This window comes from Heterocephalus glaber, unplaced genomic scaffold (assembly GCF_053883595.1).
Source record: "Heterocephalus glaber isolate CG9 unplaced genomic scaffold, H.glaber_assembly_v1.0 deba00001687, whole genome shotgun sequence".
NCBI lineage: Eukaryota > Metazoa > Chordata > Mammalia > Rodentia > Bathyergidae > Heterocephalus > Heterocephalus glaber.
The window spans coordinates 24,769,112-25,057,469 of NW_028258412.1; the positions used below are offsets into that span (position 1 = coordinate 24,769,112).

The 288,358-nt window shown below is 42.9% G+C and overlaps 3 long non-coding RNA genes and 1 pseudogene across 8 annotated transcripts; 3 read left to right on the forward strand and 1 right to left on the reverse strand.

Annotated features, from left to right (window-relative positions):
• Positions 1–2,541: 2,541 nt before the first annotated feature.
• LOC110348933 (uncharacterized) lies at positions 2,542–17,475 on the forward strand. The gene is made up of 3 exons (XR_002394586.2): positions 2,542–2,855; positions 11,376–11,664; positions 15,801–17,475. It is a non-coding gene; the product is annotated as an uncharacterized LOC110348933 (long non-coding RNA).
• Positions 17,476–67,033: 49,558 nt separating this feature from the next.
• Positions 67,034–189,836, forward strand: LOC110348936 (uncharacterized). Of its 3 annotated transcripts, XR_015446324.1 has the most exons (6): positions 67,034–67,324; positions 74,514–74,567; positions 75,816–75,902; positions 106,222–108,340; positions 108,971–109,071; positions 113,869–119,009. It is a non-coding gene; the product is annotated as an uncharacterized LOC110348936 (long non-coding RNA). The 3 variants fall into 3 exon arrangements; XR_002394591.2 differs by lacking the exons at positions 106,222–108,340; positions 108,971–109,071; positions 113,869–119,009 and adding an exon at positions 189,414–189,836 and having other exon boundaries at positions 75,816–75,913; XR_015446323.1 differs by lacking the exons at positions 106,222–108,340; positions 108,971–109,071; positions 113,869–119,009 and adding an exon at positions 189,414–189,834.
• On the reverse strand, positions 98,083–106,116 carry LOC101701459 (calcium-independent phospholipase A2-gamma-like; annotated as a pseudogene).
• LOC110348935 (uncharacterized) lies at positions 148,722–171,260 on the forward strand. Of its 4 annotated transcripts, XR_002394590.2 has the most exons (4): positions 148,727–149,861; positions 151,119–151,675; positions 151,891–151,958; positions 160,486–160,657. It is a non-coding gene; the product is annotated as an uncharacterized LOC110348935 (long non-coding RNA). The 4 variants fall into 4 exon arrangements; XR_015446184.1 differs by lacking the exon at positions 160,486–160,657 and adding an exon at positions 170,052–171,260 and having other exon boundaries at positions 148,722–149,861; positions 151,119–151,958; XR_002394588.2 differs by having other exon boundaries at positions 148,722–149,861; positions 151,119–151,958.
• Positions 189,837–288,358: the final 98,522 nt, after the last annotated feature.

Below are 288,358 nucleotides of genomic sequence, written 5' to 3' on the forward strand. Positions count from 1 at the left end.
AATTGAAAGCCACATGCAATATCACCTTAATTAGTAGAATCCATTCCTTGGCTAGGCAATTACAGAAATTGCACAATTGCTGAAATTGAGGAGATCATCCCTATAGTCCTGGCCAGAAGTTAATGACAGATGCTCTTCTTTAAATGAGTTATTCTTAAAATAGAAGTAGGCAGAATCTCCTGCATAGTGGAGGTGATGGGAATGTGTGTATGGGCTGAAGGTGCGAGGTGGTGAGGGAGAAATGGGTTCTCAACAATGCTGTCTTCCTAGACAGCCACTGGGCAGGAGTCAGAGGAACACACAGAGCTTTGTAGAGTCCTGCAGGGTTGAGATACGCATCTCAGCAGGACTGGCTTTTATCTGCCTCCCCTGGCTTCATACTCATCCATCCAAGAAGCATTTACTTTGTAGCAACCACATCCCATGGAGGGGATCCATAGCCCCAGGATAAGCCACACATGGCCAGAAGCATGCTGCAGAGTTGCTAGGAAAAGTCCTCTGGGAGCAGCGGTGGGGAGAACTGGTCCTGCTCAGGAAACACCCTCAGTGGCTCCATGGAAGAGATGACTTGAAGCTGAGTTTCTCCACAGAGGTCAGACCAGTTTCATCCTCCTGGCCAGGGCTGGGTTTCCCCAGAGCCCTCTTGGGGAGACTTGTGAGGCCAGGCTGGCAGCCAAGGGCAGAGTGTACCTGTTAATGTCAGCCACTGCCTGTGTGGAGACAGAGGATCAGGGCCCTACCATAGTCAGCACCCTGGTCTCCATCCACCAGGGCGTGCAGATAGGGGCACTGCTACTGCATGTGGCCCAAATATATATTTTGGTGACAAAGGCTTTATTTTGTGTATGTGCGTGTGAGGGAGAGGAGGGGGATTTAACCTTCTAAAAATCAGATTTCTGCATTCTCTTAACAAATCAGAGTCTGGCGGCACAGAGCCCTCCTGTGACATTCATGGGAGTTGGGGTGTTGGGGGAGGCACTATCTCAAAGGTCACATGATTGAGGTCTTGTGGTTGAAAAGAAAATCAGTCATGTGATGATTTGGAACAGAAGTCAGCAAACTGTTTTACAAAGGGCCAAACAATAAATGTGCTTGGCTTTGCTGGCCACACAGTATGTCATAATGGTGTTATGGTGCGGATGCTGCCATAGATGACACCTCAGTGTGAGTGTGGATTGGTGCTGATAAAACTTTATTTACAAAAAAGGGCAACTGTCAAATGTGGCCCCCAAGTCTGAATTTGGGAACCCTGGATCTGGGGAAAGAATCATTCAGCTAGAGGACCAGAAAGTACAAAAGGCCCTTAGGTAAGATGGATTTTGTAGGCTGACATTGCACAAAGGAGGTTCTAGTGTCAGAATCAGTGAAGAAATGTACAGTCTGAGATTATCTGTGCTTTGGATTCTGAAACTAAGTAGGAGGTACAGGTAGGGTAGAGATTTTTACACCCAAATCAATTCTAATATAGACAGAATCTTATACTTCTTTACAGTGTACTTGACCCAGAACTGACACTCACAAATGTATGGAATTAAAGAGGCATGGACTCAAACTATTTTGTTGTGCATTCATCATGTTTCAGCCCACCCATCTCACAAGACCTACCCTGTGATCATCTTCAATGTCTCAAGCCAGTGTCAAATGCCTGAAGTCCTTTCTGGATCACAGTAGAAAAAAGAGAAATAATAAAGTTTAGACAGAAAGTGTCTCACATGATAAAGGGAGCAATACATGTTAGTGAATAATAGCCCATTGTTATATAGTATAATTCTCTGAAAACTATGAAAATGTATTTGGTTTCCTTTACAATGTTCTCCAAATGTTTTGGTAACTGGAACATTCCATTTTGTGATTAAGAGTTAGTGTAAAAAATATTACATTACAATATTTTTACTGGTCATAGAGGAGGGGAGGGAGTATTAGGCAAGAGTGGAGCACTTCTCAAATTGAGGGAAATCTGAGAAGCAGTAGGGCTATGTCAGTGTAAATATGATGCTACATGCCCCAAATGAAACAGTGAGAAATTCACTGCCTTTTCTAATCTTTGTTTAATTATTTTAATTATATTCTCAGAAAAGCCTGTTTTATGCAGTCATATTTTTACCATGACTTCCCTGCCCTTTTGCAAAGAGGTGGTGGATCCCAAGCCCAGATCCTAGAATTCAGCAGTGTCCATGTGCCTGTAGCAGCATTGTCTTACTGGTAGCAGCACTGAATTACCTCTGTGCAGGACACCTCCTCTTTGCCCCTGCCCTCAACTCTCCATCCTGTACTCCCGCCTTCTGACCTGGGCAGCTGCTCTGCAACTGGCTTCCAGCTCTCTGGCTTCAAGGTGTACACTGGAGGGAGGGAGGAAGGAAGGGAGGGAGGGAGTGTGAGGTCAAACTGACTGGCTCCAATGAAGATCACTGCAGGATGGCTGTGTCCACAGAGTGGTGACGTACATGACCTCTTCCTCCAAGTTGTAGTAAAGTCCTTTGCTCCAACACTGTGGGCCTAGGGTGGGGCTCCCTGCATCCTACTCAAACCCTGTGCCCATAAATCAACCCTGAGCCATGTTCCCTTTCTTCCCTGTTGGTCAGTAAGAGACTCCTGGAGGGATGATAGGATTGTGAGAGCAATGACCTCATAATGGCTTAACCCACTGATGAGTCATAACTGAACAGGCTATTGGGAGGTGGGGCTCAGTAGGAGGAAGTTGGTCACTGAGATGTGACTTTGGGATTATATCTGGTCCCTGGCCCCTTCCTCTCTGGCTCAGTTTCACCCACCATGAGTTGAGCTACTTTACTTCATCACCCTTCTGCAGTGTCTCTGCTTGGAGCCAGCCAACCATGGACCAAGCCTCAGAAACTGTGAGCTCAAATGAACCTTTTGTCCTTTAAGCTGTTTATTTCAGGTATTTGGTCACAGTGATGAGAAAGCTGTCTAATACACTCTTGGAACCTGAATAACACTTACTAATGTCAATGTCTGTCACTTAACTATTTATATCCATAACATCAGTATTCTTTTAAAAGTAAATGTTGAAATTCTCAGAGTAGTCTTTAATGTAGATATTGAACTAGTGATGTGAACAGGTCAGGAAATATGCTAAAAAATTAACAGTTGATTTGTAGCTGACTGAATTTGGAACTCAATGAGTTTGTCTAGCCATGTTTTAAATCTGTTGATGTTTTAGTTTATCTTTCATTTTTGATTTTACACATAATAGCACTGGAGAAAGGAAGGTGCCCATGTTCGCTGGGAAAACGGCTGGTTGTGTATGAAATCCATATTAGAACCCAAATCTTCATAATTGTCTAACCACTGTTGATTTTATTGTACTGTATGGCTTAAACCCAGCATTAATGATGTGGGCAGAACAAAAAGACAATATTGCCAAATACGCCAAGTTCTGCCAGGCAGCCACTGCAGATATTATAGAAGCTCATCACCTGTAGGTTTTCTCAGTTGAGTGGAGTCCAGTTGTGTTGGGTGGCTTAATCCAATGGCTGCCATATTTCTCAAAAATCACCCATCACAAATATCTGGCTGAGACATATTTTGGTCTTATTTCCTATGTACACTCAGGGAGACAGAAGAAACTTGGCAGCTAGGTCACCACCACAAGTCACTGCAACTCAAGGAAGAAAATCAGAAGTCTGGGCAGGCCCAGAGGACAAGAAAAGCAATGTTGGGCCATGTCCTCCCACGGAAAAGAATTCCAGGGTGATATGGGACACAGAATGCTACGTATTAGTCCTCATGTATTGGATTATATCATATCTTATATTATGTCATGTCACATTAATATATAGCCATCTAGAGTGATGAGAATTGTAGGGCCTAGTATCCTAATCCCCTCAATGAAACCACTTGTAGAATCTTCTCCCCCATTTAAGACAAAAGGTCCTCTCCCATAGATGGTGTAGAGGTTGCCCATTGTCAGGACCCAACACGCAGGCTGAAATCTTTTTAAATTTGTTACCAAAATTTAAAAATGGGAAATGTAACACAAATACCCAGATTTCTAGATTCTCTTGACAACTTTGTTTCTGGACCTTTTGAACTCAGATTCTGCCCTGAGCAGTGGCCCAGCCTGGATGTTCGTCCTCTTCATCCCCTGTGGATGGCACGTGTGCTGTGCTGTTCTCCCTATCACCCTGGAGGCTTCATTTTTTATCTCTTCCTCCCTCCTTCCCTTCCCATTTTTTGCTATTTTGGTGCTGGAACCTCAACACATTTAAGTTTCAGTGAACAAAGAAAAAGAGACGCATGAAATTGCTCATTTCTACCAGGCCCTGGGTCTCTTGGAGCTCTTTAATCCTGGGCCCATGTGGTTTGTTCAGACCCCAAATCTGGTGGGAGCTAAGCAGGTAAAGGTCAGATTGGGGAGGGGCAGTTTCCAGCGTGCCCTACGTGCTTCCTTGTTGCTGATATTTCGTCAAATCAATGCCGTTTTGGAACTGTGCTGTCCAGAGTTTAATCTTTTCTTAACAACTCTCTGTGTTTAGGTTGCCTGAGTGAACTGAATGTAATTTCCTTGTACATATGTCAAGCTAATCCATTTGCTGTCACCTTGCATTTTGAGTCAAATCAAATATATACACTAATCATTAATTTATAGCAGGAATTCCATTATATCTCGTGGGATTAAAAGAAAGGCTTTGTTTTCATTCTAACATGTTTTCTGTGAGCACCACTTAATATCATGTTTGCTCAATGAGTTGAATAAATCTGGCTGCTCTCTCTGCTGCCAGGGTTATTAAGTATAGTGAGAATTGGAATGTCTTTAGTTTTTCCCACATTTTTTCTGGAAAAATTTTCAAAATGAAATATTTAGGTCATTAACTGAAGTAATCTTTGCCCTGAAAACTTCATTACAGAGTGGTTCAAATTATCTTTTGTGTTATTAAGCTGTCACTTAACCTTTTAAAAGAAAAGTACTGTTTTCATAATTAAGTGAAGGCCAGATCCTAGAAATTATTATTATAATTATTGCCATTAAGCTGTAGTTATCACATCACAAGAAATCTAGTCCTCCATATGTAATCCATGTCATGAGAATGTTACTCTTTTCATAAAGAATTGAGCTTGGTGGGCCGGGGATTTAGCTCAGTGGCTTCACTGCCTGCTGTACAAGCGCAAAGACCTGAGTTCGATCCCCGGGACCAAAAAAAACAAAGAATTGAGCTTGGTGGGCAAACTGCAGGGGCCTCCAACCAGCACGCTTTTGCATAGATCAAGCTCTCTGCTGGGGCAGATGAATCTCTCCAGGTCTCTGTACACACACATTTCCTGGGGCCACTGGTTCCTGGGGTTTTTCCTCCAAATGACAGCAGCAGGTGGCTGCACAAGGGGACATGGAGGAGGGCAGGTGTTTCCGAAGTCCTCCGATGCTGTCCTTATTGTCCTCTGATTCCAGCACAGGTGCAAGCAGTAGGACAGAAGCTCTGCACACCTGAAATGTATTGAATACTTGTGTCAAAAACATGAGCAGCCCAGTTCACTATACAGCATCAACTATTTCCCCTCCTGGTACTGTGATCACGCAGCTGACTGAGAGCTGTGGCTCCTGCCTCTGGCCAGTGTCTTGAGAGGGGGCCACACCACATAGCTTCAGAACTTAGCGTACAGTTTCTATGGAGCTGAACGTGTGTTATTTTTGCACCATCTCTAAGTGGAAAGCTTGCAAATCAGACCACTGTAAATTGAGAGCATCTGTACATTATTCGATCTTCATGGCTACCCAGGGTAAAGGCCTTGATCTTGTCGATTCTACTTCCTTGGGCAGCAGTCAGTGCACTTTCTGTGCCCCAGCTGTACATCTTCATACAGGGCAGCTTCTTTGTGAACACAGGGTCCCCTTAGCCCAGCCATTGAATTTTTCTACTTCCAGGGTCAGGGAGATGTGACCCCCACTTGCTAGGTAGCAGCTCACACTGGGAAAAACTTGCAAATATCAGAATTCTGAAATAAAAGAGCCTCCCACAGTAATTCAGCCTTATCAACCCTAACACTTATTAGCGCTTTCACCAATGGGGAGAAAGCCCTAAAGAATTAGTTGCTCAAGTTAATGTGCAGAGAGAGCTGATCTTCCTTCCAAAGTTATTTCTCCAAACAGGAAAAGCAGCAGCATTTTTTAAACAGAATCTAATCTTCACTCACACATCTGGAAGTGCAAACTCCCATCAGGTTTCTGGTTATTATAAGATACTAATAATGGCACAGCATAAGAAAGGAGTTATATTTAGATGCACCATTGTTCAGAAATGCAAGCTCCCCTGAGTTGGATGATTCTGAATGACTTTGATGCCCAACATTTTGCCCCCTGCAACAGAAAAACTTACTTGAAAGTGCTGCTGTCGATGGAAGCCAAGGTGAATTGTGTGCTAATTGAGATTTTATGTTCTTGAGTTTTCTGGTTTGGGCAGTACAGAATTCTACCTGCTCTCCAAGAAGTGGCAGTACATATCAGGGTGTCATGCTTGGCCCTCTCTCCTCATAGACTTCACAGCCTGATCCCAATGACTGCATCCATGAAGCTCCCAGGGACTGGATTTCCCCCTAGTGTGACTGATCCACTTCCTCAAGCGCTGTCTTAGAACATACCTGGTGCTTGACTGTGTTCGTGTTTACCTTAAACCCACATCCTGGTTACCGGAAACGCCTGAAACATTACCGGAGACCTCTGCAGTAGACTCCAGTCTCCTAGTCAGTGTATGATGCAAGTCTGAGTAAAAACCAAAACAAACTAAAAGGCAGAACTAAGAGAGACAGAAAGTGGGGAATCAGGACAACTAATGCTGGTGCAACCAACAAAGATGCTGGCCAGTCCAAGCCACTGGTTTTTACTGGTAATCAACTGGGGTAAAGGCAAGCTATGTGCAAGGGTAGCACTACGTGTAAAGATATGTGGTCTGTGCAGTTTCTATGGAAATTAATGGAACTAAGGCTTGTAAAGGGCAAGACAAAGCATTCTAGATTTAGGAACAGAATAGAGAAAATATATGTAAGAAAGTTTTAGTTATAGAAATGGAATTTGAGTGCAAGTTACTCTGACCTCAGCATACAGGCTTCAGCCAGACTCACTTCTATAAACAAGCCAATTGTGGGGTTAGCTCTTCACAGCCTGCACTCCTTACAGCCTGCTTTGGGCATAATCAGTATTGCAGTCTCCCACACCTGGTGGTTTGCTAGAGAGCTTGCATTTCTTGGTTTCCTTGATTCAGGCTATGCTTTGGAGATATCTCCAGGGTGCTCCTGGGATGTCTAGTTCATCCCCACTGGGGATCCACCTGACGGAGCTCTCTTGCTGCTCTAATTTCTATTTTTAAAATTACTTATACTTTTGTTAGTGCATGTTTGCAGTGCATAATGATTACATTCATTGTGAGGAGTTGGTACATGTACATAACACATCTTAATTCTTTTTTATTCCCTTCTCCCTTCCCTTCCTCCATCATTAGATTCTTTTCCCACTTGCAAAATTGTATCTTCTTGTTTCCTATTGTCTATTTTTGGTTTTGGTATTTAAATTATTTGTACTTGGGTTTTCTTATATAAGAAAAGCCATGTGATATTTAACCTTGTGTGTTTGATTTATTTCACTTAACATTATGGTCTCTAGGTGCATCTGTATTCCTACAAATGACTGAAATTTATCTTTATTTATGGCAGAGTAGTACTCCACTATATGTAACTACCACATTCTTTTTACCCAGTCATTGGCAATGGACATATGGGCCACTTCCAAGATTTAGCTGCTATAAACATTATATGTGTGTATCACTGTAATGTGATGTCTTTAACTCTTTTGAGAAGATACTTGGAAAGGGAATAACTGGGTCAATAGGAATTTCTAGTTTTAGTTTTTGGAGACATCTCCATACTAATTTCCCTAGTGGCTGTATAATTTACATTCCCACCAAATATGTAGAAATGTTCCTTTTTCCGAATAGCCTCATCACCATTAGTTATTGTTTGGTTTCTTGATGATAGCCATTTTTTTTTTGGAGTAAAGTAAGATCCTGGTGTTGTTTTAATTGCATTTCTCTAATGGCCTGAGATGTTGAACTTTTTTGCATGCATTTATTGGTCACTTGTACTTTTTGTTCTGTGAAATATCTATTCATTTTAGTTGCCCATTGTTTGATTGTTTTTTATTTTGGAGTTCTTTATAAGATTTTGTTCTTTATATATTCTTAATAGTAGTCTCGTGTTTATGGTGTAGCTGGCACACATCATAAGAATGGTTTCTGTCCACTGACTCAGGAAATTTCCCTGTCCACTGGCTATGGTGACATTTCAGTGGCTCAAACAGGTCTTGTGTGCAGACTGACACTACATTTGCATAATTACTTTTGAATTGGTATTTCAATCAGTGAAACATTCAAAACTCAAACTTTTAAATTTACATTACACATATTAATATTATATTTGTAAAGATAATAAATTTCACAATTGAAACCAAGTTCATTAAATATCACGAATCACATAACAACATTGTGGTGAATGGCAGACCACACACGTGGCAGCTGTCCCCTGGGTTAACATCACCTTCCCAGCTTGTGAAAGTGACTCTGGTGTTTGTGTGACAAAACTGCACAAAGACCCTGCTCCTAGAATCATCCCTGTCTGCAGACAGCATGTGACTGAACTTTAAACTGCAGCACAATCTTAATGTTTTCATTTCTTTTAAAGTTATTCCAGTGAGAATAAAACTATACAGATATTTAAGTGGTCCTTGCAAATGTAATGTATTAAACTCTGAAACAGAGTGATCTCAAGTTCTACTAAACACACCAATGTCCATGGATTTGGAGGGCAATTATGTTGGGTAAAGAAGCCAGACACAAAAAGACTGGTGCTGCATGACCTCATTCATATGTGGGATATAAAAGAAAATGATCTCATACCAGTTAAGGATAGAAAAGTTCCAATCAGAGACAGTAGGGGCGGGAAGATGGGAAAGTTCGGTGAGTGGGTGCTGTGTCACAGCTGGGCACCAGTAGTCCTACTGCCTCTCAGTTAGGTGACCACAGGTAACGGTCTGACTGCATTTTTCTAACAAAGCTTCAAGATAGGCTTTTGCTAAATGTTTGAGGAGATAGATATGTTTACACAGATGTAAACATAATATAATGCATGCACATATTTAAACATCGCAGGTACCCCATAACCATGTATAATTCTTATGCATTAATTTTAAAGAGTTTAAAAATAAATGCAATCATCTAACACATAAATAAATGAAAACATGCTAATAACGCTTAAAACTTGAATGTCTTTTGAGCCTATCAACTTTAAAACCACAGCCTAATATTATTTTCTGAGTTATGTATTTTGGGACCACAATGCTAATCTGTCACAAATATTCAAAGACAGAATGTACTACAATTGCACCATGACAGCATAAAAGCATTAACAAAACCTTGATTCACTTCAGTATCTTGGTTCTAAAGTCTACATCTCCTTCGTAGGAAATGACCGCTGTAGGAATAATTTTACTATTTCTGGTAACCAGGGATACTTCCCCGAGCAAACTGGGGCTTACTACTCTAGAATGATCAGATTTCTCTCCTCAACTGGAGATGATTGTGTGTCGGCTGGAAGTCTGAGTGAGACAGGAACTGGCACTGTAAATGTCCCAGGGGATTATTTTGGCCACCAAGAAATCTGTAATCCTTACTTCAGCCTGGGTTCTGCTTCTACGCCATCCTTGCCTAGCTCAGCGGGGCTCTGAGTCTGTGTCCCAGCAAGCCCCCTCTAGACTGAAGTCACGCAGTGGCCCAGTGTGATCTGATCATGATCTCTGCTGCCCAGACTGCTCATCCCTGCTTGGAACCAGGGAATCGACTTCCTGCTCTTCCTGTGCTGAATTCGTCTCCATCCTTCCAGCCTATCAGGTCCCATGTAATTACGTCACTCACATTTATTCTGTTTTCTTCTACCTAAAAGATTTTTACTGTCTAAGGTGCTTTAAAAAGATGATGACAACCCACCATTGTTATTTCTAAATCTTAAAGAAAACAGTTTTCTGCTTTTGACTATTTTTCACTACCTTTATTAAATCCATCAAACTAAATGACAGATTTTTAAAATGTATTATGAATGACTCTTTTTAATATCACTATACCTGCTATTACTGCATACAAACGCTGTTGAAAGTACTTTACTAGTATGTTTTCTTTTTAATATATTCTGAAATAGCTATGTAATAGATTCCCTTTTTTTCGAATATCTGCACTATAAATATATGTACCTGATTTTAAATTGTCACTGGTGATTTTGATTCATGCTATTCTTTGTATCTTGAGTGTCCCCCAAAGGCTGATGTCTTGCAAGCTTACCCCCAACCTATCCTGATCTTGGATGGTAGTGGCACCTTTAGGGGTTGGGGTCTCATGGAAGGAAGTTAGGTCATTGGGGTGTGCCTGGAAGGGACACGGGATTCTGGCCACTTCCTATCTCTCTCTGACTGCTTCCTGGCCACAATGAGGTGAGCAGCTTTTCCCCACCACACACTCCCACCAGGATGCAGTGCCTGGCCACTAAGCTAAAAGCCAGGAGCCAAGTGACCATGGACTGAAACCTGTGAAACTGAAGCCAAAGAAACCCTTTCCTTCTCATCAGTTGATATTCTCAAGTATTTTGTCACAGAGACAGAAAGCTTACACAGCACAGAGTTAATACATTTTAATAGAAATAAAAATATTTATATATAATAAATACCTCTTAGATATCAAAATCTACTGCTGAAGTTGATATTCCCACAAGCTCTACCTGGATTAGTGTAATTGATTCCTCAGTGGAGTTCTTGCTTCCAATTATATCCCTCTCCCATTCTCTTTGCTTCAAGAAGATGGCTATGAATTTCATATTTTTGAAAAGTTTATCCTAATATACAACTGAGTTTGTTATCCACTCTTTAACCTCTGGAAAGCACTAATCTGTTTTGTACAATTTTTCCATTTGCAAAATGTCACATGAGTGAAATTATATAGCATGGAACTCTTTGGGATTGACAGTATATTCTTTGTTATAGTTGAGCAGTATTCCATTGTATGGAATAATCATAATGGACTCAGCTATTTTCTTCAAAGAAATCTGGGTTGCATTTTAGTGTCTAGATACCATGAATAAAGCTTTTATTAGCATTTGTATGTGTATTTTTGTTGGAACAGATGTTTGTCTTCATTTCTCTGAGATAAATACAATGGCTAGGTTATTTGGTATTTGTGTGCTTAGCTTTTTAAAACAACTAGCAGAAACTTTTGGAGATTAAGTAAGATATTGTTCATAAAGAATCTCTAACAAAAGTATAATATGCTTATCATTACTGATTACTATCAGTATCAGAAATAACACAGAGGACTTTTTCCCCATTCAAGGTTTGTGACTGAGTCCTTGATCGCCACCTGGTGGCTACATGCTGCAGCCATTCCCTTTCTAGCAGGGAAACCACACTGGTGAATTACTTTTTCTCCGGATACAAACAGGAAAAAACAAAGGCACCAACCGATGAAACAAAAACCAGAATCAAGTGACTGTCCTGTAGCCCCGTAAGTGAAGATACCAAGAACTGCTGTGGATGCCTTGGCTCTGCGCCTGAGCTCAGCAGAAGAATTGGTGGAGAGGACTTCCCTTATTCTGTCCTGAAGCATCTCCAGGCTTCCGCGGGTAATGAAACGAACTAGTTAGTCCTTAACCTGAATTAGTAGTGTTGTATGCTCCTAACCTGCGGGACTTTGTAGGTGGATAATGTCCAGTAACTAGTTCTTAAGTGAAGACACACATGAGGTAAACGATATTAACAACATCTAATGAGTATTGGGCAGTTGGTATTTATCAGAAGATGCTCTAAACACTTTGCATCTATTATCAGGATAATTTATCTTGAGAACTGTAAGCCAAGGGGATTTGCTGACTATGTGGGTGCCCCATGAAGAATTAAGCAGCAAATGGGCCAGGGATTTAGCTCAGTGGTGCCGTCCCTGCCTCCCAAGCTCAAGGTCCTGAGTTCGATTCCCGGTACCAAAAAAAAAAGAAAAAATTAAGTAGCAAAAATAATCAGGGAGGTTAGAATGTGCTTGTCCCATACACTGCAATGACCACAGTGACCACTGCCCAGGTCCTCCTGCCCATTCCCCTGCTGCCCCGCAAGCTGTGACGACTCTTGGCAGCTGAGCCGGGTTAAGGCAGCTCTCTGGTCTGAACCAAGGAGAGCTGAGAGGGAAGAGCCGCCTCTGCTCCGCTGCCCTCCTGGGACTGGCTGGCTGTGCTGCCTGTCATTCTCTCTCTGTCCAATCCTCTCCCCTCATTGCCTCACATCCTTGTTTCCATACACTCCCTAGTGCATCTCCATCCTACATACAATGTGCTCTCCTGCTTTTCCTAGGAACTTGCTTATTACTTTCAAATGAGAATCTTCATTACAGAGAAACAGCTGGTGAGTGTGACCAGGAATCTGTAGACACGCTCGAGGAGCAGTCTGCTCAGCCCAGCAGTGTGTTTACACATGCAGCTAATTCTGTACAGGCTAAACATGTGTCCTGGGAGCTCGCAGGTCTCAGAGCTCAGAGAGCCTTCAGTTTTAAATCTGTGCCTGAGGCTGATAAAGCACAGGAGATCAATTTGTGTGCACTGCTGACTGGAGGGGGGGTGGTGGTTCAAAGAAGGATTTCAGTCGTGTCATCTGCTGAGCTATCTAGATAAATTTTAAAGTGAGCCAATTTTTGTAACTTGGTGCTACAAACAAATGACAATAAATGGACACAAGGATCCTTTCCTTTTTTATTTTTGTTTTTTGGTACCGGGGATCGAACTTGGGTCCTTGTGCTTGCACAACAGGGGGTGAAACCACTGAGCTAAATCCCTGGCCCAAGGATCCTTTCAATTCTCAAAGCACTGAGAGATTTCAACCCAAGTTTGGGAGATGCATTCATACCATAGCAACAGGCCTGACAGCTCAGGAGAAATTGGCAAGACTGGGCCAGGGTGGCATTTGCATATTTGAGAGGAAAACTGATCACTAGTCACCGGCACGTGGACATGGCACTGTAAGGAAGGAGACCTCTTCAGAGTTCAGTGGTGAGAACTTCACAAAGTAGACAGGCCTGTAGGCAGAAGAGCAGAGCAGTCTGGGCCTCCTGGTTTACCCGACTGCCCAGCATGAGGTAGAGGCTGTGTTTTGTGTGACTCCAGCTGCAGGGTACAGGACTTCCAGAATGAAATGCTGAGAGGCAGGTCTCTTACTGTGGGAGGTGAAGGCATTTGGGTGCTCACTTAGCTCTTAGCTGCCTTTCCTCCCTTTCCTTCTCAGCCCCCTCCCCTCCCTGGGCCATTACCCGGCTTTGGAGCCCTGGAGGTAGCATCCATCACTGTCGCCCTGGCTCTCATGCTCTGCTTGGCATCAGAGGCACCCAATCCATTTTGGCACAAGAGTGCTCTCTGTCCACCCAGCTGGGTCTGGCAGCTCTTCGGTGCCCAGAGATAACCCAGTCTTGCCCCATTTGCTCCCAGGGATGAGGGACATCTCAGGGGAGGAGCAGGTTAGATACAGGCATGGACCCACTGATGTCTCTCTTCTGAAATGAGACCTGACAGGGGGAAGGGGGAGAAAAGTAGAGGGAGCATTTGCTATTTTTAAACAGGACATTCTTCCCACTGTATGATCTATTACTTGATGGAAGAGAGAAACATTCTGGGTAAAATGGATCGGAATGCACAATGCAGTGTTTCTCCATGGAACTCTATTTTTAACTGGAGCCAAAATTAGAGTCCTGATTTGATCAATGAATCATGATCACAGCAATGTGTTTTTGACTGCCTTTTGGATTTATCATGCCTATTAGAACACTATAAATATATATATATATATATATATTTGCAGAAAGAAAAAAAATGCATATAAATACACACACATGAATGCAAATATATATATAAATACAATTGCAGAAGGAAAAATACATATGCAATTATCTTGCTACCTCCACTGCTCTCCTTCCATGCACCTTTGAAATTAAGCAGACATGGCATCCCTGTATGAGTCAGTGGGATGTGGCGAAGTCCAGGCTCTCAGCATCCATCCTCCAGAGCACGTGTCACATTTCTTCGGGGATCCTCGTCCAATCAACATGATTACCAACAGTGAAGCATGACCATGCTCTCACCCTGTGAACAAAATTTTGAGGGGGGCAGAGGGGAACGGGATGCAGGCTCTTTATTCATAGCGTAGAGTCCTTTGTCTTAGTTGGGTTTCTGAGATGATTCCAGTAAGGAGCACCTCCGCCTCCCTCCAAGGTGTGGGATAGGTTCATATGTGAAATATAAAAGCAATCACGTCTGGTCCAGGTGGAGGCCAAGCTCAGGGTACATTCCAGGAGAGGGTTTTCTAACCCTGAACCCCAGAGCTTGCTAGCCTTATGTGCCTGGCCCCAGAGAGTGAGGGTCCAGGGCCGCAGGACAGCAGCAGCTCTCTCCTGATGGGCAGTCCTCTGAGAAGGGCCAGTCAGTGGGCTCACCCTGACGCTCTTCCCCACTTCCCCAATCACAAACAGCTCCATGCCGCCCAGGGACATCACCCCCACCTTGTCTGCCTCTGCCCAGTCTGCAGGATCCTCCTGCCACTGCAGTCCGTCTGCCTCCGCCACTGCCCTCCTGCCAGAGCCCTGCGGTTGGTTAGCATAAGGAAGGAAGCTTTTACAATAAGACAAAATAAATACAGTTTGCAAGATTATTCTTTGTTGCTCAAGAAAAGCTAAGGAAATTCAGAGGGTTTAGTTACATTTTGAATAGACTGGAAAGCCAGAGCTGTAGAGGAAATAGGTGAATTAATATTTCTGCCAATTATCCTTTCATATCAGAGCTCACTGTGCAGCATCTTCACAAGCCTCCTATTGGTGGCTTCATTTCCAGAAAATTCAGATAGAAGGGGCTGAGATGCTAGGAATTCCCAGGTCCCATACAAAGGAAACAGAGCAAGTAGCTGGTCCAACTGGTTTTACAGGCAGCAGGGCAGATGTGGCTTATCTCTAAGGGAGGTCTGTGAATTTCCATCCCTCCCAGACAGCAAATTTCTGTTAGATGATTCTTACTCACCAAATAATTGTGTTTGGATCTGGTCCTAACTCCCACACAACTCTAGAAGTGATGCTATTGATGGCCCCATTTATAAGCAAGAACGACACTGGGGTGTGGAAAAGGTAGAAAAATTGCTCCAGGACTCCAAGCTTATAGAAAAATGCTACAGGATGCAAATCAAAGGAGTGAAACCCCAATCCAGCTTTTCTAATCCTATACTCAAACCTTCGGGTTGTACTGATCTGCCCTGGCTTTTAGCCCTGAGGACAATATTCCAAGGGAAAATTGGATTCCTAAATAGAGACAGAATTTCTGAGTGGTCCAGGGCACCCAAGTGTGAATTCTGTTCCCTCGCTGATGGGGGACCTTGTGAAATGCATTAAATCCTAGAAAGCTCAGTCTCTACCTCTGTACTCTGATTAATGATATCAGCCACCATGGTGAGAGTGTCCTCATTTGGATGAGTTAAGTACGTAGAAAACCCTGTGTTGCAGACATAACACAAGCTCGGGTTCAGTTTTAATGAGCGTCCTCTGTGTCTGCATCACAAACCCAGGCAGTGTGTCCAAGGTGAGGATGCATGTTTGCCGGGGAAGACTCGGGACCATGCTCACCCTGAGCCCTGCTGTACGGGGAGAAGCGTCTGTGGGGTTAGACAGCTGACCCAGGACATGCCACCCAGCACTTCTCACCTGCCTGCCGGGAACAGCAACCAGAATGCCCTGTCTTTACAGAGTCCCAGGCAGCCACACTCCTTCCAGGACCAAGGAACCCCTTCGTATGCAAATACAGCTCCAGGGTGATGCTTCCAGAAGCAAAGCTCTGCTGTGGGAGGGCTGTTTTCTTCATCCACTCTAATCTCTGGGTCCACATTATTCCAGGTAGGCATAAACCTCCTTGTCTGTGGCTCTATGCAATTATTCTTTGAACTGACACTGGCTGAGAACCAAGTTCTCCAGCCAGGAGACAGCAAATGCAGCGCTGTCAGCTCTGTTAGGTCGGCAGAGGTCAGTGTCCATGAGAGAGCAGGACCTTGGCCTCAAGGGCCGTGCAGCAGAAACGGAACCCTGCTTCATGGCTCCTTCATGCTACTCCTCTGAAGGGTGCCACTTCCTGCAGGCACACCACGCCCGCTGCAAAGAGGAAATCCTGGTGCATTCCTGACCTGCTGGATGACAGGGCATCTGAAGATGGCAAAGGGCATGAACAATGAGAAACAAGACAAACCACTGACTCCACTTATGTTGGAAATGCTTGCTTCAAAAGTTGTGATACATGAAGTAGGCAAAGATTTCTTAAGTTTAGTTCATGAAACAATAGTAAATTGGACATCATTAAATTTTTAAAATGCACTTCCAAATTCATCATTAAAAATAAAATTCACGAACTGAGCATATTAAATACAGCATTTACATCTAGAATACAGAAAGATCTGTGATAACTCAATAAAACATAGGCACACTCACAAGTGCATAACCAAAGTACTTCACTCAGGTTTCACAAAACAAGATGCATGAATGGCCAATAAGTACTTGAACAATGCTTATCTCTATGAGTGCAGAAATGCAAATTGAAACTACAAGGTAATACCACTGCACACCTCCTAGAATGACTCACAGTTAAAATACAGTATTACCAAGCCTACTGGATGTGAACAACTAGAATCCTCAAACATTGAAGTTGGACCATTATAAATGGCACAGTCACTTGGGAAATTATTTTGCTATATATTAGGAAGCTTCACAGAGTTACCTTCTGATCTGGACTTTTTTCCTTCTAGGTATTTACTGAAAAAAGAAGGAAAATTTATTTTCACACAAGTGTATGTACACAGATGTTCACAGCAGCTTATTTGTAATATCCAACCATTGCCAACAGTTCAAATATATATAAATATGCAGATGCAGGCATATATTGCAGAACTACCATACCTCAAAAATCACCCAGCACTGAAGAGAAATAAATTATTGATACACATGACAACACAAGTGAATCTCAAAGACATATAACTGAATGAAGCAAAAACCAGGTGGTAAAAAAGTGTATAGAAAAGATGATTTCAGCATATTTGAACCCAGTATTTATGATAGAGATTAATAACTAGTAGCCTATAGTTAAGGTACCTGATCAAAAGGACCCATGGACTTCTATAACAAGGGAAATGGCATCTTCACTTGGTGGTGGTTTCATTGTATGCATTTGCTAAAACACAGTAAACTATATAGCTAAAATCCGAGTGTTTTATTACATGTAAAATAGATTCCAATAAAGTTGATTACTATAAATGCCATATTGATGAGAATATAGAACCAGCAGACTTTAGTGTTATATATATTGGTTAATTGCATGCAAGTCTGGTGTTAGGGAACCTGGGTTTAACTATCACCTTTATCACTCACTGGTCCTTTTTTTTTTGATACCTGGGATCAAACTCGGGTCCTTGTGCTTTCATGGCAGGTGGTGGAACCACTGAGCTAAATCCCCGGGTACTCACTGGTTAAATAACCATGTGTAAGGTCCCTCACGTGTCCAAGGCCCAATTTCTTCATGTTTAAGATGGGGATAGTAAGAATGTCTATCTGATAGGAGAATTCTAGGAATTAAATGCAAAAACTCATAAAACACTTAGTACAATTTATTTCACTTAAGAGTATCACCTCAATGTGCATCCATTTCGCTTTAAATGTCTCTACTTTCTCATTCTTTATGGCTCAGTAGTATTCCACACATATGCAGATACCAAATAGTTTCTCTGGTATGAGAAACTAAAAGTGTAAATAAGGATCAAAATATAGAATAGATAATGTGAAATAGGAAGAATGGGTCTAAAGGAGTAGGGAAGTGGGAGGGGTAGGGGAAAGAAAAGAAGGGAAAGGAAAAAATATGAGAAAAGGACAAAATGGAAACAAAGTCTCTGTAAATAGGAAAGGGTGGAGGGGGTGAAGGGAGGGCAGGGAAAGGGGAAAAAATAAGAACCAAGATACGTCATGTAAAGGTACAAATTCCCAATGATGAATGTAACTGTACTGTATACCTAAAATGTACCAATAAATTTAATGGAAATAAAATACTTAGTACAATATCTTATCAAACAATAACTCAATCCAACTAGTTATTGAGAATGTTTGTGTCATGTCATGCTTAAAAACATTTGGAGATTTAGGAGCTGTAGATCTAAGAGTTTGTCAGAACCATACTGAACTGAGCAGAATCTCATCCACGTAGGTACGGGACAGTGGTGAGCCACTATTTAAGGATCTGCTGCTGAAATTTGATGGATCTATAATCTGTGCTGAGATTGAACATTACATCCTTGCAGAAGTGGCGAGTCAGCCAGATCTGAGATTTTCTTCAGCAGCCCCACCTCTGCTGTACATAAGTCCAGAGGTGCCTTGCATATATGGGAGGAGAGCCTATAGGCGTGATGAAATGTCACACCTATAGCTGCATCTCATATGTGGCAAAGGGACTTTGCAGAGGTAGATAAGGATAGTGATTAGCCAACTACGGTTGGTGGCTCCGACGGGAATTCAGATGGAAGGGGATCTAGATGAAGGCCTCGATGGGAATCGTGCATCACACATTCCACTATGTAGGGACAGACCACCTGGGACAAATCCCCCCGTGACATCTCATTTGAGAGGCAAGGACCTTCTTTACCAGATTCTGTCTGACCTGGTGACTGAGCAAGAGGAAAGATATTTTGGACCCATGATTGTAGATAGATGAGTTAATTAGATATCTTGCAGGCAGTTAGATAGGGTCCCCCTGAAGGCACCAGCCTTCCAGGAGCCAACATAGCAAGAAACCAACATGGAGGACAATCGAGGCACTTTCACTGGTTAGCATTATAAAGAGAAGAGGTGCTACTTCCCCTAGAGATAGCAGTGATTGATGGGAAGTTCCTTGTATGTGTCTTGTCTTCCCATTTGACCCCCATTTAATCAATATTACCTGGGTGACTGTACTTGTAATCTTATTGGTTGGTCATGGTTTTGTCCCACCTCATGCCCACCCTGTAATTTTCCACTGGGTCTTATAGTTTCGTCCCACTTTGCACCCGCCTCAGCACATGGCTTTGCTGTAGAAAACACCTTCGAAAAGCAGGGTGGGCGGGCAACCCACTTTCCAGTCCCCCTTCTGTCTCTCTTAGGCAGAAGCTTTCTTCCCAATAAATTTTTCCTACTCTTAACTTCCCTTGTTCCTAGAATTCGTTCTTTGATTTTAGAGAACACGAACTCGAGTTTCGGATCCCCAGCAGGTGTGGGAGTCACAGCTCTTCTCCGTGTATCACCAAGGCAGAATCTCTTTAGGGTCCCGGTTATTATCCTTTCTGCCCTCATTTCCACAGACATGCTTTCCACACCCCTTCCTCCCACTCCCACCCCTATGGGAGGAAATCCTTTGTTAGTGTTTGGGACAGAAAAGTCGGTGTGGTAACCAATTCTCCTCTGCCCTCTGTCTTGCACATGGATTAAAAACCAGTGGAACCAAACAAGCGATTGGATGACAGAGGGAAATAAATAAGAAGCAAAATAAATTGATGCAAATTTTCAAAGACTCCAAGATGAGAGGATTTGGCTTATTTCTGGGCATGGGAACATAGGTTGATGCATTTTGTGCTTTGCCTCTTAGGTCCACAGAAGGACCACTGCTGGTTCCTCAGGCCCCGGCTGTCTCTCTATGAGCTGAATGGCTGCGGAAGGGAGGAAGCAACTTTCCTTCCCTAGCAGGTCAAAGTAGCTCCAGCAGCAAGTGTGTGCTTGTGTGTGGTTCTCCATCCTGCACAACGCAAATCCTCTATTGTGTTGTGAGACATCATGCTGTCTGCTCGGAGCCTGTGCTTTCCCCTCCATGAGGGTAAGGACAGACCACTTATGCGGGGAGCAATGAAACCCATCCCAACCCCATTCGCACATTCTTTTCTTCCCTCGCTCCTGCCTTCTCAGCTCTTGGTAAAGTCAACTCTGTCTCAAAACAATCACCAGAAAGCAAATAAAGCACCAAGATTATCACCACGGCAGCTTCAGAGGTTGCATGGGGAACACAATCAAACATCCCTTTCCATTACCGCAGTGATTTTCCATAATTTTCTCAGTCCTTGAGCTCAGGCATTTTGCAAGCCTTCAGAAAATGGAAGGAAAGAGGCAGCAGGGCAGCTCAGAGGGAGAGGCGGGCAAGAGGAAAGCAGGCTTCTCCAGCCCGGGTGCCTCACAGCCTCCCGAAATGCTTCTTAAGTCAGTCCAGGGAGGGATGTGTGTCACTCACTCATGGGGCTTAACTCCTGTTCAAGGGTATTCCTGGGACAGAGAGAGAGAGAGAGAGAGAGAGAGAGAGAGAGAGAGAGAGAGAGAGAGAGAGAGAGAGAGAGAGAGGAGAGGAGAGGAGAGAGCAGGGAGGGAGGAGAGAGAAGAGGGAGAGGAGAGAAGGAGGAGGAGGAGGAGGAGGAGGAGAAGGAAGAAGAAGAAAAGAGAGACAGGTAGGAGAGAGGACCATTCACATTTGCCCCAGGGGAGAGGGGGGAGATGTGAATGAGCAATTTCTTCTCACCAAAAACTAGGGATTACGTTTTCTTAATTCCTGTCGCCTCTCCTCCTTAGCATCCCTTCGCTGCACTGTGTATTTTTGTTGTATAAATCTATATTTTTACAAAATAACCTGATCTCTGAGCAACTGCATCATGTGCTACAAATTCAGCAACCAAGCTGGGTTCCTACCCTAGCGGGGAGCTCGGATCTGGGGCTTATCGTAGATTAGAGGTGCTTTCCCCTCCCTGCTCCCTTTGCAGCCCAGGCCTAGCTGGAGGTGCAGCTCGCTGGTCTCCCGAGGTGGAGGTGTTCTTCCTCCCTGCTCTCACATGAGGAAGAACCCCAAGCCCATCGCACTGACACGGGCAAGGGTGTCCGCTGTTCTCTAGACCTGCTTCTCCTTTCAGAAGAAAAGACCGGAAAGGCCAGTGCTGTATTGTGGAGGCTGCGTCTCTCTCCTGCAGTGCTCAGAGCAGTGCATTTCTTACTGAAAATCCCAGGCTTGGAGATGCAACTTCTCATTTCCCTTGGGACTGGGTCTCACCTCCTATCTGGGAGAAGAGCTCTTCTTCCCTGAGAATGAAAAAGCCATGCCAAGATCGGAAGCCCGCAGCAGGATGCGAGACAGAGATTTTTGAGGAAGAGGTTAGGTGCCCACACCAGCACCTTGCCGTGTCCCTGGGTGATGGCACTCGGCCCCTCCTGGAAGGCCCCTTGTCTCCTGGCCATTTCTCTTCTCCTGCAGCCAGTTGCTGGTGGGGAGGTCTGTCGGGGGCTCTGGCAGGATGTCAGCAGGTGCGTGGTGTTTCTGTGTATTTTACATATGTGTGTGTGCACATAGACACAAACACCCATAAACACACTTACACACACAGTGGTGCCTCCACTCATGAACTTAATTTGTTCCACAATTCTGGAAAAGATTCATATTGGTGAGGGAAAGATAGCTGAGGTAGTGTTCATCACCTGATGTAGAGTTCACAAACAAAAACAAAATTTTGCCAAACGCTTGTTTGTAAACCAAATTATTCACAAAAAACCAAGGTACCACTGTACACAAGTTACATAAACATACGCTTGCCTATACATATACTCATCTGCATAAACATGTCCACACATGCATGTGGCCTTGCATTGCAGGGCAGTGGGGTGTGTTCTGAAAAATGCGAGGCTGGATGGTTTCCTCACTGTACAAACCTCACAGTGTGTACCTATGCAAACGAAAGTGGCTATGTGCGCCCGCCGGGTGATACGACCTTATCTTACAGGGCTGCCATTCTCTGCTGGACACATGGGTTTGCGGGGTATGTCTGCTTGCCGCGCACAAGCGTGGACAGTGTGTTCTCTCTGTCCCCTTCCGCATGGCCAGCAGCCCCTGCTGTGCTTGGGCAGTGCTGTTGAGGGGTCCTGAGTGTGCAGAGCCCCGGGGGCCTTGCTGGCCTGCCTGGTGGGCAGAGGCAGATTTCCCAGTGGGGTCCAGGTGTGGGGCTGTCGTGTGAGTCTGATCTAGGGAGGTCTACTCTGCAGGCAGTGGCGTGACAGCCAGGGCTGGCCCAGGCGTCCCATGCCTGTACCAGGCAGAGGGTGACAGACTGCAGAGTGGGTGGTTCGTGGGCAGGAGGAGTTTGGGAGTAGCTCTGATCCTGCTCCAGAGAATGCAGCTGGAGGACAGCTCTGAGCCCACCTGTCTGCCTGCACCCTGAGGGCAGACTCTGCTACCTTTGCAGTGCTTGGTGGATGACGCAGTTCCACTCTGGACAGCACCAGGATCAGGTGCAGCATGTGGACGCAAACGGACACAGCTGCCCTGGCCCTCTGGGTAGCTGTTGTGGGACATTCATTTTCCTGGCTTTGCTCACAGCTGGCGTGATGAAATAACTGGGGGAGAAACAGTGGAGTCTGCTGAGCACATTCCCTACCTGCAAAACCAAAGCCAGATCCTGCCCGCCACACTTCCTTTTGATTTGAGACCCAGGATATGTGTGGACCTTCTGCAGCCACATTGTCACCATGAGGATGGCACATGCAGTGTGAGCGCAAGGAAAGCAGGAAACACAAAGACAACAGCACAAGGCCACCACAGCTGCAGATTTTCTGTGGTTATCACTGAAACACCCTAAATGCCACCGGTGGGGTTTTCTGTGTGCTTTTCTCTTAACCATAGACGTAAAACATGTTCATCCCAAAAATTTAAGGAAAAGATAAAAGTAGAAAAAAGAACACAATCACAGGTACTCTCTTGATTGTGAGACTTTCTGTGTTTTTAATCCTGTCTTCACATCTCCTAATCCCATTCCTCAAGAACAAATGGGGCACATGCTGGGTGTCTCCCCAGCCTTCCTTCTGATGCCTTGAGTTTCAAATAAGACAGCAGCACTGTACCTGAGTGCAGAGATCTGGGGTTCCAATCTGCGCTTCAGTGAATGCCTTGTGCACAGCCATTCCCAGTTGCTCCCGGCTTGTGAGGGGCCAAGCTCTCTGTGTGGTGGGATTCAGACCCTGCTCCTTCTTCAGATGCACACCAGCCCTGGTCCGTGTGCCAAGCTTGAGCCGCTTTGCAGGGCCGGCAGGTCAGGAAGACACATTTAACAGTGAGGCAATCTAGTCACCGTGACAGGCACATACTCAGAAAAGAATTGTGTTACAGGAGGGTTTGGTTGTGAATAGCAGTTGATGAAGCGGGGCGGCTCTTTCATGCTGTGCCCAGACACACAAAGGAGGGAGGCTCGGTGCTGCTGAGGCGCCAGCAGGTCCAGCAGGTGTAATGAAGCAGCACCTTAAGAAAGCTTATGTAGTCGCTGCTGCAGTTGGAATATTGGAATTTAAAGGAGGTAAACAATCTCTAATGAAAGACTCCATGCACCGACTTTTGGACTCCTTTTCATGTCAACCACTTGGAAGCTCATGGCTGAAATAATCCGTGCAGCACTTCATTTGCAGAAACTGTTACACACGGGGGCTGAGCATGAGCAAAGCTGGGAAAGTGACTTTGTGTGTGTGTTAGCAATGATGTGTGGGTCTTCTCGGATTGTAAGTATGTAAATCTGTTCCCTGTCAGAGTGGAGGATTCTTACTTTATCAAGTGGCCCAGTGAGACATGGGCGCAGTGGGAACAGAGAAGCTCATGGCCAGGGTGCTCCCGGGAGTGGGGACTTCATCATCTCTAGGTTGCCTGGGGCAACAGGAGCCATAGAAACAGGCAGCTCACTGTCTTTAACAATGACCTGCGACCTGTGTGATTAGCTCACTACTGTGTGTGTGCGCGCGCGTGTGTGTGTGTGTGTTTGTGTGTGTGTGTGTGTTGCTCTGGCCCAGATCTATCTTTCTTCAGAGAGGAGGGCTCACCACATTGCCCAGGCTGGTCTCAAACCCTGGGCTCACGCGATCTGCCTGCCTCTGTTTCTCTAGTGGACTTGTGGGGTGAACAACTGTGCCTACATCATTGCATTATTATAAGTAACGCAATCTGTTAATTTTTTTCTCTGTACATTCCATTTACTAAGGAGAAAACTTAGAGCTAAGGAATTGCTTAAATCTATTTAGCTACCATAGTCACTTATTGCTGTCTCAATGTGGGTAAGTGAATCTTGGGGTGTAGCAGGCAGCAGAAAGATTTATGCAGATAATCCTTACATCGTAATGTTCTGGCACACATCAGCAAGGGTCTACTTCAGTGATGGGGATCCTTTAAGAGACTGAGAGCCCCAAACTGCAACTGAAAACCCATTTATTTATCACAAAGTGCCAACACTGCAATTAAACCTGAATGCTCAGGTTTTAGTTTGGAAAAAACATGGCAAGTGGCTCAAGTACCAACCCAGAGGGCTCTGTGTGGCTACAGGCTCGCACCACTGGGCTACTCTGCACATGGCAACCCAACTAGGCCAGTGATACCTGGAAGTGAAAAGCGAACACATCAATGACAACAGCCAGACACTGGACAGGGTGTGGTCTCCAGACTTTTCACATGAAGCTGTACCTCTCCTCAGGTTACTGGGAGGGCCTCACTTTGGGGACAAATGTGGATATGCAGATCAAGTTGTATAGGAGCTGGAATCTACTTCACTTTCTATAATTCAGTTGACTTTCTCTATTAAGTCTTCATGACAGGAGGGTGGAGGAAAAGCTCACACAGACGAGGACCATGAAGCTGAAGGGCCCTGGGCCTAGCTCTTTGCAGAGTTGGGGGTTCTTCTCTGATCTCTTCTTTTCCTCCATTTCTGAGATCCATCCACTTCCATCTCCTGCCACAGCGGCCAGGAGTTGGAGGAGATCAGCCTTCAGTTTAAATAATCGCTGTCCCTTCATGTTGTGGTCAAAGATCTTAGGCATTCCCAGGTGCAGTATCCTATGGCTTGCAGTCCACCTAAGGTATTGGGAAATGCAGTTTAGTGCAGAGTGGCATTAAAGCTTGGCAAGCCTGACAGTCTGAGACTTAAATGCATGGAATTTGAGTGAAGACTGCTTGTGTTCAAATCCCGGCTCTAACACAATACGTCTGTGGACCCAGACAGCTTATTTACCATCCTTGTGCCTCAGTTTCCTCTCCTGGGAAATGAGAGTGTCAGTAACAGAACTCTAACAGGGTAGCTGCAGGGCTGAGTTAACAGATGCAGAAAATCTAGACTAACAACTGGCAAAATGACAACCCTCATTTAACGTTAGCTAATGAGATTGTTCCTGCTCACTGACCCTTTTAGAAAACAGCAGCCACACATCCAGGGTAGTTCTGTGCTTCATTTCCCCTCATCCCTCTCCTAAGGCAAGGAGCAGAGAGCCAGAATGTGAGGAGGTGGATAAAGGTTAATATCTCACAATATTATTCCAACCATAAATAAGTGAGGATCGCCTGGAGATGTTCTCCCTCAGACACACACACTGTCATCTTTTAATACCCATCCTAATATTAAAAAGTTACATAAGTGCTCTGAACATATATGAAAAACAGGCAGAATACTTCTTCTCAGCTATTTGGGGGTTTAATGAGAAGAGCATCCCTTTAAGGATGCTCGTGCTGTCATAATTTGATTTTTCTCAAGAATTGGCAATGCTGAGGGCACTATGAAATGTAAAAATATAGATTTCCCTAAATGACTTTTTCCTTCAAAAAGATGATAGATTGCCTTTATCCCCTCAGTACAAATCAGACACTGAAATAGATGAAGTAAGTCTTGAGTTTATAATGAGATAAGGGCCTGGATTTCTGGAGCTGCACATTATTAAGAAATGGAGCTGCGGCCAAGCTCAGCTGTCGATAGGAGGTGCATCCTCCTACTATTACCTTCACCACTCTTTCTTGATTTCTTTACTGGTTGCATATGGCTTGCATGAAATTCTTTAGCTGCCTAGCAATAAAACCAAGTCACTTGGTGAGGTTCATGAGGAACTTTGAAGAAGAAATGCGACTGTGGTGACTGTGGAAACACTGACTTGCTGGCATGCGGGAAGTGTGTGGAGATGCATTTTCACCATTTAGACAGTCTCTGGGGGAGGAATTCTGGGTAGTATGATAGGTGTGTGTTTAACATTATGAGAGATGCTAATGGGTTTTCAGAAAGGATTCGAATTTTGCATTCCCACCAGGAATAGATGAAAGTTCCATGCTGCAATCTTCTTTGAGTCTTGCTGTTATGGATTCTAGCAGCTACATAAGGAATTACATCAGTTGCATTTCTGTGATGAATAATGATGCTGCGCGCCTTTTCATGTGTTTCCATCCACATCTCCTTTAGGTCTGAGTGTTTTCCCATTATTTATCGTGCTAGTATAATTATTATTGGGTCATATGAGTTCTTTGCACATGGATACTGGTTAATTATGAGGTGCCTACTTCACAAATTCCAAGTGTCAGGTACAACTTTATTTTGGGACATTTATGAACATTTGGAGTCCTCAAGCTCCTTTCTCTGAACTTCCTCTAGCTGCACCTGGGAAATATTGGTGCAAGGTACGAGATTACAGACAACTTTCAGGAGACTTAGTTATTGTTTAAATTTACATCAGGAAGCTTTGTCTAATCCAAGGTCATGAATATTTTCTCCAATGTATTCTCCAGAAGTTGTATAGTTACAGGTTATACATTTAGGATTATAATCCGTTTTAAGTTGGTTTTTAACATAGTACAGGTGAAGGTTAGGGATATTCTTTCCTTTTCCTCTGTGTGTGAAAACACTTCAGCATGGCATTAATTGTTAAAAAAGCTATAGTTTCCCAACTGAATTACATTGGCAACTTTATTAAAAATCAGTGATCACAAATGTATGTATTGCTTATGAACTCTGTTCTATTACATTGAGCTATATTTCTGTTTTTTTGCAAAATCATACTGTCTTAATATTATAGTACAGTAAGCCTTGAAATAGGGCTGTGAGCATACAACATTGTTCTACAATAAAATCATGTGGGTGACTCTAGGGCTTTTGCATTTTTAGGTAAATACTAATACCAACTTGTTAATTTTTTTAAAAAATCTTCATATTATTTTTATTTGATATACTTTTGCATCTATTTGACCAACATAGAGAGAAATGATATCCTAAAAACATGGAATCTTTGAGTTCATCATGGTATCAGGAGTAAAGTAGATTACCCTTAAGTAGATCTTTGATTTTTCTGATCAATATTTTCCGGTTTTTAATTGTGCATATTGTGGTTGCATAAATATTGTTACATTTATAACCACATACTTCATAAATTTTTTGCCATTTTACATATTACTAAAGTAATACCAAATAACCAATTGCAAATTATATTTGTATATTGCACTTCTATCCTGTGAACTTGCTACATGCAATTATTAATTGTAAGAGCATTTTTGAAAATTCTTCAGGAATCTGTGTAGGCACTCAGGTTATCTGTGAAAAAGACAATTTTAACTATTCGTTAATGATCCATACAACTTCAATATTTTTTCTTGCCTTAATGCACAGATTACATTATAACATTTCATAAAACGGATGACATTGGGCACTTTTGACTTTTCCCTAAACATTTTTGGGAAAAAATTGTGTTTAGCATTGAGCTTGTTAGTTGTACATTTTAGAAGGACTTTTTCATACTTTGGTATTTTTAATAGTGTCTGTTTGCAATATATCACACTTACTTTGCTTTGTGGGACTGCTTATGTGGGAGTTTTGATCCTTCTCAGACCCTTTTCTTCTCCTGGTCTTTCTTCTCTCCTCCCCTCCTTCTGATCACCCTGTATTTTACCTATACCCACAAAGCTCCTCTCCACTCTTTGAGTGTTCTATCATGTTGCATCTAGACTCTTGTCAAATTCTCTTTCCACATCTCTCCTGGGCCCCAGCAAAGCCTGAAATCTACAGACTTTCAAGTACATTATACAAGTGTTGAAAGTATTTGTGTATGACCTACACTATCTTATTGTATTCTTAAAATAATCTCTTTATCACTTATAATACCTAATGCAGTATAAATAATAACTACATAGGTGTTATACTCTATGATTTAGAAAGAAGGATAAGGAAAAATTCTGTGTATTTTCCATACAATGGCAATTTGTAAAAACAAATTTTTTCCATCTGCAGTTGGTTGAATCCAGAGGTTGGAACCTAGAGATACAACTTTATAAATACAGTATTTAATTTTCTATTGTGAAATCATTCTTACATTCATAAAATAAATCACCCTTGGTAAAAATAGATTATTATTTTTATATACTGCCATTCCCAATTTGTTTGTATTTTCTTAATTATTTTTGGACTTATGCTTATGAGGTTCATTGCCCTGTAGAAGTTTTTTGTGTGTCGCTGTTTGGTTTTATCATTTCATAATAAAATAAGCTGTGGTCTGCTTATTGTTTAACTTTCCAGATGAAGTTGTATCTAGTTGGAATCATCCAATAAGTGTTGGGTAGAATTCTCCAGTGAAGTTTCCCACACTGGAGGTCTTGCAAAATTCCTTTCTAGTACTAATTCAAGTTCTTAATTGATGTAGGACATTCAGTTTTTCTCTTTCTTCTGGGGTAAGTGTTGATCATTTGGGTGCCTCAAGCTCTTTGTTCATTCATCTAGGTCATCATGCATATTGGCATAAAGTTGTGTTGTGATCCTGTTGTCTTACTCTTGGGCTCTGGTGCTGCAGTGAGGATCCAGACTGATACATCTGAGGCAGGATGAGGCAAGTCTGCATAATAAAACCATAGAAGCTGGGGGGATCATTTGCTATTTTCCCAGGGGCAGGTGAGTTTGCTTCTGCAAGACCTAGAAGAAATGGAGCTCCCATGAGCCTCACCAGTGACGAGAGCCAATGTTCCTCACCCCCAGCTGAGGCCTCTGAGTGCCATGGGAGAAGGTTCCAGGCAGGGACCAGGAGCCCAACACACCTCATGTGGAATGCAGTCACCCCTGCAGACTGAACCATCAGCAAGCCGGCAATGGTCCTGTGCCCACCCCAGCCTCCAGGTGAGCACCCACTGAGGCCCACACACAGAAGCATCTGTGGAACAACAAGACTCCTTTCATTTGGCATTTCCAGGTCTTGCAGGAGGACCCGGTAGCCCTCACTGGGATTTGTAAAAATGACAGCTGATATTTTATCCACTTCCTCCTATTGGGGAGTGCACTACAGTCATGTCCCATCTGTTTCCAAGAACAGATTTTGCAAATGTCTTCCCAACTCTGTGGACACTGACCACTAGCTGGTGGATTAAGATTGGCCATGGAGGGTCTACGGGCTCCGCGGACCTGTGTGGATACTAAACATCAGGGTAGTTCCACACCAACTTGCCAGGGGGCCTCTTATTTTGGATGCAGTCTACTGGGTTGTCTTAGGACTTAGCTTTCTGAGCTCTCTGCTGGTCTTAGGGGAAATTATGAATTTTTGTAAGTTTGACTCTTTTTCTCCTTGATGGGTCAAGGCAGCAGTCTTTTGTGGCCTTCTAAGCACCAATTAGACGCAGCTTCTATGTTTACATGCAGATTGAGAAACGGTTTGTTTTCTTGCTTGTTTATTAAACACCCATATAAATGAATATTCAGTAAAAGAAAAACAACTGAGAACATTTCACTTTTAAAATTTTTCTTGTTTATCCTGAATTTTACGATATACTTTTACTCTTTCCATATATTTTCACTTTTGTTTTGGACGTTTTCCCAAATAAAATGAAATTATGTTTCAAAGGAACCCAAATCATTCTTGTTTGCAAATAAGGACCCTAAAAGAAGCAAGTGTACTGTAATTTTAAGCATTTAATTAAATACAGACATTGCTAACAAAGTCACATCTTCCCTCATTATTTGTATTTCAGCTTGGAAAAATACTGGATTCGTTATTTCTAAAGTTCTTCCAGACTGATAGTTTTATAAGAGAAAGTATTATGAAATATTTTCATGCATAATATTATCTTTTTCACACCTTTGGTCCAATTCATCCCTGACAAGACCCTTGCTGTGATTTGGGGGATGAATGATCAAATTTCCACATTGCTTTTCTTGACTGCTAGTCTTGCTGGTCTTTGTTTTTCTACTTCTGTATGACAGCGAGATTAAAATCATGTAACTACTTTCTTTAACTGATTATCTACATCTTTGGTCAATCCTGAAATCCCCCAAATTGCTATCTCTTTCCCCTGTGTGCCATAGCACCCTAAATTGGACCTTCTTTGGTGCATACCCATTGAGATGACTACCATCAGAAAGGCAGAAAGTTGTGGGAGCAGAACAAGGCGGGGTGAGGGGGAGGAGAAAGGCAAAAGAGAGAATGGCAGGAAATAGATGGAAACAAAGCTTTTGCAGATGGGCAGGGTAGGAGGGGTTGCAGGGTGAGGAGTGGAATAGCAAAAAAAAAAAAAAGAATTAAGGTATATTATGTACAGATAAAAATTCCCTACCATGCATGTGAGCAAAATGTGTGACAAATATGTATTAATAAAAAATAAAGCCAAAAAATTTTAAAAGCAAGTGTTGGTGAGCATGTGGAGAAACCGGAAGCCACACTTACCGCGGAAAGGTGGAGTGAAGAATCTGCTGTGGTGACTCCCCCACTGCCCCCTGAGCTGGGTCGGCTCCCTCCCGTCCCCGAGTGGGACCCCTGTGCTCCCCACGCATGGGCCCAGCCCCTCCCCAAGTCCACGCGTGTGCCGAGAGCTCTGCAGCCCCAGGGAGGACGGTGCGGCCCTCCCTTCGGCCTGTGCGGGACGCACCCCTGCCCATGGCCACGCCACGCCTCCACGCCCAGAGGCCCAGGGAGGCAGGGGACTCTGACTCCACTCCAGCAGTTTCTCTCTTCAGATTCCCAGACTCTTCCGGGAAGCTGCCACCCAGCCTCCCTCCGTTGGTCCAAGATGCCACGTGTCTTTGATTTCGCCTCAGACTCTTTCTCACCTCCACCTAACCACAGGAGAAATTCTGATGAATCCGTTTCTTCTTGGCCGTGGGTTAGAGCAGAATTGAAAAGCTCAAATTCAAGAGAACCAGAATCTCATACTCTGAAAAACAATGCTTTTCTCCTGAAAATACTGGTTCTGTGTGGGGCTTGACAATTCCGTGATGAGCCTCAGAAGCGGAGATGGAGTTATTTGCTATGAATTCAGACTCTTCTTTCCCTGTTGCCTTCTGGACAATGAGCCAGAAGTCCCTTAGCTCCTTGTTTGGATGCAAAAGTACAAGGAAATGTAAGGGTGCGCACCTTGGGTAGGAGTTCATGTCATCCCAGCTCAGGTGAGGCGGTGCACCCCAGTCCGGGAGCTCGAGGTCTGCCTGCAGGCCTGGCTGAGTTCCCTGCGGCTCCCCCGGCCTGAGGTGTTGTGGCTGGTGGAAGAATCGTCCTACATAAAGAAAACCAAGATCGCTCCCAGCACAAGTCTCCTCCTCCCCTACCGTGTGTAATATTCATTTAAATATTTACTTAGAGCAAATACGTTTTAATGAATTTCAGTTAAAGTTAAATCAGCTCATTAAAGCGCATTTAAGAGATCAGAAATGCTCATTACATGAGCACTGGGAGGGACTTGCTAACTTCTGAGTCGGGCTTTGGAGCCCGGAGGAGCACTGGGGTGGAGGGTGACGCCTCCTTCCCTCCCGAGACCACTCGGCTGGTGACGCCCTGCTTCCAGGCCAGGAAGGCGAGGCTCCGGAACAGAGCCCTGGGGACCCCAGTCTGGGTGCCAGCAGCAGAGGCCGCTCCGTCCAGCCCTCCAGAAACTCTGGGGATTGCTCCTCGAGACTCCTTGTCTTCTGACCCTGCCTGGAGCTTGGCAGGGGAAGCTCGGCCCAGTCCCAGGAGGCCAGGGCAGGGGGCCCAGCTGTCCTCCGAGGCCAGCGTGGTCTTCAGTGACTGTGGCCGTTCCCCGTGCCCATTAGGCCTCGGGCCTGCAGAGCACGTCCTGCCTTCCACCCCTGGGGCTTTCATCCCTAGTGTTCTCCCCAGGCCCTGCCCACAGCTCTGTAAACGGCCCACATGCTCAGGGCACCCAGGAGGAGCCTCTGGCTGCAGCCCTGTCTTCCCCCCACCTGGAAAGGTCTGGCTGCCGGCTTCCCGCCCCCTTGGCAGCTGCAGGCGGTGCCGCCCTCCTGTTGTGCAGTCCTCTATCTGGGCTGACGCCCAAAGCTCCAGGGCCTGGGGCCCAGACTGGCTCAGTCCCTCTTCCCGAGAACATGCAGCCACCACGCTCTGCTTCCATTTGGGCATGTGGTTTACTTGCTTGAATTTTCTTTCCTGGAGATTAACAGGAAGTTAGCCTTTACACTGTGGCACCAGGGACTGAACCCAGGGCCTTTCCAATGAGCTAATTCCCAGCCTCCCCTCTTTTTGAGGCAGTGTTTGCTGTTTTGTTAAGTTGCCCAGGCTGGGCTCGAACTTGTGATCCTCCTGCCCCAGCGTTCCAGACTAATAATTTTTTGAATGTCTAGTTTCTTAAAAAGTTCTATAATTTCTGCTAATTACAGGTTATGAGTCCCTTAGTAAAAAAATGAGAAAAGGAATAAAAAAGAAGGAGCCCAATAATTTCACCCTTAAATATTACAACATTAGCAGCTGGTGTATGTACTTCTAAAGTTCACCGAGGGTGCAGTGTTAGGCTGTGGTGGGAATGGAAAATATATTCATATTTTAATAAAACATCAAATAAAGCTTCATGTGTTATTCTGTGATTTGCTTTTAACAGTTTATAGTATTCTGGGCAACATTTTGTACTATGACATGCAAAGGTACCTCTCTATTCAGAAGGCTGCTTTGCATTCTGCTCCAGGGATCCCCGTGGTGCATTGTACCCACCTTCTGGTGACAGATATTTGTGTGGTTTGTCTTCTATTTCCTCTGCATGAACAAAATGCATGCAGGAGTGTGTTCCATTTACGCACATATACGTGTGTGTACACATCTGTACTTCTATAGATCCCTTTAGACTTCACGAAAATGCTTCTGTAGATCTGTTTCCGGAAGTGTCATTGTGAGGTCAAAGAACAGGACATTTTTACTTTAGAAAATCATACCATTTGGGCCAATAAATACCTGATTACTCTAGGAAAACCTCTTTCCTCTGTGCATTAACAGCATGGAATGTTTTCATCTCACCCTCTCTGAGCCCCCAGTGGGCTTTGCAGAGATGAAATTGTATTTTGATGAAATGTGCATTTCTATAGTTGTTGATGGGGTTGAGTATTCATATGTTTACTCTCCTTCGTACTTTTATGTCATTATTTATCTATCTAAGGCTTTTTGGTTGGCTTTTCAGTTTTATTTTTAAGTGGTTACTGTGGACATTGATGACAGGAACGTCTTACTTCACACATTACAACTATATTTTCAGCCTCACCTGGCTGCTGCATCCTGCTTATGAACTCAGAGTCAACTTCAAGTTCCTTTTTGTCACTTCTACATTTCATGGCATAGTATTAAAGAACTGTGATCTGAGTTTCTCTTTGTGGAAGGAACAAAGCCACAAGACGCTGGCTCCTTTAATTCTCCCCCATACACAGTTCATCTCATCCTTGAAGAGCGATTTGCGATTTGCTCACTCTCTGCTGGCCGCAGCCGCTCAGGAGAAGCCCAGGCCCTGCCCTGGACTCTGGCCTGCACTCCCATCCAGGCCTGCACACCCCTCTCCCCATCCTGGCCTGGGCTCCCTGAAGTCCCTGCTCCCCTCCCTCTGCTGGGATGTTCCTCCCCCAAGGCTGGGCAGGCCACAACCCCAGGTGTTTATTCGAAGCCCTCCACAGTGAGGCTGTGGGGTCTGCCTATTCGAAAGTCAATTCCACGCCCCTGCCCTGAGCCACCATTCCCCTCCCTGCATTTCTGTCCTCCGGGGCAGGTGCTGGTGGCTGACTCTGTAGTTTGCACTTTACTGTTGTTCATCTCCCCCCAGGATGGCCCCTCACCTTCCTTCTCCGAGATCAGAGTCGGGATTCTGTGTCAGCCAGCTGGTCCCTGCTCAGGAAGGTAATGAAGGGTTGTTGTGTGACCATGGAGCACCTGGGGACCAGCCCCAACTCCCCTAAATGGAAACGCATGCACAAACACACACACACAGAGCCGGGTTCCTTGAATAGAAATGAACAACCTTGACCAGAAGAAAGGGTGCTGATGAGGCAAAATCCAACAGATGTTCAAAGTTGGGTCTATTTTTTCCCCATAGCAAACTTCTCTTTTCTGATTCCTGTGTGTGTTGAATGTGAAGCTGCTAATTAGCTCTAAATTGGACTCTGGGCTCTTACGGGCACTTGATTATGGTGAGTCAGTTCCACTGCCTTCTTCTGCCATCACCATTACAACATCAGTAAACAGATTCCAGAGAGAAGGTTACGGACACAACCTTCTGGACCAGGGTCTGTTAGGGTGTAAATTCTGTTCCTGACCTCACTCTGGGGAGAATGCAAGGAAAGTCCCATTTCAGCTTCTGTGCAGCCACCATCTGCCTGCATGGTGGCCCCACCTGCAGGCATGATTGCCTGAAAGAGAAGGGCACTGTGTGGTTAACCACAGACTCTGTAGGCTTTGACTGTGAATCCCTCTCCAAGGCATGGGGCTCTGGCTGCCCTCCATTGGACGTTCCTTGCTTCACAGCTTCCTCTGCAGCACCCGCCTTGTGCATGATGGACTACAGTAGTGAGGAACAGGCAGTTTGGGGCCAGATCCAGAGCTGTGGGTGAATGCAGGTTTTGCTACATTCTAGCTGAGGCATTAAAGCAGAATTATGGTTTCCATACCTTAGTTTCCTAATCTGCAACATACTGACTGTATAATAAAGATAAATGAAATCAAACGTGTAAATCCTTCAGCACAGTTCTCACCATCAAGTCCACGCGATGATGCTTTATTGAGCATCAGTGTTTCCATATTGTCATGATTACCGTGCCCATAGCTGTAGCTAACACTGGAGATGTAGACTGGGTTCTCAGGTAGGCCGTGCTGCCCTTCTAAAGGGTCAGAACAGAGGGGCATCCTCACCTTCCCCACAGTGAGAGATCCCAGTGGAGCAGATCCCACTTGATTTTTGCATCTAGAAGATAAGAGAGCTGGAAAGAGCTGCTGGCCATGTGAGGTGATCCTGGGTGGCAACTAAAGATAGCAGTACACTAAACAAGATCTAAGGCCAGAAGCAGTGGCCAGAAGTTGGTACAAGTGTGTACAGCTCAGCCACAGATACAGAATTCCTACAAATCTTCAAGGATTAACTTTCTCTCTAGCATTTCTCCTTAGCATTTTCCTTGAAGGGTCAGACACCATCTGTGAAAGGAAGAGCCAGAGACCTCAGGGAGCGGAGTCCAACAAGCCCTGGTTAGGACCCTGCTCTCCCTCTAAGATGTTACTTAACCTCAACCTGTATGAATTCTCCATTTCCTGAGGTGTAAAATAGGCAAGATAGTGTCACTTAGCTGCTGGGATTGCTGTCAGAATTAAGGCAGTGAGGCTTGCAAAGTGGGTAACACCCTGAAGAGGACGTCAGGGCTGCTCTGTGACTAAATACACCCCAGCCACTGCTCCCAAATCCTGGAGTCGCAGTTGAAAGTGACAGCATGCCAATTTAGCTATAACAACCCACACAATGTTATTTCACATAAATATTGTATTCTACTGCAGTTTCTTGGCAGGGTCAACGTATTGGAAATCTTTCATAGAGATATGTCAATTTATGTCCTTCACTTAAATTTGGGCTGTTTTTAAAGCACAAGACACGAGCCATCTCCTACAAATGTATTTTTGTGGGATTTTTTTTTTTTTTTTACCAGAAAAAGATTTGGAATGAGTGAAAGAAGAAGATGCTATTGTGAAGTTCGAAATGTAGTAACAGTAGTCATTGTTGGTCTTTAAGATTACCTCCTCTGTGTTCAGAGATTTCCAGGAGACATTTTCAGGACTCAGCCAGAAGTATGCCAGCAGCTAAGACGCACAACGGTAGTGGAGACGAGCTGCATCGCTAGGGACAGGGCGCGGGTGGAGCCTGGAGGGAGCCGCGTGTATCAGTCACATTCCTGTCCCTGGACCAAATTTATTATATTTATCCCACACCTACAATTTAAAAGAGGAGAGGTTTATTTTGGCTCACGTGTCAGAGGATGTAGTCCATGGTCGGCTGGCTCCAAGGCAAAAACGATGGCAGGAGGGTGTGGTGGAGGAAAACTGTTTACCTCTTGGTGGCTGGAAGCAGAGAGAGAAGGGAGGAGCTGGGGGCAAGAATGGACCCTTCCAGGTCTCACCGAAGTGACCACCTCCATCCAGGCCCCACCTCCTAACCACACAGTCACCGATGACTGATCCACTGATGAGTATGCTGCTTCTGTGATCCAATCGCCTTCCAAAAGCCCCACCTCCAAACACGGGAGACTGGGGCGGGGGGGCATTTTAAATCTAACATAACAACATAGCAAGATTCTCTAGCTTTTTCCTGCCAAATGGGCCATGCAGTCTACACTCTTTCCTTTTTATCGAAAAATGCAGAAGCCATATATAGTTTCTGCCCAGGGAAACCCATTTGAGACTCAGTACTCAGGAGTGTACACTGGGGGCTGGTCTCCTATGCTCTCTTGGTCTAACAAGTAAACAAATTCCAGCCTCCCAGAAGGAAGGCAGGCGTTGAGGTAGACTGTGTCATATGTACACACAGTTAGGCCCAGTGGACCCCCCTTATCAATTCACTATTGACTGGAGACTATTGACAGTGAGAGTCATGTTCCCAGGTGAAAAGGGCTTTCTCAGGATGGCAGACAGCTCTACTGAGCTGGCGCTTTTATGCACACCATCCATGAACCAAACCCATTAGAGTGTCACCTCACTAATTCAGCCACACACATCACTAAGAGGGCATTTAGGGTTTCCATTTTGCCAACAGAACCCAAGGCAGGAAGGAATCCAGCAGCTTGGTCACCATCACGTGGCTGGTAAGAGGCAGAGACGGGTTCCAACAAAGAGTCTTACATGCTGCCCCTGTTAATGCCACATCTGGAAACCTTCTTTCTCATGGAAAGTTCAGATTAAGCTCATCTCAGTGTTTCTCAGTGCATAGCAAACCCCTCCTTCCCTTTAATTTCTCCCCAGAGGAAAATGCATGATCTCTTCTCAGTTCTGTAATCATAGGTCATGTTCTTCACCTCTGTACCTATAAATTGGGGGACTATGGGAATACCTCTTCCCTGATGCGACATCCACTTGAACGTTCGAAGTCAGAGCACAGCAGGATGCTTCTCTACTGTTGGTCTCAAAGAAGAGAGCTCCTGCATCAGCTGCTTTATCCTAGGGCTGAAGGGGGCAACCAGAGGCCAGGTAGGCTGAGGTTCCCGAGCTGGGCACACTCATTCTCTCCCAGTATCCACAGCCACCCTGAACTGTAGAAGCTAAAAACAAAATCCTGTGTTTCTTCCCTGGGAGGCATTTCAGTAGGGCTCCCTTCCTCAGACACCTGGGCGCATTACCAGTCAAATTTAAATAGAGCCAGCTCAGCATAACCTTGTTAATATTCTTATTCATCTCCTTTGCTTTAAATAACATATATTCTTGTATCCTTCTCATGTAACATTTCTTTTTATTGTATATTTCAGTTGACGTTTTCATTTTATTTATTTAGAATAAAAAGGCAGACAGCAGGTCATTACTTTTCCGATTTTCTCAGTCAGAAAGACCTTAAATTGTTCTGGTGTTTTGCATCCGCGACAGCAATAAACAAACTATGGCAAATCAAATTTTATTTACATCAAGCATTTATGGCTCATCAAAAGTCTAACCCTACTGTAAATCTCTTTCAGGTAATTATTATATATGTGCGAATAATGTAACCATGAGGCATTGAAACGCAGTCCATAGTAATCACTTTTAGACAGTTGTAAATGCATTAATTGATGATAAATATACACAGTGCCCTTGGTGCCTGGAGCTCATGAAGCCAAATCCAATTCTGAAAAGCACTTAGAAAAGAAAAGCACAGCTAGGGAAAGGAGAGTTTGGGAGAAATCAGTGAATTTAAAAATAAATACATTTGGTAATGTTACTTAAGTAGACAAGGGGAGTGATGGGGTGGGCGCCCCCTCCAGCTCAGTAAGGCTGCAATCAGAGCTGCTGTCAGTGCAGTTTAGACACACATTTTTCACACCAGAATCTCCTGCTCAATGCTTGAGACCGCAGTTTAGTCAAAGCCTTCTGGCACAACTAGTGAGCAGCCACTGAAGAATATTTTAGCCATTAAAACATAGAATAAATGCCTTGCAAAATTGATATATCCTTGATTTACATTTCTCTGGCATATACGCTGTTGCAGCTGCTGTGCAAAAGAAGAGTTTAATATCCTTATTTTTGCAGTTTACTGATGACCTATTTTGGAGGCAGTGGAATTACTTTTTAATAGGCAGAAAATAAATATGGGGGTTGTAGTAATTTGGTTCATATGTCATGATGTCAAAACTGTTGTCCAAGTGAGAAATAATAAGACCGAGTATGCTGCATTTTCTACTAAAAATAATTCCTGCTTTGTTACTGAATGAGAGAGGAGACAGGGAGAGATTTTATGTCCTTTTTGCATTAAAAAAGAATCGTGTTGCCTATGTCCACGTGCGCTTGGGATTAAAGCATTCCTAGAGGAAGAGTAAAAGGGGCACTGGTTGACTGTGCTTGTGGACCTAGTACAGGAGTTCGGTACTGTGGTGTAGAGCAGAGTATAGGGCAGAAGTCCCAGCTTGAGGGAAAGGCCTGCCACATACTCACTCTTGGTGCTGCTTCCAGCAGGCACAAGACATCCCATGAGCATGTGGCCCTGACAAGTGGGTTTCTGCCCAAGTCATATGCAACTAAATGTTTCATTCTGGTTTCCAGATACATAATTCTTTCATCATGCTGAAGTGCCTGCTTCAACTTTGAACCTTGTGTGTTGGTGGAGTTCAGTATCCCATGTTAACACAATGAGAAAGGATCAGAAAGGATGAACAAGAGCCTATTACAGGATGACTGTGAAGTCTCTACCAGTCATAGCATCAGACATTTGCAGGGAGCTGCCATCTCTCCGGGTGTCTCTTGTGCCCGGTTACTGCATGCTGGAGGCATTGAACGTCAGACTGAGTGGGGGCTGGAGGGCCCTGCTCTTTGCAAACCACAACGCTCTGCCCAGGGTCAGCGTGCAAACTCACAACGGGATTCCTGACTGAAACGTCCCCTCCAGCACCCAGGCGGATGCTCGGCAAATGCCAGTGCCTCCTGCAGACCAGTCAAGATGGGGAAACCCATGGCCTCGGGGCCCAACTTACAGCATAAGGGTAAACGGCCTTGTGCTGCATTTCGTGCCTCGTCTCTTGATGAAGAAAGAAAACTAGAAAAAACAGGGCTTTTTTTCCATGATGTAATAGAATTTCAGGAGAATGTCAGGAACTGAGAGGGACCCAGTAATTGAGGGTAAGAGAGAAGCCTGTATGTAACGCTCAGTAGATTCAACCATCACCTGGCAGAGTTCAGGAACTCCGGGTGGTATCAGTGATAACATTTCTTCTTTTTAAATTAAATTAATTTAAATTAATACATAGTTTCTCCTGAAAATATGTATTTGTATTGAAGCATTGATTTTTTAAAATAAATTTAAAGTTACAATTGTTGTTATAAATAAAAAGGAAAACATTAGTTCTCACAGTCGTGCCTGCTGGAGTGAAGCAGGGTAAACTCCCAATATTTTTCTATGTGTATATTTATGAAGATGTGAGTAAGACATTTTGCATCATTCTCCCCTTAGCATTATATTCTAAGCATTTATATGGCCCTTAAAATGTCTTTGGAAATAGTATTTTTGCTTTTCAGGTTTCTGTATGGCTGATACATGGTCACTGCAGAAGAAATGTGAAAATGTGCTGTTAAGCAGGGGGAGACTTTTCCTAACCTTCAGATCCTGTGCTGACCCAACTGCTGCCCTCGTGCAGATGTGGACACAGCCCTGAGTCAGGGGCCCTGGCCCAGTGATGGCCTGAGCACTTGTGTCGGCGCAGAGGTGTGGGGAGGTGGCGCCTTTTTGGTGGTGACCGGGTCATGAGTGTGGAGCCCTCATGAGGGGATCAGCAGCCTCATAAGAGGCTGAAGAGACTGGAGTGCTCCCCCACCAGGTGGGGACACAGAGAGAAGCCTCCCTGGGAGCCTCGGGGTGGCCTCCTTGGACAGTCTGCTGCACCGGACCTTGGAATTCCCAGGCCTCAGAACTGCAAGATGCGACTCAGTGTTACTGATGCACAATCGGTGTATGGTGCTTGTCACACGCCCTGGGCTGAGACCCAGCGAGGAGGATGTTACAGGCTTTAGGTTAATATGTAGGCATGGACGGAGTTGAACAAATGCATGAATTTGAGTCAACAGGAGTGAAACAAAATGAAAGAAAAAAGGTTATTTTATAGATTTGTGCCCTAGTTCTTCTAAAACTCATTAAATCACTGAAGTTCTCATGGGTTTCAAACACATTGTATAGCTAATTTTCTTGATAAAACATGTGTAACTTTTATTTGAAAAGTTAGAAAGAATCAATCTACATTGCTAAAAACATAGCAGCTACTTCTAAGTGCTAATTTACTGAAAATTTTACAAAAATATTGAAAATCATTACTTTCCACCAGTAATTTGGGTCTGAGTCCTTTTCTATCTATATGCAAATGGTGGAATCTTTTGCCTACTTTTTCAGAATCTTGTAATTTTGCCTACTTGATATAGTTAATGAAGTTCTGTAAAGATGGTGACGTTTTGATAGCAAGCTGGGAAGATTTATTTCTTAATGTAAATTTTGCTACCATATACTCTTCCCACAGGCATGGAGCTAACACTTGAACGTTGGTATTTAAGGGTAATGCACTATTTTAATATTTCCCATTAATAAAATTTATTGTTTTAAAGATCAGACTTATATTTTAAATATAAATATGATTCCTAGAAGCGTAGCCAAGTAGCTAAATCTCTAGCTCTGACTATATCCACAATCTACCCTCTGCACAAAGACATTCTGTATGAACTTTCTCTTAATTCCCTGGTATTTATCTGGGTTTTGATTATCTATACTTTAACTGTAATTTAAGATCTCTCTGGGAGGGCAGTTTATAATTAGAATTACTCTTAATTGTGTGTTTTTATTTCACTTCTGCTTAATGAGAGATTATAAAACAATTTGGTCCACACAGGGAGAACTCAGACCAAGAGCAGTTGCTATCTGGGGAGAGATTTCTCTATTTTTAGCCTCGATGCTGCAGAACTGAGACTAATTTAGCAAAATGTTTCCAGGGCTTAGGAATATGGATTTGAACCAGAGAAATATGGCTTTTAGCCTGTGCCTGTGTTTCCTCGCTGGCATTCAGACTCATAAATGAACTTGGAATTTAATGACAGCATCATGTTCTCCGGCCAAACGCAACCAGAAGTTCTGCCAACCCCCAGCTGTTTGAATCAGTTGGCCATTAGGAGTATTGTGTACATTTTGCAAAACTCGTGATTCATTCCACTTCTTCTTCTTCCTTCTTTCTCACTCACCTCACTCCTTCCCATGTGATTACCAAGAAGTGGAGCATTTGGTCCAAGAACAGCACAGAAGTTCAGATGCTAGTGAGTTGCTTACAGCATACTTGTTTGTATCTGGATGGATTTATTAGGACCCTCATTTTCATTTAGTCTTATTCAAAACACCAGAAGACTGGTTCACAAGAGAGAGGGCAAGTGGGGATACCACTGTGTAGAGTGCAAGGGTCCCAGCGAATCCATGGGTGCTTCTGGAAAGCTCTGCGGAGGATGACACAGGAGATGAGGGCTGCCGTCTCTTCCAACACCTCTCAGTGCTGTTCATTTTCACGTCTCACTTTTATACTGTGGCTGTTCATTGGCAGAAGATATAACTGGACCCACCTGGAAACTAGGAAAGCTAGCTTTTCTTGGTGGTTATTATTATGGCCACAACACTGGGACTTCTCGGCAACACAAGCATATCCACCTGACTGAGGGTTCTGACCACGACTCATGCAAGGGAGGGAAAATAAGAAAGAGTGTTTTCACCTTTTAAGCCTTTGCTGCATGTCTTCCTGTGTGCAGCCCTGACATTGTACCAGGTATCAGAGGCAAAGCCAGGGAACTACAGACACTGGAGATGGAGGGTAAAAGACTTAAAGGATGTGAGGATTGCCTGACAAGGAGCATCCGCAGCTGTGTGGTGAAGGTTGAGGAGGAACAGGACAAGACACAGGGATTTCCCAGCAGAGGGAAGAGTGAGGTGGCAATACAGCCTCCTCACATTCTGGGAAAGGCAGGAGAGCTGGCTCAGCAGCAGCAGCAGCTGGATGCGAGAAGACCCCACAAGAAATTGAGAAGCAGAATCGTTCCATGATGTGGGACGCTACATTTTTTGGTAAAGGGGTAAATAGTAAATATTTTAATCATATCGAGCTATGTCATCTGTGTCATAATCCTTCACCTCTGAGTGGTATTGTAAAAGCAAGCATAGAAAGTATATCTCTATCTATCTATCTATAAAATCCATGGATGTGTTCTAATAAAAACTAACAAAAACTTTACAAACACGTGATGTTCTGAGTTGGACCTACAGGCTATAGTTTTTCTTATTCTATCTAAAGATAAAGGGAGGGAAGTTCAATGAAGTTATCCTAGGACTCCTATATGCTAAAGTGAAAGCCAGCCTGAACTTTTCTATTATTCTATCCACTCCACTCCATTGGATTCCAGTGCTCTTCCTGTTTTCTCTGTGAAATCATCAATTGCACCATATTTGTTTGCTGACAGGGAGAATGCTGGTGGTGGTGGTCAAGTGTAGAAGATCCTATTGTATTAGACTCTGTAATACTTCAGGAAAATAGATGCATTGCTGGATTTCTTGTATTATTTGATTCAGCTGGATTTCTGGGTTACAAGCAATACAGAGTACTTCCGGCTATTTTGCAGAGAGTGGGAACTCATTACAGAGATATCAGGTAGCTCATAGTCTCCCAAAAGTGCAGTGGGGAAAGAGAGGTTAGGAGAGCACTGGAAGAGGAAACATGCTACAAGAGATTCTGAGTATTGATCCCTGAAGGTACTGGGGAGAGGCACTGAAATCACTGGTAGAGGATGCTAGGGCTGCTGCTAAACCAACTCCTATTACTGCCAGGGAAGAGACACAAATGCTGCCCTAGGCACCAGCCTGCCAGGAATTATCTCCCTCTGTATCAGTCAAAGGTCTCCAGAGAAAGGGAACTTGTAGGTAGATGACAGATGGATGGACAGACAGACAGACAGACATACTGGTGTCTACGTAGCAAGATCCTGTTCAGGACCCCCCTCCACAGTGCCACCATGTCGTGGAGTGGAGCTACAACATCAGCTGGGCAACTGGCTCCCAGCTCTTCGACTTGACATCCAAAGAAGACCGATTTCTTCTGCTCCAGACGTGAACTCCCATGGATTGTGAGCCATTTGCTATGAAGGAAGCCCAGGGAAACCCTGCATTCTTATTGACAGAGATTGTGTTCCTGGGACAATTACTTGGTGGTGGCGGTGGTGAGGCTCCGATCCTTAAGAACCAATGCGTATGCGCTCCCGGCTTCCTCCATGGCCACAGTGTCATTCACAAATCCACCTGCAGGCAGGTGCCCCGGAGTGCAGGTCATGCAGGCTGAAAAGTGGACTCTAAGCCAGTCGGGCCAGTTGGTCCCCGTGTCTGTGCTTGGTCTTGGAGTGAGCCAGTTTGCACTATGCTGCAGATAGGATTTGCTCGTCTTCTGGGAGGAGAATGTTCTTTCCTGGTTGCTCTTTCTCGTCTGGTTTAGGATGGCTTCGTGGAAGCACCCGATCCCTGGAGCGACAGTCATTTCTAATCGCAGATGACGGTCAACAGTGACCCCGCACCTGACCCTGCAGCAAGGCCACCGCCGGTGGTGTTCATTCAAATTGTTGTTATTTGGGATTTCTGTTATTTCCGCACATGTTCTCTAGTAGTATAGTGGAAATACACCTTTTAACACAATTATTCTGTTTAAAAATTAAAATGCACGTTATACATGAAACAGGTTCCTCAGTTCCATGCTTAGAGTGATGCACTTCTACTTGACCAGTTTTGTCTCGAGTGTAATTAAAGGATTAAGTTTGAAAAGAGTTGTTTAATTCCCACCTTGCTTTCTTCATAGCAGGTTCACAAAGGGGCAATAACCAAGTGGCTCCTGTCCTTCTCTTCCTAACACATAATGGGGTCCTAACAGAATAGTTGATACTTAGAGGTACCTATTGTGTAAAGCCTGGATAAGCCCAACAGATGCTGTTTCACACTTCTGTTAAATACTGAAAGTTGCTACCAAACACTGAACATTGCAATGCCGGCTGCATTTAAGATAAAGGACAAGAGAACCATCTATGTGAATAAGCAATGAGAAGACAAACTAGGAATTGAAATGCTTCCTCCACATTTTTGATGTACAAAAACAAATACCCAGCTCAGGCTACAGCGATTGTTTGCATTTGATTGATTGTGTGTCCTCAGAGGGGGAAAAAGTACAGCTGAGTACTAAAAGGGAAACTCTCCAAGGAGGTATTGATTTGACCCTAAGTGTCCAGGGAGGGCCAGGCAGAAGTAGGCAGGCCGCCACTTCCTCTGACAACAGGAACCTGGTGTCCCAAGCTCCAGTGAGAATGTTTCTGGTTGAATATTATGGGTATTCTGTACTGCATCAACCAGCATCTTCATAGTCAAGGCTTGAATAAGACTTTTTACTCTCCTGGCCCATACTGAATCCTCCAAGTCTATACCTTATCTAAAGATGATTGCCACAGGATGATTTGGTTGAGCTGAAACCTTCAATCTTGGTTTGCACAGTGTATGTTTTACCAAGTTGATCACCAAGAGAGGGCTTTCCACCTCCAATTTCTAAAAGAGAGGACACCAGAGGTCCTGCTCCAGGAAGACAGAGCTTCTTTTGAGGATGAATGGAAAATAGCATGTAGTTAGCACTGCACAGATTTTGAACTTGGCTATTTAAATTCACTTAATCTCCAGAGAAATGTGGTCGTGTTTGTAGTTTTTCTCAAAATGGTTCCAAAAGAAATAAAAATACAGCAAAGTGAAACTTACCTGAATCTGGGCAATGTGTGTTGGTTTGTTTGTTTTTTATAACTTCCCTCAACCTTCTCTCTGTTTCTGAAAGTCTTTAAAAAAGGACTAAAAATTTTTCTTAAAAAAGCAACTGCAACTCATGCATTGGATATTGTGAAAACAAAGGGGAAAGGAACCCTTGGGTGGGGGTGGTGCATGCACAGAAACCCCATTTCCCTTGCTACATGGCTTCCATGCAGCATCTGTCCTCCTGAAGGCTAATGCTCTTCCTAGCTAACAGGGCTTCGCTTTTATGCAGACTGGGTGACTCAGCCTGGGGGAGTGAATCGTGGTTGACCTGGTGTGGTTGGGGTCCCATTCCTCTGGGCCAGAGGCTTCTCAGACGTGTGTATAACTAGGGGTGGAGGCAGGGACAGCCACGCCTGTGAGGCCAAAGGCGTCTTGGAGCCTTGACATTCAGGGCCGAAAGCTTCCAGGCCACCTCTCAACTTGCTGCATAGATGCACTGTTGACCCCCCCCCCCGCCTCCTTGTAGCTATTGAGTAAGAGTCTGCATTCCATTAAGAGTTAGAGCAACCCTGCTTTATGTCTCTGATTCTCAAATTTTGTGCATATTGGCATCTCCCGAGAAACATCAAGACTGCAGAAATGTCCTGGGATCATTCTCTGAGGCACACAATTTGAGGGCCACTCACTCATTTCTGTGGCTGGCAATGCTATGATCAGAAGTTACATGTGGTCACACTCTCTCTTCCTAGACAAAAAGCAAGTGATTTATTCACTAGTTCTGCAGTTTCGCATGATAACCTGGGAATGACGACAGAAAATAAAACAGAAGTCATGATTCAAAAATTTGAAATATTTAACATAGGTGAACAGAGTAGGAATAATTCTTTTGCTATTCAATTTGCCAATAAAGTCGATATGACTTGATCCTATAATTGACTTGGGTAGCGGATAAAGAGCCAAAAGAGACACCTCAAGTGTGCTATTGAGGTTCTAGTACTGGAGAGAAAATGTTGCTGTCATTATAGCAAATTGGATTGTGCAAAATATGGTTGCTGAACATTTGGACTGGCCACAATCTATAATTTTATGACTTATTTTCCACTCATCCAGAACATTTGAAGTGACTCAAAAAGGACTTACCAATTTTGACAATGTTCCTTTAATCAGGTATACCTCGAAATGTTTCAAAGGAGCATTTTACAGTCTCTGACTCAAGGTGCATCTCTCACACAGCATATGTCGCTTCTTGGTTAAACTTGAAGATTATCAGATGGTGTGGTTCCTACATTCACCAACAGAGGGGAGATGCCACATCCTTGACTTTTAGCCCCTTCTCTGCTCACTATTTCCTTTCCCTTGGGACTGAGTTTACTTCCCTTCAGATCTGTTTAAGACCCAGGCTACTGAAGTTGCCCACAGGCCAACCCCCAACTCTACTAGAACCCAAGAAACTGACTATATGCTCATCTAACAAACCAGAACTAGGAAACAATCACCTGTGTTGGAATGTGTACATCTTCATCCACAAATCCACCCAAGTCAAGACGCAAAATTTTATGTTGTTTTTCTGTGTATTTCTACTTAGGTATAGTTTTTTGTTTTTTTGTATTGGAGATTGTACTAGGGACCTTGCGCTTTTGAGGCAGGCGGCGGCAGCACTGAGCTAAATCCCTGGCCCTACGTTTAGTTTTTAATATCCTGTCATCTCTACAAAATATGAATCTTACTGAACTTGAACTAGCATGGGCAAGTTTTGTTACCTCTTGGTCAGTGGGGATGGTAGCAGTGCTCACGCCCTTGAGTTGATGTGGCAGAGGCAATGAAACAATGCCAGAGCCCCAGATATTCCTAATAACTTTTCCATTATGATTTGGGGTTCCCACTGCTTTTTTCACAGTTGTATCTAACACCAAGGCTCCTTGGCACCTTCTCAGATGCAGACCTCTGCCGAGACGTCCCCTCCCCTGCCTGGCACAAGGCTCCTGCTTCCCATGGGCTGTTGTTGCCTCCTCCTCTGTGGTGCCTCTTGCCCAGCAATTCTTGCTGCAGGAAAGCATTCTCTGCCACCCTGACCTGCTGAAGTCTCCACTATTGCCTTCTTGCGTGCATGGATCACTCTGTACTAGCACCTTCTGTTCGGTCCTCATGGGCCAACGGAAAAGAGCACGCAGCTCACTATTCTTTCTCGCTGGAATAAGGTGCTCTTCATCCTCCATCGTGGATATTCTTCTCTGGGAACCTCCGAATGTGCTTGTCACTGTCTTCCCTCCCACTCTGCCCATGGAGGATGGCAACATGGATGAGCAGTGTGGATTGAGTACTTTTGCAGTTGGGCTTGGACGATGAGAGTTGTTCATGAGAACTCAGAGAATGAGAGATGAGAAAAGGCAGATATTTTTCCCCCTGCTCCTTCCTCTGGGGTTGAGCATGGGCAATACCTGACCTCCCTTTATCATCTCAGTATCTATTCAGCGGTTGTCTCTTTAGGTCCTGTGAATAACTAGGTGGTTGGGTTATTTATTTCTCTAATAGTTCAAAGTCATCCTCAATCCAAGAAGAAGGAAGACAGAAAAATTTGCTCTGTTCTTGAAAGAGCTAATACAGTCCATTTTATCTCAACCCCAGAACAGAACTGGCTATGACAAAAAAGCCTCCTGAGTGTGCTTGCCTCCCATGAGTGAGGGAAGATACCACGAGAGCTGATTAGGTTTAATGATGCAGTATTTTATAAATGTGGCCCTTGAGATGTGAGCAGAGCAAAGCACTTGCATCTGCCACAAGCAGGAATGGCTTCTGCTGGCCAGAGATTTATTTTCTTCTTTATTTGCTGCTTTGAAACTGCTTGAGGGCCTGGGATAAGAGGAAAATAGTCCTATTGTTCAGCAACTCATTTTTGTTTATTTATAATTTTTATGAGAAAATTAGGTAGAAGCAGAAAGAACGAGAAGATTATCTTTCACTGAAAGGTTAATACTCTGAGAGGAGATGGCTGATTAGTTTTTATATTCAACAAAGCCGGGGGAAATAATGCCAGGCTTCTTACCTTGACACATGTTATATTATCTAAATAAAGTTTCTCAAGCCTGTCTGATCAACAAAGTGATCTGAAGGTGTTATTAAATATAAAGACTCCGAGTGCCTCACTAGGAGAGCCAGGTTTATTGAGTCTGGCCTAGGAAGCATCTGTTTGGCTATGTGCTTTTGAGTTCCCAGGGCAGATTGTGTGTCAAAACATAATGGTGCCTTTGATTCTGAATTTACACCGAGCCAGCCTTCCTCTTCCTTTGTTCAGTCTGGCATCAAATATTTGAGTCTCTACCTTGTGCCAGATTGGGAATGTTTTGCACCATGTAGCCCCAGCAATTATACTTCAACATCATCCCGAAAACGTCTGGTGTGGCGGGCGCTGTTCTAGGTGCTGAAACGCCGTAAGCCAAAATTGGGGCATACAGTGGTGGGGCTTACTGTCTACGAGAGATGGCCGACGTCACCAAGTACACAAATAAATGGTGAACCAACTACCCCTTGGAATAAGAGTCATAAAGGAAATCGGAAATTATGGAACCCTTGCAGGGGCAGCCAGAGTCCTGACCGGAACTGGGATTGCTGTGGGGACAGCATTTGAACAGTGAGCTCAAAAAGAGTCAAGATGAATTCTACTCCCACCCAGCCTCTGAGAGGAAGGGCTGCGACTCTTCCTCCACACCCAGACCCTCCCTGCCCCCAGCCTGTACCTCCACAACCTCTGGAAGCACCAGCTGTCCCTCCCGGGGCTGCTCTTCTGCCTGGGGTTTGAAAGTCACAATGGCATTGGGATATGTGCGGCAGACAGTAGGGGCTGGTGGCTTTGGTGAAGGGCGAGGCGAGATGTTCCAGTCTCACTCGGAAACCCCAGCAGGACTGTTGTGGCCATTTGGATTTGTGCAGTCCTGGGGCCACTCACATTCTTTCTGGTCAATGGTTTTTTTCAATTTCTAGTCCAACTTTGTCTCCCAAGGTAACAATAGATTTGAATGCCTGCACGTGTTCAATGTTGAATATTTGTGGTGTGTCTTTCCTTTGTTTTTCTCTCCTTCTCAGAGGGCAGAGGCTTAAGGAATGCTAACTCCATCTGACACTGTGCTTGTGATTTGAATGAGGCTGTTTATTTGTACCAAGAGAACTATGGTTCTGATGCCATCCATCCATGAATGCACTTCACAGATCAACTTCTCCAAACTGCTCCAGGGCAGAAGCTACATCAGGACTGCAGCTCTGCTCTTTAAGCAAATGAGAATAACCAGACTCTCATTATTGGTGCTCAGCTCCAGGTCCTGTCTCGACAGAAAGAGAAGACCTGGCCCTGGGTCCTCAGCTCTGAGGAAATGCTGTGGACTGGGTTCTGGGCACAGGGGCTATGGGGTCCAGCCAGAGAGGCTGCCCCGTGGAGCCATCTGGAGGAGCTGCCCTCCCCGGCTCCTTCCCTTGACTCCTGCCAGTCAGCCTGGCTGTCGGTGACTCTGCTGGCAACCCGAGGAGTCCCCGAGGTGCTTGGACTTCCTGACGGGGGTGAAGTCATGGCCTTGCCCACTGGGCTCATCTTGCTTCTGCATGACAGGTGGCAGATCTCTGCCTAGGCCCTCATGTACCCTGACCAGCATCCTTGTGGGAAGAGGAACACTGGACCCAGGGAGATGTCCACACAGTGTCCACCCAGTGGAAAGGTCGGTCTCAGGGAGAGAACAGACAGCTGCAAACTAATAGAAGGGCTTCAGACAAAATGTCCCTGCCCACAACCTGGCCCTGGACTTCCAGCCTCCAGAGCACTGTGCGCCCAGCACCAGTGTGGGCGTGGGTCAGTCAGCAGTCACCGTGGGGTCTTCTAAGGCTTCCGTCTGGAGGAGGAAGCACAAGTGCACTCTTGAGGTGTGTGCTTCAGCCACACAAGTGCTCATTCCTTCCCTTACCCTTTTCCTCCTCGTAAGGACCCACTGTTCTAAACTATTTCCACCTGCCCTTCCCTCACCACTGGCTTAGGGGACAAATGCATGTTCCCTGCTCTCTGCTGGTGCCGAGTCCTAACTGAACTCCCATTCGGTGATGGCAGCTGTATAATGCATTTCATATGAGCTCTTGTTATTTTCCATATGATTTTCAGCTACACTGGAAATAAAAGTATACAAACATGTATAGAGTGGCTACTGCATGATTTGTGCTGGATACTCAAGACTCAGTGGTGAGCAAAAATATCTGCATCCCTTCCATTCACACAAAATAATCTCCCTGTCTCTCTGTTTCTCTCTCTCTCTCTCTCTCTCTCTCTCTCTCTCTGTATCATGTACCACTGTACTTATAAAATACACTCTTGAAACACATACATCACAGGATCCATTGCTGATGCCACAAATGTTATTTAATTAATTTTAATGGGAAAACTTCATGAGTTCCTTAAACCCACATTATTATTTCTGAGCATACTCATACAATTTAAATCTTACAAAATGTAAATAATTATCCTGCAACGTAACAGTTGACAGAATGCTTTCGTTCCATAAGGACTGTATCATAGAGCTGTTCACATTTTTCTCTAAGCAATTTGAAGTCATAATTTTGTAATCTCTATTCATCATCAAACATAGACATAATACACAGCATTCATTAATTCGAATTCCAAGACCACCTGTAAGTAAAGAAAAACTAGTGAAATACAGGAGGTTGGCAGCCCAAGCGGGGCAAGGGCACAGCACTCCACACAGGGCAGGTGTGCATGAGCCCCAGAGCCAGACCCGGGAGCTGTGCCAGGGGAACTGAACCTGTGCAGCTCACACCTACGAGCAAGGGCGTGACCATCCAGCTGGGGCGGGGAACACAGGGAGGGTCCACAGAGGGGGATTTGTGAGCAGACAGCAGGGGGAGGAGAGGAGCCACCTCATATTCCCCTGCTGGGTATTCCCCAAAAGAACAAAAAGCACCATACCACAGCGATACATGCCTACCCATGTTTATAGCAGCAGTTTGTAATGGCTAATTCCTGGAAATAACCCAAATGCCCATCAACAGAGGAATGCATAAAAAAGATGTGTTTTATTTTATACAATGTAGTGCTACTCAGCCATAAGGAAAGATAAATTCGGGACATTTCTAGGTAAATGGTTGCACCTTGAGACCATACTCTTAAGTGAGATAAATTGAACACACATATGTAAAGACTGTATTGTCTCTCTAGTGTGAGAAACTGAAAGTGTAGTAAGGACCAAAATGTATAATAGATACTGTGAAGTAGGAAGAAATTGTTCAAAATAATGCTGAGTGTCAGATACTTTGTTACTAATTAAAATGTTTTATGCAAAAAAGAGGATATAGTTTTCTTATGAAATGAGCTGGGCAGTAGATTAGCAGTTGAAAATAGATTCTTTTATGATCATGATACACAGTGTATTTACCATTGTTACTCTCTAATTATTTTGTTATGAAATTTTATTTTTTCACAGAAGTGGTTTTATATTTTCTTTATTACTATCTGCTTTTTACAGTAAAATAAAAAACAAAAACAAACAAACAAAAGAAAACAAAACAAAATAAAACCAAAAAAGAAACTTGAGCATGCAGATCACAGATCAGGACGCCAGCCACACGTGTGTGTGTGTGTGTGTGTGTGTGTGTGTGTGTGCGTAGAGAATGGAGTGTGGTCCACCACAGCGCATCTCAGCGACTGTATCTTTGACTAGCATATTTCTGGTGACTATTTTTCACAACTAATATATATCATTTTATAATAAAATAATTGTTTGAACTAATTTTAAAAACCTCACAGACTGTGAGGAGTGACAAGGAGCTCATGGGCTGCTGATCTTCAGGGTACAGGCAGTGGCCCTGATGCTACAGTCACTTCTCAAGCCTGTGCCTGGATGGGTGCCCCCCTCCCCAGGCCCTGTGGGGTACGGGAAACGGAACAGCGCATTGCTGCTTCATTGGTGATGCATGGCGGCTGCAGCCTCTGGCACTGGGCCTCCCGGAGCTGACTCCCACGTCCCTTCACTTGGGCCATATGTCACAGTGATGGCCTCAGCTGGCCTCCCCTGCCTGCAGTCCCACCAGCGGCTGCCTGGAGTGAGTTCAGCGGTGCAGATGTTTTTTCTTGGAGGAGGCGTTGGGGAGTTGGAGGACATTCAGCAAAGCTGTGGTTTCCTCGCAGTAATTCAGTCTGGAAGTAGAGCCTCGCTCTGGCCAGTGTTTCACGCCAGGGTTTGCTGTGTCACCACAGGGCCACCTGGAACCAGGAAAGGGGGCAGCACTGGGGAGGGATGATGCCCAAACCCTGGTCACCAGAGGATGGAGCAAGAAGCTCAGACAGCTTGTTCGCCCAGGACAGTCTGGGAGCACAGACTTGGGGGCCCCTGGGTGAAGGAAGACCTTGTGGAGCGGGCCAGCTAGGCGCCGAGGATTCTGTGATAAATACAGATGCCCAGAATTCTGCATGCAGGATGTTGGACTGTTCCACACCTGCGCTAGAGACAGTCCAGGGTTAAGGAGAAATTTCTTCCTGCCTTGTGGCTGCGTGTGAACTCATGGCTTCTACTGCATACATGGAAAAGACCCCAGGACACTGTAACTGTCATTCACTGGGTCAGCACCCACACACAGCAGCCACAGGAACTGTAGCAACCCATGAGAAGATTCAGTCAAATGTGTTTTCTTCTTGCTTCAAGTTTTGTGCTTGCTAGTAGAGCCATTTGTTCATATTTCATTTTGCTTTCACTGAGACTTGGTTTTTAGTCACCGATATTTCAGGGCTGCAGTGCTGTCATTTTCTTTTATAAAACCACAAATAAGGAAGAAGAATCCATTCACTAGCATTTGTGGTGGCCTTTCTGTCCCTGTTTTGTACCAATATTCACTTAAGCCAATAAATTTCTTTTAGTTATGGGGTTTTATGTACTTTTCAGAGCTAATGGACTATTATTTTATATTCGTGCTACATTCCTATATAGATCATGATGCATTTACATGGGTAGAAAAATATATTTTATCTACAAAACCCTTTTAATATCACTTTCAATGAATATACTATGAAAATCAACCAGATCCTCCTACAAATATTCAGTGTTATAAAAAATACTTAATAGTCTGATATGCTTTAAAGGCTGGAAAATAAAAGTTGCAGCTTGTTTTTAAAGGGACCCTGAATGACTGAGGGGGGACCAACACAGATATTTCTTTGCATAAAATATTTCATTTAACTTTTAAAAAACTTGATTTTATACTGGAACCCAGAAATTTAGAGAGAGGGAAATGTGGTGGGAGTGGATGGAACACTTGTTCTCAGATGATTTGCACCGCCTGAATGTGCTCCTCAATCCATGTTGCTTAGCAACTGCTTAATTATGCTGGAATTGATTAGGCTTCTACAGAGTCTGTCTTATTTTTCAAGAACATTCCAGGAATTCTGCAGAATGGCAACTGCATGCAAAACTATCATTTTCTCATTACAAAAAAAGTCATGAGCCTACCTCATTTTATGAAAAGATCAATATAATCTTCCATGTATCCTTTAAATAAGCACAGTGATTAGCAGGGTGGGCATTGTCTTTGCAATGGACAATGAAGTTTGAGCTCTAACACCTTGGTTGGTCTGGAACTGTGTTCCCCAGAACCCCCTGTCTTGTTTCCTTCCTGGGAGGAGTGGCCAGCAAAACTAGTTTCCCCATGATTTAGAAAGTGGACATGAAACCAGTCACTCCTCCCCGAAAATGCTAGTGGGTACAGGTGGTGCCAGCTGATTCGAAGATGCCTTTTCTTTCCTTTAGTCCACATCCTGGTCTTGTTTTCAGCCAGAACCCCTGGCCTCCAAAGTGTCCAGGTCCACAGCAGCATGTCTGACTGCAGACCCACAGAAGACAACTTTCCAAAAGCTTTCTCACCATACCATTCAGGGTCCACTCTACAGCTTGGCCCTCCTGGGTCAAGTGTCTCCAGAGGACACTGTTTGCTCTATACCCAACAATAGGCTGAGAAGGGTTTAGCTTGGCTAAATATCTGTAGAGAAAAAGAAGCCAGAAAATGAAGGAATTACATTGCATCTTCCCAGGTGCTGAAATAACACAATTATGGCAAATGCACCTGTGAATCTCAATGTTTTCTGACAGAGAGAGTACTGATAGATGTAGCTCAGTGGTTCTCACTTAGGGGGACTTTTGATGATGCCCAGTGACATGCTTCGGAGGAAATGTGTTTAACTCCTCTATGTACTGATTTCCTTTCCTTTAAGGAAAATGCTTGGGAGAACATCCGGCAGCCTCAAAAAAATGGCAATTATTGCATGCTGGAGGGTTGCATATCTGACATTCCTGGACCTTGCTCTCCTCGTTGGTAAAATGGGGATAAAATTGCTCAGTTTCATACTTTTTTAACAAAACAAATGGCCAGGAAGCAACAACTGCTGAGGAAAGAGAGAAGATGGGGCAGGGCAGAGAAGAGAAAAGAAATCTCCACACTTCCTAGGAGGGGGCAGTCCACCTTCCGGTTACAATTGCAGCTGTTCCCAAGGTCATGTCTACACCACCAAGTCAAAGATGACTCGGGAAATTATAAACAGTAATTTGTTCAAAATACTTCTGCTACTCAGACCTATTGGAGCCCATGTTTGGCAATGACCCCTTTTCTCTGGCTGAGGTGTTTTCGCAGCTGCCATTGTCACACTGCAGAAATGGAATCAATATAGAGAAGCAATGAGCTGCCTCCAAGACCAGTCTGGATCCAGGATTCCCAAGTGTGTTGCATCGAGGGCCAAGGTCCTTTGAGTGGTGAGCTCAGTGACTTTCTCAGGCTTATTCAAGGTGGCTTCCGCATGCATGAACATGGGGACAAAGCTGCATTCTCTATTACTATTGCCTCTCTCCTTTACTCTCAATCATGAGGATCCCCCCAATGTTTCCTGGGTCAGAAGCCCTGGGTGCACCGATGTGGGAAACTGAGGGTGACAGGGAACCCAGCCAGGCCCCTCTCTGAGGCTGGCCAACCCTGTTGGAAAGCAGAGCTGCCTGTGTTTGGGCGGGGCCACCAGCTGGGATCTGGGGTCTGAGTGCTGCTTGCTCATGGGAAGTGGGGTCAGGAGAGGGTCTGATGGATTCCTGCTCCCCAAGATGGGTACAGGGTATAAAGTGCTTTGGGGATAGGAAAGGCAATGGGTAGAAATGGGATGCAGTGGAGGGTTTGGATTTCCCTTGCTCAACTTTGCAGAATCAAAACCAAAGCCAAGCAACAGCAGCAGCAGGAACAATTCTGCAGAGGAAAGAGGCTCCTCTGCCCTGAAGAGTTAACACAAGTGATTTCTAAACTTGTGTGTCCGATTCATTTCACCTAAAATTACGGTCTCGAGGTGTACTCACGTACCTAAAAGTGTCCCAGGTTTATCCTTCTTTATGCAGAGTAGTTCTCGACCGTATATAAAAACGTTTTCTTTCTCCATTCATCCATTGATGGGCATCTGGGCTGTTTCCAAGCCTCAGCTATTATGAATTGTGCTGCTATAAGCATGGGTGTGATATGGCACTGTAGTACGACGCTTTTAACTCTTTGGGGAAGATGTCTAGAAGGGGAATAGTCTTAGGTTTTTGAGGAATATCCACACTGCTTTCCATAGTGGTTTTATGGGTTGAAGGAAGGGGACGAGACTGGGGAAAAACGAAGCATTAAGATATATTATACATAGGTATGATGGATCCAATCACTGTGTACGGCAAACGCGTTCCAGTAAGAAAGAGTTAACGCAAGCAATTGAGTTTAAAACTCAAGAAGTAAAGAAGCGTGAACAGTGAGCAATTGCCCTTGCTTCTCTTAAGTTTCTGGTGTGTTTTTGCACGATTGAGTCTTCACGCACGCACACTCAGACATGCGCGCACGCACAGGTGCGTCTACTCCTGCAGCCTGTCTAAACATATACTCCTGTCCACTCTGCTGTGCCTTTCGCCCTCGTGTCCCTTTTCCCTTTCCTTTCGCAGTGTGGGATGATTAAGTCCTGCAATCATGACCAGCAGGACGTGACCTGAGATTTGGAGGAGTGGGAGGAGCGAAGGCCACCTGCCCTCAGTGGCCCTGGGCCCCGGACGCAGGGAGAGGGGCGCGGCCTCCGGGGGGAACTCAGGAGCGCGGCGCTGAGCCTGGTGCCGGCGAGGCCGGGCGCAGGGGTCCGGGCTGCCGGGGGGTGGGGCGCGGGTCTCCTCTGCGGGGTCCGCTTCCCGAGGCGGGAGGACTCCGGGGAGCTCGGAGGACCCACAGCCCGCCTGAAGGCACCGGTCCGCGGGCTGACCAAGGAGGGCAGGGGCTGCGGGTGGAGACCTTCCTCGTCCCTGCCTGGGGACTGCGGGGAGGGAGTGCGGACTCTGTTGTCCCTTGTCTCCTAGCTCCAGCCCCCAATGGGGCGACCCTGGGTCTCCAAGGCGCAGCTTGGGGCCGGGCAGCGGGCAGAAAGCAGGAATCCTTCAGCGGGGGCGGAGATTCGATCCCAGGCCCTTCTGGAGGGAGCTGGGAGGGGCCAGGACACGGCTTTTTCCCACCTCTGCTCCCAGGGCCCAGGCTCCACTCCTCCCCAAACAGACAGCTCTTAAAGCCTTTCTCCCACAGCTTTTGGCCTGGAGCTCTTGGCTGGAAAACTATTAGGAGGGAAGTACTGCCAATTTAGATGAAAAGGCAGCATTTGCTTTTCAGAGGGCGTGTGAAGCTTGGCCCTGGGCAGATTCACTCTCCTTGAGGCTGCAGGAAAACAAACAAAACAAAACTCTCTCCTCCTACTGATTAGAATATTGTAGCCCCACTGTATTTCAGGGATAGAGCCCGGCAGAGATGGAACAGGTACTTTGTCTGCTTTGAAATGGTGAAGCAGGCCTTGCCAGGTGCCGAAGCAAGCCAGGGGTCGACAGAGGCCCGGCTGTTGAAGGTGGAGGGAGAGGAGGTTCCCCAAGGAAGTTTGCTGTGGAGCCGATTCCAGAGAACTTGGGGAGCAGCTGCCAGGCCGTGGGGAGGCCCAGAGACAGCTTCTGCTGGAAGTGCGGGGCTATGCTAGGCCGGATGACAGGGGGACGGGTGGGGGACAGGGACAAGACCAGGTGGCTCTGCGTGGCCCTCGCCTGGCCCTGACCCAAGCTCTCCTGATCCACTCTCTCTTTCCTTCAGGAACAGAACCCCTGCTGCTTAGCTGGGCATGGGCCCTGGAGGAAGGAGGCTGCCTATGGCAAGGCCTTCTGCACCCAGGTGTGCCTGCAGCCAGGTCGTAAATGCTGAGAGGGGAGCAGCACCAGCACCCAACATCCCCGGAGGTGAACTTCATTGAAGCCTCAGTCCTTCCAGCATCGACTGGAGCAGTGTTTTGAAAAGACTACTGAGTAAGCTCACTAGAGATTCAGTGCCCAAGCTTTCTACTTGGGTCCAATTAGAGAGGCAGCTTCTGTGTATAAAGTAGAAGGGGACAAGGATTTCTCACCACAGGGAAGGACTGAGGGCAAGGAGGAACAAGGCGGGAAGGCAAAGTGAGTAGAATGAAGATATGTCGTGCACAGGAACCTAATAACCTCAATGAATGTAAACTTTACATGCCATGACATGAGAAAAGATTAATAATATCAACAAGAATAAAAAAAGGGACAGAGGCAGGAGAAGGGAATTAAAAAGAGAAATAAGCCATATATGTACATGTACCCACTCCCCAAGATGATTGAACACTGCATATACTGCAAACATGTACCAGTAAAATCAAGAGTGGACCGTATGCTCGCTCCTTACTTCCTCCAATCCTGCTCACTCTTTCCCCACCGTACTGAGTGACCCTCACGAAGCCCATTGGTCAGTGCAGTGTAGCTTCTACTTCTGTAGCTCCCTTGACTTCTCTGTAACATCTCTTTCATAATAATGACGAGTCCCTCCTTGAAACTCTATAGCTGGCTTCTCGTGCTTTGACCACAGGACCCATTTATACTTACATTGCTTAGAAACACCTTGCAAAAAAAGCTCTATTTGCTGATGTATATTAATATTTACCATATTAGAAATTAAAATAAATAGCTGGCCATGCTATGTGCCCACCTGATATTCCCAGCACTCCAGGGGGGTGGGGTGGGGGGGTGGTAAGGCCAAAAGAGTCCAGTTTGAACCCAACCTGAGCAACTTAGTGATTTAGCAACATTCTGTCTCAAAATCACTAAATATAGGGTTGGGGATGGAGCTCCATGTGAAAGGACTGAGTTCAGTTCCCAGTACCACAAGAAAAACAAATAAATGAAAAGAAAGAAAGAAAGAAAGAAAGAAAGAAAGAAAGAAAGAAAGAAAGAAAGAAAGAAAGAGAGAGAGAAAGGAAAGGAGAGGAAAATAAGCTAAAATCGAGAAATGTTGCCATGTACCTTCTGAGGCAGTGCCCCAAGTCCTGTAGCTCTGAAATGTCAACTCTGCACTCACGAGGGACGGGGAACGGTACTTGGTGTTAATGCAGGGAGGCTTAGTGGACCTCTTGCACAAGTCTTGTGAACCCCAGGAGTCCCCGGACCTCACTTTGAGAATCACTGCTCTACATTATTTCTTTGGCTTTTCTGACAATAAGGGCTTCTGTCTATCCTTCTGCTCCCCTGGTCTACCACTCCTTCTCATTCTTAGGGATTCTGCCATACCAAAAGTTGCCCCCACTATTCCAAATCCTCTTTCATCCATATGTTCTTCCTGGGTAATTTCATTCATTTGGAAGCATGAATCAGCGTCACTCTTCTTAGGGCTTCTAAATCCCTCTCTCCAGCTCAGTGCTCTTCCCCAAGCTGCAGATTCAGGTACAGCTGACTTGGTTGCCAGCCTTGCACCCCACAGGTGTGTCTTGCATCTAGCCCCTTCTTTGCATGGTTGTGGCTGTCCCTGCAGGACCGCTGAGCAGTCCCTGGCAAGGTTTATTCTCCTTGACCTTGCCCCCTTCTAATTCATGCTCCATCATTGCCAGGAGTGCTTTCTAAGAGCATATTTATGAGATTCTCTCCTCCATAATCAGGATGTTACAGTGATGTAAAGTACAAGCATCAAGTACAAGCGCTCAGAGGCTGTGCATGACTTGACACTTCCTTAACATACTGAATCCTCCAGCTCGTCTTTTACAGCTTCTTCTTTTTCAAGGACGCAAACCTTCAGTGAGGCTCAATTTTCAGGCTCTCAGCATGGTCCTGAGTTCTCATATTCCTGGACATTTACCTCTGCTATTCCAGGAAATGGTCTTCAACACCTTCGGATGCCTAGAAGTTTTGCCCCCCGGGGAGGAGAAAGTGTCCAACTTCCATTAGTTGTAACAAGTCTTGGGAATGAAGAGCTCTTTCTGGGGTGGCCTCCGGCACAGCACACCTAACCTGTGGCAGTACCCAGGCTCTTGGGGGCGGGGGGGAACTGCTCCGAGCCATGAACTGAGTCACTGGCCACTCTTGGGACTGGGCTTGGGGCAGGCTCAGCTCTACCCAGACCACAGGGATGGAGAATGGGAAAGGAACGGGCCAAAGGGCAAATGAGGGTATTTGCTAGAGAGGAGTTATGGATACTGGACAGGAAGAACCTGAGTTGATGAATACTATTGCAATCCTGTTATTGATAAAAGCTGTGGCTTGCCAGCCTTTCTTGTTTCCCTGTTCTTCCATGTGGAGTTCATATGTCCATCCCAGGTACATATTCCTGTACTCTACATCCCCCTAGCTTCTTCTTGTCCTTCGAGACTAGCGCAAGCTCACGCCTTTCCAGGGAAGTCACTGCTGTGCCCGCCTCCCCATCCAGTGTCCCACGGGCAGTGCACACTGAGTGCAGAGCCCTGCACGCTGAGGTCATTGCAGTTTAGCTTCTGCAGCAGGAAATCACACCTTGTTCATTTCCACATCCTCAGCACATCAAGGCCTAGCGTGGAACAAAGCTTGATTCACTTTGGGGACTGAGGGAGAGTTTTCATCTCTCAGGACCCCCCAAATTCCCATTTAAACTGTTCTTATTGTAACTTCGTGTTGGAGATTTCTCAGGCCTGTGGGGCAATGAGCCTCCTGTGTAGTTTCCTTTGTTCTTTATTTCCTCCTCATAGGTTTCATTTCAGGTAATTTTCCTGTCGTGTTCTCAGGCTGGGACAATGGGGTCCCCCTGGGTAATGTGTGGGACGGTTTGCTGTGGGGGGCAGGACCAGTTGGAGGCCGAGATGGTGCCTGGCACCTGCCTGGGCACAGCCTGCGGCTGGCAAAGGGCTGAGTGGGAAGCTGTGGGTACAGGTGGAGACAGGATCCAGGCCCCCACAGGCTCATACTGTGCTCTGGGGCAGGCGACTCACCATCTCTACAGCCCAGTTTCCTCTTCTGTAAAATGGGAATAAAAAACAGAAGGAATGCTGCTGGACTCTGGATTAAATGATTTCACACATGTAAAACACTCGAGTGTGCTCGCAGCCAATATTAATTTCACTCTTTGTTGCATATTTTGTTTTTGGGGGGGGGTTTGGTTTTTTTGGTACCGGGGATCGAACTTGGGACCTTGTGCTTGCGAGGCAGGCGCCAGAGCCACTGAGCTAAATCCCCGGCCCTAATTTCACTCGGTGTGATTATTTCAAACTTTGACCACTTTGTCAGACTCTGGTGATACAACTTTATCCAGCACTTTCAGCTGTGAACTGTCTTCCCATCACCATGTATTTTGAGCATATGTCTGCTCTTCCCAACTAAAATTTTGCTCCAAGGATTGGGTGGAGGTTCCACACTCAGCTCTGTGTTGGCCGTGCAATTATTCCGTGTAGACACCATGATTACATTGGTATTTGTGGTGCAGAGTTTTAAAAAGGAGACCTCTGAGTAATATAACAGGGTGAACAGAACTGCAGAGTGAAGATCAGGATGTGAGACTTAACTGTTTCACTCCTGAGAAGAGCCCACTCCCAAATGAGACCCCTTAAAAGTCTTGATTTTGTTTGCTGCCTGCCAGCACCACCATAACAAATGCCAAACACTGGGTGATTGAAATTTATTTTCTCACAGTTGTGGGGGCTGGAAGTCTAGCAGCCAGGTGCCAGCTGGTTTGGTTCCAAGGCACTTGGAGAAGGCCAGCTTCTCACTGTGTCCATGCAGGACGGAGAGGGACAGCCAGCTTGCCATTGTCTTCCTGTCAGACCAGGGCCCCATCCTTATGACCCCATTTAACCTTCCTTCCTTCCTGGATCCATATGCAGCTACACTGAGTACTGGGGGTTCAACATTTGCATTTCAGGGGGACACCATTCAGCCCATAGAGGATGGCTTCCATGGCTTCCATGAGGGACCACAAGGAGGGCGCAGGGCATGTTGCTTCTCCCTCTGCTGCTTGGGAGAAGTTCCAGCCCTCACATTAGCTGCCCCTCAGCAGTTTGGATTAGAGATATTTTTTTCTTCAAGTCAAATGAGTACACTCATGAGTACTGGGTGCGTTGGGAAGGTCAGGAACTCATTCTAAGGATTCAGGATGCCAACGGGATTCTTTCTTTACCTGTGCTGCTGTCTTGGTTGGCTCTGGTCTTATTCCCAGTCAGCCCCCACCTCCTAAAGGGTGGCAAGAACCGCAGACAGGGAGCGTCAATGAGGAAAGGGTCAGGAACAGGACAAGAGGTGTAGTGGGGATGGTGGTGAGCCCAGCACACAGGCTGCATCGGAAGGAAACGGCATTGCATGTTCTCAACACAGTGGACCCTTGACTTACGAACTCAATTCATTCCTGAGGGCTGGTTGTAACTCAAATTGATCAATTGAAGGCTCAGGCTCCTCTACACAGCCTTCAGAGTCTCTCTCCTGTACACAGGCACGTCTCAGTGTCCTTAGAGACCCTGGCCCAGGATTTCTCAGTGAACCCATACAGGAGAGGATGCTGTCATGCTCCTTCTAGGACTCTGTAAGGGTTAATCTGGATCTGAGACCATCTGGAAGCACGAGCGGCCAACATTCGGGTCGTAACTCAAGATTTTGTTCCAAAATTCCAGTAGAAACCCATGCTGTTGACCTCAGGCTGGTCGTAACGTGAGGGTCCACTGTATGTGAATCTAATGACTATAACCTGGAAGTAGAGGGAAAGGAACGGGGTGTGAGAGGGACAGTGAAGGGGACTGAAAAGACCAAAATACATTCTATACACGGAACCCCCCAGCGTGACTTCGTAGGACTTAAATAAATATGGATGACTTTGTCAGTTATGCTCAATAAAAAGTGGGAAAAAGAAACCCCTGTAACTGTGTGAGCTGCGGAATGCAAGCCCTTGATTTCAGATCTAGGCAAAATTTTTAAAAGACAACTGAAAAATATGTTTCTGTGTTACATTTCTCCAGTCCAATTTGACAAGTTCAATGTTGAAAAATAGAGGTGGATTAGCAGAAAAAGCGGGTGTTGTGACGATGCAGCCCCCCGAGGAGGCGGGCAAAGCACCAGCACCATATTGCTGGAAGACCGTCCTCATATGCTTCCTCACCTCGCTGTCGGGAAGTCGGGCGCAGACCCCTCTGGCAGCGTCCATCCGCGGGGCCTTCGGTGCGCGTGGGCGGCACGCGTCCAGTGCGTGATCCAGTCCGGTGCCAAACCCTGGCAGGGGCGCCCTGCTTTCCGCTCGTCACTTGACGTCAGGTAAACCCTGGGTGCACTCTCGGTCTCTGCATTCTAACAGTAGGATTCCTGAGTTGAGAATAATATTTTCAGCAGTCAGATTTTATGTTTCTACCATTTTGTTTGTGCTTTGGAATGAAAATTTCCCTTTCCTCTCGTCCTTTCTCCCCACCCCCTTTAGCACCCCTTTGCCCTCTCTGTCCTGACAGTATCTGAGACACTTTGGAGAAACTCCACCAGCCTCCCTCTCCCTCCCGCCTGTGCTCCTGCAAAGCTGCCTTTTGTTTGGATTTCGGTGGGGGCTGGAGAGCACTGGCTGAGGCAATTCACCACACACTCCCAAGCCAGAGCAGTGGGATCAGGATGGCACACATCCTGTTAGAGACAAGGCTGTGAACATGATTGTTTCTCTTCTGTGACTTCTCGGAAAGGAGCTCATTAGTCTTCAGGGACTGGGGGGATGTTTAGAGATAGTGTTCTTTCCATGACACAGAAACTAAGCAAAAAGCCAGCTCTTTGGGAGCCAGACTGAGAAATGAATAAAAATTTGTCTTGTTGCCTTTTTCACTCCTAATAGAAATGTGACTCTTTCCGGGGGCTGTGTGGCTAGGACATAGAAGAGGAAGAAGAGTGGTCCTCTCTGGCTTCCCTTCTCTGTGAGTGTTAGTTAGCTCTTCTGTCACTGGGACATAATCCATGATACCCACAATTTTAAAAAGGAGAGGTTTGATTTGACAAATGGTTGGGGGGATTCAGTCCATGGTCAGCCAGCTTCAAAGCAGAACCTTTATGGTGGAAGGGCCTGGTGGAGGAATTTGCTGACCCACAGCAGCCAGGAAGAAGAGAGAGAAGGGAGGAAGCAGAGGGGGAGATGTACACCCCAAAGGCACATGCCTGTGACCCAGAAACCAGCTTCTCTGCCCAGTCCCACCTCCTAACTGCACATTCAGCTGTGGACGCATGGATCCCTCATCCACTGATGAGTGAGACTCCCCCATGAGCCAGTCACCTTCCAGAAAGCCCAGCCTCGGGATATGCAAGACTTTGGGAGATGCTGCAGTTCTGAACTGTAACAGTGGGTGCATCGTGGTAGTCTGCACTTCAGGTTAGCAGGGGAGAGAAATTCTTTCTGAAGAACTGATGTGGGGTAGGAAGCTGAGGAAAGCTGGCATTGTCTGCACACATCAGAGAGCGAGATTTCCAGGCTGAGAGAAGAGCAATGAGAGCAAGAAGATGTGGCATAGACGGAGAGCTGCTCTTTCAGATGACAGCAGTTGAAAGGTCTTATGGGCCTTCCTTTTAATCTGCAGAATAAATGTAAGTTTACCTACGGGACTCCTTCAAGCCGCTGGCAGGAGGGAACATGGGCTGTAAGGGCTGCACCCCTCTGTGGCTAGGGCGTCCTAGTGGCTAAACCAAGGGATTTCATGAGACCTTGGTGTTGCTGCTGATGTTCACAAGTCTGCCAGGTGGCCCATCAGGGAAGGGGCTGGGCATCTGTGTGACAAACGTGACCTCATTGGCAGCAGTGGCAGGGGCTCTCTGCTCCTGTCTCCCCTGATGGGTAATTTATTAGCAGAGGGCATAGCTGGCCTCCAGGTCTGCAGTGGGTTGGTGGTCCTGCCTACCACCTGTGCTCCTGCATCCAAGATCTCTGCAGTCCTGCAGACACAGGACCAGGTAGATGCCTGTGTTCCAAGCACGGCTATGTGGGAGCCAGCCATGCCTGTGAAGTTCCCCGTGTGACAGGCTCCTGCCAGGGCTCTCCACACCCTGCGTGTGAGGGGTCCCATTCCAGACGGCTGTTAATTTCTCCAGTGCCTCTCTCAGAAGCTTCTCTGGAGTCAGCTGGCCTTGCACTGTCCAGTGTGGATCATTGCCCACAGAGCATGTTGGGGAGACTCACAGATGCTCTTTCCCTGAATCCACAGACTTGCCTGTCTCGGAGGCTCATGACCGAGGCAGGAATGGCAGGCCCCATTGAGCAGGGCCTCGTTAAGACTCCTTCCTTCTCTGACCGGAACATACTGTATCCAGCTGGGTACTGGAAAGCAATTTTGGAAATTAAAGTCCTGAATAAGGCTTCATTTCATGCTCTGATCATGGGTGGCCATGGTGGCTACATGTCCTCCTGAAAAGAATTATACCATCTTTTTGAATTTTAGATGAAACACAGGGTGCCGGTTTACTGAGCTATTATAAATTCCTCAAGACGTGATCCTGTGGCCTCATAAAAGGCTCCTATATTCAAATATTCTTTGTTGCAATCTGGCCTTTGGACAAAATGCAGCCCTGGCGACTGATGTTTATGTTTTCCATACAGGCTCTCAGAGAAAATTTACACCGGGTTTTACTGCTGTTATTTCATATAACGCAGGGAATTTTGCTGAAGAAATGAAAAGAGTAGAAACTGCATTCCTAAGTTTCTTATAAATCAATATTTGAGGTATAAAAATATCTACATAAAAGATAAAAGAATGCTTAAACACATCCAAGAAAAAATGGAAGCCTATTTAAGCATTGCTTTAACCCTAACTTGCTTCACACTTCTGAAATGCAGTCAGAACGTTAACATTTCCATGGATTTCTCCTGAACAACAGGAGAAGATAAAACCTGAATGTCTAACCCAGTATCTGGTCAGCTTCCATCTTCCAACCCCAGCCAAAGACTGACTGGTGCAGATAAGACTGCTTCCTACCGGCCATACTTCATTTTCAACCACTTCACTGACAAATTCACCGGAATTTCACGGCCACTTAGAAAAGGGAAAATGAACTAACTAAATGCTGCATTTGACTTTTCCCTAGAATCTTTATTAATGATGCCTTTGCATCAATTTGCATTTTCCGACGTAAATTGCATCAGATGATTCTTCAAAGAGTTGTTTTAGACATGCCTCTCTCTTTTGACTTTTACCCAAACCCTACCCAATTGAAATGACCATTTTTCTGATAAGCAATGTTACCAAATATCCCCCAATGAAAACCATGTATGTGTGACAAATGAATCTGTGTCTTATATGCATTTACAGGTGTATGTGCACATTTATGCAAGAGATTTTTAAGTTTGGCTTAATTTATATAATTTCATTTTTTATTTTATTTTCCACCTAACATCTTGCACACATTTTTAAAGACACTTCATTATCTTTAAGTCATGCTTTTGATGATGACTTATTATCTGTACCTCACAAGTCTGCATTGTATTTATTTAATCAGTTTCTAATGATGGATATTTAGGCTTCTTTTGAAGGCTTGTTGCTGTCATAAATGCTGACATCACTGCATATGCATCTCCTCCTGAAATCACAACTGTTCCCCTACAGTGAGTGCCCGGGTGAAGAACTGGTCTCCACTCCATAAATCACAACACGGCTCCACCGCCCACTGGTGACCCTTAAAGAAAGCTGATTTTCTAAGAGCTTTTTGGGTAGAAGGGCCATGTCAGTCCATGTGGGTGCACTGCTCTGTCTCTGAATTACAGCTTTGTGATCCTCAGGGAAGGGAAAGCTCACCATGGATAGCCGTGAATAAAGCAGAAGAAATATAAATCAGCAGGAAATCACATCTCCCGGAACTATTAAAGTGGTGAGGAATAAACACAGCTATGAGTCAGAGCTGATGGGTTAAGATTTATCTTGCCTTTCATCCTCCATCATACAGAATTGTAAAACACACCCTCCCCTTTCACTTCTTGAATGGGTGGGAGATCGGGAGACGCAGGCAGGAGCGGAGCAACTCTGCCGGTGGTAGGATTTGGAGCAGGAGAGAGGAATCCATGTTCAGCCCTGGCTGACCTGTGAGCTCCTGCTTCCCGGCAGACAGCGGCCCTTTAAAAGTCTCATTGAACTTTGCTCTCTGTGTTTCTCCATTTGACTGGAACACATCCATGTCTTCTCCTGCACTGCATGGCCCTTCCCCACACACTGCTGACCATAAAATTAACACAAAGGAATGGATCAGATGACAGCGGCAGGCATCTTCCCCTGTGCTGCATATGGATACATGTGTGCCAGCGGGTATGCTGTACAACATGGTTTATAACTTATTTCCCATTACTGACATGCTCTGAACATGTCTAGTCTGTCAAGATTGCTCCACCTGATTTATTCATTCAGTTGTCCACTATTGCCCTTTATAGCTGCACAAAATTTATATATGTAGTCTCTCATTAATTAACATTCAATAGTAGTAATTAATTAATAGTAACGGGAGATATCGCTCATTATGTGTACAGCCAATAACTCTTCTGAGTTCCTTATCAGAGTATCTCATGCAGTGGTCGAAGCAGCCCCAGGGATGGACTCTGTCCCCACCCCTAGAGAAACTAACAACTTGCACAAGACCTTTCAGCCAGTAAAGGCTGCAGTCAACTTTGGGAACCTGGTTACTACACACTTGCTGCTTATTTTGTTTGCTGTTATAGATGATGTTGCAATTAATATCTTTATACTTCACTCTTGGGGCATGCTCTGTAGCATTTGTACATGAGCAATTATGAAATGCTCGCTCAGGACAGTTCTCTCATTTTAATGAAAATTATGAAGTTGTCTGCAAGCCTTCAACGAACAGACTTCCCAAGAAGACAGGACATCAAAGGATGATGGAAAGAAGTCTGAATATTCACGGTCCAAGGGCTGGCAAGCTGTGCATGCCAGGTGGGTCACTGGTAGTCTCGGCCAAAGGACAGCTCACTGTGCCTATGGTTTAGTGACAGATGCTATGCAATCACTCCAAGTCCTTTTTCCCAAAGCAGAGGAAGCATCGACACTTTCTTTTTTCCAGAAGATGGTTACTCTTCAACTACAGCATTTGCTCTTCACTGGCAGATCTGGCTCCTCTACCCCCTGCCTTTTCTTCTGTGAAACCATTGGAGAACACACTGCACCTGGCTCTTCCCTGCTGTCTCGAGGGTTGGGCTGGGCAGTGAGCTGTTTGTCAGAGGTGGTGAGTGGACACCGCTTGGTATGTGGGGCACTAGTTACTACTTCTTGGCTTTCTTATTACTTGCAGTCATGGAGATCCACAGGACGTGGATTGCATTGGTGTGTTCCTTGGCCTTTGCTTTTCTCCACACACTTCTACACCTCACACTCAGAGCTGCCCTTATTCTCCAGAGGCCAAGCATAATCTCCCAAGGAGCCCCACTCTGCACGGTTGGGGGGACCTGTTTCCATCTTCTGTACCGAGACCCCTCACCTCCTGCTATCTCTTGCTGTTTGCATCTGAGAAAATAATCCAGATAGGAACACATGCGGTCTCCTGTGGTCTTAGGGGTCACTCAGACTTTTCCATTGTTTTAGACACTAAAACCCCAGATTCTTGTTTTGAGTATCATTTTTATTTTAGAATAATTTAAAGAGAAGCAGAGGAGCTATAGAGAGGCTATCAAATGATTTCTTATACCTCTCATCCGATTTAGCATTTTATTAAAATTTTATATTGCCACGATATACTTCTGAAAACTGATAGATCAGCAGCAGTACATTACTGTTAACAAAACCTGACTTTACTTGGATTTCATTAGCTTTTCCATTAAGGTCTTCTTTCTGTTCTAATCCAGGCCATGTCTGGCATTCAAAGTCCGATCTTATCTCCTCTACAGTGCAGAATTTCCTTCCACCATGCCCTTGCCAGGTTCAAAGGACGCTGTTCGGTTTTGCAGTGTGACTCTCATGCTGGATTTGGCTGATATTTTCCTCATGGTTAGATTAGAATGAGACTTTTTTTGTTTTTTGTAAGAAAGCATCAGAAAGCATGCAGCAAGTGAGTGTGGTTATCCTCACTCTCTAGGCACACTGAGATTTGAACTTCACATACTTTCCATACCACGAAGTATTCATTTTTATTTTTTCAACAATTTAAATGTGTAAAAAAAATCTTCCAGTTCACAGGATGGAAAATAGTTCCTGATTTAGCATTTTGGTGGCCATTGAAATAAAAGAATATCACTTTCATGTTTTATGATAAAAATTAATTGAACTGACACAGGGGAATTACTAACACTTAGGTGTGCTGGAAGCATATACAGTGATGAAAAAGCAGCTGCTTTATAGCTAGAAGTTAACTACCCTTATTATAATTGTTATGCTTATTTTAGAATATGGAGCATAGTATATTGCATGGTTTGAGCTCTCTCTCTCTCTCTCTCTCTCTCTCCCTTTCCTTCTTTTCTTTTTTTTCCTTCTCTTTTTGGTGTAAAGTTCTTAATTTTCACAGCTGCCTGTATCCACCATAACATGCTTGGCTCTAGGGAAAGTGGTGGAGTCAGTTTGTGTGATCAGCATAATAATGACATCACCTTTTATATTTCTGTGGGTTCTTAACTTCTGCCTTTCCCTCCAAAAGTTACGAGGTTTAGTTTGAATTTTGCCTCACGTTCGCCCTAAGGTGACCTCCCATGGAGAGGTGAGGGACAGCCAGGGACCCCTTCCTCTCTGCTGTGGGCTGCACTGTGGCAGCAGCTTATTGTCTCTCCCCTGTGGTTCTGGTTTTCACTGTGGCCCTCAGCCCTCTGATCTGGGGGTCACCACCCACACGCTGTGCCCCTCCATCCAGGCTTGGTGGGGTTTTCCTGGGATTACTGGTCTCCACCAAGCTTTCCGGGCCCAGCTTCCCCAGCACTCATGTAAACAGTGTCTTAAATGCCTCTGAAATTCTCAAGACAATTGGGACTTAGACTAGCAGGGGGAAATGGGGACAGGTAAGAAATGAAGGATACTATGGCTGCCTTGCCAAACATTTGCCACATGCCCAACAAGCCTGCCTTGACTGTGCTCCTGCTCAAGACTAGGTCAGGCCGGTCTGGACTGGACTCTGCTCCCTGGTTTAGACTTTGGGATAGTTCCTTGAATATTTGGCGTTTCCCTTTCCTATCAGATAAATGTGATTTGCAATAAGACCTCCCTGGGTGGGGGCTTGTGAGGATCACAGATAGTGCTGATCAAAGTGCTTCAGTATGGAGCACTGAAAAAACACCCAGCATAGAGCTTAGTAGCAGCAACTGAGCGGGAGTGTGGCCTTCTGTGAGCTGGAAGCGGTTTGATTCTGGGATTGTCGGCACCACACTGGCGCTTGCTCCTTGGAGCAGATGATAATGGTGCAGAGCTGCTGGGCTGGGTCCCAGCACTCACCCCACAGATGCACAGCTTGACAAGAGCCAAAGCCACAGGACGCATGGGGAGCAGGGTGAGCCCAAGCCCTTCCCTCGGTGGGACGAGGATGTCAGGCTTGCTCTCAGGTCAGAAGTGACAGGAAATAAGCACATCCAGGCGCCCAGGTCCCCATACTTCTCATCTGCCTGTGTTCTCGAGTCGCCTCCGTAACACTCAACAACAGAGCAGCAAATTTTGTTTGTTTTAAATCCGGTAATGAACGTCTGTTTTGCTTACACTAATGGTTTCTCCAGGGACGGGTGTATGCATTATTAAATGCTGCTTAAGGAAAGAAAAATGTTTTGCGTTGGTTAAAAATTCTTTGATTGCAAATGATAAAAAAAAAATTCTACGCAAAATGGCTCCAGCAGAAAAGTAATTTAATGTTTCCTGTAAACAATGAGCCCAGGGGACAGGGCCAGTTTATTCAGTAGTCACAACAGACACACGTCTTGGGCCCATTACTAGGACAGGTTCATGGAGTATTTTAATGTTTTTTTTAAATCATAAGAAAATTGTAATAGTAATATTTTTATGGAAAAAGGATGCTAATGGCAAAAGTATCTGGAACGCCCAAAAGTCATACCGTAAACTGGAGGGCCAGGGCTGCCTTCAGGCTTAATTTACTATAACATATAATCACCAAAACCCTCTGACTCCCTTCCACTCTGCTGTGGTACAGCCACAGACCGCCCTTCCCTCTCTCCTGTCATTATTTCCCCATTCACTCCTCTATGATTCCTTAGCCTCTGTGTTTCTCCAGTAGTTCAAACCTGCGCCTGCCTCAGGTCCTTGTACCTACCCTTTCTCAGTGGGAAATGCTTTTCTTGAGATAACTCCTTAAGGAGTACTTTTATCTTCTCAGAAAGACTTTCTTTTATACAAAAAGAAAGAGACAATAAATGAGTGAGTGAAAAATGGATGCACCAACCCAGGTTGCATATCCTCAGAATGTCAGAGCCCCACAGAAAGTATAAGAATCTGTTTCCCAGAAGTCCAAAGGAAGTCTCATTTGTTCTAATTGGCTCTGTATGGGTCACATGGTCTAAACCTGAACCAACCGCGGTGGAGCCAGGAAATGATCACTGAAATTTAAGTTGCATTCCACACAGGCAGAATTAAGGGTTTCAGATGGGTAGCTCTTCAGTGTGAAGTAAGGTAAAGTTACCAGGAATAAAGTGGCATTGATATGCAGAGCAAAAGAAATGCATGTTTATTATTTTCTTGCTCTAGAATTCTTCACAGATTAGCTTTACGTTTTCATTTCACTCCACATCTTGCTATATTTTTCAAGAATTTTACCATTGAACACAGTTTTTTCCTAGGTGGAAAAGTACTGTCTGTTTAAAATGGCTTACAATGAGGAGAATGATGAAATGGTTTTATAAGTAGAACATACAGGCATATGGAAAGGACAATGCTGTGCCACAATCTGAAGGGAATGGTTACAATGAGAAGGAGAAGGGGAGCCCAAGAACCCACTTCTTGTAACTGAAGTGAGGCTGTTCTTGTGGCAAGGGGGCGCTGCACGATTGAGGTGCTGCTCTGGGGGGATCACACAGGCGTGCTGAAGCTTAAAGGAAGAGCGACCTGACACTGCCAATACCTAAATCTGACAAAACACTGACAGGCAAAATATACAAAGGATGTACACAAATCAGTGAGAAGACAAGCCCATGGCCTTACATGTGCAGACTCTCCTGCAGTGCTGGCACTGAGGACACACTGCTTTCAGCAGCCCAGATGCCTCCAGATGTGGCTCTTGGAATCAATCCAAGGAGTAGTCTGAAAAATAGCAGCATGGATAGATTTTTAAAAAAGGAAAAGTATGTTGTTGAGTGAAGAAATGTACTAAGTACACTATTTAGCTTATATATAGCAATGTTTACTTTACCAGACCACCTACCCCAAAATAAAATTACCAATACCAAAATAAAATATGTGTTAATCATGTTCAAATGCTGCATATCATGAAGGGAAATCATTGTGGAATATAGTTTAAATAGGGAATAATTTCTAGGTTGAGCCATCTGAAATCATCAGTATTTGACTTTTTAACCCACAAAAAAGACAGTTTTATATAGCTCAACATAGTAAATAAAGAAAGAATCTTACACAGACAATAATAATAATAATAATATGCTGAAAGGGGAAGTGGAATTAAGTGATCCACCTGCATGTGAACTAAAAAAAGAAATAAATAAAAGTGAGTTTTTCAAACTATGTGTCTCAGACTCAGTTTCATTGTGCAGTTTCATGGACTGGGTTCCTGCTACTAGATATTGTTGTAGTGCGATCCAAGGTGGAAGAACTTACCTGCTCTCCCAGAGGCCAACCTGTGGGATACTTCACTTGACGATGATGGAGATATTTCTCCCCGTGACTTCAAACTTCCACTGTCAAGTGGTAGGTGCTGCCCAGGAGACACAGAGCTCTGCCAGAGTCCAGAAATCAGCGGAGCGCAGTGAGCTTGTTCATTTTCTGCTTCAAGGGAGGAAGCAGCTCCCCCAACTTGTCCAATGTGCATTCAGATGTGGAAGGAGCCACGGAGCTTTCCTGTCTCACAGCTCTGTCTCCTTAGAAGTCTGCTCACAGCAGGAGTGCTGGAGCCAGGCGAGGGCATCATGCAGATCTGTGACACCTGGGATCAGGACACCAGGCGAGTCACGTGGCACACACAGCCCATTCATTCAGGGTGATGGCCAGGAGACAGCGGGGCACAGTGGAGGGGATGCTGGGACAGAGCAGAGTTGGGCTGAAAATGTGACATTGTTCACCTTCCGCCAAGGTCAGCCGTAGATTCTTTATTTAAAAATTAGTAGGTTTGAGTGAATAAAGTCCAAAGTCCATAGGATGGTGATGCTTCATGCAGTTCTTTTGGTGAGTTGAAGAAACCCTTGCTATGTCTGTAAGTACAGTAGGGACAAAAAGCATTGGAAGGAAAGCAGTTGAAGGATGGGAGCGTGGTGCTTCCTCATACTCTCCTAGTCTAGTCCCTGTCCTGCTGGCACAAGACCCATCTATGGGCCATGACGGCCCCAACTTCTGTTTCTTCATCCATGAAATGGGATTTTTATTAGTATTTATTTCATTAATTTCAGTTAGCACTGGGTCTGGCATTCTGTACCTTGCCAAAATGATAACTATTTTCATGTTGAAAATATTTTTGTGGAAAACTATATTTTGTTTTCAGTAACATTCCTTTGGTTACTGGTAAGTTAAAATTACATGGTTGGGAAATAATTTATTTCCCATTTTCATTTCATTCATGATAAATTGTTTCTATAAGTCTTCACGTTTTCCCATTTTTTGCATACTTTTATCAATTCTATAGTATATTGTTATACTAGCCTTTGTTTTCCCTAGCACATGTATAGTAGTTTAAATCAACTGTAATTCTTAAGGTAAATATTGTCATTAAAAATTGTGTCTTATTCCCACTCTTTTGCTCTGAGCTTGTCTCGTGGTGTGCTTTGGGTAAGAGAGTAGGGTGATACTGACACTGGAACTTCTTAGCCTAAGCTTCCGTGGACTTGTCACTTCAGTTTGTCCTCTCTTGGAATGAGTCAATCCTGGAAAAAAATTTGGATTTGTTTCCTTGAAGATGAAGTCTTATGGAGACAGAGAGACCTGGCCTGAACCAACCTCTGTGCAGGACTCCCAGATACAAATGATTAATTGAGAGACCCCAGCCAATGCAGACAGAAGAACTGTGATGCTGAACACAGCCCAAGTATCTGACCCAAGGGCCACAGCAAGTGAGATGGTTATTACAGCCACAGTATTTACCGGTGTTGGTTACACAGTGATAGATTAAGTGATCACACACACACTTGTGTGTGCACACACAGGAGAAATTCTTCTGAGTCTGTGAATATATACTTCACATTACCACACCCCGGAGGAGAAGATTATGACTGAGGTTGAGGCAACAAATTGTGACCTCCACTTTATACATCCCCTTTTTCTTGAGTGTTTTTGCGATAAGGAAGCATCACTTTTATACATAAGAAAACAGCTTTAAAAAGGGAAAGACGATTGTTGGCTGGTTTCTAGTTGGGGAAAGACCTTTGGGCTGAAGCTAACTGCACTGTTTGATGGCACTGGGTTTTTGTGGCTCATTCTTCGGCTGAGCTTCACGTGTGGGCCATTCCGGAGTCACACCATTAGATGGGTCACTGCTGGGCACTTTCACAGTGACTGAGCCTTCCCTGCTGTCGTCTCTCACTTCCGCCTTTTACACCTTTATTTAATTTGTGGGAAATATAACTGATTGCACTTATGACAGTTTATATATTTATTTGCATTTGGGTTATCATTTATCTTCCCATATTTTGCTGATCTTTCCCCCTCTGGTTTGACCCAGAAGAACAACTTAATTTTCTTTTGTTTTTTTCCTGTGTTTGCCACTTCCTGGGTGCCCCATAAATGCTATTCAGTGGTTTTCATGGTGGAGATCTGGAATGACCCCCCAGAAGTCTCACGTTGTCAGGAGTGAGAGTCTTGGAAGTGGTGGGGTCATAGGGATGCCATACTCATTAGCAGATTGACCCACAATGAACTCACAGCTGAGCAAGCCCTTAGGAGGTGGGGCTGGTCAAGAGGTGGTCATGGGGCTGTATCTACATCCTAGCTCCTCCCATCTCTGGCTGCTTCCTGGCTGCCATGAGTTGAGCACCTTTTCCTCTGCCAGGTCCCTCTGCCATCCTGTTTCTGCCTTGCAGCCAGCTGACCATGGACCAAAACTGTGAGTCACAATAAACCTTTCCTCCTTTAATGTGTGGGTGTCAGATATTGTGTCTAGCAATGGGGAAGGATCTGAGACAGTGTCTTTCTGGGCTTATTGCTAAACTGGATTGTTAGTTACTTCAAGATCTACCTCCAGAGCTTCTGTTCTGAGCAGAAGACTGCAGGTAAGCAAATACTTTCCCTGTGGTGGTGAGACAGATGAGAAGACTGAAGTGGGGGCAGCGCCTACAGTGTCGCTGCTGAGCGGCAGTCAGGGCTTCTCCTCAGAGGAGTCTGCCCCACCGGTCAGTCTCTTTTTCCCGGTCTCACAGTGGCCTCAGGGCATCTGATGCCAGAGTTTCCGCCTGCCTCACCTGTGGCTCAGGTCCACTCCACCTATTGCCTCTTCCTCCTGCTGCATGGGCTTCCAGCCTGGCTTCTGGGCACTGCTCTGCACTGCCTGGGCTCACACAGGAAAAGATCACTCCGCCCCCTCCACAGTGCCTGGATGTCTCTTGGCTCACAACCTCAGAAAACGAGGGTATACAGCGTCTGCAGGGGACACTCCCAGTCTTGGAACAATCACCAAAAGGTCTCTTTGTTCTCTCTTTGATGATGCTTCCTTCCAATATTTAAGGAAACTTTAACTCTTATTGGCAGAATAAATGGTCTCTTGGCGGACTGAGTGTTCTGAACTTGCTGCCTATGTCACACATGTCATGTCCTCGGTCTTCCAGGACTGTAACTTATTAATCTAAAATGCTTTATTCTCTGAAAAGATTAGCATTGCTATTTTGAACCTTGCTGTTTTTACTTAAACATGTTTCTTGAGCCACCTGCTGCAGCATCATCTCCTGTGATCTCAGCACTCTGTGAGACAGGCAGGAAGATACCGACCAAGTTTAAGGCCAACATGGGCACCTGAGGAACTTAGCGAGTTCCTGCCTCCGAATTTAAAAAGGAGGAGAGTGTGAAGTGAAGGTTCTGGCTTCAATCCCTAGTACCCCTAGAAAAATTCATGAGCATTTTCCCCATGTGACAAGCACAGTATTTAATCCAGTGTGTTAGGAGTGCGCCATGACATCTTAACCAGGCTGCCATTGATGTACATTTACGTTTGCAACCAGCATCTACAGATGCAAGCAGTGCTCAGTGAAAATCATTGCAAATGCATTTTGTAGTTTTGTGATGGGTCATTAAGGTATTGACCAGGACAGGAGGCAAATATAGACATATTGCTGAATTGCCTGTTGGTTTTCCTTCCCAGGAGCAGAGACTGTTTGCTTTAAGAAACTTGGTAGGAAAAGTTACAGGAGACAAATGGAAAGGACATATGAAGTCAGACCAAAAAACTGTGAGTACCAGGTATGCTGGTTATGTGCCACTTGTCCTCACCTGCCTCTACTTAGGATTCCTCTTTGCTCTGTTTGGTGCCCCATGGGTAAGCCCTACAGACCTTATCATTTGAAGTGTCAGCCCCACGTGGTGGCCAAAGCTGCACAGTGGGGAGGCTCCCGGAAGGTGAAAGGAAAATGACTGGGGAATTTTCCCCATTTCCTTCATGCTCCAGGAACTTGGTTCTGGCAACAGCCGAATCCTACCAGGGAGAGCTGCATCCCTGGCCTCTTCACAGCAATCCAGCAGTGCTGTTTGCTCCCCTTGGCCGTCCAGGTTCAGGTGTGGTAATAGCCTGGTGCTCGTGCCACTTCCTGCAGCCCTCAGCAATGCTTCTCGCTTCCCATAATCCTAAAATACCCCCTTCACTCAACTCTTAGCCCATAAATCTATTTGAGTGGGAGCTCGCTGCCTGCTGGGACCACTCCTGATTCAGCAGGCCAAAGAGCTCAGGCTTCATCTTGAGCACAGTGGGCAGGATGAGAAATGTCCGGGCTCAGATGCCAACGCCTGGCACCAGCTCCCTGACTCAGCTGCTGGGAGATGGATAGACGGGGCTTACAGCGTCACTCACACGGGCTGGCAAGGGGACAGTGAGAAGATGTTGGGGTGCAAGGACACTGAGCACCCCTCCAGAGCCCGGTAGTAAGGAGGCCTCCGTCATTTAATATAAAGGCATTTTATTCATTTACTTGATACTTCACTGTAATTATGTGAAGGGATTTCTGTGAACGTGCAAGGTATGATATTATTGAAAATTTGTTAAAGGATCTTAATTCATGGAGACTTATTTAAGTGGCAACAGGACCTGACATCCTGTATCCTCCCGAATTATATTACCTCCTATGCTACAAATCTTCCACTTGGTTGAGCAGCAGTGAATTACCAGCCCGTTAGCTCCAGTTTTTAAAGCCAGAATCTTTGTAAAATAGAAGGACTATGTTGGCTTAATTTAGCAAACACATAGAAGTGGGTAGAGGAAAGTGAGAGTAGGTGTTAATAATTAGGCATTTCAGGGAATTGTAATCAGGTACTGTCAATTTTCTGAAAAGATTAGGCAGATCAGAAAGGAAATATTAAACTTCAAGGAAGCAAATTAAACTTTGCTTTTGATAGTTATTCAACTTTCACACTATTCCCTCCACTTATTACTTGAAATAGGGTTAAATGCCAGTTTCAATTACAAGGCAAGCCAAATCATAAGAGCCTCATCAAAAAATTCTCTGCTGTTACTTGGTTATATTTATATCTTACTTTTGCTTTAACAAACTGCCAAAAACTTAAGGCTTAAAAGAATAAAAATAATGAAGGGCCGGGCATGGTGGAGCACACCTGTAATCCCAGCACTTGGGAGGCTGAGGCAGGAGGATCACTGGGAGTTTGAGGCCAGCCTGGACTATGATGCAGTGAGCCCCTGTCTCAAAAGGAATATTACATTATGACTCAGGGGACCGCAATTCCAAAGAAGTCTCCAAGAGGCTGACAAGGTGTTGACAGGGCTGTGGTCCTTCTAGAGGCCCCGAGGCTGACCTGTTGATTTTCCAGAGACCAGCTGGACATTTCTGCCTGTTCCCTACCTACCTGTGTGACCCCTTCTCACATCCAGGGGCAGCAGCATATCCGTGGTCCCCAGAACGCCAGCCCGACCGGGAAGATGGCAGCTGATGTTTGGCTTCTGAACACTTTGGGCCATAGGGAGATTGAATCTTAGCTCAGAATTGTTGGTCTGCTTTCTGCATTAGAATCACACACTTTGTCTCATGCGTTTCCAATTTCTGCTGCCTGGTGCAAGGTGTTAATGCTGGGCTTAAGCGTTGTTCATGCTTTGGCCAAAAGAATCTTCTACAGATATATAAAAAAAACCCCACTCTGTCTCTTCCTCTTAGGCTTTTGCCATTCTCCATGAAAGAATTCTCACCCACAACCTCATTTCCATGCAAAATGGGAAGAGTCTGCAGCTGACGTATGCCCTAGACTGAAGTGTGTTAGGTAGTATCACTGCAGCAGTAGTGTAGGTACAAAGTGTGATCAAACAATACTGTGAGTGTTTGAGTGAATATTTTAAGTTTCTTACAGTTAAAGACACATTGCCATGAACCCCCCTTAAAATCTCCTATTCTGGTTAATCAGTCTTCCAAAGATAATAGCCATTTGGGCTAGAAACATTTAATCCTGTGAGAACGTGTTTATCATCAAATCATAGACAGGTAATCTAGGACTTTCTGGCAAAGAAATGGCTGCACTTAGGTAGTGATTATGCAGGGTCTCATTGCCGTGATTTTAAAGAACACACTGAACTAACCCCAGGGCAGAGGGGCTCAGAAGTCACAACTGAGGGTTCAGTACATCCCAGAACGGAAGCATCTTTAACTCTTGGTTCCAGGGTCATGTTCTATACTCTCTGCGTCAGTCCATTTCTGCAGAGAAAATGTTAGGTTTGGACCTGATTCTGTGCATGCTGAGGCAAGGAGTCCCTGACAAAGTCCTCGGAAGGGTAAGGACACTGATGGCCTTGTAATTTCTCACCATTTGTGCTAATTTTGGGGCCCAGAGCATTCCTAGTTATGTCAGGACTGGATTCCATGCCCCTCAGTTTTTAAAGACAATTTTTCAAAGGAGTGGGATGCCTGAGACACCTGACTTCCTAACAGGCCAGAAGGCAAAGTTACTTTGCCCTGAATTGGGGAAATAGCTGTCAGACTGCACTGTGACTCAGAAAGAACCATGCTACGGGTAAAAAGGACATACTTTTTGAGTTAGATTTTAATGTTCTGAAAAAAGAAAATCAAAGGCAGGATATGAGGGGCCACTTTAAGGTTATTTGAATCTGAAAGAGCATCTTCAGAATTTGTGTCTTCACTCTCAGTGTGAATCTGAAAATCAAAGATCAGCCTGTACTGGAGAATTAGAGCGACCCGAACTATCATTCTATCCCTGGAGGAAGTAGTAATCCTTCCGACTCCACAACAGGATGTGTGTCATCTGCTGACTGCTAGTGGCTCCATGTGAGAACAGTCCAGCCTGGGTGTGCTGTGAGATCCCTTGGCAGTATGGGGCTCTGCCTTGGGAGGAGACTCATGGTGGTTTGTGTCAACCCTCTCGGGCTGAGGGCATTACCTCAAGTCTGAGGGTCGATCCCAGCCAGGTTGGGCTCTGGCAGATCTTGCCATCTGTGTGAAGGCAGTTTTAGCTCTGGTCATGTTTCTGAGGAAGCCAGGTGTCATAGAGAAGACATGGATCATCAACCTGGGTTCCCCCACATAACTGGCTGTCAGAGCATGAGCAAGTCACATAACATTTCAGAGCCCTCTTTATCACACAGACTTTCATAATACTAGAGCTTCTTCCATGGCATTACAGAGCATTGGAATAAAGACATCTCATGGCACAGCGCTGGGATCTACCCAGAAGAGTACCACTCTAAAAAGGAATCTTGATGGGAAAATTAGAACTTGTTCCCTATATAAATAAGTGATAGGGATTAATTTTGCTTCAATTTATGCAAGTAGCTCTTCATATACTCGAGTTATATTATTTTAGAAAAAGTAGAATAATAACTATAAAAACAGTTAAAGTTAAAATGTGTAGAAGATGTTATTTTATTATTTGATAACCAGTAACACTGGCTCAAAGTACCTGTAAGAATCTGAGAGTACGTAAGCAACATTAACATATGACGTATGGGTCCCCTATGAAACCTTGTCAAAATCAAGCAATGACTTACTTCAGGGGAGTTGTTCATCACGTCAGAGTGCAGTGGTGTGTGTTTCTGCATAGGACAAAGGCAAGTTCTCTGTCCTACCAATGTCATGACTTCCTGGTTGAATTCCCACATGGTATTTGGCAAGAGGATTTCATTTTTAACTAGCTTTTAGCATGAGGGCTGGTTGTTTAGCTACATTTCCACACCATAATGTTGGTTGAATGTTTTCCTTAAGGGACACCTGCGTTTCTCCAAAGAAAGTGGAGAGAGAGAGAGAGAGGGAGAGAGAGAGAGACTGACTTAGTCTAAAGGCGTACATTACTACTTGTTTGTAAGAAGCATATCACTAATTCCTACTCATGCTCCAGGTAGAAGAATTAATTTATACATCGCATTTTGACAGGAGAGTTTATTTTAAAGAAGAATTTGTGGAGATATTCAGAAAGTACAAAAACAGCAATCCACAAAATATTGGTGGTTTGAAACAGTGAGGACCGATACTTTGCTCACGTAGGGGTTTTGTGTGTTCTCAGAGGTTTTCTTGGAGATGTGTTTATTGTGATCCCTCAGGTGCATAGGATAAATGAAAAACCATAGCTTCACATATACAGATCTCTGTGGAAGAAGGGGAAGGAGCTGTGAAGAGTCTCCAATCAGCTGTTTTAATAGAATAAAAGTAAAAAGTAGCATGACCATCTCAGGAGATCCAGAAAAAGAGCTTGATGAAATCCAGTTTTGCTTCACTTCAAAACCATCACAGAAGTTAGGAATGGAAGGGAAACTCCTCAGTTATCTCTAAAACCCCACAGCTGTCATCAGTTCTAGTAGTAAAAGACAGAAATAATTTTTCTGAATATCAGGAATAAGACATGAATAACTGATCTCATAACTTCTATTTCATATTTCCTGAGATTTCTTGATCAGTGCAAGAAAGCTAGAAGAAGAAATAAAAGGATTCAGTTTGGAAACAAAGAAGTAAACTATTTGTATTTGAGTATAATATGATTCTATATAGAGAATATCTTATATAATTCACTCAAAAATTGTACCCAAGAAATTAATTCAGCACACAAATTACTTCAACAGGGATAAAAAATCAACATCAAAAAATACAGCTTTAAATTCCACACACTAACACTGAATCATCCAAAAATGACTTGATAAGATATTTCTGTTTATTATATGTCCAAAAATATAATAATCAGAAATGAATTTTGAAAAAGACATGCAAGACTTGAGCACTCAAAGCTATAAAACATTCTCAAAAGAAATGAAAGATTTAAATAAATGAGGGAAATCTACATTTGTTAAGGAAGAATTCATTATGATCCCTGTCAAAATCCCATGTGACTTTTTTGTATAGTGACACATCCACCATAAAATTTATATTATACCTCAGGGAACTCAGAATAACCACAAAAGATTGAAATGTAACAAGTCACCCTTTGGAGAACTTACACTTTTCAGTGGACATTATATTGGAGATCTGTAATAAGACACTGTGATGTTGGCATAAGATCAGACAGATAGAACCATGAAATAGAATTGAGGGTCTCAAAATACACCCTTAAATTTATACTCATTTGATATCCAACAAGGGTGCCAGAGGGTTGAATGGAGGAAAGTAATCTTTCCCACAAAAAACTCTTGACAATTATATATTCCCATGCAAATGAATAAAGATGGAACTCTTCTATGTTGGTCAGCTTTCCATACTGTGATAAAATGCCTGAGAAAACAATGTAAAAGAGGAAAGTTTGTTTTGGCTTGATATTTCAGAGGTTTCATTTCACAGTCAGCTGGCTCCATTGCTTTTAGACCTATGGTGTTGTAGGAACTTCATGGTAGGAAGGCAAAGGCATGGTGGAGGAAAGCTCATTGTCTGTGGTAGCCAGAAATCTGAGACTCAGCCAGAGATGAAGGACTGGGGACAAGATACCCCAGGATACCCAAAGGCTATGCCCCTGTGAACCTTTTCCTAGTTATTCATGACTTCCCACTAATGCCATCAAATTCTGAATCCATCAGTGGATTATTCCACTGATTAAGCTAACATCCTTATAATGCAACCATTTTTCAAAAGCTTACTGCTGAACAGATGACCCTTTAGGGGGGCATTTTATATACAAACCATGAGACCTTCCTTACACCACATATAAAAATTAACTATAAATAGATCACAGACCTAAATTAAAGAGATGAAACTGTAATAAACTTCTAAGAAAGCATAAGATTGAAATTTCCTTTTAATGCATTAGGCAAAAATTTCTTAGGTAGTATGCAAAGAACATGATTCACTAATGATTTTTTAAAGAAGATAAAATTGAACTTCATCAAAATTAAAAACATTTGAATTACAAAGGACAATCCAAGAATGTGAAGAAATAACCCACAATGTCGGAGAAGATGCTTGAAAATCATATATCTGGAAAGAGACTTATCAGGAATATATAAATAAAGACCTCTTACAACTCAATAATAAAAATATATTTAATCCAACTTTAAAAAATGCATGACATATTTGAACATGTATTTCTCCAATGGAGATATGTAAATGTTCAGTGAGCACACAGAGAGATATTCAATAATCAATTCACCAGGAAAATATATATGGAAATTACATTGAGATACCTTTCACACAGAATGGGTCATGTTAGACAAGACAGATAACTGTTGCTGAGGATGTGGATAAACTGGAGCCCTCATTGGCTCTTGTTGAGAATGTAAACTAGTTCAACAATTTTGAAAAAAACACTTTGAAGTTTTCAAAAATATTGAACACAAAATTATTATGACTCAATAATTCTATTCCTAAGCATCTACATAATTGAAATGAAAATCCATGCTCACAGAAAATCTTGTATAAGATTATTACCAGTATTATTATTTACATTATTTAAAAAGTGGGAACAAATCAAAATATACATTAACTGATGACTAAATAAACAAAACAGAATATAACCTATGATAGAATCCTATTAAAAAAATACAAAGTGCCCTCAAATGACTAAAATGCAAAGTGCTATCATGATGCTAAATGAAAGAAGTCTGTCATGAAAGTTTGCCTATTGAATGGGTTTATACAAAAAATTTCCACAAGGAAAGTCTGTAGGGACAAAAGGTAGATTTGTGGTTGCCCACAGGTGGGGGAGAGGGAATTGAGGTGAATGGAAACTGACAGCTGATGAGTATAGGGTTCTGCTTTGGGATGATGCAAACCCCAAATGTTGAGTTACACAACTGTGGATATACTGACATCAGTGTGCACTTTGCATGGGGGGCTTATACCTCAGTAAGATGTCAAAGGGTTGGGAATGGAGCTTGGTGGCAGAGCACCTGCCTGACAAGCACGAGGCCCTGAATTTGATTCCCAGCCCCTGCAAAGATGCTGAAAAAGAAGACCCAACATACAGCAAGATGTTTAGACTGTAAAGCATGTTGTGTCTGCCCATTGTCCTTTCCCTTAGCCTAATAAACTCCTTAGCCTTGACACAGTTTCTCACGCAAGCTGTTTTTCTTCTTCTTTTTCTATTGCACTGTTTTATATTCTAAATAAAAGCCAGAGAGTTTGCAGTTCAGGGCTGCTCCCCTGAGACTCCCTAACATTGCATGCTGTCACTGGGACAGTCCTTCTGGGTTTCTTGGTGTTCAGGCCAAGTACCATCTCTGAGTAATCTTTTCATCCTTTGTGCCACCATGGTCACACCCCGCAGCACTGACAAGAAATGGAAATTGACACCACCTGAAAGTCATCTCAAAGTGCCTGGTCTGTGCTGGCTTCATGGCCCCAATCTGGCACACAGATAACCAGTGATCAATTTTACTTCTTCCTAGCAGTAGAGTGGCCAATGTACTTGAAAAGTACAGCTAGAATTTTAGCCCTCACAGTCTGAGACATAACAACTTTTGCTTGGTTTTTAATTATCTCTTCCCTCTGGAATATAAACTCCAGGATAGCAGAGGCCATTCTACCCACCATGATATCCTTTGTGCTCAGAGCTCAGGTGACATAACCAGTGCTCAATAAATATTTATTAAACATGCTAATGAATATGTTAGATCAAAAATATTATTAGTCACAGATAGCAATTTTATGAAGTTCTCACAGAATGAGACCTTGTGTATAGGCAACCTGGTATCATTTTTTTTCTTTGTGGGCACCCTGACCTGCATATACTAGGAAATTCATAATCTCAAATATGTTCCATTCTTTTCCCTATAAAAAGGTCACATTTCTCAGACTAGACCTGACTTAATGTTCAGAAAATCTCATTTTGATCACCCTAGACCAAAGAGAGAGGACACAATACCACAGTCTTGGGACTTAATGTGTTTTTCAAAGAAACTGTGACTGAATGCCCTGACCTGGAAAGTTCAAAGCCAGTGTAGAAATTGGTTCTCTGGAGGTCAGATTTCTGAAGTCGAAACTTGCACCAGCCTGGTGCTTTGTTCTATAGCTTGCCTTGGACCCTGCAGAGATGGGAGGAGAAGATGTTCACATGAGGGAAAAGATCATCAGAGTGGATCAAAGCCTGCATTAGTGGGAAAAATAGAGCATCACCTTCACCATTAGAACATGTACCAAGATTTTTAAGTCCATTGTTTTGGGCCCCTGAATTGTTTTTAACCTGGAGACCAGGGCCAAAGAGTGTTATCCAGATGCTCAAGCACACCCCGCTAGAGATGTCTTTTTCTGGGCTTCATGTTCATTCCCTGAGGGTGCACTCAGCAAGTTACTGTTCATAATAGAACTTCCCAGCTCCATCAATGTGAATGCAACCCTGAGTTTGCCTGCTAGGACCTACCTGGTTGTAGCAGAGAACAGTTACTAAGGTGTGTGTTCGATGACCACCTCCATTCCTAAATTGCAGCTGGTAATGCACACAGACCATGCAAAGCAAAAGAGTAGTATCTAGAGGTCTTTGTCCTATGAATTCCTACCTCCTTATTCATGCATCTTGCTCATTATTTCCTCAACCAGACTGAATTGCACTCTCATAATCAAAATATGGCTGGTATACACATGTGACATGTAGCAGAAGGAACTACAGGGATTTGGAAAAGGAAAAGTTCAGGTTTTATGCACCTAGTTCCTTCTAAACACAATTGACTTACATCCTTATTGCATTACAGTAGCCAGCTTATGAAAAAGACTTTCAAGGTTGCTATAATGACTCTGGAGGTGCAAGAAATGAGGTGATGGAACAGACAATGGGCTTTAATAAATTGGCTTGAGAAGAACTCATACTTTCAGGGAGAAAGTTCCTTATTAAGGAACTTTATCCTCTTTGGCATTTCAAAAACCCACAAATCCCTTCCCTTAAAATTCCTCCTATTTCTGAGAAGAGCTGAACATTGCAAGATGATTGATCTGATTTCTGACTAAGTGTAATTTGGAATGCCAGTGTTTGTAAAAGCCCATCTTAGCTTCTCTGTAAATATTGAGGGCTCTTGACAGTGAAGCCCTTGCTTGGGTTTGTCTTTGTAGCTCACAAAGTCCAGACACAAGAAATGTGTATTCAACTTCATTTATTCCATAGATGACTAGTAGCAGGCAGTTTCATGCATGCTCTTACTGTTGTTTTGTTTCATTTTTCTTCGTATTATTGTGTGTGTGTGTGTGTTCTGGAGGGTAGCCATATTCCTGAGGCCCCATGAGCAATGGGTCCAAGGTGAATGGCTTACATGCTTGGGTAAAGCTGGTAGTCACTGTCATTGGTGGTAGGCTTAGGGACAGGGCATCTTCATTCTTGGGGTTTATAGATGGGCCCATGGCAACTGTATCTGCCATGAACCATCAGTCATTTCTTGCCCGTCTTGCTAATTTCCATGTAATATAGGTTGCCTTTCTTTTTCTCTTCTCTACAGTGGCTCTTCTTATTTTACTGTGCTGATCATTCTTTTTAACAACAAATATTTTCAGAACAGTCATTCAGAGCAGTTCAGGGCATTCTGGAGCACTGAGTGATGGAAGTAGATCTACCTTCTAGCCCCCAAAGCTGAACAGAAAGCCTGGGTGCCTTCTGAAGTCTCTGCTTCTCAATATAAACCCACAAATGAGTAGGACATTCAACCCAAGGGGAAGATCTGGGTCTCTTTTTTCATATGGTGGTGCTGCTGTTTCCTTATTTCAAAGGAAAAAGATCTAATTGCAGAAATAATATTTTGGAGCCATCAAAAGGCATTGGTAATTTCTGAAATGTGAGCATCATAAAGCACTTTTTTACATCTGAAAGACTCCTCAAAAGTAGATCAGGAACAGACAAAATTAATATTTATAGACTCAGTTATATAGAAATGGACTTTTAGTAAGTATGCCAGGTGCCCAAATTTATAGGGTCTCTCTTCTCTGGCTCCTAGAATATAACTATAAAAATACATAAAAGTAATCCTGACTTAATTTGAATGCTCTTCTGTGCTTTGTTTTGGCAGAGTTGCCGCAGTTGGTTTAGCTTAAAAGTCAGAGAGAAGGGAAAGCCCAGTGTGATTTAGCAGAAGGAAGTGGCCAACATCAAAACATCACGCTCCATTTCTCCTCAGGCTTTTTTCATAACTCTGGTGTTGCATAGTGCTTTAAAAAAATTCCCCTTTCTTCATTGTGATCTGTTGTCAAAGTAAAGGTCAGCCACCAGTTTGCAAGTCATGTCTGTGGTAAGATGATAAGAATTTCCCCACAAGAAAACACTGAGAGCATCTCTGTATGTTTCACTGTTGTGTGTGTTCTTCCCAACCCCTCCCCAAGCATGTGTGCCACCTCCTCGATGCAGCAAAACTGTTAAGCATTGAGGCATATTTTGCACATTATAATTAATCCCACTTTAGTAGGATGAAAGGAAAGTGAATTTGATAACACCTTCTATGTATGGCTCCTTGTAGTTTCTGCTAGCCTTTCCCATCATCTATCATACTATGTCACCAACAACCAGGTAAGTTCATCTCCGTCATCCCAGATTCCAGCCTTTATGTGGCTATGTCATTGTTCATGCCACCCAGATAGTTAGAAGTGGTGCAGCCATAACCCACAATCTGCTAGAGAACTCCACAGGTGGTGACACACCTTACATATGAGGGGGCTTCATGCATGTCATCCTTCAATGTATTTGTTTGTATCTGAACAGGAGAGAGGGAGTGAGCGCAACGAACTGGTTCCAACAATGAGCTGTGCACATTTAATGTGTGAACTATGTTCCTTTAATAGAGAAGACTCTATTTTCCTTAAATTCCTGAGTAAATAGCTCATCCTAGAGAACTTTCAAAGGACATCGAGAGATCAAGCTTTAATTCCTTTGTTCTGTGCTTTGTTGAACTCAACTATAATTATTCTTGTTGAGATGGAGCAATGCGGTAATGTATTTCATTCTCTTAAATCTTGGGTTTACATTGTCCCCTTAGCATTTATGTGTTTTTATGATGAATCAAGGGCTAATCACAGGGCTGAGAATGCAGCCTTGTGACTTGTTTGCAATGTCGTCTTTGGGCAGGTACCTGGGGACCTGGATTTTAAGAGTGATCTTTAAACGATAAGAGTGGCATACTGTGCCTAAACTGTACAAATGTTATTTATTCAGGACATTTGCTTTCCTTTTGGAGTCTGGGATTTTTGTGTGTATGAGGCAGATGATACCACATGAGCAGTGCCCAATAGCATCTGTGGCTAGTGAGTGGCTAGTGGGCTTCCTTGGGCAGAAACATCACACACACCTTATTTCCTTCTTCTTGCAGGGGAATGGTACTTCCTGTGTGTCCCTTATGGTGTCTCCTGTGTGGAGAGATCACGGGAAGCCTGCACAGAGTTGCTACAGATGCTCTCTGGGGGTTTTTCTTTGTCATCTGGCTGTGTATCACATCTTTGGAAAGCATCCTAATTGCAAGAAAACCTATATCCCGGGTCCCATGTGTGCTTCTAGTGAGTCTTTAAGCATACAAGAAGTCTTGAGATCTTCTGACACTGTTCTGCAGAGCAACCGGCTCCTTCTACAAGTGCTGGTGAATTTAGTAGTTTCCACAGAAGGAACTCCTGTCTCTTCCCTTCGTCACTCCTAGGAAATGTTCAGATCTCTCTATCATGGTTGGCTATGCAAAGCTGGAACCGAAACTTGATTCAAACCTGGATTATTCTAAGGGAATGGTTTGTCATATTTGCTATCTATTCATAGAGTATTAATAGCTATCTGCTCTCACTCCAAATTCCCATGAGCTGCAAATCCAGGTGAGTCTTCATTTGGAAATAAGGCCTTTGTACATGCAGTTAGTTAGGGATCATGAGATGTCCTAGCTTTAGCTTGGCTCTCAATGCAATGACAGATGGGAGGGAGAATGCATACAGGCACACAGGGGAATGAGGTCATGAGACCATAGAGGCAGAGACTGGGTAAGGAACTCAGAACCCCAGGAAAGCATGGAGCCACTAGGATCTACAGGAGGTAAGGAAGGACTCTCCCCAGAGGAGAGAGGATGGAGGATGTAATCCCAGAAGTAAGCTTATTTAGATTCTCCTCTTCCCTTTGATTTGCTCAGCTGGGGATAATTATTTACATGTCTGTGGATAAAAATAGTCAGATCCATAACTTTCCATTACAACATAGTCTTAGTCTGATGACTAATCATGTGTTGATCCCAACTCCCCACTCCAAAGGACAAGATTCAGCTGGGCATGGTAGTACACACCTGTAACCCCAGCACCCTTCGAGGCTGAGACAGGAGGGTGGCAAATTCAAGCCCAACCTGGACATTTTTGTGACTTAGTGAGAACCTGCCCCCAAAACAAAACAAAAACAGGGTGTCAGAGGAGGGAGAGGTGCTGGGAATATAGCTTAGTGGGAAGTCTGGGTTCAATAACCAGTACCAAAAAAAAAAGGTTTTTCTCTTCCCCAACTGGAGCTTCTTCAAGGAAAGTTGGCATGGTCAGCCTCTATTTCCCCAATTTCATCTTCCAAGTCGCCTGTCTAATGCTCTGACTGAACATTCTGCACAGAGGGAAGGAAAGAGGCATGGGAAGGGCAGGGGCCCGCGCTTCACAGACACAGGCATTGGAAGGGAGCCGCGCTTCACAGCATGCTCGGAGCGCTTCCGTGCACCCATGGGGAATCCCCTCGCTCAGCCCATTTCCCACGGCCTCTCTCTGTGGAGAGAGCCCATTTCCATGCCCTGGGAATGAGGTGACCACATTCTCATCCCTATTCAGTTGCTCAAGCCCCCCGTCTACTTCCTTCCTTTGCTGGAACTCACCTTTTTGGGTATTTCTAACAGGCCCCTGTAGCTGCTGCTGGTCCATTGATTGCTCAGCCACTCTCAGACTGACTGTGTCCCCTGGGTTCTCAGATGGCTGAGCCTTGATTCCACCACAAGATTCCTTGGAAGCAATCAGGCATTGATGAGCGTATTTCCCCTCTGGGGAACACACATGGGAGTGTCCGCACAGTCCTGCAATCCTTCTCTCTCTACCCAGGAAAGTACAGGTGTGTGTGTCCCTTTGCCTCCACAGCACCTTAACTTTCTGGAGCTTGTTTTCTTTCCAAGCTTTCTTCTTAGTTTCTCAGTCTCACACTTGTGTACCCCCAAAGTTCTTGGGAACTCTCAAAATCCTGTGTTCAATTTTTGTAACCACCTTGAAATCAGTTCACACGATCTAGCGCCTCCTATGGATATCAGCAGGTGTTGTATTGGCCCCTTAGTCAGAATTATAGTTTTAACCTCTAGTTACACAGGTAAAATTGCCAGGATTGTAATGCATAAGTGAGGAGGACAGGATGAAAAGGAGAAAGTCATGAAATCCTCAGGACAGTGAGTAGCCAGGCACTGGGCTCCACACAGAGCATGGCAGTTGTATCCAGCATGAGGTTGGGGTGCTGACCAGCCCTGTCCATCTGCCCACTGTGGTCAGCATTGTCCCTGGTCAGGAGCCTCTCTGGTCCCCTCTCCTCTGTTTCCTAGAGTCAGAAGTGCCTCCCCCACCTCTGGGAGCAGAGTCGGGCAGGGATGCTGGGTGAGCCTGCTACAGCAGAGCCCCTGGCCAGTGTCACCCCATGGAGACCCGCACACTGCCTTACACCCTTGCCACACAAATCTGCCCCCTTGCTGTATGTGGGCTCCTGGTGAGGGGGCAGCTCTGTGGGCTGTGTCCCCTACATCATCATTATGGTTCTGAGTCTCCCTTGCTGGGCACTGAGTGATCCTAGAAAGGTCTCGTATTAGGACTGAGATGCAGAAAGATCCATCGGCATCTGAGGTACCTGTGCTGTCACTGACCTCTTGGCTCAAGATGGAAATTGCTGGAGATGATGTGCAGGGACCAAGGTGTCTACTAATTTCGACTTGACCAGACCTGGGAGATGCTTTTAGCTGCTTCCAAAAATTCCTCAAACCTGCTGAAGGCAGGCTTTCAAGGGGACTCCTGCCCTGTTTGGCTCACTGTTTTTAATAGTTGCAGTCGTACACTTTCATGACCCAGAGAGATGCCTGGCAGCCAATATGAGACTTCTAGATGCAGGGGGCAGCAGAATGCCTGCTCCCCTCAAGTGAAAACCAAGACAACCACAAAGACAGCAGTAACAGAAGCCCACTGGCTATGGCATCAGTCAAGATCCAAGCAGAAGACATAAGAAACTTTTGCATTTAGAGCCCAGCAATTTCAAATGCAGAAAAGAAGATACATGGGATGGAACCAGAGGCTAAATGAGGAGCAATGATCCATCCCAAGGTTGAATTGGATTTGTTTCTTTAAACCATGGGATAGATGGGAAGCAGAGACAAGCCGTCCTAATCTGAAATGGGCCATACGAGGAAAGCTCAGGGTACCAAACATTCTGAGTCTGGCTTGGGGTCTGGGTACAAATTGCTGAAAGTTGGGTTTTCCTTTACGGCTCTCATCTTTCCCACCAGGGTATTTTCTGCAAGTAGGATGGATGGAGACAAGTGAAGAAGGCACTGTCTGGCTCTCTTCGTGTGTTAGTACATTTCTTCTAGGACTTTTAACTTGACTTAGAATCTGGGCTGCCAAGCTAGGAAGTGTGACTGATAACAATGTTATGATTGAAATGCCGCTTACTTTAGGAAGGTCCGGCTCATTCCCAAGCTAGTTACAGTGGTCTAGGAAGACAGTTAGGGACTCTGTCTTGTGAAACCCCCTTTTCCCATCCCCAAGGGCCTGATTTCTGCTTCTAACCCCCCAAATTTGACCTTCTGTGTTTGCTTTTCAACCTGTGTCCACAGAGCCTCATTCAGGGAATCTAAGTTAGGAAGGAACATTTACCTGAGGAAGGTGAAGGAGGACAAATCATACTGGACCCTGAAATCTGCTGCAGCTTTGGGTAATCTGGATTGGACAGTTTCTGAAAATTTAAAGAGGTGACTAGTAATTTCCTACTCTTGCTGTGAAAAACTATTGCAAATTTAGAATCTTAGAAAGACACATATTTATTTTCTCTGGAGTTTGGAGGACAGAAGGCTGGCACAATCTCATGAGATTAATATTCAGGTCCTCTTCTGAACGGTTGATCTAGCGTAGAATCCGTTTTCCCTGTTCTGCAGTTTCTAGCAGCTGCCTGCCTCTGTGATTTGTGGCTATCTACTGTCTTCAAAACCAAGGCTGCGTAATCCTCTTCATGGCAAGATCTCTTTCTCTGATGAAGGCTCCCTATTTCTAAGGATCCAATGGGTTCTACCGGCTCTATCTGGATAATTCAGGAGAATCCCCCTTCCCAGATCTCATAACTTAACTGCATCAGCAGAGCTCCCTTTGCTGTGCTGGACAACAGACCCGCAGCTTCTAGGGTTGAGATGGGGAAGCTATTAGTCTGCTGCCCACAGCTTATCGGATTTATCTCTCATGCTGCCTTCTATTGATAGCATTTAAATTTTAGTTAAAATTTAACTACAAGGCTTACAGATGCATAAATTTCTACTCAAAAGGAAAGCAGTAGTGCTAGGATCCACCGAGCACCAGTTCAAATATGAATGTTCTGTACAAAATTGACATCACTGTAATTTTTTCACTAGAATTTTTTCTGAATATTTGCATAGGTCTATGTGTAGCTGAAAAAATATATATGGTATATTTTGGGTATTTGAACCACTATTAAATCAAAGACATTACTCTATATAGGCTATTTTTGCATGTAATATGTTTTGAGGAATTTTCTAATCTGTGTAAATGAGCTCTATCTCATCATTTAAACTACTGCATATTATCTTATAACACATGAGTTATAGCATATATTGAAGTTTCTTTTATTGATGATCAGTTTGCCATCTTGAGTTTTATGCTGCCTGGATGAAGTGCAGTCTTGTTAAGCATCATTTGACAGGATGAAGAATCTGCCAACCCGTGGCATTTTGAAGTTTGGGGCTGGGAAGGTTTAATCCAGATCATGGCTCAGTGGTAAGGAGCACTGGGTTGATTTGCAATGCTCTTTGTAGCTGTAGGACTATTGCCCTATTACATCTATTTTGCATATCGTTTGCCTCTTGCCTGGGGATCAGCTCAGCCCCTGGTACTCAAGCATCTACAGTGAGAACTGAGTTGCTGCAGCATCCTGACTCCAGAGACTGTGAATCTGTAGACAGTGAGCAGCAACAACAAGCTCTGCCTTTGCTGCTGTACCAGATCGGTCTACGAGGGTGAATTTCCATATGTATTAGAAATTCACTTTTGTTTAACCCTCACTCCTCAAGCCCATCTTTCTCTCCCCCACAGTGAGTTTGTCAGCAACACAAGTGAGGCCACCCATTGTCAGGTGGCTGCCTGCTAATTCACAGTGGGTTCGCAGAATAGACTTCAGGCAGATGGTGGCTTTATGCTCTTTTATAAGCCAGGATGTGCAAGGTGCTCCGCAAATGGCTTTCACCTCAGTTGTATACAAATGGCTGTGAAGCTGAAAGGAATAATTGCAAAATATCAAGGAGAATACATGCCCTCTGGGTATACTCTGCAAACAACCAGGAATCATCACCTCTGCCTGACCAGTGTGCTTTCAGAATGTTTCACACAGTAGCTCAAGGTGGGCGGCCATGCATCCAATGGCCCCGGTGGAATTCAGTGATCCAAGGTTAAGTATTGCTGAATACCCAGCCCAGTGATTATATACACTAAACCTATTATGCCATGTTCTTGTGACAGTGTTTAGATGATTTCCTGTGACTTAGCACATTAGATAGAAAGCTAGATCCTGGAGCATGAACTGGCATCAGCTGCACTGACTGCCTGTATTCTGATAAAACTGTTACATGTATTTTCTCAACAAAGTTAGCTGAACAAGCTCAGGAAAAACATTGGTGGCTGGTGGATTGTGTTTGTCAGTGATAGATTCTAGGTATTTCTGTGGCAGGAATGTGACATAGCATATTTTTAAAGTTTGTATCAAAACCATTGATATTCATGACATGTTTTATAAATCAGCCATTGGAACACATGCATTTATTTTACTGAAGTTTATTGGAGAATGTCCAGTCAAAGGTCATTTATTTCTGTACTGTCCTTTCCTACTTTTGTTCCATAACAACAGGCAGAATCTGTAGGGTCACAAGGCTAACGTATTCACTATTTGGCTCTTTACAGGAAGAGTGTGTTCACCCCAGATGTAGTATGTGCATCTGTGGGGACTATTCTAGACCCTCATCTGCCAGCTCTGTAACTCTAGGAAAAGTGCTGAGATTTTAGAGTCTTAGGTTTCAAGCAAGGTAAAATAATTCCTACTAGAATAACTCCTTGCTCATTTTGAGGTTTAAGTATGAAAATTTGGACACGACTAACTTCATGTGATGTAGCAAGAACTTGATTAAAAAAAAGGAGCTCAAATCATAGCTCCTCTCTACTGTATTGGATTGGAATTCTCAACATGTTCTATATAAGTTCTATATGTACTATAGTAAGACACTCTGTAACTGTAAGAGATTTTCATCGAATCACACGCTGGTTGAGCATTCCTTGAAGCCTGGGGTCCCAGGCCCTGGCACTGGAGCTGGGCTCAGGGAGGCTCTCTAGCAGAAACGACTCTAACGAGAAAAGAGAGATCGTCTCACAATAAAAGAGCCTGCTTGAAACACTGATACCGTTAGGAAGTTACTCTGTCTTTATTTCCTCATTCAGCTGAGGAAGCCCCAGACTCTTCCCAAGCTCAGGAAAATGGTGAGAAGTGTTTACAAAAACAAAAACCAAAACCAAGACAGATTGCTGTGAACCTTCGGGTTGGTTTGCAGGTCTTTCCCATCTTTCCAGAAATGTGTCTTTCTCTGAAAAATATTTACCTTTGGCTGGTGAGGAAGCTCATTTATGGATGATGCTTATAAAGTCTTTTTCTTCCCGGGGGAGGGGAGCTTGGCGAGAGAGAGGCAGTCACTTAGCACAATGTGCTGCCCAGGCGGTAGCAAACCTAATGGAGCAGAACAGTCTAATTCCTGGGAGATTCTTGCAGTCATTCTGTGATTTTACAACCACATAGACTCTTCCCATGGGAATCTCCAGTGGGACATTGAGAATTCCCCATTGAGAGGCAGTTACGTAGAAACAAGGTTCGCTGCTGCAGGGGGGTGGTGTGGCTTGTAAGAAGAGATCCCTTTGTTTCCTATTTGTCTGTCTGGCACATCACTCTAAGGAATGAGGGTAGATGGTCCCCAGAACAATGTCCCACAAGGGATGGCTGTACCTGCATACATCTGTGCTACAAGATCAGGGGCAGAGCATGAGGAGAGGACAAAGCTAAAAAGGGTCATTTCCTAAAGAGAATGATAGCAATAAAGGAACAGGAACCTCAAACACAGGTAAGCAGGCAGCTGTCTCTGCAGATGTCACTGTGGTTTTAAACACAGTTTTCTTTTCCTTGTGGATGCAGACCTATCCTTGGGCTTCATGCGATTTTCGTCTTGCTCCAAGGTCTTTGGGTTTCATCTTCTGTGTTTCTCAGCACCTGCCCCCTTTCCTCATATATTCATTGCAAGATCTCATCATTGTCTCCCCATTCACTGAGGGAAAAAGATTTATCACTCAAACTGCAGGATACATTGACATTCTAGGGATAATAATTCAATAACAATAATAATTCTATGGATATCTCTATTTCTCTTTCATTTTGTACCTTTAAATGCTACACATTTTCACATTTTCTGGCCTGATCTTTTGATGATGATGATGATGATGATGATGATGGTATTCTCTCTGTCTTGTTCACTGTTATAACTGGCACATCAAAGGCATTCAGTAAATATTTTTGAGTGAATGGAAGTCTGTGCCCATGGTTGGCGACTGCTTTCCAACCTCTGCTTTTTCTCTGGACATCTGTCTCCTGCAGACAGACTTGAGGCTGGCCAGACATCTGCAGGCCAGCTCCTTCCAATATTTTCCCAAATGACCTCACTAGGCACATTTCCATCGACCCTTCCCACTGACCTCCACGTTAAGTGGTCCATGTGGTCAGGGCATTACGGCAGCACTGATGTCACCCTGTGTGACTGCTACTGCTATGGGTCAGGTCTTTTGCATCATTAAATAAATCCAGTCACATGCTATTCTAATTTGCCATTCACTAACTAATCTCATTATTTCATTCTTTGCTTGCATGAGAATGCACCAGACCATATGTGAAGCACAGATAAAGGAAATGAAGGATAGATCTTTTAGTATCTTTCAATGTAGATTACCAAAAAGAAAGGAATATTAATCTATTTCCGTGGTTGGCACAGGTGAGAACGAACTTTGGCCATAGCATCAGAGGAAGGACTATTTCGTCATAGACACAAGACAGGCTGTTTGCAGGTGTGTGTTATTGACAGAACTGTATGTTCTAAAATTTCACATGTTGAAGCCCTGGCACCATGTACCTGTGGATGTGGCTGTATTTGGAGATGGGTCTTTGCAGAAATAAATAAGTTAAGACGAGATCATTAGTGTGGCCTCAATGTAGTCTTGTACAAGACTAAGAGACACAGCGAACTACTGGGATATGTGCCTTAGTACAATGCCATGGAAGGACATGAGAAGTCAACAGTGTACATTGCAAGCAGAGATGCCTCAGAGAACACCCAGAATTCTCTCTCCATGTGAAATGTGCTTCAGATTACAACCCTATTGCTACCAATTATGGACAATGACCGCATCTCCTTTCAGTGCTTATCACACTTTGACAAGTAGAGGCAGCACTTACTGATTGCTTTGTCTGTTCTGTGTCTATTATATTTGTATATGAATTTCATGATAGATTTGTCAATCTCTGCAGAAAACCCAGCTGGAATTTTGATAAAGATCACATTGAATGTATAGATCAATTTGAGGATTTCCACAATATTAAATCCTCTACTATCCAGAAACATGGACCTTCCCCTTTATTCACATCTTCTTTAATGTCTTTCAACAATAGGTTCTACTTTTCAGTGCAAAAAATTGTGCCATCTTTTGTTAAATTGTTTCCTATTGTTTATGTCATTGGAAATGGAATTGACTTTATTTTCCTTTTGATGGCACATAGTCAGTATAAAAAAACACAGTTGATTTTGTATATTCATATCGTATCCTGAAATTGTACTGAATCTATTCATCAACCCTAATTTCCATTCCTGAATTCCTTACGGTATTTCCAGCTGGAGGTGTAACTCAGTGGTGGAGCTTGCTTAGCATGCATGAGGCCCTGGGTCCAATCCCAACCACCCTCAGCCTGCAGCAGATTCCTCTATACAATATCACGCCCTTAACAGTGGAGGCACCTGCAGTTCCCCCTTTCAGATCTTGATGGCTTTTGTTGTAGGGAGAGGGCTGAGGATCAGACCCATCCTGTGCCTGCATTCAGTGACTGAGTTACACCCCTTGCCTGGATGCCTTTTGAATTATTATTAACTTTTTCTGGCTAATCTATCAGCAAAACATTGAAAAGAATTAGTGGGCATGGACATCCTCTTCCGATTCCTCATTTAAAGTTTTTGTGTGGTGAGTTCATCATCCAAGGTTTCTTCTGAGATCTTCTCATAGGTCTGCTTTGTTTACCTTTTGCAAGAGCCATACTTTACTTCTAATATCATAGTTTTGTTGTTGTTTAGAAATGGACTTTTAGATCTGGACATCAGATCTCCCTCATGCTCCACCCCTGCAGAGATGGGGCTTTTCTTGTGCCCAGAACTCACAATCAGGTCAAATTTGCACAAACTCCACAAGAAGGGCTTTTTCTGGGAGCAGATAGATAGGTTCGGTGTTGATAGTTATCTGGGGTTTTGGTTTATGCTAAATCTCTTTCTCAGGATTTATTTATTTTTAAAATTTATTTTGCAAAACTGAACTTGAGACTAGATCCTCATCCTGAGCTACATCCTCGGCCCTTTTGAAATGTCTTTTATTATGAGACAGGATCTCACTAAACAGCTAAGTTGGTAAGTGTAACCCTCCTGACTGCAGAACTTGTAGCCATCCAAAATGCTGAATAAATAGCTGTGTGCCACCACACTCAGATTGAAAGAAGAGAGAATAGATGAAGAGCAGAAAAAAAAATTCCTCTGTGGAGCCTTCAAATCCAACAGCACCCTTGGGTGGGAGGAACGTGACCTTCCCTGGACAGAACCTTCCGGAAGTTGCAGCAGGAAGGGTGAGGATGGAGGTGGACTTAACACCCAGAGGGCACACAGGCAGCGTGCCAGAGAAAGATGGGTGCAGACCCTCCACCAGAGCTGCTGAGAGCAGGACGGAAGTGTGTGCTCTGGGTATCACTCGCTAGTTCTTTGAAATGTCAGCATTTTGCCATAGAATTTTCATATAAAAATTTGCTGTGCAGTTATATATCCAGTATTCTGATAAAACATCTTCTACCCAACTTATCAAATATTTTTGACCCACAGGAAGAAGTATATTTTATTTTATCAACTGGTTAAGACTCATTTACTAAAACGAAGCTTTAAAGAAACACGTGGACACTTATTATCCGGTGACTGCTGTTGTCCTTGTTTTCTTTATTTTTTTCTCCATATTCACAGTATTTTTATTTAAAGGTGATAACTTCTATAATTGGAAGCAAGCAAGCAAACAGAGTCCAGGAGATACAGGGGAAGATACAAGAGGTGAACCACGCATCCTACGGTCCTTTCTAAAAGAGCTAAGACACCCGTTATCGGGCCTGTGAGGTCCTATGCATGGCGGGATCTACCCACCACCCCAGCCTCATCCCACATGCTGCCCATGGATCCTTGACTCCAGTCTTCAAAACTCTTTCAGTCCCTGCAATTCTCCGTGATTCCTCCTGTACAAGCCATTCCCTCTGTCCCTTTGCCAGCAATGTCCCTACTCCTCAGCCTTCATAGTGATTCTCACAGAGTGGCCTTCTCTTGTACACCTTCAATCCTGCTTTCCAAGAGCTGTTCGTGTGCTGTGTGGCACTTATTTCAGGAAGCCCGATCTTGTCTGTGCGATTTCATCAATAGCTACATCGACTTACAGGGCTGAGAGCTGCATGTGTGCATTTGCTCACTATGTATCCAACGGGCTAGCACAGTGGGTGCATAGTATCTTAGGACATGCGGGGTTTCTTGCCATTTCAATCATTAGTGCAGATCCCATTCTATCCTTAAGAATCTTTTCCCGGGTTTGACTGTCCTAAAATGCATGGCCCCAACTCATTTTGACTGTGCCAACAATGACATTCTGTGAAAATACATCTGATCCTAATTTTCACAAAGTTCCTCACATTCATCCAATGGCATATGAAACAATCGCTGCATGAAAGCTGATACGGCACCTGTGCTTACACCACAGATGTAGTCAAAGAGCTGATGAACTGGCTTCTGAGTTAGTTCAACTGATTTCCGCAGTGTCTGAAGAGCAACCACACCCCTTGTTCCTAAACTGTCAATTGTGAGAATTTGGATTTCTCTCCCTTTCGCTGGGTCCACATAACCAATTAAGGCCGAAATTTCTCTAACTGCAGCCTAAAGAATTTCATCTTTAACTTGTCTCAGTCATAATAAAATAGGGTATAATTCTTTCCTTGACAGCTACTCCTTTTCCTTCAGGAAATTCTAGAAGAAGAAAAGTCAGTTCTTCGACCCTAGTAATGCAGAGCTTTGGGTCTCCTGTTCTTAATGCCTGAACTAAAGCCCGGGTTCTATTATCAATACTCACTCTTGCAATAATCTTTTCTCGTTGAAGAGATAAACGCGTTTGCTCCTCTGCATTTTTGTCCTTGCGGACAGCCTGCTTGGTTTGAGCAGGCTCTTCTGGTCTTCTGACTGACTCTCGGAGTCACACGCTAATTTGGGGACTAGTCCACCAATATAGCCACCTTCTAAGGCCTGAGCACCTTCTATGGGCTGAGAAAGAAAGTCAGCGATGCTCTGTTTAGTGGACACTGGGAGAACCTCTGGCACCCCACTTGGACTTGCAGGCTTGGGCACAGTTCGTACGGAAGACTGCGAGCCCGGCTCATTAGTTAGGGGCCAGGACCTTGAGAAGCGGGTTTCCCTTCTTCAACCTTCTCACTTTTGAGTTCTGCTTTGTCCTGAAAATGTTTATTTTCCTTTGTTTGAGACATTTTTTCCTCACGTTTGAAGTATGAATTAATATGATTTGATAAAAAGTAGAACGATTCTCCAAATTTTGTGATTATACTACTTGTGTAACAAAAAAGGCTCTGCTTACCTATATCTTCTTTATCTTACGTGTCTTTTCTCTTCTGCAAAAGGACTCTTTTCTGTTGATTTGTCACTATATTTTTTCAGAAATTTGATGGCTTGTTCAGTATTTTTCTGTTTCAACCAGCCACTATCTGATACTTTTCTTAATATTTGAAAATTTGGCTTAAATTGAGCTAAACGTAAAATCATTTCATTTTGACTGCCAAAAACAGCCTTTGAAACAGAATTTGAAGTACTTTTAATGCGGGACAAACCAATGGTCACTTTTGTAAGTCCCTTGGGAGCAGAAGTGCTAAGTTTCCAACTGCTAACATGTAAACCATGGTTGCTTGGAGAATAACAATGCTTACTGCAAGAATATGCTTCACTTCTGGTCCGTTTACATTTTATTCTGCTTGCATGAAAACCTCTTTGTAGACTGATATGGCTTACCCTCCAGTAATGTCTAGTTGAACACACAAAATGCAGCTGTTGGCTCCTCTGCTTTCCGCAAAGACTTCTTGCATTACGGGATGCAGGCTGTAATCATGACGGGGCAGAGTCGCATCGCCTGGCCCTGTCACTGATGGCCACACCTGCCTCCTTGTTTTCTTTTCTCCTGTGTTTCCTACTCTCCTGTACCTCTCTCCTGCCATCGAGACAGGCCGAGCTTCGCTGCCTTGGCAAACATCTCAGTTTCAGAAGTTCCCTCTGTACCGGCCAGGCCAGTGTCCACTGCTGCAGCTGGGCCTGCTCAGCTCCACCCTTGCCTGCAGGCTCCATTCTTCAGCTCCAATGTGGACCCTCGTGAGGAAGCTCGAGAAAGTCCTCTGCAGTCTCGCACTGGAATTTAGCTGCTCTGGTCTGGAAACGAATCACATCAGCTCTTCATACACCAGCCAGTTTTTGTCACTTGATTTTATCTGACCATGAAGTCCTACGGAATGTCCACTGCAGCACTGGATGTCACTGGCTACTGAAGACTATGACTGATGATCACTCTTTGATTCTGGATGAAGAAGCAGCCTCCTAGGTGTCCGCTAAGTTGGTTTCACTACACAGCGGGAGCTGTGCTCTGTGGTTCCAACCATGCTCATGGAGAGGGGGGATCTGTGAGGAGGAGAGATCTCCCAGCAGTGGGGGCCCTGTGTGAGATCCTGGAGGCGTCCCAGGACAGAGTCCTGTAAAGTTAGGGTGGAATCAGAAGCCTGCAGGCCCTAGGGGAAATTTACCGAAGATGATTTTATGGTATGTATTTAAAGTATACACTGTATAATATTTTGATATACATATGCATAGCAAAATAACACTGCTATCAAGCAAACTAATGCATCCGCACATTCCCAGTCACCCAGTTACATTCTGCTGGAGTGAATACTCAGTGTCAACCCCTTGACAGTTTTCCACTACACAATGTAGCGTTACTAACCGAGGTCACCCTGGCGAACATTAGGTTGCTAGGCTTACTCATCCTGCATAGCTGCAGCTCAGCCCCTTTGCCTGAAAGCTTCTCCCTTCCCCTTCCCTGGTGACTGCCTCTCTCCTCTCTGTTTCTGTTCTTCAGCTGTTTCCCAGATTCCACATAGAAGAGAGAATAGGTAGTATTTTTCTCTCTGTGTCTGGCTTATTTCACTGGGGAATTTCAAGTAGAGAAGAAGCAGTTCTGAGTCGTGTTTAAGAAACTTAATCCAGAAAGCTCTGGGCAGGTGAGTGGAGGCAGCTGGGGATCGAAAGCACATCTGTGGTCATCACCAGGTGGAGGGGATGCTGTGTGTCCTGCAAGGAGGCAGTCGGTGTGCCCACCAGGGCCTTTGTGCTGTGCCGTGCCTCTCAACACGAGCCCTGGGATTGGCCTAGGAAAGCGCTCCAGACTTCGGGCTGCACCGTGCGCTAGAAATGAGGCCCCGTGCTCAGTGTCATGCATGCTGACAGGTGTCCCTTTTTTAGCCAGCAGGACACAGGCTGGCCTGAGGAAGACTGGAAGAATAAACCATTTTGTGCTGTGTGTGGAACACCTTTGTACAAGGCAGCCTTTGGCCGCTGTCTGATGCACTGTTTATCGTTGTGGGTCTCAGGAAAAGAAGTTTATCATGGTTACAACCCTTCTGTGAAACAGCTATGAAGGAATGGTAAGGCCAGGCTCCTTTATTGAGGAGGACAAAGCTCCTCCCTGGCTCTGAGACCCGGGAGTGGACTAGAAACCACAGGGATAGGAAACCGATTTTCCCCTCAGCTCCGAAGCCCAAGTCCCATAGCCAGCTGTTTCCAGGACACCAGAGTTCTGTCACCGCCAGAGTAGGACACAGAAGAGGGAGGACATGCACACACATGCACGGGACTTTGGGGCCTTATGGGAATTCTTGGGGTACATCCTGGACTTTCCAGAGCATGTCAGAAACACTCACACATCCTCAAAGGGGCTTCAGTTTCCCCCTTATTTAACATGCTGGTTTTCAAAGAATTTCCCAGGCCTGTACCAAGCTCCATTTTGAGTGAGTAATGAAATCCCACCATTAGGATGTTAGAAGTGGTCAGCAGTAGCACCCCACATAAACAGTTTGCTAATTTAACCTGGTGCTTTCACTAGTGGTGAGTGTGCTGGTCTGGAATTCGGATTCCTGGACGGTGGACACCCAGGGCCTGACTCGGAGGCCTGGCTGTGTCTGGAAATAGGAAACTGCATTAAAGTCTTCTGTGCGGTGGTGCATGGGGCTCTCAGCACACATCTGAAATGAGAGTTTGGGTGCAATTGGCCCACAGCATGATGCGGGACGTCACCCTCATTTGGCTCCCCTGCAGCTCACAGCGTGCTCTCGGCAGGTGATGGGGAAAAGGAGCAACAGCTGGCCCCACGGCCTCTCCATGGAACATCTTTCTGTGGCCTTCTCCCCGTGTGAAGCAGGAACGTGACATCTTCAGCCCAGAGTTTCCATAATTGCTCTTGTCCCTTTTGGATACATAGGAGGCCCCATGCTCATTTAAAACACCATTTAATGAAATGGCCCAGATAACTTTCTTCGCTTCTAAAAGTAAGCAAAAAATGATTGTGACATCTCGGCAGTCAATGAGGAGACTTCAAGGCCCATTGAAAGCTCACCTGGGCTGGAGCTGGGGTCCCACCTGGGTGATCCGGCCCCCAAGGAAGGGCGGGTGAAGGCACAGACTGGAGACTCCCCCTGAGACATCAGCCTGCCCTCCTGCATAGGAGTCGCTTAGGGTGCACGGGTTGGAATACCTTCAGCATGCCGGACCCATTAGGGAATTCACGCATGGCACAAGATAGCACATCTGAGAGACACCTGTCACGTCACCGACAATGTAGACTTAGTCAGCAGGACACTATTACAGCAGGTGGCAGTAAAGCCTCTTGGTCAACCAGGTCAGAAATTTAGGATAATTTGTATCACAGGGAAGTGTCTTGAGGAAGTGTCTTTTCCCACATGCATTAAACTGCTGCCAGCGAACACACGGGCGCTGAATCAGAGGCAGATTATTTTCTGAATTGCCCCGGAGTAGTCATTCATAAAATAGCGTTTAGCATGTGTTTGCAGGGCACCTACTGTGTGCGAATAATTCTGCCAGGTGCTTAGAAGACAGTGAATAAAACAACAGAGCACCCAGTCCCCGACACCCATAAACAGAGGCAAACTAAGTAACCAAGGACGCTGCTGGTCACGGGGTCAGTCAGCTTTTTGCCTTTGTGATGAAACATCTGGCACAGCAACGTAATGAAGGAAAGGTTTATTCAGATCGTGGCTTCACAGATCTTGGTCCATGCTCATCCAGCTGCACGGCTCTCAGACCTGTGACGAGGGAGAACCATGAGAGCGGCAGTGTGGTGGAGGAAAACAGCTCACCCATGGCAGTCGGAAGTGGACAGAGAGGAAGGGCCAGCAAGGACGGCGCTGGTGACCAGCACAGTTCCCAGGGTCCCCAAACCATGATCTAGCCCGCATCTAGCACTCACCTCTTCTTTCCATCGCCTCCCAATAACGACATGGAATTGTGATCTTGCCGGTGAATTGATCCACTAAGCAAGTTAGAAGCTTCGTGACCCAGTCATTTCCCCGACCCAGTCTTCAATTCAATGAGCATTTTTTTTGGGGGGTGACATTTTCAACCTCAGCCACGACAGCACATGAAGCAAGAAGAAGCCCTCGTCTACTGAGGGTGGCTGGGCTGAGGACCTGCGGTAGAGGCTGAGCAAGGGCTATGAAGGGAAAGGAAGAAGCCTGGTAGGGACCAGTACGAGTTGGTACGCAGCTTACTTTCTAGTTACACATTTAACAGATTCTAGCTACTCCAGACATTTGTGTGTACAACTGCAAGGCAAGAGAGCATTTTGACTGAGAGGAGTAGGCATTAAGGCTGTGTTCAGTGTTTTCACCAAGATGGCATCAAAGGCAAAGAAGGAAGCTCCTGCCTCTCCCAAGGCTGAAGCCAAAGCAAAAGCTTTGAAGGCCAAGAAGGCAGGCGGAAAGGCACGTCACCACTCTCCAGTGTCCCAAGACACTGCGGCTCTGGAGACAGCCTGAGCACCCTTGGACAAGGGTCCCCCAGCCTGCTAATCCCTATTCTCCTGCAAGCATCAAAGTCTCGTACGGGAAATGTATGCTATTGTTTTAAGCTCGAGATTCACCTGTCACCTCTCTTGAGGGGAAGATGACAACCAAAGTTGCCAAAGTCAGTACCAGATCAGGCCCGACGGAGTGAAGAAGGCGTAGATTCCACTGGCTCCTGATGACGATGCTTTGGATGTTGCCATAAAAAATGTGATCATCTAAATTGAGTCCAGCTGGCTAATGGTAAATACACAATTTTTTCACTATTAAAACAATTCAAGTTTGTGCTTAGGCTCCTTCTGCCCCCAGCCATGGCAGGACTCTTAAGAGCCACGCTGAGGAAAGAGGAAGCAGCATGCACATTCACTGTTGAAACTTTATCCTTGCAGGGCTAGTGGAATTTCCAAGGGACTACTGACGCTCTTCGGAGAGGGTATCCTGGGGAAATGGTGTCAGGAAAGATAATGAGCTGGGAGTCACTTCACAGCCAGGAATCCACCTGGGCAGCATTGTAACTTAGGGAACAGAGGACAGGCTTGTTCTTTTCTTGCGTTCCATATTTTCTTTAAGACAAGGGTAACCGTAGCACAAGTACCAGGGGAGATCAAGGAGACAAAGACTCAAACTACGGAAGACCCGTGTGGCTCCCTGGCAGCAGATCATGGGCTAAGCAGCCTGCAGTCAGGCACAGACTGTGGACTCTGGCCTCAGAGATGATCAGCGAGGACTCGGGGACTGGACAGTGTGCTGATGTTCGGTCTTTCTGGGGTGCATGGCCAGTTACCTCCTCTGCCTCTGCTCTGTGAGAGAGCCCTGTTTCGGAGAGCTGCTTCCTTCCCCGAGGTAGATGACTGTGTATGTGCCTAGGCGCTCACACACGTATTTACATAGGGATGCACACATGTTCCCTCTGATTTATCTGTTCCTGTCTCCCTGTGCTTTTTCCATCCCTCTGGAGTTGCCATTGGAGGTTGTCAAAGACCCTTGGATCTTCCAGGTGACCTGAAGCACAGTTTTGGATCTCTCATTTTGCTCTGATCTGCTATCTGTAACTCAGTGGCCAGCTCTGTGTCATCTTCCCCTCAAGAGAGGTGACAGGTGAATCTCGAGCTTAAAACAATAGCATACATTTCCCGTACAAGACTTTGTTGCTAATAGAGCTAGACAATCTGGCCTGAGGCAAAATAGACGTGCAGAAAATAAACAAGATTTTAGATTAAGTTTTTAAGGGGGAATTCTATCAAGCAATTTGAGTGAAGCTTGCAGGAGAATAGGGATTAGAAGGCTGGGGGACCCTTGTCTGCAGAAAGCTCTGAGAGCTGAGCACCAGTCATTCATGGCTATGTCAATTTTTGGGGGAAGTTAAGGTCCACATATCATTCCCAAAGTCACAGCATAATATTCAGAGTTCAGGCAGTGGTCATTGATTTATCAGTGGGACTGGAGGAGTGAAAAAGGAGTTGTCTATTTTGTGTCTTTGTTTTGTTTCTAGCAGTATATCAGTTTATTCCAAATTTTTGGCTAGGGAGGATGAAAGAGAGAAGGATGCTTTAGTTTTCTGTATTAAAAAAGTGATGGCTAGAAGAGCCAGCATTTTTGTGTTCAGAGAACTTTACTTTTAGAAAAAAAAAATGGTTGTTAAGATCAAGGTTTTACAGATATCAAAGAATTGGTCAACTCTTAATCCACTCATTGACCCATTTGTAAATCCACTCATCTATATATGAATCATCCATCAACCCATCTGTCCACCTATCGCAGTACATACCTGATGGCATCTCCACGGACCTATCCATCCATCAGCCATACATCACCCATGCATCGACCCTCCATCAACCCATGCTTCCACTCACCCATCGTTCTTGCATCCATCCACACAGCCGTTCATTCTGGCATCTGCCAAATTCGGAGTGTCTTTCCTCTGTAAGCACTCTCTTAGGGGCAAAAAGCACAATGGTTAACAAGATAAAGATGTTTGTATGTGCTTGGGTTTCCTCTAGAGGAGGTAGGAAATGTGTAAAGAAACATATAAATACACGAGATAAGCTAACATAGTGATGAATACGCCAAAGAAATAAAACAGCTCTCACAGAGAATGGCATTTTGCCAAGGGAGATTAGATAGATGGTCAGGAAGTCTCTGATGGGTGAGAAAAATCAACACCCACATGGAGAAAGGCAGCCATCCCATTACCTGAAACCTGAGGGGGAGTCTTGCAGGCTTGTACGCTCATGTTCTTGGGGCTGAGGTGCAGCGTCTAAGGCAGAGGCAGGGAGGGAGGGCAGTGTGCAAGTAGTGAGGAGTGGATGCACATCATGGAGTGAGATCATGGTAGTGGTCAATGAACGGAGCTTCAGCAAAAGGAGCTCCTGGGATACAACCTTACAGATACTCAAACCCTTCATCCTTTTCTACATGACGTCACTGTCCTGCAGGAAGTGCAGTGTGCATGAAGGTTTGTGCAAGTCACTGAGACCATGGTTACCCTGGATCACCGGGCTGAGGGCTCATTCCAACTCTGAAGATTGCTGTTCTTCATCTGAAAGTCTGTCATGCTTCCAAACCTATCAGCTCAACACTGGGTGGGTCCACAGAGCTCAGGCAAGTCTCAGCTGAGATCATCGCAACCCCAAATGACCTGAGCCCTGGGTATGCCACCTACCAAGAAGGTGGCAGCTTGGACACTTGTTTCCTGGGCCACAGGGGGCAGGAAGACAGGGTTGGTCTGTGGGACTCTGAAGCTGGCATTTTAAAGATGCTGCAGAGGGAAGTCCTGGCCATGTTTGTTCCACCATGGCAGGTATGGTGGGGAGAACAGGATGGCTCCTCCTGAGCAGATCTAAGGATCAGCAAGGGAGAGGTCTTCCCGGGAGGGCGTAGGAGCATCGTTTAATGAGGACGAGAGTGTGTGCTCCGGCCAGAGTGGACGGTAGGTGACTGAGGTGCTCCTCTCCAACTGGGTCATCCTCACCAGGCTCTGTGAGTGGGATCATCTGAAGCTCAGTGTCCTCACTCTGGAAATGACAACACTGCCTTCCTCGCCACCTCCAGGGTCCTTATGGGACCCCTAGGAGTGAAGGTGATTTGAAGGTGTGCTTTGTTCTGGCAACGAAGGCAGGGTTCTTCTAAGAGGTGGATCGTTAGGACTGGAGGTGGGCATGGCAGCCCTGCATGCAGCAAGGTCGCCTGAAGCCACAGCAACCCCAGGGAATTTCCTCTAAATGAAACTGTGTGTCTAAATGAAGTTTCTGTTTTAAATCAGACAGTGACCTAATTACTGCTGGAGTTTCTTGGATGTTTCCCTGTATACACTGGCAAATTGGAGAAGAGACTGACACACTTGAGTTGCTTGGTATTTAGAGCAATTGACAACCCTGTGGAGCCAGGCCAAAGCTCTGAGCATGAATTAAGTCTGGTGCTCCCTGGCTCTGTGTCCTCGGGCGAGAGACAGCTGCTCCTAGCTTCAGCATCCTCCATGGAAATGTGGATGCAAGACCTGAGATCCAGCAGAGAGAGGAGGCGGGCCTGTGGTAGCCCATCTGTGGGTCCTGCAGGAAGGCTGGAGGGGCAGTCACTGGAAACCCACTATGCCAGTCTTGAGCCAATCCCCAGGACCAGAGCATCCCAGGCACTGGTTGGCTTTGGTTTTGGATCCTGCACTCTACTTCTGAAGCTAGTTGGTGGGGAGCAAGTCCCTGGGCTGAAGGGAATTGGGCAGGAAGCTTTGGGGACAGAGTTCACAGGACCTGGCCTCATTGACATAGATGTGAGCAGAGTACCTATCCTAAAATAATCCTTTCTCTCTGTGGGGCTTAGGACCTCAACATTTCAGCACCACTGTTGAAATCTAGTTCCAAATTCCGTTATGGCCAATGAATGTACAGACTAGATAAACTAGAGGTACCCATTTCATTAACCTTTATTCATATTTCTCTCATCTTCTCTATACAGAAAACAACTAAGTAGCATAAACATGAACTAATAACAGATAAAATAAATGAAAATAAAAAGTATCCAGTCAGGGCATAAACACTTTTCTTGTGGTCCTGTAGCAGGATAAGCTGAACTCAAATACCCCCAACTGAGCCTCTGTTCCTCCCCTTCCAAATGGAATTTGTCTGTGAGCCTCAATCCTAACATAAAAAAAAATAAAACACCATATCATTTATGTTTTAAGCTCAATAAGTGATAAGAAATCAGTGAGCAGCATTTGCTGACCTGTGGCCACTTAACCACAAATGTTCTTGCTTTCCTTCTCCCCAAGAGTGCAGCAGAGTTAATATTCCTGTTGTTAAATACCATTTAGTAATTGTCTCTGCATGGTACTGAGGGGCTGTTAGAAAACAAGTGACTCAATCCAGCAAATCCTTTTCCTCCTGAGTCCCAGGTGCAGTCCGTTGGAGAAGGCCGTGGGCATGTCAGCGCCTGAGAGAAGAGAGCTTCTCTGTGGGAAAGGCTGAGGGTTCTTTCCTCACACCTGAAGAGTCAATATCCCCACTAGGGATAAGTCTTCTCAAAGAAACATCGAGACTCTTAAGTTTAACCTCACCAAAGGTACAAAGATTCAGTCGTACAGGAGAAATGCATTTTTGAGATCTACTGCAAAGCATGCCAAGTATAGCTAATAAGAATGTGTTATATACTTTAAACTGGTCAATACATTTCAAATGTCCTCAATACACACAGTAAGTATGTGAAATGATGACCATGTTAATTTGTTTAGTCATCCCACAGTGTATACAGATCTAGAAACATCACATTGTGTTCCATAAATATATGCAACTATTACACATATACTGAAAAGGGAACACAGATGGTGGAAAACTATTGTAAAAAATGGAAAAGCAAACTGTCTCCCCTAATTAGTGAAGGATTTGATAAAAGACAAGTTGAAGTTGTCTCTCAGTCACAGTGAGGAAGGACCTTAAAATGTGTTTTGTGTTTTTCTTGTAAGATAATAGAAACTTATTTTTTGTCTTGCTTTATAGAGTCATGATAAACAGTTTACCCTATGTGATCTTAGAACAAAATAATAGATTTGAGTGTTTTGTAATTTGAAAGAAACACTTTAGAAGTCAGCACTTTATATTTTTGAATCCTGCAGTGCTATCGTGGGTGCTGCCTTGTACTGGGGATTATTTTGCATTATAATAGTTCAGCAAAGCACCTCCCTTGTATTTGCAGCTGCACTGATGGGCTTCCTGAGGGCCTGATCACCTGGAGCCTGCCCTAACGTCACAGCGTGTCCTTGCAGAATTTGATGTGGAGAAAAGACCTAGAAAAAAGTAATTACAAAAATTCTCAAGGATTAAAAAATAAAGCATGTTTTTCCATTAAATTCACCCGTAAAGAGATGAGCCCTTCTTTCCTTTGTGTTTACACCTTGATGGAGGTTTTTAAACCTGCCACCATCTGCTGAGGTGTTCTAGCCTCCAGTTTGGGGCTGGCAGGTTTCAGGCACAGAGCAAAGGAGAGGGAAACACTCAGACTTGCCTTCCTCCTGGACCGGGATCCTCATCCTCCATCCCCACATTCACCACACTCAGCGAGACCACCCAGTCCACTGATGAGAGTTTGCAGGGAGGGTGGAGCTTGGTAAGAAATTCATCCACACTCTCTGCTTAGAAACAAAACTAGGCTAGACCCTTCCTGTCCTGCAAGGGACGGCAAGACACAGACACGTGAACTTGCAAGTGGGAACGTACTGAGGAGGCTGCTCACCCACGTGGAGCACACAGTGTCCACCCGGGCTTCCAACAGGACAGTACTGGAGTGGGAGTCCAGAAGGATGAGCACAGTTTGCCAGGAAGAAAACAGGCTGAGAAAAAGATCTCTGTGTCCCTTCTCGGTGGTCTTTGGGTTTTCCCCTTTAGTCCTCATTAGCACAGCATGAAGTAGAGGACTGTTTTGTATTTATTGTGTAAGAGCACTCAACATGAAATCCCTTTCTCAACAAATTGTCAAGTGTGCAGAGCAGTGTGGTTGACTCTAAGTACCATGTTTTACTCTAAGTCTTGAGAACTTTCAATCAGGCGTAACTGAAATCCGACGCTCCTTGGTTCGGCTCTCTCTTCTTCTCCTGTCTCTTCTGTTACTGCTGACAAGCATTTGACCCGTTTTCTATGACTCTGACTGCTTTGGATAGCTCACGTAAGTGGAATCATGCAGTATCTGTCTTCTGTCAGTAGTTTATTTCATATATCATATCCTTAACCGTATCTATGGTCTAGTGGATGGCAGAATGGCTTGCTCTTTAAAGGCAATTTCCTTACCCGTTCACCCGCCCGCGGACCCTAGCCTGAATCCATCATCTTGGCTATTGTGAATAGCAATGCACACAGGGAGGTTGATATCCTGATTTCAGTTCTTTCGGGTAAAGATCTAGAAGTGGGGTGACAAACAATGTGGTACTTCTATTTTTAATTTTTTGAAGATTTTCCATACTGCTTTCCAAAGTGGCTTCACCGCTTTAATTTTCACCATTTTATATTCCCACTAACCATGTAGAAGAGTTCCAATTTCTCCACACCTTCACCAACACTTACTGTCTTTTCAAATTTATTAATAATACCCCTCCTAACAGGTGTGTGGTGATATTCATGGTGGTTTTGATGTACATTTTCCTGACGATTAGTGACATTGAACCTCTTTCCTTATATCCATATGTCACTACTATGTCTTCTTTGAGATATGTCTGTGGAAGTCTTGTGTCTCTGTCAAATTGAGTTATTGATTTTCTTTGCTCCTGAGAATCATCTCAGCTCTGGACTGTGATCTCAGTGCTGGTGGCGTCTCCAGCACCAGGCACGTGGAGGGCTAATTCACATTCCAGTCATTATTGCTGGTTTGGATTTCAATTATTTTATGCAGCTTCCCCAGAGTATTCCTCTCAGTCGTGCTGGATAATCAGGTTTAAGTTTTAATTAAACAACTGTCATTTGCTTGCTAGCTCTGCGGTAACTTCATGTTATATTAAATTTTCATTCGGCCTGGGCTGGATAAAAAGATTCTGTCAGACAACAAAGAAAGGCTATTAGCAGGTTACAGACGCAATTAGGCAGAGGTTCTCCAAAGTGCTGATAGACTCATGTACAGAAGAGAGATGAGGTTTAAACTCATAGAACCATGCCTCAATGTTGCAGCCCTGCTGTGAGAATAAGCCAGGGCTGGCTGAGTTGTGGAAGCCTAGAGCAGAAGACAGAAAACATTTGTAGGTATTGAGTTTTCTTTTTCATCTTTTTTTCATTCCCTTATCTTTCTCCATCTCACTCTCCAAATCAAATTACGTGCACTCCAGGAAGTTTGACTTTGTCCTAAAGCTCACTGATGACATCTTCCTCCTCCTCCTCCTTCCTCTCCCTCTTTTCTGTCTCCTCCTCTCCCTCCCTCTCCTCCACCTCCACCACTGGTGACATCTTTAGACTCCTCTTTTGTTTAATTTGGAATAGTTTCTGTTGTCATGTTTTCAGGTGTACTAATCTTTTCTTCTGTGTTGTCTAATCTGCTATCCATCTGTTTATTTCAGTATAGTTTTCATTTCTACAAACTTGGCTTGAGTCTTTTCTTTTTCTCCCAGGTATTTACTTATTCTTGGAACATTGAGGATAAAATTATGATAGTGGCCTTGTAGGATATTTCCTACATCTGTGTCTGTACAAGGTTGATCTCTAGTAATTGTTTTTCTCCTGTACACTCATACAATTTCCCTTTCTTTTTAAATGTCTGGTAGTTTTTTATTGGATGCAAGACAATGTGGATTTACCTTGCTGAGTGCTGGATATATTTGGATTCCTATAAATATTCTTACAGCTTGTTCTGGAACAAATTTAAGTTACTTGAGAGCAGTTTGGCCATTCGGGATCTTGTTTTATAATTTATTACATAAAAGTGGGCAGCTTTTTGTCTGGTCCAGAGATAATTATTCCCCACCACGGAGGCAAGCATCTTCTGAGCATTTTACCATGTGCTCCATAAATCACAAGCTGGAAACTTAGTCTGCAGTAATTAATGTAGTTTCTCTGTTGGTTGAAAATGTCTACTGGGGAAAAAAACCTAACATTTGTATTTTTCTGTTCCCTAATGCCTAGAGCAATGGTTTTGCAGGGAGTTTATTAGTCAAGATACTTTTAGTCGCAAAAGATGGAAAATTCATTTCACACCACTTTAAAGAAATCGTCCCATACAGCTGGCAGCAGTTGTAGCCATTGTAGACCCGAGATCCAATATCTCAGATGTTCGCTAGGATGTGGCATTCTCCATTTCATAGCCCTGATCTTCACTTGGAACTGACTCAGGAAGGTTTCTACCTGTAAAGGCTTCTAGCACCACCCCACCCGAACCCTTAGACTTTAGAAAGCCAAGTGGGAAAATAATTTAAATGAATTTTCTCCAAAATAATTCCAGCCAAATTTCCACCATTTAATATAGTCCTATATCAAATATTTAATTTGTATTAGATCACAGTCATACCTGAACCAGTCACTCTGGTCCAGGGAATAGAATATCCTAAGGTGTGTCTCAGCAAGCATGCATCCCGTGGCCAATTGGAAACTTTGTCAATGGCACGAGCCCTACCAGGATGCAGGCATGACTACCAGGAGGACAGCACGTGGAGGAAAACCACAGTGTTGCTACCGAAAGATGCAGAGAAAACTGTCTCTGGGTGGGCACAGCCCTCACTGCCTGTAGGCACTGACTTAGCCCATTTGTCCCGAGATCATTAGGGCATCCTCAGCTAAGTGTGCACAAGATGTTTCTAGGCTGTTCTTATCTTTGTCCAATAGTTTTGTTACTTTTTCCTCATCCCAACTTCCCGGGCACCTTGATTCCACCATAACATTCAGATGCTCACATATTATTTCCCGGAGGGGGCTGGAATATTGGTGGGTATAGACCTGCCTTGTTTTCCTTTGGATTTCCTCCCTGCATGTCCAGAAGGGAGCCTGAAAGAGTGTGCATTCTGAGAACATTTGGTGAGTGAATGAATGAGTGAGATTTTTATATGTGTACAAATGCCAGTACTCTCTCTTCCTAGACTAATCGTCATTGTGTTCAAATACTCATTCCAAAATCGCTATTTACTGCTGACAAGGAGCAATTGAGTGCAAGTTTAAAATCAAATCATCTTTAAAGTCGTGAATGATAGTCATAAAAATCCAAAAATATCCAGCAGCCAATAAAGTAAATCCACAATGTCTTAAGAATATCCAATTAGTAATCATGTATAAAATATCTTTTCTGGGAACATAGCATTTTATGTATCCTAGGTAATCAGAATATTTATAGTGTTGATGCCTTCTATCAAAATGTCCCTCTGTTTTGTAGAACCTCATGAAAGAAGATTACTGAGTGCTGCATGCATGGTTATACACAGCCCAGGCATCCACTTCTAGCTTCTCTGTCCTTCGCTCTTTCCTATTTGAACTCGCTCAGTCATTCCTCAATTTCTTGAGCTATATATTAATGACAATAGCTGAAAATATTGTGAATTTACTGTGTACTAACAAAGCTAGACACACTTTACATGAAGTAACTCCTTTAATATCCTCAACAGGGTTTTATGGGAAGTGCTATCCTTACCCTCACTGACATGAAAGGAAAACTGAGACCCAAGGACATAAGGTCCTTACTTGACATTGTCCAGGGTCACACATGTAATAAGTGGCTCATGCCAGAGTATGTCAATTGACCTCTCTGCCTTTGCTGCTTGCTATGGACGTTCACTTTCTCATACTCCCTTGTGGTGGGAAGTGGTCATGGGAACCACATATGGCTCAAGAGAAACAGTATGAAGTGTGCTGAGCTCACTTTGGGGAGTCTTCCAGTTTCCCACTCTAAAGGGCCTAGAGCAGTGGGGATGATACACCCTGCCTGGCACCCCATCCTTCTGATGTTAGCTGTGAACAGTTCCCTGGGTACTGGGCGGCATCTTGTTCCCTAAACCAGTTACCAACCAGATACAAAAACGCCGTCTTGACCTCACTGGCCACTCAACCCAACATTCCTCCTCCCTTCTATGTGGCAAAAGGAACTTGTTTTAATTTACTGCTCTAACTGACTCTATCCAATTTTCTCTACTGCAGTTAAAGACAACTCATGCTGTGAGCCTGGATCCCAGCTCGGACCATTGAGTTCCAGAGCTCCTGTTCTTAATCTCTAATCCAAGTCCTTGTCAAACGTCAGGATCTGAGGATTCTGGGGGTTGGGAAATATGTGATGTCTACCTGCGGGAATCTCGCAGGCCAGTGTATAACATGATAAAACAATACTATGTGTGTCATTACAAATTGTGGAAATGATTTGCAGAGAAAAATTTAATGTGAGGAGAATAATAATTTCTGGAGAACTCAGAGGAAAAGGATAAACTGATTTTGTTAACTTTTTTTTGAGGGAGGCGCTCACTCTCTAGTTCAGGCTGGGCTTGAACTCACAACTGTCCTCCCGCTTCAGCCTCCTGAATGCTTGAGATTACAAGTGTGTGCCGCCATGCCTGCCTATTTCTTAACTTTCTAAAATCCCCTGCTTTGGAAGTTTTGGATAAAGACTGTGTCTGATAGGGCGAGGGGGATTTTAAATTGCTATTGGGGAATTCTCCTGCAGAGATGTTTATATTCTGTGACTGGCCCTCCTTTGTTTTGTTTTTGTTTGTGTGTATGTGTGTGTGTGTGTGTGTGTATGTTTGTTGCTGTGCTTTTTAATCTGAGCTAATAACAACACTACATTCATTCTATTAAAAAGCTTACACAAGCAGACGGTCATTTCCAAAGCAGATGTTCTGCAGCCCCTTTGAAAAGTGTTGGGCACAGCACAGCCTCATGGGTGGTGTGTGTGAGACACCTCTGTGAGGACTTGGTGAGCCAAGCAGGCAGTCTGCAGCTCATGACACACGGCGCTGCTTCTGGTGACTCTGTTGGGACATCCTGCCACCTGCATGGTCATCTTACTGCAGGGTGTAGTGCACCCAGGGGTGTGTCACATTCCATGGTCGGGATGGAGGTTGGTACTGTATGGTGACTGCATCAGTGACTCGCCCTCCCTCCATGGAATCTCCATGCTGGCACCAAGCATCTGCTTCTGCTCCTCCTGGAGAGCAGGATCTATGAACACAGTCCGTGCCCCTCATGGAGAGTTTGCCTCGGTTCCTCTTAATGAAGTGGCTGCTGGGGTGGTAGCTTTGCTCCCAAAGTCAGACTCTGTGGTCCGGGCATTGTGGACACACCTCCCTCCACCCTCATACATTGTGTTCTTCCCTTCCTGAGTCTACTCTGCCTGAGCCCCAGTCCTCTGAAGACCTGGGCCAGGGCAAGTGCATGAGGAGAAGGCAGCTGATGCAAAGACTCTGCTGAGCAGTGGCTGTGGTTGGTGACTCCACTTCCCCCCTGGAGGGGAGGACCCTGGCCCTGCACCTGGAGAGGAAGTGACTGTCTGCAGCCCTTCCTGAATGCATTCACACGCCATGCGTTTGCCATTTCCATGAGTGACTTTTATTTTCTTTTATTTTATAAAAAGTTTTATGAGTACATGCTGATGATATTACATGACAAAGGAATTTATTTTGCTAAGTTTATGCAAATATTTAATATCTTAATTGTTCTCAATCCTATAATCCCCTCTCCTTTTCTCCTCTCTCGCCTGTTCCCTTCCTCATCTCCAAGGAGTCTACCACCTAGTTTCCCATCCTTGCTACATTTCTTATTCTGTTTATTTGTTTGATTTCTCATAAAAGAGAAATCACAAAATACTTAATTTTCCAAGTCTGGCTAATTTCACTCATCATGGTGGTTCCAACCATTTTCCTGCAAATAACATGATTTTATTCTTTTTATAACTGAGTAACATTTCATGTTGTATATTTTCTACATTTCCTTTATCCACTCATCTGTTGATGGGCTTCTAGGCTGCTTTTACAGTTAGCTATTATGGATTGTGCTGCTACAAACATGATTATGCATGTGTCACTGTAATATGCTGCCTTTAATTTTTCAGGAATATGCCTGAGAATGGAACAGCTGAGTCAAATGGTATTTCTAAGTTTAGTCTTTTGAAGACTTAATAATAATAAACTTTAGCTTAATTCCAGAGTCATAATACCTGGCTTATAATAAGTCTTATGCTCCTTTTTTTAGTATACATTAAAATAAAATAAATAACCATACAAATGAAAGGGTGTCCACGTCTCCATTGATGTTAATTTAAGTACTAACACATTTTCTTCCTGCAGTGGGAGGATTCCTCATGTTTTTCATTGTACCTGACCTGGTTTATGCCTCTAAACTCATTAGCATCCAGTTCATGGCTCTTTTAAATTCTTTCCAAGGATCTGTTTGAACTGCAATATTTTGTGTTTCTTCCTAGCTTTTATACATATTCTTTGGGCTTTTCCTTTTGTAGCAGAACCCTCAGAAGTTAGTTCTGAAAGAAAAGAACTTGGGCTTCAGAAACATTCATCCTTGTTTTTTAAAAAAGCCCTTTAAGCTCCATTTACTCAGTCATTTTAGAAAAAAAAATAATAACATTATGAAGGTCCAAGTCTCCTCACATTTCAGCTGCCCCTGTACAGAGGGTGAATTTAAATGTCCCAATCTTAAGAATTTCAAGTTAGATGGAGAAACCTTGAAGTTTCCTCCTCCAATATGAAAAAGTTAATGGGAATTAATTTCTTCATGCCGTGTAAAAGTAAAACTGGTGACTTATGAAGAAACTGAAGCTCACAGACAGTCTTGGTACAAGGAAGAATATTTTTTAGAAATGCTGCAAAGTCACCTTAACTTGAAAACCCCAACCGCGTGTGACATATTGCTGATCGCGGGGATTTCATTCTTCATGAGGCCAAAGTTGAATTAACTTTACAGCTGTCTGGACTCTCCATATATCTGTGTGTTCTTCAAGGCTACACAGATGGAGAAGCCTGAAAACACCCCAGGATTCGGAGAGATCCGCACCCCATGAGGCCATCAGCTCCAGAGGGGAGCAGATCAGTCAGCTATGGGTGAACTGCTGTCTTCGGCTGCCTGTCCTTGCCTGCCTTCCTACAACGTCACTTTAGAAAGGGGTCAGGACTCACTGCACCAGGATGGAGTTGGCCTGTGTGCACCTTGAGGACTCACTGGGCCCTTTGTCCCCCCAATGCGAAGAGCCTGGCGTGGATCCGCATGCGGGGACCCTCACTCACACCCCACAAGGGGCAGCCACGTGCTCGTTGGGCTTTGTGTCATTGTTGCCTCCTTTGTGGTCGCCTTCTCTGATGCTGAATCTTACGAGCCCACTTGACTGGGTGTGGGTGCTGAGATGGAGGACTAAACACTGCTCCTGGGTGAGTCTGTGGTCTGTTTAGCTGAGGTGAGCCTTTGAAGCCTGCAATCCTAAGGTGGTTTCCGCCAGTGAGGGTGGGTTTTGTCCCGTTCTTTCTGACCTGGATGGAACAAAGGTGGCTGGGGATGGAGTTGGCCTTCTCTGCCTGAGTGCTTGGGCTGTGGCCTCCAACTTTTGCCTTTGTACTTGGACTAACATCGGCACTGCTCACGTGCACAGCTGTCAAATCAGACCGGAAATTACAGCTGGAGCCTTTCAGGGTCTCCGGGGTGTGGCTGTCTCCCTAATCGTCACATGAGCCGATTATAAATCTAGTCCTACTTGTACATTATGTGTCTGTTGATATGCAGACTGTCCTCAACACACAATGGTTTGACTTTCAAGTTTTGAACACTGTGATGGTGTAAAGGGGATATATGGTCAGCAGGAACTATACTTTGAATTTTGATCTTTTCCTACACTACCAGTGTGCTGGGAGGCAGCAGCAAGTTTGGGTTCCAGTCAGCCAGGGGGCCATGTGGTGGGAGCTTTGTGGATTAGTTCAGGGAGAAAGAGTCAATAAAGGCGCTAATGTAAATTGCAGTAGTATTGAAAACATATCTTTTGTGTGTCCTGACCTTAAGCATTTTTGTGTGTGTGACAGAGAAAACAGTGTTTACAATCCAAAATTTGCAAAAAAATGCTCTGGCAGTCTGGGATCCTGAGCTGACTCTAGTGAACAAGGGGTAAAAGTGAAGTTTCGCAACTTGAGAACTTTACTACTTCACGTTAGTATATATGAAAAAATTAACTATAATCTTCAGTGTTGTTAATTGGTGTAGCTGTCAGATTTTTATTGATGGGATTTTGCTGAATACTTGTCAAGAGACTTCAAGAATTAAGGTCTATGTGTTCTTTATTGTTCTCATAATGTTTTTTAAATAGACAAATGTTAGCTTCCTCTTTACAGAGTGATGTACACAGAGCTTTGGGGACTACTTTGACTGAATGGATATCTTCTTCCCAAACCAACTATGATCTAACAATTTTGATTGACTTACATTTATTGGGTGTTTATTATGTGCCCGATACTATTATACACATACTAGAAATACTGACCCATTTAATCTACACAAAAAGCATGTGAAGCAGACAATGCAATTTTTACCACACAGCTTATAGATGATGAACCAGAGGCTCTGATGGATTAAATAGCTCAGCCAAGTCACACAGCGCATGCATGGCGGAGCTGGGGTTCGCAATGCGCTTGCTAGCTCCAGACCAGTTGTCTGGAACACAGGGCAGTGATGAGTGCCACTCTATGTGGCTGTGTGGGGCAGAGACCTTGTTCTTATGGAAGAGTAGCAAAGTTCAAAAGTAGTTAGCAGCAAAATTCTGGTCTTTTCCCCGCCATGTCATGCAGAAGGCAGATGGATGATTACTACTTTTCCCTGACAAGTTTCTTGGAATGCTTTCATAAGAGGGAGGAACATGACTGATTTCCATGGTGTGATTATAATGTGATAGATGAGCACAGAGTTCTGACTAAGTGGTAGGCTCATGTTTTTGTGTATTAGTTTCGGATTGTTCATCAGGAAGTTGTGGCTTCTAGTGTCTCAGAAGTCTATCATACATTCTTAGCAGAGGATGCCTCTTTCATGCTAATGGAATAATAGAAGTGCGCTCGTGTTCACTTTGCTGATAGTGTCTGTCGATTTATTTCTGCAATAATTCAGCTTCTCAGCTTTCAGTATCAGTATCGGCTGAACTAGGCACTAATGAGATGATAAAGGGCTCAGGAAAGAGCATTTGCATTTGAAAGCTGTCCCAGCCCCAGGGCACCGTGCACTTTCCAGCGTGGTCTGAGGTGGGCACAGGAAGGCAGGTGTCTTCTGCCAGACATGCTTTCAGAGGGGTCTAGAGTTGCCTGCTCAGAGCCTAGTAGGTCCTGCTGTGATCCCTGGAGAAGTAGCACTGGCCTTGGAATAGCAGCGAATTCTTGGGGTTGATGTGCAGCAGCTATGAAAAAGAGCTTTGGCACCCATGTTTTCTTCAATGGGAGGATTTTCAGAGATCTGCCAGAGAACGGTGGGTGGGCCGGGGCTGGATCCCAGTTTCCCCTGACTCCAAAGCCTCCTGTTCTGCTATGATAAATGAAGTCACCTTCCATCACCAGCCCCACCTGACTCCAAAGCTTCTTGCTTTCCCATGACAGAGGGCATCATCTTCTGGTGCCAGGGTGCTCTCCTGAAGGAGCACATGTGCTCCTAGGCCAAGTGAGCACGTATTTTCCACCTTCATGATATTGCTGAGTATGTAAAAGGCACCCCCTACCACCCAGGCAGGAAAGTGGATGATGACAATACACAAGACTGACAAGGTCCCTGGTCTCCTGGACCTGCCCCTTTCAGGATAAGGATAGATCAATAGAAGGATAAATGTATGGGTGTACTCACCTGGTATTGAAAGCATCAATTGGCACAATAGTACTCACTCTATAAATGCATGTGGAATAGAGCTGGTGGAGAGAAGTAGAATTGAGGAAAGACTGATGCCCACTCAGTTCCTGCAGCATGCTATGTGGTACAGGAGGCTGCCCTCTATCCATCACTTCTGCTAGCATTTGCTAAGACTATTCAGCCCACAGGAGAGACACTGAGAGGTGTTCAGGATAGACACAGGCAGGACCTGAATGTCTCAGTGAGTCCAGGTGTCTCTAGACTACTGCCATACCATCTTGGTGGTGGTTATGTTAAACCTGGAAAGATATTTAGGGATTACCTCCGGGTAATGTATGAAAATGCCATTCACTTACAATATAGCTGAGAAGACAAGTGAGAATGTAGTCCCCATCCTGTCTCTATAAACTTCTCCTAGGATTAGAAGAAGAAAAGGAAACAGGCAGCTCTGGCCATTAGGATGTAAAGAGTTTAGTGAAGGGAGCCAGCCAGGAGAGGAGGCTCTTTCTTAAGAAGAAAAGGTCTAAAGCAGTAGTGGAAGTGGGATGGGAAAGGGAAAGGAGAGAAGGGAAAAGAAAACATATGAGAAAAGGGAAAAAATGGAAACAAAGTCTTTGTAAATAGGGAGGGGTGGAGGGGGTGGAGGTGGTGAAGGAGGGGCAGGGGAAGGGGGAAAAATAAGGACCAAGATACTCATGTACAGGTACAAGATCCCAGTGACGAATGTAACTGTACTGTACACCTAGAATGTATCAATAAACTTAATGGGAAAAAGAAAAGAAAAAAGCAGGAGAGGCTCTTTCTGAACTTGCCAATTGATAGCCCGTCAAGCCAGAAAGAAGAGTTTTGTACTGGAGATTTACTATGCTGTTCACAAAAACATTTCATTGTCCACCCGGGCACTTCCTTTAATCATGTCTCCAAAAACAGAGTGGCTCCTATTTCGCGGATCAGGTTCTGTCCCCACCTCTCAGTGTCCCAGAAACCTTGTCTCCTGGAGGTGGTCTTCCATCCACACATCACAAGCTTCCAAAGTCGGAAGGCTTCCCTCCCCCGTCAAGTGAATCCTTGAGACAGTTTAGCAATGAATCTGGAAGCTCTTCGGAGCGCAATTCTGATGTTGCAAATTTTTACTCATCTTTGGAGATGAAAAATGAGAAATGATATAAATGAGAAATGATATAAAAGTTATTCACCTTCCAGAGAGCAAAAACTAAAACCAAACAAGAAACGAGTTTAGAGTGATGTCAGAATAAATTTCTTTCTCAACCTACCAACTATCAGACTTTTAAAATATACCAATATAAGTTTTGTTTTTCCTATAGAATTTAGCTTACAATAAAATTGGCCATACTCTCTGTAGGAGAAGGTGGTTCAATTTTAAAACCATGCTCTATTACTGAAATATCCAAAAGATTTACTTTGCCTTAAATTAAGGGTACCTCTTCTCACAGTTGCTATGACAATGCCCTTAGCAACTGTGATTGTAATGGCTGCACCAATAGCATTCTTGCTGTGAAGTTTCCTGAGGAGGCCTCATCTATATTGAAGTTAAAAGCTGCTTGGGCTTGGATGACTGGAACATCCATGATTGTGGAAAGATGGACTCCAATTAGGTTGGGAACCAAAATTAATTTGGGCTCTCTTAGACCCTTTGATGACCAATGCTTCAAATTTAGTATCTGACCCCACATTGTCATGACTAAAGATAAACTTAATGTTATCAGTAAACTGAGCCAGCCTCCCACCTCCACCCACCCTGAAGCTGAGAATTCTCTGAGACAACATCTAAAACATATAGAAGAGTTTTCCTCACCCTTTACAGCCAGACTATCTGATGTTCCCATCAACGTCATTGGCAAAGATATTGATTTATGATTCCCTTTTGTGCTGTGACCATAATAGTTTAAATAACTTCTGCCATAGCACATGTCATTCAGGATAACAAGAATCCATGTTTCCAGGCCAAGGACACTTGAACTTGGCTCAGAATAAACTATTTTTTTATTTCCTTTCAACCAGAATCTTTGCTTTTATTTCAACATTACCTTGTGACAGACATGGCACTCAGTATTTTCCCTTTCTATCTCACTTGACCTTTCAAATCAATCTGTGGGTCAGACTTGAACATTGTTCACATTTCTCATATCAGAGCGATTACTGGGATAAGGAACTCCAAAGAGTTCTGCACTTGATCTTAGCCAAAAGGCCGAGAAGCAATCCAAATAGTTCTGGATGTCAGAGGTCTGAAATTAGCCACAGTGGACTCAAATTAACCTGTCTGCTGCCATATTCCTTCTAGGGGCTGCCTGGGATAATCTGTTTCCTGACCTTTCCTTATTTCTAGAGCTGCCCAGATTTCTTGGCTCAGAGACCCTTTCTCTATCTCCAAAACAAGCAATCAGGTTGCCTCTTGCTCATGTTCCACCTCTCTGTTTCCCCCTGTTCTGTCTCCTTTTTCCTCTTAGAGGTACTGGAAACCCCTGTAGTTAGGTTCTAGTACCCTGCCTGGTACATGATGCAGGCCTGAGAAACAAATACACTAAGAGCGAGAAGTAAGAGAGACAATGCAGGGTGACAGCACGACAATGCCAGTACAACAGTTAAAGGTGCTGGCTAGTCCCAGGCACTGACTTTTATTGGCAATCAATTGGGGTAAAGGCAATTTACATGCAGTTTCTGTGGAAATTAATGTAAACAAGGCTCATGAAGGACAAGACAAAGCATTCTCGAATTAGGAACAGAATAGGCAAAATATATGATTATAATTAGAACATTGTCCTTCTAGTCTGAAGGTTTTAGTTGTGGGAATGGAATTTGGGTGCGAGTTACTCTGACCTTGGCATGCAGGCTTCGGGTGGACTCACTTCTATAAACAAGCCAGTTGTGGGGTTAGCTCTTCACAGCCTGACTTGGGCAAAATCAATATCACAGTCCACTGCAAGAGAAGACACCTACGATTACACTGAGCCTACCTGAAAGACATGGGACCACCTTCCCATCTCAACATCTGCTGATGAGTAAACCTAGTTCAATGTGCAGCCTCAGCTCCTCCATGCTAGGCAAAGTAAAACATCCATGGGTTCTGGAGATTAAGTTGCAGAAAGCTATGAGGCTGTGGTACTGGCATTATTCTGCATATCACAAATACAGAACAAATTTTGAAGCCCAGGAGAAGCAGGGCTCGGGTTCTACTAAAGTCAGTAAAAGTACATGATACCCACACGGGCTTCCATGCTAATTGCTGACCACCTCCAGGAATCCTGCCAATTGCATCTGAAAAATTCACACCTACTGCAGCTGTATGTCCTTGGCAGAGAGTAGGTCGTTGCTTTGTCAGGACATCTGACAGCTAAGGCTAACTCCTGAGTCAGGAAAAGGTAGCTTTCCTTAAATATACCTTCTTCTCTCCTTTGCACAAACAACCATTTTATAGGAAAGAATACTTTTCTGAAATGGAGCCAAGTCAGTGGTGGGTGGTTTAGATTTGAAAAGTACTCACGAAAGTCTCATGTGCTCAGAGGTGAAGCTTTTGGAAGGTGATTGGATCACAGGGGACTCTGCTCATCAGTGGATTCATTCAGATGAGTTTATGGCTCAGTGTGCTGGAAGGAGGAGGGGTCTGGGTGGAGTATATGTCTCTCTGGTTCTTACTGTTCTATTTGCTTCCTGGCTGTCACACATTTGGTGGCTATCCTTTGCCTGGCTCTTTTGCCATGCCATTTCTGCCTTGGATCCAGTTGACCATGGACTGAACTCTCTGAATCCATGAGCTGAAATAAAACTTTTGCCCTTTAAATTGTGTATATCAGGAACTTTGCCCCAACTATGAAAAAGTGACTAATACTAGAGGCATCTACAGACCCTCAGAAACAAGGCTACTCTTCCCCTGCTGCTGCTTCTATGGCCATACCCAATGCGCTGTTGAGATGGCTGCTGTCTGAATGTTCTTGCCCATTTTATGTCAGTGCAAGGTCAAAAGAGAGAATCCACAGAGGTGCTTAACAGCTCCATATAAAGTTTAGCAAACGGAGCCCAGCTGTTAATGAGAGCTGCTAACCAATAGCTTCTATCCAGCAATGATGGGCAGAGGTTGCTTCTTGCTGTCTTCTAATCATGTCGGAAATGTTCTCCTGACTTAGTGAACTCACACTGTAGACAGACACCTACGAACCCACTGAGTGGTTCCATGAACAAGAGGAAAATACACACTCTTCCATTTTTGTTTTGTGTATTACAAATAACTTTAGGATCTACTGTCTTGTTTATCCTCCTGGACATGCAGTGCTAGACCCTCATTGGGTAACTTAAATGTTTATTGATCAATGAGTGCAGGCATTACACTGTATTCTTATAACAACCTGTGAGACTGGCTGAGCGATTTCTCTCTTACCACCTGGAGAGGACTTTGTGGCTGAGCATTGACTTGCTGGAGGCTCCCGAGTTGAGGGCAGGACTTGAACCCTCATCTCTGTGTTAGAGGCGGAGGCAGTAGTGGTCACAGGAGAGGGATCTTAGCCTGATCTGCTGAGTTTGGATCCCAGGTCTTCATTATGTCATCTGTGTGGCAAGTTCTTTGAGCTTTGAGTCCCTCAGTTTCCTCTCCTGCAATTTAGAGGTGGTAATGTCACCGACTTAACGTTCTTGGGGATGAATGAGCTAATATAGCGAAGGCGCATGAGACTCTTTCTAGGACTGAATTAATATATAATATTTTCAGTATAAACACAAGCTCTTGTTCTCCTGCCAGTGTCTTTTCTCTTGTATAATATGGCCTCTCTGGAGAGATGATGCTTAGAGAAGTAAGCATGTGACGTTCTTGCCTTATATCCAGTCCCACGCATTTCTCTCTGGAACAATCCTTTGCCTCTTCCTTGGCTTCTGCAGAGGCTGCATTCTGGGGTTGCCATGTGATGCAGCCCAGCCAGCCCTCTGTCTCCCTGACTGCTTAGCTCATGCAGGGGATGTGATCCCAGTTTTACCATTTGAAGGCTTTGCTAACAATTCTAGGGAAATGGGAAGCTCACTTAATCCTCAGATTTTTAACCTGAGAAGTTATAACTCTGGATCTGCTAAGGTACCATCAAAGGAGACATTATGATTTTCCTAATAACTGTAAGGCGCCAACCAAGGCTAAAGAGATGGAAACGCCGGAACACATTACTTACGAGCAAGAAGAGAGGATGCGTTCAGCTCAGTGTGAAAGCCAATTATACCTAAAGTAATTCTAATTCTAATACAAGCATTGAATCATCAATGCCTTTTCTTCTTTCTTATGGACTTCCACATAAATAGATCTCCAGAACATACACGGCCAGGGCAGTCATTCACCACCTGCAAGACCTGAGGCCCACCTGCCCCAAGTCATGGAGGGATCACTGCCTCCAAATGAGCTGGCTGTGGGTACAGGTGAACAGGTAGGCCAGAAGACACTTACCCTGAGGAAGGAAGTGGGCTCCCAGGGCCACAGTGGAGCATTCCTATGCAAGAACACTAGTGAGGTGGGGGTGTCAATGAGAGAAATGAATATATAAACTCGTAGTGAGATCAGGAATGCCTGATGTTAACAAAGGGAACTTGAATGCACAGCAAGACCACTGCAGTTCACAACATTGTACATGCAGTGGACATCTGCTGGGAGAGAAGATTTTAAGTGCTCTTCCCATAAAATAAAAGAAAGGCAATTATGTTGAAAGATGTATCTGTTAATCTTCTGGACTACAGTAATCAAGTATATGTACATCAAAACAGCATGCTCTATACCTTACAGATACACAAGAAAGATAGGAAAAAGTGGAAAATTAGCCCTACTTGGCATCAGGAAATTAGGCACATCTCCAGTTAGAAATAATAAAGGTCTACACTACTGTTACAAAGAACAAAATAATACCAAACACTTAAAACGCATGCACTACGCAATTACTGTGCATGAAATCCTCTCAAGAATTGTCAGATTGGATCAAGTTTGAGTGTTTTACTTTAACAATTTTTGAAAGACAAGGGAAATAAATAAGGAGCAAAGTAATTCTGAGTCTAGTACCAGGCAGCGAACAGAGCATCACAGGGGGAACTCAGGGCCTTAAAGAGGAGAGGGAGCTGCGTTTTGAACTGGGGGAGGGGGGGCTTGCAGTGATTCCTGGGAAAGTGGAATCACCTCTGGATCAGCACACATAATCCCAATATTCTGCTTCTCTGCTTGATCTTCCTCATCCTGTCCCTATGGAAACTCTTTTTTTTTTTCCCCCATTCCTAGCCCTCCCTTCACGCCCTCCACCCTTCCCTATTTACAAAGACTTTATTTCCATTTTTTCCATTTCTCATCATTTTTCCTTTCCCTTCTTTCCTTTCCCCTGCCCCTCCCAATTTCCCTACGCCTTTGGACCTTTTCTCCCTATTTTGCATTGTCGATTATTCATTCTAATCATTGGTACACTTTAGGTATACAATAGAATGACATTCGTCATCGGAAATTTGCACCTTTACATAATCTCTCTTGGTTCTTATTTTTCCCCCTTCCCCTGCCCTCCCTTCAGCCCCTCCATCCCTCCCTATTTACAAAGACTTTGTTTCCATTTTTTCATTTTCTCATATTAATTCCATTCCCATCTTTCCTTTCCCCTACCCTCCCACTTCCTTCCCCTTTGCCCCTTTTCTTCCTATTTCACATTATCTATTATATCTTTTAGTCCTTATTTACACTTTCAGTTTCTCACACTAGAGAAACTATTCAGTATTTACACATGTGTGTCCTATTTATTTTACTTAAGAGTATCGCCTCAGTGTGCATCCATTTAGCTATAAATGTCTCTAATTTCTCATTTTTTATGGCTGAGTAGTACTCCATGTTATTAAAAAACCCCACATTTTCTTTATCCAGTCTCCAGTTGATGGGCAACTGGGCTGCTTCCAAGTTGAGCTATTACAAATTGTGCTGCTATAAACATCAGTGCACATACATCGTTGTGGTATGATTCTTTTAATTCTTTGGGGAAGATACCCAGTGGAGGAATACCTGGGTCAAATGGGACTTCCAGTTCTAGTTCTTTGAGGTATCTCCATACTGATTTTCACAGTGATTGCACCAGTCTACACTCCCACCAGCAGTGGAGCAGGGTTCCTCTTTCCCCACACCTCTGCTAGCATTTGCTATTGGTTGATTTCTTGATAGCAGCCATTCTTTCTGGAGTGAGGGGGAATCTCAGCATTGTTTTTATTTGCATCTCTCAAATGACCAGTGATGTTGAACATTTTTTCATGTATTTATTTGCTATTTCTACTTCTTTGTCTGAGAAATGTCTGTTCATTTCAGATGCCTATTTTCAGATTGGGTCTTAAATTTGGGAGGTCTGATCTTTTTAAATTCTTTATAGATTTAAGATAGTAGACCTTTGGCTGAGGAAAAGCAGGTGAAGATTTTTTTTCCCACATTGTGGATTGTACTACTGGTGGTTTCTCTCGCTGTGCAGAAGCTTTTAAATAAGAAGAGATCCCACTTGTTGATTGTTTGTGCTAGTTCACAGGCAACTGAGGTTTTGTTCATAAAATCTTTTCCTACACAAATGTCTTCAAGAGTTCTACCTAACCTCTGTTCCAACTGGTTCAGCTTTTCTGTTTTAATATTTAGATCTTTAATTCATTTCGATTTTAGTCTAGTGCATGGTGAGATATATAGGTCTAGTTTTAATCCATGGCAAATTGAAATCCAGTTTTTCCAGCACCATTTATTAAAGAGGCTATCTTTCCTCCAGTGAGGGTGTTTGGCTCCTTTATCAAAGATGAGATGGCTGAGTGTATCTGGAGTTGTTTCTGCAACTTCTAATCTGTTCCACTGATCCTCAGGTTTGTTTCTTTGCCAGTACCATGCTGTTTTTATCACAGTAGCTTTGTAGTATAGTTGCAGGTTGGGGGTTGTGATACCCCTTGCCATGTCTCTATTACCTAGAATTGCTTTTGCTATTCCAGGTCTCTTCTTGTTCCAAATGAATTTTTGGATTGTTTTCTCAAGGTCCATGAAGAATGCTGCTGGGATCTCAATTGGATTTGCATTGAATCTATATAGCAGTTTGGAAGTATGGCCATTTTCACTATGTTAATCCTTCCTACCCAGGAGCAGGGGATGTCTGTCCATTTTCTGATATTTTCTTCAATCTCTCTTTTCAGAGTGCTATAGTTTTCAAAGAAGAGGTCCTTGATTTCTTTCGTTAGGTTGATTCCTAGGTATTTCAGATTTTTGGATGCTGTTGTGAAAGGAATTATTTGCCCTATTTCTCTCTCAGTGAGTCTGTCATTCGTGTAGAGAAAAGCTATTGATTTTTGTGTGTTGACCTTGTAACTAGCTACTCTACTGAATTTGGTTATTAAGTCTAGAAGACTTTTGGTGGTGTTTTGGGGGTCTTCTATTTACAGTATCATGTCATCTGCAAATAATGAGAATTTGACTTCTTCATTTCCTATCTTTATTCCTTTTATTTCTTTCTCTTGTCTAATTGCCATGGCTAATGTTTCCAAAACTATGTTGAACAAGAGTGGTGATAGTGGACATTCTTGTCTTGTTCCTGATTTTAGTGTGAAGGATTTCAGTTTTTGACCATTTAGTACGATATTGGCTGTTGATTTTTCATAGATGGCTTTTATCAGTTTGAGGTAGAGACCATCTATTCCAATTTTTTGTAGGGTTTTTATCATAAATGCATGTTGGATTTTGTCAAATGCTTTTTCTGCATCTATGGAGATAATCATATGGTTTTTGTCCTCGGCTCTATTGATATAGTGTATTACACTGATTGATTTGCATATGTTGAACCATCCTTGCATCCCTGGGCTGAATCCCTCTTGATCAGGGTGTATGATCTTCTTGATGATCTTCTGCATTCTATTTGCCAGTATCTTATTAAGGATTTTTGCATCTATGTTCCTTAGTGAGATTGGCCTATAGTTCTCCTTTTCAGTTGGGTCTTTCTCTGGTTTGGGGATCAAGGTGATGCTTGCTTCCAGGAATGAATTTGGGAGTATTGCTTCCCTTTCAATTTCATTGAAGAGTTTAAACAGTAGTGACAATAGTTTCTCTCTAAACGTCTTGTAGAATTCAGCAGTGAAGCCATCAGGGCCTGGACTTTTCTTAGTTGATAAGTTTTTAATTATGTTTTCAATTTCATTGGTTGATATTGGATTGTTTAGAATTTTTAGGTCCTCTTCGTTCAACTTTGGTAATTCATATGTATCTAGGAATCTGTCCATTTCTTCTGTGTTGTCCATCTTATTGACATATAGGTTCTGGAAGTAGGTATTGGTGATCCTCTGGATTTCTTCTGGGTCTGTTGTAATTTCACCCTTTTCATTCCTAATTGCATGGATTTGGGCCTTTTCTTTCCTTTTTCTGATAAGGTTGGCTAAGGGTTTGTCAATTTTGTTGATTCCTTTGAAGAACCAACTCTTGGCTTCATTGATTTTTTTGTATCATTCTCTTAGTCTCCATTGCATTGATTTCTCCTCTGATCTTTATAATTTCCTCCCTCCTATGAGCTTTGGATTTGTCCTGCTCTTCTTTTGCTAGAAGCTTGAGGTTCAGCATCAGGTTGTTTAATTGGGCTCGTTCTGTTTTCCTAATATGAGTATTCACTGCTATGAATTTCCCTCTTAAGACTGCTTTCATTGTGTCCCATAGATTCCAATATGTTGTATTGTCATTGTCATTTAATTGAAGGAACTGTCTGATTTCTTCTTTAATTTCTTATGTGACCCATTGGTTATTCAAAGTGTGTTGTTCAATTTCCACGTGTTTATGAAATTTTTCCAGTTTCTTTTGCTATGAATCTCCAATTTCATCACACTATGGTGTGATAATATACAGGGGATAACTTCAATTCCTTTGCACTTACTTAAACATGTTCTATGTGTGAGTATGTGGTCTATTTTTGAGAATGGCCAATTTGAAGCTGAGAAGAATGTGTATTCTGATTTTATGGGGTGGAAGACTCTGTAAACATCTGTTAAGTTCATTTATTCAAGAGTTCGATTGAGTTCTAGTATTTCATTACTTATTTTTTGTCTAGTTGATCTATCTATTTGTGACAGTGCGGTGTTCCGGTCCCCCACTACAATTGTATTAGTGCATATATGACTTTTCATGTCCATTAGTATTTGTTCTATATAGTTGGGTGCACTAGTGTTTGGTGCATAGATATTTATGATTGTCATCTCTTCCTGTTGGATTGTTCCCTTTACAAGGATGTAGTGTCCTTTTTCATCTCTCTTAATCAGTGTTGGTTTGAAATCTACTTGATCTGCAAAGAGGATAGCTACTCCTTTTTTATGGGTTCCTGTGGCATGGAGTATTGTTTTCCACCCTTTAACTTTCAGTCTATGAGTTTCATTTTGAATTAAGTGTGTTTCTTGTATGCACCATATTGTTGGACTCTGCTTCTTGACCCATTCTGCCAGTCTATTTCTTTTGATTGGTGAATTGAGACCATTAACATTGATGGTTATAACTGAAATGTACTGACTTGTCATTGCTATGACTTTTTCTTTTTGTTGGGTTCTCCCCCTTTCCATTTAATTTCTTGTCATGCCAGATGGGTTCATTCTGCTTTGCTTCCTGGGGTTGTGATCCTCAATGTCTGTTCCTAGGACATTGTGTAAAATATTTTGGAGTGCTGGTTTGGTATTCATGAAGTTGCTAAGGTGCTCTTTGTCATGAAAGTGTCTTATTTCTCTCCATTAATTTTGAAAGATAGTTTTGCAGGGTACATCAATCTGGGTTGGAGGCTATTTTCTTTTAGGGCTTGGAATATGTCACTCCAAGCTCTTCTTGCCTTGGTAGTTTGTGTTGAGAAGTCTGCTGTGATTCTGATGGGCTTTCCTTTGTATGTGATTTGTTTCTTTTCTCTCACTGCTTGTAGAACTTTGTTCTTCTGTTGAGTTTCTGGAATCTTAACAATTATATGCCTATGTGTAGATTTTTTTTGATCAAAGCTATTTGGAGTCCTATATGCCTCCCTTTTCTGTATGTCAAGTTCTTTTCCCCTCCTTGGGAAGTTTTCTGCCATTACTTCTGTGAAGAGTTTTTTAATGTCATCTGCACTCTCTCCTGTTTCTTCATTGACTCCAATCAGTCTTATGTTATTCTTCTTTGCATTGTCTAGCAGCTGTTGGATTGATTTCTTGTGTTCCCTTATAATTTTGAAGCAATTTTTCTTTTCCTGGTCATTAATTGCAATCTTATCTTCTATCTGAAATTCTGCCCTCATAATGGCTCATTCTGCTGTGTAGACTTTCAGTGGAGTTTTTCAACTCCTGGAAATCTATTTGCATATGTTTTATGCATTCCATTTGTTTCCTATGTTGGGATTCCATCATGTTCCTCAGCTTCTCTCTAGATTTATTAATCATGTCTTGCACTAGGAGCACAATTTCTCCTGTTATCTGAGAAATTATTTCTGATTTCAGTTTTTCCAGATCCCCTTTTGTTGCCAGTTCAGTGGGTCCAGGTGGTTGAGTATCAGAGTGTTCCATCTCATTTCCCTTTGGGGTTGCTGTAGGTGATCTGGAAGTCTGGTTTTGAGACTTATTTAGGTGTTTTCTCATTTCAACGGGGGGGGGCAGTGGGGGTGCTATTGGCATCCATGTGGCTCACCTCCTCTGAGCTGGGAGAGGTGGGACAGGGGTCGGGAGTAGAGGTAGGGATGGTAGCCCGGAAGCCCCTTCCTCTGGACCAGGAGCAGTCAGACAGTGGCTCAGAAGCCCCTTCCTCTGGGTCAGGAGCAGCAGGAGGGATTGGAAACTCTTTTTTTGTAGCTCCTACTTATCTGTCTCCACCAGTGCCTCAAAAGACACTCTGTATATGATGATCATCTCATTATTGTTAAAGTCTGCCTGCACATACACAATGGATAGAGTCATGGTAATTTATTTCTGGAGCAGATCTTGATCTCACATATCAGAAATGTTGAGACTATAATTTCTCCCTAGCACTGGTGGGGGTTGGGAGTTTTACTTCTGAGGTTGCCAAGAACAATGATTTTTGTACTCAGATTTCAGATCACCTTGGCCAGGGTAGAATGAACCCCAAGTGAAAAGAGGAACTGTGTTCCATTGGCTCATCTTGTGGCAGCCAGGTCCTTTTGCACAACCTCCCTTCATGGGCCACTTGAGGCTGGATCAGCTCCAGATGCTGGGTCTCACTTTAGAACTGTCCACTGGAGTGTACATGTGGAAATCCAGCTTCTTGGCTGCAGTCAACATGCTAGTACTCTGCCAAGTGCTTTTGCCTTGGTTCCTCAAATCTTCTGTTCAGTAAAAATCAGGAAGAAAAAAAAAGAGTCCTACAGACCGTCTCTCTTTCCTGTGATTAATTCTCCGTCTGCTTAATTTCCTATGCAAATCCTCAAGACCTAAACTTTACTCCAGCCTGTGTGCCAATGGCTCAGGGATTCCAGTGAAGCAAAAAGCTGCTTGGCACAATATGCCAGGTTTTAACCAGGCAAACAGGCCTAATCTCTTTCTAGGGCACCCATTTGATGAATTAGAAGTACCTGGATCCTTTCCTACACTAATGTGTGCCTTTTTTTTTTTAATCTCCAAAAGTCAGGGATAAAATACTTAAAATGAAAGAGCTCATGTGACCTGCATCTGGCCAAGATGGAATAACAAAGATCAAAAGTAAACTTCCACCTGAAACATTTGAAAAGTGGACAAAGCATATAAATGGACAGTTTCTGGAAACTGCAGTATACTGATCCTTAAAATAGGCAAAGTAAATTGCTTGGGTGCTGTGAGTGATTATGCTGCCTTATTTCCCAGGGAGCATTCCAGGGCACCACACAGGGGAGATGAAGGAAAGGGAGATTTGCCCACAGGAAGAGAAGAATGGATTCTGGGTCTGCAGAGGACCCACTCTTCAGCTATGTACTGATCCACACATATGTGCATGGAAATGACCGCAAGCTGTGGGAAGAGACACAGAGAAAAAGTGCTCACATTTGGAGAGGCCTGTGTTACCACCAACCTGCACCAAGAAGCTAAATACCCAGGGCATCAGACTGAGAGTTAAGAATGCCAGTAATCAGTAATGGGGCCAAAGTAAGGCTGAGCTACAGGATGCTTGGTCCTTACAGCACATATTGAAAAGGTCACATTATATCACAAGGAAGAATATTAATTTTTACTTTCATTTTTAAGACACATTAGTGGGCAAGATTATGAGATACAAATGTATTTTGATACATGAATACCTTGTGTAATGTCCGAATAAGGGTTAAAAAATCCCACAAAATCAATGTAAATTTCTAAATACCTGGGAGAAATATTACAGATGATGGAATTAATATAACCATGGGTAGTGAAACAATTTTATTTATGTGATCCACATGCTTAAAAAGATGAAGATTGAACAGCTAGATATGTAAAAGATATTTTAAAAGACACAAGCACTATAAGAAATAAGCTGAAAATGACACTGAATGAGATTATTAACACAATAGGTTTTACAGAATTAAAGACCAATGAATCTGAAGGTATAATAATAAAAAAGGACCCAAAATGAAATACAACAGGAAAAGCCTATGGGAAATAAAGAAACAAAGAATAAAATCTACAACCTTAGATTCACTATCCACTCTACTGCAGAAAACTTGAGAAAGGGGTAGAAAATTGCTCCATTCAGGAGAGGGGCTGGGTTGGACTGCATTCCCCCACACACATTTTCTGGTGGCCTCTGCTGGAGAGACAGCCAGAGTTAGTGGATGGACTGTGAAGAGCCTCATTGAGCCTGAAACCCTGGGAGGAGCTCATCATTAGCTCTGACTCGATGTCCTACATTTCAAATAAATTGTACAACCCCAGACTCTATGTTGAACACCGCTGGCTGCTCAGGAGAGGGGAGGGAAAGAATTGAGATAAAGTGGTGGCATGTAACAGTTCTAAATGTACCTGTAATGTGCTTGTAAGGCTGTAAGTGGCCTTCTCAAAACACCCTTCTCTACCTCACTTCTGCCTGGCCCTTGAAATTTGGATGTTGACTTCTGCAGGCAGCAAACTATTGCTTACAAAGAAAGATGCCTCCAGCCCTGAAAGGATCCTTGAAGTCAAATCTGTCAGAATTATCTCGATTTCCTTTAGTCAAGTGTTGGACAAATTACTTGCTTGTCATGAGGCACAAGGGAAGCTCTGAGAGGCTCTGAGAAATTTCTTTCTGGAAAGCATGAGCCTTGGATGAGAGTCCTTTACCCATCTGCTTGGATCAGTGTCACAGAGCTACGGCAACACCGTGCAGCCATGAGGCAATGAGCTCAACATCACAAAGCAAAAGTTGCAAAGAGGGCAGAATACAGACAGGAAGTGATATCACTGAACTGAAGAACCAATCAGGGCTACCTATCTTCAGGAAGTGACATCACTAAACTGGGGAACCAATCAAGGGAAATCTATCCTCTTGCTCTAGGAGACAATGTGGTGGCCCTCATTGTCCATTTTTAGTCAAAACCACTTCCTAGGAGAGAAATGATAGAAGTTTTGATGATTTTAGAGGCCAAAGACAGAGTCCCATGTTATGAGAATCCCTAGGCACCCTAGACTCTGGGAAATTTTAGGCAGGCTGCCTGAGAGAGCTCCCTTGGAGTTCAGGGATGCCATTTAAATGTGGAGCAAGAGAACCTGGAGTAGGTAGCCCAGCTTTCAGTCCTCACAGACATAGGTAGGGATGGAGTGCTGCCAAGTGGCCAGCGTACAGCATCCCAGAACCTGCAAGGCTCTCCAGCCCAAGGTGAGCAGCTTCTGCCACTAGAAAAGAAACATGAGACCCACCCAGGCATGGTCCCCTGTGCTGTGTAGACTTGCAGATTGGCCTGGTATGTGATCCCCTTCCTCCTTGCCCATATGAAGCTACTTCGCAGCTCAGCTGCTTGGATAACAAACTTTGCTCCTTGCTTCAAAGGTCATTTGGGAAGTGAACGGGCAACTTCTTGCTTCCTAACCTCACCAAAATGTACTTATCAGCACCAGCGATTCACTTTTTATGTAGTATTCCCATAACTATCACTTCGCAGAGCCTATTAAGGAGTGGTAACTTGTAAACATATTACAGGAAGGAAAAAGAAAATACAAATTAAACTTCAAACACTATAAAGAGACAAGTGATTAGTGATACAGTTTTTTGTTCTTGTTTTTTGCCTTGGCTTTAGAAATAGTTATTGGCTTAAGGAATTGAATGTTTTGAGCCAATAGATTCCTCAGCATGTGGGTACAATGAGAGACATGGAATCAGTGACTGCCTGGGACCTAGTATCTAATTATCAACACCAAGAGAAGCCGAAATGGAGGCCTGTGTGTGTCCATGCTGCTGTGGAAACAGAGTAGACAAGAGGGTAAGGAGCTTATGTCAAATGCACTCTTTAGCTCCTGATGGGGATGGTGTGGTCTACTTGGTTAGAGGCAGTCGCTGTCCCTCTCATCTCTCCTGTTAGCTAGCTTGTAGAATAAAAATAGCAATACTGGCACAAAAGGTAGAAGGATCTATGCTCTGTGATGAGCCCAGTTGAAATTGGAGATGTGTAGATAATAACAAATATGATAAAACCAGCTCATGGAGGAGTGATCACACTGCCTGTACTAAGATGCTGTGCTAAGCAACATTTTTCATGAATCAGTGGTGTTCACTCTCCCAGTAATCTCAAGGATGACATCCAATGGGGTCATCATTTTGCAGGTGTGGGAATGAAGGCACTGGGGGTTTTCATCATGCATGGGTTGACAGGAAGGACAGAGACGAGAGCCCTGCTCAGCTGGTAGAAAATCACACTCTAGGCATAGACATTGCTTGGTCTTTTGGGAAGTCTTCCTTACAGCCGAGTAGAGGCTCATTTCTGGCTAACGGTTTCCAAACTTGGTGTTGCCTGCTAGGCTTGGTTTTGGTGCCTTTCATCTCAGCTCTTTGCCTCTGACCTTGATTCACAGAGTCAACATGGAAAATTTCATTTGCCTCTTTGAGCAGGATTTAGTGTTTTCCGGCCCCTTGTAGAAGGTGTTGGAATTCCCCATTGAGGTCTCCTTTGTCCTTGTGCCCCTGAGCAGCATTTTCCTGACTTTTCCAAGGAAACTTGGTCCTCCTCAAGAAGCGTTCTTGCACCTGTCTGGTTTCTGAGGAGTTTGATGGCACAATGAGGAAATCTGAGCCTAAACTAGCTGAAACTAAAGTGGGTGATTTCTCACCCAACGAAACTGTGCTCCACACCAGTGAGCTGGCCTGGGGAACAGGTGCCTCTGAATTCTGGCATATTGACATCACCTGAAAATACTCCTCATACATCTCCTTCTCATCTCACTTCTCTCCCTTGTTTCTATAAATTGGTTGCATTCTGTGTACTGCACATATGCCCTAAGGCAAAGGAAATGTGATAGCAAGAAGCCCCTGCTATGCAGTAGAAGGATCTTTCATCAGCAGAAGCCAGATCTCATTCCTATCAGCTTTGAATCTGAAGTCCTAGGCAGAGACTCTGTGCAGTCCAGCTCAGGCTATGAACCCGTCCTCCCACCAAGTGCTGGGCCTGAGAGTACAGCTCCATGACTAGCACTCCACTCCCAAACCCCAAAAGAGATGGCTCCCAAAAGGTTTTCTGATGAATAAAATAATGCTCCCCAGAACATAATCCAGAGAACCTGTGATATGTGACTTTACATGGGAAAGGGGAACACAGATTACAGTTCAGAGTAAGGTTCCTAGACAGTTAACTTTAAAATAGGACATTATTTGGCATCATACAAGTGGACCCTATGTGAACAAAGGATCTTCAAAGGTGGAGAAAGAAGCTAGAAGGGAGAGTCAGACAAAGACATATGATAACAAATACAGTTTGGAGAGGTGTTAGGCTGATGGCTGTGAAGTGAAGGAAGAGTCCATGAGCCAAGGAATGCTGGTGGCCTCTTGAAGCTGTAACAGGTAAGATAACATCTGTCTCGGAGGCTCTGGGAGGGGACATGTCCTGTGAACACCTGGAGTTCAGCCCAGTGAGACCCTGGTCAGACTTCTGATCTCCCCAAGTTGTTGGAGGATAAACTAGTGTTGATGTAAGCTGCTATAATTGGACAAATTTGTTACAGCAGCAATAGAAAATTGAATCATCACCTATATTGTAGTAGGTGTTTTTAGAGTGGTATGAGATAGGGCTATTTTACAGAGATCGAATACAGACCAATATCTGCAGTGGAGAAGAAAAAATCGAAACATCTTTGTGCCCTGGAGTTTGAGCTGAGCCTCCCAAGTCAGGAGAATTGTGCTTGAGAAAGGGCCACAGGGCCTTAAATGTAGCTGTCAGGTTAACAAGACACTTGGATGCTTAGGAAATGTGAATGGTGACCTCCAGCACATTCACAGTTCAGGTTTGTTCATCACAAGGAAAGAGAGCAGCCTTGGAGAAGAAGGTGGATTATGGACTGCTGTTAACATCATGGTTCTGAGATGGCCCTAGACAGGCTGAAGGTTTGGACTTATAAGATTTGGGGGGCTGAGATTTTTCTGGGTTGTGTTAGTCATCTTTCCCATCCCTGGGAGGAAATACCTGACACCCAGAACACAAAGGAAGAGAGGTTTCACTAGGCTCACAGTTTGGGGTTTCCATCAGTGGCTCCAGGGCAGAAACAGCATGGTGGCCAGGTCTGGTGGAGGAAATTGGTTGGCTACATGGCAGCCAGAAGCAGAGAGAGAAAGGGAGGGAGATCTGCCTTCCAAAAGTACGGTCCCGGTGACCCACGTCCTCCAACCAGGCCCCACCTAACAGCACAATGAGCTCTGGACTCACCAGTGGACGAGTCCATGGATAAGCCAGAGCTCCCACAATCCCTCCCCTGTCAGAACCCTGACTCTGAACACTGAGACTTTGGGGAGGTAATTCTCGATCTAAACCACAACAGAGGTCATTTGTTAGATGGGTCATGTATGCTGGGCCCCTAAATTCTCTGAGCCTTTCATTGTCAGTGACGTGAAAGTCATTATACTGGACATTTCTTCTTCACAAGATGGCATTGCAAACAGAGATGTTAATTCTGTCTCGCTACTCTCATTGACTAGAAGAGTGAAAACAGATGAAAGCAGTATTTTCCTTTCACTGTGAATCTCCACTTTCTGTATATTAGCAATTGAACACTGGGAAACCACAAAGATATTTAAAATTGAACATTTTAACTGTATTTGACTTGAGCACTGGATAAGACCATTTAAAAAATTGAAAGTCCATTTCTTGCAGAAAGTATGAAATTATCAGAACTTTATAATCTATTGTTTCTCATACCAGAAACATTTTCTAGATAATATTGATAGGATAGTGATTTGGAGGCTAACAATGCATATTCTTAATAAAACTATAATTTTTTTACTGTAATAATTCACAATTTCTTTTCTACTGTCCCTTTTACAAACCAGCTACTTTCTGTATTAATCAGCTTTCTTGAGGCTGAGACAGAATACCCAGCACTCACAACTTAAAGAAGGAAAGCTTTAATTTAGCTCACAGTTTCAGGAGATGTCAGTGCATGGTTAGCTGACTCTAAAGCAGAGCCTGGGGCTGGAAGGACATGGCAGAGCAAAGCTGCTTAGTCCATGAAGATGGGGGGCCAAGGGAACAGGGCCAGAGAGCAGCAGGCGAGGAACCAGAGATAGCACCTAAGACCCGGCCTCCATGACCCACCCGCCACACCCAGGACCTGGCTGTGCTAGAGTGCCAGCTGGTTCTTAATCCAATGAAGTTGACGAATCGGATTAATGGCCACAGCTTCTCTCCTGGTGACTGTCCTGTGCATCACAGCACACATACATGGGCTGGTGCTTGGGCCATTAAGTCCCCTTTCCTACTGTGACTTCCGGGGTACTCAGGAAGTCATCAGTACCCCTCCATCCTCGAATCCGGAATGTTGGAGCTGCCCTGGAAACTGATGAAGCCAGAGGGAAGGGCTGAGCAGCACCCTCCCCAAAGCCTCCTGCTCTCACCCACCCCAGTCTCAGTACCTACGTGTTCACTCTGATGTCGTGCGCCAAGACGCACAATGATTTTGAAAGAACAATCACCCTAAATTAATCTCAATCTCTTCGTAAAAACAGTTGCTTTAACTGAACCAAAGAAACAAAATGTAGAAAGTTGTTTTTTTAGGATCGTTTAATTGTCAAGTGAAATCAAACAATTATGAAAGCTTTAATAGATCATTTCAGCAACCCTGTTGTTTTAGCAGGGAAATGTTTTGGTATAAACATTAATTACAAAGTTTTAAGCAGTCGTGATGAAGCTGTGATTGAAAAATAAACCAGGCTTGTGATTACACTGGTTTGTTTTCATACATCTTTTCCAACTTCGATGTTTTTTGTTTGGTGACACTGTATTAATCAGAGATAGAAGCTTTCATTTTTGCTTGAAGTGTCTTCCTCTCTTTAGCTTTGTCTTGGCTGAAAAGACAATGATTTCTCTGGGAGACTGGTCAAGAAACAGGATGTGTAGCTGAAAAAGAGAGAGTGGTTTTCTGGGATATTCTTCCAGCTCTTAAAGGGATGTGAGCACCGGAGACTTTGCAACCTTCGAGATCACTCGTCCCTCTCCGTTTTGGGAGCCCAGAGTGGGAACTGGTGAGGCATGCTTGCAGGTGAGATGACATCTCAAATTTTCATCCTGCCTTTTATCCTGCTTGCCTGCTACTTAAAGCACTGCAATGTTGCAAACCCCATTTCTTCTCAGATGCTTTTTAAATGCCAAGGACAGGTCCCTGAGCCATTTACTCGGCAGCAAGTTTAACTATTCAATTGGCGGTCTACTGGTAGACCATGACGGGGGATTACATTTTTCCGTTTGTACAAAAGCAGGCAATTTTTGACACAGCAATTCCATTTCAGTTACTGTAAGAAGTCACCGAATTGCTATCTACTCACTGTAATTATGGGCAATGCTAAAACTTCTACACATTTCTAGAGTTTCAGCAAATCATTTTAAGATATCAGGAACATTATGTCTTTCAAGTAGGATGGGATTATTATGTGTCCTTTTGCAAATACTTCAAGCCAGTACTGAGTTGTCTCATCTGCATACTCTTTTAATACATTATAGTTTAAGTAATGTTATCTTTAGTGATGGCCCAATTAGTTACACTTGAAAATGCTTGGGATCCATTGCCTAATTTTGTCAAAATGCTTTAAGCAAGAGATGAAGATTCAGTGTAGTACATGGTATAAATAACATGTTTTTCTACACTTTTATCAAAATGTATGGCTTTTTCTTCATATCACTGGGATATTGCTCATTATTAATTATAATCTAATGCATGTCAAGAACTCTGGAAGACTACAGAGTTCTGGGGTTTATTTTTTTCTAATTCTGTACACATAATGAATCTTTTGGAATGAACATTTATGTACATAAGAGTTTGCAAATTCAGAGATTTGCCACAAAAATTGTTTTAGTTTTGTTTCTCTTGGAGTTTTGCCCAACTCAGTGCCACCTTTAGACATTCATAACCCAAGGGTTTTTCCGTCACTGTGTCATCGCTGGATGAAATGGTGGTGTTGGTCCTTCCAAACCTTCAGTCCCAGTGGTAGTGCTGACTGCAGAGGGGGAAGGAAAAGGGCCCCTAATTAAGCTGGAGATGATGAAGAGAGCTGTGTCAGATCAACAGGAAGAGCGTTCTTGCCGTGGGTAAAGGAAATGCCAAGGCCAGGTGAGAGCAGAGTCCTGGTGAACACCAAGGAGACAGAAATGTTTTTGGCGGGTAAACCAGGAATGGCGTGGCGTTCGCCTGGAGATACAGACACAAGAGGTTCGCGGTGAGCGAGCAGGGCAGCATCCCGCACTCCCACGACTGGGTGTGGCTGGGGAACGAGGTGGAGCTCCTGGAGAACCCGGGGGACGTGGCTCTGCCCTCCGAGGACTGCACGGCCGCGCTCGAGCGGGGGCTGCAGCTGGAGGAGAGGAACTTCCTGCTGAACGGCGGCTCCCTGAAGACTTTCCACGGCCAGCTGCTCAGACCTCCCGACTGTGTCTATGAGAAGGAGATGAAGAACGAACCCGTGAGTTCTTCGGGCCCGAAGAGGAAGCGGGTGAAGTTTACTTCCTACACCACCATCCTCCCCGAGGACGGCGGCCCCTACACCAACTCCATCCTGTTGGACAACGATGACAACATCAAGTGGGGCGGCGAGACTTGAGAATGTAAAATTCTGTGTTGCGTTGAAGTTCACTATATCCTTTCTGTTTTTCAAAGAGTTGGAGCAATGAGGTTGGTCAAAAAAAAGGATGATTTAATAAAGCCCGATCTGTCAATGTCCAGGGGAATCCACTTTGAAGCAAGCGGCAATGGCCTGAAAAGTTAATGCAAATTGGTCATAAGCGAGGATGCACCCCTAACACAGCCCGTGTGGGCACTGCGAGGTCAGGGGTGTTGTTCAACACCTGGGATCAGCTCATCACCCACGCCACGTATTCAGCCCCCAGGACTTCATGTCACCAAGCGAACCAGCTCACGGCAAAAAACAAACAAACAAACAAACAAACAAACACTGTTTGAATAGAGAGTTTGATGGGTTGATCTTTCTATTCTTTGGATTTTCTCTCTCTTCTTTGAGGCACACTTGATTTACAGGGAAGTGTGATTGACTGGGATCAGCCTGATCCTTCCTATCACCTTACTGATCTCCAGGTTCCCTCCACTGTTCACACCCATGTTTCTCATTAGAAATGAAGATTACCTTCACTTTCTCTAGCCTCATTTTCTCATTGACGCATCTTAGGCAAGTTTTGTATCAGAGGATTGAATGTTAACATTCGATGAGAAAGGAGAGCTATCTATGTGGATTTTGCAAAGATGGGGAAAATTTGTGAGCTACAAATAGCTTTTGTGTTGGTGGAAAGTCTGTGAGAAAATACAAAGCACATTCCTAAGGTGGCAAGGCTCCACTACAGTGTTCATTTTTATATTTGCAAGAAAAATATTGCACTACCTAGACTCAACTGTAAAAATATCGTGCATAGGAATGGGGAGAAGATTGTGTAAGAAACAAGGCTGATTAAACTGCAATTTTATACAAGAAAAATTGAGAAAACGTGGGTGAAATTCTGTTTTAACTTAGTGTCAGGTAAAAGGCCGAAAACCAAGACCAGACCAGGCCACAACAAGCCTTTATTAGGGGGACAGATCTGCTGGACTGTCTCTGAACAAAGGAGAGACAAAAAGCAATATGGCCAGTACAGCAAGTGCCTTTTATAGGAGCGGGGGTGGGTTTTGTAGGGGCTGAGGCGGGGTTGAGTGAGGTAGTGACTAGGGAACAGAGGAGCCGGTGATGTCTCTAGGAGGTAGGAGGTGAGCGAGTATTAGGTTACTCTCTAGGCCGGAACAGGGGCATGCTGGGAAGAAGGGTTAGTACTTGGGTGGGAGCAGCCATCTTGGCGTGACGCCACACAGGGGAGGGGACAAGGCACGATAGGAAGAGGGCTGCTACCATCCATAATAGCTGCTGAGGTCGTGGGAGACCTATCACTTAGCAGTATGGGAATGTTTATTCAGTGAACAGAAAAACATCACATTCGTGACCCTTGCCAGGTTAGCACTTCATAGGCGCTCACTGGGAGAGGAAAGCAAAGGGCACAGTCAACAAAGCCCCCGAAACAAGTGGCTGCGCGGAGCCCCAAGATGCAATTGTCAGGAACACAGGGGTTGGAAAAAGGGAAGCATCAAGGGGGAAACAATTCAATCTCTAATTCTTTTTCTGGAAAGAAACTATTGTTGAAACAATAGTATAAAATGGTGTTAAGAAAAGCAAAGTGTTCAGAATAAGAAACGGAGACAGCATTTAGGTTTACTAAGTTGGGATGGCTGGAAAATGGAGATGGGGCCGGGGTGGCCTCATAGTGAGCTCCTCTGAGCAGCTGTTCATCTAGGGATGAGGGCTGCAAGGATGAAGCGAAGTCCCTTGCATTCTCGCGACTGCAGGCGGCTGACGGCTGAGCTGAGGAGAACGGGGGTGTTTGGCAGTCCATGCTGTCACTGGAGATCTCCATGAGTAGACCTCGCCACCTGCACCCAGCCTTCGCAGGCCTCTTCCAATTGGAAGCTTTCCACTCCCTCTCCTCTGGAGGGCCGGATGGAGCTCGTGAGCTATTTATGAGTCACAGGTGGCAGGGGCCGGCTGGACTCAAACAGGGGTGTGCAGTGTGTCCTTTAGTTGTTGAAATGGGGGTTAACCACAGAGGCTGAGGAAACCGGAAAATTCTTGTGCTTTGTCTAGAGAAAGAAGCACTTCCAGGAATGAGGTCTGCAATGAGGGGGCTGACTCCCAGGAGAGTCTGTCTTAACTATGTTGTCTTCACTGGGACAAAATACCCAACACCCAGGGCTTGAAGGAGGACAGGTTCATTTTGGTTCAGTTTCAGGCCATGGTCGGTTGTCTGCCAGGCGGAAACAGCATGGTGGAGGGCATGGGGGGGAGCTGCTCACCTCATGCCAGCCAGGAAGCAGAGAGAGTGGGGAGTGGGAGACAGGAAAGCATGCTTCAGGGTCACGGCCCAGTGACCACCTCCATCCAGGCCCTGCCTCTCACAGCACATTCAGCTACTAAATTATCAATGGATGAATCCACCGGTGAGAGTGCCCCATGATCCAATCACCTTCCATTCACAGAAGACTTTCGGGCCTTTTTGGATTTAAACCATTAACAGTTCATCACAGAGCCAAAGGAAATAACTGCTGTGTTTTTCTTTATCATCATTTATTTCTTTTAATTGGGTTATTTATATTTACTGGCGAAGAAGCGCAAAACTCACTTGTGCCAAGCCACCAGGATAAGTTCACTTCACAAGTGTTTTAACCAAAACACAACTGAGCAAACTGGGCCTGCGATTTCAAAACACTGCTTTCTAGTTCTTTGCACTTGTGTCCTTGCTGTGGTAAGGATTATGGCTCCCCCACTGAGCAACATCAGTTGCACGAGGGGGCCCATTTCTCACCTGCTCTGCAGTCCACAGGTCTGGATTAACCAGGACAGGGTGGTCATGCACTGCTGGACCTTCTGATGGCTCAGATCGGAAATGCCCTTAGCTGTGAGGCCCATGACTGAAGCAGGTTCTTCCCCACATTGTGTGCCGGGTGTAGCCGGCCCAGAGCTTTGTGTGGGCTGGTGGTCTCTCAGCATGGTGGGGAGGAACGTGCTCCTTTGCTCTGAGGATGGCTTCAGGAAGGGAATGGGGTCAACAAGGTACCATAGTTGCCGGAAGTCATAGAGGCCACTTTCTCTCTGCTTCAACTCAGTTTAGAGTGAAATAAATGAGGAGAGGGCTCGAGGCTCATTTTCAAATGAAACTTTTTCAAAATATAAACTTTCACATTTTAGTTTAGTATATAGATGTAAACAAGCATTTAGTGGGACACGATGAGGCTTTTCGTTATCTGTTCTTAGATTCGGCACAGTTAATCGGACAAACAGAAGTCACTACTTCCTTTCATCTACTCTAATTGTTCCTGTGGCAATTAAGCATCATGGGTTATAGCCTCTTTGATTTTCTAATTAATTGCTTCTAAACAAACAGGGACTCTGCCCTGCAAGAGCTACACTGAAGGGGAGGTGGGGCAAGACACTGACTGAATTCCAGAAGCTCAGCGCCCTGGATATCAGCGGGCATTGGTGGTATCTCATTGCCCCCCAGGTTCCAGGATGAGGACAGGCTTCCACTGCACCCAGACCTCTGGAGATCACTAAACGGGGCTTCTGCTCCTGGGTGTTCAGAGTTCTATGGTAAGGAAAAGCAGATCTCTCTGCAAGTGGCATTTAATTCATTTATTCATTTAGTCACACTTTTTCCCCAGAGAGTTTCATGGTCTTGCACTAGAACTTGGGGTAATAACAGCAAACTTCTTTTTCAGTCCTGCAAAGGCACAAATAAATTGCACCTCTAAAACATTGTCCATTGTTCCTTTTAGATGCCCAAGTGAGAGCTTTTTCAGACATGCCAATGTGATACAAAAAAAGTGTTTTTCTCCAATCCAGGGACCAAACTATCTTATCTCAGAGCAGCGGCATATTAGGGTATGGTTCCCTTTCTCTGTTGCTTTTTGTCTTAATTTCTCTCTCTCTCTCTCTCTCTCTCTCCATATATATATGGCTTGTAAGGGTGGGTGTGGCTTATATAGGACAAGAGTGAAGAGATGCCTAAAGCTCAGCATGCAGAACTCTGGAGACAAGAAAAACTCAAGACCACGGAGAATCCCTCCGGGTCATTGAGGACTGCTGCAGGCTCTTGGAGATGGGAGGGTACCCTAGTTATTAAGTTCTGCACAGACTATGGGAGACCTTTACAGAACTCTCGGCATCACAGAGGCCTGCTTGGAAAGTGCAGTCCTTTGGCTTTGGTGCCGGAATGGAAAGGACTCTGTTAATTCAGAGTTTGAATGCCTCGGTGCATCCTAGTGACCACTGTCTCTCAACCCTGTCCCTCCTCCCAGCCCCACGGGCATCTTTTAATAATGAACATAAAAAACTGCCTTTGAGAAACTCCTGTGTGAAGCCACATGCTTTCCTGCGTCTAAGAAGCTGGCAGGGAATGAGTCAAAGAACACTGCCAGGTTTGTTCATCCACTCTCCCCACCGCCATTATTTCCCAGCAGTTTAGATATTCTCTTCCCACCTACAGCTTCATCCTGCTCTTTGCCCAGTGGGACGAGGTACAGAATACAATGTTCAAATGTGGTTTCCAAAAGGACAGGGAAAGTGGGAATTTTGAAATAGCATGCAGAAAGCCAGTTTTTCCAGCACCACTTGTTAAAGAGGCTAACCTTCCTCCAATGAACATGCTTGGCCCCTTTGTCGAAGATAAGATGGCTGAGTGTGTTTAGTGTTGTTTCCACCTCTGCTAGTCTGTTCTATTGATCTTCAGGTCTGGTTTTTTTGCCAGTTTTTATGCTGTCTTTATCACAGTGGCTTTGTAGCATGGTTTCAAGTCAGAGATTATGATGCTCCCTGACTTGCCTTTGTTGCCCAGAATTGTTTTTAGCATTCTAGGCTTCCTCTGGTTCCAAATGAATTTTAGGAATGTTTTCTCTAGTTCTGTGAGGTACACTAATGGTAATTTGATTGGGATTGCATTAAATATGTATAACAACTTTGAGAGTATGGCCATTTTCATTTTGTTGTTTTTTCTTGCCCAAGAGCAGAGGATATCTTTCTATCTTCTGATTTCCTCTTCAATCTCATTCTAAGAGTTCTGTAATTTTCTATGTACAGGTTCTTTATTTCCTTTGTTAGATTGATTCCTCAGTATTTCATGTTTTTCAATGCTTTGTGAAAAATGTTGTTTCTTTTTCAGTGATTTTGTTGTTTGTGTACAGGAATGCTATTGATTTTTGAGAGTTGATTTTGTATCCAGCTATGCTACTGAATTTGGTTATTAAATCTCATGGTCCTTTGGTGGAGTTTTTGGGGTCTTCTGTGTAGAGAATTGTGTCATCTGTAAATAAGATAATTTAACTTCTTCCTTTCCTATCTTTATTCCTTTTATTGAGGACACAGGTGTAGACAACAATTTCATGAACAAAACCCGAAATGCACAGAAAATAGTGCAAAGAATCAACAAGTGGGATCTCTTCTTATTACCTAAAAACCCCCCAAAACAGCCTCCAACTTAGATTGTGGTACCCTGCAAAACTATCTTTCAGAATCAATGGAAAAATAAGATTCTTCCATGACAAAGAATAACTAAATAAATTCATGACCACCAAACCAGCTCTACAAACTGTTCTGAAAGATAGTTTAGAAAGAGATAACAAAGACCACAATTACAAGAACACCAATACAAAGAAGCCAAGGCAAGGTAAACAATTAAACAGAAGGGAAAGACAGGGAACCAACAACAGGAAAACAATATGACAAGGATAAACCAATATGTATCAATTATAACCATCAATGTAATTGGTCTCAATTCACCAAGAAAAAAACTGGCAGAATGGATTAAAAAAATAAGATCCAACCATTTACTTCATATAGGAAACACATTTAAATAAAAAAAATCATAGACTAAAAGTCCAAGGATGGAAAACAATACTTCAGGCAATAGGAACCTGGAAAAAAGCAGGGGTAGGTAGCTATTCTATTTGCAAACAAAGTGAATTTCAAGCCAAGACTGATCAAGAGAGACAAAGAAGGTCACTACATCCTTGTTAAGGGAAAACTCCAAGAGGAAGAGATAACAATCACAAACATATATGCACCAAATACCAGCACACTCAATTATATAAAACAAATATTAACAGACATGAAAAATTAAATAAGCACTAACACAATTGTAATGGGGAAACTCAATACCCCACTGTCACAATTAGGTCAACTAAACAAAAAAATCAATAATGAAATGTCAAAACTGAACCAAACCTGTGAACAAATGAACTTAGTAGATATTGACAGAGTATTCCACCCCACAACAACAGAATACACATTCTTCTCAGCTGTGCATGGGACATTCTCCAAAATAGACCACATACTCGCTCATAGAACATGCTTAAGTAAATGCAAAGGACTTGACATTATTTCATGCATATTATCAGACCATACTGCAATGAAATTGAAACTCATTGGCAAAAGAAACCACAAAAACTTCATAAACACATGGAAATTAAACAATACCCTCCTGAACAACCAATAGGTCACAGATGAAATTAAAGAAGAAATTACACAGTTTCTATAATTAAATGGCAATGCTGATACAACATACTGGAACTTATGGGATGCAATGAAAGAAATCCTATGAGATAAATTTTTAGCAGTGAACTCTCACATTAGGAAATCAGAGCAGGCTCAAATACACAACCTAATGTTGAAACTGAAACTTGCAAAAAAAGAACTAGTCAAGCCCAAAGCTCCTATGAGGGAGGAAATTATGAAGATTAAAGCATAAATTAATGCAATTGAGACTAAGAAAACAACCCAAAGAATCAATGAATTAAAGAGTTGGTTCTCTAAAAATTAAATAAAATTGACAAACCCTTAGCCAACCTTATCAAAAGAAGGAAAGAAAATATTCAAAGCCAAGCAATTAGGAATGAAAAGAGTGAAATCACAATGAATCCTGCAGAAATCCAGAAGCTCATCAACATCTATTTTGAGAAACTTAATCTAATAAGATGGAAAACACAGAAGACATGGACAGATTCCTAGATACATATGAATTACCAAAGCTGAATCAAGAAGATATAAAAATTCTAAATAATCCAATAACAGTCAATGAAATTGAAGAAGTAATTCAAAACCTACCAACAAAGAAAAGCACAGGTCCTGATGGTTTCAATGCTGAATTCTATAAGAAATTTAGAGAAGTTCTAATGCCACTACTCCTCAAATTCTTTAATGAAAGTGAAAGGGAAGAAATACTCCCAAAGTCATTCCTAGAAACAAGTATTACCCTGACACCAAAACCAGAGAAGGATCTAACCAAAAAAGAGAAATACATGCCAGTCTCTCTAATGAACATAGATACAAAAATCCTCAAAAAAATATTAGCAAATAGAATTCAGCAAATCATCAAAAAGATTATACACTATGACCAAGTTGGACTCATCCCAGGCATGCGAGGATGGTTCAGCACATGGAAATCAATAAATGTAATACACTGTATTAACAGAGCAAAGGACAAAAATCACATAATCATCTCAATAGATGCAGGAAAAGCATTTGACAAAGTGGAGCACCCATTCATGATTTAAAAAAAAAACTCTGCAGGAAATTGGAATAGGTGGTCTTTATCTCAATCTGATAAAAGCTATCTATGAAAAAACAACAGCCAACATCATACTAAATGTTCAAAAACTGAAAGCTTTCACTTTAAAATCAAGAACGAGACAAAGATGTCCACTATCATTATTCCTATTCAATACAGTTCTGGAAACATTAGCTGCAGCAATTAGACAAGAGAAAGAAATAAAGATAGGAAAGGAAGAAGTTAAACTATCATTATTTGCAGATGACATGATGCTATACATAGAAGACCCCAAAACCTCCAGCAAAAGACTTCTAGATTTAATAACAAAATTCAGTCGTGTAGCTGGATACAAAGTCAACACTCAAAAATCAATAGCATTCCTGCACATAAATAACAAACTTACTGAGAGGGAAATTAGGAAAGCCACCTTTTTCACAATAGCATCAAATAAATGAAGTATTGGGGAATGTAATAAAGGAAGTAAAAGATCTTCACATCAAAAACTATAGTACTCTGAAAAAGGAGATTGAAGAAGATATCAGAAAATGGAAAGATATCCCTTGCTTGTGGGTAGGAAGAACCAACACTGTAAAAATGACCATAATCCCAAAATTGTTATACAGATTTAATGCAATCCCAATCAAAATATCATTAGCATAACTCACAGAACTACAGAAAACATTCCTAAAATGGGTTTGGAGGTAGCAGAGACCTAGAATAGCAAAAACAATTCTGGGCAACAAAGGCAAGGCGAGGGGCATCACAATCCCTGACTTGAAACTGTGTTACAGAGCTACTGTAACAAAAGCAGCATGGTACAGGGAAAACAACAACAACAACAACCAGTCCTGATGATCAGTGGAACAGAATAGAAGATGCAGAAACAACTCCAAACACACTCAGCCACAAAGGGGCCAAACACTCAGCCTCTTTAACAAATGCTGCTGGAAAAACTGGCTTTCCACATGCCAAAGGCTAGAACTAGACCCATGCCTCTCACCATCCACTAAACTAAAATCAAAATGGATCAAAGATCTAAATGTTAAAATAGAAACATGAAACCTCCTGGAAGGGAGAATAGATGGAACTCTTGAAGACATAGGTATAGGCAAAGTCTTTATGAACAAAATACTGATTGCACAGGAACAATTACAAAGAATCAACAACTGGGATCTCATCTTACTAAAAAGCTTTTGCACAGCAAAAGAAACCACAAACAGAATAAACAGACAACCAACAGAGAGAGAAAACATTTTTGCCAGCTGTTCCTCAGGCAAAAGACTGATATCTAGAATACATAAAAAAACTCAAAAAGACCCAATCCAAAAATGAACCCTCAGAAGCCTACTTGGATAGCTGTGGCTAATTATCTTTGGATTCTCAGTCCTGCCTGTAAGGCCAAACTGATACTTTTGTAGTCATTATGACTTAATGGAACTTTTTTTATATGGTTGCCTAGAAACCACTTTTTCAAGCCAAACGCCCTCCAAAACACACACAGCTTTCTCTTAGGGGAAGATGCAGTTTTAAATCTGGGCCAAAGACCTCAGGTGAAAAAGGTGACGGATCCACAGGGAGAAATCCATATTGAATCAGAGGTTCTTGTAGAAGCAGGAGAAGGAGGTAGGATGGGCCTCCCAGGCTGAGAGCTGGGTGTAGTCCTAGCCATCTATGGATCTGGTCATCAGGTGTCTCTTACACCTGGTCTGTGATCGCCAATGTTGCAGATGGAGAAGCCACAAAGCCAACAGCAGATTTGTGATTCCAGCTCTCTGCGAGCTCGTATTCCTGTCCAGGGACAAAGATGAAGTCCTGGGTAAATGACTAGGCAGGGAAGATGGTAAAACACTCAGCAGAAGAATGTATTAGAAGAAGTAAGATGACCCACCGAATAGAAATGGAAATAGAAGCAGAACTGAGGTTTCAAAAAAGGGGAACTACAAAGCCTTCAGGCACAAGGGGAGTTTTCTCTGCTCCCCACCTCCTCTGCATTCTTTAATTCTGTAGATCTATTTTGTCTTCATGGCAAGCAGAAGATGACTCCTTTGAAATCAACTGTGAATGTCATGTTCTGGTCAGGGCAGAGCTTTCCTTGGGAGCTGCCTTATTTTCCACTAATTCTGTGTAGATGATATCACCTGTAAACTATGATTTCCTGGTGTTGTAGGAATGACAGAGCCAATAGGAGCAGGCAGCTGGCTGACATTCAAGTCCCTCGTCTAGGACATGGTGTTTCCTAGGACATGTTCTCTTAGTTTCAGGCCACGATTAAACTTGACATCCAATTATAGTCACTATTCGTTATGTACACAATTTTGCTATAATTAACTGCCAAATTGCTGCTAACAAATCCAGTTAAGTAACATAAATTCATCTTGTTATGCATAACCATGGCCTCTGAAGGACAATAAGCATTTTTAAAATAAGTTTTCATGTTTTATTAGTAACTCACTCTCATGGGGAAGCCATGGTGCTTTCTGTTAAATGGAATACTTAGAGCTGGAAAGCAGCAATAGATTAAGGACATCATTCTGGGGCTTACAAAATGGCTGTTTTACAAAATTTTAAATGTTATAAAAGTTTTGATTACCCAATTTTGGAGCTTTTGTTTTTGTTTGCTTGATTGTTTGGTTTATTTTCTTTTGTTTCGGGAGAGCGCTTTGCCCAGGAGTTGTCATACGAAGTACTTGTGTGTGTGGTCAGGCCCCAGTGGCTGGGTGGACTATGGGAAGGTGTTAGGCAGGATGAGACTGAACAGAGTGAGGTCAGAGCTATATCAGCAGTCAGGACCTCCAGAGGCATGGCCTAACCTACCCTCTTGTCCAAAGCGTGGGAGGTACATGAAGGTGAAGTACTGAGCAGAACCCTTTCCTTTCTAAGTAGGTTACGCAGAGCCGGTTCTCAGCTTAGATGTGGGGTCTGAAGTTAAAGCCGCACATACGCCTTGGCATCCGTGTCCAGGAGAGGCGGTGAAGGAGACGTCAGCAGGGGACCTGCTCTTCCGGCTCTAGTTCCAGAATCCTGCCAAAATGAAGTTTCGAAGGCAAATGGGGTTTCTGGTTTCTACAGCAACCTCTTATGATTCCTGAATAGAAAGAACGTTTAATCCTCTCCTCACCGCTGGGATTTCCCAGACTAAATCAACGGTCCTTCGGGACAGCAATAAAGTCAGCAAAAGCAATTATCCTCAGACAAGCAGACGGGCAGACTCTTGTCACTGCTCATCCTGCAATTCCATGAGAAGGATGAAGCCGAGGATTTGTGTCTGAACGAAACTGCCCTTCCATAACTCCAGGGCCCTGCCTCTCACAGCACCCAACTGGGTAAAGCCAAGAGCACCATCTTTTGTTTTTTCAGCAAATGACAGCTGTGCATGGGATTTGGAGCCAAGGTCTCACAGGGATTTAGAAGTTCAGCAGGTGCAGTACTATCAAAAGGTATCTCATGTCTGAGCAATTTAACTAGATGTCCTGGGCCAAGAGACTCACTGTTGTCATCAACCAAGAGAGTTGAGACATCTTAATCTAAAAACACTATTTTCTATATTGGAGCTTTGAGGCTGAAGCTGATGAGCTAAAGCTTTCTTTTTAAAAACAGCCATCTTCTGAGGAAAATCCTCCATATTCAGGATTATTTTCTCTTTTGGGAACAGGAAAATTTCCTACTCATCCCCCTGGACTCCTGCGGCAGTTTACTCTGTGGCAATGTCCACAGAGTAAGGTAAGCACCAAGCTGTTCACTAAGCTCTTACTAATCAAGATCTTCATTTCGGGAGAGGCTCAGAAGGAACCGAAAAGGGTTTTCATTTTTTAAATTTTTTTTCCCATTAAGTTTATTGGTACATTTTTGGTATAAAATACAGTTACATTCATCATTGAGATCTTGTACCATTACATGAGTATCTTGATTCTCATTTTTTCCTCCTTCCCCTGCCCTCCCTTCACCCCCTCCACTTTTCCCTATTTGCAAAGACCTTGTTTCCATTTTTTTCCTTTTCTCCTATTTTTTCTTTTCCCTTTTCTCCTTTCCCCTACCCCTCTCACTTTCCCTGCACCTTTAGACCTTTTCTTCCTGTTACACAGTATCAATTATACATTTTAAAATTATAATATCAAGATCTAGGAGACATTACCACAGATTTTACAGAATTTAAAAGGATATAGAAAGCATATTTCAAAAATCTATTTTGAAATAAATTTGACAACTTCTAAGAAATATCTTGGAAGACAAATTAATGAAACTAACTCTGGAGGAAATATAAAATTTGAATAGCACCTATTAAAGAAAGTATAGTCCTAGCTTGAAAACCTACCTATATGACAAGAGCAGGCTCATATACATTATAATTGATAAATTATATCAAACAATTAAAGCAGAAAAAAAAAGGAACACTTCTCCCCTCATTTTAGGAACTCAACATTGTGCTAATCCTAAAACTGGATAAAGATAATAGAAGAAAAAAGTATGAACATAGATAGAAATGTGTTTAACAAAACAAACTCTTAGAAGTCAGATCTGGCAGTATGTAGAAAGTAGTTTTGTTATAGGGATAGCAGTGTTGGTTCAGCATTGGAAGATCCATCTCCAAAAGTCATCATTTTAACAGAGGAAAGGAAAAAGACATATGATCCTGTCACTAGTTGGAGAAAAAGTATTGGACTACATTCTACAGCTGTTCATGGTAAAAGCTGTCAGGAGACTAGTAGAACAGAACCTTCTCAACAGATTAAAGACATGTACTCCATACTTCCAGTGAGAAAGCCTTGTATGAATGGAGAAGATACAATGCTTTCTCCTTAAGGTGGGGAACAAGGGCAGATATGATTACTCTTTATCTGTCCATTAAACTTTGAAAGCTAGGCCCCACCAAAATAGTCTGGCAATAAAATGGCACAATTAGAATAGGATTGGCAAGGTAGAAGCAAAATCTTTGTATGTAGATGAAATGATCATCTACAGAGAAAATACTCAGAAATCTCTAGGAGCCCCTAGAACTTGTATTTGAATTTAGCAGGATTAGAAAACACAAGGTATATATAAAAATTCAGGCCTGTGTATACTTGCTATAAATGAAGAATTGGATATTGAAATTTAAAAGTTATGTAGGAGTACAAAGGACGTAGAAAAGTTTAAAAAAAAACAAAAGCAAAAACAGTGTTGGAAGACATTTAGTACCTAATTTTAAGATTTCTTCTAAAGCTACAGTAATCAAGGCAGTGTTGGTATAAGGAAAGACATATAGATCATTTGAATAAAACAGAGAATCTAGAAATAGAACCACACATATATGGTCCACTGAGTTTTGAAAGATTATTTAACATTAGCATTTTATAGAATATAAACTCAATTCAAGAGTTGAGAAAGAGATAGTGTTTTCAGCAAAAAGCACTAGAACACCTGGTATCCATATATAAAAAATTAACCTCAACCCTTGATTTCCATACATGAAAATAACTTGAGGGGGTCTATGAACCTAAATAAGAAAGCCTAAAAGTATAAAACTTTAAGAAGAAATTATAAGGGAAAATGTTTATGAATTCAGGGTAGGCAAGAACTCCTAGTATACAAAAGACATGATGTATAAAAGAAAAAAAATTGATAAATGAGATTCCATCAAAATTTAGAACTTTAAATGACATCATTAAAATGAAAAGTAGTCCTTAAACAGACCATATTTACAATGCATATAACCTATGACCAGAATATATAAAGAACTCTCACAGCTCATTAATAGACAACCCGATTAAAAAGTAGACATAAGATGATAAATAGCCAGTACAGCACAAGGAAAGGTGTGCAACTCTAGAATCAGAAAAATACTAAGTACAATAATAAGATTGAATTATACACTCATTAGGGAGATGAAGTTCAAAGTTTTAAAAGCCTTGTCATGACTTTTTCTTTTTGTTGGATTCTCCCCCTTTGTGTTTAATTTGTCACACCCAATGGATTCATTCTGCTGGATTTCCTGGGGTTGTGATCCTCATTGTCTTTTCCTAGGGTATTGTCTAAAATTTTTTGGAGTCCCGGTTTGATATTCATGAAGTTCCTGAGGTGGTCTTTTTCATGAAAATATCTTATTTCTCCGTTAATTTTGAAAGATAGTTTTGCAGGGTACATCAATCTGGGTTGGAGGCTGTTTTCCTTGAGGGCTTGAAATACATCACTCCAAGCTCTTCTTGCCTTGAGGGTTTGCACTGAGAAGTCTGCTGTGATTCTGATGGGCTTTCCTTTGTATGTGATTTGTTTCTTTTCTCTCACTGCTTGTAGAATTTTGTTCTTCTGTTGGATTTCTGGAATCCTATTATATGCCTATGTGTAGATTTTTTTTTGATCAAGGCTAGCTGGAGTCCTATATGTCTCACTTATCTGTATGTCAAGTTCTTTTTCCCTCCTTGGGAAGTTTTCTGCCATCACTTTTGTCAACAGTTTTTTTTTATGTCATCTGCACTCTCTCCTCTTTCTTCATTGACTCCAATCAGTCTTATGTTATTCTTCTTTGCATCATCTAGCAGCTGCTAGATTGATTTCTCGTGTTCTTTTACAATTTTAAAACAATTTTTCTTTTCCTGGTCACTAATTGCAATCTTATCTTCTATATCTGAAATTCTATCTTCACATTGGTTCATTCTGCTGTGCAGACTTTCAGTGGAGTTTTTAATCTCCTGGAAATCTGTTTGCATCTGTTTTATGGATTCCATTTGTTTCCTATGTTGGGAATCCATCATGTTCCTCAGATCCTCTATTTTTTTAATCTGTGTCCTCTCTAGATTTATTAATCATGTCTTGCACCATGAGCACAATCTTTGCTGTTATCTGAGTAATTATTTCTGATTTCATTTTTCCCAGATGCTCTTTTGTTGCTGGTTCAGAGAGTCCAGGTGGTTGAGTATCAGATTGTTCCATCTCGTTTCCCTTTGGGGTTGCTGTAGGTGATCCAGAAGTCTGTTTTTGAGGCTTGATTTACATGTCTTCTCATTTCTACAGGGTGGGGGGGTGCTTCTGGCTCCCATGCGGCTCACTTTCTCTGCCCTAGGAGCTTGGTATGGCAGCAGGGGAGCTTCCTCCTGGGTTCTGGGACTGGCTCACCTTCTCTGCCCTAGGAGCTTGGGATGGCGGCGGGGCGGGGTTGGGGGGAGCTTCCTTCCAGTTGCTGGGACTGGCTCAGCTTCTCTGACAAGGGTTTTTAGAGCAGAGAGAATCTTGTCTCAACACTCTTTGCCTGGTGCATGTTCTTTGAGGAAGATCATTTTCTAGGGTGTGCAGACTGAGGGATTTCCAGACAGCTTTAGCACTTTTGATGGTCTGATTGATTCACTCTTCAATGCGTAGATGGGAGCCATCAAGGCTGGAAGGAATCATAAGAATTTTCCTGGCTCTGCTTCTAGAATCTCAGTCCTTGACTTCAGGGTGGAAGGCTCGCAGAAACAATTGGGGGGATTCTGTCATGCTGGCGGCCATTGGTAAGGAGAGGGGAGTTCCTTTGAAATGAGCACTACTCACACTTGAAATGAGCCTTAGTGGCCGCCTTGGTGAGTGGGGCTGTTAGTTAGTCTAGGAAACTGGAATGTATATTTGCTCTTTTTCCATCTGCTACCTATCTCTCTGATCCATTATCCATCTGCACATTAATCCCACAGTGACGATTTAGAGATTATAAAGTGCTCCACTTTGGGCTGTCTCCCTCATACCCACCTTGCAATAGCATTTTTCATCATCTGTGTTAAGCAATCTCTATGGGAAATCCTATCAAACTACTGTGAAAATGTAATGAGTAAGTAGCTATATAATGGCTAGTTTTCCTATCCAACAAGGAAATGTCATATCTATGAAGTTTGAGTTGATATCATAATAATGACGCCACCAACAGCACTAACAACATATGAGGTGTGACTGAAAAATACAGTGAATGTTTACATTTTTTAAAAAAGTGTTTCAGTAAAAGACACATTGCCATGAATCTCCCTCCAAATATGGCCCCACACTTTGATCATGCTTATCCTATCGCTCTCACCACTTCCTGCAGCAGCTCTGGAGTCCTCTTTCCTGAGTTTCATCACTTGTGCTTTCGTGGCTGCCTCAATGTCCTGAATGGATGCAAAAAGTTTACCTTTCACGATCACTTTGATTTGGCATGAGCCAGAAGTCTCAAGGTCCCAGATACAGTAAATAGGGTAGATGAGGATGCACAGTAGTGTTTTCTGAGGCTGGCTTTCTGTTGAATGGCACTTAGCAGCAGCATGGACCATGTTTTTGATCATATTTCTTCAAGACAATCACAAAAGAAACCTTTCAGAACTGCTTCAGAAACAGGCAAGAAGAATGGGATAAATATGTTCAAAGTGAGGGGAGTGTTTGAAGAGAGATTAAATGCAAAGTGTTTTTTACTATAATTTAAAATGTATACATTCCCCATATATTGTGATCACCATTTTCAGTATTACTTTATCTTATTACTTTATAAGTTTATCTCATGTTGCAAATGGCCCTACAAAACAACCGCATCTAGTTCTCACACCTAATACCAATAGCGTGTTTATTAGGCTCCATGTTGGATGTAGTAGGAAGCACTTTGTCTACATCAGTGAATCTCAAGTGAGGTTAATTGAGCCCTCAGAGCATACTTGGCAATACTGTATCTAGAGCAGTTTTGGTTGGCAAACTGGAGAGATGATCCGGCACCTAATGGGGAGACCCCGGAGATGCTGCTGAATGTGCCGCAGTGCCTGGTCCCCCTGTCTCAGGTGCTGTGGTTAAGATACACAGACCTGCAGTGTCTCCCCTCATCTTCTCCACCAGCCCCAAAGGTAAATGATGTAATTGTAGCACAAACTGGTTTCAAGTTTAGAAAACCATTTTCCTTTTCCTCCTGAGTGCATACCTACACACCATTCCTCATTGGTAAAGTAATTGCTGGCCAGTGGGAAATATGTAGAAGTGATGTTGTTATCATTACCAAGTGATGATTCATCAAGCCTCTGGCTCCATCCTCCATATCCTGTCTCCCCCAGTTTATCTGCTGGCTGCAGATGCTCCAGAGGAGGCCTCTGCCTCACCTACAAGACAGAGGAGCCAGAAAGTGGTCCCCATGGAGATAAGCCCACTCACTGGCTGACCTTGGACTGCAAGTGAGGAATAAGTCTTTCCTGTGTTGAGCCATTGAGGCTTAGTGGGTGCTTTCTTGCACTAATCATCTATTCCAGGTGACAATTGCCCTATTTTACAAATGAGAGAAATGAGAATCACAGAGCCAATGTTTCAGCCAAGACCAGGTTCAATGTTTTGTGATTCTCTCACCATCTTTACAGGTCATCTTGACCCTCTTGTTACTGCAATTCCTGGATGCCTTGGACCACTCTGTCCTGAAAGTCCCTCCCCCAGCACAGGAAGTGCTTTGGCTTCACTGCCTGACCAGTGCAGGTTCCCTGCCGTCCTCAACTGGTCTCTACAGTCAGAGCAAAGCTAACACTGACAGTCATGGGTTATCTGACTTGGTCAGTCATGGAGACCAATTGAATTGAACTATGTGGACTCAGCTCAAACCGTGAAGCTAGGGGTAGACTCCAACCATGTAAATCAACAGCTCCTAACCATCTACTGTGATGGGCTCCTCTCCTAGCACATGATCTTGACAAGGTGTTGTTGTGTGCTTAAAGCAATGAGACCCGCACTTCCTTGAGAATGTCACACAGTGCAGAGATAATGCACCACCTAAGTGGACATTTATATTCAGCGATAGGACCACAAGATCAAACGCAAGTCACCCACACATCTGCTGCGCTCCTGTGTGACTGTCGGCCAAAGGAACTGATTCTACAATTTTGCAGTGCTTCTCTGCAGAAGTCTAATGTGGTTATCAGGCCTGGTGAGACTGTGTTGGCTTTTATTATAAGTGAATAAAGAAGACTCAGAATATGAAGCTCCCAGCAATGTGGAATGAAGGAGCAGAGACCCAGATCTACCAGCATTCACCCTGATGAAGTGTACACTTATGCTGTGTACCTACTACTGCTGATGACTTTTGCATAGTCATAAAAGAGTACCTCTTGGACTAGTTTGCCTTTGACTTCACCTGCCTCACTTAAAGTCGACATTAGAATTAACACACGGGAGATGATGGCGTGAGGTGTTTCCTAACCGTGGGGTCATATTAGTTATGACAGCAAATAAAATACTTCCAAAAGACAATCTTGAATTTTCCTCATGATAAATATAAAAGAATCAGAAAATCAAAGTTCAGGCCCAATCAGTTTTTTGTATTGTGGAGATTTCCACTGAAGAACATGGCATCAGTTGCAGGGATGACATTTAGTAGTTTCTGCCACCTCTGTGACATTTCCTGCTGCATAAAAAGTGGAGAGTGATTAGTATCTAGAGAATGGTAGGACAAGTGAACTAGAAATGCCGATCATGGAGAAAGGCCAGTTATCAAAAGATTCCAAGATCATTCTCTGGAACTGGAGGAGAGAAATGTTTTGGAATTCACACTGACTGCACTTACTGGACGGATCTTTTATAGCTCACACATATTTGCTGTAAGTAACATTTAGCCATTTGCTCTGCATCTCCCACGTTTAACACAGTAAAGTAAATGACCCATAAATAAGAAATGTTTCTTCTGTCAAAAGGGTTATAAATATGCAAACAATACAGTACCCATTAGTATGTATAGAAAAAGGAGTTTACCGCATTTCCTTGATGGAAGCTTTTCAAAGCTTTTACAGGGACTTTGATTACTGAAAATGGCAAACTTCTGTTGGAAGAGATACTGTAACCTATGTTCCTGGTAACTGTCATCCCCTCTGTATTCACACTGTCACAAATGTCACCTAGGAACTTCGACTGGCCCCATCCTGAGACTTCAGGGCCACTAAGACCTCAGAGGCGTTGGCTGATTTCCTTGCTTTGGGCCACAGAATAGGACAGAGAGTTTTAGGAGACGCTTGGAGCTACAGCAGGAGGGTCATGTAGGAATGGGAATGTGGCACACAGGCCGTGAGCCAGGACTGAGTCGCACGCTTCCCTGGTGAGCCAGCTGTGAGCCTAGGAAGACAGAGAAACACTGAGCGCATAAAACAATCTCTGACACACACCTGCTCCATACTGATGGGTCCTTTCTTTCATGAGTGAAGTGTTTCCAAACAGAATGAAAACAGCCAAAAAGCTGTATTTTCTACCTTCTCTGTCACAATTGTGCTGGCAAGTGATCACCACGTCTAATTCAGGCAGTGTCTGTGAGGGCTTTAATACAGTCCTGCTAGTATATCCTGATTATATACATATTAAAAAAATGAACTCCACATTTGAAAAATTGAGTGGAAATTAGAAAATATGTAGAGGAAGCAATTTAAGAAGGATGAACTATAAGTATCCAGTAAAAGTGTATATAAATTGACAAATAAAAACTCAGAGCCTCAAGTAAAATTATTCTTTGAGAGTTTAAGTGCACTAGTAATTGATGTAATGGAAATCTGTGTAATAACTTAGCATCAAGTCCAGTCACTCATGCGGTGATAAATGGGATCCAACCCATACTCTCCCTTCCTCCATCAATGACTACACCAGAGGAGGACAAAGCCCTCAGGACAAGAAGCCCCCAGGAGCCACAGGATGGAGGAGGTTGGGACCCCAGATCAGCCAGGAGCTGAGACTCCTGCCTTCCCACATCAAGCCCCAAAGTGACAAGAAGAAAACCTGAATGAGTTAGGCAGTGACATAACACAGACTCCGCAATTGAGCAGCATTTGTGACTTCAGTTTCAGCATTTTGTTCCAATCTTCATTCATGTCAAAGACGCCCTAAAGTGAATTTTTCAATCTTGGCTGCAGTGTGGACCTCAAAGGAATTCTCTTTAGTCAATACAGTGTAAAAAAGACTAGAGTTATACAAAATTTTTAAAAATCAATAAATTTATATAATCTAGATTTCTGTTATTTGAAAAATTGGCTTACACTTCCCTTGGGACCATATTCCTCTCTCAGAGGGTCTGGAGGTGCCCATGCTGTTCCCTACATGTGCTTCATGTTCCCCTCCACGGGGCCACCCTAAGCCCGTCACTTCTCTGTCCTTGGTATTGTGACACTGCCACAGCCAGACCTCCTTGAATGACCTGTAACCCAGGATTTGTTACAGTAGCAATGTGGGACACATTCTTAGAGCATCAGAGTATTACTTCATCATTTAAAAGGTGTCCAAATGATGGTCAGGTTTGGGAAATATCATTTGGGCTTTGTTCTTCTCTTCTCAGGTCTGCATTTCTGAACACTGGCTCATTCAAACGCCAGAGATGATGCAGCCATTTTAATTTTTCTAAAAGAAGCTTCTCAGGAACACAGGACCATAGGACAAGAACAACTCTTCCTCCTCCTCCTCCTCCTCCTTCTTTGGCAAGATAGAGGAAGATGGAAAAATATAAGGCCAGTGTGTAATGTATGTAAAGATTATAAAAATCCAACATGAGACCTACACTCAGGGTACTCCTCAAGCATGAAGTCTACTTCATTATTGTTTTTTAGAAATAATTTCTGAGAGTATCAACTTAGAACAAGCTTCTTTGACAAAACCTACTGCTTGTACCATTCACCAGCCAATTAATAATTCTTTATTCCTAAGGATGATGTTTTAAAGAGAAAGCTCTCATTTCAGAGTTACAAGGGCCTTGGAGGTGCATGTGAAGTCTCAGATGGCATCCTTTGGGGTGCAAGACAGGATTTCATGTACATCATCTGGCTCCCCATTTAAACTCTTCCAATTTCTCAGATTTTACCTCTTTCAATTTTCTTATTCCTCTATCTCTTCCTTCTGCTAGTTCTTCCTTTAACCCTTTTTTTTCAATGTCTGTTTCTGTTCTCTAAGAATCACACTGTCTTACGAGAAAGACTGCATAGTCCTGTAAATTTTGGGGTGTAGCTCAGCAGCAAAGCATATGCGCACCAGGCGTGAGGCCCTGGGTTCAATTCACAAGCCAGTGATGGTGATGATGATGGTGATGATGAGGATGATGAGGATGAGGAGACAGTGATGATGTAGAGGCCTTGTTTATATGGAGTAAATAAATAAGATCTCTTTCTTTGGCAGTGGAAAAATTGTATATGGCAGAGACAAAAAAAAAAAAAAGAAAGGAAATACCTGAGTTGCAGGTGTGGCTATGTCTGTGTGCTCAGAGGATGTGCTTTGTCTCTTCCTATCTCCTCCTCCTGTCTTCTACTGTGTCAAATCCAAGAAGCTAAACTCTACTGTCTTGGTGATTTAGAACTCCTAAAGTTCCAGGCTTACATCCCTTCAGTTTTGTGTCAAATGGAGATTAAACTTGCTTTGTGTTTCCTTCCTCTGGAGATTCCACACTCCTGAGGTGTGAAGAAAAGAGTCCAGAGGGCGGTCCTAAGACGCTCTCCCTTCAAATGAGTCTTGGAACTTGGATCGCAAGTGAGTCCCACCATTCCCTATGAGGAATGGCTTTGATGTCAGAATGACTGATGCCAACAGCATGGTTTATGTGATCACATGGTTTATGTGATCACATGCTTTCCTCTGGGGCTCTGGAATTTGGGGTGTCCAGGCAGAGGTTGCCATCCTCACCAGCCTTCAATAAACCCCAGACACTGAGTCTCCATTGCGTTTCCCTGAGGGACACAGGTCACACGTTGCTGGAGGAACCGAGTTCTGCTTGTATGGCTCCACTGGAGAAGGCTCTGGAAGTTTTCTCCAGGTTTCCCCTCAGCTGCCTCTTCTGCACCTTTGTCTTCATAATCATAGTTAGGAGTTGATGCTATAGTGAGTCTTGCGAGTCTTCCCAGACTCAGTTACTGGACCTGATGGTGGTCTTGGGCACCCGGACACACTGGAATTCATTCGAGTTGCACACTTGGTTAGCATAACAGACAGAGAGACAGACGCTGGGCAGATCTAACAAGCTCCAGCCCTGAGCTCCTCACCGGATGGCACGCTCCACAGAGCAGGGGGCCAGCAGTTTCACATCATCTGGGGCATTAGTGTCTCTGCACAGGAAATGAAGGTGGCACCAGTGGCATGAGAGAAGTGGGACCCCCTTGCCCTGACTAGCTGATGGCAACATTTGCAGATGTGCTGGTGATCACTTAGGTTTTAAGATATTCTAGGGCGATGTGGTCGGGCAAATCAGAGTCTTGGCAAACAGCATTTGTGACTTCCTTAGAAAAGAGGACCTTGTGCTGGGCTGGAAGAGCACAGTCATCTCCAGTGCTGGGGGCATAGGGTGGTCAAAAACTACCCCTCCACTGAAGTAAGCGCACCTTGTACCAGGTCTGGGCAGCGCTCCAAGATCTCTACGTCAGGATGCATATTCCTCCTCAGCCAGTCCCTCTGCTCTGAGGTTGTCATCACATACCCATCCATGCACACATTTCTGTGCCTGGAAGTGTGTCAAACCCTCACTGGGACAATGTACACTGATTGGCCGGGGCTGGGTCACATGATCAGTAGAGGAGCATGGGGTCAGGAGTGTGGGGCAGCTGACATGAACTTGGAAGGAGCTGAAGAGGAGTCAGTGGTTCTCAGCAGCAGCACAGCACCGACAGGGACAGTATTGTTGGCAGAAAAGAATCCGGCAGGGTGAGGTGGATGTCCAGGTGCTTGGAATTCTGTGAGTGTGTCTGGCTATTGTTGCTTCTTCTGCCCCTATTAGTCCAGGACTCGATTTCCTCAGACTCCCTCTGCTCATCAGGGTCCATGTTTGTTTGCTTGCTTGCTCTCTAGCTTTCTCTGTTGTGTTTTCTCTATTCCTTTGTCTTCTGGGTTTATGCTTCCAAATACAGTGAATATTAGTAGTGTTAGGGAAGGAGCAGGGGAAGGGACTGATCGAGTTGGTATCTTCACTAAGGGTTGAATTTTAAAATCTCATCTAGCTGGGGATTTAGCTCAGTGGTTCCGCCACCTGCCTCACAAGCTCAAGGACCTGAGTTCGATCCCCAGTACCAAAATAAAATGAAATAAAATCTAGACGTTTGTACGCAGTGCATACAGCACCACAATGGCTGCTGCAAAGCTCAGCTCTTCATTCTTCTCCTTATGGTTATTATCAGCTTTTGATTGTTCCATTATGAGGCACTCTCAGCTTTTAGTGCCTTCTATCTGCCAATAAAATACACAAAAAATCAGGACTAAGAGTTGAGGATGATAAAATCAACGATTTTCCTTCCCTTTTAATTTCTTAGCAGATATAGTTTTCTTACAAATCAAGCTTTTATGGAAAGGAGGAGAAAAAAGAAAAAGAATCTAAAAATCTGTTAACTTGCAGTTTGCCAACCCAGTCTTACTAAGATGCTTCCTCATGTCTTCAGTTCCTTGAAAAACCCCACATCCAATGCACCCTACATAACTTTGCTCCCTTCAGTCCACTGGGGAAAATAGAAGTTGAAATACATTCACAGTGTACATTTTGCTTTCTAAAATTACATTTCTTGAATGCATTGTATGGCAAGTAATGGTAACTAGACCCAGTCCCTAGGTCTAGGATGTGAACACTACACTATGATTAACAATCCTATTAAATGTAAGTAATGTCCGCATTCTCTATAGATCATCAACCCAGCAGTGAGCTAAGAGAGTACTTTTGACATTTAGTTTATCCAGTGAGTGAAAGAATCACTGAATCCTTTAAATTAAAATAATTTTTGTTTGTCTTGAGTCCCCTCGTATTTCATCTTTTTACTACATTTTTTTTCTTCTAGCTGACACTCCACAGAAAATGCAACATCCTGAACCAGATAAAACAATTTTGTTATGACCTGCAAGATTCATATTAAATAAACCATACAAGTTTTTAGTAACAAGATTGGAAGTAATATAAGAAAATATTTCTTCCTCTCTCCCTCTTTCGCTCATTCTTTAACTACTTTTTTTCTTCCTTCCTTTCTTTTTTCTTTCCTTCAGACACCTTAGTGTCTTTTTAATGAATAAAGAGGGAGAAGAAAGAAATAACTTCAGGCAAAGAAGTTCCATCAGCAGTGGTCAATTCGCTCCTGTGTGTTATAAAACAGCCACTGTTTTAATTTCGAATCCTGCATTTGGGATTCCCAGTCACACCCTGTTTCACTCTACCTGCGCTGCCTTTTCCCTGCAGCTTTCCTTCCCACACTGCCTAAGCAACACCCGTGTAATTTACTGGCAGGCCTTCATTTCACACTGTATGCAGTCTTTCTCGGTAACGAGAGCAGTGGGAGAGGCTGGTGGAGCCCAGCCCAGAGAACACTAATTCCTTCTGCCTGGAGCTGCAGGGACAGGGCAGGGCTGGGACAGCAGTGCCTAAGCAGCAGGACGTGTCCCTGTCCTCAGAACCTCAGATTTGAGGAAGAGCAAAAAGTGATACAGAAAATTGGATGAGATTCTACAGATCGCAGTGGGGCACAGAGGAGCTCTTTCTCCTTATAATTCCGTAGCACATCTCTGAACATCGACTTTGATGTTTGACTCAGCCTGGCAGAAAAGTTCGTCCTCAAGCACTCGTATGTGGAATGACTAGTTCTGGTGTTAGAACTGTCTGGTGACTTAGATTGAGGATGGCATCTCACGGCCAGACTCCCTGGGAAATCTTTCTGTATATGAGTCCCTCTGCGACAGCCCTCTCTGGCAAGGCAGTGGCCCTTCATGCCACCCTTCCACATGAATTTCTCCTGGCTGCAGGGGAGCCTGGGAACAGCATGGATGACCTTGGTTGGTGGAGCCAAGGACAGTTTTCCCTCCTTAGCAGGGTAGATTTCTCCTGGAAGTTTTGTCTTCTAAAATCCACCTGAAAAGTGAAGTTGAATTCCTGGATTGGTTCTCCTGCTGATCTTCCCTCAGGATCTTATTTTGCTGACTGCCCGCCACTGAGCTGGGGCCTGCTGTGTGATGTCACTGTCCACCTGCCTCACTGACCACAGCATAAATGACCTGTGCCTTCTGTCACCAGCTAGCACAGGTCCTTGCTTCAATGATAATGGAATTAAAGCTGAGACACTCTCCATGAACTAAAGGGCGCACAGTTCCGATGAGGTGGACCAGACTGGCCCAATCACGCAGGACAGGCCAGTTCACCGGGCTGGCTGCTGTTGCCCATCGTCTCACTCCTGGTTTTGTAGCTCTGGAGGAATCCTTATAGCTTGAGGAGCAATTTGTTTTTCCTGAGATGATGGTTCCTGCTTGGGGGTGGTCTCAGCATGGGCGGTCTTCAAGGCTTTCATTTCCTGGAATTCTAGGTGATTATAGGTGTAGGACGATGGCTGGACACTTCCAGACATTGCTCCAATTGGGTCTGCAATTGGACATTGTGGAAGTCGATGATTGCACGTTCCTGAAAATTCCTCAGTATGAAGGGATATGAGATAGGCTAGATATATTTAGGGCTAATAAACATTGTTTGATAGGCACTCCTTGAGGGATTAGCACATCTACGTGCAGAACTGGCAAGATTTCTGTACCCAAGCTTTAAGGTATTAAAGAAGATGGATAAAATGAAAGCAGAGATGCCAAGCGGTATCCTGCTTTATGCTATGTGTTGGGCATCTGCAGGTCCTCCAGGGCACTAACTACCACAGAAGAAAATGCAAACCGTGCCTGTAATAAGTGAGAGCTCGGTGCCCAGGAGTTTGTCCTCTGTCTTTAGGGTGATCTCTGCCTGTGTCACCTTTAAGTGGAACCCTTGGCAGCAGATTATGCAAAGCAGATGTCAGATTAAGGTTGGGAGACCTCCCGCATCTCATATTGCTAGTAAAATTTGATTCACATACTCTTTCATTATGTTTAATTTTTAAATTAATCAAACAAAAATAAAATTTTGTATAAAACATATGTATATATTGAAAGATCCATAACTTCTTTCAGCAACAAAATTTTATTTCAACTATGTTTATGGGCATTTTTAAAGATGTGTTCTGCTTTATTTCTCTATAAGCAGAAGATGATGAATATATGCTAATGTGTTTGCGTGCATGTGTGAGTGGTGTGTGTGTGTGTTTCACTGAGAGCCATGATTATAAACACTGGTTGTTTTATGGGTGCCAATCTTGGAGATGATAGTTCTGGGAGCTACTAAGCAGGACCTTTTTGTTCCTTTATTAAATAGTATTAGACAACAAGGTGGTGGAGTGCTTCATCTTGATTTTATACTTACACTACTCAATCTTACTGCTTCTTGCCACTTTTGAGTTCCACCATGCTTTTTTGTAGCAAGGTCCACTCAGGCAAATTTTCTTTTTTTTTTTTTTAAAGCAACTTTTGCCTAAGAAGACTTTATTTTCTGTTATAAGTTCCAGAGAGAAAGGACCTCATTCCTCCTGTTCAGGTCCCATCTACCATCTACTTATGTTGGGCTGGCAGCTTACAAGGTATTCCTTGAGGAAATAACCGATTCTTCAATTAAAAATAAAATAAGAACTGGTTCTGAGAATGAGCTCCATGGTTCCCAGGTTCAAACACAGACTCTGGGTCTCTGTTGGCTTCCAGAACAGTTCATCTCTTCCTTCTCAGTTATGTCATTGGGAACTGCATTTTCTGGCTAGGAATTTCCCTCCCACTATTATCATTTCTCCAGATCACCTTGTGCACTTCTGGGAAGTTCTTCTTTCCCTTCTTTATCTCTTTGGTTCTGGAGAAGCCTTTAATGATTATCCTTTGTGAAATCCTTTTTAGGGATTTCATTTGAATTCTGTTGTAGCCAGTCTGAAGGAGACCCTACAAGAAATCCAATCATTCAGTACTTTCTGCACAGGTTTGCTACCCTTACCTTTAATTTCTCACCTTTCTGTAAAATCTCTGAGAGCGCTCCTGCAGTATTCGCAGCTGTTTACACCCTTTAAATCTGCTCACATCGATAGAGCCACTTGTTTTATCCTGGTAATTTACTGTCCCAGATGCTGCTCACTAGCGCAGGGTTTTTGCCAGTTAATCCCAGGTTGGGCATTTTTCTCAATTCCCTGGATGCATCGTTTCTTCTCCAAAAAGAAACGACCTCCCACTGCTGTGGGAAAGGTCGAAAGATTGTTCTCACAACCCCTTTCCCTCTCATCAGAACATTTTCCTTCTGTTACTCATGTCCTCATGGGGAGGGGATAGAAGGATTTACACCATGCACACAGTGGTGCTTCCCTCTGTTAAAAAGAACATCATCTCTCAAGTGTTTTTGTCCAATTCGATATATTGATTTAGTTTGCTCAGTTTAAATTTTCAATGTAAAAAAATTCCTGAAGGTATTGTTCATTAAACTGAAGGTGATCGTAATCTATTTCCCTGCATAGTTATTTGTCTTTTTACAAACAGTAAACATCCCAATAAATTTTATTTGACAATCATCTTTACTAATAATTGATGATATAGTTCCTCAAAAGTATGTCATCATTTTTCTTAGGAGAAATTTACTTCAAAGATTGTAACAAGCAATTCATTTACAGGGTTATCATGTTTAAGCATCATTTCCCCCAATAAATTATAGTTTTCTAAACTTTCTTGTTAAAGGAAATGGATTTGCATTGAGTTCTGCGTTAAATATTTTTGTTGTTTTTTTAGTAGTTTGAGAATACAGTCACAAAAGGCAAAAAGAGAATCTTTAAAATATCTGTCCTCTAAATTTTCTTTTTACAAGCTGATATTCCTAAGACAGGAGAAAGACAAAGACATGTTCTATGGTGGGGATAATTACAAAGTACCTGATCCTTGACGGGGAAAGTGACAGGAGAGACCTGTGTACTCCAGGTGGATGGATGGGTGCTGGGTGAAGAAAGGCAAGCTGGAAATTGCCTGTAATTACGGAAACCACCACTTAGCTCTGAGTGAGGCTAGGAAAGAGAAAGATGGGTTTAATCAAGTTAGGAAAAGGGACAACTGATGTCCACGTGGCTGGTTGTGTTTGTATGTGCTCTGCCGTCTTCTTAATGGGCTCCCCCGTGCCCTCTCTGTTCTGATACTGAGCTCCTGACACGTTTAGAACACCCTGGCTGCTTTGCAGAATGTGATGGATGCTGGGGAGAAAACAGCTTTGCAGAGGGATTGTTCCATTTGGCTTTTCAGCCTGGGGTGTTTCTTCCTGATTTTGATGGATGTGTAAACTTGGGCAAGCTATGAGGCCCTACCTATGAGGCCAAAGAAAGTGGTTGGTCATTTCCACCTCATAAAAATCCAAAGATGCAGGATTATGGCGAGAATCACTGGTTATCCGACTCCCCAAAACACATACGGGCATCATATGCATGGAAAGGAACGCGATTGGAAGTTCCTGTCCTCTGAACTGTGAATTCTGGGACAGGACTTTTCCCAGCGTGCTCAGGAAGCACTTGAGGAAACCATTTTCGGGGTCTGTGAGAGCAAAATTGTCTCCTTACAGCACTAAGACGCGGTGTGGACTTTGCCCTCCACGTCTCTGGTGAGGGGCGCCGTCTTCCTAGAGCGCAGGGTGCTTGGTGACATCACTGCTGGGCGGTGGGGCGGGGTGTGCACCCTCCTGTGCCTGCTGCCCAGTTCCACAGCCCACTCAGAGCAGGACGAGGGACCCTCTCCCCACGTAATTCAGCTTATTTTAGAACATCTGCTGACTTTGCTGTCTTTAGCTCTGCCTGCTGAATCTCTAACCTCGTTATCTTCAATAAAACAATATTCAGAAAATACAAAGTTTTCCTTAAATTTATGAGGGCACAGAACAAATACACTGTGATCTTGATTTGAAATATTTTCCCCAAAACTTGTATAAGTATTTTTCAAATGTTAGGTAGGGTTTTATAATCCAATAGAGCTTTATTATAAAATATCAGTTGAGTTTATATCATAGGTTTCTTGTGTTTAACTTTGAATAGTTGGAAAAGGAAATTGGATGCACCTTAAGTAAGTGAAATAAATCAGGCATGCAAGCTTAAATATCAATGGTTTCTCTTCTATGAGAACTCAAAATATAAATAAAGAGCTAAATAAAAGATAATAGGAAGTGGGGAGATAGGTCTTTCTCGAATGCAAAGGGGATCAGGAGATGCAGAGAAAGGGAAGGAGAGGAGGTGGATCGAGTTACGGTCATGTACCAGCTCTCCGTGATGAATGTAATCGTTATATGCAGTAAACACATATTAATAAAAATAAAGACAAAAGACAGAGAGCTGAGGATTGATTTCCTGAACCTAAAGCTGTGCTAGCTCCATAAAAATATCATAAAATGTAAAAATGGCTGATGAGATATTTACCTTTTTTTGAGAAAAAAAATCTGCCTAAGAAAGCCCAGGTGGAATTTGAAAAATAATACAAGAAAATAGAGCTTTTCCTTAGTTTAATAAGTGTTAATTTTTTGTATTTTATTTATAGACATTTCAAATATGTCTCAGATTTCAGCATTGTTTTGTAATTAATCTTTCAGAATTAAAAAAGATATTGAATATTTTAATGTAGATATGTTTCAACTAAAAGTCAAAACTTTTGATGTTATTTTTCAAGATGGAGAAAAGGTATTGATACTTTCTATAAGTAAACTATCATATCAATTATAAGTAAATTACCAAGGAGGTACATATATCTTCATTCTTTTCCATCAAAATCAGATATTTTCATGTAGTGAATCCAGAAGTGAATACAACAATCTTACTGTCTTCTACAAAGATAGACTGGTAATATTTGCAAAAGATTCTCTCTCTCTCACCTTGTTCTCTCTTTCTCTCTCTTAAGAACAGGTAAAATATGTTAAAGCTTTGTACCATTGACATTGCTGGATTTCTTTTGGATAGAAATCTAGAAAAAGAAATTACAGAACTTCCATTCTCTCATCATACAATATTTCACCAATTTAGAGATTTCTCTGCCAAACTGAAAATGATGCTAATCTCTCAGATGCAGGACCTGACGTTGCATTAAAAGTGAGTGAATCTGCATGTCTGTCTGAGCTTGCCCTTCTGCTTATATTTGTCTGGACCAGCAGCAAGTATCCACCAAAGACTTATTTTCCTCTGCTGAAGATGTCACATTGTCCTCCAACTTGGCGTCCTTTGGAGCAGCTAGAATTCCAGGTGTGAATGATGGTCCCTGCTCAAAGGTCTTCTTGTGTGTGATTTCTTGATGGAAAATACAAGTGGTGGAACAGGCACATTGAAAAATCTTGTCTCGTGTACAGAGTATGTCGAGGGCAGAGAGCTGAGGGGTGAAAACGCTGGCTGCGTAGCACAACCAAGGCAGTGATAGGAAAGGCAGGAGCAGGCAGTTCAAGGGTCCCTGATGTCACAATTAATGTCTTTCATAGTGCAGTAAAGGTCTTTAATTTTACTAAATCTCAGCACTTCAACTTAACTCTCTTTAAATATTTTGTGCAGGATATGAGAAGATCACATAAAACAGTACTGCTTCATACTGAACTGTGAAGGTCACAGAAATCAATTTTGTTAGTGTTTGAGTTCTGAACTAACATAATAACTCTCCTTTTGCCTGGAAAACACCTCTTTTAGTTGAAAGATCAACTAACATACAAACTGCGAGATATTTGGATTTTAGTGTTTGGCAGATGTTTTCTCAAAAATGAATTCAGTGGGTTTGTCACTTCAAGGAAAACAATTGACAGGATTTGCAGCCTAAGACAAAATTGAGTTGTCAAGCAAAATGTAGAGCTTCAGAAAACTTTTGTTTGTCTTGCAGGCTTAACAGCTTTTCAGTATTCAAAAATGTAGCTGATGAGATCACTGATGATATGAATGAATGCAGGTTTTTGGATAGACACAAGGAAAAGCATGTTTGGCAGAAAGTGGACAGTAGCCTCTAAATCATTAATGAGTGGTGTTCCAAAATCATGAAGAGCTAAAAGAACTATTAACCAGCAAGATGCCAATGGGTTTAACATAAAAGACCACAGAATGTGCATTGATTTGGGTCTAGATTCCAGCCTACACCTAATATTTACAAAAGTACACTTGTTGATTTTGAGTGTCAGATCAAAGAAGAATGCTGACATTTACCTGAAAAGATTTTGTGGTACTTAGCAGTATTTTTCAAAAGCTCTTGTCTTTCTTACTGTTGTGTATCTCAGTAAGCCTGTACATTTTTGTGCATTTCAATCAAAAACATAATATTATATGGTGACTGCACAAGATGATCTGAGATCCAACTGTCTTCTATAAAGCTAGATAGATAATTGATATTTGCAAACATTAAATATTCCTTTCAATAAAATTTGATTTGTGAATTACAGTTATTTTTGTAAAATGCTTATATTCACTTCTAATAGATTTATATTCTTATTTTAAATGATTTTAAAATTGTTTCAGTTTTAACTTCTAATACAGTAAATGTGAATATAATGTCGCATAAAGCAACTCTTTAAAGTCATTAATCATTTTAAAAATTGTAAAGTAATCTGGAGATGTTAAAATTTTCAGAATCAGGAGCCAGTTTTATCCATGGCCTTTGATATTATACCTACCACACAGTAATATTTTAAGAACTGTTTTTCATTGAATGAAAGAAATACTTTATCTCCTTACCTACAAAGTCATACAAATATAGAAATATCTGTGGAACAACATCTGTGTGCATGTATGCACATGTGTGGATGTATGTGGGTGGACGTATGAATGTGTGTAAGTATGCATGTGTGTGGATGTATGTGGACATGTGCATATGTATGGACATATGCATTGTGTGGATGTATGCATGTGTGTATGCATGTGTGTGGACATATGTATGTGTATGGACGTATGCATGTGTCCATTATTTAAGACATTGTTTGTTGACTACTATAAAAACATACCCCAAATATATTATAGCCCAGACTAGATAAAAGTTCATCTCTGCAATTCCCAATGCAAAAACAGTTGTTCTCTATCATCTATGGCGCTTCTACACATGGCAGTGAGGCACTGAGCCCTTTCTGCTCTGTGATTCTGCCATCTCCACCGTGTGGCTTCTAGCAAGACCACACTTACCTGAGTCGGCCAACAGAGGAGAAGCAACCACGAAGGAGAAGGAAACTTGCACTTTAAGCTTTCTGCCTCAATATGCAAATCATCACTGTGCTCACGCTCTGTTGCTAAGAGCCAGTTACACAGCACCACTGAGTCTTAAGGAAAGCCAGTGTGCCGCTTCCTGGGGACAACACAACCACAGGGCAGGGTGACATCCAGCCCTTTGTAGCCTGGTCAATCTGTCTGTCAGGATGAGCTGAAATTAACTATTTTGCTTCCGATTACATTACCTCTTCAGTGCACTGTCTAGGCAATGTTATGAAGTTTGTGTGATGGCAAGAGTCTTTTTCTAACATTTAAAGATTTAAACGTCTAGCATGACACATAGTGCAGAATTTACCTTCTTTCTTTTTTTTTTGTCTTTGCTGAAATCTTCCCAAGCCACCTCAGTTCTCCAGCCCCTGAACCCGTGGAGCACGTGATGACGATGGTAGATAACTTACAAGGAATAATTCTGATATGAGGTTCTTGGGAAGAAAGTTCTTGAATTTTGTAACCATGTAACCATGTGTACCATATATTCGGGGTTGGGAGCCATACCGGTGCTGTTTTCCAGAAGAGCAGAGTATTGCATGGAGTGGAACTCAAGCCATTCTAGAGAACTTGTCTGTATGCTCAGAAAACATCTTATTTGTGTAAGTTAGAGTTTTTCCCCATTTTTAAACACTACAGAGTAAGAGCTATGTCAACTTGCCACAGACAGTAAAATGAATTGAGGTGTTCTAAGAACACCTAAGGACTGTCCTAAGGAATGAGGGGGTAGAACTGAAAACAAGGAAGAAAAGAGATAGTAATATCCACAGCATTCTAGATTTCACTTTATTTTATTCTTAAATCAATGCAGAGCATTTTCTGGACCTCTGTATCCCAGTCCACACTGTTGTAGACTCTATGCTACTCACAGATGGCACTGGCCTTGTTCATTACGTCAACATGTGTTAACATTCTAAGAGGACTTCAGGGCATGGCAGCGATTATTTTATCAATGCTATTGATTTACAATCAATTGCTTTTCCATCACAACCTGAATTGAAGCCAAATATATAAGTCAATTTTTACAAAGAGCTGAAATTTTCCTTTGCATTTTCATGGGTGATATATTTGAACTTATAAAGTGCTGAAAATTTGAGCTAAACTTTAGTGCTGTATTCTTCTGCTATCCTCACTTCCAATATGAATATTCTGTTCTAAAAATATAACTGTAAAAAAGAGGGAGAATGTCAGGAATAAATATTGCCAGTAAATTACTCAGGCAACCTGCGTTTTCTTCTCTCCGTACACCTTTTGTTGAAAGTCTGAGCTAGAAATTGAGTGTGATACTATTCAATGGGTTTGATTTTGTAATAAAAAAGACAAAACTGGTAAATTTCCATTTCTTTATTTCTCATTACCAGGCTCTGTTTCACTCTGCATTGGCAGTTACATCCAGATAGTAAACCGATTCTCAATTACTCACCTTAAAATTAAATGAAAAACTGTCCACAGTTTCCTCCTGTCTAATTAACCTGCCAGGCCAGTTAAAGTCCCAAATGCATTGCACCATCTTGTCTTTTTCCGTCCGTGCTAGGGCCATGCTAAGTGCGTGGTTTGTACAAAATGGGCTGCAGCTTTAACATAATTTTTTTTTCCCAGATTCTACAGAATCTAGGATTCACTCATTCTGAGTGTCCATGCACATCTCAAAGGTGCACTGTAGAGATTTTGCGGTTTAACATATGTGAACTGTGCATGGAATCTAATCATATCCAAATCACTGAAGACGTCTATGATTTATCTGTGTGTGTATACTTGTAGGTATCTACAGATACAATATATACGCAAAAGTATGTATATTAAATTCATATTATTATATGTAAATATAAATTAATATGCACATATCCTTCATCTGCCTCTTAGTGTTCCAGCTCCTTAATGTTCTACCCTCCAGCCCTAAAATTCAGTCATTATCCCCTTGAACCTGGTCTATAGCACTGCCCTCCTTGCTGAACTCCGAATAAAGATTTCCAAGTCTCATGTCTCACATTTGCCTCCACATTGTTCACTTCTGTTACCAGATGCACTTTGGATTGTGTGCTTGTCATTATGATCGAGTAATATAATTAAATATAATTCAGCAAGTGAAACCTCAGTGTGGGAAGAATGAAACATGGTATTTCTATGAAAACTACGTGAAAAGCACAGGAAGGTCTCGATAGATACAAATAGTTGAAAGAAAAGGCTGTCAAGTTTGGAGTGGAGAAGGCGATTCTCAGCTCTAGGAAGAAATCAAAACAATGTAGATGAAATTTCTGCTCTGGTTGATGCTCCAATGTCTTCAGGCTGGAGGAGATGTTGAGTTAGGGACGTGCTTTAAGCAGAAAAGATGACGCATGGCTCCAACCAGCACCCCCCTGCCCCAGAGCAGCTCCCTCTCCTTCTCCTAGGGTGTTCCACGTGGGATCCGAGCCAGAGCCAGGCCCAGTGGAGGCCCGTTAACCGCGGACCTTTCCAGGAGCAGAAGCTGAGAGTGTGGCTATGGGGATGGAAGGGTGGGATGCTCAGGGGAAGGCGGTACAGGCTGCATTTTCCTGCTTATTGAGCTGTGCACAGCAGGACTGTTAGCAAATCAATCTAGTGAACACATTTCAGAATTCTCCAATCAGTGACTGGAGGGCCAGGAGCATTTATCCAACACTCTGCTCACTGCACATAGCTTTAATTGCACCACTCTTCAGAAATCGTCTTCCTGCACCCCCAGCTCCTGCCTGTGCACAGACTCCGGCCTTCACTGTGAGTCTTGGACAGGGCACTGGCCATGTGCTGGGTAGCATGAGCAACTGCCGCAGGCTTGCAAGAAAGGGTGGGACATGGTGCACATTTATATCACCGAATTAAAATGCCATGTCCGAAGTAACTGTGTGTCCTCTGCCTTATGAATTCTCACCTTAGTCAACTTTTATAGCTACAATCCAGACAGGATTAACACATACGTAGATTAATAGTTTGTTGCACACAATCAGAGGCTGAATAGGCCTACAATGGCCACCTGGTGGCTGAAGAGCTGTGAAAACCCCTAGCTGCTCAGTCCAAGAAGCTGGAAGATGAAAACCAATCTGGAGCCTCAGTTTGAGGCTGAAGGTCTGAAGCCCTCTAGAGAGCTCCTGGCGCAAGTCTGCACTCAAAAATGAAGATCCTGGCACCTGAGGTAGCAGTGACATTTGCAGAATCGCACCTGCCTGAGGAGGGGGCTTTTGGGATGAATGCCCCTGCTCCCTAGCCTCAGCCTACTGCTCGGTTCTGCTTCCATTCGGAGCGGGTCTTCCCAATCCATACCCTGACCTGCAGGCAGTCTGCTCTGAAACCTCACAGACGCGCCCACCAGCATGCTCTACAACCTTCTCGTGGCTTTCAGTACCTTGGACTCCACAATCAGAATCAACCCTCCCCACTTGTGCCGTTCAGTGGCCTTCACTGCATTTGGCACTGTGAAGCCACCACCCCTGCCTGGCTTCAAAAAGTTCGCTATGATGAATGTTATCATTACATATAACAAAAATGCACCAATAAATGTTTGGCTTTAAATAAAATAAAATTCAAAATACCTCCGAATTCCAGAGGAAGCCCTGTGCACACACAGCAGTTTCTCTACAATTCCTCTTTCCCTTCAGCCCCTGCAAATCGCCAATCTGCATTCTGTGTCTAGGCATTCACCCTGCTGGATGCTTCATACACATGGAACCTGCATCATGTTATCTGCCTTGTCTGGCTTTCACTTAGCGTAACTCTTTTAAGATTCACCCATGCAGCTACATGTATCAATACCTCACTCTTCTTAAGGCTTTGCATGTGTGCAACAAAATGCATACTTATGGGGTATTATTTACATCTATTTTAGAGTACTATTTATAAAATGTAACCATTCAAGAAGGCAAAGCATAGTTTCTGCCCTCCTGTGTTAGATGTTCGCCAGACTTCTGGTGGTCCTTACGCTGGAAGTTCTGAGAGAGAACAAGCGTGTGAATTATGGCAGATGTCAGGAAAAGGGAGGGGTCTCCTCGAACGGGGGTGAATAGAGCAAGCTCATTCTCTCCAGCAGGTCCACAAAGGCAGGCAGGTCCACACACCCAGGTGACCTCCCAGAACCTCTGTCCCTCACCTGCCTCATTTTGTCTTGAAGAAAAGCTTCCTTATCCCTCTTGAAGCAGGGCTGTCCTCAGGTAAGAAAGGAAAAGCTTCTCAGAGAGGATGGTGTGAAAGCAGTGCGCATCTCAGTGCACTGAGGTGAGCGAAAGCACCTGAAAAGAACTGGAGGGCCGAGGGCCGACTCGCCAGTGCCGCAGTCCTGCCCAGAGGGTGCTGCAGGCTGCGTGCAGATGGAGGCTGAGCTGCGTAGCCCTCATGGCTCCCAGGTTGCAATCTTCTGCCTGGCACCTACCCTGGAGGACAGCTCACAGCAGCCCTCAACCCACACAACAGATGATTAGCTCTGCCCTGTACTGATTCCACTCAACTCCATAATAGTGGAATCAATATACCTCGTGAGCTGCGCTTTGATTACAGAGAGGCCAGTGTCTCCAAGGGTAAGCAGGGTAATGCCTGCTCTTTCAAAACAAATACAGCATTGACCAGAGCGGCCTTCAGGCACAAGCATTTAGCTGGGTTAAAAGAGAGCTGCCGGAAACATTGACTGTTGGGTTGTAGGATCACTTTTATGTTCTCAGAAAGGCTATTATTTCTCAGGTCTAGAGAATTAATTGAGTAGAGTATCCAGTGGCTTCCAATCATGAAAAGTATTATAAAAGTTTAGTGTTATTTGATTCAGCAGCACATGAAGGCATTTTCTGTCTATTTCTCTGTGGCTCTCAATTACTAAGGAATAGTCTTTCTCTAAATATAATTCTCCAACAGTCAGCACTCTGGGTTTTAAAGAGGAATATTGACTTTATTGTCAAATGTTTCCTAAAGAATGCATTTCTACATTATCCGAGGCTTAAATAAATGTTTCCTTTGAGCTAATAAGAAGACCAAAATTTCTTTTTTTGTGGTACTGGGAATCAAAGAAGACCAAATTATTTGAAAGTATCCCCTACACACCATTAGGGAATCTGTCCTCCTGATGAGTCATGTGCAACTTACCTCAGCGTTAAACAATCTCACCGCTTCCTGTCTGGCAGACGGCTTGACCATCCCAGGAGATGAAAGAGCTTGGAAGTCAATATAGCCAACTTATCCCAAAGTCACACACAGAAATGTAATGTGTTAAAACAAGCATCCATTGGACCTAAGTGAATGCGCAATCAAATTTAAATGTTTAACCAAAACATTACTTTATAATGTATACAACCAACCATCAAGAAATCCAAACTGACATCTTGTGTTGCTATTTTCATATTAGGCAATAGGACTTCTTGCAGCTTTCTGTGATGCTAATTTACATTTCAGCTGTTTTCCTACACTTATTTTCCCCCTCCATTACATTAATAAAAGTGTTCTCAGCAATGTTCTGGCACTAGGTTAGAGTTTACTGCAATTAGGATTCTCAGTATCTGTAATTATAAGGAATTAAACTTTGTTTAGCATGCAAACAAAGCTTGTCATTGGACACAGTCAAATACCTGTCACATTTTTAACCAGGATTAATTGTGTATTATGTATCTTTGACATGAATACAATGCAGTAGCAACTTCTGGGACTCCTTCCAAAGTTGGAGTGAATTTATGACACATTTGATATTGACCAATTATTTATAAAGTCTATTAAATTCATCAGTGCTGCTGGTAGGAAAAGATTTATTAGAACAACTAACGTAAAATGTAATGAACTAGATTAAGTCTCCTTATGAAATATTAATATCCACTAAATCTAATACCGGTGAGTCTATATTTGCAATCTCTCATTTGTGGGTATTTCTCATTCAAGTTGCAATGGCAGTTTAAGCTATCATGACCTAAGGTACCAAAGCTGAACATGAAAAGAGTTTCTGAGAATAATTATCAAAAGCAGGACAGTAGGTATTTCACAGCTAAAGAACACACTAGGAAGGAGAGCTAAGGCTGGAGTCCCATTTGTAATGTGTGTGTGTGTGTGTGTGTGTTTATATTTGCGTGTACATGTGCGTTTCTGTGTATGTGTGTATGTGTTGCATGCACAAGTGAAGTCGATTTGGGGCATTCGGCTGTTTCTTTTTTATTTTTATTTCCCAAACAAAGCTGCATCAGGGATTCCTTTGACTGAAAGGGCCAATGTTTAAGCGGGCCCCCATGTTCCAAAAGGAGATGATGAGAAATCGCTTACAAAACTGTTAATGAAAACTATGAGAGCATAACAAGGATGAAAGGTGGAGACTCCACATGTGTAGACATCACGGAGCAGAATTCTTTGTGAAGGAGCCTGTGTACTTTAGTCCTGTTTCGCCCTACCTTGAGCTAGTGTGGTGCTCTTTGCTCTCAGATGCACAAAGGACATGGCTTTTCTCCTCTCATTGTCTGCTCGGAGCAGAGGCTGGTGAGGGATTCAAGTGCACTTGGTTTCTTCAGGAAACACTGGCAGGCATTTGGGAGAGTAAGGCAGGGAAGTGGAAAAGCAAACAGAAGGGTTAGTGCGGCCAAGCTGGTTACCACTGAGGCAATCAGAGTGCAGACCTGATGCAGAATGCTTGGAAAGAGTGAAAATACTCCACTCAGAGTCATCTTCCCTGGGTGATGGGAGCAGGAACTAAGGAACTCACCCAGCAGTCCTTATGAGAGTCTCTCTGAGGACAGCTCTTGGGAACAGAGCCCCTAACTCTCTGGCAAATGTTAAAAGCATCCTATGGCCAGTCAAGTTTTGACATTTTCTAGGACATACGTGGAAAGGGAAGTCACCAAAGGATTATGGCGGAACATTGAAAGCAGCTGCTACAATCCTGAATGGAACCCTTGTGCGTGGTCCACTCCTGTTCTGTGGAGGTGGTGGGATTTCAGGGACTGGTTCTAGACCCACTTCTAGAAATGCCTAAGAGAGAGGTGGGGCTGCCTGACCTTAATTTGGGGCAACAAAGGCTTTTCTGCAGATAGAAATGGGAGGCCACAGGGGTGCTACCTGTGGAACCAGATATTGGGTGCTGGCATTCGTGCTCTGTGTCAGGCGGCAGGAATTTTTCAGGACATCCAAAGAACATTACCTACCCAGATGGAGATGCAGTGAGATCAATAGGACGTGGAACTTACCACATTCCAGGATGCCAGTGAGTTGCCTCAGAGAGGAAGCGCTTCACTTACACCTGAGCAGTGAGACCAGACATCCTTTCCAGCCCTACTCCTCTCTCCTGGGCCCAAGGCTACAGAAAGGAGAGGCAGCCTCAGAAGGAGGCAGTGGGCAATGTAGTAGAGAGAGTATTTTAAAAAGTAGACAGGGGCCAGGGATTTAGCTCAGTGGTTCCGCTGCCTGCCTCGCAAGCACAAGGTCCCGAGTTTGATCCCTGGTACCAAAAAATAATAATAATAATAAAAAGTAGACTGATGTCTATTTAGACAAAAGGAAGATAAGCTCTTTCAGGAAAGACAGGAGCAGGAAAACTATGGCTCATACTTGGTGTTCTGAGCAGTTCAGCACTGGGCCCAAATTTGCAAACTTATTCACATATAACTCAAATACAAAAGCAGACAGAAACAATCTCCTCAGTAGTTTTGTCCCCGTATAATTTTATTTCTATAGAAAATACTGCTCCTGAAAGACAGTTTACCAAATGCCTTCTCTCGGGCTCCTCAAGAAGAAACAGGCAGTGCCCATGAAATGCTGGTCCTTTACCACTTGGCCAAATGGACCCTGTCTCCCCTGATGCAGAGAGAACAAAGTGTCTATGAATGTGGGAAGGCAGGTGAATGCTAAATGGTGAGGCTTCTCTAAGGTGACAAACCCACAGTGAAAGATGAAAGGCCATGGAAATGACTCTGGTGTTAGCTGCTTAGAGGTATGGGGATGTTTGCTTTGATCAGGTGGGCGAAAATGAAAACATGTGGTGTGGCCAGATCCGTTTGAGGTCCCAAGTGACCTTGCTAAGCACGAAGGCTTGGTTAAGCAAAGTCAAAGACCATTTTTGAAACATGTGCCGAGATGACATTTATTTATATTTCATTCATCAGAGTGAGTCTCAAACAACCTCAGCAGCCAGCAACAATAAAGTAAGTGCTGCTCCTAGGAGAGAGCTAGATGTCATGCAAAGAGCACACAGATTCACAATAGGCAGAAAGCAAACGATGCACAAGTGTCCAGAGCAGTGCACCTTGTTTCAGATAACTGGTTCCTGATGGCCGGCCTGGCAAAGCACCCATGTAGACTTGTGTGTCACGGTTGTCATGTCTTCTCCTGGGAGGAGAGGAAATGTCTGTGGATGTGGAGCAAAATGTCTTACTATCAGAGTGTTCACAACTTTGCCCTTCCCGTGACTTCTTGTGCTGACGTCTCTGCATCCCTCGTTCCCTCTGGGGTTTTAGATGTGTTGGTGATGATTATGGATCTAGACACAGACTTAGAGGCCCGATAGACAGGAGGGACTGATTTAAGCAAAGGCTCATTCATTTAAGAAGAGCTTTACAGGAAACTGTAGCAAGAGAAGACAATGCATTTTGATTTGTTTGAATTTTCTACGGGTCATCTACAGATAGCGAATATTTTTCTACCCATTATTTATATGTGTTATTGTTTTTCATTTCTCACTGAATCTGTCAGAAACTTTAGGACAGTATTGAATATTCTTGGTGAGGGAGGAAATTTCTTCTCATATTTCAGTACGGAGTATGATGTGCACTAGGCTTCCTTCCGGTCGATATGCTCTGCAATGTTGAAGAAACCAAACCAATTAGTGAGGATATTTGATTGTTGTTGTTGTTTTCCTAGTTTTTGATTAGGATGAATTAGCATCAATAAGGAATGTGGTGAATTTTAACAAGTTTATTGATATGATCATAGGGTTCTCTAATCTCCTTTGTTATTTCATGGATTTCATTGATGCTAAGCTTTGCATCTCTAAAAAACACCATATTTACTGGCAAAGAATAAAGTTTAATACATTACAGAAAGATTTGGTACTTACTAGTACTAGTAGTAAGATATAATTCTCTGTTTTTATTTTAGAAGTACTTCTTTGACTATATTTTGACTTCTGATATTGTAAGTTTTTCTACCATTTCTTGAGTAATTTTGGTAATATTTATTTTCTAGAAAATTCTCCACTTCAAAACATTCTGTTCTAAAAATTTCTTTCCCTTTCACACCTGGGGACGCCTTCTGCCCTGAAAGCTCTTTCTTTTCATTTAATGGCTGCTCTAGCTCATTCTTTTCTTTTTCCTGAGCCTTCTGATACATCTGTTTGTTCTTCCCTGCTGTTTCTAAAATATCAGGGGTTTTTTAACTTTTTAAAATTAATTTTATTGGTACATTTTAGGTATATAATATGATGACATTCATCACTGGAAATCTGCACCTTTACATAATATATCTTGGTTCTTATTTTTTCCCCCTTCCCCTGCCCTCCCTTCAACCCCTCTATCCCTCCCTATTTACAAAGACTTCATTTCCATTTTTTCCTTTTCTCATATTAATTCCATTCCCTTCTTTCCTTTCCCCAGCCCCTCCTACTTCTCCTTCCCCTTTGGACCTTCTAAAATATCAGTTTTTTGTTTTTTGGTACCAGGGATCAAACTCAGGACCTTGCACTTGCAAGGCAGGAGCGGTGCCACTGAGCTAAATCCCCAGCCCCTAAAATATCAGTTTTAATCGAGGTGCTTTGGAATTCACATTGCGAACTGCTGCGTGTCTTTGCTGCAGGCTTTGGTGCTGCCCCACCATCTCACCTGGCTACTCAGAGGTTTCACTCCCAGCTCATTCTCCCCAGCTCTGAGGCTGTCCCTGTTCTTAGTAGTTTCACTGTTCACACAAATAATCCTTTCAATACGTGTCCTCTGCATTTATTCACCTCTTCTCATTTAATGATTTTTTTCCTCTATCGTCTCTCATCAATACCCTAGATTTCATTATTACTAGAGATTATATCAGATGAACTTCTTGAATGAAAAGGTCAAAATAATACACCTCTATTGGAGGAAAATTTAGAGAAGGCATTTGCATAACAATGATCTAAGTGCCATGCATTCTTGTGTTGGGTAGCTAGTACAAGTCAAATGTTGTACCCTGAATAAAGCATTACACTTGGTGTTAAGAAGGAGTTGGCATGTGAATGTTCTGTTACAGAGTGTAATTATGTATTTGTGCAGTAGTTTTTCCTGGTTCTCATCTTTCATGGTTTTCAAAAACCTGTCAAAATATAAGCATTTTCCATTGTTCCTGGGCACCAGATAAAATTTAGAAAGAAATCTTGAAATAAAAGTCCACGTTTTCAAGAAAGTCACCCTGGTATCACTTCATTTTTTGTGCTTTGGAGATGCCTTGACTGTATCGGAAAGCAGAGACAGGACTCACTCGGACCTGCAGGCTTGGCTTCTTTTGGGAGAACGAGAAAAGAGGGCTGGAAATCAAATATGTGGCCCTGCGCGTAATGAAGCGAGTGTAGATGTCCCAGGTCACATGACAGGGTGTGTTCATCCACCTGCGGACACACATCACACTGCTGAAGGGGGCTGTGGTGTAACTAGTACAGGAATTAAAGGCCAAGCTGTCATGCCAGCGACTCTCCCAGGATTGGTTACTTTACAGTCATATGCAGCCTGGAATGAATGTATGCTACGTTCAGATCTGTTGACTCAAACTTGAATATGTAGTGATATGCCCACCACATGCACACGTGTCTTACAGAACATGGTCCATGTGTGGCCAGCCACACTGTAGCCCATGGAATTTCACTGAGCTTGTGTATTAAATAGTGATGGTTTAACAGGTCACATGTATACCCGTAACACAGATCTTTACTATTCTGAAGAAGCATGAATGAGGCAGAAAACACTCATCATCAAATCATCAAGATATATCAAGTTTTGTCAAATTTGCCACAGTAAAAATTTGTAATAGTATCTGTTTAGATTTGGTATTGTTTGTGGTCATTCAGATCAGTAGTTTCAGCTACAGTACTAGAATTGCAGGGTCTCATAAGACTGTTGATTCCACTGGCTTCTGGGACCCTGGTCTGCTCCTGGGGCTCACTATGTCTACACAGCTGGTCACAAAGCGTAGTCTTAGGTCAGAGGTCACCAGTAACTCACTGGGAATTCAGTCTTCATGATTTTCAGTCTCTATGACTTTGAGGTGGGAATATGCTATGTAAACTGCTAGGAAAAGTCATGTTTAGCTGAGTCTGCAAACAATTAAGAATTCATAAAGAGATGAGGATTTGGGGGCAGCTAAAAAATAACAATTGCTACATGCATGTTTCAAGTTCTCACCATGGAAAGCTTTTGTTTATTTTCATCTTAAAGAAGAGGTGATTTTCCAACAACCCAATCAACTGGAGCACTCCTCCCTCCCACAGACGAGAGAGACTAAGTGGCCACAGGGATCTTCTCAGGAGGAGACACTGAAGTGTTACCGTCAGTGAGAGCTGCCAGTGACATCACACATCCACACCCTCACTCCTGTCACACAGGAAGCTGGAAAGGGGAATGCACCTGGCTTTGATGCTGGGCTCTGCTTGCATGCAGTTTCCTTCACTGCGTCTGTAAGTGAAGGACACCTGTGGCTGTTCTGTGGAGTAGTTGGGAGAGTTACATGAACTACTGCACAGGCATCTCATGGCTCAGTAGACAGAGCTGTTTCTATTACAGCTGAAATTCTACCAGGGCAGGGAGACTAATTCTTTCATGTTTGCTTATAGATCTGCCCATAGTAACAGAAGATACTTAATGTATTATTTACTTGTAAGAGAGTTTGTTTCCATCAACTATCCCTCTAAATCCATCTGGGGACTTTCCTCTGCCCAGTTTTCAGGGCTCTAAGATGTTTGTGATTTAGACTCGGACACCCTTGGGCACTATCAATGTCTACCTGGTGCAAGAGCACCCACCACCCTCCAAAAACAGACGGAGGGTGCAGTGCTGGTGGGAAGGGAGGGCTTTCCTCTTCCTACTAAAGCTGGGTCCCGGAAGACGCAGACATTGTGTCATATTTACACCTCAGCTTAGTCACATACTCACATCTACCTTTAATAGTGGCACATACAGGTATAAAAATACAGACACAGATATGGATGTAGGTGGAGGTGTTGGTGTAGGTATAGATATATAGAACTAGGCATAAATCAGGCACTCTCAGAATGAAAAGAGAAATTTTGAACAACTACTGTCACTATCATAAACATACAAGAATGTCAATTAATAGCATATACATATGGGGGGTGTATATGTATGTATATGTGTGTGTGTGCTGCAAGATCACTATTACAACTGTCATTTATATGTGGTACTACAGAATAATATTTTCTATCTTAAACAAATAAAGACTTCCATTATTTTCTGCCAGAAGTTTCCCAGGGTGGAAACATTTTACTAAACAGAATTGCATTGCATAGGATTTTATTTCATAATGAAATCCCTCTCAGCTCAAATGGAGGTGCTATATTTTCTGGGGTGCCCCTCAAGAGCTGCCAGAGGAATGATTAGAGTGGAGATATAGTCTTCTAACTATACTTCAGAAGAACTCAGGACAAGCAGAAATGAGTCAATGTATTATAATTATTAGTAAGTTATTTTCATCCCTATGATCTTCACATACTGCCAACATGGATACCACTATGACTTCTTCCATAATTTAAAAAACTATGAGTCCTAATAATTATGGATCTAGCCGAGCACCTCACACTTCATGATTGGAAATACTTCTGGAATATACACATTTCACTGCAGAAAGAAGAAACATCTGCTATGTTTTTTTGAGTTGAATCTCAGAAATCAGACTCTTACATCAACTGTTGTTTTCAAAGAATCAAAAAGGCCATATTGTGAATAAAGTATGCATTCTGCTGATATAACTGCATTCGTATAAGGCATCAGTCTTTAAATTTTTGACTGCTAATTCAAATCTGATTTGCGTTCTAAATTATTATTGCTTAATTTTCTATATTGAGTAAAATGAGAATTTGGAAGCAATTTTGAAGACAATATAGCATATTTTAAATGGAGAAAACAAAGCACTCTTTAAAATAAAGTAATTAAAAGAATTGGTAACTAGGAAACTGAATTGCCTATCTGCCAATGGCATGTGACTATATTTTTAAGAATAAGAACAAAAGCAACTTATTTTATTTAACTGAAATCACATGGTGGCATGCAGATAAGCGTTTTTGTTAGGCCGTATGTTACTTAAAGGGAAAATGAAATCAGAAGGATTTGTGCATTTTTTTTTTAGACTGGAGACTAGTTTGTTATCTGAATTTGTTATCCAGAAACACAATTTACAAATACGAATAAGAGATTGGTTGTGCATATACAGTTGCCTTTGGAATTAACAGTTGATGTTAAATAAAATGTATGTTATTCACTTTTCAAAAACAAATAGCATCAACAATTTCAACTCTAGTATCAGATGATATCTGCTGAATTAAGTCTACCTTATTACCCAGCAGCCCCACTTCTAGGGGTACACCCAAAGGAAAGAGGTGAGGGTCTTGGAGAGACACCTGCTCCCACAAGTTCGTGTTAATACCCTTCATGATAGCCAAGACACGGAAACCGCTTACCTCACTCTGCAGATGAGTCGATGAAGGAAATGAATTACATATACATAATGGAAAGCTACTCGAATGTAAAAAGAAGGAATTCCTACCACTTACAACAACACAGATGAAACCGGAGGAATTTGTGTTAAATAAACTAGAAACAGAAATGCAATTACTGCACAATTTCAGTCCCATGTGGAATCTAAATAATCTCAGAAAAGAGGAGAGAAGCATAATCATGACTTTTGGCTGAGTGTGGGGAAGATGGGAAGATATCAGTTGAGGGGCATGACTTTCACTTTGGCAAGATGGACAGGTTTGGAGACTTAATGTACAGCGATGTGATTGTGGTTAGCAATACTGTATGGTGTACTTAAAATTTTCTAAGAAGGTAGCTTTTAAGTGTCATCACCAAACAACAACAAAAGAATTCCAGAAAGAAAGATGGAATCTGAAAGGAAGGAAGGAAGAAAGAAAGAAAGAGAAAGAAAGAACCTGAAAGAGTTTTAAGAATGCACGATGTACATCGGCTTTGTTGTACTGATCATCTCGCAATATGTGTATCACATTATCAAACCGTACATACACTTTAAATAGACACAGTTTTTTTATTTTTATTTTTTCACAGTTTTTAATTTTTAATTCAAAAAAGTTGAATTTTTATTAAGAACTTAAGAATTATTAGCCCTTATGGAACTAAGAATACAATGCTTTAAAACATTCTTTATTTAAAACCAAATTTGTTTTAAAAGTGTTTCAGGGTTAATCTTTACCTCAGCAAATAGTCCTGATTACCAGGGATGTTTCCATGGCATTTGGGGCGGTGGATGCTGTGCCACAGGATCTATGACTGTTTGTGCCCCCTCTGAGCCAGCTTTGGACTGCTCCAGACAACTGGTCTTCTGGTATACCTGCTCCACCTGCCCCTGCAGTCCCACGATAGGCTGGGTTTTGCATGGGAACAGCCTGGCAGCTGCCCCAGCTCTGGAGAACAGCACACTGCAGACTGCTGGGCAGAGGCTGGCCAGTGGGAAGCACACGACATCGCTCAGATAATTATTAAGAGGGATATTAATAAGTAACATTGTTAACTCATTTGATATAATTTTGTTCCTGAATATAAAAATAATACATGCCCATTGGAGCTATTGGGGAGAGTACACTGAAAGTACAAAGAAGAAAATAACAATTTCACAACCACCAAGATAAAAAATGCACTTTTGTCTTTTGGATAAATTTTCTAATACACACACACACACACTCACTGTAATAAAGGATCGATTTGTGTAATTTAGACCCAACTAGCTTTTATATACATATTTTATGATAAATTTTTGATGACCTTTAATCTTCAAAATAAATGAAATTAATAGCATTATATAGCATAATGCACATAACCTGAAGAGTTCAGATATCTTTCAAATTGAAAAAATGTCCTTAAAATATTTAATTTTGATGCTAATGATGAAATTTATTGATGAATTTCATCTGCCTGGGTTTTTTTTAATGTCTGTGTACATATTAGAGAACCCTGGCCATCAGAAAACATTTTTGTGTCATAGGAGCCATGGGGCCATTTGACAGATGGAGCCCAGGGCTCCTCATATGGACACTCCAGTGGGTGACAATGACAGAGCACAGGATAAACACTGCCGAGATGAAGGGGTTTCACAAGGTCAGCACTATAACACTAACCAAGAACTGATATTAAGAAGGAAAAGAAGGGCTGGGGATTTAGCCCAGTGGTTTCGCTGCCTGCTGCGCAAGCACAAGGACCCGAGTTCGATCCCCGGTACCAAAAAAAAAAAAAAAGAAGGAAAAGAAATGATGTGAATTTAGTGGAAAGATGTCTACACCAAGTTTCTATGATGCTAAGTGATAGCAACCACGTACTCTGAGAAGATGCTGTGTCCCCTGCTTCCTGTCTCTTTCTCTTAGGTGTTTTTACCAGGATTTTATTCCTTGAAGGTGGAGACTGTGTTGTTCCAGGTGCTTCTCTGTATTTAAAACAGTGTTTAATACATAATGGAGCATGAATCAGTCAGTGTGAACAAGGTTATGCTAAAAAGAAGTAGAAACTCACTGTATAATAACAAAAGACTATTTTCAATCAGCCAGGTGTGGTGGTGCCCACATGTAATCCTAGAACTCCAGGAGGATGAAGCAGGAAGATCACAACTTCAAGCCCAACATGGGAAACTTAGCAAAACCATAGATAGATAGATAGATAGATAGATAGATAGATAGATAGATAGATAATAGATGGATGAGGAATAGATGATAGATGAGAGATAGATGATAGACAGGTGGGCTATAGATGAAGCTCAGTGTGGAGTCCTTCCATTCAATCTCCAGTATCACAGAATAGGAATATTTTTAATTATGTGTACTGCAAACATGAACCAAGAAGAGTAGGAGATGTTGTTACATCTTTTCTAGGACACAGAGTGATGAAGGCTTAGTGCTAAAATGATCTTTCAGAAATGCAGAGAAGAGGAGAAGAGAGAGGAAGAGCCAAGGCCAAGCAAAGGGCCTCTTGGACCTTCAGTGGTGCGGACGTCCACAAGGACCCACCCAGCTTCACGTGCTCCAAAGGGCAGGGACAGGGAGTCTACATACAGGAGCCAGGTCTGCCTCTGTGCTCCACAAATGTCCGCTGAGCAAACAAACAAACAGCGGGTGCTACCTTGACCTTGATTCATTTATTCCCCAATATTTATTAACTAGTTCCTTTGTGTCAAATGGTCTTCTAGGCATCATGAGCACTGGACAAAATAATCAAACATCCTGGCAGGAGGACACTGTTATTAGGTTCCTGTGTATGTCTTGCATACCAAACTCCAGGCATTCATTTTCAGGAGAAAACCATATTTTGAAATTATAGAATCAATGTGGGGAACATTTTTCATGACAAGCAAATGTGTTCTGGGAAGGCCTAACTATGCATCTTTTTGACAGTCATCATTGTCAATAAGCAAATGTGATGCTCACATCTTCTGGGTCAGCAGTTTTCTGCACATCTGAATGGGATGGGACACGTGGTTTATATTCTCAACTCACTGATGTGCAGGGTGGACAGCAGCTCGCTGAAACAGAGTGGGGAGGCAGGCATCTGTGTTTTAAAGACACTCTCCCACTGGGTACCAACCCCATGGGGACAGGACCCTTTCTGCTTCTTCACTGTCATGTCCTCTGTGTAGCCCATGGGAGACACAATGGTACAGGCTACTATAATGGGGTCCATGTCATTGCAAACATGTTGAAATCCATGGAGTGTTCAGCACCAACATGGGATGTGCATTGTCTGTGTCCGACAGAGTGTTGTGCCAGTAAAGGTTTCTCTAACTCACAGACTGCTCTGGGTGTGACAGGGATAGTGAGAGAGAGAATACGTGTATGGGAACAGGGAAGTTAGAGGCAAATTTCTATACCTTCTGCTCAGTTTTACTGTGAAACTAAAATTGCTCTGAAAAATATCATCTATTAAAATTAATTCTCACATTATTTGTAAATACTCAAGCCTTACTAGCTGACCCAATTTCACATTAACTTGTTGTACTAGCTACCACCTGCCTTTCTTTGATCCTTTTTTTAGAGTTTATGTATTTTATCTTTCTTTTTCAGGAGGAAAAACTTTAATGACAACTCAAGATCTGACAAAGATTGTACAAGAGCAAGCAGTAGAATCAAAATGTCTTTGCTCATGGTATCCACAATGTTCTTCTTGCATTTAAATTTCTTCAAGTAAAAAGAAATATATTCATTCTTTGCTCATTATGGTCCCAGCAGATAGTACTTATATTTCTTACTAAAACTCTTCAAGTAGTGCAAAAAAGAAGATGGACTGAGAAAAACCAAGCCATAAAAGTGTTATCTATCAGCAGTTTTGTTAAAAAGCCATCATTAAGAAAGAAAAAATGTAAATTGTAGAAATGAGGTCACAATTTAATTGATATAAATTGCAGCCACCTGCTCATCCCATTTCCAGGAGAAAGAGTTTTATGTATGCAATAAAGCAATTTCTTTAGGAGAAAAAAATTGCTCTGCAGACTTATTGCTTAAGATTTTAAGTCCCTCGAGTCTGTCCCAGCCCCGGTCACTGATGGGCGTGTCCAGCATGTGGATATCTGTGTCTACCTCCAGAGGTAGAAGAGCACCTAGACTATTTCAGGCGGCCATGTTCACCCAGATCTGGAGGATTTGGAAATACACTGAGGTAATTGATTATTCCTTTCTAGCAGGAAGACAAAAGACTTTGGATTTGTCTGTGGAGAAATGAATAATGGCTTGGGCAATAGGCTTAGTTAGAGAGGGATGTGCTGCACCGAGATAGGAGTGTTAACTCTAGGTAAGTTTCCCTCAGGTAAAGAGGGAACAGCAAGCCATGCCACTGCCATGCTAAAATGTATGACCGCCTTGGTGCATTTGGACTGTCATACACCCACTGGGTGTCTTACTAATAACAGAAATGTATTTTCATCGCCTCAGAGGCTGGAAGTCTAAGACCAAGGTGGTGGTGGCTCCATGTCTGGTGAGACCCATTTCAGGGTTCAGAGACCATGCCTTGTCTCAGGGCCCTCCCACAGTACAGGCATGAGGTTGCTCTCTGAGGCTCTGGCATAAACCCCCAGCTCCAGTCATGCAGACCGCACACCCTTGAACTAATCACCTCCATGAGGTCCAACCTGCTAATGTAATTCCCTCCGGGCGCAGGATGCTAACACAGGAACGGGTGAGCACAAGCATTCAGACTCTGCAAAAAAGAAAGTTTGGTTGAGGTGATTGCATTTTTTTTACAATGTGTTCACAGATACTCAGCCAGCTGCACATCTGTAGCAAATCAGAGAAACGTCAGCTGATTAAAAAACCAATTCCATGTTACATATTACCTGAAATTGCACCTTCTTATATGTGTAACATTTCAATATTTCTATTTGAATGGACCTATGTTAAATAATTGAAGACAACACTGTGGTTAAAAAGTCCTACATAATCATTTACTTACAGATTTACTACTATATGGAAAAACATTCACCAGTTATTACTAGAATTTTCTTTTGGAAGTTTGGATTCTTCTATTTTAAATGTTTCTGGTTTCTAATCTCCATTCTTCTAACTTTTAGATTGTAGAAAACAAATGGCCATATGTAATTACAATACCTTTAAATTAAAAATAATACAACTATGTCTACAAAAAGAGAGGAATCTCGCTAGTGTGGCATGAGGAAGATGCAGGCTTGTCAACAGCGATGACACCATAAATTGTGGGTTCAAAGGTTTATTTGATTTTTGTTGTTGCTGCATTTCAGTTTGATTGTGATGATTGCATTTTTTGTTACAATGCATTCCCAACAATTTATATTCATTCGCCTTGTTGGTCTCATAGCTCACATTTTAATTATTTTCAGCATACTAATACAATCAGCCCTGCTTAGGACACAGAAAGCTGGGAAGCGCATTGTTCTGGAAGGGGCTAGAACTCGCCTCCTGCAAATATATTGCTTTCCCATAAGGGTCATTTTGAGCTGAAGGCAACTTAGAGGCAGCAGGCACAGGAAGAATTCTGCCTCCTCATTTCTATTTCTTTTATTAGTGTGTTTGCAATACATCATAGTTATGCTCGTTTAGGGGGTATTGAGACGTAGACCTAGCATACCTTCATCATTTTCAACCCTTTACCCTTCCTGATCTCCACACAGCTGCCTTTTTGTTTCCTACCTCCTTTCCTTTTATTTGTTTATGTTTTAGGTTTCTCATATAAGAGAAACCATGTGTTATTCACCTCTAGTTCTGACTTATTTCACTTAATATTATGGTGTCAAAATCCATCCATTTTCCTGCAAATAAAATAATTACATTCTTTCTTATAACTACTATAAAGATCAGTACAGAGATTCTTCAGAGAAGCAAACATAGAAATTCCATCTGACCCAGCCATACCCTAACGTGGTATAGTCCTGACAGAGTGAAAGACATCATTTCATAGTGGTGTCTGCATACCTTTGTTTCTAGCAGTACAACTTACAATATCTAAGCCCTGGAAACAACCTAGGTTCCATCTACAGATGAAGGGTTTAAGAAAATGTGGTATGCACACACAACAGAATACTGTTCTTCCAATTTCTACTGACAGCCAGGCCATTTCCCTTTGTAAAGATGACATAACTTCCCCCTTTGCTAAGATGTCCCCCTCTTTGTGCCAGGGAGAAAAGAGCAACTCTTCTCCAGATCGCAAGCTTTATCCAGCAACCTTATCTTCCATACCTTTCCTGGTCCCATTCAACAACTTCTGGGAGCTCCTCTGCCTTTCCTCCCTGTGGTCCTTCCTCCACCTTTGTTGCTCTTCGTCCCCATGGTTTGTAAGCACCTGAGTCTCACTGGCTCTTTGAGTCTTCACTGGTTTCCTGGGAAGCCGTGAGCACATAAAAATATCATCAATTAGCAAAAATACCTTTGTTCTATTAATCTGTTTTTTACATCACTTTAATTCACAGACCTCAGCCACTGAATCTAAGTGGATAGGAAAAAGGTGTTGCTTTTATTATTTTGTCCTACTCTTGGATCCCAGGAATGAGAAAAGGTGCATACACTAAGATTTATAAAGTTTGTCTAGCTTATTTCAAAAAGCTGTGGTTTCTGAGAAGTTAAATATCTTGAAATCCATCCCGGACCGCTTCTTAGCTAAGGAATGTTTAGATGTATGGGTGTTTTCAATTCTTACAGAGCAGGACAGGAAAGGATTAAAATTGCACCTCTTTGTATGCGTAACATTTCAACAATGGGCCATATGCTAATACTTTATAGAGATTGCTAAAGGCTGTGCGCAGGTTGCAGAGGCTCAAAGCATCAGGCATAAGGGGAATTCTATGCATTGGCAAAATCTTTTCCATAGACTTTCCACTTCTTGTTCGTGAGAAAGATGGAAGAAATAGAGAAAGTCTCCTTGTTCATACAGGAGTGAGAGACAGTTACTGCTAAGGAAAGTCACGGAACCCTGCGCCCTTCCACCTGCCCTGGAGGAACACTGTCCTCGTGTGAAGGGAAAGCCTTGCTCCCTGAGGAGAGGGCAGCGAACTCTGCCAGCCTTAGGACATGGGTAAACAGACTGCTTAGTACTTCCAGGCAAAGGAAAGCTAAAACTCCCTGTACACTCATGGGCTGTGGACGACCATAGCTCTGGGGCCAGGGTTCTATTCTGGTGCCCTTGCAAGTCTGCTGTCAATGCTGGAGGAACAGTGAGCTCTTCCACAAGACCCGCAGGACAAAGGCAGGTGTGGGTGCTAAGCAGAGAGGCAGGACAGCTTGTCTCCATATGGACATCCAGGCTCCCCGGGCCCTGCCAGGCTGAGGCTGGGCCAGGAGAACAGAAAAGGTCCAGCACCTGTGGACCGTCTGCTGGCTGAGCAAGCTCCGGTAACAGCCCACAGGAGCAGGCGATGAGAGGCAGAGCAAAACAGGCCCGATCACAAACACCGAGAGCATCCCTGGGACACTGGGAGCTCGAGTCCCTGTGAGAGAACCTGACTGGATGCTCGAGGGAGGGAGGGCAACTCGGGCAACGCCAACCCAGCCTCTGCCTGGCTTCTGCTGGGGAGATCCAGTTCCCACAGAAGCACCCCAAGGGGGACCCCAACACAGGGTTAATCCCAAGCTCTGGCAGGTGGTGGAATCACTGAGCTAAATCCCCGGCCCAATTCCAGGCTCTTAATAGGCACATATGTCACACAGATTTCAGGAGCAAAGTGGAACGTGTGAAAAAACTTTAAAGATCAAAATGAAACTTTGTCCAGAATCAACCTACAGGACCAGACTCTGAAGTGAGAACACAGGCGCCCTCCTGACTCGGCAGCCCTGGGCTCCTCCTGTCCTGCCGTTCGGCACTGCGCATGACATACAGTTGACCATATCCCTTCACTGTCTTCCAAGCCCCCCAGCGTGGCAGGTCCAGGAGACAGGGATGGCCTGAATGTTACCAGCAACATAGGAGCTGTGCAAGAAATGTTCCTGGGGAAGCATGTGTTGGTTTTGTCCTTCCCGAGCTCCTGGAGGAAGCAGGAAGAGGTAACACCCAAGAGGTGATTTTGTCACAAGACGTTGTGCTAGGGACATTGACAGATGAAAAGGGGTCTTCAGTTTCTAACTGGAACTCTGAACTTCCTCACCTCTGTGCCTCCCTCTTTGATGTTCCTCCCTCATTCTGTGCGGTGCATTTCCTGTGATTTTCTGTTGTGTGAGTAGAACCATTCCACCAGGACCTCCTGAGAAAATCCAGACCAGATCCTCAGCTTCTCCTACCCTCGCTAATTCTGTAAAAATACTTTCACTCTCCTGTTCTTGTCTCATTTTTGTCACTCTCCTCTTTTTTCCCTTCATTTATCACAATATAGAACTAAAATAAAATGTTGAATTATTCATCATTTGATGTTTAAATAGCATATGTTCATTGGTTTTAATTAAAAAGTAGAAGAGTTATATTTATTATATTTCTGTAAGAATATGACTCAAAATTAATTTGATTTCCTTTAAGAGGCTTATAGTTCTCCCTTCATGAATAATCATCCATAGAAGGGGATAGGTATTTCCCCACACTTCACTAAATATTTCTCCCAATTCTTTCTTATGAAAACCAATCTGTTACAATTGTACATAAGAATTATGTAACAGTTCAGATCAGACTGAGACAAAACTTCACAGAATGACCTTCTGTTTTCTAAGGAAACATTTTCAGCATCTGGTACACATTAGGAGTCCATCTAATGTTTACTTAATGTTAGGTCAACATAGTTTAGCTTCATTAAACCACAGTCATGGAACATGTCACATTTACAATATGGGCTTCATTACTGAAATTTGCAATTATGCAACTATGCAAATCACTCAGAATTCAATAGAAAGTATAGCAATGAGATAACATAAGAATTCCAAAGGCCAGTTATTACGGTATCTAACAAAACAATATCTTAAAATAATTTCAGTGATTTTGGAAATGAATTCAGAACCTTCTTTGATCATTAAAATTAAATATACTAAAAATGGAGGTATTTCCAGGATTCATACATCTCCAGTGGACATTGTACTCCCTCACGTTACCTCAGGTCAACATCATCCTCATTTTCTTCTGTGTGACATGGAACAGGTAACAGAGGTGAGCAGCCAAGATCTGGAAGACTTGAGCTCCTGTGCATTCTGAAAGGCGAGGAAACAGTGCCTAATGAACGTCTAGGCTCGTACAGAGGTACCCAGGTCTGAGGCTCTGTTACCTATCTGTGTACTCTGGACAGAGAGCTTAACTCCCTCTGGGCTGGCCATACGGATTAAAATCTGTAGCATCAGGCTTTTCAGCATTACCATCCTTGTAGGTGGATGTGAAGGAATGACATATTTAAAGTTCTTAGCATGATGCCTGCCTCACAGGAAGCACATAAGGTCTGGAATTTGGAATGCTGTTGCAGATGATATACTGGAAGAAACCAATGGTTATTCATAATGTTCTTTTTAGAGGAATATGTATGCTACAAATATTTCCAGCTGTATAAAGTGTCATGCAATGAAAGGGTAGGTGTTCCTCCTAAACTCAGCCTCCCATCTTCCCTCTTCATTTTCTCTCTATTAAGGTTGTGTCTGTGCAACGTATTTTTATCTTTGCACAAATACATGTGATATACATATGTACTTATGAGAATGTTTCCTACATTTCTAATTCATAAATTATTTAACATTACATGCTAAATATTGCTCCTTATGAGCATATAAAGGTTCATATGGATTTTATTCTGGATTGTGTTCTCATTCTCTTTAGACAAAGGAAGTACTATTTCCACCTCTACACTGCTGCTTAATGCATTCTTCTAGTTCCTTGACCAGGAATAGGAACATGGAAAGATAAGATCGCTTTTTGCAGCTATCCTAGCTGCTAAGATTAGGTAAGTGGAGGAACCCAATGGCTGAGATTCCAACAGAAACAGTGGAGGCTGTGTCAATCAAAGATGGATAAAGTCTATGTTTAAAGCTTTGTTTTCATAGTGTGAGGTGTCCAGTTCTCTTTCTGAGATCTCACTAGTTTGTAAAGCTGATACACAGGCTGCAAAGCAGCTGGTGGCAGTGAATTTTCTCAGTAGTAGAATTGCTGATCTTGTAACTGAATTCTGTTGTGTATTTGCCCAGAGGCAGTGAAGAAAACATGACTCAAGTCTTTAAGGTCTCCAGAGGCAAGCACAGCTGTGATGTAGCAGCAGATGATCCATTTCTAACCCTTCTTACACTTACCCTGAAAAGCTCTTCGACCAGCTGAGATGATGCTAAATTAACTATAATTGTGAGTTCTCATTCTGGACATTGGAATCTCAGTTCGGGCTCTAACCTACAGTAAGGGAGGGAGGTAGATAAACATCATGGTGCAGATGTCTACAGACGAATGTCCAGAACAGCTCTCACCCTGTGTTTGCTTATTGGTCCTATCTCAGTTTAGCCAACAGGTTCTTTTTTGAGGATCTCAGCAATTTGGGGGTATGTGTGGGAGGATGGGGGGGATCTCTTCCCCTTCTTCTCTGTTGACTCTAAACTGAGATCCGCTGAATGATGTTGGAACAGGACCCCTAATCGCCACCATCAGTACCCAGGGGACAGGCAAGTTAAACTCACAGAGCGACAGCCAGACGTTAAGTCTCATACTACTGATGGACAGTGTTTCATTTTCCTTATGGACTTTCTTCCCTTAAACTTTGTCTTAGCTCCTTTAAACACCAATATACTTTTATAAATAATCTGCATTTGTAACAGCCTAGGTTTGAGTGACAGAGTGGGCATTATTTAAAATAAAGCATTTATGGATATTCCACACTTCCGTTCTGCTGGCCCACAGTCCAGCATGAGAGGGAGGCGAACCTGTTTTAGCAATTCCTAGACATGTGTAAAAGAACTCCACTGTGTTATCATCATTCCACAGCAACCGTGAATGCATGGCACCCACGTCCTCCTCTACCTAATAATAACTGCTTTCCTTTGGCGGCACATTATGGCAAACTTTTACCTAATCAAGTGTGAAAGAGAAAATCATTATGTGTCTCCTGATTGTTGTCATATACCATTTTATTTAACAGCAACATATTTTCCATGAATGATTTAATACAAGGAGACATAAAATATGCATGTGTTTAGAAATCCAATTACTCAGGTAGAAAACACTAAGTTATCATGGCTTAATTTGCTTGTCTGCTCTACCTTTTCCCTTTGTGTGTCCTGAAAGGTGATTGGGGACCTGACAACAGAGGATGCTCTTTACAAAATTACATGTGTCAAATACCTTGTCGCTCCGAGGAAATGTGGACAATTTGTTCAGGTTCCAGTGGGAAATTTAACTCAGCATTGTCACAAAATCAAGTTTAAGTCTTTTCTCAAAGACATGATTACATTCTGTTTAGGAAGCATCAATACTTTATCCAGTACATGCGCTGTGCTGGGCCCTGTGGGATTCAATGGTTAACAGACCAACAAGAGCCCAGCCTTCACTGAGCTTGTTCCTGGGCAGGGAAGACATCAAAGAGCAAGCAACTAAGATTCATCGGCAGAGTGAGGCGCAGTGATCTGGAGGTGCAGACAAACTTTGGAACCCTGGGCCAGGGGCACAGATCAGGATGCTCAGGTTTAGGATGGGCACCCTAAGAAGCATCTAAGCTGACACCTGGGTCAGTAAGGAGCAGGGCACCTGACAAAGGGTGTGAAGGGAGGGACCATGGATGGAACAGTAGATGTGGGGGACATGGCCCACGTCACAGCCACAGGCTTCACTCTGCTCCTGGGTCATCCACCCGGTATCACATCTGGTCCCCTGCAGGAAGACGTCCTCCTTCATGGCTGCCCAAAGCTTGCATGCAGTGCGGAGCAGCCTCCTCCCTCCAGCAGTAGTTCCCTCCCTCAGCCCTTGGCTCCTGTGCTGTGCTCTAGTCAGCAGGGTCCATGTGCCAATGCTCCCCTTCCAGGTCTGGATACAGCTTCATGTGCACTTGCAAGCTTCTGTTTTCCTCTTGGCTCTCGCAAGAAAATGAGCCCAGGCTAGCCTGTGTGGGAAGAGAGGCCCTGTGGAGAACATCCTGTCTTCCCCCAAATACATCCTCAATGTGCCCACAGCCAGGCTATAGCCAGGCTTGTGAAGTGGCCCCCAAACCAGAAAAACCAAGCAACAAGCCACAAAACATAAGCTAAAAACACTAACCTAATCCCAGTCAAGATTATCATATCTGCCCAGTTGACCCGAAGTTTTGTGAGGATCAATAACAATAAGTTGACCAGCAGTTTTCAGTTATAATGACTAATAATACATTATTTTTATTTAAACATAAAGCTGGGGCTTGCTTGTTGTACAGCATTATCATGGCAGTAGCAAACTAATACAAAATATATCTTCTGTTTTCATCACCTGACTGAGGATTCAAGGATGATACAAAAGACTTCATGATGCAATGCAGTTTTTCACCAACTTTCTGATGTTTTTCTTTCCCCTTTCTGTTGCCCTCTCCCTTTTCCCTGCCATCTCTTCAGCCAAGAGGAAAAATGTATTTGTAATTTCATACTTGGGAATTGATTGAAATACTAAGGTAATAAACAGTGTATTAAAGAGTGCAAGAAAATGCAATATGATTAATTCTAATTTTAATCATTAACCAGATAAATGTCTTATGTATCAGTTAGGCAAGCATAAACCTTCCTTTATCTGAAGAAAAAGCAAGAATAGTTCGATCAGTATTACAGGGAGTATGTCCAACAGTCATAGACGAATGCGCTGTAACTGTCCTCACCTGGTTCATAGATGGTTCTCTGCTTATTAAAGTGAACTCCATGGAAGCATCCTTCATTAGCGCAGCAAAACATATAGCCGTAATTCTCAAAGTTCTTCTGCACAAATGTTCAGTATTCCCAGCTTCACTCCAATGCTTAAATTAAGGTCTCCATCAAGGAGCTTCTCTTGCAGTTAAATAACCACATTGTTCTTTTTGGGAGCTCAGTTGGGAGCTCAGAATAGAAGGGTGCATCACTCACCAGAACAAATCAGATGGCTCACATCCATCGGTAAACAACCCTGATTTTATATCTGTGTCCATTTAGAGAAGATCTGAAGCCAGGCTGTGCAGAAATCCCTCTTCTGTTTCACACTTCACGGCCTCTTTCAAGCTAGTGACACCAATTAAATTCAGATTTTGCTCTGAACTATGGCTCGCGTTTTATTTTCACATCCCACTTTCTTTGCAGATCAAAGAAGAAACTTGGCTTCTCTGGATTATAAACAGTAGCAGAGCTGTCTTGCACCCAACACCTGGTCTCTTTTGATCATTGTTGAAAGTATGTTCTGCTTGGTTTTCCCACTGGAGTGGCTGTGGCGGATCTTTTGGGATGGAGGCAGAAGCTGGAGTGCCTCCCCTGGGGACTACTTGGTGAGGGAGGAATGGGGCTGTCACCAGTCCTCGGTGCTGTGTGTCCAGCGACCGGGTAGGCCTGCTGTGGAGACGGTGTGGGTTTACTGTGGTGACCCTGCTCCTTGACTACGTACAGAAATCCCAGAGGTGGCCAGAATGGGAGAAGATTCCAGGGAGGAGTTAGGGAGAAAAAGGAAATCCCATTTGTCCCATCATGGCTCTGGTAGAGAATGCAGGTACCAACTTGGAGCAACCATCCCAGAATGGAGAAACACTCCCTTTAAAATTAGACTTTCAGAGTTTTACTGTGGTAATTTGTTTTAACTTTCTCTTTTTACAATTATACCACAGAACCTCAGAAATAGAACACATTTTAAGCCTCATAGCTCCCTGGACAAGGAGTGTCCAGCAGAGGGCTTAACATGGAATACAGAAATAAAACCTTGTTAATAGAAAAGAAAAATATATTGATGAAAATGTCAGTGGTCAAGTCATATTCTTCCACCTTATTCAACAAATCTGGCACTGTGCAACTTTGGGCTCTTCCCCAGAGTCAAAAAGACAAGGAGTAGTGAACATTCTGAGTCGATTCAAAACATTGATGACAGCATGACAACACAACTCACAAAGGAGGCCTTCCAGAACTGCTTCAGAAAGTGACAAGAATAATGTGATAAATGGGTCTGATGGGAGGGGGAAATATTTTAAGGTGAATAACAAACTGTCTTTTATTGTAATATTTTTAAAAACTTAACCATTTGCCACATATTTTGATCGCACCCTGTATTTTTCCATTAAATGAACAAGAACATCTATGTTTCTTTCAAAAATGAACAATGCATATGTTGCTGGTTGTACATCTGTGGGTGTATCTGCTACTCCTTGCCTGGCTGCTGTCTACGAGGGGACCATAAATCCTCCGAGGTGAGTGAGTACCCTATTTGTGTTGGGCCATGGAAAGTGAGCATAGCTAACACACATGAATTCCAGAAATAGTCCGTGCTTTCTCTTCCCATGTCTATGAAGATTGGCAGTGTTCCAGATAGGTAACCCCACATCAGTAAGATCCCAGAAAGGAAAATGTGTGGTGCAAAAGCCACAGCCCGCACACAGTGGACCCGATGAAAGAAAAATAAGCAAACACTGCAGCTGCCAGCATTGAGATTCTAGATACATTACCAACTACACAGTATAGCTCATCCTTACTGACACATTGCATAAATTACCAAAGAGGAGACAACCATAATTCTGCCTCTCATAATAGAACATCCTTTCCATTGTGTCTTAAATGCTTCTACAGCCCTTCTCTTTCCCTTAGCCCTTTGAATATCCTCGATTAGTAATATACTCATAAATACACAATGCTCTAGATATAAACCTATTTTACTTAAGTGTCAATAGAAGAAAGCTTTGATATAAGTGTAGATGGACCACACACAGATGGGTAGACATCGCATCAATAGGCACAGAGAGATGCTGTACCCACTTCTAGACCCTCCACCCCACCCGCACACCTCGAACCTCTTGGCCCTTAGCAGATCCTGCCTGAATTTGAATAAAAACAAGGGGTTAGTTATGCATTCATGAGTGTGGATTCACTTCAGGAAAGGGAAATCATCACTGTTCTTTCTTCCTTCCCAGCCCATGGTCTGCTGACCCTGGAGACTTATATGTGATTGATGAATATTTATGAAAACTTCCTCTTCAATTAAAATATAAATGTTCTCAGTTAAATTAATGGAGTGAAGAAAAAAAGACTCACTTGCATTTCCAAAGATAACAAATGAGGGGCAGAGGTTGCCTTTGGTCAGAGGACAGAAAGCTGAGGAGTTACAGCTTTAGGGAGGGAACACACTTGACAGAACTTCTAAACCAGCAGCTTTTGAAAATATTCAACATCTTGACTTTCTGGTCCAAATCATCAGGGAGTAAGCCTGAGCTTAAGTTTAACATCCATGACACAGATTTCTGCATTGCCAAATGCCAAAAAGACACACTGCATGGGCACACAGGGTGGCCTTTGTTTTCAATGAAGTCTCCAAACCCGCAGGACACACAGGGAGCTCTAGCTCATCCTGGCACCAAATGACCACAGCCTTACCCACTAACGCCACTGCTACTAGGTCTCCTCTTTGGTGTCTGTTGATATGGAAAGAGGTTAGGAAGAGTTCGTGAGAGATTACTAACCAAGTGGTATAAAAGTCTTGTTTTTCTTTGACCTGTTATTCCCATTGTCTTGGCTTTAAATATAATTCAATGTTGAACAGGATGAGTCTGCTAGTATGCAAAGCTGAGTAGGTAGGAAGCAAGCTCCTGTTGCTGGGACACACAAGGTACAGAGCTTGAGCTGTTGGACTGGGGTTTCACAGGAAGTGAAGTCAGTGCTCATTTAGGGCCAAACTCTTGGGCTTGTTTGCTTCACAAGCCAGAGGGTTGTTCAGTGTGTCCCAACCCAGAGGGATCAGTGTTGTCAGGACACAATTTTCACAACAACAACAACAACAAAAGGTTTGACTTTCTCAAATCCCCCAATTTCATGGAAAGATTTCGCTCATCAAAGCCTCATGTGCACCAAATCCAGCCCTGGGAAGAAGTGGAGGAAGAAAATTCTCCTTGTAGGAAACAAGCCCTCAAGCAGGCTCCCAGGAAACAGCTGGGATGTGTGGTCATGGAAAGTGAAAGCCATGTGAGTGGTGACTTCAGTCACCGCAGACCAAGGGCAACTCTCACAGGCAGTGGCCCTCAAAGGGCTAAGAAGCTGCTCAGTGACCATGGTACCAATGGTGGTGAGTAAGATGATTGTTCCTTCTAGTTCGCTCAGGGCAGTCTCATCAATTCTTACCTTCCTGACAACACTGTTTGCTCTCAAAAGAATTTTGGTCTAATGGTAAATTATAACATCCTACTAATTATGTACCATTTCAGCAGGAGCAAAGAATCCAGGAAAAGATGGAGATGAGGGGGAAGAGGAAGTGGCACTGGCCTTGGCCCTGTCCTTGGTGCTGTTGAATTGTTCTCAGCTCTGCCTCCCACTTTCCATGACCTTCAGTGAATCCTCTCCCCTTAGCGGTTCCCAAGACAGCTCCCAAAATAGACCTCTTCACTTAAGTTCTAACAGGGATAATTTCTTATTTTAAGAAATGAGCAGAAAAGTGTGAAAGAGTGGGCTCATGGGGTTTTTCACAGATCCACCTGTTCAACCTTCACCATTTCGACAAAAATCTCATACTTTTGCTCACCACTTTCATGAGTTTTGGCATAGTTTCATGGTTTCCAAACTACAGATTAAATGATTTTAGGTGTGGGCTCAGATACATTCGTGAATTATTAACTGAGCAATGGGACACAACATAAAAGCCTGCTCTTTAAGGCAGGGAATCGGGGGAAGGTCTCTCTGAGGAGCTGGCATTAGGGAAGATATCTGACTGAGGTTGTCTTTGAGTGGATCCGGAAACAGCCAAGACTCCTATGGGGAAGAGAAGATGCATCCAAATACTTTTTAAGGTGGCAAACACTGACAGCCCAGGAGACAACCTCTCTGGGAACCCAGGACCCAGTGAGTCTCACTCGTAGCCTCCTGATGGTCACTTCCTCCCTTAGCAGATCCCAGCCCACTTGTTCTCGGGTGGCCCGAGGTGAGGGTCACCCTGCACCCAGGAGGCTCTTCAGGCTTCTCTCGGCTCTCGTGCTTTTGGATCCCAGATGCTGGGAGTGGAGAAAGTGTTCAAAAATGCAGGGATGACACCTCAGGGCAGGGAGTTAGTAATAATCTCTCTTGATGGCAAATGAGAAGCTCTACAGGTTTGGATGGATAAAATAGGAAAATAATTAATTGGCTACTGCTGAGAACATTTCCAATTTAAGAACAACGAAAATGGAAACTAAGTATTATGGAAGTTGTTTGTTTGTTTGTTTCCAGAAAGGTTCTTCAGATCTGCTTTGGGAATACATACAGAGGCTACTTCCTCAGTGCCTGAGTCAAATATTTTCCTCCATACTGTTTCTTCATCAAAGTGAATTTTACAAAAGTAAACCAAAAGATTAACCTGACAAGGGCCCCAGTCTTAGATTTTACACATTCTACATCCCTGTGAGCTGCTCTATGGTTCACGGATTTTGCAAGTGTGTCCTTTCCAACACTACTATCTCCTGATTCTTGAGTATCTCAGCAGGGTGGGCGTCACCTGGTGGGAGAGGCAGTGACCCCAAGGCTGGGGTTAGGGGGTTCCTGTGCTTATTCATAGGGGCAGCAGGCATGACCCACTTGGAGCGTCTTATCTAAATAATGACAAAGGCTCGGGATTTTTATCATGTTTTGTTGAAGATTCATGTTAATTCTACATTGAAATTTTCATTATGCCATTCAGGAGACTATAATATTGATTATGCCCAAAGCAGGTTGTAAAGAGCTAACCCCACAGTTGGCTTGTTTTGAGAAGCGAGTCCAGCTGAAGCCCATGTGCTGAGGTCAGAGAAACTTGCACCCAAATTCTATTTTCATGACTAAAACCTCCTGACTAGAAGGATAATGTTCTAATTACAGCCACATGCTTTGTCTATTCTGCTCCTAATTCAAGAATGTGTTGTCTTCTCCTTTGTGAGCCTTGTTTACATTAATTTCCTTAGAAACCACACGTAGTCCTGCCCTTGCATGTAGCTTGCCTTTACTTCAATTGATTCCCAGTAAAAGTCAGTACCTGGGACTGGCCAGAGCCTTTGTCAGTTGCACTGGATAGGTCATCCTGGAGCCCCACTTTCTCTCTCTTAGTTCTGTCTCTTAGTGCGTTTACTTCTCAAGCTTGTGTTTTATACTGGGCAGATGGGTACTGGAACCTAACTGCAGGGGTCTCCAGTAATGCCATGTTATCTTACTCATTTTCTTGTAGCTGGGGCACAATACTCAAAATGTGATGTAAGGAAGGAGAGGTCTGTTTTGGCTCATATTTTAGAACTTTCAGTCCATGTTTGGTCAGCTTAAACACAGAAAATGTGTGCCAGAGGGGTATGGTGGAGGGGAGCTGCTCACACCATGGTGGACAGGAAGCAGAGAGTGACCCAGGGAGGAAGATCCACCCTTCCAGTTCATGCCCCAGTGACCTGCTTCTTCTAAGCAGACCCCACCTCCTAACAGCTTGTTAGGAGTTCTAATGGAGCAGGCTATGCAGCCAGATCTGTACAGCTGTGCTTTGAGCTATGAGCTCTGATCAGCCCTAGGTTATCTAAGGTGGAGCCGGGGACCAGAGAGGCAAAGTGACACACTGAGTTCTGCACGCCCAGCAAGTACAAATCAGAAAGTGAATGCAGGTTGGGGGGTTCCCTAGCTTAGTTTTATAGCCACTGCTCTACACAACTTTGTGACAACCCTATCTGGCCTGCCTGATGCTGCACCTACACACAACCCCTTAAGTGAATGTAACTCAGGTGAGCAGAAACTAGATTCAAAGTATTTTTCTGCAGTTAGGTGCAGTGTACTGTTACTTATTATGCAATAATTAGGATCACCAGAATAGGGGTGCTGGTAAGAGCTTGTTCCTTACAGTGACATCAGGAGCAGACTCCAGACTTCAGTAGAGACACTGGTGTGGAAGAAGGCAGATGTGTCTCTGTTACCTTTGCCTGCCGAGCCCCTGTGTAGCCCAATGAACAATCACCTGAGCACCTTCTGAGCAAACACCCCTCTTGCCATTCTAACTGCGGGGGTGCCACCTGCCGGCATTGCTTCAGTGAAGCCAGCAGCCTCTGTCCTTGCTAAGCTCAGAGTCATGTAACCTAAATATTCAATGATTCACACGTAGCTATAAAAATGCAGAAAAAATGGACTCAGCTCCTGTCAAGCTCAGCCACATCTTGATAACTGTGCCTTCAGGAAACAATTGGGCACCTTATTTAGCAGCATAATTTTAAGTTTCTTGACATCAAAGTGATTTAAAGGCAATTTTTAAAGTACTTTGGCTCTGCTTTTCATGCATTTCTTCAATCAGATCTTCCTAAGCATCAGTAAACCTGAAGCCTTCCTACCAGGCCACTCCATCCTCAGTGCGCTGGCCACGAGAAGCCCCAGTGTGGGTGCAGGCCGCATCCTCTGTGTGCAGAGCGAGCTCAAGAGGCACTGTCCGGGCCTTAATTACTGTTCAGGGCCAGCACCGAGACCACGCGGTGATTCCCGACTCTGGAATTGTTCATCACGCCAGCCAAGCACCTGTGAGCGTAAGGGATGGTCAGTCAGTCTCATTTCAGCTGATACACTTGACCTGTGCCTGGAAAATGTGTCATTTCTAACACACGCATGTGCGCGCGCGCACACACACACACACACACACAGCATTCAACAGAGGAACTTTGGTCCCATCTGAGATGCTCCCAGTGGAAGAGGTGAGGAACTTTAAGCAGCGGAGAGGACCTCATCTCAGCTCTCAGCCTCCCACAGGGACAGGTTCAGAAGGAGAAAATGATAAAGAAAGAATTCTGGACTCTAATGATCTCTCTCTACCTCCCCCCTCCCTCTTTCTCTGCTTGTCTCTCTCTCCCTCTGTCTTTCGCTCTCCCACTTCCATCATGTAGTTGAATCGGTGTTAAGTGTAATAACTAAATAGGTGCTGCTTCACTGCTGAAACAAAATACCCAACACCCAAAGTTAAAAGATGAAAGGTTTATTTGGCTCACAGCCTGTAGAGGTTTCTGTCCATAGTCAGCTGGCTCCAAGGCGGAGTGGCATGGCAGAGGAGAAACAGTCCATGGCAGGCAGAAGACAGCAAGAGCAACAAACAGCAAGCGGCAAACTTCTCTGCCTTCCTTATCACACCTTTAATCCTAGTACCCTTAATCCTAGCATTGCACTATGAATCAATCTCACGGTTACACACTCTAGATCCAGCCACCTCTGAAAAGCCCCACCGATGACCACATGAGGCTTTGAGGGTGCATCTAGACACAGCTATAACAGGTGCATAGCAGGATCCCACTACACTTGGGAAAAACAAATACTGGAAAACAAATAGAAAAATCTATGTTTGGGGGTCAAGTATGTTGACCACAGTATCTTAAAATGAACAAAAAATTGACCCAGAGGTGGTCTTGGGAGGTCCCTTTTACCCAGTCTCACTTGGACATGGGATTCTGTCTCCTCCCAAAGAGGAGTTTTCTTTCCCAAACTTTAGTTGAACAGCTGTTCTGATTGATGCATACTGTACGTGAATACCTTGCCATACCAAGTCACTTTCTGGGAATGTTTTAATGAAAAATTCTTCGACATATGCAGGGACTTAATTTGCAATTAAAAAGATGAGCATTGTAATTAATTATCAGTTGAGTGGTATAAAAAACACATTGCTATGTGATTAATATGAAATTATTCTAAAAAGTAAACTTAGCATCATTAATAATGATTTCTGGAAGCCATCATAAAATTGGCAATTATGGCTTTAATTGGTATTATTAATATCTGATTTGGAAATGAAAGACCTGGGACCAATTATTCTATCATAAATTCTAAGCAAGGAAATCACCTTTATTCTTCAGAAGAAAAGTTTATTTTTTGACGTGGGTTTGGCTTTTCTTTGTTTTTGTGGTTGTCACAAAATCATTCCACTTACTGGAAAGAAGACACAGAATGAAGAGAAGGAGAATTTGGCCAGGTGACTTGTTTGGAGAAAGAGCCTTTCAAAATAGGAAGTGGTAGAAAGAGTCTATGAGGACTTTAGAGGTGTAATTTGGCCATTTTGTTTGGTTGGTTTTCTTGAAAACCTAAAGTTGTGAATGAACTTGAATGATAAAAATGAGGGATACACACTGGCAATTTTGCCATCTTTTTCAAATGATATTCACACAGTTACAAAGAAAAATGTGATATTAGAAAAGAAAAGGACTCCATTAAATACAATCAAATTATTATCTTATGACCAAACCCACATCCTCGGTTGACGCTTCTGGTATACCTGTAATTGTGCTATGGAAAGTACAGCTACATTATAATACACTCGCATGTGTGGGCTGAGCATAGCACATCCTGGAGTGGCTAAGGAAATGAGAAAAAAACAAATTTTGACCCAGAAGTAAACACGACAGCAACCATTGCACAGGGACACTAGTCCAAGAATATAGTATCCCACAATCTCTACTCAAACATTCATACCTGCCTACTTAGTCACACTTGACCTCTAAGCTTCTGTTCAAAAATATCTAATTATTGCATTTGTCTTGCATTTGTTGTCTTACAAGGAGTGATCACAGTGTGTGGTGAATGTTTAAATTAAAAATAACAATTATAGTAAATGACACATTGCCATTGATTCCAATCACAATACTCCCTGTCACTTTGAACACACTTATCTCATCATTCTTGCCATTCTGAAGCAGTTCTGGAGTCCTCTTTTGTGAAAGGCTTTGCAAGGTGTAATATAAAAACTATGGAGAGTGCTGCTGCCAAGTGCCATTCCATGGAAAAGGAAGTTCATCAAAATGCTATGGTGTGGTGTGTCCTCATCCAGCTTACTTGCCGCATCTGGACTGCAACTTCTAACTGTTCCCCAAGGTCAAAATGACCGTGAATAGTAAACCTTTTGATTTGATTCAGGACATTGAGGTAGCTATAGCTGCACAACTAAAGACCCTCTAAGTTACTTTATAGTCTTTACAGGAAAAAGGTTCCAGTGTCCAGAATTCACACATTTTCACAGGGCATTTGCTCACATTTCTTCCAGGTCTATCTCACTCTGTCCCAGGCAGTTGGAAACATTCTTTTTCATAATCTGCCCCATTAGCCATGGATCCAATCTTCAGTCTTACTTACAGAGCTAACAGTGTCACCTGGTGGGACACATTGGCTGGATAAATCCTACTGTCACACTGCGCTTGCATGAATGAAGTCAAATTTGTTTTCTAATAGGAGATTTAACCTTATGATGTAGATTTTACTTACTGTTGAAAAAATTACAATCTTCACAATGCAGGTATTAGATTTGCATTGCAATCTATCAACAATCAGCTAAGCCTGTCTTATAGACTAAATACTTAAATTTGGGTTTGTAATTTCACACTTTTTGCTAACAACATAAAGATAAGTTGTAGGATAAATTGTATCATCAAAATTTGATATCCTACTACTAAAATATTCATAGCCCATTGATGTATGACATCAGTATGATTGCAAATATTTACTTTAATTCAAGATGTTTAAAAATATGTTATTCTCAACATAAGCTGCACCTTTTTTTTCTGATGGGAACTCTGCCACCTGATTATAAGAGAGTGAGAATTTGTTGATTGATAACTACTGCTTTAACATTCAGGATATTTTCAAATCATTCCACTACACTTGAGTATTCCTGTGCTATTATCACTTTTTTGAGTTCTATTTTAGCAGAAATTCTTCTCAGTGTTTTATATGCATTATCTTATTTAATCCTCAGGATTACATTATAAAAATAAATACTCTTAAAAGGTCCATGTTATATGTGAAGAAACTGAATCTCAGAAAGTTTGCTGAGCTTGCTTAGGGCCTCTTGGCCAATTGCACATTTGAGTCAGAACTTATTTCCAGTGGAAACTGAGACCCTCTTGTAGCCATATGATGGAACTTCTCCAGGAGTCTCTTGTTCTAGAAAATAGTTTGCAACAAACAATTAAGTATAACTACTGATTGTGTCAGAACATTTTGTAGACCCCATTTACCCAGCAATTAATTCGCACCTGAGGAAACAGCTTATTTATCAGTCAACACATTACTAACCAAGACACTGATCTGCTTGTGTCCACTTGTTTTACACAATTATGTCAAAAATTGTTCCAAATTCAATCAGTTCTGATTCTGAAAGCCCCACCTGAAACAAACGTAGCTGGGAGACCCAAACCATATAAATACCTCATCTTGCCTATGACCAAGAGCCTCTCAGGACTTCCTTGGTGTGGTAACTGGGATGCGCTCATCTTTGCCTGCTAAGTGCAACATTTCTGGTGAACTGTGTGGGTGAGTAGACACTTTACACGAGGCAGGAAGCATCTCTGGCACACAGGACTGACCTGGAAGGATAGGGTCTCCAGCCACCACAAACAGACTGCAACATTCGGATGAACGCACCTGCCCTCATTGTTGAGCTGGCTGCTCCTCCGTCACTTCACATTTGTGTGCTTCTTTCACTTCCTATCCTTTCAACTCTGACTTTGTAATCAGGTAAAAAGTTGATCTGGAATTATTTTGTGAAGAAATGACAAGACTCTTGTAAATGAAGCATTGGGGAAGAGCAGAAATCTTGATAAACAGCATCTTTAGGAGACCTAAAAATAATTGAGTCACACAGCACTGTTGCCCCCGGACACACAGAGAGTGGAATGCTAATTGGCCTGGTGTCCTAAGTGTCACAGTAGCCCGGGTCCTGTTTCCTGGATGTTAAGTGTCCCACTGACCCATATAAACATCAGATCTTTAATTTGTAGTTGGTCCTTGAGAGAAATTTGACTCTCATCCAACCTTTTCCCAAAAAGGATTGCAAAAAATTATTGGAAACCATGAAAAGGCAGGAAATATAATGAGTAATAAATAAAGCAATACCTATAACATTGCTTTCAGGAAGTCAGCACAGATAAGAAAAACAATATTCGTAATACTGCCCTCTGCTTCCTCAGAGTGACGTACAGAAGCCAAATTTCTCATGCCATCTTGGAAATTTACTTGCTTCTAGTATGATCCTCAATTACCCAGAAAAGGTTGTTATACACATGCAGTAGTAAGAGCTCAGAGGTTAGTTGTGTGTGGGGGCATCCAGCCCTCACCTCCCTCCATCAGTGAGTTATTACAGGGTGGAGGGAGTTAGTTCCCTGTTTTGGTATGAATTGGAAATTCTCTGGTGAGGGTATGCACATGTGGTATCTACAACACATGTATATATACTTACATGCATGCATGCATGCACATGCATATTTATTTGATATCTATCAATGGCACACAGACAATACTGAGATATGTTTATTTTAGGGAAACAAACCTTATTTATATCTCCAAGCTGAAATTTTTGTATTACTGCTAATCACATATACAAATGTGTGTATTCTCCACAGGCCATCTCAGGTGCTCCTCAGAGTGTGCTGCTGACCACAGGCACTCACAGGGAGGTAGGAGGTCACCTACTGCATTCTCAGATTTTCAGCACTGACACAAAATACCCAACAGCTGAAAGTTAAAGGAAGAGAGGTTTATTCTGGCTCATGTTTCAGAGGATTCAGTCCATGGTTGGTTGGCTCCAAGGTCAAAAATTCATGACTGAAGAGCAAGACAGTCAAAAGCTATTTACTTCATGGCAGCAAGAAACAAGAGAGCGAAGGGAGGAGCCAGGACAAGAATGCACGGTTCCAGGTCACACTCCAGTGACCACTTCCAACAGGCCCCACTTCCGAACAGCACATCCTGCCATGATCACAGCAGTAGATTAATATACTCACGACAATGACGATGATGTGCCTGTGATCCAGTCACCATTTAAAAGCCCCACCTCAAACATTAGACTTGGATGGGGGGCATTTCAGATTTAAACTGTAGCATGTATTGATCTGTCCAAATCCTCACCAGAGAACTCTGCAGCTTCCCAAGGAATGAGCTCCTGTACTCAAGCCTTTGGGGCTTCATCTTACTTCCGGGCAGACCTCACAGGTACACAGACTGGAAACCACACCCAAAGTTGATCTCATTTCATCCTAGGATGTCTGAGCCCCTTTCTGGGAGAGCTTTTGTTTTAGTTACATTTCTCCTTGCTGAGCCAAAAATATTAGACCCTCAAAGATAAAGGGGGGGGGAGGTTTATTTCAGCTCACAGTTTGTAGAGGTTTCGGGCCATGGTCAGCTAACTCCAAGACAGGGGGCATGGCAGAGGGCATCACAGAGGAGAAACAGCTCAAGGATTGATAGAAAGAAGCTACCCTGCTTTCTTTCTGCCCCTTTATACTCTGTCCAGCCACAAGCCTATTGATTGGTACCACTCACACCCAAGGTGAGGCTTGCCTCTTCAGTAAATCCACTCAGCCACACCTAGAACTGTGCTATTCCAATTAAGGGATTAATCCAGATATCACACACCCTGAATCCATATTCATACACCTACATCCAACCACCTCTGAAAAGCTCCACATAGGAATGCATGAGGCTTTGAAGGAAACATCTGGATACAAGCAAAAACAGCTGTTTCCTCTAAGTGCCTAGGCCTAGAACTAGGGAGGCACTGGAGACGAACAGTGTCAGCATTAAACTAGCCTATGACTTTCTCTCACTGCCTCAGGGAGTCCAGAGACAGCTAAGAAAGGCAATCCTGGGCTCTGCTTTAGACCGACAGCGCACCATCACTAAGGACGGAAACATCCCACTCGCTGCGAACAATGCAGATATGTGGTAAATGATGGGCCTCGGTGTAACAACAAAAACAAAAAACACTGCACTAATTAGCTTTTAGAGAAATTGTTATTTCTACCAAAGTTTCCAGGAGGAGGATACGAAGAAGTTTAGATATGACCCTTCTCTTCAGTCATCCTGACAGTGCCTCAGTTCCCCCAGGGTTCACAAGTGGACTGTGTAACCTAAGCCTAATTGGCAGAGCACTGGAAGAGGCCTTGGCTTCCAAGTACAGCACACGAGACAGACGCATAAAATGCTAAACACATTGTTAGACTACATCCTCGGGGCTGGCTTAGACAGCAGCAGCCTAAATTCCTTCTGAGAATATTTCTAGTTTTAAAGGTGATTTGTTCTGTGTACTCACTTGCTTCAACTTCTATCATTTGCCTACAATTAGAATCTTTAAGCTTAGAGGAAGGGAAAGAAAAGGAATGAGAACCCCAGGAACACTGTATTTCTTATGCCAATCAGTACTTTATTTAACTTTGAGAATAAAATTTATAGAAGTACATAATAAAATGAAAAAGCATCTTGGTAGATTATGGGGGGCAGAAGAAAAAATGATTTTTTAAAAGTTGTCATAAATCAATAGAAGAAGAAAAAATAATTTTCATTATTAGTGGAAGGGGCTAATGCCAGGGGCAGGTAAGTTCTCTTAAATATGTATTTTTGAGATTTAGCCATAGATTATGAAATCATCACACTTCGGTTAAGAAATTTTCACTTCCAGTTACACACATCTCATTCTAAGTCTTTCCTCAGAGGAGTATAAGGCATAGAACTAGATATCAAAACAGCAATAACAGAGAAGGAATTCTGACACATAAATACCAGATTTCTAGGTGTTTGATCTTTTCCTCACCTAAGAAAGCTCAATTCAGTTTCCTTCTTTCTATATACATCAATTCTACAGGGTTTTATTTTCTGTTGATTCTCACTGTTACCCTCTCAACCTAGCGTTGCCATTTTCAGAAAGAGTACTGTAGGTCATTCTCTGGGCCAGTTGCTTTAGACCGAGTGATTAATAAGGACTGAATGTAGATTCCCACTCTCAATGCCCCTGAACTTCTCAAACACTGGTTTACTTTGCTCTCCACCCACAGTGTCAATGTAGAGTCTGTTAGGTGAGCGGGAAGAGGACAGGGCTTTAAAAAAGAAACAAGCATGTTATGTACATGCACCTACTCTCCACATGAAGGTAAGAGTCATGTCCTGCAAATAGGAACTAATAAATTAAGATTAGAATTTTAAAGCACACCACAGAATTGCACATGTTCCTTTCTTTCTTTATTGTTTTTCTTTTTTTAAAAAACAGCTACAAAACAGAGAACACTTCAAGGCTAAATTCATAATTTCTTATGCCTCTCCATCTATTTTATTTCACTTTTGGTAAAACCTGGAAAATTTTTTCAACTTATTATTTTTCTACTTCAAGGCAAAACATGATTTTTTTTTCTTATTAAAATTTCATTGCAGTATTACAGTCAGCTGGGAAGAAAATCTGCTTAGCACAATGACTAATCATATCAAGAGAAAAACATTCTCTTTGACAAATTAGTTCTGAATTCTGCACTATTTTCTCTCTATATATATATAATATATAATCATTTTTATAAAATATAAGTTATTTGATTTTTTTATTTTCTGCTTTCTTTTATTGACTGTTATGCCAATTACACATAATTAAGAATTTGTGAGTGACTGTATTCTGAAACACAACTTTCTTCTCTTTTGTGCTATTCTTAATCATTACTGATGATCTAAACGCCATGTTCAGCCTGCTTCTTCTTATGGTAAGAGAATATATTGGCTTCATGGTTTTATCAAAGACCCCACCTAGTGCTCGCTTCGGCAGCACATAAACAAAGACCCCACCTGGCTCCTGAAGGTGTTTATTTTATGCCATATACTATGATAGGGAAGAGATGGAGATGCAAGCATGTGTATAGCATATGACCCACTATTTACTTAGTGCCAAATATTTTAACATTCTATGGGAATAAATGCATACCTGGATTCCTAATTATGAAGCAGTGTGGAAAAGATCAGTACAATCCACAAAATTCAGCCAAAGATATGGCATAGCAAAGCAGGAGAATAAAATCCAGTTCTCAATAGGAGATAATTGAGGAGTGAACACACTCATGCAATATAATCAGTGCTGCTATCTGACAGGAAAGTTTCAGAATTAAATCAAAATTAGCCAGTATGGTCTTGGTGTTCCCATTAATATAGAAACTCCAGGAGAAGACCTAATGACCATGTTTGATGAGAAAAGTCACCCAGCTTGCTTATGTGTCCAAATCCCCTGTCCATTGAAAAGCTCTCTCAAAAGGCTTCCATTCCCTTGGACACAGTGTAAGAATTATATAACAGATGCATTAGAAAAAGAGCTATGAGAAAAGGTAAACTGGGGATGGAGACCTTGTATAGGAGGAGAGCGTGTAAGAGGAGGACCTTGCAGGGACCTGCAGGAGAAGTGCCATGAATTCAAAGTACAATCATCTTCAGATTCAAATGCTGTTCACATCTGACTTTCAAAGAGAAGAAAAGCAAGGTTGGAAAACCTGTTAAGGTCGGTTTTTCATTTTCATTCCATCTTTATAATTGCCTTCATGGGAAATGTTTGATATAAAATCACGCAGAATCATCAGGTACAGCAAAAGAGTAACACCAGGGTAGTTAGATTCTAAAAGAAAAGGTTTCCTTGTGCCTCTCATTGGGCGTATCTGGTGAAGTCCAAGTAATGTGGGTAATTAGGAGAATAGTAAGAGGAGTTTGTATTTCCAGATGTGTGCCTGAAGGTCAGATTATATTTCCTATTATTTTTCCCAGTTTGAGAGCTAAACCTGAAAGAAAGGCACAAATTGAAGCAATTATTTGAGTCTGGTTTTGGATCTTTATTTAAATCTCCAAGCAGTGGTATCATTTAAGGAAGCTGGGATCCTAAAAATGTTTTATTATTTCAATGGATTAATAATTCTTTTCTCTATTTTACTTTCTTCAGGCTAAGGTGCAACAAAGCAAACAGAGATAAAACTTCCCCATCCTCAGGATTGGTATGGGATTCATTTGTTCCTCTAGGGTAAGTTTCACAAATAAAATGAACCAGAGTGAAGAGGCTTGGCTGCAATGAGGGACCTGTGACTATGGACTGTGGGTGAAGATGTCACCCACTTTGACACGATTTTAGTCTCAGAGTGCGACAGAGACAAGGTGATCAGCTGGAGACAATCCCCTGGCTTCCCTCCACAGCACAGCTAGCCTGGATTCCCCAGCCCCCACTGCAGCTTGGATGGGGCACATGTCCACATCCAGCCTGGGAAAAAACTTTCTTTTAGAATCTGACCAGCATGCTGCTCTTCTTGTGCTGCATCAGATGATTCTGTGTGCTTTCACACCAAATGTTTCCCATGAAAGCAATTATACAAATAGAATGTGGGAGAGATGAAAACGTGAGATGAACCAGGAAACCCCTTTGTAGGATCAGCACATGCATAAAATAGCAGAGCTCTGTGCATGTCATCTTATGCAATAGAGGCTTAAGCTACATATTAACTAAAAAATGCTTCTGAATGTAAAAGTACAAATTCCCTCTCCGGCCTCTGATTCCTTCTATGGATGTCAGAATTAGGGAGTATACAAAGCTTCTCTCTGAGCTGCTTTTACCATCTGAATAAGGTACAATCTGAGCCATGAAGGATAATAGTTAACTGAAACTTAATAGGAGAGAAACAGCAAATCCATTCTCCACAAAATTAGTCTGCTCCTAAAAAAAAATATTCTGCTCCTGATAGGAAGTAGGGACTGGTAGTGGGAATCCTAACATGGGTAACTGAGACTGAAATCGCACCACACACACACACACAAAATATGGGGTGATACTTACACCTCCCCCTTTGTAGTAGAAATACGGCTTACAAAGTCAGGAGCTCAATAACCAAGTCAGAGGGGACTGCAACGTGGCTGGCCTTCTCCCCTGACAACAGCATTCTATTTTTCTCTCTTGCCAGTTATAGAAGAACCTGCAGGTCCCGGTGGCCACCTGGGAAAGTGGGTGTGGTCAAGGTGGGAGGGAGTCCTTTGCCAAAACAGGAAGCTGGTTTGCAAAAAAGTGAGTGTTAGGCACAGTGGCTCACAGCTCTGGAGACTCACACCACTCCCAGTTCTTTTATAGTCTCTCATAAGAAGAGCCAGAATCTCACAACATTAACATGCTAGAGTTCAGTCACTAAGTGCAATTTTTATTTTATTTTTTAAAGAGCAATATATTCAGTAATTAAATTAATTGGGGAGATGGATTTTTCTTGGTAATATTATTTCACCTCAGTAACAACTACAGTTCCTGATTTGGTTTCATAAATAAATGATTATCCTGGGCCCTTACTTGGTTTTGTGGATAAATGATTATATAACATTAGTGGTGCATAAACGTTTTAAGTATTGCTTTGAGTTTCACAGAGAGTTTAGAGAAGCAAGTGAACTAAGATTTTCTTTGTGGAAGAAGAGAAGGTTTACAGTTTGAGAATATTTAACATTCCTGCAACAAATGGAATGGCTCCTTTTATTCAAGTCAAGAAACAAATGTGATATTAATGAGTTGCACGGACTATACCTTGGGATAAAACACATACTGACTTATAATCCTATGTGATACAATAAACAGATCACAGATTACATATTTTTAAAAGTAAAGTTTTACCTTTAGAGTATTTTGAAATTTATACAAAATTTGCACAATTGTACAGACTTCTAATTTGCAGCATATTCACTGTCCTCTTTCATGAGCATCCTACATTTCATTTGTCAAAATCTATAAACGAATGCTGATGTTACTATTAGCTAGAGGTTGTATTGTGATCCTATTTCCTTATAGTTTATCTAAGACCTCCTTTTCTTTTCCAGAATCCTACAGTGAATTTAGTGGTCATGTTCCCTGCCCTTCTCTACTATAGCAGTTTCTCAGACGTTCTTTGTTTTTAATAGTCTTGACAGTTTGGGGAGTCATGGTCCTGTATTTTGCGGACTGCCCTTCAATGTGAATTTATCTGACAACTGGCATTATGGGCTTTGAGAATGGGAATTACAGAGGTAAAATGTCACTTTGGACATATAAAGGGCTCATACTATCAACAATATTTATCACTGTTGGTGTTGACCTTGTTTACCTAGGTAAAGTATCATGGCCACGTTTCTCTATGTGTAGTTCTCTTTGATCTACTTCTTCCTCCATTTGTATTCTGAATTCTTTGAAGCAATTCTCCAAGTACAGCCTGTCCGTAGAACTGAAGAGACATTTTTGACCTCCCTGGGGGTCAAATGAATACTCATTAGTACCTGTTGTTGAGTTGACTTAAAAATATAAGGTCATAGTTATTCAATTAATTTAATAGACATGGAGAATCAAAAAGGATTGTGGTTATCAAAGTGAGAGGCCAGGATAAAAGGATCAATTGAGCTTGGAAATTCAAGACCAGCCTGGGGAATATAGCAGGACCCCATCTCAAAAGAAAAAAAAAAAAAACAGAAAGAAAGATAAATTGTAAGACAGCAGTTTTCAAAGTAACTGAAGATCTGAAAGGGTGTTGTGGTCAAGAATGCATACATCCTAAACACATCACCTTGCTGACATCCCCTGGCTAATTCTGGGTCATATAATATCATGAAATATCCATCAAGAATAACAATTACATAATCTTCAATGATATGAAGGACTACAGGGTGCATAGAAGGTTATTCTTACATTATGCAGGCTCGAGAACTGAAATTATTGAGGAATCACACTAAAAGGGTGAATAAATTATGTGTACAAAGTGAAGACAAATTCTAGATAGGGAAATAAATGAAATCTTACTGAATGTTGGAAATCCAAAAGGAAGTGGGCCTGAATACAAAATATTTCAGCACCACTAAGCCATGCGATCCACCACAAATTACTGAGATGTGTGTCGTTTCTTCCCTTTAATTGATGTGGAAGTGGAGATCCAAAGAAGTCATTGTGTTTTCCCTGGGTCCAGCAGCCACAGAAGGGTAGAGCAAGGAAGACTGTAAACTCTGCTCCCTGTGTAAAAGATTCTTAGCCATTTATTCATTGGAGAAATTTTCCTATTATTATAAATTCTATGGCTGAGACATGAACACTATGATTGTGAAAACAAAAATATCTCTTGAGAGCCCTAACTCACTAACTTAGCTTTGGTTGCTTAGAAAATACCTTGTGATAAAATTTATGTGTCAATGTTTTTGTTTACTTTCAGGAGGTATGGCTCTACATTAGCAAGTGTAACCAGAAAATGGAAATGAGTCAAAAAGGAAGAAACACATATAAAATCAAGCTGGCTCTGACTTTCCATGAAAAGGAAGCCAATTCGCAGGCATGGGCAGAGATGTTCTGCAGAACTACGATTTTCAGGAACTTTATTTCAGGGAAGGCAGGGGAAGTGTTTGTCTGTGGCACACCCCTTTCTAGTTTCTCTGGATGGCCAGAGTCCCTTCCTTATGGACTAGTTTCCTCTTCCGGGTTAGGTTACTCAGCCTCTGGTTCAGTTCCTGGGTAAACCATAATGTCCTTGTCCATTAGGTCCGCGGTGGCGCTCCTGACAGGGTGCCTTGGCAGCCCAGAAGGACCTGGCTGTCACAGTGGGAAAGGGTGAGGTGACCAGTATAGTCAGAGTTGAGGTCAAAGAAGATGCAGGTGAGGCCTTAGGAAAGAGGCAGCTGAGTGGGTTTCAGTCCAAGGGATGGGGGGCGGGGGGCGCTGGAGACCTGGTGTTCAGTGACCGTGGAGAGCATTTTCCATGCATGTAATTATGCCTCTCTATAATGACAGACGCATTCTGAAAAGTGCATCATTGTGAGGACATCATCAGGTACTAAGATGACTTCCATGCCACCAGGCCATATAATCTTATGGAACCACCTGGTATATGTGCTCCTTTGCTGAGTGAAACAGTTTTGGGTGCATGACTCTATTTTAACCCCCTTCTTGACTCAATTCTAAAATTGTGTTGAGTGGATTTTAATAGCCAAAATCTTCCTTCTTTAAAAAGCATTTACTTGAAAGACTGGAACTTGATTGCTGGAGGAACAACTGCTGATAAATCTATGGCTGTAAGGGTTTCGGGAATTAAATTACCAATGAAAAAAATTCTACTACAATTAAAAAAGTATTAACTCAACTAGAACATATGAGATTAGCACCATTTTTCCAGTTCAACATTTATTTGGTACCTAGTTCATTCTCAGGAATGAGGAAACAAAGCAAATAAGCCAGAGATGTTGTTTAACCGGTGGTGATGGCATCCACCGTGGAATCAGAGCCACGCCTTGGGCTTTACTGACCACCTCTTAGCTTAGTGAACCTGGGCACTTTTTTTTGATTAGCTGGTGAGCATGTTGTTCATCTTAATAACTGTTATTATGTTCTTATTCTTGACTTAATTTTTAAACACTTCCCCTTTAACGCTATATTTTGAGGATCTATACACTTTTATCCTTGTCTATGAATACTTCTGCTTACATATTCTTGAGAACACATAAAATTTTCATCATTAAAATTCTATTTTATGGGCTGAATTTTGACTACCAAAATGATATGTTGAAATCCTAAATTCTGATACTTGTGAAATCTGATTTTATTTCAAAATAGGGCCTCAGTAGATGTAATCTAGTTAGGCTATATTGTTAGGAAGGGCCAGAATGATGTGACCTTATTGTAACAAATGACAGGGACACATATCCAGGGAGATTGTCACATCATGGTGGTGGCACCGATTATAGCAATGTAACTACCAGCCCAGGGATGCCAAGGGTTGCTGACAGCTACAAAAAGTTGGAGAGAGGCATAGAACTTTATCCCTGAGAGTCTCCAACAGCTACTATCCCTAATGACACCTTGATTCTAGATTTCTGGCTTTCAGGACTTTGAGATTAATCTCTGTTGTTTTAAGTACTATTGTTTGTGATGTTTTTCACAGTAGCCCTTAGAATCTAATACAACTATCACCGCAAAATAGTTACTGAACCCCAGTGAGTAAGACACAGGGTGAAATAATCAGTAGCCACTGGTCCATAGGAAGGATCGGATATTCACTTTGCACTCACTCCATTATCCTTCTGCCATGGTCACAGAGGTAAATATCAGAAATTGGCTCATCTCCCTTCTTTCTATCTAAGGGCTGTTCTGCTGCTGAGCGCACACATGCTCTCTTCCTCATTACAAACACAGCATCTCCCTAAGGGTGTGTGGTGTGTCACTGTGCGTCTTCCTCAGGAATCACTGCTCTTGTCATGGCATAGAAATAGGAGTTCTGACCTGAGAGATCATGGTCATCACATTGCCATGTTCATCATTCCCCTCCACAGCACCTACCATGAAAAGCAGTTATTTTGCATGTTCTCTGTCCCCCTCTGAGACTGCAAGAATCTCAGTGTGTTTGTCAAATTGTAGTCCACTGCCCAACATGGCATTTGACATGAGATATTTAGAAAATATTCCTAAAAAATTAAAACCAGTTTTACTAGAGAGGAATCAGAGGACTATTTCCACATTTTCTCTCTCCAAGTTAACCTTTTCCCCTTAACTTTTCATTGTTCTATGCATAATAATAAAGTTTAAAACTTACGTATGAATGTGTCATAGGCTAGATATGTTTATAAAATAAGCACAATCGCAGAAATAATTGAGGCTTAATGCAAAAAAAGCATATATTTTTTGCAACAGAATTACAAAAGAAAAGTACCCTAAGACCAGGAGCGAGTCCTGATGACAGCAATGTGACCAAGCCCTCAGCCCTCGGAGGGGTTTGCCTTAAACTGAGAGCCCTTATTTCATCTGTGAAAAATAACATAAAGGTGGGGCAAGCTACTGGAGATCAATTTCAAATCATCTGAAACTAGAAGAAAGATGTTTTCTGAGGCTTCTTTTTAAATAGATGTGGTGTAAATATTTCTATGGGGGCCTCTCCTCCTCATTTTATAATATTATGTAGTACAGTGGCTTTTTAATAAATAGAGAGCCTCACAGGTTTTTATTTCCCTTTCTCTGAAGTCACTCATAGTGCAAACATTAGCATTCTTACCAACTGTAACACAGGATACTTTTTAAGGGAGATGGAATCAGGTCATTACTTTTTAATGGATCCGCCTTTATTAAGTAAAAGAGTTTAAAGGATGTGTTTTATTCATTAGCTAGCATACTGGAAGAGGGTAACAAACAGTATTTCTCTTTTGTGGTGAGCACACATTTATGAGGATTTATTTCCGGGAGCAAGATGGATTATTTTTTGCAGGAGAAGCTGAGGGTCACAGTGCAGTGATGGTGACATGTTCTCCCCAAATGCCTCACTTCTGAGTGTCCTCCATATTTTGGCCAAGTAGGTCTGACCAAGGACCCCTGGGGGTCCACCTCAACCTGGAATTTTATTTGCTATTTATGATGTTTTAAAATTGTATTTTACTTAAAAAAGAAATGAACACCACTTTCCCCATTCTATTGGCGGCCGTGGCCTTGCCTGAGAGGTGAGGCTCTGTCCTGTGTGAGGTCAGGCTGGGGCCGGGCCGAGTCACTGTCCTCCTTCTGTGTTGACCCCTTGGCCACAGGAAACCCTCTCCCCTCCAGGCCCCAGGTTTTCCAGGCTGAAACAAAGCTGCCGGCCAAGAGGCTCATTCCCTTGTGGCTCGCAGAGAAAGTACACACACGAGTGGCGGGTTGAGCTACATATGTCACGTAGACTTAAGGCACCTTAGTCTAACTCGAATGCTGCTTTACATGTTTCTGTCAGTATGTTAAAACTGGGAGACTTCCTATCATTTTATGAAAAATAGGAATCTCTGTCACCTTTCCTGCCTTCCTGCCTGGCAGCCCCTGCTGGAGCCGAATGTCAACTCTGCTTCTCAACAGGCCCATGCGGAGGAGCCACTAAGTGGCCATCACCCCCATTCGCTCTGCTTCTCCAAACCTACATCGGCGCTCATGTGGGACGGTGTTGTGCTTGGACCTTTGAATTCTTACAGACACGAACAAAACCATGCCAACAGCAAAACGAGCAGACAAAACTGACCAAAACGTACTCATTCCAAGGAAAGTGGCCCCTGTGGATTTTCAAGTTTTCCACCCTAATCCCACTCAAGATTTCTTGGCTCTAAGCAGAACTCCAAGGCTCCACTTCGTTGATCCTCTTTATCTCCTTTCATTACTCTTCCTGTTTCTTATCTAAATTTATTCTCCTGCCTCAGTTACAATTAAGCACGTACAAATGTTTATGGAGAGTAGGAGAATTGGGGAAAGCTGGAAGAAAACAAAATATACTTAATTTACTGAAAAAGTTGTGATTCTATTTCAGAAAAAAGTGTGGATGATACAGCCTTGCACTACAGTAACAGCAAGCCATTTGTCATGCACACATTTCCTGCCCAGTCTGATGACAGCAGCTTCTCATCCTGTCTCATTCATTATCACAGTTCTGAGAGGCGAGGACCTCACGTGCCCCGTGGAGATGGGGAGCTGAGCCCCAGGCTGTCTGGCCAGGCTGTGGCAGCTGGGCATGGTCTGATGTTTGTGCTCACCAGATTGGTGCTTCTCCGACCATTGTGGCTGTGACCCAACAGGGTTTCCCGGGGCATTTTCAAAGTCTTCCTCATATATTTAAACACTATTTTCTACTTGAAGATTGGTTTGTTGTCTTTCCTCTTGCTGGGACACAAGTACAGAGACTTGATTCAGTTGCACTCCTCGCCTATGACACTGAAAAATTGCTGGTTTGTGTGTGTCGTGTTATTGCTGTTTTTCTTTTGTCTTCTTTACGCCAAATCCTTTTTTCATCCCCTTCTGGGTGCGACCCAACTCGGAGGTTTTCGTGACATTCCCTTGACTGTGGTGCCACATATATTTACATTTTATATTTTCTTCTTCATATTAATATTATTGCACAAAAAATGTGGTAATAATGGTCAGATTTTCCTTGGTGTGTTCCTCTGTAGCCACTTTAGGGTTTGTGTTCATGACTGGGTCAGTGTAGATTAATGAGCTGGAGGGAGAAAGAACTGACGTTGTATTACAGCCCTCTCTACACTACTGAGTTCCAATTCCTGGAGTAGAAATCAGTTCTCTGGGGTGTATTTTTAGGGAAGTGGAGTCATAATGATACTACACGAACAGAAATTGTCAGATTTAACAGAAAACTATATGTTTTTGAGTCAGATTTGAATAGGCAGATAATGATAAACATTGCTTTTAGCGTAAGTAGGCTCCATATCATACCTGAGACATGGGAAACCACAAAATTATTTGTTATGTGTCTTATGCTGAAATTCTGCTGGGTGTTTCTGTATTGTGTCTGACAACTCCCACTGTACTGTACTTCATAACTATAACAAAGTGACTGCAGTGGGCCTTGAGAAGGCAGCAGGCACCAGGACATGGACTCAGAGGCTCTCAGTCAACAGGATAGGAGTTTGTAGAAACAAAATAAAAAAGAAACCTGGCCTGTTTCTGACAGAGCTCTGTCTGTTCTAACACATTTGGAGATCAAACCAGGGAGCGGGTGAATCCACCAGGGCTTGTGAAGCTGGTATAGCACAAGGAAATAGCTTGCAACCTTAGGGAAGAAGTTAGGACATGATAGATTATAAGAATACTACCATTAACCTAGAGGATAAAAAGTACGTAATTGGATGAAGTAAAAAATAAATGTTCTCCCTCAGCTTCCCAATTGCTAGGCCCTACCCACACCAGCTTATTTTTATTTGAATTGCTATAGTTTACAGAAAGTGAAAAATCACGTGTATTTATAATGTTAAATTCTTTGCATATATCCTGTTTGGTAGTCAGTATCCTGTTCTCCTTCACTGAAGCTAATTCTGACAGCTGGGCATGAATTTTTTAAAGATAATCTCATATGTAAAAATCTCTTCTCCTATTGCTATTGCATTCTAATGCTTGTCAGGTTTTTTTGTTGTTTTTTTTGTTATTGTTTTTTAAATAGATGTCCTTCTTTTCTCCTGAAAAGAAAGCTACTTTACTTTTTTTCACTGTGGAAGAATTGAGGTCTGCTCATTTTTGTTCCAGGGTAGGAGGGAGGGCCACACTGCAGAGCAGAGGGTGCAGGGAGGAGGCTGCACAGTGGGGACCTGTCCCTTGCTAGTGGCACCAGGCCCCATGGGTATTGGACATGAGGTGTGCAGACAGCACAGAGGGGAAGCACCATCACCCTCAGCAGCATGCAGAGATACGCACTTCTCCACCCAAACAGGATGACACACACTCCCTCGCCCTGCTCTTCGCCTGTCCACAGCACAAACTACTCTGTCCTCCAACAGGGCGCGTGGGTGAACTGAGGCGCTGGGGGAAGCAGGCAGACCTGCTCGGGACCATGAGGCTTGGACATCAGAGTGGAAGCAGCTTGGCTTTTACTTTTACCTCCTACCTTCTTCCAGGTGGGCACCAGAGCTGGAAGGGGCTGTGACCACCAGAAGACACAGCCAAACGTCTCCAAGACAACCCACCTTCGCCACCAGGGTCACCTGGCTAGCTCTGGCTCCACTCCAGGGCAGGCCCTGGCTGCTCACCTGCAGCATCTCAGGCCTCCTGGGGACCCACTTGGCCCACACCATGCACCCAGGCTCCCATAGGGCTGAACCCCAGACACGGGCAGAATGGAAGTCCTCTTGCTTCATTGGCCCCTAGTGCTCTACTCGGTAGCATCAGGAGACCAGGAGCAGGAACATCTGCCACCACCATGGAAGGTGACCCGGTGACACTGGTCAGCCCAGGAAACCATTGCTGTACCGGCATCTGTCACAAGCAGGTACTGAGTGGGAGCCCAGCAGCACCAGAGTGAATCAAAACAGAGAAGCACTGCAAGGGATCTGGAAACTGAATGTCATCACTAACAGCAGGTACTGGAAATGCAGACCAGGACCTACATGCTGAACCTAAACTCAGGCAGCAGGGCCCTTCCTGCTAGGAGGAGGTATTCAAATAGGATCAATCCAATGTGCCTTTTGTAACAATAATTGTCATTTACAGGTCAGTTAAAAATTAGTCTGCATACCAATATCCAGGAAAACCACTGTGTTACGGCTTGTGTCTAGATGTCCCCCCAAAGCTACATGGGGTCATGGATGGGCCTTTCCAGAGGTGGCTGGATCTAGGGTATGTGCTGCTGGGATCAAGGACATGATGCCAGGATTAAGGATGTGAGTGCTACCTGCCCTAAGGTCCGGTAGTCTGGGTAAGTTATAAGGGACAGAGAGAGGGTGAGTGTGTTGCTTGTTGCCCATTGCTTGCTTGCTTGCTTTTGCTGTCTTCTGCCGGCCATGAACTGTTTCTCCTCTGCCTGCCCCTCTGCCTTGGAACTGGCCAATTATGGACTGAAACCTCTATAAACTGTGAGCCAAAATAAATCTTTCTTCATTTATTTTTGGATGTCAGGTATTTGATCTCAGCAATGAGAAAAAGGAACTAAGACACACAGTTTGAGAGAAAAAGCAATAGGTATAAATGGTGAGATGGACCAGCTGTTGGAATCATTCCACAATGATTTTAAAGCAGGCATCATAAAAAAAAGAACTCAACAAGAAATTAAAACTTATCTTGAAACAAATGAAAGAATAGAAAATTCTCAGCACAGGCATAAAAGATAAGAAAAGAGACCAAAAAGAAATTTTAGAACTGAAATAAAGCACAAAAGGAAAAACAAAAAACAGTAAAAGAAAAAGAAAGGAGCTGGAGGGACTGAAGATTAGCATAGAGATGAAAGAGGAGAGACGAAGAAGGAAAGACTTGGTGAAACTGAAGACTGACAATGAGATCCACTCAATGGAAATGACAGAAAGTAGGTTCTAAAAACTGAGCAGAGTAATGGGGACCTGTGGTCCAATAAGACAGGCTTGAGTTTTATATCATTAGAGTCACAGACAGAGATGGAAAAGAATGTAGAGCTGAAACGGTATTGGAGAAAATAACAGCTGAAAACACTTTAATTTTGGCAGAGAAGCAGAAAACTACAGGCTCAAGAAGATGAGAAAATTTCAAATAAGATCAAATCAAAGGAATTCATGCCAAGACACATCATAATTCAATTTCTCCAGACAGAAAACAGCAGCAACACACACTTAAAAACAGAGAGGAATGATTCTTTGAGCACTGGGGAACACCAACTCTAAGACAACAGATTTCTCACCTGAAATCACAGGGGTTAGAAATACTGAAAGGTAAAGAAAATATGTCAAAACAGAAATCTATATCTGGAAAAATGGTCCCTCAGGATTGAAAGGAAATAAAGATATTTTCAGGTGAAATAAAGACAAGAGGCTATGTTGCTGGCCGAACAAGCCTAGGGACATCTCCAGAGAAAAGCACAATGGTAACAGAAGTTGAACTCAAAGGAACAAAACACACAAATGAGGACTAGGACTCCTCTGTTTAAGATACTTCATAATATAAAATGCAGTAGTTACAGGGCTTGAGATGTGGACCTGTGGTGGGAGAGTTCAGCAGGTGCTGAGTCCTGGGTTCCATTTTTAGTGCACTCCCCACAAAATGATGCAGCTATAACTCCATAGGGCAGTAGGTTTCCATAACTGCAGCCACAATCCTTTGGGGCTTGGATTTCAGACCCTGTGATCGCTAACCCTCTGCCACTGCTCCTAAGAGCCCTTAGGGGACTCCCTGCAGCATGTCTGATGCCCCGGCCGAAGTTTCTACTTTGGGAGGTGGCTACAGCTCAGTCTGCATCTTCCGGCAGAAGCTGGAGCATCACATGTCCTGGACTTAGGTCCAGGAGACCCCAGGTAGCTTTGGTTGTATCTGGCAGCAGAAAGCAGAGTCAATCTTCAGTGAAGTCAAGAGCGGAGCACTTGAAGATGTGGGCAGAGCAGACACCATTGCAGCAGGCCTGGGCAAATCAGGTGTGGGTACTGGAGGACTCATGTCCGGTTCTGCCTGGCAGAGGAGAAGCCAACTGGAGGTGCCCACTGAGGAGAAGATCATGCTGAGATGGAGGGAGGCAGGAGCATGGGTACCTGGAGGACTTGCCCCCCCACACACACACCTGGGAGGCTGAGGGCTGTTGTGGGAACTCCAACAGGTAAAATGGAGAGAAGAGGCAGGTAAGTACCACAGAGGCAGGGAGGGGCAGGGAGGTCAGGTCTTGTTCTGAAATCTGGGGTTAACAGGACCGGGATTCTCAGTGTACTCAGCATACATCAGTGCTCGCTCCTGCTGAGCTTGCTGGGTCCTGGGCTCAGAAGACCTTTTCCCTGAAGGGCCATATGGTGCTTTGCACACCCTACAGTCTCTGTCAGAGCGCTCAGCTCCGCTACTGCAGCTCAAAGGCAGCCTCGGAAAATCTGCATTAAGACTCACATAAACCCCTGGATGTGGCTTCCTTTCAAATTCTCATTTACAAATTCAAGCACTGGACTACATTCATCCCAAGGGTCATAGATTGTTATCCCTTGATTGAATCCATAGCTGGTCTCAATATGAAAGGAATTAAAGCCACATTTCTGTTTAGAAGAAAACAACACAGGGCTTCTGTCTTTGGCTCTGAAGAGTTACCCCGTGAATAATGAGTGGAGGTTAGGAACCCAGTCATGGTATTAAGCTGACTTGAATCCAGGCTGTACCCTCCTCTGATCAGTGTGGCGGTAGGAGTCTCTTGGCTTCCTTATGCCTTCCTCTAGTTAACAGAATTTGGCTCTTGGGGTGCTTTGGTGATTCTCTAAGACAAAATCCATAATGCAGCACCTGACATACTTTGGGATTAATTTGTACCGGCTGTGGCTATCAGCACAGTGTCCATACCTTAGGGTCCTAGCTTAACAGACATCACCTCAGATGATATAAACTTCTTCTGTGGCAAAGCCTGCTTGGCTCTCTTGGCACCAAAAGCACATTTCTAACTCCTTGCTGCGCCTCAGCCCTCACATTTTTGATGACCACCTTTTCCTCAGCTTCCCTGGAAGTTTGCCCTTCCGAATCAATAAGGGGATATTAGTAAATGATCGGCCTCACAGGTCAGTGTCACTGTAATTTACCACCTGAGATGGCATCAAATGCATCCCAAAATATTTAGTGTGACCTGACGCACTAAAAACTTTCCTGTCCCCGCTTTCAGAAAGTCACCTGAGCCTGCATCAGCCTGAGCTTGGATAGTGGCATGAGGAACATTGACTGGCTCCTCGGGCTGTGACCCAGACTTGTGTCGGCTGTCTTCATTTAATGCTAATCTTTAAACTTCTTGATAGAGATTTTCTTAAATTCTCACAGAGCAATTTTCTCACCAGAGAAGTAGCAACAGCTGCTAAGGACTTGCTAAAAGTTCCCTTGGGAATGTGAGTTGGAGAGATGCCATCCACCTTGCTTTTGGAGGAGCCAGAACTACAGGACAAAAGTGACTGCACAGCAGCACTGTCTCCTGGTGGAAAAACGCACTCTTCTGCCCAAGAGTTTGCTTCCTGAACTCTTCTATTTCTTTAATTTCATTTTATTTTGTTGTATTCTATCAGTACATCTTTGTAGTTCGTGCATTTTACAGTCATCTTGGGGCTTTGGTATGTGTACATAATACAGCTTGTTTCTTTTTTAAAATCTCTTTCCCTCCCCCTCCCACCCCCTCCTCTAGTTCCCCTTTCCCCTGTTCATTCTTGTAGATGTTATTTATCTTAGTTCATGTTTATGTCCACGTTCACTGAGGCTATGAGGACCTTGTACCTGGCATCTCTTCACTTGGCCTGTTTCCTCATCCCCTCCTCCTCTTCCCTTGCTCTTGGTCCCATGGACCCTGCCTCAGCTGCAAGACATGCATTGCCTTGTCTTTTTCTAGCTTTCCTTTATTTTTCTCTTAGTTTGTACTTGGCCCTACTCAGATGAGAGATATCAAGTGGCATTCAAGTTTGTGTGCCCGACTTATTTCATTTAACATTATATTTTCCAGGTATATCCATTTTCCTACAAATTTGTCCTTCTTTATAGCCAAGTAGAATCTCATTATATACAGATATATAGATAACACGTTTTCTTTATCCAGTCATTGTTGATGGGTATAGAGGCTATCCCAGGATTTTGCTATTATGAATTAGCCTGTTATAAACATTAGTATGCATGTATCACTGTAGTATGATGTCTGAAGTTCTTTTGGGAAGACACCAAATTAAAATCAAAATGGATCAAAGATCTAAAAATTAAAATGAAATACGAAACCTACTTGAAGATAAAATAGGTAAAATACTTAAAGACTTAGGTGTGGGAAAGGATTTTCCAAACAGAACCTCAATTGCAAAAGAAATAATAGCAAAAATCAATAAATGGGATTATATCAGACTAAAAAGCTTCTGTACAGCAAATGAACAAATTAATAGAGTGAAGAGACAACCTATAGAATGGGGAAAAAATTTCCAGCTACTCCTCAAACACAAAATAATATCTAGAATATATAAAGAACTCAAAAAATTAGACCACCTAAAATTAAAGATCCAGATAAGAAATGGGCAAGAGTAATGAACAGACACTTCACAGAGGAAGAAATACAAATGGCCAACAAACACAAAAAAAGTGTTCAACATCTCTGGCCATTAGAGAAATGCAAATTAAAACAACGCTAAGATTCCTTCTTACTCTAGAAGGAATGATGATCATCATGAAATCAAATAGTAATAAACGCTGGCATGGTTATGGTGAAAAAGGGACCCTCCAACACTGCTGGTGGGAATGCAAATTAATGCCTCCAGTATGGAAATCACTATGGAGATTTCTCAAAGAACTAAAATTAGAAATTCCATATGACCCAGCTATCCTTGTTCTGGATGTCCTCCCCAGAGAGCTGAACTCTTAATACTTCCAGAATTTCCACTACTTAGACCTGATCACTCCAGGCCCAAAAGGTCCATTTCACTTTCCTCCATATGGTTGTGCATTGGACAAGGAGTACTTGTGGAGGTGATTAATGCTAATAATGATCCACACTATGCATCTTTGTCTTGCAAACCTAGCAAATCCAGGTAGGCACAATGATTACCATCTTACAGAAATTAATAACAGTACCTGTCATTTGCTGAGCAGTGAACGCCTTTGAGGTTCAACTGTATGAATCTATTAATTCTTCATGGTGCCTTTGAATGTTATTGTCCTCCTTGTACAGAAATTGCAGGCAGGACAGCATGAGGTAAACCAGGATTTGTTTCTGTGGCCCAGAATTCTGTTGCTGTGCATGTGTTTGAAACTAATTTTTTTAATTATTCAGAAATTAAATTTTAACAACTAAAAGATGTGCAAGGACTTGTCACATGCTTGTAAATTTTTTAAGAATAGGATGATAGCTGTTTTGTTGAATGAGGATATCACATTGATTGCCAGAGAGAGGCACAATCAGTCATAACGATCCCTACATAGCCATATGTGGATGGAAAACACTGTATTGTACGGAATTCTATCCTCAGGCAGACACTTAACATAAACTGGGATACATTTGCACACAAATAGGTGGGCAGAGTTAATGCTTTAGTGGTTATAGATATTCATGATTTTTTAAATTTTCAGGCTATCAGCCAACATATCCTTTTAGTGCCCTGGAAGGTATGATTAAGAGGCTAAAAAAAAGATGAGCAAAGAGGAAAGAAAAGAAGAGAACATTTGAGAAAAACACAGAAATTAAAGCTTATCCCAGAATTTGCTCAAATAAAATCTATAGTGATGCTTTATGTGAACATTCTAGATGAGAATCAATAAAACTCAGTAACTAACTAAAAGAAAACCATGATGTATTCCAATACATTATTCATAAGATGCACTTTACAGACAGAAAGCAACGGTGTCCACGGCCATAAACTCAAGGTCACAGGGAAATTTAGTGGGGACCCTAAGAAAATGTGCCCACTGATATAAGCTGCTGTAACCTGACAACAGTTAACCCCAACAATAAGAACGCACTTCTAGGTGACATAAATCCTGCCCCACCCAGCTGTGCTTGTGCACCAGAGATTCGGAGAGTTCTGAATTGTGTGTGTCTGAGGAAAGGGGGTTGAACCCAGGGCCTTCACACTGAGCTACAGCCCCAGCCCTTTCTTACTTTAGTATTTTGATACAGGGTCTTGCTAAGCCACTGAGCTACCCAGGCTGGGCTCCAGTTTGCGCTCCTCTTCCTCAGCCTCTCAGAGTGCTGCAATTACAGGCCTGCACCACCCAACCCTCCTTGAATTAAGGCCTTGAATGCAAGTGCCAGACCTCGTTACTTGGGGAACACAAGCCTATTCTGTAGCGCTCAGCCTCAGCCTCCCCATATAGAAAATAAAGGAAAGATTCTTCTAGCAGAATCCTAATGTTGATTACTTGAGCCACTGTATGTTTAACTATACCTACGTAGTTATATAAACAATAGAATATGTATATGTCTCATCTATAATCCTTGTAAGTATAAACTACAAGTTTGTCACATAGTAAGGTATACAGGATTAGCTATGCATATTGATTTATAATATATTCTATGACACACACTAATTTTATAATATCTAGAATATTACTATATTTAATATGTAGGATTTAACACAGCAAATAAATATGCCAATAATTCTAAAATGTAAAATTAATTCATCAGTAGGCTGCCCTGCCTGGAAGTCCCAAAGAATGACTCCCAAGTGGGATGTGCGGGGTTATATCAGGTATCTCCTCGGGACAGGCTCGACACCACATGCCCACGCCTGGGACCTTGGCGGCCGCCATAGTTCAGTCGTTCCCGGCCTTCTTTCCGAGCGGCTCTCCTCTTCCCACACAGCTAGCTCTCTGTGAGGCCATGCTAGTCAGCCACGGTAGAGGCAGAAGCCCCTGACCTCACTGCCAGGGAGCAGTGCGCTCAAGGTGACCAACCTGACCACCTGAGCCCAGTTCTCCTGTTGCTGAGCCCAGTGCAGAGCCCAGTGCAGATCCCAAGGCTCCCTCCTGCCCATGTGTGTGCAGACCTCCCTCCCAAGTGGGGCTCCCCGCTGGGAAAGGTGCTGCCTAAAAGAGGAGATGTCAGGATTCAAGTCCACACTTGCTTCCCCTTCTTTCCAAACCCCAGCTCAGTCTGACCATGGAGCATGACAGAGTGGCCAGGGATCCGGAGGAACCCATGGAAATCTGCAAACGTCAGCCTTGCCCTTGGGCCTGGAGAGCCCTGCTCAGTGACTTGATTTGCTCCCATGTGAGAAAAATACCTTTGGTGCCAGATCTCACTGCTTCCTGGCGCTGTTACAGGTCCTCCCTCTTCCTTCCGGTCTATTGTACATCACATTTTAACTATCACTGATGACAAACACAGCAGTCCTACATAAAACTCAAGAGACAAGATTGTCTTTCCAATGCATCACATGTATGTGCACTTCATCTGCCGTCCTAGATCACTGATATGTACATAGACAGGAACCACACGTCCCATCACATCAGGGAGAAAGATAGCACATTTAAATTATGCTTTCACACATCTTAGATTGGCTCTGCACGGTAGTCTACTGCACCAGCATTAGGGCTTAAGATGTTATGGTTACTTACAAAACCAATAACAACAACAACAACAACAGTAAAACCTAGTTTCAAGACGGAACCAAACATAAAGTCCATTTGGTTCTGGGAACTGGTCCTGGTCTGCAATGACTCACAGTCTTCATTCAGTAAAATGATTTCTCCTCAAGTTGACTTCATTTCTTCATGGGAAAAGCCATATCATTTCTATTTCTGAGTATGTTTTTAGTTAAGAAACTGCAGAGGGTATTAATAACTCAAGGTTTTATTTTTAAGATGCTTCCTTTCTTCCTGTAGAAAAGCCGATACATCTTTAAGAAAAACTTGCTTTTCATTTTGTTCTATTTCTGAACACATTTCCTAGAGTCCCAGAGTCCACTCAAGGCTGGGGAGCAGCACCTGTAGTATTATTCCATAGCCAGACTGTATCCTCGGGCCCCAGATGTGGGGTTCCATGTGCCCATGTGACTCTGGTCCCCGGCTCTGGTGACAGGGGAGACCCCCCCCATGGCAGCAGGGGGAAGCTCACAGGAAGAGCTACAATCACACTGTCCTCTCACTGCTTCTCCCACTAAATTCAGAAGCAAAGCGAGGCTTACTTTCCTCACCGAGCTGAGGCATTAGTGGGGTGCAACAGCATCCAGCCCTTCCCATAGATTACAACCTTAATGTGCCGGGAGGCAGTGTGCACCATACTTTATGGTCAGCTAATATGCAAGTTCTTTTTTTGTGCCTCTGGGCTCAGGCATGCACTGCACATCCTGAATATCAAAAGCAGATCTCCATGACCTTGAATGAAGTGGACTCCCAAATGAACTCAGAAGTGTACCCCCTCCATTCATGGACACAAAGAAAACAGAAAATTCACATCAAAGAACTCAGGACAACTCCAATCCTAAACCGCACCCCCAAATTAGCCTTCTAAGATAATAGCTGTAGACCATATAAGGCCCCAGTAATTTTCTGCAATCTCTTTGTGTAGGCTTTTTAAAAAATTCAATCACCAATTTAAAATGGGGGAGGGATTTAGCTCAGTGGTTCTGCAGCCTGCCTCAAAAGTGCAAGGTCCTGAGTTTGATCCCTAGTACCAAACACAAATAAATAAATAAATTAATTAATTAATTAAGTGGTAGATAGGTAGGTATTTCATATCAAGTTCTAGGTTTCTGCCTATCCTTGAAAAACAAAAGCAAAACCAATGTCTATCCACAGTGGCATTTCTTTTCTACCTGGAAACTATTCAGAAAAAAGGAGTGCCTGTTTCCTTTGGATACAGTTTGAGCTGTTCATCTTCGCTCAGTCTCCATGGTTGCCCTAAAGCTGGCCAGCTTGGCTTTTCTACATGGCAATCATTTGAGTTTCTCACGTCTAACACTAAGTGAATGAATCACACATGAGTGTGTTTTCATACACATGCTTCTGGTGTGGGTCCTTTCGTTGATTTGTCCTGTGATGTCCGCACCTGCCTCTGGCCGCGGTTGAGGGCAAAGCTCTGTAGTCAGGCTGCCTGCATTTGATCCTCACCAGTTGTGTGACCTTGGGCAAGCTCCCGAGCTTCACAGAGCCTACTTCTTCACTAATTCCCTGGGCTGATAATGGTAGCTGCCTCTCTGGACCACATGAGAAGAAATGAAGCCATGCAGGAAGACAACACTTAGCGTGGCAGGAGGCACCACGCAGTGTCTGTGGCCTTCCTCCCGCCGTCATCAGGCCCGGGACACAGATGGGCTGAGGCAACCGTGCCTCATACATCATCCCAACGTCCTGTCCCCGGGAGTCCATGCCCTAAATGTCAAGACGCCTGGTGGGAGGAAGGAGTTTGACTTGGCAGCCTACAGCAGAGAAAGTTTTCCAAGAACTAGGATGGAGAAAGGGAGAGGGAAGTCTGTAAGCTGTCTCCTTGGGGAGCACTGACTCCTTTTGACAGTGTTGATGCCACCTTGCTCAGACTCCTTTAGCAACACTGATGGATCTGCTTACTCACTCAAAAACTGAATTAAACAAAACATGCTGCTTTGTGGCAGCACGATTCTTGGTGCTGGGGCTGTGGCACTGCATGGCACAAACGGCCCTCCTCGGGGCGGGGGGGGGGGACATCTTATGGGTGAGAAGGCTGCAAACAGCAAGTGGCCTCAGGATACGATTTCAGAAACCCAGGAATGTCATTGCAGCAGTCATCCTGGGACACCAGACTGGATTAACAGAGGCCCTCAGGACAGGCTTCTGGAAAGAGGAAACACAAGCGAAGAGGTAGTTGGCCCTCAAAAGACCCAGAATGAGTGTCCAGGAGAGGATGAAAGCACAAGGGCCCTGAGTTGCACATAGGCTGACCTCCTCACGGGTCAGACAGCCCTCTGGGGAGGGTCCCAGCATGCAGGATCTCACGCAAGTGCTGCAGAGACTCCAGAAGGTGAGCTGGATGCGCTGTATCCCCATTTACAGTGGAGTCAGCTGGTGCACAGCTAAGTTAGTGCCTTTCTCAGAAGTGGCAGGCACAGCAATTCAGTTGGGCGGGGAGTCCGCCTCCCCTAGCAGGCTCTCAGCCACTCAGCTCTGCAGGACAGCTTCACACATGGCCTTCTGCAAGCCTGGCATCCTCACCAGACAGGCCCTTGGTCAGTTCAGCCCTTCCCTGTTTATCCCAACGTGCATTGTTCCATGCCTGGCCACATCCATGAAATTCACCACTTCCAGCCTTTACCCATCAACCCTGGACACCAAAAGGCCTGCTGTGGGCAAATGAAGCAATGGTGAGAGCAGAATTCAAGAAAAGCTTTCCCTCACATTTAGGCAAGAAAATTCCAAAGTGGCTACCTGGGGATTTTTCTACATTTTGGTTCCCAGTTCATTGTGTTCCTACCCCATGGACCTGAAGATGGCGAATGAGTTTATTTTTTCCTAAACACTGGAAGACTAAGATATAAAAATAGTTGCCATATCTTACATTATTCTTATAACTTGGGAAAGGAGTTCCCATAATCCATTCGGATTGTGCATAAATCACCTGCCCCTGCTTGGCCACACATTGTCTGGAGAGGAGAATACTGGTACCACCCTCTAATCACCCATTAACAGGCACTGGCTGATGGTGACACAAAGAGCTTTGTCGGTGGATTAATTGAAACTATTGCTGAGTGAGCTGGAGGAGCTCAGCTAATGACTGTGAAGAAGCACTCTACACAATTAATGGTGACTAATGAAACTAAATAGCACAATAAATACCTCGGCTGGCATTTTGATAGGAAGTCATCAGGCAGAGGTTGCGCTCACCGTGGAGAAGGGAAGCAGCAGAGGAGAAGCTGAAGATCGGATTGGTAACATGGTCTGGTCACCCTCACTCCAACCATGCAGGCTTTCAGGGTCCTGGGGAGGGGGAATCTACCTAGGGCCTCATGGAGCCATCCCTGAGGCCCACTGTCTTAGTTACTTTTCTCTCATTGCTGAGACAAAATACCCAGCACCAAAAGTTAAAGGGGAAAGAGTCTATTTAGCTCAGAGTTTGTGGAGGGTTCAGTCCATAATCAGCTGGCTCCAGGGCAGGGTGGCAAACAGGCATCACAGAGGAGAAACAACATGGCGCTCACAAGGCAGCAAAGGTGACAAAGGACCCTACCAGGTCTTTCTGCCTCTTTTATCTTCTTCAGACTCCCGGGATTAGAGCGGTGCCAAACCAATCACTCCTGTATAGTGGCTTAGTGATCACAGGGCCTTAACCCAGCATCACACACTCCAGATTCAGCCACCTCTGAGAAAGCCTGCATGAGGCTTTGGGGGACATGCAGACCCAGCCACAACACCCACCCTCACTGCTTCCCATGCATGGCCTGCCACCCACATTTCCTGTAATGGTCTTGCAGGACAGAAGCTCAGAAACCCCTGACAGTTCCTTCGGGTGCCCAAGGATCCTCGAGATTCTGCTCTCCAGTTCTCCATCCCACATACATGGACAATGTCAGTGTAATTTTTATCTTCATGCTTGGATTTTTGCTTATTTGTTTTTATTTCTAGCTGTTTTCACTAGGATTGTCAGTCTTCTCAAAATTACAAATGCCGACTACAGTTTATCATTTCTCTTTTATTTAATTTTTACCCATTTCTTATGACAATTACCCATATGTTCATTAGCCATTTTATCTGTTTTCTTATAGTTATATTTTTAATACAGTGTCAAGTTAACATGAATAAATCCAGAAGTATACCTGTAATTATTCCTATATTTGTCTTTGGTTTATACAAGTGCACACTAAGTATTCCATCTATGACATGAATGATGATTCGGAAATAAAATGTCAAGCTGATTTTACTTCAGAAATGATGTCAATAATAAAATAAAGAGCCAGCCCTCCCTCCCTTCCTTCCCTCCTTCCTGGACTGGCTCACACTAAATTGCTGTATGGAACCTGGCGCCCTCCTGCCTCAGCCTCTGAAACTGCAGCGATAGCACTGTCATAGACGTATTTCTTGCCTGAGGTACTGCACGGAAGTGGACCCTTCCGGAAGAGCAGACACTTCCGGTCATTGCTGATGCCAATGCGGACGTAGGCCGGGCAGTTAAAGCCCACAGATCAGAAAGCCACTGGCTTTTTCTTAGCACCACCCACCGGAAGTGTTGCTATCAATCACCAGCGTTGCGTGCTGTGAGTTTTGTTTCCTTAAAGATTGAAATTTTAAAGCACTGAAAATTGGCAGAGTGAGAAAAAGGAATCGAGTCTGGAAAACACAGTGCTCACATCAGGAAGCAGACCAAATTCAATTTCAAAAAGGTAAAATTAAATGACCTCGGATAGGAGGCTGCGGCAGGGTCTGCTCATGTGCAGGCCGTCGGGCCCATCTGCTCGGTGCCAGCCTGAGCTTCCGGATCAGGAGCATTGTCGCTGCCCAGGAAAATGCTCTCCTCTGCGGCCCAGGGTAGAGGGGCCGGCAGGGTCGCCGCGTCGCATCCCTTCTCCTAGCTCAGCCCTCAGCCCTCAGCCCTGCTCCCCCGTCCTCTGCGGGGTCTCCGGCTGCAGCTCAGGGCTCAGGTGTGAGCAGGCCCCGCAGGCAGGTCCCTCACCTCCTGCTCCCAGCACCTCCCTACCTTAGATTCCCTTCCCCTCATCTGCGCTTCACCTGCTTCCTTCAGAAAGTCTGGGCTGGGGATTTAGCTCAGTGGCTCCGCCGCCTGCTGTGCAAGCACAAGGACCCCAGTTCGATCCCCAGTACCAAAAAAAAAAAAAAAAAATCAGGTGGCCTTGGAATAGCCCCAGGGTCTGGACTGCAATTCAACTGGTTCCTACCAGGAGGAAAGTGGATCAGTGGATCTTTTCCTTAGGTGCTTCTGGGCTCTTCATTGTTATGGAGAAGTGGGCATCAGCATTCGAAAGGATGCCTCCTTCCTAAGTCTCTAAGGAGAGAGACCAGGTGTGGGGGTGGGGGGGGAGAACAGCCTTACAAACCCTTTCTACAAGTGGTTGGAGAGGGGAGAGGGTGCATTTTTGGTTTATACTTGATTTTTCCCACCCAGGTATTTCAGAAAATATGCAAGAGAGCAGAGAACCAATAGTCTGACTGCCCACCTCCACTCAGTGCTCGCTGCTTAAATTACTATTCGTTCTTAACATTCAAGGAAAGGCATGAAGGTAAAATTACTCTGACTGCTGTCTTTGATCCCAAAGCCAAAGGCATGCATGAAATAGAAATGCACTCCCATCCGGGGCGTCTACTCAGGCCTTGGGAGGCCTCTTGCTGTGCCAACCACCTTGGATAACGGGTTCTTGCACCCTGACCTTCCTGATGTTTATGAAATCTGAATTGACCTCTAGCATTATTTAACTTTTCATTTTCCATCCTGTGATCTTGTAAATTTAGTCTCAGCTGGCTCTGTGTTGGGGAAATGTAAGGAAAAACAGAACCTCTTCCAAACCCAGAGAGCTTCTCAGGAACAGCAGAAGGGGAAGGAGGCAATGGCGTTACTAAATGAGCATTAAACCAGAACGTGATGCAGGTCCTGGGCAAAGGAGCAGAGGCAGGGAGCCCCTGGGGGCTCCCACACAGGTAGGAGGACTCAGCAGGAAGGCTGTCACACCCAGGAGGTCCCAAGTTCTCCTGGTCGTGGGGTGCTCATCTGTGTCCGCTGGTTGGGTTTATTCAGAGGAAAACAGTAAGTTTACCTTGATGACCGGAAGTCGCTTTTGGACTTGGAGCAGGGTGCAGCAGGTTTAAGTTTTGGGGCCCTGTCCTCCCAGATAGTCCTACTCCAGTGAGACATCCAGGCACCCCAAGAGATCCTCTGGGGTCTTAACGCTGGGAGAAGGCTCATGTAGCACTTAACAAGAATGACCTGTATTCCAAGACTCCAAGGGAGAACTTCCAAATTTTCTAAACGGTGGGAGGAAAGTGTAAGCATGCGAGGGATGAGGGAGGGCCTCTGCCTTCGTTCACGGAGTTAGACCTCTTATTTTTATTTGGATTTTATGAAGGAATTAATGTCTTGTTTGGGATATTTAGGAAGGATTATTCCTTTATGTGACTTTAATATTGCTTGAAAATAGATTAGAGATATTTTCTAGGCCTGTCGCCTAGACCTCCTTATGCTTGGTCACCCCTGCCCTTTGTACCTGCTCTTCCTCCCCTCTGGCTGGCCTTCCCAGCCTTTACCTTTCAGATCTCCGAGCATCTTTTACATTTATGGTGTCATCATGAAAGATTCCGATTGAAATGCCCTCTCCTTATCCTTTATACTCCAGGATAATTGGGTTTAAACTGCTCAGCAGTGTCTCCTTTTCCGTCCATTGCATTTTCTATAACCTCCCTCTGACTTAAAAAACTCTTGGAAAATGCAGACATGACTTCATACCATCGCTTCCTAAGCAATGATACAGTGACTCACAGGTACATGACTTCAGTGCATTTTAAGATAAGAAATTGACATGTATTTTGATGCATATTAATGCACGTCATACACTTTTTCATGGACAGCACTGGGGTCACAAGGCTAGACAGGTGGCAGAGTGGCAAGGCCCCTCACACTACCTCTTGAGGTAGAGGCATGGGATGTCGCGAGCATTTCACATCTTAAAATGCAGTTTGTACTTTGGACACTTGCGACTATGATTTCAAACAGACAACTGTTTGTCAGACTCTATATGAGGTTTATAATATTCTGTGGGTCTGAGGTTTTTCTTTCTGGAGCTTCCATTTATCCATGTAATGGTGCATGTCCATCCTAGAGTGACGCGGATGGAGTACCACGGAGGATGTGAGTGACCTTCCCAGGCAGCGAGGCCTCCTTACTGCAGTCATTTATTCCTTTCAGCTCTCTGGTCACTGTAATGCCTGGTAGACTACAAAACGAAGCGTTGATGGTACCCATGATTGTGCTGCAAAGTGGAGAAGGGGAGTGAGGGACGTGTCATGCAGGATATGGGCTTCCCAGGCCTCCTAGTTGCAATCTCTGGTGACATCTCTGGGGAGGTTGGGGCATACACAGTAGGCAGAGAGGGCAAGTGAGGTGCAGTGACTCCAAGCTCCATCAAGTAGTGACTCATCTTTGGTTGGCAACGTGCATGTTATTCTGACTAAATACATTAGTGTAAGGAGCTCATACGCTGCAAAGAGGGGAAGCACAGGGGCTGGCCAGGACATTCAGGGTATTGTGAGGGTTTTAAAGCTCTTGAAGAATGTGCTGGTGGGGAGGAAGGATATAAATCCTTACATTTCAACTCCAAGCAGGATGCTGAGACACTGCAGGTTTTAATAACTGGGCTGTTGTAAGGCAAATGTTCCCAGGTCAGATGTATTATTTGACTTGACATTCAGAAATGTTATGCCGAGTTTTTTCAGTGTGACACCATTTGTGAAGGCCAGGACCGAGGTCATTCAGCCTGGCCCGCCTGCCCTGACCACCTCTCTTAATGCACCAAGGACTGCTGTAAAGGGGACACATTTAAATGTCTCAAGAGAAAGTTTCTGAATCTTTCAGGAGAGATGTCTTGAGGTCAGGGAAGTTCACACACAGAGGAATGTAAGTTTTGCTTTTGTTTTTTAATTTCAAAAATTACTTTGTCCTTGGCATGTTTCTTTAACCTTATAATTGCTTCTGAGCTAAGTTAGGTTTCTCAATATCCTCTAGCAAGGACAGGACCTCCTACAATTCTTCTTTAAAAGCCATATTACCTCATATTTCACATTATCCCTTCTCTGCAGTAATAGTTACACTTTACTGGACATTTTCCATGTGCTAGGCAGATACTACACTACATATATTGTATCTAGTGTATCTGGACATACACATTTCTAAACTTAATAATTGCTAATTATCATGTCTAACCTAGTTGGAGAATCTATATGTGCCATGCAGAGTCCATGAAGCATACATGACTATTTAATCCCTGGAATCATCCTAATGAGGTAGATAACACCTTGTTTGTTATCGCTGTTGTAGCAAATCATCACATAAAGATGGTTAAAAGATCACACATGTATCCTTCTGGTTTTAAAGGTCAGAAGACCAACACAGATTTCTCTAAATCGAAATCTAGAGCAGTGTCCCTTGAAACTCTGGAGCCAAATGGGTTTGAGAGCTCACTTAGGCTGTGAGCAGAATCAAGTCCCTTCGGTCTGGAAGGATGAAGTCCCTGTGCTCGTCAGCTGCCCATGCTGCTGGCCAAGAAAGCCCGTGTCCACCACACAGACACACCCTGTCCTTCCTTTCCTGGCCCCCCATGACCTGCATCACACACTGAGGTTTGAGTGGTGTAACGAGCGCTTGCCAAGTCTCGGTATGTGTAGAAGCCCAGTTCATTCCTTTGGTCTGTCAGAGCAAGCTGTTTTTGCCATGTACGTGCACTAACAAGTTAGTTCTCAACCAGAAGCCAGAGCTGGATTTGAAGAGAAAGTATTTCTAGATAACTCTTAGCGTAGTCTAAAACCCAATGACAAGAATGCCAAGGGCCCTGGGTTGGAGAGTCTTCGAGATTTCCTGGTTTATCAACTCTTTGAAATATCTGCAGTCAACATGCTAATTCCGAAAAGGGGGTATGCATTTTCAGTTACATGTTCTCATTTTCAGAATTCCCATTTTCTTTTTCTTTAACATTTCATTTTTATGAAACTTGTAGCTGTATAATACCTACTTCCTTAAATATATTAACGATAGTTCTGAAATCCATATTTAAATTAAAAGATAGGCATAACTCCCAAGACTTTTGCTCTGTCCCATTTCTCATGGTCTCCATTGTACTTTGGTTCTCTGGAGCTCTGTATTTTGTTTTTATTTAATGCTACCATTTTATATAAAAGGTTGATACCGAGTAATGTCATCGTCCTCCAGAGATATTTATTTTAGGGTTGGCCTGTAGTCAGATTGAGGGCACGTGACCTTAGTCCAGTCATGAAGCGACTTGATTGGAGGGTTCATTTTCATCTTTCTGCAGCTTTATTTCTGGCTCACCCTTCACCCTAGCTCCCATCCTTCAGGCATGCTCATTGAGAACTTGGTTGTTGGTATGAAGGACGGACTTCTTGAGAGGATCCGGCACTGATGCTGACATGCCATGGCCACAATCTAGGCACGGGTCTGCTTGGCTTCTTAGCCTCTTACCCTGGAGAATGTACGCGATGGCAAATGCCCCACAGGTAGGCAGGGGCTGTTTTGGCCAACATCTGCCACTTTCTTTCTCCCTGGGAGCATTGTTCTGCTCCCTGTGGGGGGTCTGGACTCCACTCTTGCCTCCCAATCTGGTGAGGCTTCCAGAGCTCTGCTCCACTGCGGCTCCAGCCTCCGCTTCCACCTGGCTCCTCAGGAACCTGCCTGCCTGGGGCCAGAATGGGGAAAAGAATCTGGCTTCACGCCAACGATCTTCCTTCTCGGAGAGATCTTGTCCTGTCCTGGCCACACTGGTAACTTTCTGATGCCATTACATAGTTTTCTTTAAGCATAGATTTTTCCCATTTTTCCCAGTGGCCGGTGTGGTTTTCTGTGAACTAACCTGTAACACTGAGAAGTAAGTGTTCTCTCCTTGCATTTGCTCTCATTCCATCTCTAGCTCTTTGGCTCTTTCATCTACGGATGTTCCCTGTTTACCGACCTAGCTGTTCAGTGACTGGGCTCACAATGGAGGACCTGTTCAGATGTACGACCCGACCCTTGGCCTTATGGCCCATCTTTTTTTTTTTTGTACAGTTATGTCCATCTTGATAGAGCCTCAGCATCTTTTTTGGTACAGTGCACCTTGTTTATACAGTACTGTAATTTCTGCTGATTGTACTGTACAGTACGGTACTCTAGTTTTATTTATATATTACAGTACTGCATCTAAGAGTTACACAAATAAAAGCAAAGTCATCAAGTTGGAGTTTTCTTTGACCATTTCGTTGCTCTGAACACTATAATGTACACACTGTAAACAACTCATTTAGCCACCAATTCATTTAACAACCTGTTCACAGGAACGAGAATGCAGTCATTAATTAATGTGTATTAATGTGTATTTTTTCCATTTCTCTGATTCACTTAGACTGATGCATGAGTCTAAAGCTTCTTTAAAGTAAATTCTGAGCAGAGACTTTAACAGTCTGTATTAGACGAGAAGAAAAGATGCTTGTCTCACTACCATCATAACATTTGAAACTGTATGTTTATGTCAAGTTCTTCCATGAGTTTATAGGAAGTAATTTACACTGTGATTTTAAAGTAGTAAAACACCTCCAGTAAGTTTCCCATTCTGAAAAGGCTTTTTCCTGAACCTCTACAAGAAACATCTTACTGCATGGCCCGCACAGCAGGACATCATAGAAGAAAAACAAAGAAAATTCTGTCGTGATTAAAATTGGCATTGTTTCTCAATGAGACCATTTCTGCAATTTGAGAAAAATGTAATTTCAGTTTTAAAGTTTTACTTCTAACAGTTATAAAGAGGTGCAGGAGCAACCCCAAACCTACCATGTCATGTCTCTCAGTGTTCAGATCAAAGTGAAGAGATACCACTCCTGTGTGTCTGCTCCCAGGACTTCATAAAGGAGCTTCAAGTGCTGACTTCCAGTTATGCTCAGTCAATGTTTCCAATCTCCAGGGACAGAATGTGTGCCAAGTCAGAAGAGCATCAAGTAGATTGCCCATTCAGAGCAACATTTGGAGATTATTGTAGTCAGGGTTTGCAGGGAATAGATTTAATACAAGGCACATAATTTAAAGAATTATTTTATAATATTCTCCCAAAAAGTCAGATGCAGAGGAGTGCAGGAGATCTGTCCACACTAGAGACCTGAAAGATCCATCTGAGGGCCTGGATCCCACTGCAATGTCCAACACAAGTCCAGCTGAAGGCCTAGAGCCCAGGGCAATGTCTCATGCTTGTCCATATCAAGGATCTGCACCCGGAAGACCCAAAGGCCATGGTGGAAGCCAGAAATCCTGGCGGTGGAGTGAAGGATTTGTGCCACCAGGCTGAGGGGTCTACACTGGAGCCAGGAAGTGATGCTCAAGGTGAAGACCACGGCTCCCCTGAGGAGAACAACAGCCATTCCTAGGGACAGTGAGGACCCGAGCGCCTCTGACAATGAGAACAGCTGAGTTCATTTCAGGAAAACCAGCTACAACAAGCTTCTCCAGGAAAATCAACAGCACACTATCTTCCCTCCAGTTCTCCTTCTATGCCTTTGGCCACAATCCTCAGGTGGGTCTTCCAGGACCAGAACCTCATTGACTCAGTTCAGCTGGGCATTCCAAGTTGACAGTTTGTTAGTCCACCAAACAGATTGCCATTGTAAACGTGTGGAAGGGCTAGGTTGGGTCCAGAGAGCCAAAAGTCAGAACAGGGAGTCTCTGTCCACCCCACCCAGGCTCCTTGCTGTCATTGCTACTTTAAGAAATACTAGTTTACTTCCACGTCTGTATCATTTGTTTTTCTAGCTTGAGAAAATAAAATATCTTAAGATAATGAAAACTAGAATTGAAATATAAAATATATAAGGAAAATCTAGTCGAGTTTGCACTACCTAAAGCCTTGTATGACATAAATGGAACTGGAATAGCCCTGCAGTTCTGGTGCAGCCATCACTGGTGTTATACCTGGGTGTGAGTTCTGATTTGGAGGTCTAATGGCTTGGGCCTTCCTGGTCAGACACATGATGCTCTTCTTTCACTCCCGCACTCTGGAACATTGTCAACTCTTCCTGAAAATGACTGTGACCACTCGCCTCTATTTTCACAGGTAGAAAGAGCAATGTCAACATTAAAATTTTTAATTTGACTTGTACAAATTCAGGAGGACAGTGTCATGATTCAATATGTGCATAGAGCATACAATAACCAAACCATGCAATGAATTTTCCCTTTACTTAAGTATTTCAAAAACCTTTGATTAACATGCGATAATTGTCATGATGATTGTCATATGATCAAACTATGCAGCGAATATTTATGTTTTTAAAATATTATTACAGAAAAAGACACATTGTCATTAATCGCCTTCAAGACCCGCCCCCCGCCCTTCCGATACGCTCATCTCCTTCCTCCTGCCCTTCCTGCAGCAGCTCTGGAGTCCTCTTCCCAAATGTCCGTAGTTGTGCTGTCCTGGCTGCCCTGATGTCCTGAATTGATTCAAAACCCTAAACACTCATTCTGACTTTGGGAAAGAGCCAGAAGTAGCACAGTGCCAGATCTGATGAATAAGGTGAAGGAGGACACGCCATAAAGTTTTATTTGACAGAAACTGCAGTGAACATTTTGAGTGGAATCAGAATATGGAGGCAGCCACAAAAAGACACAAAAGAGGACTCAGAATCCCTTCAGAAAGCGGCGAGAACAGTGAGATGAGTGGGGTTTCCATACATGTACACAATGTGGACTGAGCAAATCAGGGTGATTAACATTTCCTTATCTTTTCATTGCTTTGTGTTTGAAGCCCTCCCTTGAAGTTACTCATAGATACACTATTGGTTATTGTCATCCCACTGTTCTGCAGAACACAAAAACTTATTACTTCTCGCCATCATGTGTGAGTAGCCACCATCCAACCTTCCTCTCTTTGTCCTCCTTCTGAGCCATCTTAGCCTCTAGGAATCACTTACATTTTCCAAACTTTTATTTCTTAATGTCCTCATATGAGAAGAAAGAATGTGTGGTATTTGTCTTTCTGTATCTGACCTGTTTCCATAGCCTAATATTCTCAGTTCCATCCACTTTTCCTGCAGATGATAGAGTAGCATTCTTCTGGCTGAATTATTCCATCGTGTACACAGGCCACTTTTCCTCATCCATTCATCATCCAGTCGTAGGCATCTAGGTTCCTTCCACATCTTAGGACTCTGAACAGTGCAGAGATACACAGGTAGGTGACTCTTCAACACACACTTTTCTTTTGGATGCATACTCAGAAGACGAAGAGCTGGCTCACATGGTAAATCTATGTTTAATGTTTGAGGGATCTCCTTCCTCTGCTCTTCAATACCAGTGCTCATTTACTTTCCCACCAAGAATGTATAGGGATGTCCTCCTTTTCTTCACATCTTCATCAGTAGTTATTATTTTCTGACTTTTTAATAAAGGTCCTTTTACCTGGGATGAAAGGATATTTCTTTGTGGTTTACACTTGCATTTCCCTGACAGCTAATGAATAAAAACCATTTGAATTTCTTCTTTAGAGAAGTATTAACCCATCTCCTTTGCCTAATTATTAACTGAATTATTTTTTTCTTATTCCTCATATATTCTGGATATTAAATAGAAATATGAGGCAGGTAGCAGACAGAAAAAAATTCAACAGAAATGGATTGCTTTGTTCAAAGATTTACTGGTGATATACGACCCCAAATTCTTACCAGATTTTCAAACTCTCTGATTCTGTATGAATTTTTCCCAAACACAGTTTCACCCGCTAGAGCTACCTGGACTCTGTAATGTTCCTGTCTATGGAGAATGTGGCCATCAGAGAATATCACTGAAGTGGGCCCTGTCACTCATCTGTCCTCCTTGGAGCTGGGTGCAGAGGAGAAAGGATGATGCCCGGTGTGGGTCCTCAGGCTCTGCCTCACAGCAAATGCAGGACTCCTGGTGCTCTGAAACTGAGCAGCTGTGCTAGTCCTTCCTCCAAAGTGACCAGGCGTTCTCACCTGCAGACCTGTTCTCAGGTGTCCTCTGTGCCGCCCGTCATCCTCTGTTGGCCTCATTCCCCTTATCCTGCACTCGGGACCTCCATGCAGCTCCAAACATGGCTTTATGGTGACCACATGAGGCAGTCAGGGGCCAGGGAGGAAGGGTCTGTTTCTCGATGATGATCTCATCTGACTCACCCGAACATGGGGCACAAGGGGGAGTTTGCAAAACATCAGCAACTTTCTTTTCCCTACAACAATGTCCAGAAACTTGTCTTGTTGGACTCAGGGAAGAGTCTGGGAAAGACATGCTTATCCATTGTCAAGACTCAAACCATGAAGACTGAGGGAGTGTGTGTGTGTGTGCACGTGTGTGAGATGCACAAGTAAAGCAAGTCCTTCAGTGCTTTTAATATATGAGCATAATGTGGCTGCTGGAAAAGGTTCAAACAACATTAAAATGCACAGTTTTTAAAAAGTGAAGGATTTCCTTTTTCTCACTACCCTACTCCCCTGACGTAGCTATTGCTGGCCATTTCCAGGGCCAGACTGCCAGACCCAAATGAAGATCCAAAGCTCGAAGCAGACGTTGAGCAGGCCTGGGACAGGTTTCTTTGTGTGAGGTCACAGGCAGCATACTGAAGCCATCTGCAGTCTTCCCTCCACCTGGAGCACACCCTTCTCCCACTGCCTCCTTTCTTTCAAGTCTCTGACCCAATGCTGCTTCCACAGAAAGGGCTCTTACGGCATCCTAACTCAAACAGCAACTGCTCCTTCCCTCCCTGGCAAGGAGTCTACTTTTCCTTCTGCTTTATGATCCCTCAGAGCGAGATTTACTGCCTGGAGAGTTATTGCCTGTTTATTCCTGTGTGTATTTCATTGAACATCTTTCTCTAACTTGAGTGTGAGCCTCATGAGGACCGAGACTTTGTCCTTTGGGGTCACAGATGCACCAGTGTGTCACAGAGCCAACCGCAGACTGAGACCTCACAGCATAAGAGCTGAATGAAGGAGCATGATAGGATGGTGGCATCTACATGTGCCAGCTTTTTCATATCCAGTGGTTACAGCCAGCATTTCCGGACACTTACAGCATCGTGTTGCTCCCATTTGGAAACTCACTCACTCAGGGCTTAAGAAGCAAGTGGCAACACTGGATTGCTAAGAAAGAGGGAAACACATGTTCCCTGGGACTGAGGACTCATGCCTGTTACTTGAGGAATGTAGAACTTTGGCATTAATAGATCATGGGGCAGTTGGACTGCTAAGGTAGCTTCCATTTCTGACCATTGCTTTGAAAAGTGAGCTAGCCTTCCATCTCCAAGACATCAGCAAAGAAACAGTGGAACTGTATTGAGGGATGAGTCCTAGGTTTATGAGAATAACAACTCCTTCCCTCAGTTCTTGAATCTGGTTTCCAAACTTCCTTGCTTCTTTTTTATTTTTTTAGTTATGAAACTAGTATGTGAGCCTACTCCATAAATTTGAATTGTGAGAATAAAATGATAATATATATGAAGCACATAGGCACCATATGATAATTTAATATCTTTATTATTATTCCTGTTGTAGGTACTGTATATGCTTTAGTTTTCAATAAGGATCTGTGTAATTATACCTTCACTCACCCAACATAACTTTTCTCTATTTTCATGTGAGCATTAACTATTACAGCGAAAAGCACAAAAGAACTGAATTACAAAGGTTTTGCAGAGCAGAGCCTCACAGAACAGACTTCCACCCTACTCCCTGAATCTGGCTCCATGACATTTCCACTTCTCTCCTGAAGTCAGAATGTCCACAAAAGGTGAATGTTTTGCATTGATTCAGGACATCAAGGCAGCAACAGCAGCACAACTAGACCCTCAGGAAAGAGGACTCCAGAGCTGCTGCAGGAAGGGGCAGGAACATGGGATCAGTGTGTTCAAAGCGAGAGGGAGGACTTCGAGGGCTTAGGGCAATATGTCTTTTATTGTAGCAATTTCTTCAAAAATCATTATTTTTTATCACACCTTGGATATTCTCCCTGTCTAGCTGTAACACAGTCAAATATTTCTTTTACTGCCCCAGCGTGTTCTATGCAGCTCTGTTCTGCTTTATTCTTAGTAAACTCTGGTTCACAAATCAATGTTGACTCCAACTTACTGATGTTATTTCATGTCAGTAGTATGCTGAGACCTGTAGTTCAAAATATTCTGTCCTAGAAGCAGGCCCAGACTCTGGGAGAAACAGTGCCGATCAGATAATTGCTTTCCCTTTTCCTATGTTTTCTAAAGTTTTCTACATTCAATTTTTATTTTTCTACTGGTTTCGAGTTATTTTGTTATATTTCTATGAGTTTAATGGTTAATATTAAAATTTTAAAATGTTTTCACATTTAACCCAGGCAATTTTTTTCATTGAATTCAAATTATCTTTTAAAATTTTGTCTTCTGTGTTTTGCATATTTTCTGGTTTCGGCATATTTTCTTATTGATATATGCTAATTTTCAAGGTGTCCTTTTCCAGAAAAACCCCGAGTCTTGAATTACTTGACACAGACAATAATTTTTCAAAAGGAATCAATTATAATGAGAATTGTCCATCAAGGCCATACACTAGACATTGACTCAAGTACAATTTGCTTCAAATATTTCTAAGGAGAGTTAGGCAAAAATGTATAGTAGTTAGGTCTTATTCCTTATTTGGAAAATGTATAAAAAGATAATAAAATTAGCAAGATATATACAGAAATTAATGTACCAATTAGAATTTCAGTTTATGTCCCAGTTTTACATGAGACCAGATGATTTTGGATCAACCTTCGAATCTTTCACTACCTCAGTGTCACGACATATGCAATCGAGATGCTAATTTCTGCCAAATAAGTTTGATATAATGATTAAAAGAATCTTCCTTTTTGTATTGTAAAGAAACATAATGTAACACGGGAAAAGAGGATATTTGAATAAACTCTAATGTGTCATCTGATTTTCTTAAAACTAGAAGTCCTAAAATAACTCATTCTCACAAAAACTGTTTATTGAGAATTTTACCAAGTTTGGGGCATACTAAGTAGTTTATAAGATGAATTATTAAATTATCTGCCTATGAAAAATTTAATAATGATTGAGTCATTTTATTGATGTTTTCACATAAGTTACCATGTTACTTAATAACATAACAATTACGTCATTCCAGAAATGAAGTCACTATGAAGTTGTTCTCTATCATACACAATCTAGGATAGAGGGAAAGCCCGTATCGATAAAGACTGATGCATGTAATATTGACAGGGATCTCTGCCATATGCACCCTGACTTGGGCTTCAGGGTAACCTTTCACTGGGGCTTTGATCTGCATTTCTGTATTGCTGTTGGTCCTAAAGGAAAGATGCCTGGAGCAGCATTTCTATCACTGCAAAGAGTAATCAGTAAGGAACCAGTATTCAACATAAGGGATTTCACTTTGCAACCAAATTCCCTATAATTCATTAACTTTTATTGTAAATGGTAGGGAATCCTTATATTCAAATATAAAAAGGGAAAAAGAGATAAAAGGAGAATTAATAAAATTTTAATGAGGCATTCAAAAGAAAGACAGTTTCTTAGAATAACTTAGAAGTGATTATTTTTGGAGCTGCAGAACCACTCTAAGGTCATTAATTTCCAACGGAAAATATTCCATGATAGTCATAAAGTCAGGAGATTATTGCTGAAGTTGGCAAACATTTAAAAAACTCATCTTAAAATAGGCACATTTACATTCAGTATGATTAACTCTGATGATGACTTTCACTCCACTCTGATTATAGTAACAAAAGGTCTAGGTCCAGAGGCATGATGACATCTTAGTGTCTGTGCTATTACCAAGTGCCCCATGGAGAAGCCCAGAAGTTGGGGCATTGATGGGAATGAATACATGGGGTGTAGCTGGAGGAATAATGTTCTCCCCAGTAGGTTCCCATATCTGAATCCCAAGAACCTATCATGAGCTCATTATGAATATGTCATGCTACAGGACAGAGGGAAATTAAGGTAACAGAGAAACATAAGGATGTTACTCAGCAGCTGTTATAATATTGATACTACATAGAATTGTTGTGTAGGATTAATGAAATCACAATGATTTTTTAAAAAGCTTTACAGAAATTTGAAGTAATGCCAATGATAGGCTGAAGGATCAGGGCCAGAGGAAGGTGACAGGAGAATGATTCAAGTGCCTACTGCTGGCGTTGAACATGAAGACAGAGTCAAGGCAACTTCCAGAAACCTGAAGAGCAAAACAGAGAAGAGAAAGGAAAGAAAAGGGAGGGGAGGGCAGAGAAAAAGGAGCGGAAAGGCCAGGACTAGATCCTCCCTTGGCTGTTTCCGAAGTTACAGCCCATCTGACATTGATTTTAGCCCAAAGGGATACAGGCACAACTTCTCACTGCAAAACTGTACAATAATCCATTTGTTTTGTTTCACATCACTAATATGGTGGTTACTGGACTGTCAGCGCTAAAATGTGGTATGGGGAACTTAGTAGAATCACATTTGAAACAAACATATTCTAGAGTGTTCTGTGGTAGTTGTTGCTATGAAACATCTCTTCTTACCATCCTCTCTCCCTGTCTCCCCCCAACACAACCACATATTTCCATGTTGTCATAATTTGGGGCCATCCTTGAATTAAGAGGGTTCCTGTATCTTCAGCTGCTTCTAGTGAACCCCCTACTAATCAGAACATGGCTCATCCTTTGAGCAGCGAATGGGTGTTTAGCATACCTTCATGTGGTCCCATTCTGGAGGGGCATATTGGTGTCTAGGGCCTCCTTCTTTGGCAAAAGCAGAGATTCTTTTTAAAGTTCATGATAGGAAAATTAATCTTACATAAATCCATGTATTGATAACTTCTAGTAATGCCAAGGTGTTTCCATAGCTATAAAATCTGTTTACATCTTAGTAACTGGTATTTTCTTTCTCTGGAGAAGGTGAAGGACAATACTGGAAGATCATTGGCTGAGAAAATCTGAGAAGATTAACAGGGATCTAGGAATCCTAATGCTCCAGGCTCATGCAAATGCCTGCACCAGTGGGATGTGTCTGTATCTGGGCCTGGAAAATCTTCAGTGGCCAAGAAATCAGAGGTTTCTCATCAGCAGGAAGGATTTCTGTGGGTCAATACAAGATGGGCTAAAGTCATCAGTTGCATTTATTTTTAATTCTGCTATTAACCAGTGGCATAATACAATCTTGTCTGGTTATCCGTATTCTGCACGTCCTTTGGTTTGCTAGGTAGAGCACCAGGGATCTATTTCTATGGATCTCTTTCTGCAGATCTCTAACTGACATCCTGAGCAGCAGAACTAGGGTTACACCTGAGAAGATTCTAGCTCTTATCTGTATTAAAGCACCATCCTTTATACCCCAGCCCTGATCTAGTGAATGCACCTGAGGCTGGGAAGAGGTGTCACAGCGATGTGGCTCAGGGCACCTGGAGTGCTGTGCTGTGCAGATTCTCAGAACAAGGCCATTTGCCCAATCCTTTGCTCATCTCCACCCTCACGACCACGGGAATCAAAATCAGCCATTAATTTTAGACACTTTGACAGAGGGTGTGGCAGGGAGTGAGCGACCCCACCTGGTGCATTTGCGGGAGACTCAGCCCGACTGCTTCCTGCAGGCATGAGCGGCAGAGCCCTTCCCTTCACCGTGGACTGGTGGCTGTGCTTCTGCTTCCTGGTGAAGAACCAAGGCAGCAGCCTGGCTTTCCCCTCTGTATCTGAACAAGGACGTAGATTGGCAGAGGTGCCTATTTTAATCATTTCTTTATTGTCAGTTCCCTGAAATTCACACAAGTGCAGTACACATGAATCAACTCTGGCAGAGCTCCCACAGTGCACATCTCTCTTTGGCTGGAGGGTAGACACTGTGCTATCACCACACCATGTGCCTGGCATTAGCACCACCCATGCCTAAGTTCGTACATTCACAAACCAGGTGTCTCTCTGGGAGAAGAGCCACCTCCAAAACACAAAAGGGGCTTCTGTCAAAAAATCAAATGAGGCTGTTAATGAAGGGGATGAAAATTGGAGCCATAATGATCTACTGTATCATAAATGAGAGCTAATTACATTGTCAGTGCTGCTTACAATTTCATGTCAACTGAGATAAAATCAATCTACTTGACAAAGAAAAATTACACTTAGGGCTTACTCATTTTATTAGTTAGCTTTCCCATTTTAGGAACCAAATAAATATCTGACTTCTACAACTTAAAGGACATGGTTTGTTTGGCTCCTGGTTTCCGGGGATTCAGTCGATGGTTGGCTGACTCCAAAGCAGGAACGTCATGGTAGAAAGTGGAGCAAAGCTGCTTAGTTCAGGGTGGTCTGGAAGTAGAGCTAGGGAACAGTGCAGGAAAGGACAAGATGAAGCACCAGACAAAGATCTCAAGGACACACTTCCAAGAGCCACCTGGACACTCCACAGAGGGTGCTGCATCGGTCTCCTATGAAGCTCCCAAGCCAATCAAGTTGAAGATTGAGGTTACCTGTCCTGTTACAATTGCGAATGGGGGAATCCAAATTCATGGGTCTTGAAAATGTGTTCCAAGGTTTTTACAGCTTGAACTGCAGGGGAGCTCGTTAACTATAACTTGTTTGCTAAGAACTGTGATTAGGGCACCATCGGACAAACTTTCCTGTAACAAAAAGCTTGGGCCCAGTCTCAGGAGGCAAGCAGACAGGTCACCAGCTGTCAAAAGGAAAAGAGAATTTTTTCGCAGAAGTTGGAGTTCCACCTGGGTCACAAGGTCAGCACACTGGAGTGGGTCTCTGCTGACCGCTCAGCTTGAAAGTTCAACATGGACAGGTCTGACCCTGCATCACGAGACCTCCTGGTGCCACAGTGAGTGCCCACGAGAGTACCTTTCCTTGGGGAGGGAGCTGCCTTGCTTCCCCCACGTCCATGCGGTTGTACCATTCTTAGTACTCTGCAGCAAGGGTTTCTCACTATGGCCAAAACCCACTGAGAAGATTCTGCTGTCCTTGGAAGTTAGAGCCAGTTCTGAACATGACAGCATTGTACATCTCATAGCAGCACCATAGATCCAGGTTCCAAACATGAACCAGTTTCTGAGGAAGAGAAGCTTGAAGGGAAGGGCTGGAGAAGACGCAGAATGACTGTGGTCCATCTCTAGTTTGAGTGTTGACACAGTGGACCTCACATCGCTGTGGTTAGTAAATTCTGCCCTCACCCACTGTGCTCATGACTTTTCCTCCAGCCGAACCCCAGACTCTCCCATGGCCTCTCGTTGGTTTCCTAAACATCAAAGGCACTCAGCAAAGATGGTAAACAAATGCCAGACGCTGAGTACTGATTAATCCATGCACTTGTGTTCATCCCCTTTATGTTGCTGGAACAACATGCCTGACACACAACTTAAGGATAAGTGTTTATTTTGGCTCCTATTTCAGAAGTCTCAGTGTGCAGTCACTGGCTCTCAGGCAGAAACATCATGGTGGAAGGGGGTAGATGGGAAACCTTCTCATCTCATGGCAACCAGGAAGCAGGGAGCAAGGGAAGAGGCAGATTAAGAGAGAGCAGCTGGGAACAGGATTTACTTCAAGGACTCAATCCAGGCACCTTCTTGTTCCAATACTGACCTGGCTAATGAATCAGAAGGGATTAACCCAGTGATGAGTCTGGGTCCTCACAGTCCAGCCCCTCTGGCCCACCTCTGACCACTGCTGCATGGAGGCTCAAGCTCTCCATATGTGCATCTCTGGAGGACACCACATGCTGAAATCGTAACAGAGCCCACCGAGGTCCACACCTGGGAACAGTCCTTACCACTGTGTTCAGCTAAAGCACCCACAGCTGCCTGTTCCATTTGTCATCACCAAGACTACTCACATGGTGACATCTCTCAGCCTTTGGCTCACCTCCCCCAACCAAGACTATGGGACCATTCTTCTTTGGGCAGTGGGGTGAAAGCCTGGAACACATCCTCCTGGGCTCTCAGAGGGTTCCTAACTGATCTCAGGCATATTCCTTCCAACATACAAAGTGCAAGATTCTCCTTCACTTTGTCTGCATGCAGTCTGGGTAAACACACATGTGAACAAGTTGAGGCTGAATGTGCTTGACAGGCAAATCTAGGTTCTCATGGAAGCCATTTAAGATGCAGCAATAGCAGGATGCAGCATGCCAACTCAGAGCTCATGCTGTCTCTGACAACAGGGGCTGCTGTGATCACCAGTTCCCGGTAGTTCATTCAGCCATAAAGCAAGGCGTGCGCTTGGCTTTCAAAATTATCTTCTTTGTTTTTGCTTCAACAACACCCAGAGTCCAATTTTCACTGGGCAAGATGAGGCGCGAGCTCTCTGCTGCTCTTGTGGAGGGTGGAGAAGAGCCTTCACATGTAACCATGACTACCACACCTATTCAGGTTTTCACAGATACGTAAGAAACGGCTCTCAGGTCTTTGGCAATCCTGTGCTTATGATGAAGTAAATAACCCTGAGCAGAAGCAGAAGCAGAAGCATCCAGCAAGTTCCAACCCCAGACAAAGCTACTGAACAAGTTTCAAATAAGGATGCGTTTGGGAAGATGAATTGTTTCATCTAATAAAGTGACGTTTACTCAGATATATTTTTTTCATTTAATAAAAATGGAAAAGATCACCCATCTATAACGTTCTTGTCTTCCTTTCCCTGTTCTCTTGTAAGAAGTTGTGATTTATGTTTTCGGCATGCAAGTAGACAGAAAGAATAATACAACACACAGGTATTTTTCGAGCCCTTAGCTTAAGGAAGGTACAATTAAAAGTCAAAAGTGGTGTGATCCCCCTTGTATACACCACACCTCCCATTAAACCTATGTTTGTCTCTTAATTCAGGTCTTATTTTTTCACTTCATAATTTTGATTTGATTGGGTAAAATGCTAGGGTTTTTTGTTACAATTTTTCATTGTATCTATTTTATTGCACATGTTTGCAAGAGTTTTAAAAAGATTTTGTTTTTCTTATGTTTGATGCTTTCCCTTGGTAAAGCTAATAGATTTTGAAATACATACGTTAATAAAAAAACCTATTCAGGGGTTCTCTCTGTGATTTTAACTCCAGGAAAGCAGGTGATGTAGATCAAACCCTATTTTTTTCCTACTATGTAATTGAGAAGACTGGAGGCTGGCTTTCACTTCCTGTGAGGCCTGTGGCATTTCCAGTTCCCCTCCCTTGTAGGGTGCACCAACGCACACGTGGTTTGTTTTCCAGGGCCTGTGCTTTCAGTAGGCCCTGAACCCAAGGGTTCCCTCCCCCTTATGCTCCAGGACTGCAAAGGCCGCCTCCCTCAGCCTCTTGGCTGCTGCTCCACACCTGATTCCTTTTGTTTTCTTTTCTTTTGATTCTTTTGACTCTGGGTCCTTATTCACTACCAAAAACCTGGAAAAACATTGTCCTGAGAGTCAAAGTTTTGAGACTATGAGGTCCCTTCCCTGCACTCCTCTGTGTCTCTGGTTCCCACCTCCTCATCCATCCTGGCCCAGCAGGATCACTTTCTTCCCATTCAGCATCTCAGGCTTCCTTCATGACCTAGGACTCAGCCAGGGGCTCACTGGGGAGACAGAGAGGATTCCAGGCTCGACCTGAGCTGCTTCCTTCCCCTCCTCAGGCCTTTGCCCTTCGAGCCCTGGTGCACGACTCATGCACCAGCCAGTGCTGGCCCTGGGGATTTTCTTGCTGGGGGGTTGGTTGACTCTAACCTGCCCCAGCATCACTGGAATGGTAATTTTTCTGTTGTGGTTTTTTAAAGCTCCACAAACAAAACCACCCTTTTTGATGGCATCTCGGCATTTTTGTCGGCTTTGTGTTCACTTTTTGGGCGTTAGAGACCTCAAATTAATTGAATGAACATCCAGCTCATGAGTTTAGGCCAGGGCTTCTACGTAAAAGAAAAGATGGAGCAACATAAAGCACGGCAGAAAACACTCCCTGTGCTGTTTCAGGAGAGAGAGCTGAGTCCTTTGATCTGAATTTTTCTATGTTAACTTCAAAACCCCATGTTATGCCATAGTAATGAACTGTGTTACGTCGACACAATAGAATGTTATCCAAAAGTAAAAATGAGCTATCCAGCCAGGACAAGGTGAGCAGGGACATGCATATTCTCACATACAGTGAGTCTGTCTACAAAGTCCATGTACTGGACAGCATCTGCTAGGCAACGTGATTAAAGGGGGAAACCATGGAGACAGAAAAGATCGACTGCTGGAGACTGGGGAGAGAGGAACAGGGGACTTTGAGGCAGGGAAGGTACTCTGTCCGGTGTGTGTGATGAGCTCAGCACATAAAAGCCTGGCTGAGGGCACAGTATGTGCAGTACAAATGGAGAGACTAGTGGAAACTGTGAGCCTTAGTTAATAAGGGCACATTATCGGCTCAGCAGTTACACACACATATAGCATCAGTGTAATCTATGTTAATATCAGGGAAGCTGACAGAGCATGAGGGTGGGAATATTTAGGAACTTTAGGCATTTTGTGCAAACTTAAAACTGCTTGAGAAGTAGCCTACTACAAACAAAAACCCCACAAAAAACAACTAAAACAAAAAACACCTTTTTCCAAATAAGACTTCCTATATTCACAGCACTGAATTATGGGATTCATCACAACAATATAATACATCCGCTTGAGTTTGCTACCTAAAACAAATCATCTGATTTTATCTGTCACGTTCCTCTTGTGCCACTCGAACGCTTTTTCTGCTTTTTTCCCAACAGCATTAGGCAAACAGAAGGCAGTGTGCACTGGGGTTTGTGTAACCGGGCACATTTGCATACACGGAGCATGCTTGGATGTGCACCAAGGCTCCCAGAAGATCCTGGAGGGGCCTGGGATGGAAAAAAGGTTTTATTCCTGAGATTACTTGGAGTAATTTACAGTTTCTTTTGGAAAGAGATTCCTGGGCCCATTCAGGTCATCCTGCCTGTGGATCTCCACCACTCTGCATGCACATGGTGAGTCCCTCGGGAGGTGACTGCTCCAGGGTCTCTGCGCTGAAGAGTGACTCATCCACGGCAGACAGCCCAGAGGACACCAGCAGGAAACCGCCCCGTGTCTTGCAGGCAGGAGCAGCGGTGAGGAGAGGCAGCAACCTCTGCTGCAAAGTCAGCCCCTAACTCTGGTGAGGCTTGGGAACCTGCTGTGCAGAGTCCTGTATGATTATCAACTTCCGAGGAATCTTAGTCAGAGGGCAGAAACCTCTGTGTTGCACACTTTCAGAATTTGAAATCACCAACGGTTAGAAGCCATGGCCCACACAAGCTCTCAGTCTCTCCTATCACAGCACTGGTCCAACTTAGTTGGAACACAATAGCTGTAATGCAAGCCAACATATATGCTCACAGGTTTTACTAGCGCCATACTTCTCCCTGGGCAAAGGGAGGTAACTTGTTAGATTCTTAGAGTGCTGAGCCACTGTATGGCTGAGCTCTGTGACACTTTACTTTTATAGATAACAAAATATTATTGTTTGGGCCTAGAGCAATGCAATAGGAACCCAGAGAACTCAAGACAATTGGTTAAGGAACAGAAAGTAGAAGATGAGGGGAAGAAGACAAGAAGAAATTGGAGGCAAGGAAGGAAAGAGAAATTGAGAATGGCAGGTGCTGTTTGAATAGCACTTGGCAGTGGATTCAGTCACGCAGAAGATTTTGCAGGGAAAGAATACTCTAGACAAAAATCCCAGTCTTACTCACTACTGGACGATCCACTTTATTCCAAGTGTGGATTTCAAGAGAAAACCTTCACTTTCCACCAAGATGTGACTTTCTCTTCACAAGAGCTTATGGCAGATGTCTGTGTTCCTTTGGGTGAGGCCACCATGACTTCCACCACAGAGCTCCTCTGTTTCCTATGCGCGTGGCCCGGGCACTTCAATTACTTTAACACAGTTTTTTTTTCATGAAGAATGTGACATCGACCATGTGAAAATGATGTGTGATCTGGGAGGTAGTAAGATGGGGATGCTAAGAGAACAAGTCCACAAGTTGACTTCGTGCATAGCCTTTAATTATTTAAGCCAGCAAATATTTCTTAAGCACATATTGTGACAGGAACTGTTCTGGGCACAGACCAAGACAGACAAGTCTGTCTTCTGGTGACTCAGTCAGTCCCTAAGACACCAACTTTCGGCTTCTCTTCCCTTCTTCTGAACTAAGGAGAAAATTCTTTCCTTGAAGTGCAGGAATGAGGATTCAACAAATGTATCAATGAGCTATCTTCAGTCCCTGATATGAATTCCCCACATAACACACACGCGCGCGTGCACACACACACACACACACACGCATGTACATGCACACAGACACCAAAAATCAGAAGATAATTTTATACAAGATCACCAAAGTTTTATATATTTAGATTTCTCCTACTTAGTAAGAACCCATCACCTACCTTCAGGGCTTGTGGTTCTGCAAAACGCCCAAATTGAAGTCACAAACCACAGGAGGATGTTAGGGGAGTTTTTATTGAAAATAAGGAGAAGCATGGGCCGGAGATTTAGCTCAGTGGTTCCAGTGCCTGCCTCGAAAGTGCAAGGTCCTGAGTTCAATCCCTGGTACCAAAACAACAAAACAAAACACGAGAAGGGGAATAGCTTCTGGGTTTCGAGGAGGGGGTCCAAAGGGGTGGGTGGATGCACCTGTGATCTAGAGCTAATTACGCATAAACAGAGCACAGGAATTGCTCAGTTGTTTAGTGGTCACCTATCACAGATGGCCCCATGGATTTAAAATGACCAACTGGGACTCAGGCTTTTAACCCAGTTCTTCCATTTGTAGGGTTTACTGGAAACTTCGATCTCAGAAGGAACTGGTCAATTCACTTTATAATTTCCTCCAAATTCGGGAACATAGTAGGGAGTGGCTGCATTCCAGGCTGCCTTCGGAAGTTCACTCTTGTCCAAAGCCTTAGTTCATTGTCTATTCCTGCTTTCATTTGTTTGGCTGGTCACCCACTCTCAGACCCTCCCGCAAGCCAGCTGCCTTACTCAAAAACTAGCCAAATAAACTATTTTCTACTTGGTGGCTTGGCCAAACGTCCCCAAATCTCCACGAGTGGGAGGCTTGGCCTCCAGCCCAGGCAGCACAGCAGGTGGTGGGACCCTTAAGAGGGAGTTTTCCCTGGAAGCCTTCCAGTCGCCAGGGCACAGCCTCGCAGGGCAGCCTGGGACACCTGCCCTTCTGTTTCCTCTCTTTGCCCCCTGACTTCCATGAGGAGAGCAGCTTCCTCTTTCTTGTGCTTCTAGGGTGATGTGAGGCCTCATCCCAGTCCCCAAAGCAACAAGGCCAGCCGGCCAGGGACTGAAATCTCCAAGACCAGGTGCCAATAGAAAACCTGCATTTAAAAAATTGATTGTCTCTGGTATTTTCTTCAGTAATGGAAAGCTAATGAACACAGTTGATTGCAAGACTTTCATTGTTTAACGGACCATATCCAAACTCCAAAACCTTAAAAGCATGAAGCCTTTGTTTCCGCTATGAATATTTGGTTGATGAGACAGCTCCAGAGACGACGCTCTTTGGGGGCTGGGGAGTGGGGCTGGGCAGCCGGGCCTCTTTCTTGCCTGACCCAGGGAGGGAATTTAACAGCGATCTCATCAGAGCGCCCCCTCCTGATCGTGCTGCAAAATAGCAAGGTAAGCCGGCCCGGAGCGAAAACTGCCCAAGTCACCCTTGTACTCTGTTCATGATTCCCGGGGATTTACCATTGTTATGCTAAATTTTCTTTATGGAAAATTATTCTTTCATAGAACAGCGTTTATATTTTCTTTATTAATATCTGCTTGTGTTACATTAAAATAAAAAAAATTAAAGTGTTTAAAGGATTGCAATATTTGTAAATAAACGTGTATCTCATTCATTAAAAGTGATCAACTCGAAAGTAATGGGAGAGTGTTTGAAACAAGAACAGCAGCATAAAAAGCTATGACGCTGTGTCGTGTCTCCATGACTGGCACCCTTATACTCTGTGTGCTTCTAGTTTCTCTTCCGTGCCTATTGCCAGGGGATTCCCTTTTTAAAAAAATTAATTTTATTGGTATATTTTAGGTATACAGTACAATGACATTCATCATTGGAAATTTGCACCTTTACATAATTTCTTTTGGTTCTTATTTTTCCCCCTTCCCCTGCCCTCCCTTCAAAGCCTCCACACCTCCCTATTTACAAAGACTTTGTTTCCATTTTTTCATATTAATTCCATTCCCTTCTTTCTTTTCCCCTACCCCTCCCACTTCCCCTTCCCCTTTACCCCTTTTCTTCCTATTTCACATTATCTATTATACCTTTTAGCCCTTATTTACACTTTCAGTTTCTCACACCAGAGAAACTATTCAGTATTTACACATGTGTGTCCTATTTATTTCACTTAAGAGTATCACCTCAATGTGCATACAATTAGCTATAAATGTCTCTAATTTCTCATTTTGTAAGGCTGAGTAGCACTCCATTTTGTAAAGAAAAAAACCTTTTCTTTATGCAGTCTCCAGTTGATGGGCAATTGGGCTCCTGCCAAGTTTTAGCTATTACAAATTGTGCTGCTATGAACATGGGTGCACATAGATCACTGTGGTGTGATTCTTTTAATTCTTTGGGGAAGATCCCCGGCAGGGGAATAGCTTGTTCAAATGGGACTTCCAGTCCTAGTTCTTTGAAGTATCTCCATACTGATTTCCACAGTGGTTGCACCAGTCTACACTCCCACCAGCAGTGGAGCAGGGTTTCTCTTTCCCCACAGCCTTGCCAGCATTTGTTATTGATTGATTTCATGACAGCAGCCATTCTTTCTAGGATGAGGTGGAATCTCGGCATTGTTTTCATTTGCATCTCTTGAATGACTACTGATGTTGAACATTTTTTCATATGTTTATTTGCTATTTCTAATTCTTTGTCTAAGAAATGTTTGTTCATTTCAGATGCCCATTTTCAGATTTTGTCTTTAAATTTAGGAGGTCTGATTTTTTAAATTTTTCTATATATTGTACATAGTAGGCCTTTGTCTGAGGAATAGCATGTGAAAATTTTTTCCGACGTTGTGCATTGTCTCTTCACACTGTTGGTGGTTTCTCATGCTGTGCAGAAGCTGTTGAATAAGAAGAGATCCCACTTGTCAATTGTGGTAGTTCATGAGCAACTGAGGTTTTGTTCATAAAATCTTTTCCTATACCAATATCTTCAAGAGTTCTACCTAACCTCTGTTCCAGCTGGTTCAGGGTTTCTGTTTTAATATTTAGATCTTGAATCCATTTTGATTTTAGTTTAGTGCATGGTGAGAGATATAGGTCTAGATTTAATCTTTGGCAACTTGAAGCCCAATTTTTTCAGCTCCATTTATTGAAGAGGCTATCTTTACTCCAGTGAGGGTGTTTGGCTCCTTTGTCAAAGATGAGGTGGCTGAGTGTGTCTGGAGTTGTTTCTGCATCTTCTAATCTGTTCTACTGGTCCTCAGATCTGTTTCTTTGCCAGTACCATGCTGTTTTTATCACAGTAGCTTTGTAGTAGAGTTACAGGTTGGGGACTGTGATAACCCCTGCCATGTCTCTGTTACCTAGAATTGCTTTTGCTATTGTGGGTCTCGTCTTGTTCCAAATGAATTTTTGGATTGTTTTCTCAAGGTCCATGAAGTATGCTGCTGGGATCTCAATTGGAATTGCACTACATCTATATAGCAGTTTTGGAAGTCTGACCATTTTCACTATATTAATCCTTCCTACCCAGGAGCAGGGGATGTCTGTCCATTTTCTGATATCATCTTCAATCTCTCTTTTCAGAGTGCTATAGTTTTGAGAGAAGAGGTCTTTGATTTCTTTTGTTAGGTTGATTCCTAGGTATTTCAGTTTCTTGGATGCTATTGTGAAAGGAATTTTTTGGCCTATTTCTCTCTCAGTGAGTCTATTCTTTGTATACAGGAAAGCTATTGATTTTTATGTGTTGATTTTGTTTCCAGTTACTCTACTGAATTTGGTTATTAAGTCTAGAAGACTTTTGGTGGAGTTCTTAGGGTCTTCTATATAAAGTATCATATCATCTGCAAATAATGACAATTGGACTTCTTCATTTCCTATCTTTTTTCCTTTTATTTCTTTCTCTTGTCTAATTGTCATGGCTAATGTTTCCAAAACTATATTGAACAAAGGTGGTGATAGTGCACATCCTTGTCTTGTTCCTGATTTTAGTGTGAAGAATTTCAGTTTTTGACCATTTAGTATGATATTGGCTGTTGATTTTTCATAGATGGCTTTTTTCAAATTGAGGTAGAGACCATCTTTTCCAGTTTTTATATGGTTTTTATCATCAATGAGTGTTGGATTTTGTCAAATGCTTTTTCTGCATCTATGGAGATGATCATATGGTTTTTGTCCTTGGCTCTATTATAAAGGGTATTACATTTATTGACTTGCATCTGTTGAACCATCCCTGCATTTCTCAGATGAATCTCACTTGGTCAGTGTGTATGATCTTCTTCATTCTATTTGCCAGTATCTTATTAAGGATTTTTGCATCTATGTTCATTAGTGAGATTGGCCCATAGTTCTCTTTTTCAGTTGGGTCTTTCTCTGCTTTGGGGATTAAGGTGATACTTGCTTCCAGGAATGAATTTAGGAATATTGCTTCCCTTTCAATTTCAATGAAGAATTTAAACAGTAGTGGCAGTTCCTTTTTAAATGTCTTGTAGAATTCAGCAGTGAAACCATCAGGACCCAGCCTTTTCTTAGTTGGTAAGTTTTTAATTAAGATTTCAATTTCATTGATTGATATTGGGTTGTTTAGAATTTTTAAGTCTTCTTCATTCAACTTTGGTAATTCATATGTCTCTAGGAATATGTCTATTTCTTCTGTGTTTTCCATCTTATTGTCATACAGGTTCTCAAAGTAGGTATCAAAGAGCCTCTGGATTTCTGCTGGGTCCATTGTAATTTCACTCTTTTCATTCCTAGTTGCATGGATTTGGGCCTTTTCTTTCCTTTTTCTGATAAGGTTGGCTAAGTGTTCATCAATTTTGTTTGTTCTTTTGAAGAACTAACTCTTGTCTTCATTGATTTTTTGTATCATTCTCTTAGTCTCCATTGTATTGATTTCTGCTCTGATCATTATAATTTCCTCCCTCCTACGAGTTTTGGGTTTGTCCTGTTCTTCTTTTTCTAGAAGCTTGAGGTTCAGCATCAGGATGTTTAATTGGGCTCGCTCTGTTTTCCTAATATGAGTATTCACTGCTATGAATTTCCCTCATAAGACTGCTTTCTTTGTGTCCCATAGATTCCAATACATTATATTGTCATTGTCATTTATTTGTAGGAACTGTCTGATTTCTTCTTTAATTTCTTCTGTTACCCATTGGTTATTCAGAAATGTGTTGTTCAATTTCCATGTGTTTATGAAATTCTTGCACTTTCTTTTACTATTGATCTCCAATTTCATCGCACTACTGTTTTATAATATTCAGGGGACAACTTTAATTTCTTTGCACTTACTTAAACATGTTCTGTGAGCAAGTATGTGGTCTATTTTGGAGATCAACCCGTGTACAGTTGAAAAGAATGTGTATTCTGATTTTGTGGGGTAAAACACTGTAAACATCTGTTAAGTTCATTTGTTCAAGAGTTTGATTGAGTTCTAGTATTTCGTTGCTTATTTTTTGTCTAGTTGATCTATCCATTTGTGACAGTGGGGTATTGAGTTCCCCCACTACTATTTTATTAGTGCTTATATGATTTTTCTTGTCCGTTAGTATTTGTTTTATATAGTTGGGTGCACTAGTGTTTGGTGCATAGATATTTATTTGATTGTCATCTCTTCCTCTTGAATTATTCCCTTTATAAGGATGTAGTGTCCTTCTTTGTCTCTCTTAAACAGTGTGGGTTTGAAATGCACTTGATCTGCAAAGAGGCCTTTTTTTCAGGTCCCTGTCACATGGAATATTGTTTTCCACCCTTTAACTTTCAGTCTATGAGTTTCCTTTTCAATTAAGTGTGTTTCTTGTATGCAGCATATTGTTGGATCTTGCTTCTTGATCCATTCTGCCAGTCTATTTCTTTTGATTGGTGAGTTGAGATCATTAACATTGATGATTATAATTGATCCTTACTGACTTATCATTGTCATGACTTTTTCTTATTGTTGGATTCTCCCCCTTTGCATTTAATTTCTTGTGCCTGATGGATTCATTCTGCTTTGGTTCCTGGCATTGTAATCCTCATTGTCTTTTCCTAGGATATTGTCTAAAATTTTTTGGAGTGCTGGTTTGGTATTCATGAAGTTCCTAAGGTGCTCTTTTTCATGAAAGTATCTTATTTCTCCATCAATTTTGAAAGATAGTTTTGCAGGTTACATAAATCTGGGTTGGAGTCTGTTTTGCTTTAGGGCTTGGAATATGTCACTCCAAGCTCTTCTTGCCTTGAAGGTTTGCATTGAGAAGTCTGCTGTGATTCTGATGGGCTTGCTTTGTATGTGATTTGTTTCTTTTCTCTAACTTCTTGTAGAATTTTGTTCTTCTGTTGGGTTTCTGGAATCTTAACTATTATAAGCCTATGTGTAGATTCTTTGACCAAGGTTAGTTGAAGTCCTATATGCCTCATTTATCTGTGTGTCAATTTATTTTCCCCTGTTTGGGAAGTTTTCTGCCATCACCTCTGTGAACAGTTTTTTTATGTCATCTGCACTCTCTCTTGTTTCTTCATTGACTCTGATCACTTTTATTTTATTCTTGTTTGCTCATCTAGCAGCTGTTGGATTGATTTCTCATGGTCCCTTACCATTTTAAAGAGATTTTTTCTTTTCCTGGTCACTAATTGCAATCTTATCTTCTATATCTGAAATTCTGCCCTTCACATTGGCTCATTCTGCTGCATAAACTTTCAATGGAGATTTTAATCTCCTGGAAATCTGTTTCCATCTGTTTTATGGATTCCATTTGTTTCCTATGTTGGGATTCCATCATGTTCTTCAGCTACTCTATTTTTTTATCTGTGTCCTCTCTAGATTTATTAATCATGTCTTGCACTATGGGTACAATCTCTGGTGTTATCTGAGAAATTATTTCTGATTTCATTTTTTCCAGATTCTCTTTTGTTGCCAGTTCAGGGTGTCCAGGTGATTGATTATTAGATTGTTCCATCTTGTTTCCCTTTGGGGTTGCTTTAGGTGATCTGGAAGTCTGGTTTTGAGACTTGTTAACCTGTCTTCTCATTTCAACCAGAGTGAGGGGTGGCTCACCTCCTTGGTGCTGCATGGAAGAGCTCTGTTCCTCAGAGCTTGGGGCCGTGATATGGTGGCCCAGAAGCCTCCTCCTCTATGATGGGGGTGGCTCTGGGGATTTCTTGATAATTAGTTGTAGATTTAAAGAAAGAACTATGCCTAAGAAATCAGTTGTATTGGAAACTGGAGCCAAGACTAAGGAAATAGAGCTTTTTTTGAATCCTTGTCCAGGCTTAGATTTAAACAGTTTTAAAGCCACCTGGAATCTCCTGGGAGGAAGCTCAGTGGTCCTTGTCCTTTATTCCCTCTGAGTCACTTACCTGACTCAACAAAGAAGCATCCCCAATTGGAAAATAGTAATGCTGTGGCTGACTCCCGCTCTGGGACACAGTTTCCACTCTTAACAAGAATGGGTAGTGATTTCCCTACCCTTGTTATAAAGTAGGTCAAGAAGCCAGGTGTGGGAGTTTACACTCACTGGCTCTCTGTGCCTGGATTTGAAGAAGTGAAAATGGGAGCCTGCCTGGCACCATGGCAGAAGGTTGCAGAGGAGGAACGTAATTATCACATCTCCTCCTGCTCCCAGCTTCCTCCTCCATGGATGGGTGACCTTTTCTATAAAAATCTCAAAGTGCCTTGTCAACGTCTACTAACTTCCTCCAGGAGAAAAAACACTGCTGAATTGGTGAGCAGAAAAATACAGTTATTGTGTTCAAGGTTCTTTGTTTGACATCTGACAGCTAAAGGCAAGAATTCTGGACAAGACATTTCAATTTCTGTAGCTCATCCTCGCAGTTGAAGCTTTGACCCTTGAGCCTCCTCAACTCAAGTTGTCTTTTGCAGAGCTCCAGCTTTGGGACGAGTGGCCTCAGGGGCCACCACTATAAATACTAGGAAGAAAAGCCAGAAGCCTCACATGAGGTTTGATTATTCATTGGTAGATAATGGGCCTCAGATTAACGACTTGAGTTGAGATTTTATAAATCCACAATCAGCTACAATAGATTTCCCAGGATTCCCAGAAAGTGATATTGATAATTGTGATCCAGACTTTGTATTAATTAACCCCATTCTGACAATGAAAAAAATGTACTTTGGTTACAAGTAACTTCCATTAGAGAAAATGCAACGTCATGAACAGTGTGATTTATAATCTCAGTTCAGGGAGGAAATAAATTGCAATGTTGGGGCTTGGTTGCAAGGCTAGAATTAAGACACTATCTTTCTGTATGATAAATCCAGACGGGTTTCCAAATTCTGCAATATATCTTAATGAAATGTTCCAGTGGGCTCTTACACAATGCCCCAGCTGCCAGTAGCTTTCTCTTTATATGACCAAAATTTTAATTTTTCATCTTTTAAGTGATTTATCATTATCATAAGTCAACCTACCTACTAGTATATATTACATAATCAAATATTTAAGTTATTTATACATAGTAACTGTAAAATAAGGATATATCTAATATAGTATGATGTCAAGATTCTTTAAAATAGATCTGTGGGGAAAGACTTTTATGTTTAAAAATAAAAGTCAATTGAAGCCCCCAAATGCTTCTTAATTACTACTCCAATAGTTTAGTTATGGCTTTAGATGAATAGTTTCAAATGCGGTCTTTTGAAAATAATGCTTTATATAATTTTGGGGAAATATAAAAGAAGATCTATTCCTGGAAGAAAATTTAGGAAATAAAAAATAAAATAATCTTAATTTCAATCTGAACAATACCTTCATCAAGAATGAATTGTTTACTGTACAATCTTCTATGTTTGTATTATAGCCTATAAATATATACCTTGCTTTATCAAGGTATACATGCTGAATTATAGCCTGTTCTTTTCATTTTTATGATTAACAACATTCCTGTGTATTAAACACTTTTTTAATACTTTTGTTGAATAGGTACTACTTTGTGAATATCTATTTCTTTAATGTTGGACATTTACACTAATTCCAACTTTCATGTCTGTCTATCTATCTATCTATCTATCTATCTATCTGTGCTGTATGTATCTTTGATAATTACATTCTTAATAATACCTTTAAACACATGTCCAATCAGGGCAATTTCTAGAAGTGGATGCCGTAGATTGTCACATACATACTCTCCCAAAATCACTGCACAGAGTGGCTGTTTCTGCACAGCCACATACATCACCTGGGCAGAGGTTTCTTCTCTCAGTCATGTCCACAGTGCAGATTTGGGGCCCCTGAACAACCAAGGTGATGTCCTGCAGCAACAAGGCAGGGTAGAAGCCCCCACCGGGAGGGTTGCAGCCTGTGTATGATGAGCTCAAAGCCATTCTCTCCTCGGGACTCCACTCCATCTGCGCCTTGAGCGCGAGGCAAGGAGAGGACAAGGATAATTCAGGGACAACAATAACTGCATCATCATAAGAAAATAATGTTTAAGATAGAAAACCTCATCTACACACTAATTTTATATTTACGTATATTTAATGTTTTGGCTTTATAGAACTTATTATGCATTTATTGAATATATTCAATTTATTATATATTTATCACAGATACACAAAACAGGCAAAAAAAGAAAAAAATTCTCCCCCAAAATCAACCTTACAGTACACCTATTGAATTCACCCCAAATCAATCAAAGCATTACAGGTGTTGAAAGCTTGATATAAACTTACACACTGATTGGACCTGGGAGATCAGCTCCCAGCTCAACAAGTAAGACTGGAGCAGCCCCCAGAGGTCTGCCCAAGCTCCTTTCTGTTGTGTCCACTGACTGGAACTCACTCTCCTGATTTCTAACAGCCTAGATTAATTCAGCATGTGCTTGTATTCTATAGAAATGGGATCATAAAGTATTCAGTGCATTTATCTATTACTTCATGGCAGTTCTGTGATGTTCAAACATTTTGCAACAAGTAGGTATTTTACAGCAACATTCTCATTTTGAAGATGAGAAGACTGAGGCTTATTTCAAAAGACATTGGGTTATATGTGGTTATGGAGAGTTTGTTCTGGCTGCTGCAGAGTGTTTTGTGTGATTATATCATGGTTTAGCTGTTCATTCACCTCTTAATGTCTATTTTACTTGGCTTCATGTGATTCTCATGAGTGCGACTTGTGGATCTGCTCAGGGCTGGCAGAATGAATCTATTCTAGGTTCTAAGAAGGACAGATAAAGCTCACATTTTACTGATGAGATGGACATAAATGACAATAACTTTGGATAAAGATAGAACTATGTGAAACATAATGCAGGTTGGTTTGAAGGATTTGAATGGGGAGGTAGGGAATGAGAGATGGAGTGGTCATGCTCAATATTTTTAGAAAGGAAATGTTCACACTAAACTTGCATGAGGACCAGAGATGGAGCAAAACAATGTGAAGTGGAACATCCATCCTGAGATGAGCACTAGGAAGACAACCAACCCATTTCTGGAAGAAACCCATGCTACTAAGGAACATAAAGAAGGCCACAGTGATGAGGCACAGTGAGGCAGGGAGAAAGGAGCAGGAGGAGACTCCAGAAGGCCACACGAACACAGTGAAGATTGAAGATGCTAAAGATCCCAGTGAGAAGCACAGCTTTCACAGTAAGGTGGGTGTTACATTTTAGATCTAGACTGTCACCCAGAAGTCTCCTGTGTTCTGAAGCAGGACATTTGGAAGGCAACTGGATCATGGGTGTGCTATATGTATCAGCAGACTAAACTACTGATGAGTTCATAGCTAAATGTGCTGTTAGGAGGTGGGCTTGGTTGGGGGTGGCCTCTGGGGGATTGCCCTGGAAGGGGGTGTCTCCCTCCCCAGCTTCCCATTTCCTTCTCTGCTTCCTGGCTCCTGTGAAGTGAGCAGCTTTCTTCCACCACACCTTTCCCTGACACTGGTTATACTTTCGAGCCAGCCTAACGCCCTGAACCACAAGCCAAGTTAAACTTCTTTTTAAAGTTAAGGGTATCAAGTATTGTGTCACAGAAAAGCTGATGGATACAGTGGCTAAGAGGCCACTGCTGCCTTTGAACAATGAGTGACATAATCTTATGTACTGCAGAATGCTATCTCATTTCCTATTCTCTTTGCCACCTGAATTCCTAGCTGTAAATAAATGAAAAAAAAGTAGAAATGTAAGAGAATAAATACAACTTATTGGATAATGGAAATGGGAATTCAAAATAGATTCATTTCAAGAATTCTCATTTCTACTTTCATAGGCCCACTAAACACAGATGAAATTCAGTCAGAGAAATGCTGTAAAATGTACAGCTTCTGTCTATGTTCACGTTTTCTGCCCAAAATGGCTGCATTTTGTAGGTCAGAGGTAGGTTACATGAGTTAAAGTCAAATTCACTGCAACTATATTTATAACTTGGCTAAGCACAAAATGTGTTTACGGAGATTACATTAGATGTCTGAGTGCCCTTCTGTGTTTTGAGGGAAATAGAAATGAAGACTCCTAAGTGATTGTTTCAAATAAAAGTCATCTTGTCAAGCTATGTCTGTGAAGATGAACTTTACAGATAGATTTTAGAAGAAACAACTACTCACCAATAGGCAGAGTGGAAACAATTTATTGTTGTAACCAAATTTCAAGAATGATCTTCCCGGCAGTTTCTTACTGAACTCTGAGCATCCGATTCAGCTATCTGTGAGTTTCTTATCAGGACGCCTGGATTTGCCATTTGTTTCCAGTTTTGCACTCTTGACTTTTACAATCAGGGCCACTGTGATTCCAGGTTTATTCATTGTGTGTTCCATACTAGTGTTTACTTCAGAATAATTGTTTTTGGTGATGATGTTTGAATCAATAGAGTTAGTGTAAGAAAAGGGGCCTCCTTTCCTTTGGATTATTTGAGAAGGTGTCTTCTACTGGTGATACTGACAATGGTTGTCCTTATCTGTCAGGGATACTGAAAGTAACTTGTTTGGCTAGGTTCTACATTCCTGTATTCAGTTACATATCCATCTAGCAAATGTTGTTGATACAATCTAAAGGCTACACAATGACCCCGACCCAGACAGTGATATTAAAGAGATAAATTAGAAAAATCCAATCCCTGCTCTTAGAAAATTTAGAAATAAATGAAGATGAAAGATCATTTTATTTTAATTAGCATTGTGGCTTCAAAGTGCATACATTTTTCTTTCAATGACTTTAATTCATCCTTTTTATGGCCAAGTAGTACTCAATTGTGTATATACACTACATTTTTATCTATTCATCAGGTGATGGATATGTAAGCTGCTTCCAAAATTTAGCTACTATGGGTTGTGCTGTTATAAACATGAGTACACATGGATCACTGTAACATTATAACTGTTAAGGGGGCTATGAGGAATCAAATTCCACTCCTAGCCTCTATCAAAGTAGATGCCAGATGCATTCCTTGTGGAAAGAGCATTTTACTTAAAAATTAAATGTCCTCTGTAACTTTCATTTTAATTTTTAATTTTTTTATTTGCTTAAATTCTTTTATTGGTACATTTTAGGTATACAATACATTTACGTTTATCATTGGGTACCTATACCTGTACATGATGTATCTTGATTCTCATTTTTTCCCCATTCCCTGTGCACCCTTCACCTCCTCCACCCTTCCCTATTTACATAGACTTTGTTGCCATTATTTCCTTTGCTCATAATTTTTCCTTTCCCTTCTTTCCTTTCCCCTTCCCCTCCCACTTCCCCTACCCCTTTGGACCTCTTCTTCCTATTTCAAATTATAATTATCAATTATTTATTTTAATCATTTTAATCCTTATTTACACTTTCAGTTTCTCACACCAGAGAAACTATTTTGTATTTACACGTGTGTGTCCTATTTATTTCACTAAAGAGTATGGCCTCAATATGCATCCATTTAGCTATAAATATCTCTAGTTTCTCATTCTTTATGGCTGAGTAGTACTCCATTTTATAAAAAAAAAACACATCTTTATCTAGTCTTCAGTTGATGGGCATTTGGGCTGTTTCCAAGCTTTAGCTATTACAAACTGCGCTGCTATAAACATGGGTGCACATATATCGCTGTGGTATGATTCTTTTAATTCTTTTGGGAAGATACCCAGCAGGGGGTTAGCTGGGTCAAATGGGACCTCTAGTCCTAGTTCTTTGAGGTATCTCCATACTGATTTCCACAGTGGTTGCACCAGTCTGCACTCCCACCAGCAGTGGAGCAAGGTTCCTCTTCCCCCACAGCCCCGCCAGCATTTGTTATTGGTTGATTTAATGATAGCAGCCATTCTTTCTGGGGTGAGGTGGAATCTCAGCATTGTTTTCATCTGCATCTCTCCAATGACCAGTGATGTTGAACATCTTTTCATATGTTTATTTGCTGCTTTTACTTCTTTGTCTGAGAAATGTCTGTTCATTTCAGATGCCTATTTTTGAATTGGGTCTTTGAATTTGGGGGGTCTGACTTTTTTGAGATCTTTATATATTCTAGATAGTAGTCCTTTGTCTGAGGTGCAGCTGCTAAAATTTTTTTGCCACATTGTAGGTTGTCTCTTAGCTCTGTTGGTGGTTTCTCTTGCCATGCAGAAGCTTTTTAATAAGATGAGATCCCAGTTGTTGATTCTTTGTGTTAGTTCCCGTGCTACTGAGGTTTTGTTCATAAAGTCTTTTCCTATGTCAATGTGTCCAAGAGTTCTACCTAACTTATCTTCCAGCAAGTTTAGTGTTTCTGTCTTAATATTTAGATATTTAATCCACTTTGATCTTAATTTAGTGTATGGTGACAGACATGGGTCTAGTTTTAATCTTTGACAGGTTGAAATCCCATTTTTCCAACACCGTTTATTAAAGAGACTATTTTTCCTCCAGTGAGGGTGGTTGGCTCCTTTGTCAAAGATGAGGTGGCTGAGTATCTCTGGAGTTGTTTCTGCATCTTCTAATCTATTCCACTGATTCTCAGGTCTGTTTCTTTGCCAGTACCATGCTGTTCTTATTACAGCAGCTTTGAGGTATACTTTCAAGTTTGGGATTGTGATACCCCCTGCCATGTCTCTGTTACCTAGACTTGCTTTTGCTATTCTAGGTCTCTTCTGGTTCCAAATCAATTTTTTCATTGTTTTCTCTAGTTCTGTGGAATATATTGTTGGAATTTCAATCGGCATTGCATTAAATCTATGTAGTAGTTTTGGAAGTATGGCCATTTTCACTATATTGGTTCTTCCTACACAGGAGCAAGGGATGTCTTTCCATTTTCTTGTATCCTCTTCGATTTCTTTTTTCAGAGAGCTGTAGTTTTTAGTGTAGAGATCTTTTGCTTCCTTTGTTAGACTGATTCCTAGATATTTCATTTTTTTGGATGCTATTGTAAAAGGAATTGTTTCCCTGATGTCTCTCTCATTGAGTCTGTTATTTGTGTATAAGAAGGCTACTGTTTTTTGAGTGTTGACCTTGTATCCAGATACTCTGCTGAATCTGTCAATTAAGTCCAGAAGTCTTTTGGCTGAGTTTTTTGGGTCTTCTATGTAAAAAATCGTATCATCAGCAAATAATGACAGTTTAACTTCTTCCTTTCCTATCTTTATTCCTTTTATTTCTTTCTCTTTTCTAATTGCTGTGGCTAAAGTTTCCAGAACTATATTGAACAGGAGTGGTGATAGTTTTCAGTTTCTGAACATTTATTACAATGTTGGCTGTTGGTTTTTTCATAGATAGCCTTAATCAAATTGAGAGAAAGACCTTCTATTCCAATTTTCTGCAGGGTTTTTATCATGAATGGGTGTTTGATTTTTTGAATGCTTTTTCTGCATATATTGAGATGATCATATGGTTTTTGTCCTTGGGTCTGTTAATATAGTGTTTTGTTTTGTTTTGTTTTATATTTGGTGAACCATCCTTGCATCCCTGAGATAAATCCGTCTGGGTTAGGGTGTATGTTCTCCTTGCTGACCCTCTGTATTCTATTTGCCAGTATCCTGTTGAAGATTTTTGCATCTATGTTCATTAAGGAGATTGGCCTGTAGTTCTCTTTTTTGGTTGGGTCTTTCCCTGGTTTTGGGATCAAAGTAACACTTACTTCCAGGAATGAATTTGGAAGTATTGTTTCCCTTTTAATTTCATTGATGAGTTTAAAGAGTAATGGGGACAGTTCTTCTTTAAATGTCTTGTAGAATTCAGCAGTGAAGCTATCAGGACCTGGGCTTTTCTTAGTTGATAAATTTTTAATTATGTTTTCAATTTCACTCATTGTAATTGAGGTGTTTAGAATTTCTATATCTTCTTCATTTAACTTTGGCAATTCATATGTATCTAGGAATCTGTCCATTTTTTCTGTGTTTTCCATTTTATTACAGTACAGGTTCTTGAAGTAGTATTAATGATCCTCTGGATTTCTGCGGGTCTCTTGTGACTTCACCTTTTTTGTTCTTAATTGCATGGATTTGAGCCTTTTCATGATAAGGTTGGCTAAAGGTTTATCAATTTTATTTATTCTTTTGAATATCCAACTCTTTAATTCATAGATTTTTGTACTGTTCTCTTAGTCTCCATTGCATTGATTTCTGCTCTGATCTTTATAATTTCCTCCCTTGTATGAGCTTTGGGTTTGTCCTGTTGTTCCTTTTCTAGAAGCTTGAGGTTCAGCATCAGGCTGTTTAATTGGGCTCTCTCTGTTTTCCTAATATAGGCATTCCCTGCTATGAATTTCCCATGCAGAACTGCTTTCATTGTGTCCCATAGCTTCCTGTATGTTGTACTGGCATTATCATTTACTTATAGAAACTAATTTCTTCTTTAATTTCCTCTGTGACCCATTGGTTGTTCAGGAGAGTGTTATTCAATTTCCATGTGTTTGTGGGGGTTTTGCGATTTCTTATGCTATTGATCTCCAATAGCACAGGAGCTGGGGACCTGACTGCACCATGAGGGTGTGGGAGAATCAGAAGGACCGGACTGGATACCACTTGGAAGCCTGGGCCAGCCCTGCCCCTAGCTGGACAGAAGGCCCTGCAATCCATGGGGAAGAAGGTGGGAAGCTTAAAACATCTTCAGTCCCCGCTGAGAAATAGTTAGCACTCATCTCTAGAGTACTATTTCTCTCTTCATTGTGTTCCACAGCAAAGCTAATGAATATCTATGGAAAGGAAATACACGTGGAACGCAGTAAGATAAATTCTACAATGTCTGATCCAATCAAACATTCCTGATGGGAAAATGCACTTCATGCAAGGGAAATATAACCCATGAAAAGAAAGGTCAATCAAATTGGCCTAAAACTGACACATTCAGATTTAGAAGAAAAATGCGTTGAAATAGTTATTCAATAGGTTTAAAAAGCTGGGAGAAAGAAATATTGAAAATATTTTATGAAGTAGATATTGATGTCAAAAAGTCAGAAGTTGAAACTGTATAGGTGACATTTACATGTCAGATGAAAATTTATCCTGAATATGGTGAACAACTGACTACACAATGCAGAAAAAATGAGTGAATATGATGACAAAGTAATAAAAACCAACCTTAACCAAAGATTGGAAGCGGGAGAGGGAGGGACAGAGAAAGGGAGAGAGAGAGAGAAATATACTACAGGAAACAAACAAACAAAAACCCAGACATTTGTTGTGGTTGAAGAAGTAACATAATAAAATGTATTTCAAGTTCCAAAATAGGAAAGTAGGAAAAAGTGGAATAGATAATTTAATGAAACCACAACGTACAATTCCAAGAAACTCAATAAAACTGAAGTACAAGAGACAAAAAAGAAAAAAAGAAAAAAATGCACATCCTAATTAGGGACATTTTACAAAATGACCAACAAGTAACCTTCAAAATTGTGAAGGTCATAAAAATAAAAGAAATTATGGAAAATGGTCTCAGCCCAGCGGAGTTGAAGGAACTGTGTCCACTAGAAATAATATGCCATATTGTATAGGATCCTGGGACAGGAAGATGACATACAATAAAAGAACAAGGAAATTAGAGGAAAGCAAGGACTTCAACATGGCTCAACATCAGCTTATTAGTTGTGGATGTCAGATACTGAGAAGAGGGAAAGTTGGATGTCGAGTATTTGGGAACCCTTTGTACTATCTTTATAATTTGTCTGTAAATCTGAAACTTCTAAAATTAAAAAGGGGATACAAAATAGAGAGATATCACAACCAAAGTGCTAAAAGGTAGTTACAAAGGCAAAATTCTAAAAACAAGAAAGTAAAAATGAATGCCACAGGGAGAAAAAAATCTAAGAACTATAATATATTTCTTGTTTAAATCAAGGCAAGTAAGACAGTAAGATGCCATTTTCAAATGAAAGAAAAGGAAAATATAGTCAACCTACAATTCTATGGCCAGTGTGTGTGTGTGTGTGTGTGTGTGTGTGTGTTAAATACAGAAGAAATAAGGATACTGACAGACATAGAAACATGGAAAGAATTATGAGACTTTAAGAAATGATAAATCAATTTTACAGAAAAAAAGTAATATTAGATAGAAATATGAGGGTAAATAAAGGAACAAAGAAGACTTAAATGGCAACCAATTTGGTAGATGCAGGAATTTTACATTTTACCACTTCAATCATCTGAAAAGATGAAGAAGGTGAATTAACTCATAGAACAAACACTTATTAAACACCCATAGGTTGTAGAAACACAGAAAGGTCTTTGGTTTACAATAGTGAAAATGCTCAATAAAATAACTTGAAGGAACTATGAAATAATTGTATTCTAGAATACAGGTTAATGTGCAGTATATATTCTTTACAGCTTTACTAGAAACATGATTATAAACAATGAGAAAGCCAAGCTCCAGTTATTAGCAAACACTCATTACCAACAGCTATGTGCTCCAGAGAACTTGGTGCTTCACTGACTTCCAAATCCTGTGAGAGAATAGAGCAAAATGTACATTGATAGAATTAGCCAGGGCTTCTGAAATCGCTCTTGGTTCAAGGAAAGGCTGTGTTAGACTGATTCACCTTTGCACATGCTAGAGATCTTCAGTTGCTGGAAATCACATCGATATTTTGATTTACCTGCAAAATTTCTATACCAGCACTGATATAGCTTTTATATTGTTTAATAAATATTTCCTATATCTGGTATTCTTTTTATACCCTGTGTATAAATTCCTGGGGAACAGACTCTCTCTTCATTTGTCTCCTATGGCCCTGCTTCCCACCGTCAAAAGGAATGCACATGGAAGTCTGGCGGGAGCATCTGCCAGTGTTGTTCAGGGAATATAAGGAAACCTGTCCATGTAGATTAGGGCCACCTAATGACTTCATCTTAACTTGACTTCAGCAAAGACCCTGCTTCCAGATAAGGTTATATTTTCAGGTACTGCAGGTTAGGATTCTAACTTGCCTTTTGGAGGGCACAATTCAACCAGAAAAAATGATGTTGAGTAAGACCCTGACTTTTCTAGGTACCAGGTTCCATATAAGTGAAATAAATGCAGCGATACCAAGGACCAGTGGGTTATTCTAAGAACAGAAGGGGCCCACGGTGCAAAGTAGAGTATTCCAGGGTAACAGTTCTTCACAGGGGAAGGGATTTCATGTCCTGCTCTGATCATTAAGGTGGAAGGACATGATCGGGAACGAGGAAGTGGTCGATGGAGGAAGTGTTGGATGGAAGGAATGAGGGTTAAGAAAACCACTTCATAGTTTGAAGCTCTACCTAAAGTAAGTAAGTGAGGCATTTAAAAATGGGAAACTCAGCCAGGAATAGTGGGACATACGTATAACTCCAGCAGTCTCAGAGACTGAGGCAGGAGGATTGCCAAGTTCAGGTCATTCTGGGCTACTTCGCCACTTAGCAAGACCATGAATAAAAATAAAAATTAAAAACAGAGCCAGGGATGTAGTTCAGTACAAAGACCCTAGGTTCAATTCCCAGCACCACAATAATAAATAAATATAAAGATGGGAATGTCTCATTATGAAAAAGAATGAAGTGCTACTAAATTAGAGTAGAATATGAAAGAACATCACATGAAATCACTCTGAATTGTATAACAAAACCAGATATAAAGAAAACCATACCTGTGTATTTAGTGACAACACTAACCAGATACAATTTAAGTCTACATCAACATATCCACGTGAATTTTTGGTTTCTAAACCAAATTCCAAACTCTGTATTTTCAGATACCTCCCTAGGTCCTGATAATGTGAGGTTTCCATGGAGAGCAGTCACCTGTTTGAATCTCCAAACCTCACTTGTGGAGGCTCCTTGTCCTTTGGGATTCTATCAGAATTCATCTAATTCAACCATATTGCCACATTTTCTCAATTTAGAAATTTAAACGGCCCCCACTGGGTATTTCCATGGGATGAATTGAAGAGGCTGCTTGGCTCTTTGATGTTCTGATTCCAATATCCATTTCCAACTTCAAAATTGCCAGCCACATACAGATGCTCATTGCCCGGGTCAGTAGTAATGCACTCCATGCACAATGTGCGGCCTTGTAGCTCAAGACGTTTAGACCCCAGGAGAAAAGCACTGGGCACCTGTTCAAATGACATTTTCTTCTGCTGAAGCTTTCAAGCTGTTCACAGGTGATGCCCCTCCTAGAAGAGCACAGGCAGGAAGACGTTCACTAGAGACCATCATGTGTAATCCCAAGAACATTTGAACAGCATATAATGAAGGGGGGTGCAGACTTCACTCTGAAGGAGAATGCAAAGGCTGAGGTTCAAGGAGGGGAAATTCTCTGCATGCTGCTGTGTGTCTGAAGGAAACAAGAGCACACTGTAGGGAGAAGTTCTGAGATTAGGAAATCGACCCAGACTGCTGGCCTTGGACCGGGTGAGTCTGCAGGACCAGTGTGTTGCAAAACTGTCAACCTCTGGATGAAACATCTGGACCTCATCCACAGAGCTGGCTTACTAATGGGAATAGTATTCTCTCCTGAGGCTTTTCACATGGACTATGACTGAGATTTTAACCCTGCTGGGTGTTGTCTTTCCCATTCCTCAGTTCCTTCAATGCTCCTGTTGGGTTTGTGTGTGACCGTTACCTGTTAGATGTTAGATGTGGGGCCCGTGCTATGCCCACACATTTGGGTGAGATTCTTTGTCCATTCCAGAAGGAACAGCCCCTTATTGGCAATGGAAGTCAGACAAAGGCAGGTATCTTTTCTGAAGCTGCTTAATACACCTTATCTCAAGGTGTTTTTATTGTGAGTCTAGTATGTAAGCAGGCTCACAGCTTCAGATATCGGCTTCTAAATATTTCTTTCATGTCTGATCCCACAATTGCCCAGCAGCCGTATTGATGAGTCTGATATTGAATTGCATCATTCCTTTCTTTCTTCTTGGAGGCCTGATCTTCAATCCTACCCTCTGATTAGTTCAAAGGGGGAAAATTCTCTCTTAGTCAATCTTATTGGGATATTAGTGCTTAAGACTGACATTTGTCACAGTGGTGCCCTGCCCTCAATAGCCTAAGAAGGGGAATGGGAAGCACATCTTAAAAATAAACACATCCTGACCTTCACGAAGGCCACAGATCTGCACTGACTTTCAAGGTTTCCCACACACCACCCTGCTCCCTGATATTTTTGTCCCACAAACCACTCTTTATGGAGCAGCTGGAGGGAACATCTCAAGGCATAAATTAAGAATCGTCTCTCCTCTGCTGAAAACACTTCCAAACCTTTCAATGGTGACTGGAATAAAATTCACACACCTTGCCATACCTACCAGGCCTCTAGGTGGGACCCAATTCTTTTCCTCCCATCCAGGTCACCATCTTCCCCTTGCTTCCTATCTCTAACCACACTGCTTCAAGCCCACCGAGTCAGCTTCGATGGTGTCCTCAGCATGAAATGCTAAGATGACAAGTCAGCTCATCTATGAGTGTAAATGGCCTTTGGGTACAGGTGCAGTGTTAGTCTGCTTCCTGTTTCTTCTACCGTGATTCCTACATGTGGGCCGAGGGTTCTGCCTTACATGGTGCAGTTTCCAAATTCAGAGCATGAGTGAAAATCTCCATGTAAAAACGACCTTATCTCCATAAGGGCTGGAGGCCAGAGCCTGCGTGTCAAGTGCAAGGTCCTGAGGTTTATCCCAGGTTCCACAAAAATAAAAATAAAAACAAACCAAGAAAGCTCTTACAGTAATTGTAAAGAGGGTTTATTGCTGACATTCACCTGTTCCCTGTTACACTATGCCCAGAAAGGCTGAACACCCCAAGGCAGGATGAAGGGGACAAGCAGGCCCCCAGCAGACCACTGCACATTCAAAGCTCTCCATTCTCAGATCGCTATCAGAGCCGCAGCTGTCAGCTAGTGATGGCTGGTGGAGAATTCCCAGCTGCTCCAGCCTGCATTTGAGGATTTAGCTCTTTCCCTTGCTGTTCTCAGCCTCTATAATCTTAGCTCGTGTTAATAGGTTTTCTTGTTGTGAGGATTAAATGAGATCACAGGGTAACACTTCACCCCTGGATTAAACATTAAAGCCAGCAAATAAGCAGCCTTGGGATGTTGCTTTACTATTTGTAGAAGATGCTTAACTCAGGTGGAACAGGATATTTTGCCCAAAGCATTACAATTTCCAAAGTAATGTAAGAGACCAGAATGCAGATTTTCAAAGAAATGTCTGAAAACTTATTTATTGATTCACAAAGCCCCTTAATCTCTGCAAGGACATAAAAAGAGGCAGGAGAAAGGAGCAAACGGAGAGATTGTGGGATTCTCGATTTGGAAGAGGCACAGACAAGATATGACCGCCAGGGGGCAGTAGCACCCGGGCTGTAAGAAATACTGACACACAGCAGGGCCGGGCTGGAGGGCCACAGTCTAGGAGGAAGGAGGGCGGGGAACTCCCGGTGGGGCGACACTCAGGAGTCCAGGTTGTGTTCTCATCCCCATGCTGCGGACTTCTGGGTCAGGGACTTGCAAAGCCGGGGAGCCACTGGGGGTCTTTATAGCGACAGGGTGTGCTTATCTGTGGCTCGCAGGTGTCTTTTTAAATCTTTGCAAAGCACGCAGGCTCTGACCAGCTAAAAATATTCTTGTTTGGGCTGTGTTTACAACGGTTGGGTGTGTAAAAATTTGAGTGAGGAGCTGGCAGGCCTCTAAGCTTAGGGGCCCAGCCGGCTGCAAAGAAGAAAGCAACCTAGTGGCCAATACACAGAGGCCATCTTTGATTTCCTCATACAACAGGGTAGGAATGAAAAAAAGTCTTTAATGAAAGTTGGATTCTAAGGTGGGAGATTGGGGGGCCGTTGTTTATTTATGCTTCCTGGACCCCTGGAAACACTTGGAGACTCCCTGGGCTATGGTATGAATCCTGCGGAGATGCATGTCCCAAGGGGACCTGGTGTCCAGCCTGGGAACAGAGTTGTCTGGGGGCTGCTCCTGAGGAGGAACCTGGGTGCTCACAGGCTTGCAAGGCTGCATGCACCTGTGCTGAAGGCACAAACAGGGATGCTTTAGCGCAAGACTGGGGATTGGTAATAATTATGCGGAGACACTGGAAATCACCGGGGCTGTTTTGACTGAGATGCAGGTTACCCTCCCCATGTAGCCGGGAGAGCCCCGCCTGCAGCCTTTGTCAGGAATTCTCAGAGGCCCCTGCGGGAAGCAATGGGAATGTGGAGGTCTATACTGAGTGGCTGGTGAGATAAACAGAAGTAGGAGAGGACCTGGGAGGGAAGGAAATAGAAGCAAATCATGCGAGGACCAGGGAGACTGTCATCATAGTAGGGAACCCTTGAAAAGTACGTGAAAGTTTCCACAAGAAAAGAAGTCAAACTCCACTGAGACCAGTGTGTAGCCAACCTGAGAAGCCATCTTGGTAAAGTCTTCATGGTCCTTTCCCTCTTGTTCCTTCCAGCAGTGCCGGAAAGTTCAGACCTGGCTGGCAGGCTGGTGGGGTAGGACTAGCAGAAAGAAATCTTAGTTATCACCACAGATGCTGAAAAGAATCATTAACACAACTCAACGTACCTTCCTGATAAAAATGCTGAAAAAATAAAGATGATAGATACAGACTTTAAGATCCCAATCAGTAGTTTACATAATGAGGAGAACTGTAGAAGCAAGCCTTCCAAGGTTGTGAATAAGGCAAGAAGCCAGCCCATTCAACACCAATGCAACAAGTTTCCTGAGGTGTTCATGAAGGCAATTAAATGAAAGGAAACAATTATGATCATAAAAATTGGGAAGAAGAAATAAAATTATCTCTATGTTAAAAAGACTTTATCATAAAGCCACAAAAATCAATGATAAAACTAATCAAAGCTCTCCAAGTTTTCAGCAAGACGGCAAGGCAATGAAAGAGAACATTAACATATAAAAATCAATAGTCTATATATGAGTACATAACAGCTAGTTAGAAGATGAATTTAACCTATGAACCAACTTTTAATAGCAACAAGAAATAAACATTCAGGGATGAACATAATAAGATGTGTTTGCAGCCAACATGCAGAACAGTAAAAACCTATTGGATGGAAGTAGACGTGGATAGACAGCTTCCACCGGTTGAAGGTGGGTAACTCATCATAACCAATACTTAAATTCTCTCCAACGTAATGGACAACTTTAATGTGATCCCAGTAAAAGTCTTCTTGAGCGTTTTCCTGATACTACACACACTGATATAAAAATTTGCAAGAAATCCAATCAATATATGAGGGAAATGTTTAATTTAAAAATTTATAATTAAAAGGCACATTGCCATGAATCCTCTTCAGGATGCTCTCCCTTTCTTTGGATATATTCATCCCATCATTCTCGTCATTTGTGAAGCAGTCTGGAACTCTGTCATGTGTGTTCTTATGAGGTGTGATCAAAAATATAGTGAACACAGCTTCCAAGTGCCAACCAAAGGAAAGGCAGTTGTAAAAAATCCCCCGTTTGCCTTATTCACTCCATCTAACACGACGCGACTTCTGGCTCTCTCTCAAAGACAAAATGACCCTGAAAGGTCAACGTTTTGAGTCTATTGAGTACATTAAGGCCACCAGGACAGCCCAACGAAAGACACAGAAGGGGGCTTGTGGAACTGCTTCAGACAGTGGCAAATGAGGGGTAATTGTGTTTGAAGTGAGGGGGAGGATTTTGAAGGTGATTAATGGGAATGTATAATAATTTGAAATTTTTTTTTAATTTAAACTTTTACCATATTTTTGATCACACCTTCTATAGTAAAATAAACATACACAAAGAGCCAGGAGGATTCTGTAATATAAATCTGAGAGATGATGGGCCATGCCAGGTATTAAACAGAAGGGCCGATCTGGCACATGAGCAGCTGTATTATGAGACAGAGTGGGGAGAAAAGAGAAGTGTGAAAGAGAATATAAATTATTCAGTCTTAAAAAGGAAAGACATTGTAATAAATGCTACAACCTGGATGTGGCTTGAGGACACAATGCTCAAATAAGCCCGACACAAAAGGCCAAATGTTATAAAACACCACTTCTATGAGGTCCCTAGAGTAGTAGGACTCACAGAGACAGGAAGTAGAATGGTGTTTGCCGGGGGCTGGGGAAGGGGAAGTGGGGATTATTGCCTGATGAGAACAGTCTTGATTTGGAATGACAAAATAAATTCTGAAAATGGATGGTGGTGATGGTTGTACAACAATGTGAATGAAGTTCATTCCTCTGAACTGGACACTGGAAAAAGATTAAAATGTAACATGTTACATTTTATATATGTATATATATAGCCACAATAAAAATAAGTATAAAGATCATATATAGTCTACTGCTTTTTATACGAAGAAGAAGAGAAAATGGGAGAATATGAAGAGCTCCATGTTTATTTACAAAAGTAATTACAGGTATGTACTAGCTAGGGTCTTCCAAAGAAACAGAAACACTGAGGTAATATATTCTTCAGAGCGACAATGGATAGATAGACAGAGGGAGGTGTGTGGAAGAGGAGACCTTTTATGGCTGTTGGCTCATGGCATCTTAGAGGCTGAGCAGTCTCATGGGCCTGAGAGCTGAAGGACCAGGAAAGTCAGTGGTATAACTCAGGCGGAGAGCACAGAGGGGTGGCGTGGGAGGCCCTTAGGTGCTGTGACTTCCTGTCTGCATATTGAGGGCCAGAACAGGAGCCCCCTGTCAGAGGAGGGAGTAAGATAGAGCTCCCAACTGCAGAGTAAGTGAGATCATCCTTTCTCCATCTCTGTGCTCTGTTTGGGCCATCAGTGGGTTGGGTAGTGTTGCCCATTGGTGAGAGTAGAATACTCCACTCCATCCATGAGTCACATGCAAATCTCTTCTGCAATCACCTCCCTTGACCACACAGGACAGTGGTTCACAGCTCTCTGGGAATCCCTTAGCTGGGTCAAGTTGATGCATAAAATCAACAATCACAAGAAAGGACCAGCAGAAAACAAGCTGATTACCCACAAGAAGTGGGGAGAGTGGAGAAGCAATGCTGCACATACTAAAAATAATGTGAATGCTTACTCAGAGTATTAAACCAATTGGAATAAGATGAGAGAAAAACAAAATCTCAACCAGGTAGAAACAAAGGAATCTGAGCACTGTCATCACACCGAGGGGAAAGGGGGAGGAGGGAAGGTGGGGGAGACAGAAGTGTGAATTGTGTTAAGGAAAGTATTAACAGTAGGTGAATCACTGCAAAGGTGTACAGTTAGTTTTTGCTCTACATTTTTTTTTATATTTTCTTAATCCAATGTATTTTTCAAATAAAAACTAAGGAAAGAAATGACAGTAACCAAATCCAGCCAGGCAACTAGGTCACCTGGCTTCCGCCCACTCTCTGAACCAGTGCTGTGCCTGGCAGCAGGCTTCAAGGTGTTGGAAGGGGCAGCAGTGTGTTGCTCCTGTCCCCTACACAGCTGCTCAGCGGAGCTCCACTGTAACAATGACGGTTACTGCGGAACCACGCCTGGACATATTTAGGCTTCAAACAGGCTCCTTGTCTTTCCCTTGACAACTCAGCTCCAGAGCAGGTGAGACAAATACTAAGAAAAAAGAAAATGGAAGGAAACCAAGAGAACAAAACCAGACAGTTCTTCTCTGCAAAGATCACACAATTCAGTACTCCAAATTTGTGTTACCTTAACTTGAAATAAACCACTTGGTGATTTTTGAGAATATTTTTATATGGATAAAAAGAAAGCAGTGCTGCTCCACGCTATTCCCCATCTTCACTCCTTCCTCAGCGCTTTGTTGTAGCTTTGCAATTGTTCCTTAGGTAACACTCACAATTCACCAACCTATGTTGAAGCAGGAGCTCCGGACCAAGCCTTCACATGCCGGCCTTTGGACGATTCTCCAGATGCAAAGCACAGCAGAGACCAAGGTGGAAATGGGCGTGGAGTGAGTTCACCAACAGAGACAACCGTGTGCTGATGATTGTGAACTTCTGCTTCCTTTGTACTTTTCCCCAGGAGGTGCACATGTGCGTGCGCGCACACACACACACATCAAAGAGCATTTTGTTTAACTCTGAACTCAAACCTTGCATAATCAGGGTTTTAATCTGACAGAAGACGGGAAGTTCCTTTGCACACACATTAAATAAGAACAAATTCGTGAAGACATAGTGTCTGGAACATTTTGGGTGCCATGTACTAATTATTTCTTCATCCTCCATAAGTTGAATTTGAGAGGCAGTGAGAGAAGGTGGGAAGTCAGACAGAGGAAACAAGGGTGCTCAGGTTCCCCAGGGAGATGGAGAGAAGGGACAGTTGGGAAGGAAGCTGGCCCAAAGGCCAAGATCCAACCGGGTCGGATGAGTTTCAGTCCAGGTGCATGGGGACCCTTCAGCAGGGTGTGGCATCATCTGGGCTGAATCTGGGAAGGATAAAGTGTGGCTGTGGGGAGCAGAGATCCTAAAGGGGAGCAGATGGCCACAATGGTTAGGAGACTGCACTTGCTCTTGTTGCTGGTGTAACAAACGGTCACCAACATAGTGGCTTCAAACAGCACAAGTTTAGTACCCTCCCATTCTGGAGGTCAGAATTCCTAAATGCAAGAGTCATCAGGGCTGTCTCCTTCAGAGACTCTAGAGGACTCACTTCCTCATCTTCTCCAGCTGCTAGAGGCCGCCTGTGTTCCTCAAGGAGGAAGGCCTTCCTCCATCTTCAGAGCCACGACAGAGCCTCTTCAAACCGCTCACCCTCTGTCTCCAGCAGCTCCAGCGGAAGGCTCCTGCTGAGCATTCCCAGAGAGCCTCCAGGCAGGTGCCTACCTCAGACATGGTCACGCTTCTGTGGTTTGGGATGTACCGTTTGGTCCTGTTTATGTTCAGCCTGGAGCAGGAAAGTGGGGAACAATGTCACACAGTCTTCAGGCACTAGTACAGGGGCAGTGACATTCTTAGGAGGATGCTAGCAAATTGCCATCAGAGGGATGTGGAAGAGAAGCCAGAAACAGCAGAATACACTGGGGGGTAGGAGGAAGAAAGCACAGACCCTTTCCGAGGCTTCCTTCATGGGTGCTCATTTCCAGCATGGCTCTTCCTGTCGGGTGTCACATACACATGTTCCATGGCCATGTTGGGGCCGTGGAACAAGTGTGCGTTCTGGTCCCCTTGGCCTGTTTAATTACCTTTTACCAAGAGTTTAAAATAAATTTACAAATAAGCACCATCCTTCCAGCCAAGACCAAAATCCTGCTGGCAACACTTCAGTTGGAAGAATGTTTTTGATTTTCAGATAGACCTGGAGTTACATTAAATAATGATACTTCTAGAGATGCATTTTCTGTCACTGCTATTACAGCTGATCATCACATCTGTAGTTTGACTATGTTGGCCAGGAACTGTATTGTTCATATATGGGCAACTGCATACTTTTTATCAATAATGTAAATAGATAAACTTATTTCTTCTCTTAAGTTATATACAGTGAGCTAATAACAGGTACAATTTTGGAAATAAAAATGGTAATAGTGTTCATAAGGATGTGGGATAAATGATTAATTCAATTATAGTGTATCCATTAAATAAGTTATTATTCTGCAGGTAAAAAGAAAAACAAGATTTATGTGGGCTTATCTGGAAATCTTTCTGAGGCATACTTTGTGCTTACAATGTATGTGCATATATGTATCTATATTTAATTTATTCACAGAAGTGCACAAATGCAAAGGAGGATGCAGTGAACACTGCCCTGATAAGCCTGTCCTTCTCCTACATAGCTCTCATTCCCAGGGAGTGTTTGCATTCTCAGTGTGTCCTGACACCATTCCAATACAAGCAAGTACTATTTATTATCTGTTCATAGATAAATGCATTTGGATTACTGAGTTCCTGAGTTGATATCTTCACCTATAATCCTCTCTATTCTAGCTGCTGAATGCCCTTCAGGAAGATGACATCAAATAGACAGTGTGACTGTTACTGTCTGAAGATGCTCCTTTCCGCCAAATTCCAGCCAAAAGCAGTGGTGTTACACATCTTTGTCCCTTATACCAATAAAACAACAGCAATTTCTACCTCTTATTTATATTTCATTTATGGCTAATGAAACATTTTTCTCAAATATTCACTCCCTTCTTTCCATTTGACTTGCCTGTTTATGTTCCTTTTCCATTTAGTTGATAAATTTACTTTTACTTTGATGAATCTACAAATTCTCTGTCCTAAGAATACTCATTTTTTGGTTATCAGTTCTGCAAATACTTTCCCAATATGGTATTTGTCTTTTTGATTTATTTCTCCTGTAATGTGATGAACAGAAATTTCATGATATTATATGTAGTGTAACATTTTTAGGGTTCATCCCTTCGTTTTTATGACACAAAAGTCTTTCTTGTCCATAGATCACACTAATGTTCACCTGTCTATTTTTCTCTACTTTTTTGTAGATTTCTTCATTTTATCATAGTAACTGATGCATTTTGTGACACTTTTCTTTAGCCCATCAAAAAATCTTATGGTAGGAACACAAGGTACCATTGTCCTACAAGAGAGGAGAGAAATGAAAACTAAAACAGGAAGATTCTGCTGTGTGCATCCTGAGAAGGGTCCTCTTTTTACCTTCTCCTTCTAGGCCCAGTACTCATCCTTTACTTGGTGCATCCTAGGCCAGGCAGAGCTATGCTGTCTTTCTCAGAGAATGTCCGCACAGGGGTGCCAAGGCTTGTATAACTTGTTTTTCCAAAAATGTCCCAGCAGAAAGATGTCTTAGTCACTTTCCCATTGCTGAGATGCAATACTTGACCCCTGCAACCTAGAGGAAGAGAGATTCATTTTGGCTCACAGTTTTGGTCCATGGTCAGCAAGCTCCAAGTCAGAAATGGGATGGCAGAAGGGCATAGTGGAGGGAAATTGTGTTCAACCCATGACAGGTGGGAAGGAAAGAGAGAAGCAAGGAGCCAGAGCCAGGAATGCACCCTTCCAGGTCACACCCCTAATGATGTACCTCCCAGCAGACTCCACCTCTTAGCACACTCAGCTGCTGAACTTAGCCCTAGATGAATCCACTGAGAGCGTAACACCCATGACCCAGTAACCTTCCACACATGAGAATTTTGGGAGATATTTTAGATCTAAACTGTAATAGTCACCACTAGCTCCCCAAAGTCTCATGTGTGTGCAAGGTGACTGGGTCATGGACCTGCTATACTTATCAGTGGATCCATCCACTGATGAGTTCAGTAACTGAATGTGCTGTTAGGAAGGGAGACAGGGTTGCAGGTTGATACTAGGGACATTATCATTCTCTCTCAATTTCCTGGGTACTGTGGGCTGAGCACTTTTTCCTCCACCACACCCCTCTGCCTGGACCCAGCCAGCTATGGGCTGAAACTCTGAGTCAAAATAAACCTTTTTTCCTTTAAGTTGTGGCATTTGGTATTGTGTTTTAGCAATAGAAAAGTGGCTAAGATTTGAGTATCAGAGAAGTAGAGTCTTTGCTGTGACTATACCTGACCACATAGTTCAGAAGCCATTGGAACTGGTTTGCAGAAATTTGGAAAGGTTTGGAGGGTTGGAGAAGCAGCCCTCAGATTATGCCAAGATTGATGGGAGATTATCTTTGGAACTCAGAAGAAAAGAATGCTGATAGAAATCCAGATGGTAGAGGCCAGCCTTAGAAAGTTTCATTTGGGAACAATGACTCCCTTGGCA